Source organism: Cygnus atratus, chromosome 4 (assembly GCF_013377495.2).
Source record: "Cygnus atratus isolate AKBS03 ecotype Queensland, Australia chromosome 4, CAtr_DNAZoo_HiC_assembly, whole genome shotgun sequence".
NCBI classification, from domain to species: domain Eukaryota; kingdom Metazoa; phylum Chordata; class Aves; order Anseriformes; family Anatidae; genus Cygnus; species Cygnus atratus.
In genome coordinates, this window is record NC_066365.1 from 45,308,142 (window position 1) to 45,551,934 (window position 243,793).

General features: G+C 45.3%; 1 protein-coding gene across 11 annotated transcripts; it reads left to right on the top strand.

The window, feature by feature from the left end:
* Positions 1-41,713: 41,713 nt before the first annotated feature.
* ARHGAP24 (Rho GTPase activating protein 24) lies at positions 41,714-222,952 on the top strand. Of its 11 annotated transcripts, none has more exons than XM_035547646.2 (10): positions 41,714-42,106; positions 70,073-70,272; positions 99,038-99,125; positions 183,217-183,339; positions 199,426-199,633; positions 212,427-212,559; positions 216,414-216,487; positions 217,085-217,206; positions 220,033-221,101; positions 222,216-222,952. In XM_035547646.2, the coding sequence occupies exons 1-10, from the start codon at positions 42,103-42,105 to the stop codon at positions 222,457-222,459; spliced, it is 2,265 nt and encodes a 754-aa protein (XP_035403539.1). In that variant the 5' UTR covers positions 41,714-42,102; the 3' UTR covers positions 222,460-222,952. The 11 variants fall into 11 exon arrangements, with proteins under 11 accessions (XP_035403539.1, XP_035403546.1, XP_035403557.1 ...); XM_035547653.2 differs by having other exon boundaries at positions 41,933-42,178; XM_035547664.2 differs by having other exon boundaries at positions 41,933-42,134.
* Positions 222,953-243,793: the final 20,841 nt, after the last annotated feature.

Here is a 243,793-nt window from a genome sequence, read left to right on the forward strand (position 1 = left end):
TGGCAAACAGTTGTCTCTGTGCGGAAGGGGTGGAGTGGGCCAGTGCCAGAACGTGGAGGTGGGACCATCTCTGACCTCGCTGTAGAACAATAGTGCTAATGGAAACACAGCTCAAGTACTGGGGACGACATGCAGTGGTGGCTGGAACGAGTGCTGGAGGTGCTTGTGGAGGTGTGGTCCCCGGGAAGAAGCCTGAATTCTTCTGCAGATGGCATGGATCTCTTGCTACCGCTGCAGCTGCACTGTGGTCAGAATGGCGTGCAAAAGGAGAAGGGGTTATGTAAGGGAAGGGCTTGGGCCCTGCGTGCTGCTACGGCAGGTGGTTCAGGTGGTTTTGGCAATTGCAGGTATTTGCGAAGGGAACAGATGACAAAAGCCATGTGTTCAGGAAGGGAACAGTCCCACAGTTCATGCTCCTGCTAGGACAAGTTCCTATTGTTCAGTTCCTTTAAGTCATTTCTTAGGTGGGCCGGGAAGGCATGCAGGCAAAAATGTTGACACCGGAGGGTATTTGCCCAATGTTTTTTCCCTCAGAGGTTGTATGTTATCATGAAGTTGATTGTGTTAAAGCTAAATGTGTGTGCATCGTTCAGTATAGGAAATGACTTAGTAAAGGTCACTTGAACTGCTGTTGTTGGCTCCTCGCTTAAATCTCCTTTGCAAGGCTTAGTGTTTTAGAAAGTTGGCTACCAAACTGTTAATATTTACGTAAGCGTTTTTGTCCTGTTTGGCTGCTCTTCTGTTTGGAGAGACTCTTTTCTCTGTAGCATTTGCTGGAACACACTTCAAGGGCTTCACTGATCCTGAAGGAGTTTACTTAGTTTGGAACAAGCCTTCTGTGAGGCACTCTCATATCCAACAGGAAGAGCATCATGAGGAGAGTATGTTGTGTGCACATGTTCCTGGCAGCGCTCGGTATGTTGGAGCTTTGCTGTTGGCAACGTTGTGCGCAGAATGGGGCTAAAAAAGTTGGATAGAAGTTGTTTATTGGATAAAAGATGGATAAAAGTTGTTCTGATGCTCTTGTAGCCTAGGAGAGCTTACTTCACATGAAAATCCAAGCCCTGGAAAACTCAAGTTTTACCTTTCAGCTTGGTCAGGAAAGGGAGATGGTGCAGCAGTCAACAAGCCAAGTGTGAAACAGCGACTGCGTGGTCTGGTGCTGCTGCAGCTCTGACGCCGAGTGGTTGTGCCACTTGAAGTGAGTGTCAAGCAGGGACTGTGCCTGCCTGCCTGCCTTGTCCTAACGTATCCAAACTCTGGGGGGAGACCGTGGTGTAGCTAGTACAAATGGACAAGGATAAATAGGAAAAGGGAGTATTTTTTTCCTTGCAGTGTGACAACTGCTGTTGTCACAGTCCTTAAAACATAAATTCTTAAAAGCTTTCTGTCTGGAGTCAAGCAGGTCTGCGCTCAGGTTGGTGTTAAGGTTTCTGGGCTGTGCAAGCAAAAGCTAACAGTAATCCTGTTTTCTGCTGTTTAGAAACCTTCCTTGTGGAAAATAGACCCTTTTTGAAGGCGGTAAGGTTCGCTTGTGGAGACAATGAGCAAAAATAACTGCTGTGCTGCCGAAGTGCATTTGAAATTTCAGATTTGTTTCCTTTTGGAGTTATTGATTATTCATCTGAGTGGAGCAGTTCTGAAACTGAAGATCTGTTTAGGGAACACCTGGCGTCCACTTGAGCAAGAATAAAAACCAAGAAGAGAAAAGAATGGTTTGTACAGCATAACAGTGGTGGTGCTTTGAGATGCTCCAGTGGACTTCTGTGTCTTGAGTGCAGCCTTTCATGTTACCTTTGGCTGCACTCACTTAGCTGCAGCCTCTACCTTTTGTCTTGTTTGGCTATCCTTCTGTTTCAAGGGATTTATTTATTTTTCTCTCTGGATGAATTGGCTGGGATCCACTTCAAGGGCTTATTGATCGTGATGGAGTTTAGTTGGTTTGGAACAAGCCTGGGGCGGGGCATGCTCATAAGGTGCTTCCTTCAGTTAATGGTCTGCAGATCATAATTTCCTTTTATCTGCTTCCCCTGTAAACTGGCTGTGGCCAGGTTTCTCCCAGTTTCTGCTTGCTCCTGCAGCTCCAGCACGGTCTGAGGGTGCAGTGAACCCCATCCCCTCTCGGGGATGACAGGCGACTGGCGAGCGAGGCTTGTTTTATCAGGAGGTCTGCCAAATTCCCAGGATGTGTGAGCTTTGGAAACTATACAGAAATGCCTCTTGACCGATCCTTTGCCAGTACTAAGCTCAAATAATTTCATTCAAGCTTTTTTTTTTTTTCCTTGGTGAAGAACATGAAAAGACAAGTCTCCTCTCCTCTGCCTCTTGTTAATTTTTCAAGAGATTTCTTCAATTTCACAATTAAGCGAAAGCTCTTTAGTGTACTGAGGATTTAGAGAACTACGACATGCAGCGGCCGCTCCCAGCCCCCAAGTGGAGTGCTTTTCTGTTGGAAGTGGGACTGGTTTTGTGGTACGGGCTCGGGGGCCACTGCACCTGGAATTGATGGTGGCCCTGTTCACCTGGTGGCTGTATGCGTGTCCCCGGTGCTGCCCTCACAAATCCTCCTGCTGCCAATGACCAACAGCCAGAATGGAGCCCTCTGACACCTGCAAACACCACACGAGGTCAGAGCTGCCCCACCACCACCTTGGGTGGTGCCAGTTTTGGGCTGTGCCATGGGTTGAGCAGCTGTGTTGGGGATGCAAAATGCTGAGGCGATGGCCTGTGAGGCCAAGGGGCTTTGGGGACCTCTGCTGATGCCTGCGAGGTGAGGAGGGAGCCTGGCCTGAGCCTTTTTTTTTTTTTTTTTTAAATCAGGTAGTAAGGCAGGACTGAGGTGAGTCAGTTCAGGGAAATCTCGCAGGCTGTTGTTGTCTCCTGCTTCGTCATTTTGAAGCTGAACGCTGTGGTGCTTTTCTGGCACATGCATCAACCAGAGCGTTCTGGTGAGTGCTGTTTTAATAAACCAAAGGGACACCCCCCTGCCTTGAAGGGCTCTGTGTTGGCCTCCCAGCCACGCAGGGTGTTAGGAAGTTACAAGGACACTGTCCCAGCACGGAGCTGCAGGTGGGTGCGCAGGGTGGCAGCTCCGTGAGAGCCTGGGGCTGACTTCCCTAAAATGAGCACGTCTGTTATGTACAGTGCTGTTCATTGCAGATGAATATGCTGAGCTTCTTTTCTCCAGAAGGAACAATGCTGGGGTCCTGGAGGTGTGAAGAATCAGGTCTTTGTGATCAGCAGCAGCTGACTCACTTGTGACAAGTGGAAGGCACGGCTTTTCCCAGCCAGCAGGATAAATGAGGACACTGTGTGTTCTGCTGGCATCTTGTGTGCCATGCAGCATGCCTGGGTGACACATGCTGGATGGAAAAATTCAGCGCCACAAGAGATGAGTTGATCCCTTTCGTGCCGTGGCTCAGATCTTGCCACTGGATACAATGTTTGGGGCTTTACTCATTGCCAATCCGTAACTTCCTTCCATTACTTTACATTTTGGAGAAGACTTAGCTGTTGTCTGAAACATGAGTACATATTTCTGCTTGTTGAATGGTTCAGTTTTTGCTGTTTGTTTTTTTTCCGCTGATACTGAGACTGTTTAATGGGATATTGGTTTTTACCATTCTTAATTAAACTTATTCTGCCAATTAGAACTAAGCTATATTGATGTCCCTATGTTTATAAGTACATTAGGTGGAACCAGAAATATTTAATAATGGTTTGGCTGAAAGGCACTTCTCTGCCTTGAGGGGGGATGTAAGAGAGTTCATCTTCCTGAACACCACCCAGCAGCTGCAGCCATTTTGATACTGAGCTTGTCTGTGCAGTTTCTCTTCCCTTTTCTGACAGAATTGATCCTTCTCTTCTTGGCCTGTCCTCAAGTTCCGACTCCTCCTCAGGCTGCAACACGGGGTGCACCCTACCGAGTTACTCCTGCTTGTGCTGTGAGGTGATGCTGCCTGTTGAGACTTCCTGAGACTGAGGAGTAGCTTTTAGGTTACTGACTTCTGGGCTGTACATTGGGCCACAGTATCCAGAACTTGATGAGAATGTGTTTAGTGAGAGTTTCCCCTGCCAAAATTTGGGATGTGCTGGCTTATTTTGTTCTGCACAGGTGCTCAGAGGTCTGCTTTTGGCTTGGCCAAGACAGCTTTATGGGGAATTGTGACTGCCCGGGGTCTGTAGCTGATAATGGTAGACCTGTAGTAAGGATGCTTCCTTTTTGACTCTACAGAACACCCTGCTTTCGCTTGTAGTAGTTCCTCTCCCTGACTTTAGCATGTTGGGTATGTGTGTGGCACTAACTGGCATAACGCATTTGTGTGCGTAAATGGAGATGCATGTCCAGCAACAGCAGATGGATGTGAGGCTGCGCTTTTCAACTTCAACACCATCTGTTCAGCTTGGCCTTGTTTGGAGACAAGCATTTGGTGGCACACTGGCATGTCCTCTGCTTGCATGCGGGAGGTACTGGGGGCTGCAGATAGCCAGGACCTTGCTGCAGCATGTTCAGGCAGAGAGGGGAGAAGGGCAACATGAGCTTTGCTGTAGCAATTTCTGAAGGGAGACAAAAGGCTGGCAGAAGCTGGAAACATGAAAGAGATGCTGCTGGTCAGTTTGCTATTTTATGAAGGTCCCAGTTGCAAGGGAGTTAACCAGCAATTTCGTTGAGCTGGTTGAATGGTGTGCTGTTCACAGAATCACAGAATCATCTAGGTTGGAAGGGACCTCCAAGATCACCTAGTTCAACCTCTGACCCAACACTAGCAAGTCCTCCACTAAACCATATCACTAAGCTCTACATCTAAACATCTTTTAAAGACCTCCAGGGATGGTGACTCAACCACTTCCCTGGGCAGCCCATTCCAATGCCTAACAACCCTTTCAGTAAAGCAGTTCTTCCTAATATCCAACCTAAACCTCCCCTGGCGCAACTTTAGCCCATTCCCCCTCGTCCTGTCACCGGGCACGTGGGAGAATAGACCAACCCCCACCTCGCTACAGCCTCCTTTAAGGTACCTGTAGAGAGCGATAAGGTCTCCCCTGAGCCTCCTCTTCTCCAGGCTGAACAAGCCCAGCTCCCTCAGCCGCTCCTCGTAAGACTTGTTCTCCAGACCCCTCACCAGCTTCGTCGCCCTTCTCTGGACTCGCTCGAGCACCTCCATGTCTTTCTTGTAGTGAGAGCCAAAAACTGAACACAGTACTTGAGGTGCCTTTCATAAACCCATGCTGACTGGGCCTGATCGCCTGGTTGCCCTGCAAGTGCCGCGTGATGACACTCCAGATAGTCTGCTCCATGAGCTTCCCCGGCACCAAAGTCAGACTGACAGGCCTATAGTTTTCCATGTCCACCCTCCGGCCCTTCTTGTAGATGGGCATCACATTTGCTAGCCGCCAGTTGATTGGGACCTCCCCTGATAACCAGGGGACTGCTGATAAATGATGGAAAGCGGCTTGGCCAGCTCTTCCGCCAGTTCTCTCAGTACCGTTGGGTGGACCCCATCCGGCCCCATTGACTTGCGTACATCTAAGTGCTGTAGCGAGTCGCCAACCATTTCCTCATGGATTATGAGGGCCACATTCTGCTCCCCATCCCCTTCCACCAGCTCAGGGTACTGGGTATCCAGAGAACAACTGGTCTTGCTGCTAAAGACTGGGGCAAAGAAGGCACTAAGCACCTCAGCCTGCCACTGTAGGGATGGAGGAAAACACCACCTGTACTCCTGCTCCATCTACTAATCATCCCAGTCCCCTCAAGTCCGGTTTGATAGCCTTCAGGCTTCTCTCAGCAATTTCATCACTATCTGGATGATAGGCCTGGACTATCAAAATAGTATAGTAACCAGGGCGGCGAACCAGTTTAGGAAGGTTTCTGGCAACGTCCCTGACCCAGGCCCCAGGGAGGCAGCAGACTTCCCTACAGGTAGGGTCAGGCCGACATACAGGGCCCTCTGTTCCCCTGAGAAGGGAGTCGCCTACAACGATCCCCCTTCTGTCTTTCTTAGGGGAGGCAGTCTTGAGGCTTGGAGTCGACTTCCTCGCCCTAGGCATCCTCCTGGGTAGACTTAACCTCATCCTCACCCACCAGTCTCTCAAGCTCCAAGGCCTCAAACCTGTTGTGTAAGGGCACCTGGGAAGGCAAGGCCGGTAGGGAGGGGAGTTCCCTGTGACACCGAGCAGCAACTTGTTTCCATTCCTCCTCACCTCCTAAGGCCCCTCCCTCTGCCCGACAGCAACAGGGCAGGGGGTCCACCACTGTTTGGGGTGTCTCACCCCGGTGCCTTTCCTTCAAGGCCTGGCCGGGAGTTGCTCCACCGGTCTATCTCCTGCTCACACTCCCTGATAGCCCTCAACCTCTCCACCTCCCCCTTGAGCTCTGCCACCAGGCTGAGCAGGTCATCCACCTGCTCACACCTCACACGCACGGTGTCTCTGCCACCCTCTGACAGCAGCTACAGGCTCAGGCACTCCCTGCCTCCAGAGACCTGAACTGCCACATTTTTGAGCGGGCAGTCAGTCTGGGTCGCCACAGGCTTTCTAGAAAGAGCTTTCTGCCTAGCGCAGACCATGGCGGTTTAGCTCTAGGTAGCCAGCCGGTAGATGAGCTGTTCTCCTGAGCGGGGAGGGATGCTCTGCCCTGTCCGAGCGCGCCCTGCCCGCACGAACTGCCGTGCCGTGCTCTGTTTGCCCGCCCTGGTCGCCGCGCTCCCCAGGGGCCGCCTTTGAACGGCCGGGGAGGGGGCACTGCCCACTCCGCCCACGGCTCGTCAGCCTCCCTCGCGAGGGCTGCCGGGGCCTGGCGGCTCCCTCGGCTGCCTCGAGTGGCCTCGATGCCGGAAAAAATGCCCTGCCTGCCTCGATCCCCTGCTCCATTGCAGAACACATCTGCCCCGGAGTCGATCTGCTTGGCGAGAGTTGCGTGTGTTCAGAAAAATAGCCAGCATCTGCAGTTGCACACCACCATCCATCTGAAATGACTGGTGGAATTGAGTCTCATTGAGTCTCTGAGATCTGAGCCATGCTGAAGCATTCGTCATGCTGTGTAATTCTAGTGTTCAATACAATGGCAGGGGCACTTAGAAATGTGGGAGGCTGATGTGTAGAAACTCCATTGGCTGATTGGCCTCAGGTTTTGTCAAACCACAGGTGACTTTGCTCTTGAATTCTGTTTGACACACACGCGCGCCCAGAAGAGTACCAAAACCACCCTCAAATATAAACAAGCTTTCAAAGTGCATTTTAAAAAACATTGTGTTTCCAGCGTGCTAGAAGACAGCACTCTGTGAAGTACAGGACTGTCGCAGGCAACGTTGCCAAGTGTCTTAAGCAAGCGTGAAGTTGCTGGTAACATAGGGGAGCTTGTTAGGAGGTCCTTGCACACGCATTTTGACTCTTGAGACCATTTCAACATCATGTGTAGAATAAGGCATGAGAATGCATATTTGTTGTAGATCACACTAAAATAAACAGTATTTAGGGGACCATTAGGCTCAGCTGAATCTCTGTGCTATTCTGCAGCTAGAAAGAATTAAAATTGTAACGAAAACTTGTGGAAATTAAAGTATTTTTCCTTTGTCCACCTCCCAAATCTTTCCGCTCCAGGCAAGTTATGCACAGGAAACCTTTTTTCCAGGACCTTGTGGAAAACAGAGAACGAAGCCAATCAGCTAGATAGCTTGTTTGCAGCAGGCAGCGAGCCAGCTGTAGGGCACTCCAAACTGTTTGCAAATGTAAGCTGCTATCTGCATGCATTTGCAAACAGGTAGTGGGAGGTTCGGTGTTTCCACACCAACTTTCTGCTTGATGCTGTGGAACTGAATTTCCTGGTGGCCATGTACTACTGGAAACTTAAATCATGGTCTCTTTTTAGGAATCTTTAGTTCTGACTGCACAAGCTCTGCTTAAAATGTGGAAGTAATATGGTAAAAGAAGTTACTGCTTCTGGTTTCCTTTTTGATTAAGCCAGAAAATAATTACTATTGTAAAATAAAATCCACGTCTTGTTTTTCAACTGATATTTTTGTCTTTTCTGTTGAGAGATGCAGATTGTCACCAGATGTGATGCTTTTGATCTACTGCTGTAAAATGTGGACTGAGTGTGGAGTGAGCAATAAGGTATAAAGTATAAATTGGTGACAACATAAAATTACTTAGGTTATTTAACATTGGAGGGACTGCACCAAGGAAAAGAGGCGAGAATGATGGTAGAATAAAACGCAGTATAGGCAAGTTTTGTTTCAGATCTTACTGTTATAGGCACTTTTTTTGTTGTTGTTTTAGAAGAATGAAGGCAATCTCCTCACTGCATATGTAACTTAAAAATTCTGAGGTTCTTTTTGGTAAAGCAACATGGATTCACACAGACGTCTAAAACTGTCTATCGCTAGTACCAAGGAGACCTTTCCATTTTGTGTTACTTGGTTATGTTTTTATCATCAGACAGGAGCTATGAACAAGACTGGACTGTTCATGTGCTGACAAGACTTTTGATTTTGTCTTTTAAAAAGAAAGGGGAAATTAGGTAGTTTCACATGAGGTTTCCTGTGTGTGAGAATGCCGTGTCTCAGGAGTGTGTTAGCCGAGGTATCTCTCTGAATGCCTGCTGACTTAGACTTTCACTGAATGTTTTAGTGGTGGGTGCAGCTTTTTGCTTTATTTTCCCACCATTGTTTCTGCTTGGCCAAAAGTGAGGCAAAATTACACGGACATGGGGACAGCCGACCACAAAAAAGAGGCACAAGTTCCCTGGGAAGTGCCGGCAGGGTGATGTCTGGACGGCGAGCTGCTACAAGCCTCGTAGGGCTGGACCTGCATGTGACGAATGGGGACAATGGCGTTTCTGTGTCCCAGCTACTCCATGATGCTTCCTGTGTCACACTGGGACCGGAGCCAGCCTGCCCCAGGAGCCCTGTGTTGCGTTGAGACTTCTCTTGGTGGTAGCTCCGCGAAAACACAGCGAGAGAAGGTAGATGGCTTGAGGGATGGGGTATGTGACACTTGGCATTACTTGCAGCAGAGCTGAGTGGTCACCCTCAGGGTGAATCGATAGACTGCTTGCCATGCTCTGCAGCTTGTCCCGTGCAGTGAATGAGACCCTTAGCAAAGGGAGCTCTCTGCTGAACCAGAATACAAGAGCCCTGGTGATACAGCTGCTGGAGGCAGCTGTACAGCCCAAGGTCTAGCAAATGAGCAGTTTAAAGTGATCTTACACACCTAGAGGTAGAATATAATTCTTGTAATGGAAGTGGATGGCAGGAGAAAAGCTTGAAGACAGCTTGAGAAAAGTTTGAGATTTTCTGAAGTGTGTTAATTGCTTTGGTTGCCTGCTTTGGGCTGTGGGACAGTGACAGATGTACTGCAGGCCGGCCTGGTCATATGCCCAAGGCGCTCGGGCTGACTCACTCCAAGAGCATGTCAGTTGAATGCTGTGTGTAGTGGCAGTGGCTGTCAGACAGAAACTGAATGGGCTGGGTGAAAAAAAACTCCGCTACTTAAATGTGAGTCCTGGCCCTGGGAAGGTGGCTTCCGAAGCAGGCTAAAATATTGTCTTAAAATTTGAAACAGAGGTGTTAAGGGTTAAGTGCATTTATCAAGTGCACGTGATGATTTTCACCCTTGATGTCTGGCATGCTGTTTAGGCGTGGGCTGAAGATCTGAAAGAAGGTGCAGTCTGGATTTCGTAGCCTGGGTTTCAGGGGCACTGAGGTCTGAGACTTGGCTGATCAGCAAGCAGTAGACACCAGCTTCCCATTGAATCATTCCTGGTGTGAGCAGAGTTTCTGTCCAGTTACCTGTCCAACCTGATATGTTGGACCTGTCTGCTCCTTGAGGCTGACATTTTAATGGTTTAGCTCCATTAACTCCCAAATTCATATGCTGGTCTTCTGCAGGAACTCTGGTATTATTTGCTAAATCTGGAGAGAGGAGAAAGAAATAAATCTATTGTCTTAAAAAAAAGTTTGACCTTAAGGTCCTTCAAACTGTACTGAGGTCAAGGCCGAATCTTCTATCATGCTTTTCACAAAGACCTGGGGTTTGGCTTCATCGCTGGCAATAGAAGTGCTGTTTCTGCACTGCAGTCATGTAGAATTAATTCTTCATGTCAATTCCTTGTCCTGTCTTTGCTATGTGATGGGCTTTCATCACTCTGTTTCCTGAGTGCTTGCTGGCTTTGTTACTGCTCAGAGATTTATTGAAGTATTCTTTCTCTCCATGTCAGATATAGGATAAAAGTTCAGACAAACGGCCAAACTTTTAAAGCAAATAAATCCTGTATGCTGTGTTTGCTCTATGTTCCAGCAAATATCCTCTAAATAAGTAACGTGGGATTTTGTATTGCAGGTGCCAAATTAAATAAGTGGTGAAAAATGTTGAGTGGTATGACCAAGGGAGCAGTGTTTTCTCAGAAGATCTGAAAACAGGCAAAAAAACAGAAAAGGTTCCCTCCAGTAGGGCTCACTAATAATCTTTGAGTGAAACAAGCTGCTCAGATCAAAAAGAGGTCCATTTGTCAGAAGCTGGTAAAAACCTCATGGTTCAGCTTGCTTACCTGGGTAGCTACTGATCGTGCAGTCATGCTGTCTATAGGAAAACCCTCAAACGAAGTAACTTAATGGGGTTTTATATCTAGATCATTCATGCTCTTCTGTCCTTCTATCCGACGGACCACAGATAAATACTACGCAGTGTTTTATTGCGCTCATGCAGTGTAGTTGTAAATATTCAAGGCGTGGGCGTTTGCCCTAGTGCTCCTGCAGGTACATCTGGCAAGTGTGTGAGAGGGCTCCGGGGGTGTTGTATAGTCCTTGCCATGTAATGACAATGCTGCTTAGATTATCCTTGCTCCTTTTCAAGAGCTGAAAATCGGATAAGAAAAGTAACCTGCAAGACTAGTAAACTAAAATCTGTGGCACCCTGTGCCACAGCAGCACCAAGGACTCTTCACCGACAGAGAGGAAAAGCCAGAGCTTGTTGCACATCGCTGAAGGAAGGCATCAGCTCCAATGGGCCTTAGGAGTTAAGATGGTGCCACAATACCTCTCAGCTGGAGCTCTGCACTGCTCTGAGCATGCCAGCATACCTGTCTTCATGTTGCCTTTAACATCATCTGGAAGACAGCATTACACCTTGCCATGTGGTTCATGTTTACAGTAGCTCGGTGGAGGAAAAATTTGGGTTGTGAGGCTTTCACCCACCTAGGGAGAGAATTAATGCTTGCTCTTAATGAGGCCCAATCTTATGGGAGTGACAAGAAATAAATTGGACGTAGCTTTGCCACCTCCAGCAAAAAGCAAAGTTGGAGAAGTGGATTTGTTCTGTCTGGATTGGTGTTTAAACTGCCAGCTTCCTTACTGAAGTTGCCTTCACGTTTCAGAGTCACTGTTTTCTGTGTAGGCAGCTCAGCTTCTGTTCTTCTGAATTCTTCTGAGTAAAATATAATGTTGTTGTTGGTTCACTGGGAGTGAAGGCAATTGAGGTAGGGCTAGATTGCTCTCAGTCCTACACTGATGAACGGGCAGAAAGCCATGGCCACAAACTGCAGAGCAGGAAATTCTTCTTCATGTCAGGAGAAACTTTGTGAGAATGGTCACGCACTGGAGCAAGTTGCCCTGAGGGGCTGTGGAATCCCTGTCCTCGGACATGGCCAAAAGCTGCACGAACGTGGTCACGGCGAGCATGAAAATGGACCAGGTGGTCAGCAGAGGTCCCCTCCAACATGGTCCTTGGGTGCTCTGTGTGCAGGCTGAGATGGTGCCCTCCAAAGGGATACAGGTGAGCCTGGGAGCTGATCTTATGAGAGAAAGGTAAAGAAAAGCTTAATGTTCAGCCATGTAAGGGAATGTGTTGAGGAATTCTAGGCTTCATAGCGTTCCCTGTCTCATACTTCAAAAAAAAAAAAAAAGCTGACTTTTTTTCTGCACCCGCATGAAAAAGTAGTCTATTAAACGTAGTTGTGATCTCCTACAGCCTGACTTGTGAAGGATTTATTTGGTCTTCAGTTTTTAACTTGCGTGCTTTCAGTATCTTTCTACGTTAACAGTCCTGTTAAAATATGTATCCGGGCAGGTGTGACAGCAGGTTTTATAGAAGGCTTATGTAGGCATGGCTTTCAAATGGCAGCCTCACCTAAAACCTGTGGGCTGCCTCAGGAGAAAGCTGACACCCTTTAATATCACACCTTGGAGCTCTGTATAACACGTGTATAAAATTAGTGTGCTTTACAAAGGAGGGAAGGCCAAACTATTTCAGAAATGCATATTTTTACAGACTATTTATTGTATCCTTTCACCTGTAAAGCTATGTGCTTGATACTTGAGGAGCCAAGTGGTTTACACATCAGAGGAAGAGAGGGAAGAAGTGTGGAAAATAGCTTTCCTGGACATGAAGATGTGAGATCTGCTGTTTTTGGATGTACTAATTAACAATGTGGTGCTGACGGTTGTGGCTGTGGTAGAAATCCTTCCCTTTCCAGGGGTCCCTGTCTTCCTCTAATGCAGTCTTCCTGTCTTCCTCTGATGGCAGCACTGGCACACAGCTTTCTGCTTCTCTGAGTTTGTTTTATAACTTCAAAATGCCATTCTAAGTGTGTTGCCTTTGCGATTAAATTACTATGTTAAGTTGAATATTTGGGGACCTTCTTAGTATCCAGCTGGAAGATGGAGCATGATGTCAAAACCACTCCTGCATTGCGAGGCTGTGAGGAGTAAGTAGGCAGCCTTGTTGGGGAAATGGGCAAACTTAACTTTTCTTAGGAAAACAACAGAAATATGTCACAAACCTGGCCAAAAGCAGTCAGAGGTGCATATACATAACCAAGCTAACACGATTGTTTATAAAGCTTGCTTGATGAGACTAGGGTGGTGGAACAGAATGCGTTGGGCATGGGCAAGGTGAGAGAGAACTGCGGTTCTCAGCAACCAGCTGGGTGTCTTTATGATCCTAAGATTTACCAGTGTTTGGCTTGTTACAGCTCCCTTGTTCTGTCAGATGGTGTTGTAGATGGCTCATGCTTCCATAGATTTTTCTACTACATTCTGCTTCTGATGCGAACACGAAAGATAACGTGTGTTTGGGGGGGGATTCATTTAAAAACAGACCAAAAAAATAAAGCACTGAGAAAATGGATATATGCTGCTTTATTTGTCTTAATCCATATGATAGCATGCATAGTATGTGCCAGCAAATCGTCTCATTAGAAAAACCATGAAATGACACTAGGATGGGAAGAGAAGTTGGCAGGCCTTTCAGATCTGGTGTTGGTGGGATCTACTCCCTCCCAATAAGGAGCGAGGGCTGTTTTCCTGCAGGTTGGGAAGTGGAAGGGGCTCTGTCTGGTTCTTAGTGACTGTGTGGGATCCGAGCGGTGCCCCTAATGTCTGTACAGGGCTTCGTCTGTCAAGTAACCCTTCCTGAGCTGCTGTTGTGGAACTGGTTGGGGTTAGCAGGACAACTGAGCCGTGAGCAAGGGCTCCCTGGTGCAGAGCCCGTGGGCAGCTGCCCACTCTCAGTGAGAGCAAGCTCACTCTGCCTTTATTTACAAACAGAACACATGCAGGTGCTCCAGAATTCAGGGCACTGCGTGATGGATTTCAAGGGGATGGAGAGGACTGCTACAACGTTAGAAGAAGACTTAGAAGAAGTGTTGGAGGAAAGATCAATGTGTGTACGTCGGCTTTTCCCGCTGGCGCTGCTATCAAGATGACAATTATCTCCTTCCTTTGATCCTAAATAAGGACTAGGGGCATGTTTTTGTTACAGCGCTTGTGACATCTTTAAAATGATCCAACTGACCGATTTGATATTCTCCTAGCTGTGGAGCATGATTCACATTTTGTCTGTTTGCCGTTAGACTGCTGTGTTCATGGTTTGAGACTGCAAATGATAACCAAGGTGCAAGCTACTGATAAATTACCATAGAAGGGAGTAAAAGGTCTGAGAAATCAAGTGGAAGAAAAATTGCGGTGTTTCTCTTCTACTGTAAAGAGAAGGTCCATCATTTAAGCTCTAAGTTCCTTTTTTCTTTCTTTAGCATTAATAGCTTTTATTTCTGATTGCTCTCAGCACAGCTAAGCTGTTCATTCTGGTATCTGTTCTCCAGAGGCCTTCCTGCTGGGGAAACTTGTTTTATGGTAAGTTGTTACCTCCGAGAAAGGAAATTTTATGTTCGCGTTAGTGTTCATGCTTTTTCTGAGTGCGTATGGATAAGAAGCAAAGAAATGTTCCCTTTATGCTCCTGTTCTTCATTATTGCACGTTTCCACTGTTGAATGCTTCATTTTAAGTACTTGAATGTTGTGGTGTTCCTCCGGGTCTGTACCAGGGCACTGACATGGTATGTGAGTCCTTCACAGCACTTCACCAGTGATCTACGCTCTGGAGACAGGAAAAATATACGTGAGACATGAGGCCTGGGTACTCGGTGATGGGATGTGCGCTCCCAGGACGGTGTTAGGAGGCCTAGGCAGTTGTTGGAATTGCAGAGTTTGGGGTCTGTGTGCTAGCTGTGTCCTGTGGTGGGAGGGTCCCCAGGCCGAGTTTAGCCCCGGCCTAGCTCTAGAGCCGTAAGAGACCATGAGGTGCTTACGTGGCTGCTCGCTCTCTTGTTTTGGGTCAGAGCTGCTTGTTGGCTGACTTGGGTGCTGCAGACAACCCATGTCCTGCGCAGTCTCATGTTGCTGGCTGAAACAGCGGTTGCTGCTGAGGCAAAAAGACCTAGCTGTTCAACTTTTATGGTGGTTGTGCATTTGCAGCCTGAAGTTTCCAGCCCTGGGAAGGCAATTACAAAAAGAAGCCGTTTGGTTTTTGAACGCCTTCTTTAGTTAACCACTTGGAGGCATTTTAAGCTTCGTGCGTTAAAGTTCAGTTGGTTGGATGCCAAGCCAAATCAACAGCCCTGCGTACAGTTAATGGCTTGTTAGTTGTGCTCCTCGGTGGATTAGTGTGTGCTCTCTGGATGAATTCTTCCACCTTGATATGCCTGTACAGGTCTGCCTTACCAGGATGTTACGAGGGCGAGCTTAACCAAGGAAGAGGAAAATGGCACAAAAAAGCCCTGTCCTGTGGTCAAAGCAGAGGGTGGGCAGTGTGGTCTGCCCGGTTCCAGGCCCGTACGGTGCGGGTGTGACTGTAGTGACCTGTTAAAATCCACCAAGTGTGTAGGTTCGCAAACTGAGCTGCTTGGTGCTCGCCAGGTGAGATCCAGCCTCTGAGCTGTACCACAGCTGGGTGTCTCACGGGAAGCCAGGGGAATCTGGTGCTAGATGAGCTTCTGAGAAGCTGATTTGTCAGCTACATTTCTGAGGAGTTGACACAGGAGGCTTGAATAGCATCTGTAAGGGTGGCACGGTCTCTCCTTAACGACAAAAGCAGTGTGGGGAGGAAGAAGGTGTTTATGGACATTTCCTGAGGGTTGCAGTTTTTAACTGCCTCCGTATTCTAAACGCTTCCTATTCCAAGCATCCTTCCTCCATAGACCTTCCTGAAGTAGCAGCAGCTCTTAAGGGAAGGATGAATGTTCCCAAGGCCTTGATACGCGAGAGGTTGGTCAGGCTGGCCTGCAGTCGGTTCTCCCCCTGGCCTCGAGCAGGCTGGACGCAGGGTGCGGGTGGCTGATGGGAGAGGGCAGCACATCTGTCCTTGGCTGGCATTAACTCTTCCACTTGGGGGCTTGCAGTGCAGCGTGCTGCTCCTGTCAGGTCCCGTCTGTGTCTGGTTTCCCAGAGCACAGGCAAGACCAGTTGCAGTATCATTGAGAGCCGAGATTGTTCTTGGGCAGTACATCTTGTACCAGTTTTGCTGTCACTTGACACCCTGGTGATGAGATCAATGACATCCAATTCAGCTTGTATATACTTAGGCAAGCCCTAAAGTGGGGTTGCAAGGATTACTTCTTTCCCCGAAGCTGCTGACAGACTTTGTCGTGGGTTCTCCCCAGGCAGTGCTTTTGGAAGACTCGCTCTGAAGTGGGCGTAGCTGGTGCTAGAGCAACACCAAGGCTTCTCCCCGGTGCTTGAGGAGGATTCACTGCGGCCTGCCTTCCAAGCTGAGGCCAGACAAATCATTGCTGTTTGTTAAGTAGTAGCTGAATTCTCTACCTGTTGTATATTTTATTTGAAGTGTCAGTGTCAAGGTTTGTTGGCATGCACACTCATGTTTTCTATGTCACAATTTTCATACAGTTCTAGGAATTTTTTGAAAATTCCTAGGTAAGTGTAAAGAAGACGTATACGTTTTCCTCTGACTGTCATCTTCATTGCAAACATTTATGCAAACAGGATCTGCTCTGAAAAGTGTTCTGAAAGTTTGGGACGATCTTAATTCCAAATCCCTTCATGTTACTGGAAGAGAAGTGCGTGTATCCGTCATTGCACAGAAGGCCTGCAGAAATGCAAACTATTTACCCAACTGTCTGCAATGCTGACAAATAACACTGTACTGCCAAAGAGGTTCTTGGTGGTAAGTCTAAAGCCGAGGGACTTGTTTTCACCAATATTTATAGGGAAACCTTATGACTTGCTTCAGCAACTGGGATATGCTTCTTGGTTTGGGGTGTTGTGCATTTGCCAGTTACAGCTTGAATGGCAGTTGTTTAGGAACTTGGTAAGTTTGGTATTGATTTTGGGGGATGGAAACAGTTTCTATGAGCTAAGTTATCTGCTAACTTTGCTCATGTGAGCAGTTTTTAAATGATATTGTGTAGTATTAGGGCTGTATCTGAACACTGCACATTCTCGCTTGTGTTTTCAGCTTGTCAGGTAATCCCGTTGCACTGAGTAAAACTGCATTTGGTCTGGGATGCTGAGTGCAGATTTTTCCCTTTGTTTTTGACCTCAGGCCCACAGGGGGCCACTGGAGAAGAGGGCTGCGAACAAATGCCAGCTTGCTAGTACAGCAAGCTCCAGTGCCGCACCAAGCGTCTGCTGTAAGGCGGGCCTATTTGACATTCTGGGTGCTGGGGCACAGGTTGTTACCAGCTCCTCTCCCTGCTTGGTTCAGCAGCACAGGCAGCAGCTGGCGAGGTCTGGTGCAGGTTTAACTCTCTAGTGGCTTCTGAATGCGCGCTGCATTAAGTGTGCATCAAAAACATAATTTTACTCAGCGTGCATTTTCCATCTTGTAACCTGTGGCTGACCTGGATCCTAAATCCCGTGGTCAGCATCTGAATGACTTCCAGAATGCAGGATGTGTGAAAAGGAACAGCAGCAAAGTGCAGCTGGTTCTGATGGGGCTGAGTGGCTGTTTCAGAAATGGAAGGGCTGAGCAGTGCCGAGCGATGATGCCATCGGTTTGTCCAGAGCTGACAGGGCAGTACAGCCAGACAATAACTGCCCCCTTGGTGACCCGTGGTATATGTAGAGGCAGCCTTTCATCTCTGCCCAGACAGATAGCTGGAGGTTATGGGTTGCCGTTCCTCCTCAGGATGTTTTACTGCACAACTGGGCACTGGCAGCTAATAAATCGTAGACAGGAATATCTTTCTTCCCTCAGATTGGGTCTGGGCTGCTTTGCTGTTTGGTAAAAGAGCTGAGACTCAGTACTCTCCAATATTATTGGAGGTTCCATTGCTTCCTAACGTGCTGTTACACCTAGCTTGTCCCTTTGCAATTCATGTGAGGTTTTACAATCACTTTTCCCAAAGCTGCACTGTCAGGTTATGGCCGTAGATAAGCAGGTCAAGTGAAATGCAAAGGGAATAGCAGGTGGTATTTTTCTTGGCCTCTTAAAACCTTACACCTGATGACAACTTTGAAGCCTGAAATTGGCCACTTAAGCAAAATAGACTTCAAAAATAGTTGAAGGATATAGCTGAGTGATCACGCTTTTCTTCCCTGCAGGTGCATGGAGTTGGTTTTTGTTTGCCTGGTAACTCTTGAATTGTTGTGGAAGTCATTTTAAAGTCACGTCCATAACGAGTCATTTGAGTTTTGGGAGCTTTAGGGGGCACTGGGTTTAGTTTGTTCTGTGTTTCTTACAGTGACTTAGGATGTAACATAACTAGGTTCTAACCTCCTCTAGCCACAGAGTAGTCCAAGTATATGCAAAGGAGCAGCATCTCCCATCGTTGTGGCGTGTTACCAGGACAGGAGAAAAGGGATGGCAACCTGGTGGTGCCCACAGGCTGCGTGCTGTGCTGAACAAAGCTGCTGCTGGAGGTCAGCACTCTGCCCTCTCGGAGGCTTATGGCAGTTAACCTGATGGACACTCCATGCATGCAGTGAAAATCTAGTAGGCGAAGAGGCTTTTGCCTCTCATTCTCCTTTGGGAACAGCTGGAGCTACATCTTGGGCTTGTTGCACAGCAGAATGCTTGGACTCGATGTTGTGGTGATGCAGTGTGCTGCTGCAGAACAATTATAGGTAATAGCACAGAGCAATCATAGAAATCAACTGAAGCAGGAGCTCAATACGCAGAGCTCTAAACCCTTCATATATTCAGGCACCGCAATAGGCAGCCCGCTGCTGAATGACCCTTCCCTTTCACTGCAATGGAAGTAGGAAATTGCAGACATGAAGATGAGTTTCTTTCATGTGAGAAAAGCCTTCTCTGTTACAGAAATGGCATTGAGGTCTTCAGTTTGCAATAAACTGCAATTTAAGTCACTGTACAAGAAGTACTGTTTATGCTTTTCATCCTCTAGTCTAATATTGCATGTGATCTTAATTGCAATGTGATTTTTAATCTGTAGGCAAGCTTCCTGTCTCCTGATGGTAGCAGTCTGAACCCTTGCTTCAGGGAAGGGAATGTCTTGGCTGGTAATTACTCTGGAGACAGTCTCGAGCTGTTGGTTTTGTGCCTTTCACAGAGATGAAGAGTGATTTTTTCCTCCATATATGTTCCATAAATACACCAACAGCCTCAGCCGAGCTCAGTTCCCCCGTGATCTGCTCCGTTACCCTTGCTCTTGTTCCCACCACCCTCCAATCCCCTGGTGCCCCTCTGGAGTTGAGCACTGACTGCGAAGAGGGGTGGGAACAGCAGCACAACGTTGCAAATAACAGTACAGGAGCGCTGTTCATTTTGCATGCTTCCTGTCTCCAGAAGAGCGTGCTCCTTTCAGTGGCACATGGAAGCGTAGTGTGCTCTCATAGCGAGGTGAGAACAAGCTGCTGATGAAACCTGCTTGACTTGGAGACACAGGGAATCAGACCCCACATCAGCCATAAGTGAAGGCAGCAGTCCCGTTGCTTAGTCCAGGCTGTGGTTTCTGAAACTGACTTAAACCTGCTGATTATTCCCCGGTGCTGGATGTAACTTTGTTGCATTTCTTGTGGCTGTAGGCTGTTTGCCTCTCTGTTCTCCCTGTTCTGAAACCTGAGAGATTGCCTGCAAGTATTTTTCCATGAATAAATTGTAGGTTTGGGGAAAAAATAAATAAGGTGAAATGTAGTTGCTGTTGGTTTTCATTCTGCCTCTGCGAAAAGGGAAATAGGAGCAAAACACATGTTTCAGGTCACATACATGTGGCAGTTGTCCGCCGGCAGTGTCCAGCAGCCCCTGTAATGATCAGCCTGGGTTCTCTGGCTTGCCATTGCTCCTCGGGGGGCTCGGGCTCGTTGCCGGGCTGAAACCAATTAGGTGCATGTGTGGTATGTAAACAGTTTGGTACTGATACTTTTCTGTAAACTGGAACTAAAATAAATGCTCAAATATTGACATGCTTCAGAAGAAGAAATTCTCAATTTTTTAAACTTACTCCACGCTTATTGGCCTGGAAACTGTTACCAATATATCTTCTGTGATTTAAAAATCATGTAAAACTCTGTGTATCTGACAAGCTTTTTCTCCTTATAAACATGGTGCAAAAGGGGAATGTTTGCTTGCTGAAGGTCAGTTGGTTTACAAAGGTTACCCTGCTTGTAAGGGATTCTTCTTGCACATATGCACTTGTGCTGGGCCAGATGTGGGTGGCCCGCTCTGATTAAATGGCTAAGCAGGCTGCTCAGTAAACAGCTTGAGTGCTGTCTCAAAGCATCTTAAAAATAAGTCACGTAACATTTCCTCCTGAGTATAGCCCGGTCTGTGGAAGTTCTACTTCAGTTGTCTGCTTGCACTTAGCATACTGCAGCAGCGTCTCTGAAGCGTTACCGGGGAGAAAAACCCACATTGCTTCAGCAGCACTGCAAGTGTTAGGGGTTTTAATCTCTCTTGGCAAACTTTTCCCTTTGCCTTGCGTTTCCACAGCCCACCCTCACTTGAAATGGGCAGCACGAGCCAGGTTACCAGGATATTAACGCAGTGCTGCCCCCGCAGCAGCCTTAGATGACTTGTTCATCCCTGTAATTTTCCTTTCAGCATTCCCCACGCTCACGCAGAAGGCTGTGAGCAGCTGGCAGCTGCCTCTTCAGACATAGCAAGGCATTACTGTTTGCACACCTCTGGTGATTGACGCGATGATCGTTTCATGGTTTCAGGATATGTCAAAATATAGGTAACTTAGCACCTTTTTTAGTGAGGGAGGTGAGTACCAAGATGGTGCTTCATGAGCCCGCTGCGAACACCTGGAATTACTGCTGCATGTATCGGGCTTGTCCCTCCCTGTTTATAGACCTGCGGGCAGGGCTTGCATGCACCCTGCGTGATTCACGTTTGCTGAGCTACCTGGATTAGTTTGTGCCTCAGATTCCTGCAGACACGGCATGGGTTTGAAGCACAGATCGCTGGGTCTGACACAGATGCAAAATTTGGACCCCCTGGGGCCTCTAAATCTGAAGGCCTTTTAGAGCTAAAGGCCTCTTTAGCTTCCTAGGCTTACAGGGTGCTCTTCCACGGGGTTGCCGAGCCTTTCAGCAAGCTGGCCAGATTTTTTGGGGCTCTCTCTTCTGCAAGTCTCATCACCTATTTGTCCCACAGGTTGTTTGCTTTCCACGAGGACAGGAGTACAAAGTTGGGACTGAGAGGGGAGGTTCAGTGTTGCAGTAGTTAAGCCTTGTGAAATGTAGCTGAGAAACAAAGCACAAGCTGTTGGGTAAGAAAACAAACTGCATTTATATCAGTTTAGTGGCACCAGTTGAAAAGTGTTTTAAATGAATACAGTGTAAGTTGATTTAAGATTAAATTAATCACAGTGATTTAAAACCGAAGATCAAAATGCTTTCTGTCAGACTGCCGTCAAGTTGGTGCAATTTATCTGGACTCTTGTTTGTTTAGTCGTTACGGTATTTGCAGCTGTTCTTGCTTTGCTTTATTTTAGGACCTTGCATCTGCTCGGGGACGTGCTGCCCCTCATTCAGGATGGATGCTGCCTTCCACCTTCCCTCCTGCTCACAGCTGTGGTAGGATGGCCTCAGAAGCAGGTGACAGCTGGGGCTGGGTACAAGGAAGGTGCTGGGAGCCACCACGCTGGTGCAGGTAGCAGGTGAAACCCAGAAGTTGTCTTTGCTGTGTTCATAGAGCTTGTGGGAGGCAGAGGTTTGTGCTGAGGCAGTGTGATGCTCTGGCTGGGCCAGGGTTACACCACAGGGGCTTGGCAAACATGGTTCAAAAAAGTTAGAATTAAATATGTTGAATCTGTTAGAATTGAAATCAGTGAATCTAAACCACACCTATTGTCCTTAAGGTGAAGTTGTAAGAGCCCTAGGTATGTTAGGGCTTAGTGTCATCTGGGGGAATAAATAGGAAGTATACCTATTTATATCAGCTGGGAAATGTACATTATCATCTGTTTGGTGGTTTGTTTGTTTGTTTTTTGTTTTGTTTTGTTTTTTTTTTTGATTTTTCACTCCTCAGACAATGAGGCAGGAGCCAGGGTGAAAATATAACTTGTTACTGATTAAAGTAAGTAACCTTAAAAGCAGTAACCTTCCCCATAGCTTCAGTAACCAAGTCCTTCTCTGACTTAAAGAACAGCAGGTTTAATCATTAAAGCGTAAGGAAGGCTTCTAGATAAGGAAGAAAAGTTACCGTGACTTGGAAGCCACTGGTTTTTAGTACCAGTGGCTACAAAGCTTTATAAGATTGTCTCATTCAGAAGCACGTGGTTAGAATATTGGTTTGCTTGTGGGAAACTTCAGTTCTTTGTACAACTGAAAGGACAAATTCTTTACCAGTTCTGTCATCTGTTTTCCATTTTGTATTTTTCATGTTATGATTCAGACAAAAGTATTTTTCAAAGGGTAAAAAGTCAGCAATTAATATTTGACAAACCATGACTCAAATCCATTAAGAATCATACATTAAATGAGAAGTACCACTCTAGACTGTTGTTTTTATTACTGAGAAATGTTTTGAGTAGTTTTTTAGTGTTGCCTTAGCCCTGAAATAAGTTGATAGAATCTGTGAGACCGCTCTCAGTTTGAGACTGAGAAATACTGCTGCACTTCCAGAAATCGAGAGGACTCTAATTGGCAGAAGGAGAAAGTGCCAGATGTGTTTCCCAACTCTTTTTTTTTTTTTTTTTTTTTTTTTTTTTTTTTTTTTTAGACCTGACAAAAAACAGTTTGCTAGGGTGGGTGCCCTCTCTGTGTGCTTCAGCTCCAGGATTTTAAGGAAGAGCCTCAGTGCTAAGGAGAAGCAGGGGGGTGAGGGTCTGGACAGGCGAGGTGTCACAGCCCGGCACATGCTGCTGCCTTGCTCCGAGGACTTGGCACCCACCGTGCGAGGTGGTGAGTGGGACCCCAGGAGCCCTCCCTGGCTGCTTTACTGTTGCTTTACACCATCCTACACTGTTGTATGGGATGAGGGCTCTGGCCAGCTCTTCCCCAGCAAGGAGCTGTGGGGCAGCAGTGCCCGCAGAAGGGCAGAGGTAGCTGCTGGCAAGGAGGAGCCTGGTTGTGGCCTGCTGTTAAGGAAGGCTGAGTAACCTTAGCGTGTCCACAAAGTGCCTAGTGCGAGATCTATCGCACGTGTTAGTAGCATTTGGCAATCTTCAATTGGATTGAGATCTTCAGATGGATTTTCCTCTACAGTAAGTTGCTCTGCTCTATTTCTTAGTAACATACCCCAGTGTTGTGAATGAGAGAGCAATTGTCTTTTGCATTGACAGTGCACAGTTGGTAGCGTTTTATTGAGTCACTTTAGTTCCTCAACATATGGAATCATATTTGCCATGTTCCTTGACTTATGTTTGCTACCACAAAAACGAGAGTGGACGGAGATTTTTTTAAACTGGGCAAGTTGATGCAAGACAGGACCAACTGTAAATGTATCTCAGAGATATCTGAAATGGCTGACATAATCTTTGCAAGATGTTGATCAGGAGTTGGAACATCTGCAGCTGCACTAGTGTAATGGTATAAAGCATCATTTGTCTCTTACACTGTAGGTCATTTTGCCTGATGCTGAAGTTGATGTAGCTTATGTTAGCAGTATTAGTCACTATTGGAATTCAATTTTGAGGTATTTTGGATACTGGATTCCCTGCCATGCAAACTTTTGTCCATGTAACGGAAATAGGGTTAAATATTTCCTTTATTAAAGGACAGCTGCCTAGTTGCCTGTGTTGAAAAACAAACCTAGGGGATTACACTGCTGTGGCAGAATAAATTCTCCTGAGCTGAAGGAACTTAGCCTGTATAGGTTGAAGTGGGATTTCAGATTTTGCAACCTCATCAGTATCATGCTTGCGCTGGACAGTGTCATTTGTTTACTTCAAAACCATGTGCGATTTTAAAATAAAAATTCAGTAGGTAGGATGCTAAATGCCACTTGTCCATTATTCAAAAGGACTTAAACCTCGGAGCTGATTTGGTCAAGTTAGCTAAATTTCCTTCAGTTGTATTTGTACAGCTAAAAATACTATATTGTACAGTTAAGGGGGAAAAATGTTGCATTTCTTCTCATGAAGATAAAGTTACTCAAGTGATTAGAAATTAAAATATTTTACCTATATTTAGGTAAAAATGTTTTCGCTTGTTTCTACAGCAGGCAGTTAGTTCAAAGCCAATAGACCACACCACATCTTCATTCATTTCCTCAAGCGGTTACCTGTGGGTAGATCTGAAAACCAGATATGAGAAATATGTTTTCTAAAGGTGTCTTCTAATAATGAACTGCGCTGCCAGTTCGGCACGGTAGTAGTGGGTGACCTACTTTGTCTGTAAGGCGTCCCCAGGAATTACACCTCTCATTATCACAAATGGGTGTTTGGTAACTCATGTGCTGCGTTAAAACACGTGCCCAGGGAACAGGTTGGACTTGAAACAAGATAATTTATTTGTTTGATGTCAGCTTTGAGTGTTCGTCACCATGTCTCATGTCACTTTCTGGATGTAATTTTTGGAAACCAAGCGTGTTCCTTTATGTACAATGGCGCAGGAAGAAGTGATGAGTATAAATTTACAACTTAAAACTCTGCATTGTTTAGTAACAGGGAGGTAAGTTTGCAAAATCTGCATAGCTATTAGAAATAAAAGATTTTTTGAGTGCAGAGCTCTTGGTAACCTGTTGTAAGTTGGCTTTTGGAAACTGAGTAGGCTTTGTGATCCGAGTGTAACTTGGGATTTAAATGAGTATCACATCAGGGCATGGTTTGGATGCCCACTGGGGGAGTGCAGGCAGCAGCCAAATGGAGTCTGCCCTGCAGTTAGGGGGAGCATTTTCGGCTCTTCTCCCTCTCTGATAAACTTGAGCAGCTGTCACTGAACTGCAGCTGACTCGTGCATCTTCTTCAGACACCCCCTGTCAGTTTGGCTAAGTCACACTACCCTTTCTATCACAGCTCACAATCTAAGCCATGGATATTGCAGTGAAAAGAAAAACAACTGAACAAGCAAATGATGGATTCTGAGATGAGATCATTGTGGAAAATAATGAGCAACTCCTTTCAGAGATGAAATACTACCCTAATCCAGCCATCTTCTGGTTATCATAGCTGAGTTAGTATTGCCCAGGAGGTTGTGTGATCAGTGCTGCAGTGCAATCTCATGCCTGCTAAACACTCCAGTAAGGGACACAAGTGATTTAGTTCTGCTCATTTATTACATGCTTGCAGCCACCTTAGGCAGAGAGATGACAGTCAGGGCAATGTGCTGTGCAAGTGGTGCTCAGGCAGCACAGGCAAGTCAGTGTGAACAGAGGACACCAATAAAAGCGGAAGGGCCAAAACCCATCTCACCCTGGCTGAGCAGCATGGCGGGACGTGAGAAGGACCTTGCTGCTGCGGCCTCTGCACAGCAGGATCCCCAGGAAAGGAGAAGGCCCTCTGAGGACAGTAGGTGAGTGAAACGGTTGGACTCTGCAGGGACGAAGTTGACCTCAGGGCCTTGCTGTCCCTTGTGCCAAAGCTGAGTGCTCCGCAGATTCCCTCTTCTGTGCAGCAGCGCGGGGAATTGCGCTGGCGGTTCTTGCAGTCTGCCCCTCGGCCCCGCTGGATGGAGCACCTGCCACGGTCCCTCTTCTTCCCCAGGCAGCAGCTGCTCTTGCAGTAGTGCACTCCGGAGAGAGGAGGTTTCTTAAACACGGCTTTAGCTCGTCTCGGCTCAGATGCTTGCTTCATGACTGTTCTAGGAATACTGGACACCCCAATACTGGGCACCCCTCTGGTCTTATAGAATCGATTAAAGCTCACAGGTACTAAGCATCAGTGAAAATCAGAGGAGCCTGTGCTTGAAATACTCCTTTTCCAAAGAACCAGTGTATTACATACCTTGTTTGAAATTGTGTACTCCTGCCTTGGTGCTGTGGGATGCTGTAACTGGAGGCCATGCTAACCCTACAGTAGCAGTTGCCATTTCTGCACATGCTCACAGAAGTTGGAGAAGTTCAGACCACTAATCCTGGGAAGGATGAGAAAGAGGATTTGAAAAAAGCCTTGCTGGTGCCACAGGCTAGTGAGGCTTTCAGAAGTGACACTGAACTATGGGTTTGTTTTAAAAGCCTTGGTTTACCTTTTTCTTAAAGGTCAGGTTAAATTTGATCTGTTTGGAGAAGGTAATTGACAGATGATTCAAGGTATCTGCGACTCTGGTATTAGTGTTTTAGCAGCTTGCTTGCACTGCAAACTGCTGAGGCAGTGGATGCGTGGCTGTGATCCCACTGATGTGCATGCCAGCAGCTCGGCCGCAGTACCAGGCATCTGATGGCTCCTTCGAGCAGAGCTCTGGGGGTGCCCTTGGTTGGTGGTGGCAGCCATGGAGGGAGACTTTCTTGCTGTACAAGTAGTGAGTGGATCGTAAAAATTACATGCAGGAGCTTGTAGGGAAGCTGTCAGCTGCTGTGGAGGCCCTGTGCTGGGCTGAGTGATGCTAAATAATGTTGGCGAAATATTGTTGCTGACTTTAAAAAAAAAAATACACACAACAAAAACAAAACCAAACCCAGGAGGCCTGGAGGCTGATCTTGCAGATATTTGTCTGTATATTCTTCCTAACTTGAGAAGTCATTTATCACCAGGAGTAGCTGCAAACTGAGCTGGGAGAGCTGCCCAGCAAGTGGCCCAGGACTGGGACACTGACGTGTGCATCTGCGTGGGGTGTAGCTGAAGGAGCAAGTGAAGCAAGCAGCGTGTTGGTGCAGCTGTTCCATGTCAAGGAAACCACAGCCACCCAACTTTGGTTTTCACCTGCTGGGAGGTGAGGCCACCTATGCTACCTATGCTTCGGTAACAGTATGTTCCAGGTAAACCCCACGAGAGTGCTAGTGTTCATTTCTAGCTGTCACGTGAAGGACAACTGTTAAGTTGCTGTTGATGCCACCAGATCGGTGAACTTGTGGCCTGTCAGCGGAAGGCTGTCCCTAATGTGCCTCCTCATCACAGGTGTGCTCAGTGCTCGGCTGGGAAGGACCAGCAGGCTCCTGGCTGCACAGCGGCACCAGGCTCTGGAGGAGGACTGCCTTCAAGTCACATTTTCTTCAAGCAGCATTGCCTCTTCACAGTGAGCAAGAGTGATTAACGCTTGGTTATTGAGTGGAGAGGAAAATACTGTGCAGAATGTAATTACATTGCTATACAACATGCTTTCATTTCAAGACTGATCTTCTACTTGCTGTCTTCTTATGGCACAAGCAGTAGAGAACCTGGTCTGGAAAGTAAGGTCAGAATATCTGCAGGATGCACTAAGCTGTCCAGTTCATTTTAGATGAAGAGCACATTTGTGGCACAGTGTATGTATCGTGCTTTTACGATTTCTGTTGTAAGCACTTGGCTTGTTTGAATCTTGCCACAGAGTGGCCAGTGGGTAAGAGCACAATATACATGGCTAAGTAGTACCCTTTTCCTCTTTCCAAATTTCCAGAAAGCAGAACACTGGAGTAGTTTTGACTTAAGGATCAGGGTCGCACTTGTGCTAGGTTTATAAGTTTACTTTTTCTCTGCATTTTCAGCAAAAAATCCATGGCCTCTTTTGTCGAGGTGGCTGTAACATTTGGGAGGAATGCTGAGCCCTTATGTTCCCGTAAGTGAGCCATGTCTTGCACCAGTTTGCCTTGATGGTCTTGCACTTCCTCAGGCAGAGTTAGAACCATGTAAAAGTTGTTCACTTCCTTTTGACAGTTAAAGCATCTGCTTCTGCTTCTTCTCTGTTAATCGAAGTCTACTCTTTGAGCAGGCAGGCAGTCCCTATGCAGTATGAAGACTGTTTTCCCAGACAGAGATTTTTCCCCACAAAGTGAGGTGATTGTAGTGGTACCAAGAGGAGCGTTCCTTACTTCATCTCTGCCTCTGTCAGGTGAATATGTTTGTACTTTAGGCCATGGGATTGTATGAAGAAACAATGAAAGACAAAAGGATTCCGGATGAAACTGAGGCCGTGCAGTTTTGCTTGCTTAGAAGCCAACTGTCAGCTCCACTTTAGTACGTGGCTGCACTTAGATGCCCTTTAACACTGAGAATTTGTGTGGCTTCTGGGTCTGGGAAACGTACTGACGTGTGGTGTTGCACAGCCTATTCAGGTTTGCGGCAGAAGGGGAAACTCCACTGTGAGGTTTTTCAGTACCCCGGGCTGTACCTGTCACCAGCATGTATTCTCAGTTAATGAGGCCTTCAGCGCTTTATCACAGAAATCGAAAAGGCATCGTTTGCACAAGGTAGGTAATTGTGGAACATGTTGATACTTGGCAGCTGGATGTTAACTAGCTGTGACCAGCCATGGTGAAGTAAATGGCTGGCCTTGCTTGAGATTCTGGGGAAAAGAGTTGTTTTTATGAGTTCAGAAATGATCAGCTAGTTGTCAGAAATGTGCTGGAGGGTGTGAAACGGTCATTTTGGTTGAGGATTGTTAGGAGCTGGGACTTGTTTTGGTCTTGGAATTGGGTTCGTCCACTTGTGGGGATAGCCTAAGTAGAAACCAACTGTATTTTGGGTAACAATTACTGTTTGCTGCAGTACGCCTGGTCATTGCGGTGCACACTGTGGCTTAGGTTCATCTTCAGTGCTTGCCCTTCCTGCTTGGTGATGGAATTGCTTTCTGGTGGTAGAGATCATAAAGTACTTCCAGAAAGTGACGATATGAGGAGCTTTGGCTGAACTGGAAGCACAAATTGTCTGCAAAAAAGCAGCAGCTGAAAGTCGCGATTTTTCCTTGTCAGCCTGCATGTGAGCAGCTTGCTCAAGGAGCGGTGCTTAGACCTTTGAAGCACTGGTGTCCCTGTCATTGCTATATTTGCTGTGTTTCAGACGGCTTCACTTTTTCATCCCGTGCATGAAGGATAACATCACCTCGCCATTTGGCCTTCTGTGTCTGACTAAAACCACCGCTGTGAGCACGTAGACCAGTGTGCAGTGCTGCCCTCGTCGCCCGTTGCCACATGGAGAAATGTCATTTTCCAACTTGTCATTTCAGGGGTGAGCGAGGGTGCAGGGGGAGAACACTGGAGAGGCAAGGAAATAAGACGGTAAAATGATCCTGGTGGCATTGTAGACCAAGGGAGTAGTCTGAGTGTTTTATCACGTCATGAAAACCTCCCCTCTTTTGTGTTAGGGTTTGTTTATATACGTACTAAAAATGGAAATGAAAACAAACTGGGCTTTGCAATATTTCTGAAAATCTCTCAGAATTTCTTGTCTAGTACTGGAGTAGTACTATTTTTCTGGGCTTGACAGACACCTCCAATCCATGCCTCTCCAAACTAATGGAGTCTTTCCATCCCACTCTGGTCAGTGAAATCAAATCCATTTACTTGATGGAAAAGCTGTGAACTAAAAGCACCCAAGGCAAATCCTTCCTAAAAGTTCTGAAAACAAAATGGAATCAGATATAAAAGCATTGTTGCTTATTGAATTACGGCCATCCTGCACATATTATCAAACAATTACAGTTTATCACAATACACTTTATTTAAAAGCAAGTCAAATGAAATGGTTTACTTCTGTGTCCAGGTCATCTCTTTGCTGTCAATCACGTTCTGAGTGGCTTCACCTCATTCAGCCCTTGCTCATCCCCAGATGTGCCATATTTCATCTCACACACAAAAAGTGCTTAGGAAAGATGTTTACGTAAAACTGAAGAGCCACCATAAAGTACAAAAAATATTTGCATTCAGTCTGTGAAGGATAGAAAAAATATTTGAAAATAACATTCATGAAAGCAACTGCAGTAAGTTCTTGACTTCTCTCCCTGGCTCCTCGAGGGATACCTGCAAAACCCTTGTGAAACGAGACTGGGAACTAAAATTTGTAACCGAATACTAAAAAGCAGAGACAGAGTAGGCTTGCTGGATGCTCCGTTACAGTTTTCCTGTTGGCTGCTCCTGGTAACATGAATGCTAATGGCGTTTTGCTCACCTTTGAGGACAAAACACTTATTCCTTTCTTTCTGCTAACAAGTTTTCCACTCGCTGATGACACTTTTATTTTTTCAGCAGAGATCCAATTGATTACTATAATCGCATTGTGCTAAAACCAAATGTGATTTCCTTGTAGTAGATCTTGCTTTGCTACTTAAACATATGAAGCCAAACTTATCATTTTTTCCTCTCACAGTTACTCTCTTTACAAGCCCTATATTTCTTAATGGTGATGATGACATATTAACCGTAATTCAGAGAAACGCTTTCTGGTACAGAGAGAGGTCTTCAGCTGGTGAAGAGCATTTTCTCTTTCAGCTTCATTGAAGCCACGGTGGTGGGTAAGGCCATTTAAAATATTTCTAAAAACATGATTTAACCAGCAACAGTGAAGGGTGGTTAGACAGGAGGCCTGCCAGTCCTACGGAGCACTGTGTGCAACTATGGTACCATTCCACAGCACTGGACTACAGAAATCACAGGCGAAATGAGGATAAGAAGCCATGAGGTCTGTACTATGTGTTTAACAGGTGGCCAGGGGCTGAATCAAACACAGGAGGAAATGCTCGCCTGTCGTCTCATCTGTGCTCAGCGGGAGTGTGTGAACAAGCACGAGGACACGCTGCGGGATGGATGTAGTAGCCGGGCACAGCTGTGAAGTGAAGAGGTAGGAAATGTGTGTAGAGTGGGAGGAGGGTGGGGGTGCTTGGGTGATAGTCAGAAAAGGCACTTAGGTCCACATTCCCATTCCGACTTGAAGATCATCTGCACGTCCCTGAGGTACATGTGATGGATGGTGGTCTGTACAGTGAACCTCTCCCAAAAGCCAAGGCCCTCTGTGCCATAGCATATAACAAACGTCCTTGCATCATATTGTGTGTTTCCACTACTTCACGTGGTAATGTGCTTTCATCTCCTGTTCTGTGCATCTTAAGCTGTTTTTACCCAATGGAGAGGTTTATCTTGTGCCCATTTGTTTGTGTGTTATGCAAAATTTGTTCCATAGCTATCTTGGATCCTTAATTTCCCAATGTCCTTACTCATTTTTTGTTCTCTTATTGCTTGGGGACCACATGCAGTGAGTACCTTGCTATGGTATCTCTGGAGGTATGGCAATGAGTTTACTGAAATGGAGTATGTTCTTGATACAATGTTAGGTAATTAACAGTCTGTGGATGTTGAAGGACTCAAACTGTTACGGTGAGTCTTGTAATCTCTTAGACGTATGTATTTTCTCTCTGTTTCCCTGTAATGGTGGGGCGTTTTGGGTGGTCAGCTGGTGAGAGGCAGTGGTTTCACAAAGTCTGTTGAGAAGTACAATGCCAGTGGCTCTGGGGGGGGAAATCGAGCAGAAGTATCAGAACTGGGATTTTGCAATCAGTATGTCTGAAATGAAAGGTGATGCTGTCTCCAGCTAAACTTAAAGGTATTTCATGGATGCGACTGGACAGTAGTAAAACCAGCTCCTGCGTCTCCTCAAAACCATGGTCCGTGTTGTGCATCTGCATCCCTCCTTTGGAAGCCCCTTCCAGTGTCCCAGCTGCCAGCACCATTTAATAACTGGGGTGCTGGTGTGAGCAGGTGCCTACAGAGAGAGCTGGGAGGCGGCTGTGTGGGACCTCCTGCCCTGCTCCAGTGTCTGTGAGCTGCGTAGAGTTGAGTCACTGAGCCCCCCTCTTCGTATCAGTGCTTATCTCAGGAGGAGACATGCTGGAAGGTGCTGCCTTTGTGCCAAACCGTTTCTCAGGCCAGGGTTCTTGAATGCAAAATGATATCCAGTTCTCACTTGCTTTTGTGAGACTCACTTTACGCCGTGTAGTTGGGCCAGTATTGGGCTTCTTTTTCCTACCTGCTTCCATGCCATCTGAAAAACACCTAATATGGGAAAAAGTGATGAAGGCTTGCCCCATGTATTTTTTCTGCTGGGAACGGTTCTCAAATGAGTGAGCTGCCTCTGATTTTTATGGTCTGTGTAAAAGCTGGCAAGGCGTTATTTGCTTGTGCCTTCCACAACTGCTTGAAGTGAGATGAGGTGCGTCCCCTGATCTGACGAGATGGGTTGCACAGTCCAAATTCCTCTGTACTTCGCTGTGAGTGGGTGACTTCATCCTGTTCCTCTGCAGCAGAAAACACAGGAAAGAAAGCACTGTGCCAGAATCTCTGAGCACTCTGCCTGGATATTGAACAGTCACCTTACGTAGCGTGTAAGCTTTTTGTTGCTTCCTAATGGAAGCACAACATGTCGGGCATTGTAGCAACAGAGAGCCATTGTCCTGCTGAGCTTAAGTTGAAACAGATGTGTTACAAGTAGGGGAGGAAGAAAAAGACCCAGCATAGCAGCTTGGGTTGCCCAGATTCGCTTGGCTGGCAGGAACTTGGACTCAAATCTCATGGCCCCTAGCTCATTGCTTTTCTTGGGCTGGATCCTGTTCTCTGTTTATATCACTCGTGGCATCTGTGTCAGTTCTGAGAATTGCCAGTTAGGTGCTCGAGAAGACCTTAATGGGACATACTGCAATTGCCGCGGGGATATCCAGAAGCAAGCAATGCCACAGTTAGGTTTTTGGAAGGGGAAGGTAACAGTGAGTTTTCTTAACGTCAAGATTTGCTGAAATATGCTAGTCATGAGTCTGATTTGGGCCATGACTTCTGTGCAAGGCTCAGTAGCAATGGCTTTCCAGTCTGGGACATGTTTTTCTACTCTGCATTTTTCAGCTCCATTGTCATGTTATTGCAGCACCTTGCTGCTGTCTGGGGATGTGGGATGGCTGTGCCAAACCATGCCATTGTCGTTCTGTAGCTGGGCCAGGAATGAGTGTGGCCTTAAAAAAAAAAAAAAAAAAAAAAAAATTAAAAACACACATTTAAAAAAATAAAAAATCCCACACTAATCACAATACCATTGCGTCTTTTCCTGCATCTGACCCTGCACGTCTGCTAAGCAGGAAGGCTCAGGTTGCCTTAAGGCCCGGGTCTGTGTTTGACATCTAGGCTCTGGCCGAGAACTAGAAATGTTTTTGGCAGCCTCCCTGCAAGGGATTTGAGTCCTGCTGTGGGCTCAGTCGTCCATGAGGTGCGCACTGGTTCCACAGCAAGTTTCTTGTTTTCTCATGCAGCCAGCTGGGCTTTCATCTTGCTCTGTAGTCCTGTGTATGGCCACGTTCGGCTAGTGAGGGGCTTGAGGGGACAGCGGGGGCTGGATGAGGTGGCCCTCGCTAAGTGTTATAATCACCTGGGTCCCCCCGCAGGTGCAGGAGGAGCCTTGTCTCTTTGTGCCCAACAGCAAGTTGTACCTCAAGAAGCCAGGCGTTCACAGAACCGAGTGTATTGGGGCAGCAGGCTGAGCCCTTTTGGTATTGTCATATCTGTTCAAAGCCTTTCTGGATTTCTTTTTCCCAGTATGTTGATGCTATAGATTTTTGTTAATCGATGCCTTAGCGGAGAGAAACTTTTAGTTTCCTAGGGCTGCCAACTTTGTGTGAAAGGCTCGCTGGAAATGAGGCAAATGATGCAAAGGCTATTAGCCTCCTAGACGTTATTTACACTGCAAATGCTCCTTGCTGGTCTCCTAAATAGATATTTTCTGGTTCTTTGGTGGTCTTCTGAACTACTTGGCCACAAACAGAGGTAAACGGATCTCTAGCAGCAAAGATACAGGGTCAGAACAGATGTTTGAGATGATGAGGTGCATAAAAGAGACACTGAAATTTCTGTAGGGTATATCTCTTAAAGCTTTAAAGGCTTGCATAATTGCCCCACACGAGCACAATCCTTGGGAGTTAACGTGTTGATAGTCACCTGTTAGGTAAATGTTACTCCTAACTGGACGTTTTCAGTTTTTAAGTCTCAGTAATAGCTGCTGGGATTTAGTGTGTCTTGTTATTTGCTTGTTGATGCCTTAGTCTGCTGTTGCCTGGCACAGAGACACACAGTGTAAGGCAGGTGTGAGTCCCTGGCAACCTCTGTCAGAACTCTCTCTTGTTTTTTCAACAGTTCTTGTACAGTCTGAATGCTGCAGTGCTGTGCTGATTTGGAAATGCTCTTCTCCATCAAGGATGAAAGGTGGCACCATCCCTCGTGATGAAGAAGAGTGTATAACTGAGGCTCTCCTGGGAGCAGCGGGTGAGATGCTTCTTGTGGAAACAGCAGGTGCTGTTGTCTTATCTCCAGTTCGGGGTCTGGAGATCTGCCACGGGAGGCTTCTCCTGCAGCCCTGGCGGAGCAGGGGAGCAGTTGTTCCACCCAGGAGCATGGGTGGCTCCTCATTCCCACCCATGGTTTGCCTGAGAGGGACCACAGATCATCTCTGTTTGTGGTGTGTGCTGCGAAAATGCGATGAGATTTCTCAGCCTGTATTCCAGGTCCCTTGTGTATGTTTTTAACACAAATGTAACCAGTTCTGGCTCAATTGCTTGAGGAAATACTGGGGTTGAACTGTGAGAGGTCTGTATGTAATCCATCCTGGCTCGTAGTGCATGAAGTAGTAATTGCCACCTAATTTCACCTTCTTGACTTGGAAGTCTTGCTCTGAGTACCTGAGGAAGTGTTTTGGAACTATGGCTGTTTGAGACACAGGATTGTCTGTTGTATCTCAGGATGCTACCGACCGAGTGGAAGAGCAAGGGGTGACACGGCACTGCTGTGTCTCCTGGTAATACTGCATCTGCTGCTGGAGCTGTCTGTCACTTGAATCCCTTGTTGGAATGCGGAGATCTTAACTGGGGGGCTCTGAAAGCTCCCAGAACAAATAGTAGGGCGGGTTGGATGGGAAGCAGCTGTCAGGCAGTGCTCAAACAGTCCGTGGGTGAGGCAGGAGCTGTGGCCATGTGTGCTGGCTCTTAGCTCTGTGCTACAGCACGGCACATAGTTGGTGCCCAACCCCGGGCTCCCGGGTGATGCTTTGAGCGCTGCTAGCTGGCCTGCTGCAGAAGGCAGTTGTGCTGGCTTTTTTTTGTGGATTGTGCACCATGTAATGGAGACAGTGAGACCTGATTTGCAGAACTGAGAAGTAACTTGGATGTGAAAGCTGAAGCGCGGCGGGAAGTGTCCGTGAGACTTGAGAGAAGGCAAACTGTTACCAAAAGCCACCTGAGCTCTGGTGGTAAGCAGGGTAAGCTACGCAGAGGGGTAAAATAGATAATATAACTGGAAACGCTTGTGGTAGTAGGATGGCAGATGTTGTCAGCCCCTGCAGACATCTCTCCTTGAAGGAAGTGCTGATGGGTGTGCCAGGAAAGCCCTGAAATCATTGCAGCCTGAGGCTTGCAGACCACATCCTGTGAGCAGATCTCTGCCTTTGCCAAAGCTCCAGGGGCTGAGTGAGGTTCCTCTGGTGTACAGCGCGCTGGTGATGGGGGCTCCAGGTCTGCGTGTCACCTGGGCATTAGGTACCCATGGTACCTCACCTGTGACACGGGCTGTTGTGACATAATGTGATGGGACTAGAGGGGGTACTTGGACCTGCAGGCATGGACAGATGTGGAAAGATGAGGTACGTGTGGCCTGGGAAATGCTGTGCTCGGTTCTAAGGTACTGTGCAAGCCTTGACCGGAGCGATCCTCTCACAGGGGCTTTCCTGGGTGAATTCAAGGCATTTTAGCAGTCGTCTTTGGTGACTCATTCCTTAAAATAATCCTTCAGCATGAGGGAACTGAGCTGTTCCCTTCCATCACCCTTGCCTACTCGGGCTCACTCATCACACGTGCTCACTAACAACAGCTGACCGCGGAACGTGTACGTGGTGTTTTTTTCACTGCCTTACACACACCTTTTAAAAGAAAATTTCTCATCTGTCCCTGGTGACTGAGCCTGTTTCCTGTGCAGGGGAGCACTTGGTGAGCAGTTTGCTTGACAGTTGTTTCCTTAGCTTTTCCAGTAGCTATCGGTAGTGATCCGCCTATATTTCTCTCCGCACTGTTTCCCTTTTCCTCTTAAATGACGCAGGCTGTGTGAGGAGGCATGTCACTCAGCAGAGTGGCAGTCGGGCCTGTCGGGACTGCCCCCGGGGAACCCCTGTCTGTTATGTGCTGGCTGGTTTGTCACGTTGCCCCCTCTCCCGTGCCGCCACGCTGAAATGCAGAGTCATGCCTCCGTTCGCTTTTTCAGGGCTTTCTTCCTAAAATGCAGATGTTTCCTTCATCCACAGAGCTGTTTGAGATGCTGCCTTGTTACCCCTCTGTACTTGTTCTTCGCTGATGTAAGATAACCACAGCTGTCTGGGGCGATGCTTTGTCGCAGATAGCAGCAGAAGTCAGTGCTGTCATAAACTGGGACTCAAAGGATTTTACAAGGACTCAAATTGTGCCTCATGCAATAGCTGTACCTGTACATTTGCTGTAAGAGCTTCCTGTTACAAGGAAGCAGAGGAAGGCGTCCGGTATCACCCCAGGAAATTTCCTGAGGTGTTCTCAGGTTTCTCTCCAGAGATGAGCTCAGAGCTGGATGAGTGAGGGCCCTCCAGCCAGGCTTGGTGGGGGAGACTGCCCAGTGGGAGCGGCGGGGGCAGTGAAATACAGACACCGTGACACTTGTACAACTTGGCTGCTGAGGCTGTACTGAATTCTTTACCCACTGACATAACTCTGTGAAATTCATCACATTTGATGCATTTATTCCTGCAGTCAGGTTCACCGCGGGGTGCTGTTTTTCCCTTGTAAATTTAGTGCTGCTTTACAGGGTGGATGTTTCTATTTTCCGTTCCCACCTATTAACTATTTTCCATCCCACCTATTAAGAGGCATGTAAACTGGAGCTCCTGTTTGCTTATGATGTCTAAGAACATGTCTTCACTGACTAGCAACTGGAGAAGATTGCTGGGCCAGTGGTGAGGTGCTCTAAGTATTTGTGGGTAGTTTTTTTCTGCTGCTTATTGAAAGAGGAGTTGCTCAGAGCTGGCGTCTGCGAGAACGAGGTGAGACAATGCAGACTGTAACCGTACTGTTTGGTTCTGCTTAAAGCATTGATGTGTTTTAAATGCGTCTGCAAAATAAATCCTGACACTTAACAGCTTCCCTCTTGCTAGGTGCTTTGTCTTGTGTTCGTGTAGTGCATTTTTTGAATGTCAGGGCATAGTAACAGAGTACTCTGGTTGCAGTAGGTGTAGCCAGAATTATCTTCTCACCATGATTTTGTACTACAGTCTTTGTTTCTGGTCATTCTGCAGGTAGGATATTATCTTTTCTTACACTGACTAGTCAAAGAAATATTAAATGCCTCATCTAAACAGAAGAAAAGACGATGAGCTTAAACAGACCAAAAACAATAATAGCGATGTTAATAATATTAATTGGTCTTCTGACTTGTGGGTATTGTGCAGCTGACTTCAAGATTTTTTCAGATGCCGAGTACTGCATAGAAGTGTTTTTAACTGAAGGCACAATTTGTGACTAACGTATCTCCAGACTTGAAGATGCTAGTCTTAAAGCAAGAGACCAAATATTTTTTAATGCAGATTGAAGTCATTAATGTTGACAGTATGGCTTTCCTGATAAACAAGCTGAATTCACTAAGGAAGTTAGACCTCCATGTTGTTACTTGATTTCTCAATGTCTCGATATAAACTGACACCAACTCTGAAATTTCAGCTGTGTAACTTTCGGTTTTGTTCAAAGCACAAAATATCTGCAGTTGTTGTATCAGGTAGTGCAGACTGGAGACTTCTGTAATGAGCTTGAGCAAAGTGGAAAATACCAAGCTGGGTTCCAGTTTCTCTATGCAAGCCACCTCATTCTTTTAATGCCATTCTTACTGTGTGGGCCATTTGGCGAGAAACTGGCTGTTTCTTGTTTGTTAATAAATGCTCCCTGCTTCGAGTGTTCACCAAAAAAAGAGAGAGAAAAGCAGCAAACAAAACATGGCGGGGGTGCTGGGGAAGCACGCAGAGGTGGGGAGGATTGGAGCTGTGCTGTCTGCAGTCCGGTGCGTGCTGTGATGGCTGGCTCGAGCCCACTGTCAGCGCTGGGGTTCCTGCCTGCTGACTTCCCACGTCTGCTCGACATGGGATTTGTTTAAACTGAAACACTTGCAGGTTGAACATATGTGATACCAAAAATGAACTCTACAAAGGCTGTGTACCAAGCCTTTTCTATTGTAACAGAGTCTGTTTTAATACCAGGCTGCTGCGGCTGCAAAATGGACAACTGAAGAGGTTTATGAAATGTGTGGCACAGCAGAAGTGCTGCAGTATAGCTCTTAATTTTTAAAGGGAAGAAATCCTTCTTTGCACTGTCAGTGTTCATAACAGGGACAGGCAAGGACACTCCTTACCCATGGGGATTTCAGCTTGTAGGAAGATACTCTTCTTTCTGTTGTTATTTACAAAATAATAAAAAAAATTGCGTATCACCAAGGGCTTTGCAAAGTGTTCATTGGCAGCTTAGGCAGACAGCCCATGAAATGTGTAGATTTGAAGGTTTTATCCTATGTAGAAGGGAAGAGAAGGTGTTCAGTTGTAAAATGTTTTGTCCAGTGTCCGGAATTGTTTTGGTTAGTTACTTTGAGCTCTGATTTGTGTTAACTCAGGTTTCACTGTTAGAATGGCTGCAGTGGCAAGTTTTCCTTAATTTTACTCCTTCCTGTGTGCTACCACCCCTTGCAGGGATGCGTGTCCCTGTGTCCTGTGCTTCTGAACAAAGATACAGGGTCAGTTACCCTTCTCCTGCCTGGCAAGCCCAAATGAAATTTGCTGTATGGCTGGGAAAACATGCCATGTTTATGCTAGTAAGGGCTAATTCCTAAGTAATCTTGGAGCAATATCGTAAGAACTTGAGGAAGTCAAAGCCAAGTGTCGTAAAATCCAATCTAATCTAGGATCCTGTCAGCAGCCTTGTGAAAGAGTCAAATCCCATACTTGCTGAGTGCTGAAAAAAAATTAGGTTTAAAGCTTTCTGTTAGTGTGCCTTGTTGTTTCTGCATTTCTACATGGCTCTGTCATGCCAGGAATTGCCACTACATCTATTAAAGCTCTATCCTGCGGCTCCTGACAGCTTTCCAGTTCTGAGGGCTGTGTTAATAGGACTTGGCATGCACCTGACAGGGGTCACCATCGTTGGTTTCCTCAGCCAGGTCATAGTCGAATCAGCTTCGTTTTGTGTGTCCAGTTTAACTTCATTTGTTATTCATGTTTTCGGTATGACTCGAGACTCAGCAATCTGGACTTGAAGGAAGTAGATGAGATAAAATTGGGCTTGTATTAAAGTACGAGTTCCCCGCTCGATAGCAACATCCAACCTAAACGCTATGTTCATCTGAGCACTTACACAGAAAGGGGGAGGGAGGTGATGGAAAAGCTGTCTTGGGAAGACAATATTATGGATCTCCCCTCTGTAGTGTGCACATCTTGAGTCCTACGTTACACTTAAGTAGACCAGAAAACAGAATGCGCAGATAGGAAGTGCTGTGTTGTTGTGTGCCCCTAAAAGTTGCAGCAGCAGTTCAGTTACCAAGAACAGGGGTGGAAAAAGTGGTAAGGCAGGCGAATGAGGAAATGTAGCAACTGGTGAGGAGGCGCAGGTGTCTCGGTGGCTGTGGGCTTTTGAGATTTAAAAAAAAAAAAAAAAAAAAAGAAATCCCTGCTGGACAGCGCAATCCTGATAGCTTTGATAGCTTTAAAGATGCAAAAAGTTCTCCAGACACTCCTGATACCACCTGCATAGTGCTCGGTGGTGTCAAGTACTTTGCTGCATGTTCAGGGAGGACCTCGCGCTTCTCAGTCAGTTCTCAGAGGAGTCAGTTCTGGGTCCTGTCTCTAAGCACACCCGAATAACCACGTGAGGCTGCAGAAGCAACTTGTCTTGCTGTGACTCGCTCTGCAGCCCGGTTTCCAAAAGCCCCGGCGCTGTGCGCACGTGGCTGCGGGCTTTCTGCTGTGCTCGATAGGGGCTTCGCGTGGCCAGCAGCCCTGGCTGCCCTCCCGCTCGCTTCCTGCCTGCCGCCGTGCCTAGCGAGTGCATTGTGCTGCTCTCCTCTCGCTTCGGCGGCTGGAAACTTCCCCGGGGTTACTTCTCTTAGCAGAACAGCCATTTCCTATAACCTAAACAAGAGGCCTTGTGTGCTGATGTGGCTGCTGTTCAAGTCAAGGGACGGCGCGGATCGATGGAGACCAAAGTTACGCAAGTGCCCGACTTAGGTCTCTCTACAACGTCAGTTACTGCCATGCATAAAGCCCGGCTCCCACATGTACAGGCACCTCATGGGAGCAGCCACGTTCCTTGATGGTGGAAGGCTTCCCAGGCCATTAAAAAAATGCTTCTTGTAGCATGTCATTCTGGTTTTTTTCCCCGTGCACCGGCGTTTGGCAGGTCCCCAAGCCGAAGGCCAGCACAGGTAGCCTGCTGCGCGCCTGTTGCGTTCTGTCCCCCTCGCCAGCTGAGGGTTGTGCATGGTTACCTTCCCCCTGAGTGGCCACGTAGATCTGGATGCTCTGGTTACTCTCCTAAAAACAGTAAAAAAACAAAACCAGCAAAGTCACAGCAAGACGAGTTGTTTCCCCAGCCGTGTGTGGTTGCTGGGACGAGGTGCCTGCCGCTGTGGTGCAGCGTGCCGTCCCCCAGGCTGGGACTGCTCTTGGCCTCACCCCTGCGTTTGGAAGAGGGATGGTGGGAATGGCTGTGCTCTGCCTTGTCCCCGTCTTATCTGTCCGGGCTTTCTTCCCAGGGACGGAGCAGGGACCAGCCCTTGTGCTCGGCAGCTTGCACAGTTCTCACTTTTGGCTGCTCGCTCAGGCAAGCTAGGAGGGTGAGCAAAGTGCCTTCGGTATTCCCCTTCGTACACCAATACTGGGGCCGGCTGCTGTGTAGGAGGGTCTTTGCCCTTACTGCAGCATTGCTGAGAGGCAGAGGTCAGCGCTGGGATTCACTCTGGACAATCAAACACCTTCCTAGATGTTTTTTTATTAGAAGCAGAAGCTGCTCCGTTGCAGTGGCATTCCTGCTGCGAGCTGTAGCTTACTGCGAGTTCGAGTACGTAAATGTTCCTCATCCCTCATCCACTTAAAAACTTCATAGTCTGGGGAATTTGTTAGAAAACTGGTTGCCTTTGGAAGGCTGTGACTAATTGTTGTAGTAGCAGGGATTTTTAGTGCTGCTGTGCCGGGTGCAGCTGGGACCAGCAGACACAGAATTGCAAGAAATGGGCGATGGGAGGGAAGCCTCTGCGAGTGTGCCTGGGCCTGTCTGTGCTGCACGTGCATCAGTGCTGAATTCCGGGTCATGCGGGAAGACTTCTCTAGTTTATTCCACAAATCTGTCAGCTCCAGTCATCAGAAACCCCCCAGCCTGACGTGAAAGTGGCAGCGCTTGGTCATGAGGATGCATGGTACGTGGGGCCCCGCTTCGGCTCGAAGGGGTAATGTTGTGCTGCAGCAAAGTACTATTATTAGGATTTTTTTCTTCGGGCTTTATTGCAGCGTGGTGTTAGAAACTTGGTGTCCCGAAGGGGATTTGGAAGAAGAGACCTGTCACCAGGCTGCCGTGGGCTCTTTGCCCACACACGGGGCAGCTGGGGTTTGCCAGAGGGGCCCTGCTCCCACCTGGAAGTGGTGCAGCAGGGCTGTGATGCGCTGGGCTGGCCGAGGCCACGCATCCTCCACCTTCTTGCCGGGCGCGGGGAGAAGAGCAGCACGGTCTCACGCCCGCTAAGGCACGTGGGAGCAGAGAAGAGCGGTGTCGTTCACTGCTCCCGAAACCCACCTACTGCTGCAGTTTCCATCCAAATTCCCGTTATGATTTTGAGTTCGCGACCCGGTCAGGCTTGCGGAGGTGGCGCGCAGCCCCGCGGCGGTCCCACGGGGACCTCCGCCGGCCCTGCACGAGGTCGCTCCCTGCGGGTCCTTGGTCAGCAGGGCTGCCGGCTGCGAGTCAGGGCCACGAACGTGGGCTCCGTTGACCGGGGAGGCGTTGCAGGCAGGGGAAAGAAAACACAAAAACAAAAACAAAACCAAACCGACAACGACTGGGGGAGGGAAGGGAAAAACTTTGCGTTGGGTCACAGGGCGTCTGGGTGTCAGCTGGCTGCTGCGTGCAGCAGGAGGGGAGCCCCGTGGCGCAGGACGGGGCAGCAGCGGGGAGTGGCGCTGGGCGCCTCCCAGCCGCGCGCTGCCGGGGGCTGCGGCCGCGACGCGTGGGAAGGGAGCCGGGATCCCCCCGCCCGGCGGCAGCGGCGCTGCTCCGGGGCCGCCAGTGAAATCCGAAACCCGGGGCTGCGTCTGAGGGCTGGCCCTGGGAGGCCGCTCCGGCCTCCCGCCCCTATATCTACGCACCCACCCGGCCGGAGCCGCGCTTCCCAACTTTTCGGGGCGCTCCTCGTCCGCCGCCCGGGAGCTGGGGCTGCGTGCGCCCGGATCCGCCGAGTGCTGGCGGGAGGGGGAAGGAAACACGGCCCCGAAGCGCGGGCGAGCTAAAACGAGCCGTCGCCGCTTCCCCGTCCGTCTCGAGAAGCCGCCGCGTTGATGGGTGAGAGCATCGGCCCCGCTCGGGGCAGGTAGGAGCCCTTGCCCGGGGAGCTCGGCTGCGGCCAGGATCGGGGTAGGTGGCTCGGCGCTGCCCTGGGGCTTGCTGGCAGCAGGGCACGGTGCTGGCCGGCCCGCCGGGCTGCTTGGCCGCCGAGGGGTGGTGCGGTGCGGTGCGGTGCGGTGCGTGCGGGCAGCCCGAGCGTGGCTGCTGCCGCCGTGTCCCAGCCACATCCACGGCCAGCAGCAGCGCGCCTCTCGGTCGGGCTCGGGGGTGCGGGCACAACGGGCGTGATCTGACGGCCCGTGGCTTCAACGGAAATAAAAGCCCTGTGTGCTTTCTGCAGTGCCCACGGTAATGCTCGTCTCGGGATTTGCGCTGGTTGTCTTAACATCTTCTTTTCTTCTCCAGAACTGCCTGTAGCAGGCTTTCAGATATGACATGCCCACTGGGACAGGCTTCACAATAAGCACTTTGATTTTAATCGCCAGAGAGTTAGGCAATCTTCAGTGCGTTTGAGAGTTACTGAGCGGATTTCTTTTTAAGATAAGGCAGTAGTCATCCTTGTTTTCCTCGTCATTTGGGCTTGCAGGGAATATTTATCTGTCTGTATTTGTTCCAGTAACATGCAGGCAGTTGCCGGTGGGGGTGGGGGTGCATTCATTTTCAGCCGTGGTGAGTAGCGAATAAATCGTGTTCAGTGTTAGAGACATTGTACAATAGGTAAGCGGAAATAAACTGCGGGGTCTTTTTTTAGGTAGGTGTCCTTGTCCTGCATAGGGAGAAATAAGAAACCAAATTAATTCCCTGTGTAAGCGTAGTGACTGTAATACTTGGAATTTGTCTAACGTGAGTCTGAATTGTGTTTGTGTTAAGAAGCGTGGTTGCTGGGAGAAGACAATAACTCTGAGATATCAGCTGTCGCCAAGATGCCGTTCGGTTAGGTGTTCGTGTAGGGGAGCAGTTCTGTACCTGTGAGATGACGGTGTCTTCCTGTGCATTTGCGGGGAAAGGTTTCCCCTTGAACTAAGAGTTAAAGGAGGGTGTTGTGGCTATGCAAGGGGCAAAGCATCCCGTCGCTGCCAAAATCAGTTTAGTACCATGTTGTACTCGCAGGAGGTGCGCAGAAGTATGAGCAGAGGGAAAGACAGAGTGAAGTTTGATCCCCAGTCCCTGTGAAAATCTTGCGCTCTGGCAAGTCCTGTTATTGCAAAAGGCACCCTTCAGTATGCGATACAGTGGCTTGAGTTAAAAATAAATGTGCTTAGAACTTGTGTTTCTTCATGCACGATGCCTAAAGTTTTGTCTGCCTCTTGTTTGGTTTGTGGTCTTGTCTCCCAGCTGCTTTTTTCTTCGCGTGGTCTTTTCTTGGCTTTCATTCCCTGATAAGATAAGGAGAGTTAGCTCTGGAATAAAGAGTGTGCCCCCACACACAGACAAACTTCGGCTGCCTTGTGGCTGAGCAGACTGCACGTTAGCTGTCAGACGTAAAGGAAAGGACAAGCCATCTTCTCAAACTCTAAGACAAGGAACACAGTGAAGGAAAACGTCGGGTGTAGGAATGCTGTGTTCGCTGTCTGGTAGGTGGCTTCTGTGATGCCGAGGACTCCAGGCAGAACAGGTGGCTGATACTGTTGGACTGCAAGGAAACAGATTTCTGTAGAGTTTGTTACTCCCCTGTCAGTTTGGGCAGGAATAGAAATAGGAGGTGGCTGGTGGTGCGAGGAGCTGCGTGCCGAGAGACCTGTTCCTGTTCTGCAGCCTCTTGCACGCGTCCTTGCTCTTCCCTTCTGCTCGACAATTGTGCTGCTTCCTTTTGGGTGGTCAAAGTGTGGATGGTAAGAACCAGAGAGAAGCTGTGCGTTAATTTTGTATTGAATGGACTACAGATAGAAAATGAACCATAGGAGTCCTTGACTAGCTCCCATTAAAAGCTAGGCAACTTCTTCCAGAAAAGAGATGGTTTTGCTAACAGAAAGTCACTTGACACTCTCAACCCAGCATTCTGCAGTATACTCGCTCGGTGTAATTATCAGTCTGAAAGTATGTGCTTTACTACTTGTTTTGTTTGTTTGTCTTTAGCTACCTGCTTTGTTAGCTCTGGTGCTTATTAGCTCTGCGTATGTTCAATAGCCTTCTTCTTTCAAATTTCTGCTTCATCTGAACTGCTGCCTTGCTCTTGGCCTTTGTTTTTTGTAGAAGTGAAAATCCCAGTTGCTTCATTACGTTTGGAGGTCGTTTATTCCCCTCTTGAAGTGGTTTCCAGTTTTCTGACATGCTCGTCAATGTTTGAATACCTGCGCTGGAGGTAGCACTTGAGGTGCAGTCTCATCGAATCCAGAGACGTAACAACCTTTATATTGCAATTTTCTTTCTCCTCATTAAATTGCCTTGCAATGGCACAAGTCAGGGGGCGGTTGTGTTGAGCAGGGCCCTTGGCTGATGTTGCAGGATGATGCTCTCAGGTACTGTCAGCTCTTGGCAGCCCGTGCGACGTTGAGCCAGAAGGCGCCAGCTGGTGCCCAGACAGCCGTCTGTCCGTCGCCTTTCCTGTTCACAATTAACCGCTTCCCTGGTACTCATCACCTGCACGGGTTTTCAGCCACCGTCTTATTTTTGCTTCTAAGCCGTCGGCTGAGCAGCAAAATAAGGTATTTCCCCTGAGAGCAGAAACCACCTGCGCCGGGAAGGTTCTTCATTTGCAGTCACGCTCTGTGACTGGGCTGTTAACTGTTGATTTCGCGTTGTCTGCCTGGCTCAGCTTGTGGCTTGTTGGCCTTCTGGACCAAAACATTGTGCTCCCCAAGCCTCCAGGGGCCTCTGGGGAGCCCACGGGCACCCTGCTTTCAGCTGTAAGCAACTCGTGTTGTTCCATGCAGCCCTGCTTTGTTCTGAGGGGCTTGTGCGCGCTGCGGCCCACCAAGACAAACCTGTGTTGAATTCCTCAGCAATGCTTATGGAGTTTTTTGTCATGAAATACCATCTGTTTTCTTATGTTTAGTTCTGTGCAGTAAGGTATTATGTCAGTTATGAGCAGTACCTCTTTAGAAAAGACAGGCTTCATGCCTGTTGCTTCCAAGAATTCACCAGTTAATTCCCGTCCTTTTCCTACAGTTGCCTATGGTTTTAGAGCAGCTCGAAGTTGTATCTGGCTTGGTGTTCTTTGCCCGCCACACCGAACAGCCATTATGTGTTAAAAAAAGTTAAAATGCAAGAAAAGTGAAGTAGGGCCACGTGCGTTACCAAGGGCTATGGGAAGGCTGTGAAGGGGCTGCTTGGGCCCTTCTCTGCCAGGACAAGAACACCAGGGTATATCTGAAGGCAGTGGTGGTGCGTTCAAAACAAATGAAAGGAGGTAGGACTGCGCACAAGTAAGATGTAAATAAGGTCTCATTAAGATGCACAGATGCTTGCTGGAAAATGTTGTGGTTAGCAAAGGGAAAACCCAGGTTTCAGGGGTAGCTTGCTGAAAGTGACATTCTGTGCTTTTGTTATTTCTGCTTGGCCCCGAGGTTTAACCTCAGCCCATCAGAGATGGCACGCTGGGCTGGAGAGGCGACTTCTGTCCCCTCCTAGGCGCCCATTTGCTCCGTCACGATCCTGTTTTGTCTGGATGTTACTTAACTAGGGGGAAAAAAATAACCTGGTATTCTGTTTGGTGCTTGATGGAAGGAAACTGAAGGACCACAGCAGACCGTCGCTTGCCTTGCTTCAGTCAGAGCTGTGTGGACATGAGGCTGGGTAAGAACTGGTGTTGGTGAGCATGCTGGGATGACCGTTTGCACTTGTGATTTTTGAAGGCTGCAGCCTTGTTTGAGCAGTGTTGCAGGGATGAGTGTTTAGAAAGTGAATCCCACGAGTGAGTCCCGTGTGCTGGGGCGGAGCAGAGCCTGGAAGCCTGCTGCGGGTTCCTCAGGTAGGCAGTCCTTCTCTGTGCGCCCTGCTGGCACCTTGGCGGGGTGTCCCAGTGGGACATGAAGAAGCTGAAGCGCTCTGCACGCCAGCACCCAGGAAAGGAGAGCGCTGCAGACAGTCAGGCACGGCTTCGTGTGTGTGAGGCCACTGCTGCGTTGCTGGAGCAAGAAAGGTGCTGCAGAGGCTGCAGATGAGATTTGCTTCTCATTCTTCAACTCTTACTCCGTGGATCAGCTGGATGTGGGTACAGCTTGCAACGGCCAAAGTGGCTCATGATTCTTCCAGTATTTTGAGGGGGGAAAAAAGTTCAAGGAAATCTCTAAGCCTTAAGAAACGTTGCTTTCTATGGTAATTCCAAGATCTTCTTGCTACCGTGACTATATTTAGGACTGGCTACTTGAGTCAGTTATTACTGTAATGGAGCACTAATCCTGTTCACTTTACCTGCTCGGGCTGGGAACGGGGAATTGCAGTTATCAATACAGAGCACAGTGTGAAGCTCCTCCGTCCTGCTTCCTCTTGGAGCATACCAGACAGAGGAGTAGGTAAATGCAGACGTACCAAGGAGATGAAGGCAAACTTGTGAAAGCCTTTTTTTTTTTTTTTTTTTTTTTTTTTTACTGATACCATCACTCAGTTATCTAAGTATTGTCTTGGAAAGTGCTGTGCCATTTGTGGACTTCGTGGTATTGTTCTGCGTGAGATGAAAAAGGAAAAAGCTGTACTGTACCTCTCTTTCTAGTTATCAGCTCCCTGTCCCAGTATTTGGGCTATTCAGGAAAGCTGGAGTGAGCAGCGTGCTTGTTGTGTAAGCTTTTTTATTTTGGAGCTCCCGGACGCTGCCTTCAAGGCCTTGGGTGTCCAGCGGCACTCTGTGTGGGTCAGCTTGTGTGTGCGTCTACTCCGGGGGCCGTGTGCGAAGCTTTCACCTCCCAGCCGCAGCTGAGATCAAAATTGCAGGTCCCAAGCGTGCGTAGTTGCTGCTAAGTGGTCTTGCAAAACACGGCGAGAAATCCTGCAGGCTGGAAAGGAGCTCTGTCTCTGGCAGTTGCAATATTTGTGCAGCTGCTCCCACTTTTTTTTTTTTTTAATTTAGGTTTTAAGCAGCAAGCAAAATTAGGGAGAGGTGTTAGAGGACTTGTCTGGAGAAAGAAAACTTGCTGTGCCTTTTTGTTTGGACGTAGTGACACACCTCATTTTTTTTTGAGGGCTGTGAGTCCTTCCTTAGGTTTGCAAGTTGAAAGCTTGCTTAGGTTTTGTCTTTAAGCAGAGCTAAAGGCGATCTGCTAGCATCAGAGGTTTGCGGATGGGCTTTGTGTTACTGTACTCCCTGTAGTAATCTGGGAGCTTAATCAGCAGCATTGCTGGAGCCTGAGGTGTTTTGATCCCAGTAACTTTTGATGTAAATTTTGTGGAGTTGAGAAACGAATGGTAAAAGTCCTGGTCAAAAGGCTTAATCTGACAAGTTCTGCCCTGTGGCCAAAAAGGAAGTTTCGGAAAGAAATCATAGCAGCAACACCACCTGCTAGTCACTAACTGGTTGCAAGCCTGGGGATTAACTTTGTTCATATGTATGGTGAAATATCATTCACCGTCTGCTCTAAGACGGTCTTATTTGCAGTGCCATTTGCTGTTTTTCTTTTTTAATTAAAAATAAAGCGTGCATATAACTCTGTTACGTGGCGGTCTGAAGCCTTGAAGGTTCAATTTTAAATACAGTTGAGGTAAAGGTACCTCAAAAGTTGATGAAATAACTTTAAATTATTAAGTTATTAGCATGGAAAAGGATTTTGAGCTTTTATGAAACTTTTCCTTCTTCCTGCAGTATTTGAGGAGCTTTAAGCCCAAACCTTTGAAATAATTTGATGCAAGAAATGCAAGCTCGCTTTGGTTTCCAGCAGCCGTGGATTTAGATGGAGGAAAAAGCTTGAGAACTTGAACCCTGAATGTTTTTTAATAAAAAAGGCAAATGAGGAGTGATAATCAAAACCATGTCATTTCAAGTGAGTTGAATGGCTTCTATGCTTGCACTCGGAGCAGGAGCCCAATTCAGAGGAGATGGCTGTAAAATATAAAGGAAACAAGTTAGATATCTGGAAGACTGGTTCGTTGTGCCAGAAACTCTTCTTCCCGAGGCAGTACAGCAGTACTCACATTGGAGACACTTCAATTCATCCTCCAGGAATGCGTAAGAAAGGATAGTTAACATACATTTGTGTAGAGATTTATGACTTTATGCTAGCAGGCTTTCCTAGGGTGGGCTTTCCTCTCAGGGGACACAACTGAAAATGCTGCCGGTGGCTGGAAGAGGGCACTGCTGAAAGTCACGGTTTTAAATAACCAACACTTGAGGAGAAGACCAGAGATCTGGTGGTAAGCAGAAGAGACCAGGTGCCTTTGGGTTGCTTTCTCATCCGCGTGAGCTGCTAGGAGTGTGGTGAGATGCTTCAGCCTCTGTCCGCAGAAGGGAATTGCAGCCAGTGGGTGTGAGAGGGCAGCTTTGATCTCTGTTCGTAAAGGCACCGGGTGGCTCGACATGCTGCAGGGAGACAACTGCGTTAGGGGTAAGGCAGGGGTACCTGTCTGTGTACCCTCCCTGAGCAAAGTGGGATGCCAAAGAACACCTCTAGCAGGGAGGAGCTCCTGGGCAGCCTTGGCGTGCTGGGCGGGGGTGCAGGGAGCTACCGACACAGCTGCTTGATGGTGCTTTTGCACTCCTGGGAAGTAACTGCGTGGCCAGCTCCTGCAAGGCTTCAGGAGCCGTGGCTCTCGGCCGCCGCCAGGAAAGGGCTGAAGCAGCCTGTTGAGCACGCACCACATGGCACGCTCGGTGTCAAGACTCGTTATCACGTAACGAGATTAAGCCTTGGTGCAGCAGCGCTGTGCAGTGCAGGCTCGCCTGGGTGGCTGGGGAAGCGCACCGCAGGAGCTGGGCACGGGGCGATCCTCCGCGAGCGTCAGCAAAAAAGCTGTAAATGCTGAGACCGCCGGCAGACGTTGGCAGGTTATTTGATGTTGTCGCTCCTGGGATGCTGCTTCGGAGGGCTTCATTGCCCAGCATGAGCAGGAGGGCTCTGAAACGTGAGTTTGACCATGCTTTATTTTCTTAGGGAGGGACAGAAGAGGGTGCTTAGCCAGAAGGACGCATTAGTTACTATTACTCTGCATATGTCTGTGCAGTAAATAACCTGTAACTTGTGTCCAGTAAGTAGAGACAAATTGCTGTGCAACGCCAAGTGGAAGTACCCAGTGAAGGAAATCATTACTGGTCTGTGCTGTTACATCGAATGCTGAGGGAGTCCAGGACAAGGAAATGCTAACAAAAAGGTCACGCTGCTACTGTGGCAGGAGAAAAAACAGAGTAATGGGCTGAAGCAGTGCTGCTGAGGGATTTTGTAGACGAGCTTTGTGGCGCTCCAGTCCCTTTTCTGAGGTTCTGACTAACAGGCAGGAGTCAGGGAGGCATTGCCGCGGGCAGGTAGGGCAGGCAGGGGGTAGCTCCCGTTTCTCTGGCAAGACCGATGGTCTGATGAGTGCTGCTGGACGGCTCTGTTGTAGCCAGAGCAATTGGGTTGTGTTGACAGATGGGAAAGGTGAGGAAGGAGAAGCTCATTATTTCTCAAATGGTTAGATGGATTTTTTTTAAACTTTTTTATTTATTTATTTATTTTTAGCCTGGGAGTTGATTAAAAGCTTTCACCTGGCAGTTAACTCTGTGTTGGATGTCCTTACTGCCTTGTGACATGGAGGCACCCTGGGTTTCAGCCCTGAAAGCAGAGATGTGCACCTCCAGCCTGGCCAGGGTGGGCAGCGGGGCTCTGGTGCCTGGGGAGCGTGCTTCCTGGGGGGGATGCTGCTCGCAGCGTGCCTTCGCCGCTGCAACTCCCACCACCCGAGCTGAAAGGGTGAAAACACCTTGCGCTGGTAACTGCTCACCTTCGTGGCATTGCAAGGAGCGTCACTGGGAAGCAGAGATGGCTGTTCATAGCTGCAGCAGCCTAGGCAGGTGGCTGGATGGTTTGCAGATGAAACAATGCTCAGTGCCCGGGGCATGTGCTGCTGCTCCATTGGGAGGGTGCTTGAGGCTGGCTGGGAGTGCTTTCCTCAGGCCAAAACTGATGCAGCATGACTGCCCAACGTGGCTCTTGGGCAGGGCAGGGGGCAACTGTGATAGCTGTCCTAACATTTACCACACAATCGTTTCCCTCCTTCCCTCTAGTTCTGCATCAACATTGTTCTTGTTTTGTACTTCTTTCTTGGAGAAAAAGTGCATCTACACTTGCCTGCCCAATGCTTTGGAGGGCAGTGAGATAGAGTAGGTTTTCATTTATATTGCGATATGAGGCTGTTCTTGCCTGTGATCTACCTTTTTGTGGTTGTAAGGAGTAAAGAGGTGGCTGGCCTTGTGAAGAACCCGAGGGATCCTGGAGTTGCCTGGGAGGATGGAAACCAAATAATAAGTACATCCAAAATCCCTCTTCGTGAGGAAATCACGGACAGTTGGAGCCAGTGCTCGAATGGTGGCTGTGGTGTACCACCAGCACAGCTAAACGGATGGCCGCAGGCTTCGGGGTGCCCACTTGGCGAATGTTGAGTGTAGAACTGGTGGCAGCAAGGTCCTTTGCCAATCAGTGTGGAGTTAATGTCCGTGCCCAGAAGGAGGATGAAAACGTGAGCTCAGAAATGAGCTGGGAGCGCTGCTGGACGTCTGGGAAAAGGGGATGCTCCGCTGTGTTTTCAGAAGCAGGCAGACGCACAGCTTTTGGGCATCTGGTACAGATGACTAGCAATGAAAGGGCTCAAATCTCATTGCAAAAACGACGAGAGGAGTTATTGGAAATGAGAAATAAATCTGCACCAAATAGGCCTGTTCAACAAGCTTGCTTTATATTTGCAAGCCGGGAGGCTTGAATGGCTCTTCTGGTTTTTCAGCCTGGATGCCTAGACACATCGCTTGGAAACTGATATGAGCAAACAGTTTGTTCTGGGGCTCGTGGAAAGCGGAACAAAAAGAAGCTGTTGTGTTTCTTGGCTAGTCCATCATGTGCACAATTTTTTGAGACGATTAAGGTAGGAAAAAGTAAAGTGCTATGGAAATCGTGACATGGTCCTGCAATTTCTCCCCTCTTTAACCGTCCTATTAAACTTTTACAGAGCTCTTTAGAGAGTGCCTTTGAGTGGCAACTTGTGATATTTTTGGTGGTGCTGAAAGATCTCTTCAGAAAAGAGACTGTGGTTTTGCTGAAAGCTTGTAGAAAATGTACTGCTTTCGGCCAGGTCTTCATCAGGAGGGTGCTGCCCAGAGAGAAGGTGGCCGTCAGCTGTCCTGGGACGAAAGCACATGGGCTGAAACTGCAGGTGGCTGGAGTGAGCTGAACTTTGTGGAAACAACAGGGGTTTTGCTGCTGTTTAGGACCTGTTTAGTGCTAGTGTGCTATGTCGTGCAGCATCCTAAAACTAGCAGCTTCTTGGGTTTAAATTGCCTTGAAATGTAGAAGCAATACCAATTTACTGTTAAGCAGCATCTTTTGTTAAGGGATTTGGCATGCTGCTGCATCGTGAGGATGGCTGTTTGAACTGCAAAGCTTGTGGAGCAGGGATCAGAGGTGCAGAAGGTGAACCCATTTCATGTGGTAGGTCTGCTGGAGCCAGCACAGTCATCTTAAAGCCTCTGAAATTGCAACGGGAAATCAGGAAAAAGGCTCATCCTTAAGGCTGATGCTCCCACAGGACAGGACTGAGTTTGCCTGACGAGCGGGTGATACTCGGCCAAGAAGGCAGGGATGTGCTGCGATGTGCCCGTCTCTGTGTGCAGAAATCAGGGCTGCTTTGTCCTGGGGATCCTGAAAACAGCGCCCTGGGCCCGGCACGGCCAGCTCCTGCTGATGGCATCTCGGTTTTGTGTGTGCTGTGAGTTCATTACAGCTTCTTCAGTTAACTTGGCATTGTTCCTGGGGCTACGACATGAAACCTGTGGAGATGGAATCGTGATGCCTTACTGCCGTGTATTTGGCTTTAGGTACTTCATCACTGACTATCTGGAAGAGCTTATTTGAGAGCTCTGATGCTTTGCTGCCCACGTGTCTTTTGCGACTGCCTGGATTTGCGAGGAGATGAGTGAAGATGGCCGTGATGCATGGAGCAGGGACCCGCAGTCTTGTCCACTGGGGATGGGCTGCAGAAGTGCAAAGGGTGCTGCAAGAGCAGTCAGGCATTGCCAGCCTGTACAGAAGCCATACCTCCCTGAGAAGTGCTCGTGAATTACTTTAAACATACGTCATCCTCTCTGTGTGTAGAAACAAGAAATGTATATGGAAGCCATTTGCAGGCTGGGGGAGAGCCGGGGGGTGAAAATCCATGTTACAAAAACGAATAATTGCCCTGGCTCTCCAGGCCTTCCAACCCCTTTGGTTTACCCAAGCTGGCACTTCTTCGGCGTGTTTGCTGGTAATAGTGGCACACATCCGCGCTGCCACGACGCGCAGCTCCTGGGCTCCTCAAGGCCTCTGCGGGAAGGAAGTGGTGGACGCCAGCAGCCTGCCAGTGAACGCTTGCATGAAAATAAATGGTCTCTATCAGTCAGGAAACAGACCCTGCATCGCCTTATTGATCACAGACATCCAGCGCAACCAAGTGGAGCTCTGGATTTTATCTTTCTTGCAGAATTCAAGAAAACGCTGTTGAATAGCCCAGGGTGGCACTGGATGAAAACGCTGCGTTAATTCGGGCATTGGGGGCAGCGCAACACAAAGGGAAATGAACTCCAGATGCTCTGGTGTGTTGTGGGGGCTTGTGAATTGTCTCCAATGCAGCAGCGAGCTGCTGAACTCAAACTGCCAGGTTTTCGGTGCTTACAGTGAATCCCTGGTCTCAGCTGGCCATCCGTAATTCCCCATTCTCCCTTCGGTACACTGCGATGTTTTAAAAGCCACGCAAATAGCCTTAAGCATCAGTAAGTTTCAAAGTATGCCGTGAATGATTCAGTCATTACTCTGTAGCAATTAATTCACAGCTCAGGTCGTCAGGATATCTTGTGCTTTTTTTTTTTTTTTTCCGCATAGTTATGCTAATACTGCTGTCATTTTCTGCAGCTAAAATAGAGAAGCTGTGCTTCAGACATGTTTTATTGCTATCAAAGTACAATGTACTCTTGCGATGCCATTATAAGAGCTATTTTTTATTATTTTTCTGGAGAACCAGATTTTGGCTGGTCCCCTTGTGGGTGTGCAGGGCTGGCAAGTTTTTAATGATGATAATGAGAGCAAGTTCTCTGGAGACAACAGGGGGCCAGGAAGCGTCCACGCATCTGTGTGTTGGGAGGCTACCTGCGAGCTGGTTCTAACAACAGCGGACCAGAAGGAATAACATTGCTTGGCAGGAGGGGGACAACTCTGTGAGAGCTTCACCGACAGGTTTGGGGTGAACTGGTGATTTTTCCCCAAACAAAGGCTTCCATTTATATTGTGTTAGCCTGTCCTGGAACCCTGTGAAAGAGACAGAGAAGAATTGCTGAGAAAAATACAGCGTGTTAGCATGGGAAGTGAACGTCGATGTAGAGCTAACAGCGAGCTGAGAAACACGGAGCGTGCTTTTAGACCCTTGGAAGGATTGTTCCAGTTGTTTGTGTCAATCTGCAAGCTGAAAGAGGAAGACTTCTGCACACTGTCATGCAAATAAGGACTAAATTCCATGTCCTTCAGGGAATGTAGGAAGAAAAATTACTTCAGTGGTTCAAAGGCGATAAAAAAAAATAAAAAGCTGTATACTGCTGTTTGGTCCATCACACGTTTTCACGTCTTCATATGCTGAAATTCTTGGTTTTGACCTGTTTGGATTAGGCACTGTCTTTGTGCAAACTGCTGTAAAAGCAGTTTTGACTTTGGGGTGTTTTCTTACACACCAAAGAGAATAATTAGCAGGGAGGGATACTGAGATGCTTCATCCTGAACCTTTGTGCTTCCGTGCAGTCAGGATGGCATTTAAATCTGTGGTTTGAGAAATCGTGCTGACCTCACCCTACTGGGGGGCTTACACTTGCTGGGCTCTTGCTGGGATGTGGGGGGCTGCTTTGCGCGTCTCTTGCCTCCCCAGGGGGCTGCCCGCCTGCTCACACGTGCTGGGGGAAGGTGACTCTGCTGCTCTGGAGGGTTGCCGGTGGGCACGGCTGGCTGATTCCATGAACCTTACCTGCCTCCGTGAGCTGATGTTAGTCATCCTTCCCTTCCAGTCGTCGTTGCCCTGGCAGTTTGCACCCTTGAAACGTTTTCGGAATGCTTCGTGTTCTTTTCTTGGCTGTCGCGGCGTCAGTCCAGCCAAATGCTCGTCTTCATTCCTCTGCCCTGAATGCCTTCCTAGTTGTCTCTGTCTCCGGGGGAGAAAAATCAAACTCAGAAAAGAAGCTGGTAATACATTGGTATGATGTATTGTTTTCCATATTGAATGGGAGAGCAAGCTTGCAAATCATTTGTTACATATTACCAGAGTTAGGAATCGGTAATGAAGAAAGAGACCAATGCTTACTCTATACTACTTTCAGGCTTTTTTTCATCAGCAAAGATAAATTGCATTTTTGAATAGTGAATCTCACAAGAAATAGGCTGGAGTAGCCACGTCCTTTGTTCTGCGTGATTCTTGCAGTTCTTCTGAGCATCGCATGGTCTTTTCCTAAAGTTACTCTTCTATCCAGGAGCAACTGCTGTTTTAGGATCGGAAGGAAAACTCCGGAATAGCTTGGGCGAAGTCTGCAGTTTTATAAAATGTTTCACCGCTTCCAAATGACCACTGTTAAAGCCTTCTCTTCAGGGGTGCCAAGACAGCTTGCTAAGGTTCTGCTTTGCAGATTGAAGCTTGAAATGCTTGTTAGGAAAACGTTTATTGCAGGGCTGCTTGAAAGGCAAAGCCCTGTGAAAATGGGGGCCGCGAGGTGAATGATGAGGAGCTGGATGCTCCCCAGGCTGCAGACGCGAGGTCTGTGCCCGGTACCCTGGGCTCCTCAGCAACCTCGGCAGGGCACGCACCACTCGGAGAGCTGCTGGTGCCCTTCCTGCCCCGTGTGAGGGAAACTATGCAGAGCTGCCATCAGGGTGCTAAAGCAGCTGTGTTCGGCAACAACGTCTTGAAAGCTGTTCCTCTCAAAGCTCTTTCTGTATTTTCCATTCCATCAGGTGCTATGCTGTTTATCACGGGCTTTTTGCTTTCACCAGCAGAAACTTGCCCGTTCTTGTGGGTATTTTCTATTTCTAAACTGTAATTCAAATAATCTGAGATTAGATTTTAGTACATACACTGGTTGTTTTCCAGAGAGAAGAACTGGAAGTCATATTGAAAATATTTTGCTTTCATAATGTGTGCATGTGTCTAGACCTCCTTTTGTCTGCCCGCCGCAGTGACATCTTCTCAATTGTCTTCTGTCTTCCTTTTGCTGTGTGTGGCTTATAATTCAGTAATAAAGATAAACTGTGGCTTAGTCCTCCGTGTGAAGCATGACACGGACACGATCAGATTGCCGCCCGCATGTCCCTGGATGAAGGGCAGCGCTGAGTGTGCAGGGAGGAGGCACTGTGCAAAACTGTTTGCCACCTTTCAGTGCTGCTGGTTTCCCATTTCTAGGAGATGTTCAGCTTTCCCGCTGCATGTTAGCTGGGTCAGGGCTGGTCAACCACTTCCCCAAAGAATTTGGCACCAGAAAACAACCATTCGTGTAATTGTAACTGTTACTGGCAGCTTGTCACCTCTTGTGATTTATAGATTTTTTTTAATTGAAGTGCAGCAAGGCTTGATTTTCAGCACGTATTGTAAGCTAGCATCTAATATAAGTAATAACACTGTGTGTTGAATTTTCAGGTGTTAGGATGTTTCTCAGATCATCAGTTTTAATGAAAAGCAGGACTTGAAATCAAATTTGAGATGATAAGATAGTTAGAAAGCTGTGGGGTTTGGAACAAGCTTCGGTAGGGTTTGGTAGGAATGTGATCATAATTGTGCTTTAACAACCTTAAAATGATGCTATTCATCTTCTCAGGAACTGTTCTGTATAGTTGAACTTGTACATGAATCTGGCAGTAAATCACATACAAGGATTTATTACCAGGTAGCAACTTCAAGTGTTCACCGTGATAAATGTCTGCTGCTTTGTTTATATTGTTGTTCATTTAAAATCCTGCGTAAATCTTGCCTCTGTAATACTGTGGAGGAGCTGCTATCTTTTTTTTTTCTACCAGTATTCACTTATCTTCTCGGCAGAAAGAGCTGGTTGTGAGGCTGTCCTCAGTCTTGGAGTCCTCTCCTGTAATTATTGTGTGGTGGTGCACTAGTGGCAGACTCAGTATCAGCAATAGGTTGAGTGTCAGGCTCACTTGTCCCCTGACAAAAGTCGATCTTTTCAGAGAGGTTCTCATCCTCACTCTGTGATGGCTTCAGGATAGAAAAGGCAGTAATCAGGCTCTAAAATGACTGCTCCTGTTTTGCTTCACAGTTTCTTCTCTGTACTTGTACTGTGGTTGCATCTTGCAGAATTAGCGGTCCGGAGCAAATACCCTGGGGAAGGTGAAGTGCTTCTCTTCAATGCCTTTTTCAGACTGCTACAAAACAGTCCCTAAGTATTTCAGGGTTAGAAAACCAATTAAAACGGAGAGGGTCTGGCTGTTCTTGTTTGTGTATTCTCTTCTGCTCCTTCTGTGCGTCATTCCTTGGTGATGGGTCCGTTGGGCAAGTACTCTGATGTCGGCGTAGCCTTGCACCAGCATCTGCAAAGATGTGTGCAGTGCTAGATCCTGTCAGTCTGCTGACAGGATGGCAGGTTGAAATGTCCTCATGGGGTAGTGGATAAGTCTTTCTGGGATTGCCAAACAAGTCTGTTCTTAGCTCACTTACTGCCCTCCTTGGGAAAACTGAGCCACTTCACTCTGTGTGTGTGTGTGTGTTAAAACCCTTTACTTTGATGGGGTTTTAACACGCATGCTACTCATCCACCTGCGGTTTTTCAGATGGGGAAAATGAACCCAGGCCTCTCTTACTGGTACTAATTGCTTCAAAATGAGAAACTTTATAGCTTGGCCAAGAATTTGCAAAGAACAATTGGGGTTGTTCCAAGTGAAATTTTTCAGTGCTTTGCTTAGTGTGAAACAGCAGAGATGCAGCAAAACATGTTACCAAACAAAAAAACCACACTGCTTATTTGATCTTGTCCCATTTGCCCCAAAGGAATTGTCAGGTGGTGTCAGCCGTAGGGATAACTTTGGTGCTATCTACAGTGACCTGATGGTACTGACGAAGATGAAGTAAAAGCAGAAGTTTTCTTGGTGGTTTAGCTCTATGTACTCTGGTTTTATCTTTAAAGCCAACTGTGTTCTACAGCCAGCCATTAGTTAATAACCGTAAAAAATGCTTTGTACAGGATTTAGGATGCCCAAGCCCTGAGAAGAATCTCATCTGCCCCACAGATGAAAGATGAGCAAGATCCATCAGAACCTTGATAGTACAGGGGTGTGTGTGGGGGAAGTTCAAGAGCAAAGGGGTGGCATGTCTCGAGTTTTTCAAGATCTCTCCAGGAATGAATCCCAATATTTCCCTGTCTTGTCCACAAAGAAAGCAGTTTGTGCTGTTGAGAGCTAGGTTAGCTACCAACGGCCATTTGTATTTTGTCATCTGAGCTATGAGTCTGGTAGAGGGGCAAACCTCAGAAAATGAAATGATTGACCTCGAGGGATTCATACAAAATTCCTTATGAAAATGAATTTCTTGAATATGTCTGAAAGAAAAAAAAAAAAGTCAGAGGCTTTGAGCTGTGTTTCCTGCACAAACAAGAGTATTGTACCGCACCAATTAAGCAATGATGTTATTTGCTGAATGCATCCAGATCTGCACAACATGAGGCTGTTACTTCATAGATACAGGATTTTGAGGGACAGTTTCTGGTATATCTGACATTATCATCCCTGATCAGATCTTTTTGTTACTCCTTTTATCCCTTGAAAAGAATGCAGGGCTGAGTATTGCCTTTTAATGCACTTGTAACTTGCAGTTTGTGCCTGCTTTACCCAGGCCAACCAATGCTGCAAAGTTCCTGTGTATGTTTAAAAACAGCTTATCCCAGGAAGGCAGATGAAAAGCAATAACTTGTTGCCCATCTGCGATAATTTCACCTGTAGTAAAACTCATGCTGCTGCGGAGCGTTCTCTGGAAGCCCTTTGTGTGAGAAGTCGTTTGAGAGCAGCCTTCTCCTTCCTCCCAGTTCTGGTGGAGGATCCAGCTGACTTCATTCAGCACCTTGCTGTCTTGCAATCGAATTGGCATGGAAAGGAGGAAATGTTCCCAACGTGCAGGTAGGTTTCCAGCAGTACGAGAATTGGGGAGTTTTGGAAACGATCAGCTTCTTTAAGAACCTATCCAGAATTATCATCCATGTGAAGAGAGCTCTGTATGGCTTGATTGGTAATTCATTTGTCCTAGTCTTGTCATATTTTGGTGAGTAGTCCTACTGAAGTGTAAATATGTTTAATTAGCAATGGACATTAGAAGACCAGTAATTAGAGAGAGAAAATGTTGTAGTAATCAGCAAATATTAGGGAAAGAGATGACCTGAAAAATTTGCATCCTACCTCAGAAGTTCCCACGTCAGAGCAACTTAATGCAGAACTTACTGATCAGTCTAGTTCCTATCCAACTGTACCGAAGGATGGAGCTTTGAAGGAGAATTCTTCCACGTTAAAAAAACTCCTAACGTGTGCAAGTATTTTCAGAATGGATAAACCTGGGAAGCTGAGTTTTAAGTGTGTGCTTTTAGCGTTTTGGCCTCAGTCAATGGTACCTTAATGTTCAAGGACAAACGAAGCCTTCAGGAAGCTGAGCACATACCCTGTTTCAGTCTGTGTTTGTGGTCCCCAACAGCAATTAGAGAACAAAGCCGCCCACACCTGGGGGAGGGTACGGGTTATTTTCACAGCAGTAACCAGCAGTTACATGAGCAGTGTATGCCCAGAGGTCGTGTTTCTGTGCTGTGACTACTCCAATAATGCAATGAGCAGGGTTTATACACTGGTGGCAGAGAGCGAGCGCTGCGAGTTCTCGTACTTTCAGTTTCTCTCGGCTAAATAAGCTCGTAGGATTTGGTCTGTCTTGGGGGTGCTGGGAAACGGATGGATTTGGTCCTTTGGTCTTGGGCTTCCTGGGGCCGCCGGTACTTAGAGGTGTACATTCTTTCCCCTTTCGTCTAATTTCCTCCCTTTGAAGTGGGGATCAGGCTTCCATTGAAAGCAGAAGTTGTCCAGATACATGACACACGAACATCTGACTTCGTTTGAGGGTACATGAAAGGCTTTTATTACTTTCCTTTAACGTTTCTGCCTCATAATATCGTCCTAAATCACACTATGGAATGAAATCACAGTAGTTGCCTCCTCGACCCCCTTTGTGTTGTAGCAAGCTTAGTGCTTTATGTACAGGATCTTTCAGGGCCTAGCTGAGATTCCGGCTGCATTGTCCTTCATGTGTCTGGAAAAGGGCTGCATCATCTGCGTCCAATTTAGCTGAGCTGGAATGCTGGAAACGGGTTTTCTTTCCTGAAGAAATGTAACTGCAAGTGTGTTGCGAGTGAAAGCACCGATCTGGAGTTGTTCCTCTGTTGTACAGCGGAGAGGGTTTCCAAGGTTCAGCCGCTTTTATCTGTTGATAGGTTATGGTCCCCATCTCTGCGGCATGGAGGAGCCCCGCTGCTGCCCTGCGCTCTCTGCACGGTTTGGCATGGTGATCTGAAGCCCACTGCAGCCAGCCACCCCTGCCGGCTTCTCGCGTGTCCTATGAAAAGGCGCTCGGTGAGGTTTGCTCTCTTAATACTGTGTGTTTGGGCTCGTAGGCTGGCCTCGGTGGAGGATGCTGGTAGATGTTACGGCTCTGTTACACTGCCTTATCACAAACAGCAAATTAATTTCATTTTTTTGTTTCGCTGAAGCACGTGGCAAATTTCAACATCTTGAGGCGAACTTCTCTAAAAGAAATTGTAGAATTTCAGAAGTGAGTTGGCACGTGGAAGCATTGGTGTGGTTTTGTATGTGTTTCCTCCAGATTCCTTTCCCAGCTCATTGCCAGGAAAGCCGAATGCCATCAACAAAGTAAGTCTGACATCTGTCAGCTTGATCGCTTCTCGTTCTGTCAAATCGGAACATTTTATGCATAAAGCTATTTCTGATTCTTTGGAAACTTTCTAGGTTTTTGATGGTTTTGTTAGGGAAACATAAGGGCAAAGAATCTTGCTGTTTACTCTTACAGTGTTGAAGCAGCACTGGTGATTTTAGATCTTGTAAAAGACCTGTAGGAATAATGAAAACAGAAATGCGGAGAAATAACAAAGCCTTTCAAGAGCTAATGCAGAAAAGAAAACTCAAGGCACAAGACAGAATAACGAGGGCATCTGTTCTGCCAACTCTCAAGTACTAACTTCTTTCTTCTAGAAGATAAGCTGAAAAATCTTAGGGAAGCCTGCATCTGCTCTGATTAAACTTGGTTCTTAAATTTAGGTAAGTGATGAATCAAGCTGGTCTAAACAAGTCAACTTTTGAGTAAAATCACCTCCTATAGGGTTGCTATCGAGAAATTTTGCTTTCTAACTTGGAAGAACAGCTCTATGCAAAGATAATGAAATATTTGGAGGAGAGAAGTGGTAGCCAGCAATTTGATGTCGGTGAAACTATGTTGCTTGTAGTAGGTAAGATTTTTCATGACTGCAATTTCGTAATGAAGTATAGGACGATGCATTCCAGACACCCAGTACTTAAAAACCATGGCTAGTCTGGAGCATTTAGGACACCCTGGAATGGCCTCAGACCTGTTTTTTTGGTGTCCAAGTGTGCACAATCAGTGTGCCTGCCTGCATGCCGTCTCTGTTCTCTCTCAAATCATTAGCTTATCAAGGTCAAGTGGCTGCAGAGTAGAAGTGCATGCTGTTAGGGTTGCACATGCAGAGAGAAGTCAAGTATGAAGTTCTTAAAAGAATGGATTAATCTAAGTACCTTACACTGGCTTTTCTGTGATCTCTTCTAGAGGCTGGCTGTAAGTAGAATTCCATGGGAAATGTTGTATGTAATGAATGGGTTTAAAATAGCAAAAGTCACAGCTGAAGCTTTTTCCCAGCTCTGCTGCACTGGGCTTGTGTATGGAATAACCTGTGGTGCTGATGACTGCATTTCTCATGTACTTAGCAGTCACCTCACATAATTCATACTTTCCAGAAAGCACTGTATTTTACAAAAATAAATCTTCTCTCTATGTGTTTAGACGAGTAAGGGAGCTGTTTGAATTTGCAAGGCACTGATTTAAACTTCTGTTGTAATCCTGCACTGATAAAACATGTTGCTTTTGAAATGCAGGGTTGTGTTGGTACAGGTGATAGATAATGTAAAGGTTACAAGTGTGAAAATATGATCTTCTGAAAATGAATATTTCTTGAAATGACAATTGTGACACTTGCTGTAGATGACAGAGGGAAAAACTATATATTCTATGAAAGGAACATGATTTAGTCCTATTTTTCTTCAACGGTGACCACTGAAGTGATGGGGAAGGGCAGACAGTGACTGCATGTGCATTGCTGAGGGCAGCTGAAAATCCAGGAGCACGCAGGGACCTCAGCCAGCCTCAGTGCTGGAGCCCTTGGCACAGCAAAAGGAGCGCGTCTGGGCAGCGACCCTTGTCCTCGGGCCACATGCTCTTGGCAAGTTGTGAACTGGGGTCTGCGGTTAGCTTGTACCCATCTGTAATATCCATGGGAGTGTGCTTGCTTTCCCCCCTCCTGTAATTTACTGCTTCCAATGCCATGCTGGAAATTGCAATGAGCTTTTATTCAGTCATGATCAAGGATGTAATTTGCAAGTGCGGGGAACAAGTGCATTAGCCAGCTGAGCAAAGCAGGAGCTCATTTACAGAGAATGCCATTGCATTAAAATCATAATTGTATGCAACTCTGTCACTGAGCATCGTGATGCATTACTGTGCTAGCCGGTGCCTTTCGGCAACTCCCCAAGAACCTGAATCCCTTCCTGAGGCCATACATGATCTGAACGTGCTCGTCTGCCCACTCACAAATTTAGGGAAGAACAAAAAGCGTAGCCCAAATGCTGGTTAATGTAGGTTGTTACAAAAAGGAAACGTGTATCTTGGAGGTATGTTGGCAGTGTTTTCACAGCTAGTCCTGAAAAACTAGGAACAGAACAAGAAATGTTTACCTTAGAGGTTAAGTGTAGCTAAGCGGTGTGCGTGCATCTCTCCTGGCTCTCAATTGTTTACTTGATGGAGGATATAATGTTCTCTTTACTTTCTCTTTTGGTTGAACAATGCTGGAGAAAGGTGTTTACGTGGGTTTTTGCTAGATTTCAGGTGGCTGAAGATAACCAGGTCATTGCTGAAAAGGCTCTTGACTTCTGTTCTACTTCTTCCTTGCTCCATGAGCAAATGAGCGTGGGGAGGATGGCAGTGTGCAGCTAGGCTCGGCATCGTGCACACTTCATAGGCAGTGTGTGTAGTCGCCAGAGACACGTGTGAACGCAAAAAGATGAATGCACCTTCTCTAAAAGCCTTTGGCTATGGGATATGGGACCAGAGCCTGAAGATTGTGGGTGTGATATGGCAGAGATGCATCTTTGGCTTCAGTAGTTCTTTAGGCACCAGTTGGAAGAGGAGATGCTACCATCCTTGCACAGGTTGACCTTACAAAGGACAAGGACCATGTGAATTTGGACAGTTCCTACATGAGAATGACTTTGAGAGTCTAGGGTGTGGGAGTCAGAGGCTGGCTGAGGAAGGTGGAGACAGTATTAGCGTGGAGCTTTAATGAAAAGGGCCGTGAAGTAGTAGTGCTTAGTTAGCAGTATTGCAGCATCACTTATCTTCTACTGAAACAACTGAGGTAGTACGACAGACTCAAAACTGCTTTCTGCAATATGTAGGAGGGATTTAAGACTCCAATTCTAATTTTCTAATTTCTAATATAAACTTGGTTTTAAAGTAACTGAAATGTGAATTCTGTAAGTACGAATTAATGCTTTACTGGGGAGAAGTTGGAAATAGCAACTACAAAATAATGGAGCTTATTTTGTGTTGGCTCTCTCAGTGGAAAGACACGCATCTGCTTTCAAAAACGTTGGCTATATTGTCTCCAGTTTTGTAGCATGGAAACGTGTTGCATGGTTCATGTTTTCAAGTGACAGAGGCAATTACCTTTTACATAAAACATTTCTGAAAAGCTCTAGAACTAGACTGAGTTCTGCTCAGAAGTCTATTGGAAATTGAGGTCCTGCTTGGGTTGGCCTGCAGAGAGGACACAAATGTTTGTTCTGCTTCGGAGACGAGCAGGAATGGAAGGAGATGCATCCCCGAGCGTGCCAAACCTGACCCTTTGGTTCTGACCTGCCTGAATTTGTAGTCCTGAGACCAAGCCAAGAAACTGCCTGACTCATCACCTGCGCACAGCACACGCCTGCCTCTTTACCACCAGCGTGGCTCCCACTGAGGCCCCCAGGAGAAGATTGCTGCTGCTCTGAACCTGGGTATGTAGGGAGCGATGCCCAACTGGGTCTGCAGCCACAGAAGCACAGCCCCAGCCTCTGCTGTGGCCAGCCAGCGCCTGCTGCAGCACTGGGACTTCACGGGGGCTGTGCTTGCTCTGAACAAGAGATGGACTTGAAGTGCAGTGCAGGCAGCACATGTTCCTCCTATGCTCTGGCAACCACAAACCCTTTTTGCAGGACCTGTGTGCTCCTTCGTTTTAGAAGAATTTTCTCCTCTCCCCCATCTTTCTTCATGGGTTCTTATTCCCATCTTGCATGAATGGGGCTCCATGTTGACTCATCCTCTGTTTTTTGTTTTTTGTTTTTTCTCTAAGGAGCACGTCGGTTAAAAGCATGGAGGGAGCAGTTAATTGCAGCAGCTTTGGGTGAAGGCTTTTGCTGCTGTTGACAAACTAAAAATTCTTTCCCACCTGCCCACATACTTAGTGAATGTAATTTATAACATCTTAATTCTCTTGGTCAATTCTGCAGGGAACACCTAAAGCCTGAGCTGCTTTGAGAATAGGAGGACAACATGGACAGTCCCATTGTGTTGGTTTTCCTAAAAGAGCATGCAGCCTAGTCACTGTCAGAGAGCTGCTGACATCCTCACTTGATGCTTTTGGTCATCAGTCTTTTAGAACGAGGAGTAGTGCCAGAAATTATTTTTATATGAGAAATGATTTGCTGAGATCATGTTTGGACCCAACTCTTGATCAATTCTTTTGTAAGCTAGTCCTGTAAATGCTCAAGTGTTTACCAGTGACGTATGTGAATCAAGTTGTTTTTAAGCTGTCCTCGTGATCACTTTCTCCATGTGAAGTATGAAGTTGTAAACAGGATTTGGGGTTTTCCAGTTTCAGCTGCTCTGGGCAGCGTAGCCCATTGGTTGGGAGTGACATCTGGGAGCTGGAATATCTTTTTGCTGTTCCAGATGCAGCCTTTGACTTTCTCCCTGACCTTTTCACTGCTCAGCATTGCCACTTGAGGCTTGCCAGCCATTCTGCATTTCTTTGTCCATCTTGCATCACTTGACCCTTCAGCTACCAGAGGCTCTTCTCCATCTTGTCTCTTGTTCTGTGTGCTTCTCCAGATGGTTACAGCTGACTTTCTGCTGTGTGCAGTTTCTCTGTAGCATTGCCACTTTTACAGGATAAGACACCTGAAGTGGAAGCCCAGGCAGAAACCAGGAAAATGAGGGACTGCTCTGCTTTCATCATGCCTTTACTTCCATCACACTGGCAGCAGCAACCTTGTCTCACCACCATGTGCTGCAATGTGAGGAGAAACCTGAGGACGTGATGTGTGCATAACAAGTAACATGCAGAAGCATAACAGAGGTGCTGTTAGCCTTCTAAGTTCCTCGTGAAACTTTAAAAACCTTTCTTTGTGGCATGACTCTTGGTAATGGCTGCTAAATCACAATATTCCAACCACCTACACTTGAGAATAGCGAGCCAGGCGGATTGTATGCAAGGGCATGCCAGTTTCCTAGCCTTCTACAGGTGGGGTCCTTCTTGACTCAGAAGTAGGCAGCTGGATTAGGAAGTGGTGAGACTAAAGCATCACTTGGAGCTGTCAGAAGAGTCTGTAATGGACAGGGGCTCTTAGCTGTGCACCTTTCCTATGCCTCCTGCTGCCACAACAGTAATGTAGGGACAAAAAAGCATCTATCTGAAGATTGCTGTTTGCTTTTAAACAGCAAAAATTTAGCCTATGACAAGTGCCCAAAATACAGCGTGACCACATGATGCTGTAGTCACAGAAGTGCTGCGGTTGCTTTGCTTTATGTAACAGGAATTGACAGGTTCTGGGGATGCTCGGGAAGACATCAGGTTACCCAGCTGTGCTTTCTACCAGGGAAACTGAGCATCTGGCATGCTTGGGTTTCCTACACGCCAGCTTGGGCGGAAGGCTATCCTGAATACATTAAGGTAAAAGGTTTTTGAAGGTGATTTTTTCCAGGGTCATTCTGAAGGGAATTTAGTAGTCACAGTTTCCATTGTACTTTGGTAGCAGTTGAGTACCTTCAAGTAGTCTTGAATAAGCCTCTGGTGCCCTTTTATTTGTGCTATGTATAGTTGTGCTTGAATTCCTGTAAATAAACTGCACGCTGATAATAGAAGTTGAGCCAGTGTAAGAAGATGTGTAGGGTGGTTCTGGCACTGAATGCAGCTCAGGCACTCAAGTGTTACCTTGGACCAAGAGCTCCATGTCTTGGCAGAAGTATTGGATCTTGGTTTGGGAACAGCTCCCTGAATGCGCTGCAAAGTAGTGCAGTCTTCCATTGGCTTCGCTGGGCTCTGCATCAGGCCTTGTCTAATCTGACCGATGATAGAGCTTTCACGATTTTTTTTCCTGCCTGAGAAGTAATTATTTAGGCCTTGGAAGTGAAATTCTTTCGAGCTAAATATTGTCAGCCTGTCCCTGATAGGACAAAACTGGGAAGGGGGAGTTCAGAAGGGCCGGATGTGTCTGTGACGAGGAGCGTTAGTGCCAGTAGCACAGCAGCAGTTGCTGACACACGTGTGCCTGTGCTGCTGCGATTTTGGTGTCTTAAGATGTGTTAACGAGTAAGATAACCATTGCTGGTGTTTTCAGACACTAAAAGGTATCGAAGTTGTTATTCAACCAGGTTAAATGGAGAAAAATCAAAAGAAAATGCTCTGCTCAGAGGCAGCGCTCCATACCTGAAAGAAGCTGATAACCTTCAGCTTGGGCACTTAGACTCTAGGTAGCTCATGGGAAATCAGCAGAGAGGAAGCGAGAGTTAGGCATTGCTTGGAAAATGAGGTATATCCCTTCGTGTAAGGGTGGAAGTATCGAAACATCATTTCATACAGCACCCTTGTGTCACAAAGATCATTATGAATTTGGCACGCAGGCAGGCACAAATAGGGGAAGGGGAACAGGCCTGTGTCAGACTGCAGGAGGGCGGGTTTGGGCTAGTGCTTGGGCAGCTTGGTGCCTCGACCTGGTTCGGACCAGGCTGAGCATGGGCTTCAAGGGAGCTGCTGCGGTGTGTGAGGGATGGAGAAGGCTCGCTGGAGGCGAAAGCTGATGCAGCTTTGCGTGCTGGAAGTGTGCCAGCTGGGCCATGAGAAACTTGAGGGGGAATAAAATCACACAGCAAGATCAGGGTTCCGTGCCAAACATCTTGGTGCAGTCCGGGGGTTGCATTGCGACTGGATTTGTCGTGCTGTAATAACTTTCTCTGATGATTTCCTGGCAAAGGGCTGGGACTTGGGGGAGCTGCCAAGTTCTGTGTTTCCCCGTGTCCGTATGACAGCAGGAGAGCTTGCCCACAGCCAGCCCAGAGTGAACGGACTGCGCAGGATTTGTCCAGCTCTGCTCGTTCCCTATGCTGGAGGCAGGCCACGTCAGTGGCGTTAGCTCTCGCAGAAGGCATGAGTTGTGTTTCCCATTCAGAAGATGGGTTTGAGGAATACGCTTTTTCAGTGCTTGAAAACATAGTGTCTTTCTGCCTGGTCTCATGGGAGCGAGAGGACTCGCAGTGTGTTGATATAATTCCACACGTGTTCATGTGTTATTTACATGCTGTTTGCACCTCGCTGTTCCCTGCAGCACTGCCAGCACCCTGATATTTCTGCAGTTTGTTTTTATGATCTTGGTGTTGAAGCAGCTGTAAAAACAACTGGTGAAAGTGAGCCAGCTGCTGGAATTTGTGATTCAGTCTGGTTTGTTGTAGGCAGACTCTGAAAGCAAAGGAGTGGTGGAAAACAACAACGAAAAATGTAGTCTTGTGTCTAAATATAATAATGTGCACCAAAAACAGGTCAGGTGGCTGAAATTAACTGCTGAAGAGAATCAGTTCACTGATAAAAGAAATAATATGGCGGTTGTGTACAGAAAGTGTCTAAGGATATAATATGGCATTAATCTAAAGGAAATCTTACCACTACCTGCGAGGACTTACTGCTTGGAGACTGCTCTTGCGCTTCCTGTGTTTTAGTGTTACAGAAAAGGGTTGATATATTTATCAGCAAGGAGGCACAGATCAATCAACATGTTGGCTGTCTAGCTGAAATGCACATACTTGGCTTGTGTCCTGGTGTCAGCAGCAGTGCCGTGTCTGGGTGGAGTGGAGCAGCAAGGCGCCTTGCAGCCCGGGGTTTCATAGGCGGTTGGATGCCTGTTTGTGGTCCAGGCGCAGTAGGGACCTGGCTTCCTTCGCAGTGCGCCAAGAGAAGAAGTCGCTGTGCTTAAACTCTTCCTCCTCTCCTCCCTCCAGGCCAGCCTGGGCAGCAGAGGTGGATTGGGATTTTCTGCAGGTGCATAGCAAGGAGCAAGGAGTGGCCCGTGGAAATCATTTTGTCCTTTTCTAAGTTGTAACAACCTACCTGCTGGCTGCAATGCTTTCCTTAAAATGTTTGCCAGTTGGCTTCCTGAGGACGTGAGCTAGAGAGCTGCTTCTCCCCCTCTGCTTTGCCCCCCCCAAAAGCCAGCAGTGTCCGAGAGATTTCTGCTGGGATGGAGAAACTCTGAGTACTTGTTAGGTGCATTTTCTGTCAGAGAGGGTGGCCTCGTGTAGGACAGGTAGGTCTGTCCTGGTTCCTGACACCTCCACTGCACACGGGTGATGAGCAGAGGCGGGGTGTGAGCCTGTCTTGAAAACCTGCCACGTGTGCTTGAGGTCATATATTGAAGATGATCCAGTCGTTGCTTATTGCAAATAACTTCAGGTGAACCCCAAACAGGGAGGAGACCCATTTTCTTTTATGCTTCTGAGATGCTTCTGCTTCAAGCGATTGAAGTTCTGATATTGCACTTTGCAGCAAAAACTGTGGCGCAGGGCAGGCGCGTTAAGGGTTGTAACCACAGGGGGCAGCTTCCAAGAGCCAGCCCAAAGCAGGGGTGGAGTAAAAGGCTGAGCTCAGTTACAACAAGCAGCAGTGGAACCACGGCAGAGACAGCAGCTGGGCAGCTGTTCCAAAGGAGGATAAGTGTGAAGGGTAGGAAGAAAGGAACCAAAGGAAAAACATGCTGAAAAACATCCCTGGCTGGAAGCTGTCATTCTCCAGTTATTTCCTCTTGCTTTCTTACAATTGCTATTCATTTTACATTGATGTAGCAATACCCAGACAAAAACTGGTGCTAATTGTCAAAGGGATCGTCTACTCTATCAAGTGAATGTGTATCCCCATTCCTCATGTTCCTTAAAAGCCGAGCACAAACCTCTGCACCGTTGGTACCTGTTAGCGTGCTCATTAACAGCCTTGTTTCTATCAGGGAACAGAGCAGGAGTGCTGGGCACAAAGTCACCAATATCTTTTGCCAAAGTCACAACAGAAAGCTTGTGCCTAGATAATCCTAGTCAGAAACTTCTCCTGCTTGCAGGGTCTGGGTTATTTCGTTCTTTTTCCACCTGGATGTGTAGAAACAACAAAAGTCCTTAGGCAGCCAGCCTGCCCAGGCACTAGCAGCTGTGCAGGTTCCTGGCTGGGCAAGGATGGCTGCTGGTGGTTGTCCAGGAGAAGAAAGAGGTTGTCTTTCAGGCACTCAGACGCTGAAATTTCACCGTTCATTTTGCACGCTGGCGCTTTTGTGGTTTTGGTTGCATTTTATTCTGTTTAAGTATATGCAATTTGGCACACTTGGGTCTCAGTTGGACTTGTATTTCAACTGAGAATATCACAACGTGCGACCGAGAAAATCTTGATTTTTCTGAGCTCTAAACTTGGTAAGGTATCAGGAGAAGCCTTTTGACCATCAAGATTTAGCATGTGACTACACAGTTGTATGTAAAATATCTGTCTAGAATGTCTGTGACTGTCCAGATATGGTAACAAGTATAGTTTTAACAAGTCAAAAAGCCACTTGAAAATTTGTCAGTTCAGTTCCACCCTTCAGTGCTGGTTTGGACACGTCTCATGCCTTGAGTTGATGCACTAACATTTTGTATGATTGGCAAAATGTCTGTAAAGAGGCATAGCTGGACACACCAATTTCAGTCATGGGGTTGGTTATAGCATGGGATATGCAGCTATTTTTTATATTTACTGTCCACAATACCAGTGACAATAGTTAAAAAAATAAAATAAAATAAAAACAGAAGCCTTATTATTTGGTGTGATAAAGCCTGTCAGGGAATATTAAGAGGTTTGTCTGGCAGCGGGAAGCATCCTGCCTTCCTTGGTATGAAGACGTACTGTTAGTTCATTCCTTCTCAGTGCCTGTAATCCAGCAGCACTCAGTGTGAGAAATAGCTCATGTCTTCCTCTGCCTGTGGAGATATTATACGCTGTAATTGAAGCAATTTTTGCCTCTTGCCTGCTTTTAAACAACTCATTTCGTTGTTGTTGCTGTCTCCTATAGGTGAGCAGTACTCACACAGCTGATGGGTGCTTGTATGAGAGTAAGCAGTCAGACGGTAAATGCCTTGCTAGCACTCTCTGGTAGTCGGGGCATGTTCATTTCTCAGCTGTGTTGAAAGGAACAGCTTTCTGCTGGGCTCATGATCTGATTCTTTTTCCTTTTCCCCTTCCTTTCTCATCAGGAGAGTTGCCCAGGCCCAGTATGGACGAACACACTGGCCCTGCAGAGAGTCCTCCTCCGAGCCACGGGCGGCACAGCGCCTTTAAGTGTGGGTGGCTGCGGAAGCAAGGAGGCTTCGTCAAGACCTGGCACACGCGCTGGTTTGTTCTCAAGGGGGACCAGCTGTACTATTTCAAAGATGAAGATGAAACCAAGCCGTTGGTAAGTGAAAGGAGGAGATGGGATGGGAGGTGAGGGAGAGAACTAAGTTCATACGAGCAGATTTGTCTCACGTTTCAAGAAACCTCTCCATCTCTGTCACAGACTCAATACAACTTGAGATTTTGTTGGCAGTGACCACAGAACAGAATCAGGCCTTGGCAATTAACATGGTTCTCCAACCACACTTGCTTCTAAAGCTTCCTTTTCAGGTCGGGTTTTCTCATCGCAGCATTTTTAAGGGAGCATAGTCCAAATGAAGTTCAAGTAGTAAAAATCGGTCCGATGCGCTTACTTGAGTCAGATGAATACACTGTATTTTAAAGGTACTGCTTATTTTTCTGCTGTTTAAAATCTTGGAGTACCACAGCTGTGTGCCTTCCTGGATAGGAAATCCCCTAAGAGTGCAGCCTGAATACGTTGCCACCTGTAGCGTGGAATAGACTTGTGTCTGCTGCCTGCTTCTCTGGTGGTAATTTACTGCTCCTTAATGTTCATCTACTTTGCTATTTATTTAGCTTTTTTACAGGCATGCTTTAGGGCTGTCTGTCTCTAGAGTGCCATAAGAACAGAGTAAATAACTCTTGCCGCTCAGCCTAGGGCAGCTCTGAGCCACTGTGATAATAAGCTGAGAGACCTTGTGCTAGCACCTGCAGGAGTACGGTAGTCCTAGCTGTTAATCATCTCGTGATGTTAGAAAATGCTCTGAGAATTACATCTGTGCAGATACTCAAACATATGATCTTATGCATATTATTGATGCCTACTAAATTTTTGATGGTATGCGTTTATGGAGATTTAGTGGTGAGTTCAGAGATGTCAGACCTACCTAATCCAGCGTCCTGCATGGCACAGGCCGTGACAATTCATCAAGCTTTGCAGCCTGCATTAAGGTGCATGTGTTAAGAAAACCATTCGGTCTTCAGGTAATTGTTCCCAGAGACGGTTCTTGTACAAGCAGCTTTGAGAGCACCGATTTCACATGCCAGCCTTAGTAGCTGTTGACCCTTAAAAGTATGCCAGGCTGCATAGGTTGATTAAATAACCCATGGCAAGTTTATGCTTTACACATTAGTATCAATGGTTTGTGAATATCCAATAAATAATAATTTCTGGGGAATCAAATGTATCTTTCACTATAGTTATTTTGGTAATGAAGAGTTTGAAAAGCAGACATCAAAATAAAAGTGTTTATGAGCCGGAGGCTAGAATTCAGGAAGTACAGCTCTTCTTCATAGCACTTGACATCTGGCAATATGTTTAGATGCATTTGAGGATTTTGTCGCTTACTGAGAGGTGTCAAAAAGCATGGAGCATTGCACAGCACTAGGAACCCCAAATTGTTTTCATCTCTCTGCCATTGACCAGTGGGATGACCTCAGAAGATGCTATTAACCTTGCTGCTTTCCTTTTGTGAAATGGAGGTGGTTATTCCAGTCTTTGGATTGCTTTGATAAGTTTGGTAGCAGTTGATTAAATAGCTAATAGTTTTTTGCTTGAGTTTTCCACTTTAATCTGAAGTAGTTTATAAAGATACGTACAGATGAAAAGGTTTAAAGAAAAAACAAGTGCTACCAGCAGTATAATTTAAAATATTCTGCTAGGCTTGGAAGATGAATGAACCCCAGCCCAAATGAGGGTCAGTCAAATGGTACATGTGTGTTGCTGAAATATGTCCCAAGTTGGATGCCAGGTACAGAAAGGTGTTTTTCCCATTAACTACGTATAAGGATCTGCTGCATTCACTTTGACAAGAAAATCGATGTGACCTTGTAGGAACCCTGGTGTTCTGGCAGTGGAGAACTAAAGCGAAGAAGTCAACTGACAGCACGAATTTCCAGTGCGTGAGGAGGTCATTAGGAGATGGAGAGCAGCATTTTGCCATTATTATATTGGCAGCGTACTGTGGCACCTGTGTTTAGGACGAATACCTGTTTCTTCACTACTGGATTGCACAGTCTGCATACAGTACAGCCACACATTTAGACAGTAATGGGATTAATGGGATGGAAGACAGTTCAATGGGTGTTTGTTTTTTTTTCCCAAGTCAGATTGTAGTTTGTATTTTGCCTTTTTTTTTGTTTGTTTGTGCTTGGAAGCAGGCAAAGAGGTATGGTTCCTGGTCCTGGGAAATGCTCTGTTTCGTGCGTGCATTTATAGAAGATGGAAGAACGTGGGTAGGAGCGGACAGGGCAAGCCACTGAGTTTATCTGCATAGCCCTGTTGTGAAATTGGGAAATGCAGGTTCCAGTTTGTGGTGTGAATTTAGTGAATGCCTGAGAACCAGTCTGCTTTAAATTTTGGGCTTGGGTTCTGTCCATTCCGCACCAAAAATTACACCGTGACATTTGTATGTGTGGAAGTGAAGGAGATGTGGATGAAACTGAATTTCAGAAAAATAGGATTGCCTGTCAGATTTTAATCTCGGAGTGACTGTATGTTGCGTTAAGGCGTGTAGCCAATTAACCGTTACGGGTCTGGTCGGATTCAGGGTACTGAACTATCAAGGTCAAGGATTCACCAACAACGTAGCACACCCTCACTCTAGTTGCGTTCAGTGAGAACTATCACGGCTAGGAACAATGCAATTAAGTGCAATTTATTACCACAACAGGTACACACAGGTTCTTTGGATTGTCAGCGATAATTTACTGTCTGCAAAAGCAAGCTAGCATGCGTGAAATACACAGATACACAGCCTGGCTATTAACGTGTTAAAAGGCACAAAGACTCTGTAGAGATTTCTAAGTTTCCACTGAGACGCCCAGAATATTCAAATCTTAAACTATGGTGTCTCTAAGGGGGGGGTTGGGGGGGGGGGGAAGAGAGGCTCAGCCTGTCGACTGATCCCAGAAGTCAGAAGGTATCCCTCGTGATGGTATCTTCCCTAACATCCCCTTTCTCTTAAGCCAATTTATATTATTTTCTATCTTTTAGGTGGAGCTTGAGTGACTAGTCAGGCATATCTTGGTTATGATTGCTAAAAAGTTTTCTTGCTTTCGTTTAAAGGTATAGGCTCTGAGAAATTCAGAGCGCGTGCTCAGTGAGGGGTGGTCACACCTCGGAGGTGGGTAGCTTTTGGGATGGAGGTGTGTTTTGGTATTATAATGATATAATGAGCAAAAGTTCACTAGAGTACAGCATTTTGTCAAAAATATGGCAGGTCGTTGGCTCAGGATAGCGAATGTGCAGCTTATCGGTCTCGGTGTGCACAAGAACAATCGAGTCCCCCTCTTGTCACAGAGCCTAGCCGTGGTGTCTCCACTCTGCTCTACGCTCTGTCCTGTTCCTTAGAGTCAGCACACCAAGTTCCCCCAGTGCGATAGCATCTAAGGTTGGAAGCCTAGGGAACGCTTAGGTAGTGCAGCTACGCTCCACCCTGAAAGCCTCTTCAATGCTGTACATTTTCTTTAAAATGTGAATAGTAGTTTAATTTTCCTTGTTACTTAGGCAATTACTCCACACTGTACGATGGGAGTAAAGAAAATAAATAATGTCTGCTTAGGTCGACACTTTAACTAAATGATTTCCACTTTGTGAAGCATGCTCATTTGCTATTAGAAATATAAGCAGCTACAGCATGCTGTAGTGAATATATGTATATGTCTCCTTGGTATCAGACTATTACATTTGAGTCATTAGCTGTCGGTGGGGAAAGGTCTCTGCCAACGTGTATCAGCTGCCTGCAGGGGCACAGAGCTACTGAAGGAGAGCAGAGGAAAAAGCAGCAATACATGCCTGTTATTCTTCTAGTCAAGGTCAGTGAATTTTCATTGATTCCTTATTATCATCAAACACAACCTTACCCTTGTAATATTTTATCAGTAAGAACAGCAGCTGTCTTGTGCGCTGATATCCTTGCAATGTCTCGGGATCCGGCAAGGATGGCAATTCCATTTAGTGGAGATGCAGGTAGGGATAGCAAATTGATCTAGGTACTTCCAGAAGACAAAGTGAAAAAGTGAGCAAGCCTATAACATATGAAGAAATCTGACTTCTGATGATTCTGTGTAGTGTTTTCCCTCTTGGAGGTGGTTCAGGGTATCGTGTTGTTGGTTCTCTGCTGCCTCTGCTAGTCACCGTACTCCTGACAGCCCGTTCTGCTTTAGGAAGCCAGCATTAAGCTGGATCTGAAGGTCACCTATCCAGCTCGAAATATGGGCAGCTGAGAAAATCAGCATTTAGCAGTCCCTCTTTCACAGTACAGCTGTTGTCTATTGGCAGCTGATGAAAATGTCTGTCTTGCTTTCCCCTCTGCCCAGGGTTAACTTGGGTGGTTGGGTGAGCAGCAGGACGGAACTTGCAGGTGCAATAGCTGTGGGGAAGCTCTGCTGTCACACAGCCCTGGTGTTATGTGCTGAGGACATGAGGTTTGGGGATCAAAGCGAGGTAACCTGGCTGGATGGAGCAGCACTGGTATGGGGCTGTAAATGAACCAGAACAGACAAGTTCACCCACTCTCAACTGTTTTAGGCACCTGTTTAGTTGCCACTGTACAGTTGTGGCCTATGTGGTTTTATGGAATTGAATTTGAGGTGTGTAATGAGATCCCAAAGAACTGTGAACTTTGGCCTTCAGGAAATACTTGTTGGTGTGTGTCTGAAAGTTGAGGTTGATCTGCTCTTTCAGTAGATAACCCATCCTGAACTTCCTGGTGTGCAGTTTTTATCCTCTAGGTCTTATTATGCTCCTCATTCTTTGGCTTAAGTAATGCTTAACAGCATTCATTTGCTCACAGGATCTTAGCCAGACCCTGGCAAGGAACAGTAGGTAGCAATGCTAAGGTGTAAACCTTAAACTTGGGATTTGAGTGTCTTTGGAATCTGAATAACTGTCTGCTGGAATCTTAAGTACAGGTAATCACCGTCTGCCTGTAAGGGGAAGACTGTCTCTGATGTACAAACAGAATATTTTAAAGTACTGCTTTCTGGCAAAATATGCGTGCTTCATTTAATCCGATTTGTGTGGAGCAAAAAGAACCACCACGGGCAGCCAATTCCATTTATTGGCATTAATAGGATACAAGTGACAAAATTTTGTTACGTTTTTTAGTATAAAACAAAGCTTGGAATGAATGCGTTAAACAGAAACTAGCGTGATAATTATAAAAATGGAAATAGAGTCTGTCAGTAGGGGAAATCTCTCAGTATGAGTATCGGATACGATGAAAAATAGAATATGGTGCCTTTTTACAAGTTAAAAAGGAATGGATAATGTTGCAGGGCAGATAGGAAAACTTAATTGTACGTGCATGTTAGAACCGCATCACGAGAAATGGCTGTCTGTCCCCGTTACATGGAGGATTTTTGGTAAGGAGGATGAGAGTTTGATTTGCCTTGGTCCTCGTCTTTGGATATCCACAGGAACCAGCTTGAGTGTAAATACAGAACAGCAGCATCACCAGCACAGCAGCTGCTCCGCAGGTTGCTTGGGTGGTGACAGCGGCTCCTCGCTTGCGTGCAGGGGAGGAGGATGTGCAGCACCCACCCTCTGCGCGCCTCGCTGCTTGGGTCTTGCTCAAAGACCTCTTGCCAACTGTGAAGGGAAAATTAATCAAGCAGTCATGCAGATGTCACAAGAAATCTGGGGTTTTGACAGAGCAAGCACGCTTCTTGGCAATTCCACCAGAAACTCACTGTGCAGAACTAAATTATATGGGATTTTCCTGAGATGACCAGTGATGCTCCCTGATTATGAAGGGGTTCACCAGAAAGGCTTTCTAGCACTGAATACTGATTTGGGAGGGTGATGAATTCACAACTGTTAGGAAAAAAAAAGAAAATTCCCCACCTTTCTCCTCCGTCCCCCTCAACAACAGAAAACTAAAAGAAACAAACAAACAAAAAGCCACAACAAAACTGTAAAATACACTTGAACCCGTTCCCATGGATGGAGTGGAACGGAAGGACACCGTGTTGGATGCTGGATGAAGATTTTAACAAAGCCAAATGCCCTGGTGTACTGCAAATACAGTCAGCTGCCAACAACTTCTCTAACAGTAACATGCTCCAGGGTGTTCCTGATCAAAGGCTGCCAGCTGGGCCTTTAGAATTTTGTCTAAAATACCAAGTAAAGAGCAAATAGCGACCCCGTTTTTCAGATGTTTGAAGGGGTCTCGTTGTAAGTGGCTCTGTCCCCACTTGCATACTTGGTGCTGGTGGAGCGCTTGTTCTGGGGCCGTGAGCGCTGCAGGCCGCAGCAGAGCATGGTGCCGAGCTCCGTGCAGCTGCAGCCCAGTTGCTCTCGCTCTCCTGTTGTTGTTCTGTCAGCCAGAGCGTGAACTCGCCCTTATTTCCTTTCCCTGCATGGCTTTTGACTTCGCTCACTGCAGAAAGGTACCGCTCCTTTCAGCTTTGCATGCATCGTGCAAACTTGGAACACATTTTGGGTTAGCTCTGTGTTCCTGATGTCATGATTTTTCCTGTTTCTTGAAACACTTAGTTGAAGGAAGAGAAGCCTCTATGAGACATGTCTTTCTATTTAGGGCAAGTGCATTTTTTTCCTTTCTCATCATTCTTGGTCTTCATTCACTGAACATAAGGTCTCAAGTTTTAAATCAACTTGTTAACCCTCTGACTAAATGAGTTTCAGAATAGACGAGGAGGGCTGCATCCTGTCTGATGCGAGTAGCAGAATCTCCTGTTCTCCTTGGCTTGTTTTCTACCTGAGAAAACCGGGTAAAACCTGGCATGGCTGCAGGTGAAGCAATCTAAGGACTGGTCCCTTTCACACAGCAAATGGCCATGGTGGCTGGTTGATGCTGAAAGTGAAGTGAAAGCCCCAAAACTGCTTGGGGCCTTTTTTTATGAGTTTTCTGGGAATGGCTTCACAAGCGCATGAATATAAGTGGGCTTATGCAACTTGGGCAGTGAAGTTTCAGGAATACAGAGGGTGTTATGGAGGGATAGGTCTTAGCCTGCACGTACAGTAGAAAGTTCTGCCATTTCTAATGCTGTGCCTTGAAGTTTGTCGGTTGGCTGTTGCTGCAGGTTTCAGGGATTTATTTGTAGACATGCTTTTTTCACCACAGTGATTTAAATCTGTGCTATTAAAGGTATAATACATTTTGTCAGTAGATACCCATGGGAATTTTGTACTAAAGAGTTCAGGGTGATAAGGTAAAGTATTTTGAAACCGTGGTGTTTCTGATGCCATCACTCTGTTGTTTGGGAACGGTTTCTCAAATTCACAGGATTGAATTTCTGTCCTGGGCCTGAGATGAATATCCACAAACTCATTCACTGAGGTGCTCAGCTGGGAGGTGATCAGATTCCAGCTTTAATCCCCTCTTCTGCTTCTTTCAGACCAAAAATGTGGGCCTGAGTTTTCAATAATTCTTGGTTTTGTTCTGTCCCTTTGAAACACTTTGGAGGCCTTGGGTTTGGCCCTGTGGGAGCATTAAATATTTTCACAGGAAGAAAAAAGGTGTCTCGTCCAGCATTAAGTCCCAAATGAACTATAGGAGTGTCACTAAAGGCTGCACAGAGTCACGGGTTCTGTGCCAGCTTCAGACAATTCTTGCTCAGTGGTTTGCCCCTGACTGGTGCTGATAGAAATTCACTTTTCCCTTGGAGATGGTTTGTAGGATTTAGTGCAGTGCAAGAAGTGTTCAGTCTTCCTTCATCAGCTTGGCATGTAGCTGCTGCGTTAATGTCTGTCCCTGTAGTGGTGACATCTGCAAACCACAGCCTGTTCCTGCAGCCATCCCTTTGACTCCCTGCATACCTCATTTCACAGGGCTTGCAGCTCTTCCTTCTCCCTTGGTTTCCGTGGATGTCTCAGGTGCAGCCTTCATCCCTCCTGCGCAGAATAATGAACAGCTGATCCCACATGAGAGCCTACATGGCAGGCACTGCAGCCCCAACTCCTCTCCCAGAGCCTTTTTGGGGAGAATGTCTGTGTTTCCAACCTTCTCTGTCTTTGTTCAATCCAAACTGGGAAGTGAGTCTTCTGGTAAATATTTTTACAATAGAACAAAGCACAAACCCTCATGGTGTCAGTGGAGAATGTTAGCACCACTGCCCATGTGTGCGTACAGAGCTAAAGCTCTCGAGTACACTACCATGTGTTGTGTAAACTGGGTTTAATTACACTCAGCCAGCAGCTGCTGCTAGACTGGAAAAAATAGGCACTCTAATAAGTCATCAAGTAGCCAGCAGCTTAATTTCGGTTCTTGGTGGCCAGCGCATCTGTGTCTCCCTGACATTCACTGTACTGCCCCCTGTCTCTTTGAGGGAGCTTGCAGCTAGCTTGGTGCAAAATCCTGCCAGCTGTGTTTTGAAGCCTGCCTGATCAGATTGCAGGACATTTGGTCAACTCCTGACTTGGAGCTGGTGCAGTCAGCTTCCAGCGTAGCACGTGCTGTTAAACCAATGTTCAAGGTGTGCAAAAGTTTAATTTGTGTTGTGTTATCTCACGCAGGCCATAGTTAAACATCCCTATTCAAAGAAATTCTACGTGTGTGTTGTGGTTTAACCCGGCCGGCAGCTAAGCACCACACAGCCGTTCGCTCACCCTCCCCACTCCCTCTCTGGGATGGGGGAGAGAAACAGGAAGATTAGGCCTGTAGGTTGAGATAGAGACAGTTTATTAAGAAAGGAAAAAAAAATAATAATGATAATAGTACTACTACTAATACTGTGTATGAAACAAGTGATGCACAATGCAATTGCTCACCACCCGCTGACCGATGCCCAGCCTATCCCCGAGCAGCCGGCCCCCCACCCCGGCTAGCCACCCCTATATATTGTTCAGCATGACGTCAGATGGTATGGAATACCCCTTTGGCCAGTTTGGGTCAGCTGTCCTGGGTCTGTCCCCTCCCAGCTCCTGCTGCACCTCCAGCCTGCTCGCTAGCAGGACAGAGCGAGAAGCTGAAAAGTCCTTGGCTTGGTGTAAGCACTGCTCTACAACAATTAAAACATCAGCATGTTATCAGCGCTCTTCTCATCCTAATCCAAAACATAGCACCCTGCCAGCTACTAGGAGGAAAATTAACTCTGTCCTACCTGAAACCAGGACAGTGTGCTTGCTTATTTCTCACATACTGCTAAGGGACCTCTTCCATGCAGTTGCTGTAGTAACCAAGGACTGATAATTTTTTAGCAGCATTTGTACAAGTCCATTGATTTCAGCTCTGTTCAGCGGGATTGTGTAAATGCTCTTCTCTGTGAACATGATGGAAAATGACCTGGATCCTATGCAAGCTCAAAGGGTGAAGGCATGCTATGTAATACCGATGCTGCGGATGAAAGACCTTCCTGAATGTGCTTGTTATTAGGGCCTTTGGGTTGCCACATATGCCCTGGCAAGCTGAGGCAGACCTCTGCAATCCCCTTGTACAGAACAAGTTCATGAGAGTGGCCGTCACAGGGGGTTTGGTGTTGGCAGCCTCACAACAGGGGCCAAGGGCTGAATGGTGATGGAAGCAGCTAAATTAACTTCCCCTGCTGGAGGGACATCCTCTTAAGCAGACTTAGCACAAAAGTTGGACTAACAAAAGCACTCTCTGTTACTGCTGGGCTGCTGAATAAAACCCATTACACTCCTTCACTGCCTGTGCAACTACCCACAAAGAGCTCCTGCTTTGAGTAGCTGCAGTGTCTCCAAGAAAAAGCAAATGCTTTGAGCTCCTGAACGGTGACCAGAAGCACAGAGGCAGTGGTGAGGACTTGCACAGCCCAGGCACGTGTTTCAGAAGCCTGTTGACACGAACTGAACACTGCTGCAATGTGGGTTGTGGACAAACGGATGTGAGACTCTGATTTAAGCAGCAGGCTGATGCTTTAGGGCAAACTTGCTGGTCTCTGTTACTCTGATGATTGGCTGCTCCAGCCTAGGGACAGTACTCGGCACTTTAAGGATGTGGAGCAATTAAAAACTTGCATGTCTGTGTCCTATATCTACTACAGTAAGCAATGCATTGGTCGTTTTGCTGGAATGAGCGTAGACACCCCCCAGCCCCTGTTCCCCACTTGGTCTTTGGTGAGGACAAATCCTTTTTTTCTCTTCCCTGTTTAGTTGGAGCTTTTGTATCCTAAAAATGCACATGAAATAGCACAAGTGCTCTAGGAGGGTGCAAAAAAGTGAGTGAGCAGCCAGAAAAAACGTGAAAGTGTTCATCTGTATTGGAGCCCAGGGAGCATGTGGGAGGCTTGCAAGTTTTTTCCTTTTCCTTTCCTCAAGTGCGCTAAGTAATGCTGCACATCTGAAGGAAAGGGTTAATATTTATGGGGAGAAAGGATGTTGTGGAAGAATTGGGGACTGCCATTGGTATTAAATTTACCATGTGCCACTTTGCTGCCGAGTATTGAGGTGCCAGAGTTCCTCCCCAGGCGTACGAAGGATAGCTGTCCTGTTGTGTACCAGTGATAACTGCCACTCTGTCTAGCTTCTGCGAGCCAAAAGCATATTTAGCAAATGACTTACAGGTAAACTGAAAACTAGGTGGTTGCTCAGTTCATTTTGATAAAATCTGTCCTTTCTAATACAGAATCAGTAACCATGGAGAGCCCGAGAGTGAGCCTCCCAGCTTTTCCTGATCCCCGTGGTTTAGGGCAGTATTACCTCTTTGTCTTTAGTCTCAAGTCCAACATAAAAAAACAAGTTTCCTGTGAGACAGAAGCTGTGCTACATAAATTTTTACAGAAGTGTAGAAGTTGTGCATTACAAAAATCTCCATTTCGACAGGGGGAAGATTGCCTAAAGAAACGTTTTGAGAAAGCGCCTCATAAGAAACACTGCCATAATCGGTCGGTGTTAGTTGCAACTCCCATTAGTGATTTGGTGAAAAGGATAAAGAGGAGATGGATCTGTGAGACCTGCTGAGCTCAGGTGAGGCGTAAGGCAGCGCTGGGCAAGGAGAGGAGATGCAGCAAAGCAAAGCTCGTTTGCTGTAACCTTCCTTGAGCTGTTCTTGGAATCAGTCTCACGAGCATCCAAAGTGCTGCGTTTCTTTTAAGGGGAGAAATTGGCGGAATGGAGAAAATGGTGAATTTCCATTTGATATCAGAGCTCTTGTGTCCCCAGGTATCTTGCCAGGAATGGAAGGCTACTCGGGGAGGAAGCTTAGCACAACGTGTGTAACAGCGGGCTCCCAAAGCAATGCCCTTTGCTATGAGAATTCACGGATTAGTCTGGAAGGAGTCCAGCGTTAGATTTCATTCACAGCCTAGGTTGTAAAACATTTATGTTGTGTTTAACTAGCCTCAGATCAACAGAAGATCTTTTTCCTTTTGCTTCCTGGGTTTGATTGTTATTCCAGGTGTGTTTCTTAATTTTCTTTCGGTATTTATATAATGTCATTTATATAACCAGCACTATCTGGGAAAAGGAGGTACTAGCCACAGCTGAAAAATAAAGCATACAGAGCCTCTGTGTCAGCCTTTCTGATACACTGAAGTTTTTGGCTTACAATTTTCTGGCTGATTGCCTCATTTTTGAAGAGGTGAGGTGGAGGGAACAGTGAAAAATAAATCTTCGGTACTTTATAATGTGACAGTAAGGAGAAATGCTTACAATACGTTTCTTCCCGCTGGCTCACACCAGGACACAAGTAAAACCTACCATTTTACGAGCAACTCAGCTGTTCTCAGCCAGTTGCAGTCAGGGGCTCACGTACCTTGTGCTGTGGAGATGCCAGGGAGGAAACGGTGGGCTTTTTTTTTCCCCCTTAAAATAGTCTCCCAATTCTACTGAAGCACTTGCTTCAATCAAGAGAGTTAATGACCTTCTGGAGCAAACACCGGGGCTGTCGCTGGCTCTTGGCGGCTGCAGCTCGGTCTCTGGTGAAGGAGCAGGTCCCGGCTCTTGGTGCTGCGCTGCCCACACCACTCGGACATGGGAGCACCGCAGCCCTGCCTTCCCCACCCGTGCACTCAGGGGTTTGGGATCAGCGCATTATGACCCTGCGTTTTGGGGGCTGTTTCTCACAAGGAGTGTGAATGTGTTTGTGATTGTGAGGAACACCTTGCATCCCATTCCAAAAGCGTAAGTGCGGGTCAGTGTTTGTTTTAGTTGTGTAATAGCTGGTCCAGTAAACAGTGGTTATTTTGATGTCCCTTTGCTGCATCGGGAAGAAGTATCCCATTAACTGAGTGAAGAAAACATCTACTGCTCTGAATTCTCAAATGGCTGGTCTAATATCTAAATCGGGGCATTTAATATGGCGAATAAAGCTAATTAGTCGATTTAGCTGCCACAAAGCACAGAGCAGTACAATGAAGACACCCACTCTTGGCTGATGTTGGCAGCACAGCTGTATTCTTGTATTTTTTTGATAGGTTGACTCGAATGCTAAGTAAAGTAAGCATTTCTTACCAAGTGTTTAACTAAGCAGAAGTTTAGTTAGTTAGGTGTGCTGGGTTGGATTGTTGCTGCTTTTCACCATTTCCCAGAAGATGACAGCACTCTCACTGTTACCTGGGTCCTGATGAAAATCCCAACGTCATGTTAAAAATGCCTGTGAGCGCGCTGCTGTTCTTGGAACCCCAATGGAGCAGTTTGGCCCAACATGAGCGGTGTGGGCCTGTGCCACAGATGTCTCTCTCCTTGTCCTTTCCATTGCCGGGGTCCTGCTCATTCTGCTGCCTCTGCGTGTGTCTGGGTGATAAGGGGTCTCTGTCAGCAGTCTGCGGTGTGCTACAGGGACATGGGAACGCAGGACTTCTGTCAAGACCATCTTTTCTTCGAAAAGCTTGATTTCAGCATGCTCCTGCTTGGCTCCTCCTCATCCCATCGTACTGTGCTCCCAGAGGAGAACAGAGCTGAGGAAATGGAGGAGGGGGGCAGGGATGAAGAGCCCTCCAGGACCGTCTGCACATGGCTTGTGCTGGCAATATCCGCCTGTCAGGTCTGGGGCATCCACGTCTGCGGGGTGTGGATGAGGGATTTCCATCGCCCCTGTCCTGCTGTGTCTGTACTGCTGGAGCGGGAGCACTGCTGGAAGGGCAAGAGGAGATGAAAGGTGCCCAGTACTGGGATCCCAGTGGGAAACTGGTTGTGGGCCAGTAGTACAAGCATGAATCGGTCTGGCTGATGTTTGTCACTTGGCAGTGCCAGGGGTGCAAGCAGGGAGAATTCGGAGAGGTTACACATGGTGTGCAGAGCTGCACTGTCTTCCTGATGAGGGCCTTGAATGTGATGCTGCGGCAGTTGGGAGGCAAGTGCAAGCGTTAGACCTTGGGAGGGCAGGTGAAGTGGTCAGAGGGGCCTGAAGGAGAAATACTAGCTGTGGTGTGTAGGCTCCAAGACAGTAACCTGAGATGGAGAGAAGAGTGTGTTAAACGAGCGGCTAGAGAACAGGACCAGGGCTTCACAGCAGGTGTGGGGAGGAAGAGCTGGACTTGCAGGACCAAAGGAGCTGGTAAGAAATCCATGAATCTGTTAACCACCGTTCCTCACATTCTCCGTTTTCTTCAGAGGATAATTATTTGCTGGCATTATTTTGCCTGGCTCAGCTTGTGAGACTCAGTGTACATCTGCAAATGGCATTAACTTCTCTGTTTGGCTTGCAGAGCTTTCTCATAAAAGACTGTAGCCACTATTGTTTTTAAAACCCTAGGCAGTTCACAGTGGAGCTCAGGAAGATGTGCTCTGTGGATGGTACAGGAACAAAGGGGCTTTTTTTTTACAGAATTCTCTTGAGCTCTCAGTGTGTAGATGCTTTTAAATTAGTGTTTGACAATAGAATAATAATGTTGAATAAATGAGACGACAAAATGCCAAAAGATTTCTGAGACATTAGAACAATGCATATGGTTCTCGCCCATCAGTGGTAACGCCAGCAATGGAACAAATGGCTGCTGAAGAATGGAACCAGCTGAAGGGGAAAAAAAAAAACAACTATTCTTCTATGAACTGTGTCCAGCAGGTCCCCAGTGTGTCGCAAACATCCAGGGAGAGCATAAAGGCATTTCATGTAGGGTGGCTGCGAACAATAGATGCTCTCCAGGAAAGAACTGGTGCGCGTGATGAAGTTCACTACTGTGTGGGTAGCCAGCGAGAAGGTGGCTTGAGAGATTTGTCTATTAAGTGCTTAAAGAAAGCTGTGATCAGCAGCCTTGGGAGATGCTGAGCACATCAGGGTTCGGCGGGAGAGATGTCTGTAGGGACAAGTACTGCAAGGTGGCTGCCTTTTCTCACCTGACCCCAAAGGTGACGATGCTGTTATCTCAGTGAGCAGAGCCTATGTTCTCCTGACAAGTGCCCTGCTGTATCAGAAGTGTCCAAGTGCTTGCAGATGGAAGTAGACAAAAATTTGGGTTTTTCTTTGCATCCAGCAACACGTTGTCTGCACGAAACACAATGAAGCTGCAGGTGCTGACAGCGCTGTGAATCAGAAGACAAACAGGGAAGAAGCCTGAGGAAGACTTGGGCTTACTGCTGCTCTGTTCACGTGGGAAGCTGAAGCACAGCACAGCCTCGGCGGGGTTATAAATAAAACACTGAGCAGCTACAGGAAAAAATGGAGTGAGAGTGGAGAGAGGACCACAGGCAATGAAGTAGCCTGTGCTCAAGTGCACGCTTGAAAATTCAGAGGACTTTTTGTGTGGGCATCTGTTTTGCTTGCTTCCCAGCAGAGGGATGGCCTGCCTGCCCAGCAGCCGCCTGTGCCCAGGTTGCCTCCAGCAGCAGTCCCTGGCAAAGCACTCATCCCATGGAGCTTTGCCTGCCACCGCTGTTGCAGGGACCTGGTAGCTGAAAGCCACTCGCAGGGTTGTGAATATTTCAGTGTTTCAGGAGGTAAACGTACGTCTTTGCTTTTCCAGAGAGAGCAGATGTTCCATCACTTCACTGGCTCTAGGTACAGTTTCATTTCCTTAATCTGTATTGCACTAGTTTTCCAGCTGCATATAAATACCTTAGTCATGTCTGCTGATACAGCTAAAATGTAGTTTTTTCTGGGTGGTGGGGCCTTAAAAAAAAAAAAAAGGTATCTTTTTCATTTTAAGGCAATTTAGGTCATAACAATGATTGCTGCATTAGTGAGAAATACCTTAAAACCAGTTATAAATGCAGATCCTGGCTTTTAGATTTATTTATTATTTAAAATGAGTTTGTAACAGGCTGGTAGGTACTCCTGCAGTAAGCTGCTGGGCATAGACCCTGGCGTTATGTGCCAAGCAGGGGCACTCGCAGCGCTGCCGTGGGACTTGTGAGTTCAGAGGTGCGCCGAGGTGGGCGGCTGGGCAAGTTTTCATTGGCACCAACACCCAGCAAGGTCTAAAAAGTGCCTTGCCTTTTTTATTATGCTGGGCAGCAGTAGCTGGGGGATGCAAAAACAGATTGTGTAATGGCTGAGGTCAGTCCCCAGGCAGCGGTGTGTGGCAGCTGGAAGGTCGGCTACGGCTGTTTTGCTGGGGACTTGTGCAAGCAGGGGCGCAGGGGAGGCAGGGTGCTGACAACCAGCAGGAGGGGAGTGGAGTGCAGGTGACAGCAGTTGTGTACGGGGAGCGACGGGTCTTACTTGCCTGATTGCCTTCTCCAGCAGCAGCTGTGTCACCAAGGGCCGCTTAAAAGCGGGGCTTCAGCTGCTGGCCATGCAGGTATTGCACTGACCTCCTGTGCCTGAGGCTTGCAGTGAGTGCTAGCGCCTTCAGCTTGGGGCTTGGCTTCTTTGCAAGGCTCTCAGAAGAGTGTGCTTATGAACCGGCTTGGCGATGAAGGAGGGATAAGGTTCTCGATACGGCTGGACGAACGTGTGCTTCAGGTGAGCGTGAGGCTCGTTTGGCAGAAACCTGGGTGCCTTTGTCACTTAGCCCCGATGGCAAGTCCCACCTCGCCTAACCCTGTAGGTTTGGTTGTTTGTCAGGTATCTGAATGGACGAAGAGCTTCCAAACTAACTTCGGAGTGTCCCCTGATATGTGGCTTCTTGAATAAAAAGAAGCTTGGGTAGTCTTTGGTGGGGAGCAGGCGCATGTATCCCCAAAGGAATTGCCTTGGTTTGCAGTTGTCAGATGTTGTTCAGTTATCCACAGTTAATTTTAGTGTATGCATAACTTAATAAACGCTTAGAAAAAAAAATGCACAACATAAGTGAAAGCAGCTAGAGATATCACTTTACGTAGGATTTGAAAAGAAGTTTCAAACACTTTGAAGATAGTATAGTTATAGATATATATAGATAGTTACCTGTGGATTAAGGCCACAACAGGATGCAAGGGTGCTGAGAGGGACACAGGTTTTTGTCTAAGCAAGCCATGGGGTCTGCCTGGGTTGTGTGTTATGGAAGTTAAGTTTCTTTGTTGTTGTGTGCCCTGGGTGGGCCTGTGTTTTTGGTGGGCCTGTGTTTTTTTAGGGAGACAGAGAAAACAGTGCTGCAGGAAAAGGAATGAAACTCTTATGTATTCAGTTCTTGCCTGCACAAGCACACCAAGAAATCCTGTGAAAAAATGAGCAAAGAAATTAGTTTTTCCGTTCACCTGGAAGAACTTGAAACTACCAAGTGGGGTTCTTAAAGACACTTTCTAGTCTGTGGGATACGTTTGGTATGGAACACGGAGCACTGAGCTTCCCACGGCTGCGGAAATCTAAGGGCACTGTGCCACGTGGGCAAGGATGCCGTGAAAGCTGCAATTACTCATTGCTGCCCAGCTTCTCTTATCCAGGCGCACAGTGGTGGAAATGTAAAACAAAATAAAAACACAAAAAAAACCGTCCTCCAGACCAGAGATCTGGACCCTGTATTTTAGCAAGGTTCTGAGGAAGTAAGCTAGAAGCTTTTCTGAGGGAGTGCTGAGGTGCCCGCCGTGTTGGCAAGCAGACAGAAGCTGGAGTTTGAGCAGTGGCCTGCCTTTGGAGGACTCCTCCAGGCAGTCAAAATTCACAGTTCACTTTTTTTACTCATAAAGTACATATTTCCCAAAATGTAATGAAAGTGTAATAGGTAATATTACACTTCAGAACCTGAAGTCCAAGGACAGGCAGTGAATACAACTTGGTCTTGTTTCTGTTCCTGGATTGCTGTTTGAGTAACAAGTCTGCCCTTGCGCACTGTTTCCTAGGGAATTAACTTGTCTTTGCTTCTGGCTATCAGCTCCGTCAGCTGGTTGTTTGCGTTTTGGTTGGACACATAGCCGAGCTGGATGCAGAGGGTCCAAGTAAAGATATCGGTGACTTGGAGATCAGAGGTGGTATTTTAATGGCAACAGCATCAAGTGCAGCTCTCAGTAGTGGTGTGTTACTTTGCTCTTTACTTTTTTTTACTGTGTCTTTTGAATCCCACTTTCAGTATCGTATTAAAAACTTCAGCAGCAGAGGCCTTATTTTCGCTACCTGGCATTGCCAAGAAGCATTGCTATGTAGAAAGAACAAGAATTGAATATGGAAAGCACTGAGATGTTGACAAAATAAAAGGGCTTTCTTCCCCATACAAAACATAGGCTGTGTTCCACCTTGCTTTCTAATACCAGAAATATTTTTTGGCCCTGGGATCATTAGCAGCCCCCTTACCTATGCATGTTTTTTACGGTGTAATTAGAGGCTTGTGGGTAGCCAGTGAGGAAGGTGAGGTAGGCAGCCTTCACAGGGACTCTTCCCTCGTTGTCAAGTGAAGATGGCAAGTTGCTAACGAGGGACCTGTTCCCTGTAATCTCACGTAATCCTTTTTGTGCGTTAGGCTAATACCGATATCAGGTCAGGGGCAAGTGGCCTGAGGGAAGCAGCGCTAGAGTATTCCCAATCCCATAGTCATTCTAAATGATGAAAATGTTGCCTTGAAATTCCCCAACTATTAGGGATGGTAAGCAGTTCGGTGCTAATTGCTTCTGTCTACAGCCTGACCCTTGCACACTGCTCTATCTATCGTGATGAGCTTTTTAATGATCTTTCTCTTTTCCCATTTCAAGGGAATTTCAACGCTGTAGGAGGTCTGCGTCCATTAAAAGGGCCCATCGTGGTGACTTTTGTCTCCCTTCCTTTTATTTACTTGGATCTGGTACAAGTGACGCCTGGCTCCTCAAGCAACAAAATGAATAGCTCGCAGGAGAGCCTTGTTAGTCTTTAAATGAAAATAATTGGGTTCTTTTAGCCTATTAGTGCTTAAGAATAGCCTGCTCTAAGTCCATTACCCCTGGGATAAAGGCCGTATTTGCAGCTGAATGAGCAGCATGTACAACATGGCTAGCTGCTAAGGAAAGCAGCTTTCGGAGTTCTCCGCCAAGCCCAGTGCGGTGGCTTGTGGGGCAGGTGGAAACTGAATGACCCCAAACTGCACTCTTGAAATGCTCTTTGCTCCCCAGCTGGCAGTCGGAAAACACTTCCATAACAGACTGGGGCTTTCTGGAGTTGCTCTCCTGCCCTCTCTGGCTCGGACCACCAGCACCATGGGAAAGGCAGCCTGCTGGGGCCCAGTCTGCGAGGGCAGCGCTCGGAGCAGGCGCTCATCACATCCAGGGAAGCAGCCAGCCCCAGCTGTGCACGGCAGGATGGAGGTGGGCAGAGACACGGGTTAGATGCACCGTCTGCCCTGTTGTCCTCGCTGCAGCAAAGGGCAAGCTGCTTTGCTGGCCAAGGGAGCAGTTGGTTGCCAAAAAGTGGTGAACTGCAGGAGTTGGTGCTGGCAGAGGATGACTGAAAGCACAACCTGGGGAGTGAAATGCGGTAACTGGCCGCAGGGAGTGTGATTTGAAGCACCTGCCTCAGTATGTTGCTGCTGGCTTTTTTCAGGCTTTGCCTTGCTGGAGCCCAGAGCTACGGCTGGAAAGTGAACTGGTCCTGACCCTTGGGTCTCGGGTGGCAGTGGGCTTTTCCTGGCTTTGAGAAGTGGGTGGTTAATAGTTGGTAAAAATCTAAATGCTGAAACACACCTGCTTTTGCTTGCTCTGATATCCACTGTCTTCCTTTGCCACGTATCTTTGTTGTAAAGATGTTGCACAGGACAGCGGAGATCTGGACAGACCAAAACTCTTCTGCCGCTGGCGTGATGCTAATAATAATGAGCAGCAGAAGCCTGAAGATCCTGGCAGCGTCCCTAATGTGAGGCGGTGTCCCACCCTTTACATGGATCTTGTAGCTGTCTCAGTTTAATAATAGAGAGAAGAATCCCACCAGGCTGATAGTGGCTGTCAGTCGTTTGACTGGCACTCGCATTTAAAAGGCCTGTTGGCCAGAGATATGTTAGGCCTTGTCTGTATGTTACGGAGCAGCTGTGTGTCAGTTAACATGCACTGAAGCTCAGTCGGGAGGGCTGTGCATCGAATATCAAGCAGGAGCATTTGGAGGCTTTGGTGCCTGCATTGCTTTTCCTGGATGATAAAGCAGTTTGTGTTTGGAAGTAATTTTCTTTATCCTAAATTCTTCTCAGCACTTGCTGCTTGTTAATCTTTACATAAATGAGAACTCGAGCCTTTATCCTACACTCAGGAGGGGGGTCATCAAATTGTAGCAAAAATGTGTGTTTGAAAATGGACATCTACTTGATCCCATGGAGTGGAGTAATACCACATCGGTTGACCTTCTCACCTTTAAAGAAAAGAAACAAATAAAACTTAGCCTGGAGCAATCACGGACAGAAACTCTCCTTCGGAGAAGGAAAGGAGGTTGTCTAGGGATGAGGTTCCTCATTTAGAGCTGTGGAAAGGTTCTCCTTTGTCCTTGTGCTAAGTGTGTTTGGGGGCAGACCCTCTTCAGCAGGGCTCCAGCAGCATGTTGTGGCAGCAGAAATGATGGTCGCTCTCTTCGCTCCACGTAGGTCCAAGCCTCTCACAGGCACCTCTGCTGGCGGAGGCAGAAAATGAGGCTGAACCAAGGACTTGTGACCTCAGGAACAAGGTTCTCAGTGCCTCTTACCATGGGAGTAGTTTTTCATAAATCTTCATAAAATAAAAATCTGTATTTTTTTTCCCCCACAAATGCTGAATTGCAGGTTAACCCCATCCAACTCGGGAATCATGCTGTGAGTGTTGGTGTCCCTCTTGGGCTTCTGCATGGCATGGTCAGAAGCATCGTCAGCAACTGCCCTCTCTGCTCCCTGTATCTGTCTGGCCGCACTGAGGGAGTAACCCCATTGGTTTCCTGTATTTCCTTGACAGTGCTGTGTTAAAATGTAAAAATTATCAGAATTGGCGTAGGAAACTAATGAAGAGAGCAGTAAAGTCATAGATATGAGATGATGATGATTGTCAAAACCTATGCTAATATTTTACAGCTTAATGTGATCGATGTAACAGTTAAAACAGCAGCCTTGAACAGAATGCTTTTGTGAACAAGATGATTTATCTCAGCAAATGCGTTCACATAAATGTTTTAAAACAAAAGGACAGATAAATCTGTCTGGAGCCCACACATGGTAGAGCTGCCAAACCTGCCACCTGTTAAAGATTTTAATGACCTGTTCTGTATTTAATGGAAAAAGTCAAATTAACGCTGTCATTAGCCTTTGCTGAGACTCACCTCATCTCAGGAGCTCGGAGATAGCATTTAGCACATGCCTCTCAGTGGAGCAGCTCTGCCCTTCTAATTAAACAGCAGCAAGCTGGCAAAGCGAGTGCGGTAGGTGCTGTAAGAAGGGCTTGGGGCTCTTCTGTGGCAGCAGGAGAAGGGCTCACCCGCACCTCCCTGGGGCAGCCTGCTGTAAAAGGGAAGGAAGAGGCTTTTGCAGCATTGCAGACACAAAACAGGTGCCCAGGGAAGCGTGGCATCCCCTGAGAGTCTGCAGAAGATGTACATGCTGGTTTTTTGTTTTTTTTTTGCTGTTTTGTTTTTACCATTGGCAAGTTAAATGTGTGTCGTAAGGGCCTTAGGTTGCCATCTCAGGTTTTGCTTATTGTGAAGAACATAGGAAAATGGATTCTAGTGTGAATCCCCACTCTTTACCATCCAGGAGTATAGGGGATGCTTGGTTCCTTGTTCATCCTTCCCTGCCTGTGATTTCTCAGCCAGGAATGCTTTCCACATCCAACACTCAGCTGCGGTTAAGTTAGGTGGTGACTAGACCAAAGCTGTCTGGTGTTGCAGAAGGGATGTAAGGCAGGAAGGTGCTGTAAAAGTCAAAGCCATGAGGACAGGAGATGGAATAGTAAGGGAGAAAGCTGTACGGAGAGTTGTATGGTACTTGGGGAAACTTGGCTGGAGCATCCTCAGAGCTTTTAAAGACAAACAGGGATTGTTGAGAAGAAGATGACTGGGAGAGAGGTGAAGCCATGGTGACAGTGGGCATAATTCAAGTTCTTGAGGTTTTGACTGACACAAGACAACTGCTCTCTGCTCACATCAATGCTGATGTAGTGGCATCGCTGTGTTCATTTGGCAAAGTCAGTGTCCGTGTTTCCTCATGAGCTTGTACGTGTGCCTGTCTGTGAGGACTTGCTGGCTCAGTGCGTGCCCCTCAGCAGCAGGGCTGTTTGTGTTAGCCTGGGGATTCCTTGTGCCTGATGTCAGAAATGGGCTCCTGCCATTTGTGTGGGGATCGGGCATGGGCAATAATAGCTGTTAGTTAGCAGTGCAGGGTTTGCAAAACTGAATCCTTAAAGTAAAATATTAAAACCTCATTAAGTACCTTCACTGCATATTCCCACTTCAAGAGATTTTGAAGGAGCTTTTTCCCAAGGGCTCAAATGTGAGATGGGAATTGCGGAGCTTTCCCATTGGTCTTCTGGCTGACCACCAGCTCCCATCAGACAGAACCAGGTGGCAGTTTTCACAAGCAACCTCTACATTTGGGATGCCCACTCCCCTTTTCTCACAGCATCCTGATCGCTACCTCGCTCTCCCATGATGATCCCTTTCTCCAGCTGCAGTCAGAGTGCTCAGACGGCTGATATCAGCTGTTTTTTGTTCTTGGCCAGTGGAAAGGATCCTTTCCAGCAACAGCTTGAGGCAGGGAACCATCCGGTGGCCAGAGCGCTGCTGGTTGTTTGCCAGAAAATCTACTGTTTGCTTTCTGTTCACCCGCTGTGGGAGCTTTGTCTTGGTTTCTCCGCTGACATAAATTGCGGTTCATCCTCCCTGTTGGTGAGGGATATTGCAGTCTGTCTCACAGACTTTCATGGTCATTTATATTTTGGTAATTTATTAAAATAGCAACGTGGAATCTAAGCTATTTATATGAATATAGCATGGAACAGAGCAGCTGCTGCAGTGCGATTAATTACGCTGGCCTCCAGTCACCCCAAATCCATTTTTACCCAAGTCAATCTGGCACTTGGCGAGGTCCCCCGGCAGGTCTGTAGGAAGCTTGCCACACTCCTGCGGGGAAGCAGATCAGCCATGTTTCGGTGCTTAAATACCGGAAGCCACAGTGACCCGCTGTACGGTCAACCGTGTTGGGCTACTGTGGTCCCTGGGTGCGCTGCTTGACCTGCAGCAGCTCCCGCTTAACTTGGTGGAGATCCCTAATTACTGAAATTAGGGGATGTCTGCCGCTCTTGGTTCTTACACAGCTAGTCTTGTACACGTTCTCTTTGAAAAGCATGCGTTGCAGGGACTGACAGAAATGAACTGACAACCCTTTACTTTTCTCACATTGAAACCTGCAAAACCTTGCTTGCATTCCCCAGAGCAATTCCCCCCCTTCTTCTCCAAATGGCAAAGCACTAAGGCATGCTCAGCTACAGCACCACGCAGTAACTTCCTGATGACATTGATGTGTGTTTATGCTCTCCAAATTTGCAGATGACGTTGTACAAGTGTGTTCCAATTGATAGATACTTCTGTAGTGTCTCTTGTGCCCAAGAGCCTACTGTTTAGAAGACCACCTTATGTTTTGTCTAAAACATCTGCTTTCCATGGCAAATTCAGGATGTTGAAGTAACACGTCAGTGTTTTATGGACTTGTGTTCATCCAGTAATGAAGTTTGCTCTAGTTAGTAAATTTACTTTTAATCAGCCAAAATTCTCTGCTCAATATTTAAACTGCCTATTAAAAATGTTTAAGGATACTTTTCAAAACCAAAATACGTGGAGAAAGGAACAACTAGGTCTCACGTCAAAGCTATAGAATGTGCAATCTGGCTCAGGTATAAAGATGAGAAACTACCTGAGAAGTCCAGTTTTAAATTAGAAAAGGTGTCACAGAACAGAAGAAACAGGCTAGTATGCTTTGAATTCAATAAAAAAAACTGGAAAAAAACCCCATACCATACGCAAATTGTACAGCTGGAGAAGCAACCTGTAATCAGCAAATGGTGTTTTTTGTTGGCATTAATTGTTCAGGTAGCTCAGAAGACCCCAGGCTCCCGGAGATGGGCTCACTGCTAATGAGCAGTGCTGCTAATGAGTGTCCTCCCTTAGACAAGTGCCTTACACCAGCTGACCGGAAGCGAAGTGGGATGTGTAAATGTTTCTGTGGTATTTGCAGTGCTGTAGTATTTCTAAGCTGTGCTTGTAAACATTTATTATCTGGACAAAATATAAAGAGCACATAGATATTAAAACAACAAGCCATATAGGCATTAAAAAAAAACCTGAAAGAGATGGATAACCCTTGCTGTTAAGCCCTAATATTTTTTCACATGAAAGTGCAGTTCATTCTTTAATGAAATAGTGAATGATGATAACTTTATAGGATAGATCAACTCCCCTGGAATGTGCTTGCTAGCTAAAAGCAAACAAGAACATTTGCACAGGACAGAGAAGAATCAGTCAGTGGAAGCGTCTGCCACTTCTCTGACCACTTGCTGAGAAAGTCGTTTCTGTAATCGGCAGGTCCCCTGCAGCAGCGTGAACCTCTGCTACTGACTGACCTGGGAAGGTCGTGCCCACTAGTAGGGTGCTTGGCAGCACGCAGCTTCCTTGGAAAGGAGCTGCGTGTGGTGGAATTGTAAGGGCTTTCACTTCTCACATTCAGCATGGAAATCCAGCAAAGAAACGCAATCCAAACAGCCTTGAATCATCCCTTGTCTCCAGATGAGAACAGTTAGGAGTTAATGATTCCTGTTAAGTATGTGCCTTCATCTGCTTCTGAAATACTTTGGTGCTGAAGACCCTGCAGTTCAGCTCTTGACTGTTTCCCGTCCTGTTCACATTGGACTTACGGAACAGAGGTGGTCGCCTGTATGTAAGTGACAGCCAAACGAGGTTTCTTCTGAAAGAAGGCAGCAGGTGAACCTGAACAGGTTCAGGCTGAGGCTGCTGCGGTTCAGAGGGGATTGTCCATGCTCCTTGTTGCCACCCTGGGGGACAGAAGACAGTATTTGTCACTGATAATTAGTTATCTGGTGCCTTTTATGGTGTGCCAGGTCTTGCCAGTCTGCTCTGAAAGGCCTCTGTAATGATGCACCTATTTCTTTTCTGCGTTGTTTTCTGACAAGGTATTGCAGCTAGTGTTTCTACAGATTCTTACACTGTTTTCCCCCTAAATTAGTCCTCCCACAGTGTGAAAGCATAATGCACTTGATTATCATTAGCATTCTGATAATTTTAAATGTTTTTCTTTCCATCACGGACTCGATCCTGATTCTTTCATTCAGCCATGGGTGTTTAGCCAAGGAAAGAGCATAAATTATATTGGCGTTACCCTTGGAGGTAAGGCAGCTGCATGCAGTGACTACTGGTTCCCCACCTTTTCAAAACAAGATAAGAACCAAGATGGAGTAGACAGTTCAGTTTTAGGGCCTTGGTTTTTTTTTGTTTGTTTTTTTTTCTGCCTCTGAATCATCTTGAAAAATGTTTAGTTCAATATTTAATGACTGACTTGGTTTTTCACCTGTTCAATCATACATGCTGCATTATATCTCTGCTGCTGTTTCTGTGAGGGCTGTCACCAGAGAGCTCTGTGTATAAACATGAGGCTGTACTTGAAACTGTCTGCTGCCAAATACCATCCTTTCAGGCAATAATTGAGGTTGAGGCCCGGATATTCTCCGGACTACAGGTCAGTAAATTTTCTTTGCAAAAGGTCTGTAAGACGTGTTTTTCAGCATTCTGATGCAATAAAAAGCATTGTGTTGGGTTTTTTCTTTGGTGGTCAATATAAAAAAAAAAAAAAGGAGAATAGTTATATCTAATAAGCTAAATTTCTGCTTGGAAGGAAGATATTCTAGAAGTAAGATTGTTCCATAATTGCCTCTGTCCTATACAGTAATTCCTTAATGCCCAGTCATATTGTTGCCTATTGAGCAAAACCTAATGAAACCTAATTTTATCAAAACTTCCACACGTGGATCTAATTAGGTACTCCCATGGGCGTTGCTCATGAATTTTCTCACCCCAGTGCCTCACACCCTTCTGTGATGAGCTTGGGAAAGAAGAGGAAAAGGAGGAGCAGAGTTCCTTGCAGAAGCTGCTGACATTTAGGTGAATATGCTCGTTCACTAGGGAGAAGCCAGGAGAGCAGGGGTAAAACAGCTTCATGAGATGCCACAGAAAATCATCCTTGGATGGAAAAGCTGCTTCATGTGCATTCAAGATTTGTCTGAGTCCCTTAGAATAGCAGGCAGAATGGAGGGGGTGGGAGGACAGCGTGTTAAGGCTTCCTTTCACCAGGAAGGTAGTGGTTAGTGCTGAGAAATAGATGTAGAAAGAGAAAAAGCTTGTAATAATTTCAGATGTAGTCAGGAGATGGTCATTCTTTTTGCTTTCCCTTACTGGAGAAAAAAAATCCAGAGGCATACAATGTGCGAGCCTCTGTTTTTAGGGAAGCAGAGTCTTCTGTGGTGTTACAGCTTAATTTGGTGTCACCTTGCTGTCTCTTGGGGAACAAAAAGGAGTTTAGTTGTTTTTTCAGTGGCTGCTCAAGCCAAGATTGTTTTGTTCTATGGGCAAGAACTGTATGTTGGGCAGAGAGAGGCACTGAACCATAAAGCAAGGTATGGCAGCAGAGAAATGTACAGGATCTTTATACATACCCTAATCGCGTTGTAGGGAAATGGACAGCTCTCTCTGTTAGGTCAGGATATGTGTTTTGGTGCTTGTTACCAAGCAAACACTACGTGTGGTATTAACCTCTGTGGAAGTGAATTTGCTTCTTGATTAGAAAATTAAGCAAAAAGCTTAGGCTTTAACCTTTTCTTAAGTAAAGGAAAGGTCCCCTTTATAGTTCTCTTTGGGGAATTTCTGGGAACTGAACAGCAACTCTCATTCTTCCACAGAAACAAACCGGAGTAATGTGTTAACGTAGTGGGAAGAGAAAATGTCAAATGCAATGGAATTTATGCCAGAAAAACTTATGCTATCTGTTGACCCCATTTTATCCAACCAACTCTATTTCTTCTGCAGTTTCTCTGTCTGTCTGCGTTCCTGGTGTGTTACGTCCCCCTCCTCAGTGTGCCTCTAGCACAGCAGCATTTCTTTGTCTCTCGCATTGCACGCTGCACAAGTATGGCCGGCTACAAAACCGCAAGATGGTGGCTGCATTACCTGCAGTCCATTGATCCCGAGGTCCGTTTACTTAGCTGGTATTAAGATCATCATACTTCAGTGCAGAACATCTGGCTCCTTCATTGTTATGGTAATTAGATCTGTGGTGACTGTTACTTGTTCCCGTTGTCATACTGTTTGTTGTTCTGTGCACCAGGAAACCGGACGTGCTGTGCATCGTGCAGTGCAAGTTCTGTACAGTTCATATTGAGTAAAACCTCTTTCCATTATGCAGTGTTTGGCAAAGGGACTGAAAACCCGTAACGCATGTAGGGATCCCTGTACAGAGCTACTTCCCCTGGGCAGTGGAGAAATGCTCCGAAGCTGCCCCAGTGCCTCGCTGGGGCGAGCAGCGAGCGCGCTCGTGGTTGAAACCTTTCAGGCTCGGTAGCGGTAACTGCCCGCCTGCCGCTTTGTCGCTCAGTACTCACACCAAATGAGCCGATATGTGATGGCTGCAGGTTTTTTCCTGGCAGGGAAAAAACGTTGGAAACTTTTGCTGCCAAAGCAACACAGGCACTTCTGCAATGTGGTTAACCAAGCTGTAGCAGCAAACAGAGGAAGAAACCTTGTGAAGATCCTCTGAGTCCACTGCGACTGCACAAAGGTATCAGAAAACTCCTGGGAAGCTTCCCACAAAACAAAACACACAGAAGTAAACACAGCATTTGGTTGCAAGAGGAAAGAGAATGTAGTAATCTTTGATAAATCTTGTTGATAGAAATTGGAAGGGCGAGGAGAACACCTGATAGGAACGACTGCTGATAATGTGGACTTTGAAGTAGCTTTCTGTAAGGGGTGGCAGGACAAGCTGTAAGGGAGCATGCAGACTGGTTGAGCCTAGTAGAAGTGGGTTAGCATAAATGCCAGAAACACATCTGGGCGAGAAAGCAGTTCACTTCCTCATGTATCAACAAGCTTTTTGAGTAAAATCCCTCCAGATGTATAGAAAATCAGGTATTTGTAGTCAGCATCTTGGAGGGCATGGGAACTCCTTTTCCCATCAGCTTCCCTGGGAGCAACGGAGTCCCTCTTGGACATGGGTGATGAGTGTGGGGTAAAACCTCCCAGGTGAGGCTGTAGTACTGCGATCCTAAGCCAAAGTGGGTTTATGTCATTCTTGCTGCACTGCAGTATTTTGGCAAGCACATCATTAAGTGGGCCTTCAGTTAGAGGCTGAGTATATGCAGATCTTAAACTTTCTTGAAAATTCTTTTATTCTACATGCAATATAAAACCAAGCTTTAACTACTTGAAGCTTCGCAGCTCCAACAGCCCATGGTCCTCCGCATATGTGTTTAGAAAAACATATGTATTTATTTCACATGCTTCGATGTTTCCAATAGTAGTTTTAAAAATACTAAAATATATTACCAATCGAGAGCATGTTTTGTTTTTAAGTAAGAGCAGTGTTCTGTATGGTGTTGCTGAGATGGCTTCAAATAAATGTAGCTGCCATGTAGGATTTAGGCTTTGCATTCTAGTAGGGGAATTAAGTTTCATCTGTAGAACAAAAGAGCTGAAGTTACAAATATTATGACTGTATTGTTCTTAGTTTCTTAAAAGTCTGTCATTATGACAGCTCACTGTGAAGTAAATATTGAAAGGATTGTACATCAAAGAATCAGAAAGCATCACATTGTAATGAGACTGCATGCGTACAGCTAATGAATTCACAGCCAATTTAAGTGCAGTTTTCATTTACTGTCTCATAAATTGATTTTAGGTTACAGTGCTGTAGGCTAGGTCTCCTTAATTTTGTGTTTTTTTGTTTAATTGAATAACATGGTGTGTAATTACCGTAAGTATGTTTATGTATTCACCGACACAAGCTCCTGAGCCACTGAAATTTGCTCCAGAGCGAAGACTCTGTTCTGCTCATCCCACGATGCATGTAGAGCTTTTTTCGATAGAAACAGTTCAAGCTGGAAATTACAATGGGCAGCAAAATTATACCAGTCATAATGGTTTATGGCGTGTGACGTAAAGTACGTGTCGTTAAGTGCTTTTTAAAGTTACATATTCTTTGGGTTAATCTTTCTATTTGGTTTTGAATTCTCTGTTGTGAGAAGGCTGTTTCATGTCCTGTTTCCACCAGTTGGCAGTCCTGCTCTTAGTGAAGGTCATAGCAGTGAATGCATCAAACCAACCCCTTCAGTCTCAGATAAGTGTCCCCTGCAGCATACTTAGGTCTGAGTGGTACAAAAATCTGCATGGTATTAAAAGCCTAACAGATGGGTGGGGAAACAAAAAGGTTATAGCCATTACTGAATGCCTTTGTTAATTAAGGTGTTCTGTGATGTTGGCTTTTTGGATAATCCCTCCTCAGTCTTGCTTTGGAAATCAGCTGGCCAGGAGCAACAACATGCATTCGTGTATGCTGCTGCCAAAAAGAAAAAAAAAGGAAGCATTTGTCTATCCAAAGTCAGGTAGCAGTTTTGATCCCCTATTTGATGTTGTTTTTTTCCTTAGGGTACCATCTTTCTGCCTGGCAACAGAGTAATTGAGCACCCCTGCAATGAAGAAAGTCCAGGGAAGTTCCTTTTTGAAGTTGTTCCAGGTAGGATATTCTGCTCCTTGTACAAACTGTTTGCACTTGTATTCTCAGTGACGAATGGCCACATCTGTTCGGCCAGAACAGAAGCTGAAGGTGATTAATGATTCAATTTAAGGAAAAAAAAAAATTGGTTAATTTGTTAATACTCTGATTCATGTATTTTTTTCACTTACCTCTGGGCAGCATAGGAAAACAATGTGGTTTTTGTTTGTCAGTGTAAAGTATGATTGCTTTGCAGCCAGGTGTTGTGGCATCAAGTGGAATACAGGCGGTACAAGTGTATTGTGCAATTATTTCAGATGGTATTGGATGCCACAAAATGGAGCCTCTATTGGCAATAAAGGGATCAGTTACTTGGCAGCAACAGCTTCTCAGAGTAGCCTGTGGTCTGATGGCACCGGTAGCAGCGCCTAACATTGCTACCCTGTCCCTGGGGGTGGATAACAACACCGAGCATTGCTGCTTTGACACCTAAACTTGTTTTTAGCGTGGCTTTTCTTGTTTATGTTTTTCTGGGAGTGGGTTTGTCTAAAGAATATTACCCTGCCAACTGAGTGGTACTCCTAACTGCCTGTATTACTGGAGTGATTTGATAAGTGTCTCCACATCTGGTTAGCCCACTGTGTTTATTCAATATATTCTCTTAATCCCCATATTACCTTCCAGTGTACTTTCCCATTATGGCTATTTAAAGTGATGAATTGTAGATAATGTTTATGGAAATCGATCTCTATGCTCTTGCTCTTAAACCAAGTGGATGTGAACTTAAAAACTTGTCGTGACAAATATGTGGAGATTTTGATATATTGTGAAGTGCAAGAAATAGGAAATACACTTCCAGGTTAAGGAGGCCACTCACTCATCAGGTAAGGAGGAGCAGAGCAAAGTGGAATTCGCAGCCGCAGCTCAACACAGACTGCCTTTTGTTTTGTACATAGTAAGGAATCCGACTATGACAGCTACGTGCTGTAAGGGGTAAGTATGCAAAGCAAGCGAGCGTGGTATCTGTTTTTGAGGTTTCCTTAACGCTCACCCCAGCTTGAATCGATCATATTTTTAAGTTTTTCCCTGTGTTCTCTATCTTATGTGTTGTTCAAAGTACCGAGGTAAACCTGTTAACTTTGCAAGCCTGGGGTCGACTCTAATCCTGATTCCACTGAGAAGTGTTGAGAGTTGGTTTCCACTGAATAGGCGCCTTCCTTCTGCAGAACGTGCCGAATGCGTTCGGACCGATTTCCAAGCAACATGGGATTTGCACTCAGTCATTTCATAGGTGAAGTTTATCTTTCTTCCGGGGGTTGTAGGCAAGAGAGAGAGAAGTAAGGCTGTCAGCATTGCTGAAGCACAGTGCCTGCCCTGCAGGATCAGAACAGAGCAGTAGAAGCGGGCTGGCACTGAGCTTGGTGCTGTTGCACCCACTCCTCCTGAAGGACATTGCCAGGGGAGAAGCAGCCTCCGTTTCTGCTGCAGCTAGAAGGCGCTGCTGAAGAAATGCCAGCTGTGCATCTGGCTGATGACAGGGTAGTAGGAAATAGTAGGAAATAGCAGGAATAGTAGGAAAAAGTATGGGGTTATGGCTACAACAGCCAAATACTTTGAACGCAGTCCCTTCTGTGCATCTTGAAGCACCTTCTGAAGTGCTTGCTCGTTCTGTGGGGGAAGCTGCCCCAAGCAGCACCTATTCCCCTGGCATGTGCAGAGCACATTTGGAGGCCAGGCCTTGCCACTGAGTTGGAATGCCTGCTTGTTACCTACATTGCAGAAAGCTTCCAGAAAACACCGTGTTTTTCCCTGTTCTTGAGGTGCCGGGACACTATTAAGCCTCAGGCATCATCTGTGTTGCTTCCTTTCCCATAATTGACTGCTCTTCGCTGGTTTTCGGAGTGCCAGCAGCTCTCAGGACATTTCCTGCCAGCCTGAACTCTTATGTGCCCAACGTGCTGAAGATCAGATAGGGTTCCTACCTATCTGGGTTTGTTAGCTCGCTTTTCATTCCGAGTATGAGGTTTTGAAAGTGTTTAAGGTAGGAGTGCTATATTTATTGTTTGCCCTCTGGTAATGACTCTGCAGCTGTAGTGACACTGGAGCAGTTGTCCTGGGGAGATACTGTGCCATGGGGTCATGACAAAAATTTAAGTCTTCAGCAGCTCAAAATAAAACTGAGACACGGACTGATCAGGAAGGCATCCTAGTGCCCATGGAAGCATTGTCAGCTGTATGTTAAGCAGAGACAAAGTGAGTTTTCCTCCTGCTGTTGTGTCACCCTTACTGCTAAAGGCAAGTGCTGTCAGTGCTTCGTAAGGGAGCTGCTTGTCACGAGGGTGCTTGTGGGGACCTCAATGTGAACGTTGGTTGTAGAGTTAGATGGCAACGATGGGATGTGGTTTAATGGATATAACTGAGAAAAATATATTGTAGCCAACATTCTCTTCAGCATTTCTTAACTTTTGTGTGAGAAAACAGCTACGTAGCAACAAGATCTACTTGCGGGGATTTTTCTTTTGTCAGTCTAGCTGAACCTCGTGTTAAATGTATGGCACTGAGGCTCACGCTCTTCTTGGAATGACACTTTATAATCCCAAAGGCAGCAGTGACAAGTCCTCTTTTTGTCTATCACATCAGTGGGTGGCCTGTGTGTGTGTTTGTTTATTGGAAATACATGCAAATCATTTTGGGAATGCATGTGGGAGTTGGTTTATACTATGAAACTAATTCTCTTTGTACGGCCGTCTGTGAAGATGAATGAAAGAAACGTATGTGTGGAGACAAATGCCTTCTAGTTTTGTTGGTGCTGTAATTAAAATACAGATGCTTGAATTTGCATTTTCAAAACATTCTGTTCATTCCTTAAGCCACGACATTATTTAACACTTGATTTCCCCCCCCCCCCCCCCCCCCCCCGAACTGATGAAAATACTCTACAGGAATGGAACCATATCTTGTACAGAGTGGGGCCAGGCTGCTCCGCTGTACTGGAGTCGGTGTGACCGCCAGGTGATTAATGACTTGGGTTATTAACAGCCTCCCTCGTGCTCAGGGGAATGTTTCATTTCAGTTGTGGTGGTGGCTGCTGAGCAGGGATTAAATAGTGACTGAATGGGATGGAAATGAGAAGTCCCCGTTGTCTTCAGAAAGGCACTTTGTAGAACCCGAAGTATCGCAGTCCAGCACCAGTGTCTCTGAACTCATTGCTACTTGGGTAGAACTGAGTTACCAGGTCACTTGATGGGGAACAAATGAGAAAATCGGTCATCTGTATTAAAGCAACTTCAGTGAAGAATCCTTCCAGTTTATATGCTGCCATAGCAATGTTTCTGAAGAGGCAACAATTGCATGCCCCTCAAATTTTCCTTTGTGACTGAAAATCATTTTTGCACTTAGATCTCAAGGGTTACTCAGGCTGTTCTGCAGGAGCTGTAGTATGGCAGGGAAGTCGCTTGGCTCTGCTGCTGCTTCTCTCTGGACCTGTGGTTCTGCTGATCTCGTGTCTGTACAGCTCCAGGGCTGTCTCCCTACCCCCAGAACATGGGGCCTTTCTTGAGCCGTGGATAGTGGGGACTGCAGAGAGCAGGAATTATCTCAGCGCTGTATGCTCCATGTGCTCACAGGTTGGTTTGTCAGGCCCAAGAGCTGTGGCCAGGGAAAGAGTCTGGAAAGTGCTGCTGGAGAATTGCACTGCTCCTGTTCCTGCGCACGGGTACTGCACGAACATCTTTTCAGAAGGCAGCTACTCTGTGACGATGGGCAGTGAAAGCATTGTTTCCTTCTGTGGTGCGAAGTGAAATCAGGCCAAACAGATTGCCCCAGTAACACAGTTTCAGCTGCTTCAAGAGGAAAGAAACGCTGGATATAAATCTAAATAGGACGTGCTTAAAATATTTAAGCTACTTTCCTGAATGCTTTGTCTGGACAGAGTGTTAAATGAAAGCAGTTTCTCCAGACTGCCACACACCAGCCTGTCTCAGGACTCACCGTGGCACTCCAGCAGTGTTTGTCTCCGATGCTGATCAAACATTTGGCTGCTGTTACATCTCAGCTTCCCTCATAAGAATCATTTTCAGGTAATTTAGGAGTAGCTTTTGCAGATCGGTGTTAGGAAAGTGCTCCCAGATGCTGTCATGGAGAGTGCCCTACTGAGTAGTTTTACATTATTTTGGAGGACTTCAGTTGCTGCTGCTCCCAGCCTGTCAGAGCTGCTTGCTGCTCTCTTCTGGCTTGAGATTCCTGTGCTCAGCTTTCCCAGAACAGTGAGCAGTATTTCATCAGTTTTCTAGGCTGGCTGTATGGACTTGTGAGGTCTTGGAATACAGACCATTTCCCCAAAGCCCATGGCTTTATTAGACAATCTCTGCAAGGAAGTGAAATATTAATTCCCAGAACTTTGAAATCATTAAAATGATTTTTTTTTTTTTATTAGTCAGAAAAAAGAGGTGTCCACAGGCCTTTTTCTTTCTTTCTGTCATCTTCTTTTTTAATTGCATACCATCTGGCAAATGGAGTTTCCCGCAGACTGACTGTTCTGGTAGGGAGCATGAAGTGGGTTTGAGTTTTGTTTTTTTTAGGGTCCTTTATGTAAAAGGATGGGTTAGAAATTATTTTGCTGCTACTGCTGCAGCAGGCTTTCCTTCCTCAAAACTAATGATACTTATTTCCCGTTCCAAAGGACAAGGCTTTCACTCTTGTAGAAGAGCCATTTTATTTTTAATTCAGCTGAGATGCCGTAGGTCTTGCGCACTGATGGCAGGGATCAGGAGGGAGCTGGTTTCTGTCTGTACATGTCGCTCTGATTCCACTGCTGCCAAACAGGCCCTTGAGCCTCCTCCAGCGTGTCGTGAGGTTTCAGAAGATAAACGGCTGTCAATGTGTTGTAAGTTATTAAAAACCCTCCCGTTCCCTGTTGATACATGGTGCTTGGCAGATAAACCCTCTGAGAATTTCACCATGGGTTCTTGAGCATCTGAAATGGGAAGGCTGCAGAAGGTGGGAATTCGTGCCACCTGGAGATGGGTAGAGGTTTCCATCAGGGGCCCATCGGGGTCTGGAGTATGTGGATTTCCCAAGTTCACTTGTGTACCTTTAGCAGGAAAAAAAAGTCAAAACAGGATTTAAATACGAATGCTTTTTTTGGTTATACAAGCAATTTTTTTTTGCTCCCATATACCTTAACAGCTTGGATACTGATTATTAATTAACTGGATTGTCTTAATTGGTTGAGCTACAAGGCATGGTCTCTCAATGTTTTGGAAGCACCATACAGTTTCCTTCTGTAATGTGTGCAAGAACAGTGCAGATCTTCAGATGCTAAGTGCTACTTCCAGACCTACTGCTGCCGTTTTTGAGATGTGCTGCTGTTTTTAAGACACTTAAAAATTACACTTGCTTTGACTTGCTGTATCCCATAAATGCATTCTGCAGACTCTGTTTCAGTGCCATTCTCTTCTGCTATCAGTGCTTCATGGTCCTAGAGGTCATGGCACAGCAGGATTTCTGCAGGACTGCAAAGGTTGGGCTAGACACGGAGGCACCAAACAGGCCAGATGGTTAGGTGACACGTTGCAACAACTGACAAAATTAAATCTCAAATCTAAGGGATGGAAACATTTTAGGTTTTGAACCCCAATGTTTGGAAGAAGAGCTGTTTGCTTTCCATAAGGACTTAAACTTGAGAGGAATAAGGGGTGAGAGCTCCCTGCATAACGTTCTCTCTCAGGAGTAAATGCTGTGTCCGAGGTGAGGGTACGTCCCCGCGTACTGCAAGTAGTTTTTCTGGAGGCTTAGCAGAGTGTTAGGAATGCAGTACACTGAGCAAATTCCCTCCTTTGGGCATCAGGAGAAAAAAGTGTTGGTGTACAGAGCAGTTTCTCACCCCGTTGAGGAGGGGGAAAAAATGAAAAAAGCCTTTCCATAGCGCACACACCCACTAGCACTGAGATGCTCTCACCACACGTGCTCTCATGCAGATGCTCTGTATTCCATTCACCCTAAGCATGGCTAACCAACAATTGATTCCCTTCTCTGTAGCATATAAAACCCAAAGGCTGTGTATAAAACCAGTCGGCTTTGGCTTGTTCCCTGCGCTGAATTCCTGTCTCCTCCTGGTATGACCCTGGTGGATTTAATTGGTGCTGCCACGAAGATGAATGCCTCCCCCTACACGCTCTGACAGCCAGCGGTGCCTCTTCATTAGTTGTCAGGAGCACAGGACCTCAAGGGCATTGCTGATACTGCCGGCTGAACTAATTGTGCCTCTGATATCTTCTGGAGGGAGCAGCCAGGCTGTTTAATCAAACGGGCACCAGCCTTACTGTCCAGAGGAATCTCTATAGCGGTGTATTGCGCTAGCGCAGCTGTGAGCACTATTCTCTTCCCATTGAAGGTCTCCTGAATGCAGTGCTGGCCTTATTAGTGCAGTGCTTTCTCAGAATCTCAGAAATGTGGTTTGTAGGGAGCCACCTTGCTGTGTGCCGACAGGGTGGCATGCTCTGTCTTGCTCTCAGCCTGCAAAGGAAGCTGTAACAAACCTAACCTGCTTTTTTAAGCGACCCTTGGAAATGCGTGGAGTCAGCGAGCCAGAGAAAGGGAGCTGGCTAAAGGCTGATGGTGTTGGCGCCAGGGGAGCGCACTCTTTTCTGTCCTGAGCAGCAGTCATTGTGATGCTCAGATACTTGACGTGCACATAATAGGTTTGCTTCCTTCATAGTTTTCTGAGAAATAAAAGTCAATCCCTCCCAGTTCCTACAGCTCTGTGAAATGAGGTGCAGGTTGTGCCATCAGGCTTCTGCACTGCCATCATAAAATCTGTTAATTTCAAGCTCAGTGCCCTACAGGTCAATGCATAAAATAAACTTTTTTAGCTATGTTTTTTCCTGCATTTGTTGTCATGACTACTGAGGAACACTGGGGGAAAGCACTGAGCTGAAAAATACCTGATTTTTGTCCCAGGTTCAGTAGTGACTGACTTGGTGACATTGAACCAAGTCCCTACTCCTTTGTACCCTTGTGTCCACATGGCTTTGAGGTGATACTTGCATACCTGCAAGAAGTAACATCCTTGCACATTAATGATGTTCTGGAAATGTAAACCTGAACTAATGGTAAAAGTAAAGTTTTTGTGTGTCATTTATGCTGGGAGGTTAGGAGGAGACAAAAGGCAAGGACTGTGACACATTTTTGCTGCATCATGTGAGTAGTTTCACTCCATCTCTTTCATATGGAAGATCCTTGCATGATATCACATCTGTTTGAAGAATAAGATTGGGGTTACTCAGTCTGGGGCTACTGAGGAATTACAAAAAAAAAAAAAAGAAAAGAAAAGGTCCTGGCTATCCCATAAGGAGAGATGTTCCACCTTTTTGCATTTGGAAGATGTAATCCCTTTTTCTGGTAGAACTCCAGCACTTGTATCTAACATAGAAGAGTCTGAAATATATGATTTAATTACCAATCTCTACTGAAATATAGAAAAATTAATTCATAGATTTCGTGGTCAGCCTTGAAATTAACCTGGTAGAAATCAGGGTAGTTTAGTTCACCTGCTTGTAAAACCATAGGAACTAAATCTAGATGCGAGAGATATTTAGAACCCTTGTCTAAATGTCTCCTCTGAAGCATGCAGTATGTGCAGAATAGGCACGTTACCTGCACTCATCTGGCTTGGCTGTGTAACTGAAGCCTCTGAAACATGAGCCATCAGAAATCTGAGTAAATGAAGCCTGCTATCATGAACCCTTTATTTTATCTTTGTGAATGAGTGCAGAGTATAGGTTGAAAGTGTGTGTATTTACAACAGTAGCAGTACTACTGCCTGCTTTCTGAACACCATTGCCTTGCCAAGATCTTTTTTTGAGAGCAGGTGGTGGATGAAGTGCTTGTGGAAACTCCTGAACACATGTAGCTTTCATTGACCTCCCTGCAAGGCAATGTCACTTTATTTTCAATCATCTGTTCTCAATGGCATTAATTTCACGTGGCAGAATACTGCATGACTGCTCTGCACGTGTGCAGATTGTTTGCATCGCTATGCCTTGAGTTAAATGTGGGATATGAAATTGAGGTTAAACAAAATGATTTTCAATTGCTGCTTCTACTTCAGAAGCAGACTGCTTATACGTGGCCCTGATCAACATCTGATGCACGTGATCTGATGCGCTTGTTTCATAGGTGAGGTTAGCCGTGCTGATCATTTTGACACGCTTCTTTCTCTGTGTGACCCACCAGTGTCACTCTGCATGTTGTCTGCTACTTACAAGAGTTTGGGACACCTCCAAAAGCCGTGTAGTGTAGAACAAACTTACAAGCCAAGTTTGTGGTACACGTCTTCCACCATCAGTATACCTGGGTATGGGATTTGCTCTTAGGGGGGAAGGTGTAGCTCATATCACAGAAGTTGTGCTTGAGGACACTACTTATTCCTACTCCATTTTAAAAGGCGCAGCAGGGATGAATTTCAGCACCTCAGCACTGTAGCTGGCACTTGAGCTTGACCAGAAATGGCTCTTGGTAGTGCTGTGTGGGGCTGAAGGTAAATTAGGCCCCAGCTCTGTGGTTTGAATGAGTTATGAAGGTACAGCAGAGATTCAGAAATCTCTGTGTTGTGGTCATTAACTATGTGCCATGGACATACCTTTGTGTTTCCCAGTACAAAATCACGTGTTGTGGTACTTCTGGGCTTTCCAGGTGTGTCAAGGCAAACCTTATGTCTCAGAAGAAATACCATTACTTGTATCTCCATATCTACAGTAGCAGGCTGAACAGCTACAACCTTCAGTTAGTTGTTTGTTTTTTGTTTGTTTGTTTTTTTTTAATGGTTCATTCATGTCCCTCTAGTGGTGGCAGCAAAAAATCTAGTGAAGTGATAGACACACTTCTGTGTTGAACACCCTGTGCAGGGCTTCCACGTTTACCTTGTGTCATGTCAGCAGTATGCAGAAGATACAGCTTGAGACTTAACGTTTCCAAAAAATGGTGTGAAGTGGAAAGGAAAGGTGGTGCTAGGAAAAATCGGAGGCAGGAGAGGCAAAATAGTAGGGTCTGCATCCTCAAAATGGTAATGCCTAGCACCTACCTTATCTGAGCAGAAATGGGCTTGTTTCCCTGAAGTTTCCTGATCTTAAAGCAAGTTTGCTTCATGTTTTCTCATGTGCTTGGATGTTGCTGCCTGATCTCATCCTCCGTCCTGTGGCTGTAAGAGGCTCGGAGGTCTTCTGGTCTTCATCCAGTCCTTCTGCAGGCTGTTTTTGTCTTCCCTCTGTCCCACTGCTGGTGCTTGGGGAACCCCGATTCTTATTTAAATAAAGTCGCTTCTTTCTTGCCTTTTAGCTGTGCATTAGAGAAGCGTAACAAAATTTGAAGCCCGTGGTGAGTGCAAGGCCCTTACTAGTCTTAGTTTATTGAGTCCAGCTGTCAGATCTAAGGCTGAAGAGCAGAATTTCCACCTCGCAGCTGCCAGTTTGAGTTTATTCATGTACTGGTACTTGGTGTTGATTTGCTGTGCAGGGTGGTGAAAGCCAGGCTAGCCTGACACATGCCCTCTGGCAGCAAAGGGGAACCTTTCTCTGGGACAGGAATGGCTCTGCACAGGATGCTGTATTGTCTGTCCTCTGCAGGCCCAGCTTGAGCTGCTACCTCTGGAGATGTACATCTCTGCTTGTCACATTGTGTGTCTTTTATAAAGCTAGTGGGTATAACTGGTGGCCAGATAGTCTTCTTCCGTGCTGTATTTCAGATCACCATGATATTAAGTGAGTGGTTAGCTTTTGTTTTCTGGCAGAAATTCTGAGGAGGATAATGTGATTGATGCATGCCTGTGAAGAGAGAGCTTCAAATGGTAAGCCCAAGGTCAACTGTCAGGTCTTAATGAAGCCTGATGTGATGATTAGTGCAGCAATAGCGTCAAGGAGCAGCGCTGGATGGTGTTAAGTCGACTTCTGCTTCAGACTGAGCAGGCTTTCCAGTGGGAGGAGGTGAGGGCTGCTCTCGAGGCAGGACCCCAAGAAGACCCGCTCTGTAAAGGGCTCCTTTCGGGGGCAATTAGGGAAAATGTGACAGCCTCGTCAGCCAGCCTGCTGTGTGCCAGCGGGGAGGAGGGAGAAGGAAAGCACCCGGGGAAGGCTGATCTTTGCGGTGTGCCAACTGCGGCGGGGCCTGTGGGGAAGACGCCATCTGCTACCGCTTGGCATAGCTTGGTCCGAGCACAGAGCGCGTTATTGTCCTTGACTTTGGCGGGAGGAGCTGGCGCCGAGCCCAGGGGTGCTGCCCCCGGGAAGGGACACTGTGGCCACGACACAGCAGCGGCGTGGGCACTGCGGAAGAGGGACGGGGAGCCTTGGGCACGGCGGGGTGTTGCTGAGAAGCGACATGCTTGGCTGGGAGTGAGTGCATCCTACTTGTCTGGGGGGCTGTCCAGGGGCTCCCAGACCGTGGTGGAGTAGTGGGCCTGTCAAGGACAGTGACACCAGTAGCGCTTCTGGAAATGTTCAAGGGTAATAACAGGAGGTTTGTGCGGCCTGATGAGGAAGAGCTGGCTCTGTGGAGACCTTGCTGGACTTGGACAAGATGAGCTGAACCAGGGATGGTTTCCTCCAGGACAGAGCACTGCAGCCCTGGGCCTTGCGCTTTGTGCTGCAGGTCACTGTCATCTCTAATGTCACCTTGCTTCCTGGGGGCAGAAGAGAGGAGCATGGACCTCAGTAAAAAGCTTGGGCAAAGTGCTGAAGCCATCAGGTAGAGCTTTGCTCAGCTACGTGAATAAAATGATGTATGGGGGGCGGGGGGGTGACAGTACTTTGTGCCGCAGGCAAGCCAAACCCAAAACTCAGGGTCTGAGAGACAGGTGTGGTTGGAGCTGAGGAGAATGAATAATGGAAAGAAACACTGGGCTACCAAAAAGACATGTGAAACAAGTGTTTGCAGTGGAGGAAATGAAATAATTTGGGCTGTGCCCTTCTCATTTCCTTATCAATGGAAAGTTGAGTCAAGCTGTGCAAAAGAACCACCACGGTATAAATGCCTTTTTGCAGTGCTGCAGAGGAATGCTTGCAAAATGGTGAAGGAGAACCCCGGCAGGATGAGCAGCCTGAAATTTATTATGGGCCCGTGATGGATAAAAGCACGCTTAGCTTCCATCTGTTCTGTTTTGGATGATGGCTCCAGAGAGGTCATGGCTTTGGCAGTGATCAATATTTGAAACCAAGGCCATTTTTAGCTGTTCCAAAATGTTTTCCTACTCTGTTTGTTGGACGTCCATTTCTCTGAATGATACGTTCTGCCAGATGCACTGCAGGTGTTGGTTAGCTGCAAGCGTTAGTTAATGTGAGGCTCTCCTCCCTGCCTCCCCCTCTTCCACTGCTGAGCTTGCCACAGAAGGGAAGGGGAGGGGAATAGGTAGATATTTTGGCACACTTCAGGTAGGTTTACTTTTGCTTTCCTGGAAATATATGCATAATTTTCTTGTGTTTTGTAACTGTGAGGTATTATACAGAGTGAGTGCAGCTTGAATAATAAAGAACCCAGATGTTCATCTACACCGTGATATGAGAAAGGGATTACCGACCGATGCAGTGTGTTTCCTATGATGGCTGAGCTGCAAACATCTCTTTTTTATGTTTGTGCTACCTCATGAACAAAAGCAGGCATTCAAGTGTGCCTTTTATAGTTCTACTTTAATTAAAAATGAAGTGGGAGTACAGAAAGCCGTGCCCCAGGCATGGTGGTAGCATTCAGCAGCAATTCTTCTGAGTGAGAGGAAAGCAGCACGGGTGGTCAGAGAGGCCAGGGTGCTGCCTGGGGAAGTTGTCACAGCAGCAGGAGCCGGGATGAGGGACGAGCGTGGCATTCCCCAGAGGTTTGTTCTTTCTGCGTGTGCCAAGTGGCACTTGTTACGGATCCATGTTTTGCACAAATGAGTGCAGATCCACTTATTGTGGTTCCATGTTAATCATCGTAGATTTCTTTTCTGATACCGAACCAGCATTTATGTAAAATGCTGTAATTCCTCTGTTCACTCTGAATGCAGATTTGGGGTTCTCCTTTAAAATACTTGTCAAAGGCGAGTTAGACATCAGTGCAAGGAAACCGATTTAAAGAATCCCCAAAGGCTTTTCACATGCCAGTCCTTTTCAAGCCACGTTGTTTGGCTGAGAAGTGGGATCTTGTACAGAAGGTACTGTAGTATGTGTATGTGTGTATGTTGATTTATTGTGTTTTGGGTACAGCTTTGTCCATGCATGCAGATGGTGGGAGAAGAAAAATGTGAAATTCATTATCCACTTGACAGTGCTTTTGATCTCGTGGGACTCCTACGTACCTCTGTGATAAAACCACACTTCAAATAGGTTTGGCAGAGCATGTCAACACCACTGCTGGGATAACGTAGGTTTAATGTCCTCAGAGTACCATTAAGTACTGTTAGCTCTGCAGCTTTTTTTTTTGATGCATCAGCTCTTTTAATTCATTTTCTGTTTTGATAGCATCAATTACATATCAACACGTTATTTAAAATAAATAGATGGGGAATACTCCCTTGCAAATGCCCTGAAGATCCAGTTGTGTTCATAAGTTGCCTTGCTCTGACAAAGGCTGGGGAGGGTTTTAATAAGGCTTTTATTCCATAGTAATTAAATAATGTCTGACTGATGACACCATAACTCAACAGATTAAATTGCAGTGTGGAAACGTATAATGTGTCCTGTGGAGATTCACGTCAGTAATGAGAAGAGCTGGGTGGTATGTGACACCCCCTCAGACCGTGTCAGCCCTGGGTAAAGCGCCTGGGCTGCACAGTCTGAGAGTGGGGCAGTCATGTGTAATGTGTTGTCTGAGGTGTGTTACATTTCTTGGGCTGTAGGCAGAACTGAGACAAATGCAACATTATTGAGGTACGTGAATTTTAACTTAAAACCATCACTGTAATTGGTTACCATCCTTCTCCTTTGTATTTTTATTTTTTAAAACAGGTGGCTCATATGGTTCAGCATCTGACTAAAGTCTTTACCCCAAGGATGTGGACATTTTCAGCCTTGGTGTAGGCAGAGTTCATCCTTGGTGGTCTCTTGTGCTTAACCTGTTTCTGAAGAGGAAAGGTAAAGATTAACTGCTGCACTTAGCCCTTCATCTTGCCCTTTCCACCTTCAGGGGCGCAGCTTGCTGCTAAGGAAAGCATCAAGGTTTTGCACAGCCCTGTCGCTCAGCACAATACACGTTCCCTTTACTAGTAAGGTGGGAATTGCTTTGTGTGAGGTGGTGAGATCTACGCCGTGTGGACTGTCGCGGTAAGTTGAGTGGCTGCTGTCACTTATGTACTGAAGTGCCTAATCTTGGGCAGCTCTTAAACAAAATGAGGTTGAATCCCAGGCTGGATTTTTGTGCATCAGAAACGGTGGTGCCCGACCTCTCATGATGCTCCCCAGCAATATTTTCTTCTGCGGAGTGACAGAGAACTCCCTCCTAATAGGCATTGCCAAACAGGCTCATCTAATGGCCTTTGTCTGTGCTTAAAATGAATCCAAAAGCATAAAGAGATCAACTTCTCCAAATCCGTTTATTCCTTGTGCTGAGGTGGCTGACCGAGCAGTAGATAAAGATGTCTCAGACGAACAGAGCTGGTATGCAGGCTGAGCTCTGCCCTGACGCGGTGCCAAGCACCGAGCTGAGAGCACCACTTTGCACCGGCTGGGGTCCCCAAGAGCTGGTGCAGATGCTGTGTGCTGGCTTTCAGGGAGGCCTTGAAATTGAGGGAATTTCACAGTGGGTGTGACAGCGAGGTTAATGCAGTTAATATTCCGTTTCCGTTGTGATATCCCGTGCCGGGTGATGCAACCCAAGAGCACGGCAGTGCTGCCCTCTGCAGCCCCCTGTTGTGCTGGCCACAGGAGGCTGTGGAGTGGCTTTTAGGGCAGCCTGGTGCAGAGGAGGCTGGAAATCTGCCTGTACAACGTGCCTGCTGCCCAATCTGGCGGCCCCTGGCGAGTGCTTATGGATGGCAGCGATCACAGTGTAGTACTCGTCTGGAATAAAATGATCCTGGGAGAACGGGCAGGGTGTCCGTGTGTCTGGACCATGCACTAGGGTGACATTGTGAAGAGGAGGTAGGATTGCTATGCATTTCCCACAGCAGCACCTCTGAATGGGCTGCAGAACAGTGGTTAGATCTCGAGATGACTTCAAACAAACCCCTTCCTGCTCTTTTTGTTCCCACATAGGGCAGTCAAGTCAGCTTAACTCAGTGCCTGACATGCACAAGGAATGTGGGCTTCTGCCACAAGGTATAATTAGCTTCCTCACCTGTATTTTCTGGTGTTAGTAGTTGCACTGCATATCTATCCTACATGATATAATGGGCATCACTCGGGTAAAGATGCTCCTCTTCAAAGTTGAAACTTTTGTTTGACACGTGTTTATGTGGTCTACGCAAATTGAAGTCACCCTGCATTTTGTTCGTTGTAAATGAGAAGAGTTTGGCCTCAGTGTAATTCAATTGAAACCCACCCCGACAACGTAGTGAACTTCCCAACGAATTGCACCAAGTCCTGTGGATGTCTGTATGAGCACTTGGAGGAACTGAGCCGGGCCTCGACTGTCAAGTCGGGGAATTCAGTTTTGATCCAAGGAGGTCATCCAAGATGGCAGTCCCTTTCCCGGGAAATTACATTTCCTGCTGGTGTATGGCAGGACTCTAAAACGTATGGCAGGCATCTAAATCTGTGTGGAATTAAAAAAAAAAAAAAAAAAAAAGCAGTCTAGGAAGAGAAAGTAAATATATAAACAGTTTCTTGAATTTGCATTTAAATTACAACTTACTTAGACATTATAAAAATCACTGATTTATGAAAGCAACAGGCTTTCATGTGTGAACGTGATGATAACTTAAAGTTTCAATGAGCTGCTTGCTCTCTCCTCATTTAGTTTTTATGAAATGCTTTCCAGTTATTTCCTTTGTAGCCAGTTGCGCCCTAAGATGCTGTCTGTGTTAATGTGTAACTACAAAACCAGGTGTAGTGGCGCTGTGCTAATGACACGCAGGCCTCCTGTTTTCTGGGGCTGCTTGAACACTGCTGTATTCTGGAGGTGGTGTATGAATCGCTGCCACTGCTCTGCGTGATGAAAAGCTCTGGGCTAGCTGTTCCAGCCCCTGAAGCGTGGCTTCTAACTCGTTGCCCTCATCTTTCTGTTAGTGCTGGGAAAAAGCTGGACTTGGAGTTTTGCAACAGGCGCAAGCACAAGAGCCGTGCTGCACCCAGTGGTCACAGCGTTTCAGTCTTGAGTACGGGGCTCTTACCCACGTGCTTTGACTCGTGCAGCTGTGTCAGAAAAGACTCCCTTGAATACCTTGCTTCGGGGGAAAAAAGAAAAAGAGAATGAAGTGTTCCACCTTGCATTAACACATTGCAAAAGGAGCTTCTGCTGACGAGGGATGATTCACTCCTCTGGCAGCAGAGAAGCGCCCACATGCAGTTATTCCAGGTTGCTGAATGCCAAGCGCTCGCCGTGGTGGTTGACCTTAATCTCTGTGTAACTGGGAGTACTTGGAAATCTGGCCCCAAATGGCTTCCATCCATTTCAGAAGTACTTCTGATTTTCCTTCTTTGCCCATTCCAGAAGGAAAGGTTTGAATATTCACTGCTTAGGGTTGAATGTTAGAGATACTTGGCTAGCTAGTATTTCACATGTGTGATGTCAGGAAGACATCAAGAAGTACCTATTGCTAATGGCTAGTCAAAAAGAAGCAGAGAGGATTGAGGAGGGGGAATACCAGTTGTTTTGGGCCTCCTTGTCATCTGACAATCTCCGGCTGTGTTGGGCTGTGCTGCTGTGAAACGTCTTCCAAACAGAGCAGTGTTTGTCAAAAGCAACTTCTTGGTGGAGATGGATCAACATTTGTATCAGCGCACCAAAGTGTTTTATAAATTATACTATTATAATAAATCAGTCCTATTGCAAAGCGGTTTTGTGCTTCTGCACCTTGTGGGAAGGTATATGGCAGGCTTGTTCCTATTCTTAGTGAGCAGCATTCTCTTACTTAGGTAAGGAGCAATATGTATTAGGTATACATAAGAGGTATATAAGAGCTGTATAACTAAAAGATAGTTTCACTAATGTGAAGGGGAAATAGTCCATGTGGGTTGATTTTACTTGTGACTGGCTCACTGATTCCAGCAACCATTTACAAGAAGAAAGTTCCCAAAGACTTAAATATTTTCATGCAGTTTATTTTCTTTCCTCCTTTCCTCCTCCTCTTCTCCTCCTCATTTTTTTTTTTGTATCTACCAGAAACATTTATGACCTCTGTCTGGCAAACCACCCCAGTTAATAAGAATTTTGCAGTGGTACATCTGACTCCTGAGACTGGTGGCAAAATTCCCAGCAGCTGTAAACAAGATTGCAGCCTGATGATGACAGGATGTTGTGGAAAATACCGCAATGCCTTGAAACTGGAAAGGGGATTTTAGGTTGAAAATTCCTAAGCCTCCAACTGGAATTTAGCTGTAGTAGCCGTGTTTAAACACCCCCCTCTCCCCTGTGTGAATGTGCTTGGGGGAGTCATCACAAGGACTTGAATAAGTGCATGTGGTCAGGAAGTCTGTTCCAGATTTCATCCAAATGCCCTATATGTAATAAGATACACCACGGCTCTGGGAGTATGTTCTCAAGTGTAAAATCAAACAATAACATTCAAAGTTAGTCTTTTGTTCTTTGCAGATTTCATTGCGTTACTGCACTGCATGAAAAGAATAAGAAGCCCACAGTAATGTGCACTCTAAGCTTACCCATAGCTTGTTATAAAGTTTAAAAAAAAACAACAACAAAAAAAAACAACAAAAAAAACCAAACACGTGAGGTTGAGTTACCTCTGAAAGGTGTTGACCTTTACATAAGAACAATACCTATAATCTGACTTTTGCTGGCTTGAAACTGATCCTCTTTAATTGACTTAGAGTACTTCTTTCAAAGATCAGATCCTGTTTCAGCGATAAGCTATTTAATAATGAAAACATCTACAGAGCATGTTTTTGCTGTGTAGAGGCATGTGTGTATGCAAATGCAAGCATGTGTACTCGGCATTGCATATTGATATACATGTGGACGTGGTTAAAAGAAAACGTTCTCCTTTGTGAGGCCAGAATTTCTGCGTCATACCAATAAAATCCATCTACAGCGTGACAGCCTTTGGAAACATCAGACACCCCACGCACTGTAAGAACTCTTCCAAACCTGCCCTTACCTTCTACGCAGAAATCCTCTGGGGAAAGCTCTCCTGCCTGTCTGTGACATACCTAATGCTTCACAGTTCCGTATATAATGCAAGATTTTTATCCTAGACAAAGGAATGTTTTTTTTCTTTAAAGCACAGACTTTGGATTAGATAGAAATCATCTCATTTTAAGATAAGGAAACTCGTGTAGTTGGACCTTACTGAAGTGTTTGTCAGTTATTGAAATGCCACCTTAAAGTTAATGTAGCTTCCCTCGTTGCCTGCACCTGAAAACATGATGCCAGTCTGTTTTTGGGATTATTTTTAAGAAATTACAGAGATTGCAGGTTTTCCCTGCGGTATGTGAGCAGTTGGAATGTTTCAGGGAGTCAGTATAAAAACAGCGCTGTTTAGGTCCTGTAAGCAGCCAGTGCACTGGAGTTCTGTGCTCTGTGAAATCCCATCAGTGTGTCCCGTGAGGCTCGGCTGAAGATGAACTTACTGTTCCCTTAATGTCAGGAAGCAGAAGAAAAGGGGCATTCATGTACAAATGCTTTCTGCTCTGACTTGAGTCTTTTATTTTTTTCCGAGATGATTTAGTGGTAGTGACTTAATGACTTCAAACAGCACTCAAACTGCTGCCAGTCCGCCCTAGATAACATAACCTATCTGCTCGATGACTGATGGCAGTGATCAGATTCACTTTGTTACCGATGAGGCAACTGGGAGCCTGTAGGCAAAGGTGTAGGTGAGAATGGCAGGCAGCAAAATCACTCTGCCTCAGGTTCAGGACGCTGCAGCTGCTCTGTTGTGTGAAGAGCGGGGAAGATTCGGGGGTATTTGTAGTTTATGGGTGGCGTGATGCTACAGTGGGGTGTGACAGCACACTTCAGGCCCTGGCTGTCTTCAGAAGCTACTTCTGGAGGGGCTGGGTGAACAGGGCACTTTTCCAAGTGTGTGTGATCATAAGTGAAACTCATTTAAATTGCTTCCATGCTGTTGCTGAAGCATACTGCCAAGCAGCTACTGCTTGTGTCTTGGGCTTCCCTGCTGAAGTACCACGCGTACACCAAAATGTGAAAGGGGCTAGCACCCAGAAAGTTGTTAGGAAGCCCTCTGGTCTCCTAAACAGATGGAATGTGCTTTTATTTTTCCCCACTGAGAAGCAGAAAGCATGTACCTGTGTGTTGCAGCTGCTGTCAAAGTTCTGGGTGCAGTTTTGGGTTGTGGGACGAGCTGCAGGAACGGCTGCTCCCGGCTGCACGCTGGGCTTGGGCATCGTGCAGCTGCTGCTGCCCTACGCTCTGGTGGAAGCAGGTAGGAGGAAAGAAACCCAGCGGATGCTTCACTGGATTATTTCACTGTGAATTTACGTAGAGCTATTTGTTTCAGAAACAACAGGCAGGCAAAGCTCCAGCTGAGTTATTGTCTTTGTGGCCACCAACACAGGACTGAAAGGTGCAGCAGCCACGGAGAAGCCATGTCACAGAGGGAGCCTCCACCTGCATGCAAGCCGGCAGGTCTTCACCCTGCACTGTACAAAATGGCTCAGCCTTCTAGGTAATTGCTACGCAGCTATCCCTCCAAAACGTATGACAGCAGCTAAAAACCCTCCCCCTCCAATATATTCATCGCAGTATAATTGTGATTGGGGTGATTATCTGTTTTTGTTTGTTTGTTTTTAAAGCTTTCAACTGTATCTGCTTGTTATTTCTCTCTAGGAGATGGGTATGAAACCGTGTTTTGTTTCTGGGGTAAGAACGTAGGATAAAGATCTGGCGGGGAGAAAGTACTTTTCTTCAGCGCTGTGTAAATGCTAGCTCGGTCCTTCTGAGACCAGTGTTTCTTGACAAATGAAAGTAGCAGTGCTCTAGCATAGGAGATGTTCCTAAGGACGTTTAGATTGGCAAAAAGATATTCTGATTTCTGAGAGAGGAAGTCCACATCTGCAAGCTGTGGTGGCAAATGGCCACTTGCATTTCCCCAAAGCTGAAATTCTTGGAGGCTGTTGGAAGGTTTTACATTAACTCGGGAAGCAAATAAAAGTGGAATTCAACTTGCGTTGCTAGCTGGAAAGTTAATTCCTTCAGTGTTGTAATGCATAATGACTGTGAGCCCAGTTGGATTTGTGGGACATTTGCATGCACAACTGACACATCTGCAGTTTCCCAGTGCAGTCAAACCCCCATGTTTGCGACTGGCGTTGCAGGCGCGGGAGCAAAACAAGCATCCTGTGGCTTTGTCTCCAGGTTTGCACTGACAGAGTCACAGCGCAGCAACAGAAAGCTTTCACGCAGGATAGACGATGCCAGTTTAAGGGGCTGCATGACAGCTGGGTTTTCTCAGTTGATTGATTAAAACATTTTTTGAAGAACTAAAGTTCTGAAGGAGTTTGTTGTGCCACATACCTCAGTTTTACTGAGTGAAAGATTTAAAGTCAAGCAGCACAAAAGAGATAAGGCATGTGCCTCGTGGCTGGATTTCTGTAACCGTCTGGAGTAATGTTCCTGTGAGGCCATTGGGGTCCTTAGGTGGGCACAGGTCCGGTTTGAAATTATTTCATAGGGTGTTATTGGCAGTGCAAGTTCTGTTCGGAGAGCTGCTGAAGCAGCTGTTAGAGCCACGGTGCTTGTTACCCACAAGCACTGGGCAGCCCTGGTTCATGTAATCGCAGGTTCTGGGTGCAGCGAGACCTTTCCTTTCTGCCCCAGAAGGGATCTAGATGCACGTGCATGACTGCTGCTTGGTCTGGACTGGGTTCGTGTGCCCTGGGAGGGAAGCCTTGTAAATCACATTTCTTTGGAAAATGACTTGGATGCATTTTGGGTAGGTGACAGCACACAGAGAGAGATTAGTGCTTGTCAAGAAAAATGAATGGATTTATGTATGGAACATGGGAACCCTCCAAAACTGAATTGAAAGAAGTGTTGCCTACCTCCACGAATCGGTTGGGGAAGATAGGGTGAGTGTATGCCCTCATACCTAACATTGCTTAGGCTGTTAACGCAGCTTAGGGTGACTGCCCTTGGACCAAGCCATCTGCTGCTTGCTCCTGCAGAAGCCCCTACTCACGTGGACCCTGGGAGGAGCAGTAGCGACAACTAGCAAAGAGTTAATAAATCCAACAGGAAATCTGCATGAGGAGGGTCAGCACGGAACCGGTGCTTCTTCCCAGAAGCAGCTAGGAATCTGTGAAAGCCAGAAAAAGCCCACTCTTGTAATTGGAGCACTGGGACCTAAAACCTGGGAGGTAATGCAATTTGTAGTTCACTTGAGATCTCCAAGTCAACAGAGAACAAGCCAAGATGGGAGACTGAATTATCTATAAAACTGCCTGTGCAAAGTGATTTCCTTTCTCCTTCCAAAAATGTAATAAACATATGTTAAAAATACAATTTTCTTTCATTCTTGAGTCATCAGTGACTGAAACAAATCACACAAAAATCCTCAGTACTAGAGAGACAGTATTGTTGCGGCTCTGCTACTTGAATTAGCCCAACTTGTTCTGTGCAGGGAAGCAGAGAAGTCAGGAAGCTGGGCAAGACATGTAAAGCCAGAATCCTCTTGGTCCCTGTTCAGAGAGGTGGCTGCTTTTTTTTAAAGCTATGAGAAAGGGTCTGATGTGTCAGCTGTGTATTTACCATCTGAAGAGATGGCAGTTAGTTATTCATAAGCTTGAACTTCGAAGCTGCAGTGAGATAAAATTGCCCATCTACGTTGATAGGGTTATTTCTTCCCACTTATGTGTTAGAGGTTTATATTTACTGTAGTGTATGAAGACAGGAGTTTGTGTGTGTTTCCACAGACATCAAATTACGCACAAGAACGCAGAAGATGATAAAATATTAGACTTGGCTACTTACTATAACTAGCTAGTCCAGTCTGCTCAGTATTGCCAAAGCCTTCGCTGAGATTGATGGGTTGCTTTTAGTAAGTTTTTTAATGAAAATGCCAAGCTGGAAAGTTAAAATTAAATATTTCAGTAATGCATGTGTTTTAGAGTAATAACTAGAAAAAGAATGGTGTACTGCATTTCTTTGTAAGAGAGACAGAACTTTTGTAAGTATTCTCATTGTGCCTGATATCCTTGTTCCACTGGTGCTCTCAGCAGAGGACAGGAATTGCGAACTGTTCGTCTCTCTGTCCTCTGCTACATTGGGACTGCCCCCGGAAACCCAAGAAGTACTGGTCTGGTTTTCCTGGATGAATAATGAAGAAAAATAGTGTCCATCTGTTGTTTGTGAAAAATTTGGATGGGGAAATGCTGATTTACGCACGGCCAAATAATGGATCAACTTTGGCAAGGGACGGTGAGGAGCCGTGCACCCATGGGCTTGCAGCTGCCCAGGGAAGCTTTACACCCAGTTTGTTCTCACCAGAAGGCACTTTGTTTTCCTTGGCTGTTGCAATCCTGTCCTCCTGCAGACAGCAGCACGTTCCCAGTTGCTGGGGGGCCCAGGCAGGTGTGCAGGTGTCTGCGCTTGTGCACAAACGTGTGCAGGGTGTGGGACTTGTGTGAGATGCTGGCTGGGAGCCGGCATTTGCTCTGTCCCAGAGTGTGCCTCTCCAAGAGAGGAGATCACAACCCTTGGTATAGTCCCTAAAAGCTGGGCATCGCTTCTGTCTTAAATGGGTCCTATTTTTATTCCCTATTCATCTCCTTTTTGCCTACTCACATGTCCGGAGTGGTGGTAGCAAGACTGTCTTTACCAACGGTGGCTTTTCTTTTGTCCTAGTACTTGCCTTCCGCGCAACTGAACACAGCACAGCTGTCAGTGCTGCTCCAGCTCTTGCTACACGCAGCCCAGGAGCACGCTACCTGAGACTCTCAGACCCTTGGTGTTGTGTGATGGTCTAGCTTTCTGCCAGAAAGTGTGCAGTGAGAACGAATTCCTGGTGCCTGTGTGGAGATACGACTGAAGTTAAATGGAACTGCACTCCCTGTTTTCACATTAAAGAGCACTTCTATTTGCTTTTTGGTTGTAGTTTCTGCTTGGTTGTCCAGGTTTTTGACCATTCTCCCCTTCAGGATGGCCACGTAGAAGGAAGCTGGGGCTGCCTGACGGCTTGGAGACTCCAGTGCTCAGGACTGTCATGTCCCAGCGCTGTCGTTTGTGAGCACTGTGGGGGCAGCGTGGAAGCAGCACTGACTGTCTGGTTCGTCGGCATTAATTCTGGAAACTGTTAACATTTTTCTGGGTGTGCGGCGTGGTTATTATGTCTGGTTTGTAACTGGCGGCATGAAGAGAGGCAATTCAATGAGCTTGTTCCCCAGAAAGGTCCCAGAACCAGCACGAGCTCTCACTCCATGCTGAAGAAGCAGAAGAAGCCAAGGCGCTGCCAAGCTGTTGCCTGCCTGCGCCCTCGGTATGGGTGCTGCGAGCAGTGCTCACGGTGCTTGGTCGGGCTTCATGATGGCACTTCTGTGGGCATCCTGTCTTCATGTGTCTGCCTCAGATTAATTTCCCAAGCACCCCAAGTGAAATGTTTTCTGTTTCTCTGAGCAAAATCTGATGCAGAGTGAGCTTTAACACTGGGCCTGTAGAGCCAGTAAAGCGTGAGCGAGTAAACGCAAATATTCATTAGTGGGGGACATTTCCATTTTGTACTGAACAGAAGAAAAATAGGTCTTGGAGGGGACAGTGGTGTGCTGGAAGTGTGCTGAGTAGTGGGTGAGCATTATCACATGCCCAGTGTTCTGTTCGGATGACTGCATGCCTTACAACACTCCTTCCTGCAGTTGCTGCCTTTCCTCTGCTCAGGCCCTCGTCTTCCTCTACACCTGCTCGTTCCTGGAGCCTGTTGCTTTACTCCCATTTGTAGTTTGCATCCTACGTTTTCTTATGAAGTGAAATGTATGCTAAAACATGTCTGGTTTGGGCACCCTTTAATAGTTCTTCTAGTGAGCGCTAAGCAGAATTCCAAGTGCCGATATTGATGATTAGCAGATGTTTTCCCCACCCACAGATAGCTTTCCGATTCTCCCCCGGGGTGAACTCCACCTTTTTGGGGACAGCCTTTGCACAGTGAAGTAACTTACTGTGTACAGCATCTAGGAATATTTTTTTTGGTGATTTCTGCCAAGGCTGCGTAAGTGCTCTCCAAATTCGGGCTTCTGTCAGACTGACTTACTGTGGTTTGACACAGAAATTAGTTGAACATTTTTTCCATGAGCTTCTGGAGAACATGTACCAAGTCATCGTCATAATATGCAGTCAACTTTTATGAAGAATTAAGAAGGCTGTTTTTTTCTTTTTTCTTTTTTTCTCTCTTTTTTTTTTTTTTTTTTTTTTTTAAGGAATGCATTTCTCATTTTAATGAGATGGAAAAATACCTTTGTGTAAGAAGAACTTGTTCCCAGGGCCACAAGGACCTTTCCATTCATCCTTGGGCAAAAGTGAAGACAATCAAATCAAAGTTAAAGCACCAAACGCGAATGTTAGTGGTGCTGCAAACTGCATACATTTGCCTTTGGTTGTTTGACTGCTGGGAAACACAGGTGAACCTGCCTTTTTACCTGAAATTCCACACAAGGAGCACATTTTTGTTGGAAGCAAGTCATTGAGTTCCAGCTGAGTTTTTATGCTGGGGTTGGTGGGTACCTGATCACCCATGGCAGGAGCTTGTGGAGTCCCACAGTGACTGAAGACAGGCAGAAGCATCCTAACAGCCATTAGGATGCCTGTCCCTCCCTGCAGAAAGGCGTGCATCAGCAAAAGCTGCAGGCATGCGTGCTTTGTACAGATTTTGTGCCCAGATGCCCCAGTTGGCCCTGGGCCTGAGAGGAAAACCATTTTTGGGGTGGTAACACGGTGAACGTCTGGTAACACCACTGCCTGGGAACACCACCGCCAGTGCTCTCCCTTTGCCCCCTGTGAGAAACGCCAGAGCTGCCTGCACACGTGAGGTTGGGAGGAGGGACTGTGCAATGCAGAACGACTGCTCCTCTGCCTGATTGTGTTTTGGGGAAAAGAAGGGGATATTTTGGTCCCTTGACTACAAGAACCAGATGAAATGTTACAGCTTACTAATAGCACCAGCAGGACAGTGTGAGTTTTTATGACGAGGAATCCCAGGGAACAGTGAGTATTTAGTATTCAATATGTTCAGAAGAGGCATTTCCCTCGTGACCTGTAGTGCTTCTCGTTTTGGTCATGGTATTTTGGAAACTTCATTTGAGGTCGCAGAGGTTCCCGAGTACTGTCTGCTCGTGATGGACGAATTGTTCCAGGGTGCAACTGCCGCAGCCATCGCTCTGCGAGGCTGGGCTTGTGCCTTCCTGCAGGCACTCTGAGATGGAGGGAGTTCATATGGTACACTATGCTCTGTCTGTATATGCATCTAAAAATCCCATTTTAATTAGGACATGAGTGTCAAAAGCTGTTCTGAAGCAGCATAATGCCTTGCAGATGTCCAGGAGGTGGAGCTGGTAATAGTTATGCTTACGGAGTCGGTCACGTTTCACTCCCAGGGAAAGAGGATCTTGCCTGCCCAGCCTGGCAGCTGGCTGCCAGCCCTGATGTGTGCGAGGAGCTGGGCAAGCGGGTGTTCCAGCTGGGCAATCTCTGCGCAGAACGACCTGCCTGCAGCGGTGTAGCTGCAAAGCACGTCAGCCTGCACTTGTGATGACAGTATGGATCATGGGACCGAAAGAAAGTCACCAAAAAGCTGAGTATGTTTTGCACATACACGGGATAAACTTTGTATTTTTCGGAAGATGCTGAACACAGGGACCAGACCAGAGGCAGCAGCATGCTGTCTGATGTGGCATGTCTGTTCCTGTTCCCAGAGCTGCTTCTGCTCTTGATGTGTCATATATGAAGCCATGACTGCCCATACAAAACTGGCCCAAAAAAGGGGAAGTCATCCACTTAGGGACGCATTTTTCCCATAAGCCCTCGACCTTTAATCTTAATAACTGTAAACAACCCTTGACCTGGGAAAATCTTTTCATTTTCTTGTTCTTCCCCTTCAAGTGTGGGAAGAGAAGTCCCACTCCTTAACCTTCACACAAGCACGCATTAATCTAATTTCCTACCCATCATGACCTACTGATTTGAAAATTGCAGCTACAATTAATTTGATTTTTCTTTCTGCGTTTCTATGTGATGTTTTTGCTCTTACCCTTATTCGTGTTTTTGGTTCAGTGCTGGTTCGTTAACCCTGAGTTGCGAATACCAGCTGCAGAGCAAGCAGATTGCTGTCATTTCAGCTCATCAGACGTCTGCACATCAGGAGAGGTTACTGCATGTACACGGGGGAGATCAGAGCTGTCACATTTTGGTCCTTCCACTTCTTGGGAGGCCTCAGCCGATTGCTGTTGGCTCCCTACATTGGCCTGCTCAGCAGAGCAGAGTCACTGTAGCAGAATGCCTGTAGCAGTGCTTGCTGATGTTTTGGTCTAGTTGTCCATAATTCTAGCTCCAGGACTGATTCATCAGAGGAGTCACGGTGGTTTTCAGCAGCTGGATGAAAGCAGGCAGCCTGAGCGGCAGCAGCCGTGTGGGTACGGCAGCACGGGCTGAAACCAGCCTGTGCGCTCTCTGCAGGGCTCGGCATTGCTCCCTTTGCCAGCTGATTTAAAAAAAAAAAAAAAAAAAGTTATTATCCTCTGCGCCCTGCTGCTGTACTTACCCTGGCACGGTGTTTTGGAAGGCAGCAGAGGCATACCAACGCATTAGCAGGCACCTCAAGTTTGCTGTGCTCTCAGACAGCAGATCTAATCTGAGCATCGCATCTGAGACGTGAGACAGCCAGCAGATCCACGCTTAGTCACACGTTTAGCTTTGATCTTCATTCACTTAATTGAAAAAATGAAGGTGGAATTAAATGGATGATGTGAGAAGAAAAGTGTTTTATATTGCTGTAAGGAATGCTGTAAGCTGCGGTTAAGCTGTCGGGAGAAGTGGCAGTAGGTGGGGTGAGCAGCAGCTGCTACTGGTTTTGCTTCAATCCATTAAGAGCTAATGTTCAGATTTCAGGAGGTGCTTAAGAGACGTTGTTACAAGAGATGCCCTATGAAAATCAGAAGTTTATGTTGCTTGAAATTTAAAAAATAAAATATATCTATGTATGTTTATGGGTGATGATGGGCAGTTGACACACGTCTTTAAAAAAAAAAAACAAACAACTACTCTGAACTCCAGAGGTGCACACCCCTCCAAAGAGGGGGAAAAAAGCTGACTTCTTTTCTTCTGTATCTTCCATTGTTAAAGGCTCAGTCAAAAATGTTTGTTTTGAGCATAATCCTAGCAGGCCTTGGATTAGCACAATACCTTGAACTCCCCGTCGCCGCAGAGCATAACATCTTTTCCCATGCCTATGTTTAATTGCTGCAAATCCAGCAGTTCCCACGGCTTGCTATGAATTCTTTCCAGTAAAATTGCTGAATCTCAGAATTAAAGCCATCAAAAATGGCATCTGTGAAAGTAATGAATCCTACGTCTTTATAAGTCCTAACTGATTTGAGGTTGCTTCCTTAACTGTTTTCCATCTTCTACCTTGCCTTGCATGTTTTTTAATTTTTTTTACTTTTTTTTTTTGTTTTGTAGCAGTCTGCTCTCCCATCTGCAAGAAATAATCTTTTTCTGAAGAGTTTATTGTTTATTTTATAAGGAGAGCATCAACACAAAGACAGACTGTCTTGTGCTTGCATTAGAAGCATGCCTTTTTCTTCAAAGGTGAGCCTGAGTCAAAATATTTTCCACAGCTCATTTCAAAATGTGGACGGGTTTACAGTTATGAAATTCTCATGACCGGCGAGCATAACCTAACTGTGCTGACCCCATGGTATGGGTGGGCACATTGCCTTCATTAAGCTTCATTGGCTAAATTTGAAGAGAAGCAAATGTAAGTAAAGAGAAGTTTTAAATAGCAAACTGGATATTAAAATGTATTAAAAGGAAATTTTGCCAAAAGGTTGATTTTAATAACACAATAGCTGCTGATTTAGATGATGGTTTCTTCAGAGTGGCAAATAGAAATCTACACAGAAAATTCAACAGCATTGAGCTGACTCCATGAACAGATCACTGCACTGCTGAGGAAAAAAAAAAAAAGGCAGGGTTCTGTAGATGTCTTGCAAGTGTATGAAAAAGGAACAATTGGGTGGGGAAATCTGACCTGTACTCTTTGAGAGAAGAACAGCAGCGTGGGGATATGTTTGTTCTTCCTCTGAAGTGAAACAAGACATCCCAGGGAGGTTACTCTGTCCCCTCTTGCTTTTCTTTTGAAGTAAATAAGATCAACTTGTGCTTCCTAGAACTGCTATGGGAAATCTTTTTCCCAGTGGATGCAGAGGTTAAGAAAGTGATTGAATGAGGTGCCAGTTAACAAAAAAAATACACCCCTACTAATAGCAATTAGGTGAGTAATAAATGATTGTGCAGGGCTTTCATTTTCTAAGAAGTATTCAGTTGTGTTCAATAATCATATTTTAAAGTGAAGAAATAATTTACTGGCTGTCTTAGGGAGATGTAGGCATCTCAACACTACCTTATATTTTTCTGCAGTAAGGTACTTGCTTTCCCTAAGAACCATGTACAGTTGAATTTGGTCATAAACTAGCTAGGAATTAAGTGATGGATAAGGAATGAATAACTACTGGTGACATTTTGCTTGGATACTAGACAGCCCCTAATTCGCTGGAGAACCTATTCCACATTGGTTTTCTTTCTGTCAGCCCTTTGTGTATTAGCTTTCAGCAGAAAAAGCTTTTCAGTAGAGGAGCAAGCGGACAGCGAGTTGCTAGTCCTGCAGGTCTGTGTAGGTGTGCGCTTGGCTGCTAGCTAAGTAGGGGCGACGGGATGCTGCAAGGTGGGCGTGAGAGGAGAAGGAAGTATGGTAATTTTACAAATGGTTTTTGCATGATCAAGGATGTTAAAAGATGCAGGAGAGCCTTTCGGTTGTTTTTTTTTTTTCTCTTCCTTCTGCACTTTTCCCAGTGCTGTAAAGCACAACTCTGACAACATGCACATCAACTTACCATGGACCCAGGTTTTTCAGTTCCTTTGGCTCTTTTAATATTCGAGTGAAATCAAGTGAGCCACTTGCTGCCTAATTGCTTTAATTTGCATGCTGATCAACTCAAGTGATAGTAACTGAGTTTGAAAAGCACTCTGAGCTGTTGGGATGGGAGGCAGGTAACATCTGTGTTAACACCACTTTCTCAATGCATAGTCAGTGTCTTGGAGAATCTCACATTACAAAGGCTTTTCCACAGAATCACAAAAACAAGAAAATTTGCTCACCCTGCCTGGCCCAGGCTGTCTGCCTCACAGCACCTGGGCAGCTCCTTGCTGGGGACTGATCCTGCGGCACCCCTGTGTGCCTGCAGCTCAGAGCAGCCATCTGAGATAGAGCTGCTGGCTGTGGTGCCCTGCACACTGTAATCTTGGCAGGGTTATTTCCCTAGCTTGAAAAGGACATAGCACCCCATTGGAACGTGGCGTTTTCTTATACCAATTAAGACGAACTGCTCAATAAAGAGAATATAAGGTCACTTTTGCTTTGAACGGATGCGTCAGACCCTTAAACGTTGCTACCAACTAGTTGCGTTCGTGGTAAGGAGACAGCTTTTGTAATGTAACTGTTCTGGGGTACGCGGGGGCCTCCAGCCTACCTGCAGCCTTCGTTTTGCCCTGTGTGCTCTTGATGCCACCACGGTGTGGACTGTGGCATAGGCCTTCCTGTGACTGAGCCGAGGCGGTCTCCAACTTCTTTTCTTCTCCTGAATCGTGACTGTGTTTTTTCATGGGAATCCTGGAAAGATAAGATGAAAGCCGATGTAGACAAAGGCCTATTTAAAAACAAGGCATGCTTTTCATCATAGAAGGTTTTTCTCCTGAAATCTTAGAAACGGCTGCCTGTAATCATGTGGTGTTTTCTCAAAGCAGACGACTTTCACCAACAAACTTGGCTTAGGCTGTCTTGTAGAGCAGCCAGAGGAGAGGTAATATTTACCAGATTTGACATGGGAGGTCAGTGGGAATGTAAATAGAGTAGTCCTTCAAAAGACAGCGAAGTCAGAGCAATCATCCTGCAGCTTTGACAAATTTACTAACATCTGTTCTGGTGCCATTTCTGCTGCACAGACCTGCCATTAACTGTGGAGAGGAGAGGGTTTTAATTAACTGAGCAGATTGACATGCAAAACTTTGATAAGATTGTGCCATCTGGGTGGGTTATATTTGTAATTCTCTCCACAGTTTCCTGGATTGGGGTCTACTTGAGCAATGCCCTAGTGAGTCTCAGGAAGACGCCTCGATGCTCACACAGCCACGTTGGTGAGGGCTTCGCATAGTCCTGAACAACAATGACACTGAGATTAATAAGCAGCAAAACAAAACCCACGTTGCTGATAGATGAATTCCCTGCTAGCAATGTGTCACTGGGTTCGTACAAATTCAGCAGCTCAGGAGATTGCTCTTAATTCAGATGGAAGTTGATAAATAAAGTCTTGCTGTGTTGTAAATGCATAATGCGTGGAGTATATTCAGCTTATGCTTTAGTATTTGTCATCTCGTCAAGTTGTAATAGATTGGAGCAGGGTGTTTAGTGTGGTGAGATGTGGCTATAAATAAGAGGCTTTTATAGGTTCAGAGAAAATCTTTACGCACTTTAATTGTGTAGACAGGTTCAATTCCCAGGAAGGCCATGAGGGAAATCAATTGATAATTTTAATCCCGAATCCATTTGATTTAAGTTTTTGAAACGTGCTGAGCCAACTTTTTCATGTGGCAGTGTTTCTGCTGAAGCAGCAGGTGTGTTGCATCTGGGGCAGTGCTTGAGCTGGGCTCCCCCTTGTACGGTGACGAAGTGCCTGGTGAACAGACAAAGCCTTTTGGGAGCTGGTGCTGCTACGCTGGTTCTGCTTACAGTTGTCTGAAATCCCAGGGAGCCCGGTCTGTCACCTTTCTCTGTAAAATAAATGCATACTTCATTCAAAAATGAATTAAAAGGTTCAAAAAAGTATGGGTTCTGAGCAAGCCTTTTAAGCACAGGTAACTACTTACCAGTTTGCCAGTGCTCTCATCTCTGAGTGAGATGGTTTTCTTTCTGCTTTAATACATGAGCTGATACAACAGGCAGAATGCTCTCTGCCTGCTGCCTGTTCAGCTACAGGAAGGTGTGTCAAATGTTGCAGGAACCTGAAGGAAACTCTTGTCAGGAATTCACGAAGTGTCTGAGAAGTCTGAGCGGCTCCATAGGAGGCCATGGATAACAATCTAGCAGTCTGGCTGGAGTGCAGGAAAGCAGCTTCAGTCTCGCTCTCACTTGGTAATGGCAGTGGGTAAAACCAGTAACTTTTACTTTGCTTTTTGGGTGTCCAGTTTCTTCAGAATCCACGGGCGAGGAATTGGGTTGTCTTTTCCAGCTGGACTGCCTCTTGTCGAAGCGGCAGCAGCCTTGTTGCAGGCTACCCTGGCAAATGCCCGCAGCTTGTGACGCTGTTGTCTGGGGTGTTCAGTACTCGCTGTGCTGCAGGAATGCGTGGGGCTCTTCCAGTTTGTGTAATGGGAGGGTGTCGACTAATGCTGGCGTTTATAAATCCTGGTTATACCTGGCTATAGGTCATCGAAGCGCATGGAAGGGCACTGGATTATTTGTAGGTGCTGTGGGTCTGGCTGGAATGCCATGCCCGTGTATGCATTTTGTATGGATGGGCATGAAAAAGAAAGCCATGTGAGCACCAAATGAAGTCGTGCATTGCCAGGTGTATCTATAAATCCAGGGAAGGGGTAGAAAAGGATACACGAAATAAAGGAAACGCTTCTCAATGTGAGCGCACATCTGCAGTTTGGAAAATGTTGCATTTGTAGCAATAATGTGAAACTCTTTTGTGCTTTTGAAGTACTTGTGCTCCAGCTGAAATTATTTAAGTGTTTTTGCAGGACCTAATCGTGCAGGACCCCATGCATCGTACAGCGGTGCAGAGCTGTCTGAAGGCTGCCCCTCACTGTGCAGCCCCACTGGTTTGCAAGGTCTTGGTTACCTCCCTGTCGGGAAGTGGCACTGGCTGCTTCCAAATGTTCTTAACCTGTCATATGTCCTGAGCGTTGGCGTGTAAGGCACGGGTATGTACAGAATACTTGAGCCAAGATGTTGTGGGTGCTTGTCCCTGTGGGTTGTGTGTGTCTATGTATGCTTGTCTGTGTCAGGCAGGGAGAATGATGCTGCTTTGCATCATTAACACAGAGCTGGCTTTGATTTTACTGAGTTCCTCCAAGTTCCTGTCATGCTTGTAACAGACACAGATGTACATAGGCCTTCAAGGTGCCTCAGCTTCTTGGCAGTCAGTAAGGATTGCTCGTTTCAGGGTGAAAGGGAGGCAGAATTGTGCTTTATCTCCTTGGAAAAATGTACTTTGAGGGTCATAGAGGAAGAGGTTATCCAAATGGTGTAAGACCATGCTGAACTAGGACATCTATCATATTTGTTCGTGGGTGATGACAATAAAAAGTCAAGGTTTGTTCTCCTCAAGGAGGGAGCAAAGCAGCACCTTGCATCCCTATCCAGGTGCAAGAGGGTTGCAGCCAACCTGCTGCACAGGTCAGCGAGGCACAGCACCCCTAAATACCACTGGGGCCGCAAGGCTCTCCCCAAACCTCCCTTGTGTGCAAAATACATCCTTGGCTGCATGCTGGCAACAAGCCTGGATGCTTTCTGACAGGGCTGCGCTCCGAACGTGTTTCAGTCCCTCCCTTTGGAGGACGCTCACAGCTTCTTCTCCCCAGGCAGGACCAACCAAAGAAGCAGGGGGCTGCTGAGTAGCTGCGAAGAGGCGCGGAGCGAGCGCCTCGCTCAAGCAGCTGCAGAAATGGCCACGCAGGTAGGAAGGAGGCTCTTTGAGGCTGTAAACTTGGGGTTCTCGTTGCAAACCACGTTAGGCACGAGATAACAGCTGTCCCCTGCCTTTGCTGTGGGACAGGGCTTGTCTGGTGGGGACACCTCTGTGCTGGGCAGGGCAGGTGGGCCTTTGTTACCTCGAGTCCAGCGGTGTAAGGAGCAGCACTGGAGTGAGCAGAGGCTGGGGAATCCAGGCGTTACACTTCTGTTCTGGAGCTGCCCTTCTCTGGTCTCCTAGGTGTTTCGCTGCTGCCTCGGTACATTTGTTTTGCTATCTGTGGAAAGGAGAGAAAAATATTTATCCGCTTATTGTAGCCTAGAGGAATAATCTGTTTATGTTTATGCAACTCCTTTCTCAAAAGTATTTTATTGGCATTAGCTACAGGAATGTCTGTTCTCTTCATCTGGTCCCCTGAAGAGAGTAGTTAATACTCAGTTGACCCTTATTATTTTAGGACTTCGCTACAAAGTAAATGGAAAATGAGTGAGTATTTACTACTACTCTTCTGTGTCTGCTTACAAACTAAACAAAAGCACTTTTGTGTACGAAGGTGAGATTTCTGCCTTCTTACCGTATTTTTTCCCTGGACCTTTCTCAAAGTTGGATCAGTGTGAAGTACAGAAATTTAACTTTGCCTTCCAGTCTGCTTGGGTCCATGCTTCTGGAACACCCTTCTGGTCCTAGCTGGCAGGTTGCAGCTGGTGTCTGACTGTGAACTGGGAAGTGGTGGTACACAGCCAATTCTTGGCCCGTTGCTGCTGTGCTCTCCTGGAAGCCCTGGCATATAAAAAACCATTTGTCACGCCATGCCATGGTGAGAAAGCAGCCGTGGCTGGCCTCCTGACAAAGGCCCAGTTACACAGCATAGGGCAGGTCTCCTCTGGGACCAGTGCTGTGATTCATCGCGACTACCAGGATCCAGATGTGCGATCTAACACAGATGTTAATGTTTTATATGTGAGCTGTAAGTCACAGTTTTCTTGAGGACCTTGAAAGGTCCTGCAGACAGAGCACTTTGGAGGAAACGTTTTCACCGGCTCAGCAGAACAGTGGTTATCGCCCTCCAAGTTGGGATCGCCCAACAGAAATGGTATTGTTGCAAAGTGCCTGTGGTCTGGCAGGTAACACAAGACCCACCCAGAAGTTTTAAGAGAGCAGAGGCTCAATATGCCTCTTCTCCTGTAACTCCTTCTGTCCAGAGCAAGACGCAATCCTCCTCCACACGTGCCCTACCCTTGCCTCTAGAGCTGACCTGGCTGCCAGAGCTGCTCCCGATGGCAGTCCTGTTTCGGGATGCTTCCCCAGCAGGAGCAAGACGCCTGTCCCAATTCACTGGAGCTGTGGCCTTCCAGACTTCCTAGTTTGAGAAGAAAGCTTCAACACACACAAAAATTAGAAGACAAGTGAAGAAACAATGTGTTGTTTAAAGCACAAAAGAATGACTTGTTTGTTTCAAGGTGATTTCAGTGTTTGTAACTCCTGATTCATAACTGGGGTTGCACTGTTGGGTCTTGTAGAGGAGCTGTACTGCCCCATGGGCACACCTCACTGGGCTGTTGGAGGAGAACTTGCTGGGAAACAAACCTTGCAGGAGACAGCAACCTGTGCTTTTGCTGCTCCCTAACAGCAGAGAATTTGAGGAGTTATGCTTTCCATTCGAGAGAGCAAGATTAGTGCTTTTTCTGGCTCACCTAGAGGGTTGTTTTTCATGATCAAACCTCAAAACTACATTCTTCTTCAGAACTTCTGCTTATTTTCTCGTCTCCTCTCTGGATTTGAAACCTTGGTGCTGCTGTCACCGGTGTTTCACTGTGGTGTGGAGGAAGACTCAGGCAGAACAAACATTTGGGCTCTTCTCAGCTTATAATGGTCTAATTTGATTAATCACTTAATGTACCAAAGTCCATACTCTATGTCAAACAAGGTACTCATGGCACACATACGTAAAGCATCAAGCTGCTGCTTTTGAGAATATACTGGAGGATCCATCAGGTTTCCTGTGCTCTCCCTGACTTCAAGCTAGTGTGACTGCATAATACGTTTTGAATCCACATCTAAGCTTTCTGAATTCCCTATGTAATTAATAATTTTGTGTTTACTTTTTTTAAAAACCAAGTAAATAACAGCTGGTGTTTGCTTATGTCAGGAGGACAAATGCATTACACAAACACCATACTTTCTCAGCATCAAAACTGAAAATGAGTTAATGTCTGAAGGGCCATTGGTGTACTAATATGTGTTTATAAACCTGTGCATTTCAAAGTAACAGATACAAGGGGAAGAAAGAAAAGATGTCATAACAGATTTCAGCAGAAACAAAAAATTCTTCCAGACCTGCTATAACATTTCTCATGCTTCCTGTTTCCCCTAGGAATAAGCTCTTTGAGAAGTAGCATATTTTGGCAATTCCTTCTTGTGACCTAGCTCCTGGAGAGAGTTTGTCTAAGCTGCAGGGCAGGAGGGCAGCCAAAAATGTAATTGGGCAAGTTAAACAGTTGTGCAGCTGAGAGCCCTTCACGTGGTACAGCTGACCGAAGCTTCCATGAGAAGATCTTGGTATGTCATACGAGTTATTTGGGCATCCCTCTGGGTTGCAAATACAAAACCCCCAAACATGCACACCTGCAGAGGAAGACTCATTTCTTACGTATCAGCTGAATTGGATTTGGCCTGCAGTGCAGTTGGAAGGAAACGAAGGAAAGAGCTTGGGAAGATTTATTCCTGTGTTACAATATGTAAAACCAGATGCTGCATCTGTATCTCACAGGAAATCATTTCTGTGCCCAATTCTCATTTTCTGTGATTGCAATCTCCTCTCCCTTTTGCTATGTCCTTTAGTTTGCTGTTCTAGTCCTGCCTGTGACTGACTTTTCACCCACCCTCAGAATGCGTGTAGCCCAGTTGCATCCTGTGGAGTAATCAGAAAACCAGTTTGGTTTCTCATAGGAACTTCTTGTAATGCCTGTCATCCTAGTGCATTTCTTTTAGTAATTTTAAGGGCCAAGTTGCCAGCTTTACTTCCAATAGAGATTACACTTCACTGACAATGAGAGACTTGCGGATCATGTAGAGGGCAGATCCAAATCAGGACAACCCCACATCGTCTAGGAGCTTTTAACAGAGGACCCAATGTGTTCTTGTCACATGAAATTCACAAAGCAGTTGGGGAGTGCTCTGTATTTTTAGGATTCCTCCTCAGCATTCTTCTATGAATACCCACGTGGTTTAGCTGTCCTCCTTCATACTTCATACTTCCTTCTTTGATGTGTTTGTGCTCATATTATTAAACGTATGACATAAAGCACAAGGGATCCACTGGACAGCCAAATTTACAGTAGTGTATGATCCTTATGATTAGCGTCTCTGGGTGTTGCTGGCTTTACACATGGGTGTAGCCCTGCTGGCACCTCTGAGCACATTCCTGCCTTAAATCCCACTGAAACATGCACAATGAAAAAAGTTGCTTTCTGAGGTCACATGAAGCATTACAAATAATCCTGGAGTGCTCAGTTATGGTCTCTGCAGTAATAAGGAAGGATCTTTTCATAGGGATGTTGGAAACTTGAAGCAAATACTTTAAGTAGCAGACCCTGGACCTAAGAGGCAGAGCAGAAGTGACTAACCAGCTGGTGTGATCAGGTAATAATGTGGAACTGTGTTCTGTGTTGTGCTCTGCACCTTTCATGGGTGATTAATCTTCATTTTTTGGTGCTGTTATCCTCCCGAAGTCATGCTCCCAGTGCATGTGAAATGAAAGACAAGAACTGGCCGAGGGCAGCAGGGCTTCGCAGAGCTGCTTCTGCTTTACGATGAGTGAAGAGCATATGTGAAATAGGCAGTTGTGCGGAGGGGCTGGTGACAGAACACCCCGTGCTCTTCAGAGGCCCCTTTTTAAGCCAAGATGCTCCTTCACGTGTGCCCAGCTCTTGCCCTTTGCAGTAGCCTCAGCTAGGTCATTCATGTGCAAAGCATGGCCCTCCAGTGTGTTACAGGATAACAGCAGAGGTGAGTGTTGGAAACGTGCCCTGGTTTGCCTCTAGGTCTGTGATGCGCAGTATATCCAAGTGAAGAAAAACTCATGGTCTGTAACAACTTACTGCTTTGGTCGCAGTTAAGAAAACAGCAGTGCCCTCCCAGGCAGTGGGTGTTGTTTCTGCTGGCACGCTCTTGGCCCCAGCACATCTCCATCCCAGTCCCGCCCCAGCACCAAGGGGGGTGGCAGCGCTCTGGGGGATTTAGGTGGATGTTCAGGAGGAATTGTCTCTGGAGGGTTTCAGCAGCAGCACTTCCAGTGGCAGATCGCTAATCCTCGCTGTGATGCGGTTCAGCCGTCTGCAGGGCAGCAGCAGTAGCGGTCTTGTTGCCAGTTCAGTACTGAACTTCTCCAAATCTTGGCAAACCCGGTCCTGTGTTTCCACTCTTTCCCTACGCAGTGTGAGCCAACGCCTGACTGCTCAGGCAGAAGCTGCCTGCCGGATGCTCGTGTCACTCTGTCCGTGATGTCCTCCCGCCGGAGCAGCTGCAGAAAGCTGGCTGCTGGTCAGTAACGCTGGGAGCCCTCCCGTTACCCCAGGCGGGCGGGGAGAACCGCGGAGCACCGTGGAAGGCGGTATCGAGCTGGATCCTTGCTCAGCATGGCTGCAAGAGGCTGCGGCCCGGGGCCACATCCATCCGGACGGGAGCGTTCCCCCTGGCACGGGTAGGGGCAGGGGTGTAGCATCGGGGGATGACGTAGTGGGAGGGGAATGTTCCCCTCCTCTGGTGGCTTGACTGGGTGCAGCTGGGCCTCAAGTGTGTTTTAAAGTATTTTCTCATTAGGGTCAACTTATGGGAAGTAGCAGATGGCAGAGTGAGGCTAAATTAGCGAGAGATGTGTGCTCTGTTAATGCTCTTTCTCTGTATAAACAATAGCTGGAGAGTGAAGCAGGAATGAAGACGCTGTTGTGTTTGTGTCTGCCTCTGCTGCTAAGTAGATGCAGAGGTCTACAGCATGTTTTGTCAGCAATGAAAAAGAGTAGGAGGAATTTGCCAGTCCTCCCACAAGGGAGGAAATATTGCAGCTCTCCTCTCCTTGCAACAAAAATAAAAGTGCTTGAAAGCACGTGAGGGAAAGAAAAACGCAGAGACAATTCTACATTAACAGCCAAACAGACCATATACTCTTGATCTCTTACGTTTCAGCTTCTTCATATGAAAATTGATCAAACTAAGAATATTACAAACAGCATTTCTGCTCTGCTGTTCCCAGAAACTTTCCAACTTCCTAGTGTTTGAATCCATCCTAAAATATTGGTTTGAAATATGTGTATCTTTCTCTCACAGCTGTGTGTGTGTATGTACATAAATGTAAACACACAAATACAGCTCTGGACAGCTGCTTATGGAAAGCTTCTCTGCCAGTGGCAGTTTCTTTATGGAAGTGAAGAAATAATTTTTCTTGCAAATTTATGGTGCCTGAGGAAGTCTCAGAGTAAAGATACAGATGTCACCTTCTCAGCGGTGTACGTTATGATAGAGAGGGGAATCCTTGATGCTTTTACAGAGTAACGTCAGCTGGGCAGTGATGAGCCCCAACTCTCAGCATGGTTCAGACGTCCCCATGTGTTGCCAGGTGAACTCTGGTGTCTGCCTCATGACCGAAGCAACCACCAGGGGATGGATTTTAGCTTTACCAGCCTTTTATAATGCCACAAACAATTGTTGCCAGCAGCTGCCTGCATCTTCTCACTTCTCAGCTTATTTGCTACGTCTGCCTGCATGCAGCAGTGTAAAAGTGTGCCAGTCTGGTGTACGCTGATGGGGAGTTTTGCATCTAAATATGCTCCTGGGATCCCAGCTTGGACGTTGGCAGCAGCACTGGTGTTGGTGTCTCAAATGATATTTTTGCAGCCTTCGTCTTCAGTGATTGTTCTCAAGCCACAGCAAATCTGAGAATCTTGGCAAAATAATTACCTCGGATTTTCTGTCCTGCACTTTGCAACCTGGGCTGTGTGCTTCCATGTGCAGTGTCCCTGTGGGTTGCTTTCCGTTCTTTTCCACAGACCTTACCGACAGCCCTGCAGGACAGACCCTGCGTTAGCTGGTACCAAATCCTGCTCCGGTTCCCATGCTGGTGTTAACTCTGTGGTGGAAGCAGGTGTTAAGACTATTAGAAAAACAAACACAAAACTGTAAAACCCAACAATGTGAAACATTGTTTTTCAGCAGGGCAGACAGATCCCTGAACGACTTGGAGACTACTTACTAAGGAGATATACTTCCTCCAGGGATCTTTATCATAAAAGCAGCTTAAGTGACTCACTCTTTCCCTGAGGACATTCTTAAAACAACTCCACTCATTTTGTCTCTGAGTGGTCAGAAAGAAGGATTTATTTTTTGCTGTCCTTCAAAAAAAAAAGGAGGGGGGGGGAACTCTGTTTAAAAAAGTCAGCAGCCATATTTCCAGGAAAATCTGGGCTGTATTTAATCCTAAAGGTCTGCATGCAACTCCCTAACGCATGAGCTGACTGGCACTATGTTCACTCAAGCAAGTGCTTCAGCGAAAAATTCAGCACTATTTTTAGTTCTCTTACAACAAACCACTTGATTGTAAGGCCCGGGGAGCTGTGACATTGTGATTGCAAGGGGTTTGCTGGAGCCGACAGGAGACGCGGCAGCCTGGTAGCTACGCGGAGGAGACCCAGCCGATGTGGAGAAGCCCTCATTGAGAGCAGGTAAAATCCTGTAACCCTTGGTGTGCCCATGAAGTGGATCCGCTGGTCAGAGACAGGGCATGAAAGCGTTAGCTGGCTGGCTCTGTCTGCTCTTGCCTTTAAAGATTTCATTCCGTAAATTCCTGTCCTGACCGTCAGCTTTTAAATCCTCTCCGCTTTTTTTTCCTAGCCTTTTCTGGGGTTTTACAGTATCTTGGGCGAGTTAGCAAATGGCAGTAGTGAAAAAGAAGTTTCCGAAGTGAAGGCATTCTGCTTTAAAAAAAAAAACACAACACAAAACACAGCCATTTGAGTGTCGGGGTGAGTAGCCTGTAACCAAGTACTACAACCCCTTCCTCCCTGCTAACTTTATTGACTCGCAAAAGAAAATACCCTGCCTTGGACTGGCCGCGCGGCTGAGGGGATTTGATCGGACCAGCCCGTGGGGGGCTCCTGGCAGACCGTGAGTGCGTGCCTGTGTGCGCGGTGCCTGGCGCGGGTCGGCTCTCCCTGGTGCCGCGGCCTCTCTCCGGCAGCAATCCCGACCTCCCTTTGTCCCCGTGGTGGCTGGCGCGGCTCAGTCCCACGCCAAGGAAGCTGGTCCCGCGAGGTCTGTGCCCGCAGCCCCAGGGGCGAGGTGGTTGCCATTCCCAGGCGATGGAGTCACGGCAGGGACGGCCGCCAGCCAGCCGATAGCGGGAGCGCGGGCAGGGCTGGCGGCAGCCCCGGGGTGCTGGCTGTCGCGCCCGCGGTGCCCCTGCCCTCGCTGACTCCTCTGCCAGCGTGCGCTCATGCCAGGTGAGATCTCAGGGCGTCAGGTTTATTTCCCGGAGGGTTGGTGGTCCGTGGTGTGCCGTGGCCCTGTTGTGATACTGCCAAGGAGATGAGCTCCCGGATTTCGGCAGCATCCTGCCCGCTGCCTCCTCGGTTCACGGAGCTGATGCCGTGTAGCAGCTGCTTAAAGCGTGCTTCGTTTGGAGAGAGGGCTTCAGGATGTTGGTTGCACAGGAGCTCCTGGCTTTTGCAGGGCACGGGAACAGCAACTGGGGTTAGGGAAGGAAACTTTCACACACGTGATGTACCTGGGGTAGTTGTCTATGCTTAGCTGTTTTGTGTTTTCAGCCTTTTGTTTCAACTCGGTTGTGTAATGTTTGCCAAGTCCTTGCTTTGGTCAGTCTCAGACTTCAGGGTGAGCCTTCACGTTTAGCTGCTTTTTGAAACAACTGTGGGTATGGTACCATCTATGAAAATATTATCTTGAAAGAGCATGGCATGCCTCTTTTTTGATGCGTTGTTGGAATGCACGAGGAAGGGGCACAGCTGAATTCCCACGAAGTCTGTGTTTAACAACCCTGTCTGAGTATCAGCTGGCCGAGCTGCTGCCACCTCCTCCACATACTGGGAACGTGTGCTACCGAAACGGGCTGTCCCGGCCAGGGCCCTGCACTGCTCTCGGAGCTGCTGTGGTCACCCAGCTCTGCTGGAGGGGCATTTGAAGAGAGGCAAAGGGGCAGCTTCACAGCCAAGCTTTCTGCGTGTTCCTGTTAGATGCGTGTGTTTGGGTGTGTATGGTGCAGATGGCACAAACAGGGTATTGATAAGATGTGTTGGCCTTAAGCTTGTATGGACTGAGTCAAGACGTTTGGCTGTGATTAGTCATGTTCATGTGAGATGAGATTTTTAATGATGTTTTAGGGCTTTCAAAAAAAAAAAATCAAATATCAGAATTAAAGTCTGCTGATTTGTTCTCATTGATGCTGGCAAACTAGATTTACCTCCTCCAGAAATAGTTTCTAACACTGATCACTGAGTTGCCAGTCACAACACTGATTACTAAATGAAGGCAATAGGAATGAAGAGTCAATTACTCCATTATCTGAATTCAGCAACCTGAGTTCACATACTCTAGAACTTATTATATGCTCTGAATAATTAAGATTATAATTAGTTGGGTTAATTCTGGAAAAAGTAGATGAGATTTCACAAGAATTTCAATGACAACTGTTTAGTGCTATTGCAAATAGCACATCTCTGGGAGACGCTGTACGTCTCTGTGTAGATCAAAGCTGTATGTCTGCTCATGGAGACCAAATGCACAAACATTAGCAACTGCTGTAAAGGAGGACTGGAAATGTCTCAGTCAACACCGTGTGCTGGTCTGCCTCCTCCTGTTATCCCGAGTGTTTTGTGGGCTGCTACCAAGCAAACCGCTTGGATGGGGAGCCCTAAGCAAGCACCAGCACTTGCTGTTCTCTCCCTGGGATCTTCTGTAGATCCCTGTCTGCAGAGTTTGTTATATTTATGCTTTACCAATTTCTTTGTGTACACCTTTCTCCTGTGTCTCCTCACTTTGTGTTTACCCAGATTGTAAGTAGTTTCTTCTTTTAGTCTTTGCTGAAGTGAGCACATCAACAACTCAGCCATCAGTTTAGGCACGTGAAGTGCTAGCTTATGACTCAGCTTTGTATTAAAAAGCAGCAGACTCCACCAGGGAGGAAATGGGACCTGCAGATTTTATGGCCCAAAACCCAAGTCAGGGTGAAGGGCAAGTCTCTCAGCTGTCACTGCTGTGGCCACTCCTTCGTCTTGGAAGATGCCTGGGCAGGAGGCATCACGCCGCCTTGCAGGAGGACGATGCCTTGTGCACCACGCAGGGCAGGGACAGATGCGCGTGGGCTGGAGTCCCACACGTTGTTCCTCTGTTCCTGTCTGTGAGCAGTGGGGCTAATCGAGTCCTTTGGCAGAAGATATTAAAATTAGGGTCTTAATACTTAGCAAGAACTCAAACCTGTTTGTGTCCAGTCATTTCTTCGGTTGGTTGCTTGTTAGTAGCTCTGTGCTTGCAGCCTTGCTTGGCCTGAGAAGCAATGTGTTCCTTTCCAGGTGGTTTGCTGTGCTTGCAGTATCCCAGCCCCCAACAGGAGCATCTGATATCTCTAAAGAGATCTTGCTCTTGCCTGGTTTTGAGCCTTCAAGTTCTATTTTCCACACTTGACACAGCCTGGATAGTGTTACTGCATGGGGAATGTTTGTGGCTCTGTGGAAAGGGGAAACTGCAAGAGCAGATAACACCATTTCTGCTGGAGAACCTTTGCTGTAGCTCTTCTGCTGCTAGCTAAAGAGCGTAGCAGCGTGCTGTTAGCACAGGGCAGCATGTAGCCTTTCAACTGGAGTGCTTCACAGAGCAGCTGAACAGACAGAGAGAGTTATCTGAGAAGTTCTGATGTGCAAAGGGCAGAAAAGGCCAAATAATGAAACAGTTCAGAGAGCAGCACAGCAAAGGAGAGGAGCTGAAGCCATCAACAAAGCCATCGATGGTGGCAAAGGTGAAAGCCTGGAGCGTGCCAGTCACAAATTTCATATGACAGGTGAAGGCAAGCCAGCTCTGCGGTTCAAACACAGGGGTAGTGGGGGTGTGCTGGCTGCTGTGTGCTAGAATCAGCCTGACACAGAAGATGGTCTGTGTGGCTGCATCATCTGATCCCAATATTCTGGTATCTTCTGTGCTGGAAAGACACACGGTCCTTAAAGCAAAAAACTCCACTACCTCAGAAAAACTATACCTGTTCTTAGCTGCCTTGCTCGAAGACACACCAAAACATCAGCTGTCAAGGTTTTTTTCGGTAGTGTGGATCTTACCACATGAGAGGTGAGAGGAAAGTAGTTGCAATGCTCCCAGGAGGTGTTATGAAGTGAGCATGTGTTTGCAGAGTATCTGGATATAAAATCCCTTCCTCCTCTTCCCCTGCAGCCCTAAGCCTCTTAATTGGGTCGGTGGGTGAGACGCTGTGCCGCCGGTCCCCTGCCGTGCGCTGGGTTCAGCCAGAGGTGGTACCACAGGGTGTGTTGGAGCACCCCACTTCTGGAGCTGCTTCTCGATATTGCAGAGCTGCCCTGCTCTGTTGAGGGGCTTCTGCTGCCTCCTGCTCTCTCTTCCTAAAACTGGGTAATGCTCGTACCTTAATGTCCATGCATCCTCACAGAACGGACAGATATCTTGGTTCAAGGAGAAGCAATTTCCTTCTGTCTTTATTGTACAATCTGGGATGAAAAAGAGATGGACTGCACATCACTAGTGCACCCTGTATCTTCTGCAGGCTATAAGTGTAAGCAATATAGCTCAAAAGCAAATTGTGAAGTCCAGACTGCATTGAGGCATTTAATCATTAGTTCAAAGAAATAATGGCTTCTGAGCCAGTCCTGGAGATGAGCAGTTATCACGTTGTCTTTTTTCACATACTGTAATTGAAGAGCTGTAAATCAGTTACATACTTCAGTTTAAAACTGCTTTCCGTTTTTTTTTTCCCCTGAACTTCATTAGCTAATTATAACTTGAAGTAGTCTATTAATTAAACTTCATTTTGTAATGAATCCAGCTCATCCTTCTTAAGCCATCTGATGCAAAACCAAACTCGTTCTAATCCTTAAATGAAGTCATTGACTTTTCTGTCTGTGAACGTCAGTCAGATGGTGCAGATGACTGCAGTGCTTAAACTGACCGTTACCCACAGACCCTGCAGCTCCCTGTTCTTCCAAGACAGAGTTTATTGACTTACAAAGTGCTGTAATACAGCACATGTAACCAGGTGAGTTCCCACTGTTCGTTCCTGCTGCCAGAGGAGCAGTTGCAGATTTTTTGATGCTGATTTTTCAAGAACACACCTGCTCTTGGGAGCAGATCTTGTGAGAAATGCGTTGTTGATATTAAGCATGAAAATAAGTGTCAGGTTTTCACCACCACCAGGAACATGGGGTTGTTCAGGTTGGGACAAGAGCCGCTCTGCGTGATGCTCCTGATAACCTGCCCCTTCTCCAGGTATGCAGATAGATCTTGATGAAAAGCTGAGCTCAGCAGTGAATGGTATTCATGAAAATATGGACATGATTTTTTTTTGTCAATTAAAAAGGGATGCATTTTTCAGGCTGAATATTTTACACTTTATAAAGGAATAAAAGGCAGCTAGAAGCAGAAGAGAATGCCTTTTAAAAACAGTTGTCATATGCTTCGGGAGAGCACAGATGATACTCGTCCATGTTAGTGCTTAGGACTGTTGGCTGAGAGCGCATGGAAGAGCTAACGACATCCAGCAGTTGTTTCAGTTTCCTTGTTTGCATTCTGCTTCAGGCTTCGCTTAGTTCACTTTATTACACCCAGGGGACATTGGCACTGCAAATGAGCTGGACTTTTAATGAGCAAATACTAACTTCCTGATATGAAGTGGCCAAAAGCTAAAAATGTTCCCTGTAACAGTGAAAAGCCGCCATGCTTGTATGTGGATTATGAATGCCCACCTGTTGGGGAGCTGATTGCTGGTGTTGTGTTACCAGTGGCAAGAGATGTGTGTTCAGATGCCGCTTGTTCATGTCCTCCCATCACCTGACATTGAAATCTTTGCTTACTGTAAAAGAAAAGGTGGCTTAGTGGCTTCATAATTTTGCACTCCTAACATGAAAACTAATGGAAAGATAGAATGAAGGTGTAAAACTAAGACCAGAATAACTTGAATTTTGAGAGAGATGGCTGTGCAATCAGAGCCTGCAATAAATGATCAAAGATGAGATAGAAAAATCTGTCCTTATTAAAAGAGGTACGTGCAGTATATTTGTTTAGGCACTCAGAATCAGAAGAGCTGTGGCTGCTTTGAATGTGAAATATGTCCTCAGGAAATAATTTTTGCATTTAAGCTTTAAGGAGTCTTGGAAGTAAAAGTCATTCTCGTGGAATTGGATTATGCCTTAGGCCTTGATTTTTATATTTTCCTGTTGTGCATCATCTTTTCTTTCTAAGATCCACGAACAGGTTTTCCATCCTGGTTGCTACTGGCAGAAACCTATAAATCTGAGTTTTGGATAGTAGCTGGTGAATCAGAAATGCTGCAGGCGGGAAGTCGTGCAGTCAATAGAAGTAGTCACACAAGGTCGACAGACCAGTTTTAGGCCAACTCTGTGTCTTTTCAGGAAGATTGTGGCGATGAGTTAGTGCCAGCAACCTCAGTGCTCTGGATCACAATGTTATCTGCAGCCTGCGTGAGCACTCTCCTTCTACAGAAGTTAAGTATTGCATCTTACGTGTCTAATGTGTCTGCTCCAGTGAGCACTGCTGGCACCAATCCATCTTGAAGGAGAACCTAGAAGCATCCTGAGGGGAACGGATGAACTCGGCTTTATCTTCGCCTTTTTTCTGCATCTCTAAGAGATGCGGTGATAGACCAGGCAGGACACAGCTCTCTTGGCCTCTCCCCCAGGTTACCCTGATGTACGGCAGTCACTGCTGTGTAATTATTACACCAAGGATTGTACAATATTTGCATTGATCCGTGACTTGCTGGTGAGGCAGGCAGCCAGCGAGATTTTAAGCCACTGCGTGGTATCTTGCTTTATAGCAGCTTGCTGTGTCCCCTGCCTTTGTGCACACCTTGTTCTGTCCTGGCGTGCCTCATTTGCTGCCCTCGCAGCTCAGGGTGTCCTGTCCTTCAGTGCTCTAAAATACATTCGCTGCAGGCCTTCAGGCTTTGTAGTATTGAAAGGGGTTGATTCCTCTTTTAATACAACAAAATTAGGCTTTTGCCTAAGCCAGTGATATGTAGCAGTGAGGGGCATTTTTACTTGGGCTTGCGTGGGCCCTCATTGCGTCTTTTTACAGCTCTTAAAGCAGTTAGGACGTTTATAGGTAGCAGTTTGTGTCGGGTGTCTCCGATTTGCAAATTGCCTTTAAATGCATTCCTTCCAGTTCACCAACTAGCGCGTGAGCTCACACACATTGTAAAATCTCAGTCAAGCTACAGTGAGAAAGCATGTTGTAGTAATTTATATGACAACTTTTTTGTTTAAATCTCAATGAGACCTTCACTGGACACACTTCACTTCAGATACGACCTTTGTGTCTCTGCTGGGTCATTTTCTGGGTTTATTACGCACTTTGCATTCCTGTAAAGCCCTTCACTGGGTGATCTTAAAGTCTTCAGAAGCTTTAATTAACTGAAGCAGTGTGTCTTTCCTGTGAGGCCAGTAAATATTCTTAATTGCTTTTTTGCAGAATGAGGAAAATCTGGTAGAGAAATTTTAAAGGAATTCACCAATGCTGCAGAAAAAGCTACTGAAGAGACACAAGCAGAAGCCCTAATCCCGAACCCCTCTTTATGTGCAACATTTTGCTTTATTCCATAAGCAGGCGAGGGAAGGATATAATGCAGCTGAGTAAGGCAATATATAGGTCATGTCTCCTTTGTCAGGAAACTTTCTGCTTTGTGACCTGTGAGTTGCTAAAAGCGACAAAAGTGTATGGATGAGGAGGTCTTTTCAACACTGGGTAAAAAAGAAAGAAACCCTGAAAGCCTCATTCTGTTCTAAAGGGCTATTTATAGGAAGCTAAGGCAAAGAAGTATACCCTGGGGGGTGCGCAGAGTTTCTGTACATCTCGCTCTGGATAGCTGAAGTCTGAATGTAGTTCTTGGGCTGTTGTGCTCTGCGTGTGGTGAAAATCAGGGCCCAGACAGAGCAGACCATGCTGAAGGCACAGCATCGCTGCTGCACAGCATGCCGCTGTGCGGGGAAGGGACGGATCCTGCTTTGAGGCTGCTGGTGTAAAGCCTGGTAACTTGAGCTTCTGTGGAGGGGGCAGCATGTCCTGTTGAGACAGCCGTCATTCCTGTACTGGTTGTGGGATGCTGCTGACTCCGGCCTGAGCAAAAGGGAAAAAAGACTCCAACTGTGTTGTTGTGAACTGCTTTACCAGAAAAGTGGCATTTATTGGTAACACGATGTGATGCCCAGTTTTAAGGACCACCGAGGAACAAGGGCTGAAGCGGCAGTGAAAATCAGTTGCGCTTCCTGGTGCTCCATCCCACACGGAAAACCTCTTCCACCCTTTGGTACCTGGTTGATCACCTCAGCTGATGGTAGGCTGGCTCTCAGGAGCTGTCCGAGTTGTCAAGAAGCAGGGAGCAGTCTGGAGTAAGGAAGGCAAAGCCTTCATTTACTGAAGTCCTCGGCAGTTGTTCGATTTTCTTTACCAAGCACAGGATAGATAGGCAGGTGTAATAGTGAGGGCAGTCATGCAACAGCAAAATGGGTGAATGAGAATCAGTGGGTTAACTCTAGCTCATTTGATTGCTTTGATGTTTGTAGCTCATGTTTTCTTCTTCTGATCTTCCTGGAAAATAAAACTTTTTTTTTTTTTTTCCCAGTGGGTCAGTAGAAGGAAGGCCTTGACACAACTGTGTTTTCTTTTACTCATCTGACAGCAGATGAGTAATAAAAATACACCTGTCTTTGGAGAGCAGAGCTGCTCAGCTCCAGCGAGCTGTTACCTGTTCCCCAACTCCCCAGAGAAAGCTTCAAGCAAGGAAGGCTGCAGCAATGGCAACAGGTTCCTGTGGCCTTGAACTCTGCTGCCAGAGGATAGTTGTGCAGTTTTGAAACAGCAGTTACTGTTATTAAATTGCTTTGAATTCCTGCCTTGAGACTTTAGTGGGGGAGTTCTAACATGCAGTTGGCTGACACAGAGAGTCTGTGATAGATCATGATGGGGTGGGATAAGACAATACAAGCAAGAACAGGTGATCGCAGTATTCATTTAAAAACAGACAAAAATGGCACCGAAGTGAAGAGAGAGAGACCCACAGTCTGGCATGTGAACACTGGGAACCAAGTGGGGAACTTGAGGGCACCGTGTTACCTAAGGCTTGCAAAGATGCTGAAGCGTGAAGCCTTCAGCCTCTCCGTTTGCAGGCACCAGGACAGGATGTGTGTCTGGCAGGTATTGTTCTCTACAACAAACTGGAGTTGTGACTTTGCAGTGGGGACTGTTTGCCTCATCTCCTGTGGTTATTGCTGCCAGAACTGGAATGTGAGAGTGATGTAGTTGTTTAAATGAAATTTAAATCGATACAGCTGAGGTGACTCTTCCTCTGCTGTATACTATACAGTGTATAATGCCTTGTGTTCACAAATACTGTGTGTTTGTATTTATCTGATGATTTGTACATGTAAAAGATCATTTTGTAAGATATTTGAGCACTCATTTGTGTGTTGGCCATTCAGTACTTCCATGTCCTCCCAATAAAAATAACCCCAAAAGGAGGCAAACAGGCAACAGAGCAAGGCATTGCAAGCTGGAACCTCATGCCTGGCTTTGGATTCTTTAGATACTAAACATGTAGGACGTAATTTATTTTTAGCAAAGGAAATGCCTGGATATTTTTCAGCAGATGAAGCATTTTTTTCCAGGTATTGACTATTTTGAAAATATCAAAGTTTGAGATGACCTCAGTCCTGACAGCACTCAGTTACTAACATTGGCAGATGAATTCAGTGTTACGAGCTCTCCACCTTTCAAAAGCTTGCTTTCTTCAGGAGGAGAGAGAACACCACAAACCCTTCTGTTTCTTACCCCTTTTTCCTGTTGTCTGCCTGTGTTGTGTCTGCTGTGTTGCAGATGGAACCAGTGATCCTCCCGCACCTTACTCTGAACTAGGATAAGTCCATTTCTGTAAACAGGCAGGCAAGGCTTCAGGAGGACGGAGTGGAGCTGACCTTTAATTTTGGCAGCCTGTCTTCAGAGCCGGTGGTAGGATTCCCAGTGGTGGAGCACCTGCGCAGGGAAGTGTGTAAGCCTTTGCCTGTTTGGTTTTTGCCTAATTAATGTGACCAAAGTCACTGTGCAGCCGCAGTCTACACCAGGAAGCACTCACTGGCCCTAAGCAGTCAAGCTGCAGTACTGCATAGCTGATCACTTGCTGGAGCTGGAAGGCAAAACGCCGAGATGTCACTGCTGAAAACTGTCTTTGGTGCTCTGTTAGCTCCTAGTTTGTTGAGAACAGAATTGACAGGTGCTCACTGCCTGCGTGCATACCTTGTAATAGCAGCTTAAGGGTAAAAGCGTAGCGTTAGTCTAGAAAATGCAGTGCACCAAAGATCGACTTGCTTGCGGTAGGTACCTGAGCATTTTTAGTACAGAGATATCAGCATCACAAAAGCAGATGACAAGCATGTCCTTTTCCTGTAATCTGTAGGAGCGATGCCACTTGCCGTCGTTGCAGAATCAGTGCCGTGCTGTCTGTCCCTTTTGTTATGTGTGCCGTGGGGCTTCGGATACGTTTAATCTAGTTCAGTGCCTCCCAGCTCAATGATGTATTGGATCAGTTCTGGCTAATTCTGAGCGTAGTGTACACACTGAGTGCACTCAGAGTATTCTCTTACTGCAGCTGAAACCGTTTAGTTATGTAACTAAACTGAAAGAATCTGCTTAGATTTGTTTAGTGCTCTTCACATCTGGAGAACCAAGTCATTGTGTACTCAGTATAAAAGAAATAAGTGATTATATCTGGACCTGTGTGGAGTCCAGCAGATTGCTCTCTTGCTTCCCCTCCACCGATCACTTGTACATCTGGTGAATCAAAATGAGGTTTCTAAAGTGAGTTTTGAAAAAGTCTTGAGCAGCGGCCCTGAAGTACAGCTTGCCCTGGGGCGGATGGCAGCCAGCTGGCGTCGAGGCGGCCCCGTCTCGCTCCCCCTGCCCGCTGCAGGTCACAGGGTTGCACGGAGCAGCTTCCTGCTGCTGCAGGCACAACAGGCATTAACGGGGAATGGCTCTTCCATGTAGAAACCGCTGCGGCAGCGTAATCTTTGTCTGGGGCTGTTTAGGCAGCAGCCTGAGCTGCCCTAATGGAAATAAAACATACGTTGGGCCAGTGGAGGAGAGTGACGCAGCTACGGCCCGTTAGCGGTGGAAGGTGGGGCTGTGCCGGGACAAACCAGCGTCTCCTGCGATCCTGACAAACGGGCAAGGAGCCTGGGAGTTGAGAGGAGCAGCAGCAGTGAGGAGCAGAGGTACTCCGTGTGCTCTTTGCTTTTGTCCCGGGCGAGAAAAGGGAGACACGGCGGTTAAGAGGGATGTTGTGTTTGTGATGAAGGGGGCAAATCCCTTTTTCAAAATATGCCAAAAGCTACAAGTTGACCCAGGGTAAAGAGCAGATGAAATTTGTGGCATTTCTGTCTGAATGTGTTCGTCAACACTGCGACTTGTAGTCGTACAAAGATACTGACATCTAAGCAGCTTATACTGGAATTTGTTAGTATATACTGGAATCTGTTTGCAGAATCCTGCATCCACTGAAACTTTCTGTAGCGTGAAAATTTCAACTTCGAGTTGGTCGGTGTGAGCACAGAAGCTGTGGCTGTAATGCACCTCCAGCAGGAGGGCAGAGAAATCCTTCCAGCTGAGAAATTTCCATTGTGTCAGTAGTAGGAAAGCCTGTGTGTATGTCAGCATGTGCTATGAATAACTCCCAGCGCTCCTGATAGAAGGGAGTTCTTATTTCTAGGTAATGTAAATAGAAATGATTTTTCTTTCCTAGAGAGAATGGTTTCAGTAAATCCTACAAGAAGGCAGGATTATTTGGGCAGGTGGTTTTTCCTGCCATCAAAAATGACCAGGGACTAAGGAAAAAACTCTCTTTCTTAAAATAAGATCAGAATTAATGCGTATTAAGAATGTGTTGCAGGCATGCCGGCTGTACAGTGGTAGCTGTTACACACTGCAGCAGTAGAGAACTGTGGTATTTTTAGAAGTTTTCAGCAAACAGCAGCATTAATGTAACCATTGTGCTTCATTCCCGTGTCACTTTGGCAGCCGTTTCCAGTATAAGCAAACAGGGAAGTTTTCCTTGTCATCTACCACCCAGGGAAGCATTTGTGTGTTAACACAAGTCAAGGTGGCGCTCACGGATCCTTTCTGCAGTCCAGCTTTATTCTCTATTTTGGCTTGCACTGGGAGACGCATCATCGGTAGGAGGTGGTAGATAATCGCTCATCAGGGGATGCGGACGGGGAGTGGTGTTGGGGCAGTGGGATGGGATGTCCTTTCAGGGTGCTTTCCACCCCGCTGCCACAGGGCTGGGCCTCACCCAGATCACGTTATCTTGCTCCAGAAAGGCAAGGGGAGGAGAAAATGTCTGTGCTTTACTCCGGAACCTTTTAGAAAACAGCTGCTCCCCTGAATCAGGAGGGAGAGTTGCTTCCCTGGGTCTGCTTTTGCTCTCAGTTAAATCAATGGAAGGGGAATAGAAAATGGATTTTGAGGAGTGCAATACTGTACTGCTGTATGCTGTTGCACAGTGTTGTTTTCTCTGAAGCCAGTTAGCAGAATGGTTTTGGTTGGTTTTGGTTTGTTTAAGCACAAAATTGTAAACTTCCTCTTGCGAGCATGAAGTCTAAAAGGATAAAATGAGGATCGAGTCCATTTCATTGCGAGCAAAGTGTAACAGTGAGCTTTAATCTCCAACACTAACATTCACACTGAGATTAGGGTTAATGTGGAGGCAGAAGAAAAATTGCAAAAATACCCAGCTTCTCATGTCAGACACTTCATAAAAAGAGCTACATTTAAAAAAAAATGTAGGCCTACTATGAGAGAAGTTTTTAATGAAGCAGAAACAGAGATGCTCAGATTTGAAATGAATGAGGTAAAGAAGAAATATAAGATAAAGTGCTATTCTAGTAAATATACAGGGGAAATGGTATACTAAAATGTGGAAGTACTCAAGGGTATCCTGAAATACAGCTCTGAGGAAAAAGCGAGCAATGTAATTCAGGAAAGAAATTTGGATTTATTGTGATTGTCTCTCGGAATATGACCCAAGAAATATTGGATGGTTTATTTGTGCCACCTCTTTCTTACAGTGCTGTCAATCTTTTTATCTGAGTAGAGCAGTTCAAGAGATTGGAGCTGCTAGAGGAAAAGCCCAGGAGAATAAGCTGGAAGGAGTGACTGCATCTGTATTGCTTCTGACCCTGCATGTACCAAAGGCTGGGAGAGCATCGGTTCCAGGAGCTGGCCAAAAGCAGAGCTCCCGAAGGGAGGCAGGGGATGAACTGCGAGTGACGGACAGCTTTTCAGGGATTGCAGGTGTGGTGTTTGGTATAACTTGAGCAAAAGGGCATGCGGTGGGCAGGAAGAAGTTAGAGGCGATTCTCATTCAATGATCTGTGGTATCTTTCTCTAGTTCTGGATAGAAAAAACACTCCTTACTTGCAATGGCAAAATTCCTTCTTTTTTTCCCCTTCTGACTTCCTGGTTTCCCTTACCTCTGTGTCTGTAGTGTCATGTAGTGTGGCTGCATGCTGTAGCTCACCTGTTCTTCTAGGAGCAGGAGGGACTTGCCCAAGATTCTGGTTTTCTGGTTTTGGCTGCATAAACGATGTAGCCTAAACAGTTTGGTAACTATTGCAAGGCTGAGCTTAAATGTGCAGTGCATGGGCCAGCAAATGTACTGCTTTGCTGTAGACCTGCTCACAAAATGCGCTTCCCTTTCTGTTTGTGGGGCCTTTTGAGCCGTAGCATCATAAAAACCCCACGTCCACCAAATGCATTTGTTTGTCGCTGAGAATTGTTAATGCCTCATTTTTGTCATAGCTTGACTGTGCTATCTGGGGCCGATTAGGGGTGCCTGGTACAGAGGATGACCTTTGTAGCACCTGCACATCGTAACTTTCTGCCCCTTTCCCCACTTTCTGGGATATAAATTCCTTGGTTCGTGTTCATGTGACTTGGGGCAGGGGCTCATGCTCAGGACCTTACCGTTCACCGTGGCTTCACAGGAGAAATGTGAACTTGATGAGCGTCTGTGACCTTTCTGTCCCTGGCCATGAAAATCTCTTCATTGTATGCGGCTGCTTGTACGGCAGCTTGGTGTTTGCCTCCCCGAAACATGTCAGGGATTAACCTTTTGCTGAAGCAAATTCCAGAAACAAAACCTGCCAGCCAGCACAGACTGCCCATTGCCACCATTCTCCTTCCTGGGCTGCGTCTGCCCCTGGCCTGGGACTCCGTTTGTTTTTTTGCAAATAAAAACATCTGCCTTTCCCCAGTGAAAGCAGCACTTGAATGAGGTTCTTGGAGACCTTCTGCACTTTCCCTTGAAATCTAAATTTACCCAGGGACAGAGATTATTTTAGAAGAGCAGGAGCGAGAAAATGATGCCTTTGTTCTGAAGACTGAGAGAGCAGTCTGGTGGTTGTGTTAAAATGCCTGCGCCCTTAATTAATATTGACTGACATTGCTCAGAACAGAATGGTTATATTATGTGCTGTGGCTGAGGGGATGGTGAAAAACGGGCAGGAGTTATCAGGTAGGCTTCAGACCTGGCTGTCATCACTGCTGTGTTTCCCTTTGGCTTCTAAATCCTTTCCCTGTTTGTTTAAAGAGTAATTCATAAAACAGCTTTCCGTCTGGAAGCTTGTTTTGTAGTTGTAAAAATCTGTCTTTCCGTTCCCAGCTGAAGAACTTTGAGAAAATGCAAGAGATGGAAGACTGCAATAATACCAAAGTGTGAATTAGTTGGAAATAAATATTTTGAAGGGGATTAAATACTGCCTTTGGGCTGGGGACAGTCTCCCTGTGGCGGAGAGTGACAGATGCATGCCTGACACCCTCAGGACAAGGCCTCTGTGTGGGAACGGGTGGAGGAGTGAAAGGAGAAACACGGCCCAGAGAAGCTTTTACTGCCCAAGGGAGCCTCAGACAGGCAAGCACAGACAATGAGGAAGAGCAGAGGGGAAAGGGCTGCGCTGTGTTTGCTCTGGAGGTTGGTCAGTCTGTCCGAGTGCCAGGATTTACGGCCCCGGTGCTGTGGAGCAGCCCTTTGGGCTCCTGTAACCTCTAAGAAGTGTCCCCCAAACAAACAGTGGCAGCACTGGCCTCTGGAGCTCAGCTGGCAAGCGATGCTGAAGCAAAGCTTAGGGTAAGGGAATGGTGTTGGTATTTCTATATTGGTAAGTTTTCATTTTTGCGCCTTTTCTGTGTAACTTTTCGAACACGACTGCCTTGGCATGTGGAGTGTGGAAAGTAGGCATGCTTTGTGTATTTTCTCCGGCGTCAGGAATGCAGGGATGATGGTGTTAGAGGTGGGGAAGTCAAGACAAGCCAGGGAGTGCCAGGGATTGGGATCCAAACATCTGGGGCTGAGCTGCCCCAGCAAGTACCAAAAAAAGGAGAAGCCTCAGCATAGGGATGATGCTCAGTGGCAGAAGCTAGGCAATGGACTGACGCAGCCGACCGGGAGCAAATGCTTTACAGCATGGATAGGTAACATTTCAGAATGCATCACTTGCTTTCTAAATATCTTACCTGAATGTAACAACGCATGTAAAGGTGCATGCAGCTCGCTACCAGCTTGGGCAGAGGTAGTATCCAAGTATAAGACTTCCAAATAAAAATCACCAGTTTGGGTATTAAACAGTAGTTCACAATTATTCATTTTCCACCCCAGAGATCATGCATTTCTTTTCGGTTTGGCTATTTGATGTACATTGAGATCAAAGCTGTGAGAGCAGCAACATTCGTTTGCATTACGAACGAAAAAGATTTTAAATGACTGTTTGGAAACATGCAGAACTCAGCTCAGCTTTCAAGCTGGCACTGAACTTACTGACCTAGGTCAAGAAACTGGGCTGTGTTTTACAGGCTTGAGCCCAGGCAGAATCTGCTGGCCGGGGAAGCTGCCGTCGCCATTTCCTGCTGTTGGGAATCCTTGGTTAAACCCAACAACGTGAAAAGCTCTGCCTGGATCTGTGCAGTGGCAGACCACAGAAATTGCTGCTGCTCTTTGTGCCTTCTATCTAATTGCCCAGATTACATATTTAGTTGCCCATCTTAATGACTTGTTACTAAAATTACAAAACACCAGAGTACAAAATGAGTGAAATACTGCAATTGGCAGCTCTATCCCAGGTAATGTGTTGCCATGGCATCAAACGGAACCAGCAGCGGCCAGTGTGCTGTAGGCAGGTTATCAGTGTGGTGCTGAACGTTTAAATTACGTGTTTACTCTTGTTTTACTCTGCTCAGTGATACGAGTGTACCTGGAGGAGAGCAGAAGAGCAGACGGCGTCCGGTGCCGCAGGGAGCCGTGCACGTGCTGCCGGCACTGCCTGTAGCCACGGAGAGGCTTCAGAGATGACCGTGATGGCGCAGTTGTTGCAGGCAGCACAGGCCAAATTTCTAACACTGAAAAGTGAGAAAAAGCATTTTCTGTTAACTGATGCTGTGGTAAAACAGGGCCAGACAGCTTGTTTGGTATTCTTAGTAGACTGAAGCTATATGTGAAGCTCACTTGAATACACCGAATGGTTCAGGTAAAAAACAAAAACAAAAAACATGGATTTTGTTTGATTTGTCAAAAAATAGTTGATTGGAGGTTCTTTTCCTGTTGAAAGAATCTTATCTTGCTTTTAAAATCATCAAGAATGCTGTTGAGATATGGCATAAGAGGAAAATACTTTTGTATTGGGTTACCATATATTTTTGCTGCTCTGAAAAGAACCTTTCCAGTTTTGTTTTACCCGGAAAGCCAAAAGCCTTGTCATCTTGAGTTGGTGAAATGACTTTTTTGTTTTCTTTGGCCAGTACTCCGCAAACTCGCTCACTCACGTAGCTATAAATAAGGATACCATAATATTTTCATATCTACACGCTTTGATTTATAGCAGCAGCTAAAGAAAACAACTGCTTTTCCAGTCCATGGCAAACTGCCGAAAAATATGCTCACATATGCGTCTTTTCCTTTCTTAATTGACTTGCACACATGACAGAAAAATCCTGATGGTATGAAAATGTGTATTGCCTTTGGGCCACAGCCCATGACAGATATTCAAAAAACGAGATTTATGTGGGGATCACAACCGTTTGTTTAAAAAGGTTTTCATACGCAACAATAACACCAGCAGGGGTCCCTCAGACTCCCCTGTGACACGGAGCAGACGGAGTCGCGAGCCATGGGGTGAGCTAAGGAAATGCTGACCTTCCCATCCTCACTCTCTGCCCTGGCCAAGAGCAGGTTCAATCAGCAGCAGACCTGGCTGCTGCAGCTGCTGGGCTGACGGCTGTTGGTTTTCCTGTCTGAAGCACAGCTTCCCTCACCGTCCCTGGCCATGCCTGAGCGAGGGACACAGCCCGTGGGACTGGGCTGCCCTCTCCTAAGGGCTCCCTCTGTGTTGCCTCTGTGGCCAGCGTGTTGCAGGGGGCTCGATGACCATGTTTACCCTTCCATCTCCCTGTAGGAGCCTGTTGCTTTTTGCTGGCTGGCTGGACTGGTGAGGCATTTCAAAAAACACAAACACAACCATCTTGTGCGTCACAGGTCACATCTTGTCTGCAGAGAACTAGTTCTCAGAGCCTGGGGCAGGCGGTTGACACCAGGCCGAAGGCACTTGTGCTGCTAAACATAATCGATAGAGCAGAAGGCTTTGCTAGGGAAGGGCTGTTTGTTTTTTTTTTTTTTGTTTATTTGTTTTTAGGAAAGCAGAGGTTTGTTTCTTGACTCTTCTTCTGAAGCAGCAGATGATGTGACTTGATGAAAATGAGATGGCACTGTTTCAAGGATAGCACAGATGTGATGCATTCCTTTAATCTGTGTACCCCTACAGGGAATGAACAACTTCTCTGCTAAGTGTACGGCTGCCTGTGCAGAGTTGCCACCAGGCAAAGGCTTCTGCCATTCAGAAATGGCTGTAGCTGCTTCTGGTGCTTCCCTTCCTATTGCTCCAGGAGCACCAATGGCGTTTGCCAAGGCCGTTGGGCGAGCCCTGGCTCCGTTTTCTTGTTTGTGTGACTAGCAGCTTGGCATCTGCCAGCAGCTACAGTCCTCACCTCCCCGTAACTGGCTTTTATTAATCTTCCACAGATATATGTGCATTACAGAAAGTAGCTGCGAGCCAAAGCTAAGCTGAGGCAGGAGTTGCTGTCATGGTGAGAGCTGAGACTTAAGTCTCACATCCCCTTCTCCTGCACGATGCTTTTAACGTGAACCCTTAGACCAAGTGTTACGTGAAAAACAGTGGAGTCTCAGGGCTCAAAGTCCACATTGGGATCCCAGCTCCACTGAAGCATCTCCAGGGGAAAGGGCTCATATACTATGTTCTGGTCCAGGGCAATCACTAATGAAAAAGCTTCGCTTGGGTAGCTGCTGCCTTTCTCTCTCTGTGATTTTGTCTGCCTCGATACTCGTTGTCCGTGTTGCTGCGGCTGTGCCGGCACGATGCCGCCTGCCCTGCAGGAGCTCATGAAAAGAAGCGGCTGCCTTTCCGCTCTGTTATTAAAATATGGCAGGGGTGCTCAGCAACCTGGAAGGCCTGTGTTTTCTAATAAATGTAAGTCTGTAGTAGCTGGCTGTTTAGCAGTTCTCCATGCCTTTTTGCTATAGTAGTTGTGGTGGTTATTAATGCCTTCTGCGGGTGCTGAGAACAGAGCTGCTGTCATTCAGAAGCAGTCCCTGAGGCAGCCCTGGCTATTTATCCTGCTTTAGAAGTCTGTATTTAGGAGGAACATCTCCAGTGAAAGCCCATCAAGCTGCAGAAACATTGCTGCTGATGGAAGCAGCAGTCTGCCCACTTAACTTGTGACTGGGGGTGTTTCCCTGGGGTGTCCCTGGGAATACACGGTGCCATTATAGCTGCTGTTTGCATGGAGAGAGGAGAAGGCTGCCTCCTGCAAAAGCTGTTGCCATAGCAGCTGTGTGCTTCAAGAACCGCTTCTAATACCATCTGGACATGTGATGCCATAAGGGTTAAATGCAGTACAAAACATTTGATTTAAGAGCCAACATACCTGGGCCTTATGCTAGGCCACGAGCATAACTGGAATCAAGCCTTGGGGGCCAGCTCTCCTTGTCCAAGCATCTCCACACTCATCGCATCCTCAGCAAATAGGCATTTCGTGTTCAGCAGTGCTTGTTGTAAGTGGATTTGTGTACCCAAGTTTAGAAAACAAAACAAAACACACCACCAGTGGTGACTTTTACCGCAGTCTAGGAGAGTGTGTGAGTCTGCACTTACTTCCTGTGCCTGGGCATATTTTAACCTGAAGAAGAACTTAGGAAGTTTTAATGATGCAATGGGGCTAAGTTGAAGAATGAGCCACCGTTAACTTCCCAATGGACTTTTTAAAAAAAATTCTGTGCCTCACCTGATACCTAATTTCTACCTATTGGGAGAAAGAATTTCAGTTCACACTGTGTTTTCATTCTCCTCTTACCGCATTAGCATGAAAAATGGTAAAATGTCATTTGCTTGAATAAATATTTTACATTCTCATTCTCCATGCATATTGTCTAAACAAATCAAAAATTCTTAAGATTGTAATAGCCTAATTTTCCTGAAGTCCTTCTGTGAATCTGGAATGAGAGCTTGAGCGAGCAGGGAGGAGGAAAAACCATTTTTTTCAGGAACTTGCAGCTCTTGGCATAAATTGCAAAATACAAGCTCAGGGCCATAAATCCTGCGGGTACCCCCATTGCCCTGGGAGTCCCAGTGCAGTGCTGGCTTACATTACGAGTAAAATCCTTGTCAAAACACAAGTGTCATCTGTAGCTGACTAACGGGGCAGAGGGCTCCTTGGTGTTCCAGGTCCCACTTTGGGCTAGGGACCACGCACGCTGTTTCCCGTCAGCCTCAGTTGCCATGAAATGTGAATTCAGCTCAGCTATGTCTGTCAGAGTGGTGCAGAGCAGGCAGTAAGAAAAGTGCTGCCTTACAGAGCCACACAGCCTGCTTCCCCACCACAGCCGGGTACTGGTTTTAGGGGACTAGTGCAATAGTTACGGCTGTTCGTATTTTTCCAGAGACTTTAAATGCCTGCCACCCCACTCATCGGCTCCTCCTCTGATCTCACAATTTGCCAACTGTATTAGCTATATGCTTTTTTCTTACAACTATATCAAAGGAAATTAAATTTGTAATTCCATCTCATTTCTCTTCAGTCATTACGCTACGCCACTGTGCGCTCAAGGTTTTATGTTACCAAGTCCCACTCCTAAATTATAGGCACAGTATGTCGAGTGGGAAGTATCAGTCTTGATAGGTATTGCAGTCACTGTGCAATAATATTAATAAACCTGTCACGTCAATATCCAGGGAAGGCTTTTAATCTGTGGTCTTCCTACAAGAATTTAGTATGGCAATTATATTAATTAAAACGAGTGGTAAAATGTTTATTAACCATTGGTAAAGCCTTGAAAGATGATTGCACCCCAACTGACAATGCTGCCTTGGTACATTTTAACATGCACTTTAGATGGACTGAAGGCTGGAATTGCATCTAAGAGAATGAGCTCCGAAGACTGCAAGAGGCAAGCTCCTCTTTAATAACTTATGGTCTAAATTCTGCTTTCTTACATTATAAGCTGTGGATGTCAGTGCTGTCTTCGTAGTTGGATCCCTGCTGCCCTCTAGGAATTTTTATAATGAAATATTGTCAGCAGTACTGCTATACCTGTATCACAAGCTGTGGATTCCTTTATTAATGTTCAGTCATAACGCTATTGAAAATCCTTCAGATTTCTGCAGGGACTGCTGAATTACCATATCTTATTTTTATAAAGACCTTCAGGATTTCTGCAAAGCCTCTCTATTACTGCAGAGTTCTTTAAGGCATTGGCAAGGAAATGACAAAGTTCCTTGAAAATAAACTGAGAATTAAATAAGCTTTTCATCTGGGCTTACCCTTGCCTGTTGGCAGACAGGTCGTAGCAGTAGAGAGATGGTGTGCGGCGCATCTAATAGAAACATAATTTATATCATTAGAAAGGTTTTCTACCCTAAATAGCCCTTAGGCAGGATATTTAGCAGGTGGTGGGCTTACCTGCTCTATATGATATAATGAGAGGTAGATACAAAGCAAATCCCTGATGACAAACAAAGTTTTATTAAGAACTGGCATTTTTTAACTCTGATGGCAATTAGGATTACTATTGATGCCCTAGTATCTTTTCTTTTACATCTTTTTAATTATTAAGTAATTGTGGTGGTTGAATGCTGATTGCTTAGCTAGGGTTAGTCTAGAGAAAATGCCTAAGCCTGAACAGTGGAATATCCTGAAAGGTCCTTTTTAAAGGATTAAAAGTTTCAGTTTATATTAATAATGTTTGTGTTTGTTTCAGGATAGATACCCAACTGGCTATTTAAAAAAAACTTGCTTTAATATTTAGACAGCAGGAGAAAAAACAACCTCAGTTCTGGTAGCCTGACAGGTGACTTTCAAATGTTTGAGAAAGGAAACAGGAGAGAGATTTACTGTTTTATCATTAGTTAAAAGATTAGCTTGCAGAAGCCTGCTGCTGCCATGTTTGGACCAGTTTAACCCTATTGTTTCTCAGAGGAAATATTCTGGATTTGCACCTTGCTTTGGGGTTAAAATTGGCCGGTTGCTTTTTGTGTAGTATCATAACATATCTGTCATCATATGTGACAAAGTGTTGATCTAGAAGCACATATTTCTATCTGTACTTTCTAATTGATGAAACTGATGTCTGAGGTGAAATACGGAGCTAAAGATCGTGCTTAGTAGAGGCACCATGTAGTGAAATTAGGGATTCAATTTGCTGCAGTCTGATTTACACAAGGGAAAACATTAGTACCGACTATAGTGTGTGTGTGTATATATATATATATATATATATATATATACACACACTATACTATATATATATAGTATATATATAATCTCAAATAGAGTGTTGGTAAAACACAAAATACCTTTTGCTGTTACTAGGTGTCCCTGAAAGCCCTTAATTTTGCATTTCACTTCCGTCAGCTGGCTCAGTCGGCATGTAAGGTTGTTACAGTGAGGGAACTTGTTTGCTGAGGAGCAGAAATCCCAGCACCTTTTCGAGCAGCTGGGCCAGGTCTGCAAGGCTTGCGTGGATGGAGCAGCAGCCTCCGTGGACAAACCATGCACCTGGCACACCATGGGGAATGGCTCACAGGCTTATGGCTGTCCTTTTGGTAGGATCCTTTGAATTTCCTTCCCCGGATTCCCGCCCCCCCCCCCCCCCCCCCGTTGCTGTGTAGCATCACTGCAGTCTCTGGTTCCTTGGGATACAGTAGGGTTAGGCACGTGTCTGCTGAAACTGCAGGGTTTTTGTTTTGTTTTGTTTTGAAATACTGCCAGCATGTGATGTTTCACACAGCTCAGCAGTTCTCTACCCGTCCCTAGGTGTCTCAGAAAGTGCTGTGCCTGACTTACTCTTTCAGACTTCACGTGCTAACATCACTGGGTGTCTGCCCTTTCTTTGGGTTAGAGGCTTGTGGATGGTGCTGCCACATCTCGCACGTGAGCAGGGATTTTAATGCCTCAGGTGCCTGTGCCTGTGCCCTCCCACTGGGGTGTTTCAGTCGCGTTTGTGCTTTTTAGGGGGACAAGGACCATTCTCTAGCTTTGACTAAAAGCAAAGCAGCAAATTGTAGCCGATTGCTGCTAGGCAGGCACAGCTTGCCGGAGTCCTCAAGTGTGTCCTTCAGGAAACGCAGGGGCCTAAATGCCACCACTTACTGTTGGTGCAGAAGGGGCCAGATGCTTATCTCATTGGGGCTGATACCTGAGGCTTTTGTTCTCAAGGATGAAGTTAATGCTGCCCCTGATAAGTGGCATTCTCCTTCTGTTGCGTGGCTGCTGGACTCCCCAGAGGGGGACGAGGTAGGAAGGACAAACAGCAGAGCAGCTCAGCCGCTGTTGATTCAATAGCGGTCAGCCCTCCTCTTGAAACTGGACCCTGGAGCTCAGAATGGGACTGAGGTTCCCAGCAGGGAACTGAGTTTGCAATGCCTCCATTGTAAACAAAGAGCGTTCAACAGGCTCAGGAAGAACTGCTGAGTCTGGTCTTTGGGCGATTTGCAGTGACATTTATGCCTATAATTGCGTTCATTTCTCTGGTGGAGGGCAGAAGCTATTCTTTGGGTTTAGCCAGGGTTTCTGTTGCTGGTTGGGACTTCTTTTCTATTTTTATGAACGTAATGCTTAATTGTGGATGCTTAATCTCAAATAGAGATTATTTGTGTATGGTCATAAATATGGAAAGATTTGCAAAGCTCTTGAATTAAATGTTTCAGATTTTATCTTTGACCCTTTGCAGATGTCGCGACAAAAAATAGCTATTGACTTTGTTTGCAGGAGTAGATACAAGTCTCATCGTTAGCCTGTACTGCATATCCATATAACAGCCTCCTTGCTTTTCCAGGACATTGAACTTCTGGTGATGCCACTTGGGGAAACTACTGCAGGTGTGTGCAGCAGTGTGTTCAGCGTGCCAGGTGCAGAAAGGAGAGGGCATTTCTTTGGTAGATGGATTCAAATGCCGTCATCTGGTTTACAGGATGGTGGTATACTTGCTATTTGTTAGTTAATGTTTCCAAATACTTTACCTTTTGAAATTTTATTAATCTAATTTTCTGTTCTTTGATTAGCCTCTCCTAAATTTCTCATGCAGCGTAGCTTCCAGGTTCTGGCCTTTACTAATGACCAATAAATTACTGGTTCCCAGAACCTGGCTCAGAGACTTAGCAATTTCTGCTGCATCTCTGCCAAAAGTGAGTATTAGTTCACTTTATGGAGTCAGTGGTCAGGATCGGCAACTCCTTTGCCCTTAAATTATCAGTTCAGGGACAAAATACAGAGGAAGTAGGCTGGGGAATAGAAAGCATATTTGGCTAATTTAATTGTTTATTTTCTTAAATAAAGGCTCTCTGCACTTGCCCAGGTTAGAAAATGAAAGGCTGTCTTTTAGGACTCGAGCCAGAAATGTGTTCTTTCTCCCTTCCCCAAATGCAGCCTGGGAACAATTTCAGCATAGTTTGTTCTCAAAGATCATTTGGTTTTTCAGAATGTTTGGCTGTTGCAAATCCCATGGTTTCTGTAGACTGGTTCCTTTTCACAGTAAGGTTTTTGGGCTTACAGGATGCTTGTTATATAGCTGATACTGCATACACTGAGATAACCAAAATGGGTAGTATTTCGTTCCTTAAAAAAAAAAAAAAAACACACAAAATACCTACCGATGATATTGTAGATGATAGCTACATTTCAATTCCGAGACCTGCTGCTTACCCCCAAAATAAGTATATTACTCTCAGCTAGTTGAAGTGCTTCACCTCCAAATGTTACCATCAAAAATATGGGTTTGCTTTGAATAGCCTGTGGTGCAAATGGCATGAACCTTCTCATTTCTTTTCTAACCCTGTATATGGTATAGGATTTACATTTTTGTTGAAGTGTGATCAAACAGTATAGTTGTTCCCTAATGGACTTGTGTATTGTTAACCCAGCACTGCAGTCAGTCTTCCCCCTTTACCTTCCAGTGTGGTTTTTGCACCTCCAGGCACCCAACAGAAATCTCCATTCAACACGGAGGAATACTTGAAGCCATTCTACCCTTCCTCAATCTTGTCTAATGAGTGGCTACGTTTGGCAGGTTAAAAATGTCTTTCAAAATAATTAAAATACAAGGACATTGAATTCTAAGGCTGGAGCAGCAACCGACCTAATCCCTAGTGATAGGATGGCATTCCCGGCAGTTGAGTCTGAGGACGCTGTCACCTCCTTACCTAAAGTAATTAGTCAGGATTCATTCCTGTGGATTTATTCTTGGGATTGTTTGTTGCGTGCAAGCAAGATTGTTCTGTATGTGGTGAGGGTACTTCTTTCTCGCCATGTTAAGTGTCCTTCCGACTAATCAGAAACCCGTGCTGGGAATGAGATAAGACATAATTTTACTTTGACTGCTTCCAAGGTCAGAGCTGTTGTTTGCCTGGCTTTGAGCAGATTTGGTAGGCTGCTGATATCCTTGTCTGTCTTCTTTTGATCCTATACCTCCCATTCCCCTTGCAGGGAGAGGCAGACTGGGAGGAAAGAAGTGTTTTGCAAGAACCACAGGTGAACTCTGTAGAGACCAGAGCAAAAACTAGTAGAGCTGACTGGAAGGTTGCTTATGACCTGAGCTACAGTCGGTGTTCAATGTTAGCATGTTTTGGGTGGCATTTCCCTGTTGCCACTCGTCACGTAGTCATGTTTCCTGTGGGATCTGCACAGCTAGGTTTTACAAAAGCAAGCATCCTGGTGAGCCAGTCTGCACAGCATGTACAAGGCTTCTAGTGGTGTTGTGGGTTGTGGTAAGCCATGCTGTGATGGTGGTGGGAAGTGGTAGGAGCAGTCCATCTCCTGGACAGCAGAGGTCAAGTTTGGGACCTATGGATACAGCTCCTGGCAAGTGACAACAGGGAGTCTTTTCCCTTGGTGAAGCTAACACAGGTGACAAAAATCTCCAGCCTCTGGCATAGCTCGGGAAGCAGTAACTGGTTTCTCTTGACCCATACTAATCACTGAAGGGATATATGTTTAGCCTGCTCCAGGATGGCTCTTAAGTGCAGTGCTCTGCGGAAATGTTGTGCAATAACTTTCTTTTCAGTGGTTTTACAGAGCCCACCCGCATGAAAGTCAGCTGAGGATTGCCATCTGCTGAGGGCGCAAGCCTACGGCTCCCAGCAGTCTCTGAGGGAAGTCTGGCAGTCACCAGCCTCTGACACAGCAGGCACAGTGCACGGCTGTGGTTTCCCCAGCTGTGTGCTTAAATACTGACAGAGAGACGCGAATGCTTCTGCTGCTATCTTCTGACAGGATGGACATGCTGTCTGGGAGGCTCTGCATTACTTGGTAGCTTCACAGAGAAATTCGGTTTGTTTTGCAAACAAATTCATGTTTATGTGCCTTATTGAGGCCACTTGAAGCATCCTTTCAAAGATTAGTGAAAGAAAATAAATGGATGCATTGTCAAATGTGTCAGTCACAGCTGTCTCACAGCAGCAGACAGTGAAATGGAAGATTTTGTGCAGTTATACATAGAAGCTTGGGCTTTGGATGACCGTTTTGGTGCCCGTGGCCCGTGCAAAATGGGTTAGGAGAGGGTGGTCGGGTAATGAAGCAGTGGGACCTCTGTAGGAGGGACTGACATCATTTGTCCAAAATGTGGAGAAAGAACAGCTGGAATAGAGTGTCTTAGATGATTATTGTATGCACTCTGCTTTCCATCTGCACCTCATTAGGATGTAACCATTTTCTGTTGCACAATTTACCAAATTCATGCAACACACCTCATTACTTCAGGAGTGGATTACTGTAATGAGCTCTGCATGGTGCTACATCTTAAGGCCACTCACAAGCAGAAACTGGTGCAAGAGGCCACGATTTGCTTATTAAGTGGAGTTCAATGAGGCTAACCTGACTGTAGTGCTTTGGGATGTGCAGTGGCAGCATGCTGCTATTTAAGTGGTAGCAGTATACCTTTTATGTTCAGGACAGCAGTTACCTGATGAGCAGATCTCTTCGTGTGCCGCTCTGTTTTATGGAGCTGTAAGGGAGGTCTTTGGTGCTGCTGAGGAGGGGACTGCTGGGAGAAGATGCTCTCCTCCAGATGCAGCATGGTGTCTTCCCCTGGTGCAGTGCGACTGGGCTCTGTGGAGCTCCTAGTCCTCGTGCAGGATGTGGTTTTTAATTGTGTGATGAGAGGATGAGTGAAGCTGTTCTGCACGTGCCGGAGTTGGTTGCTGGGTTTCAACATGCTTCTGTTAGCTTGGGAAAAGGAATGCAATAGCAAAGTTACATGAAGTGAACTCACTGCGAAAGACTGCTGTTGAAGTGCTGCAGGATGGCTACCTATCTACCATGCTGTACTGCTACAGCTATTTAGAACAAACAAACAAAACCTTTGCCATCAAAGCCTGGGGTTGCTTCCCAAGCTCCAGGGCAGAGTAGCAGGAATGGGAATATTCAATCCATCCGCAAACAGAGAGGATGGGAAGCTAAGTGGGAATACTGAATATTGCAAATGTCTGCTTTTACAGGGTACCTGCATTAAAGCGCCTTGTAAATGGGCAGATGGGCACAGCCAGTTGTTCAGTGTTGGCTGGCAGTTCAACATGAGTGTGCATGTGCAGTGTCAATACAGAGTCACCTTGAGGGCTGGGTTTGTCAGAGGGGAAATCCCAGGTGCTTGAAATGTCTGGAGCCTGAACAGAAAGAGCCCAGGCACCAGTGCCACCCTCCCTTCTCTTGGCTTTTCTGGGATATGTACATCCCTATCTAGCAACTCCTCCTCAGGGCTGAAACTCTTGCTTATTATCCTGTCCCCAAAGGTCATTCCTGAGATCCTGTCAGAGCACAGACAAACACAGTCTTCTGTAGGCTTTCTCCACAGGTGATAGCCTTCCAGTCTGTGGTCGGCTACTTCAGACCTGTGAGGTCAGGAGCATTAAACATTTAGAAAAAGAAAAAAGAAAAAAAAAAAACACTGGCTAGACCTTGTGCGAAGTTACTAAGTACATAGTTGTGTTTAGTTAGAGATAAAGCACAAGAGATTAGACAACACCTAAATTAGTAGTATTCCTAAAAGCATTGCTTGTGTTTGGCGTGTCCTTCACAAGCACGCTGCCCATCAGGTGGGGACGGTGCTGGGCGGGCTGCTTGGGGGAGCCGGCTCTGCCTGCAGCAGAGGTGGGAGCTGCTCGTTTTTGAGGCCGCACACCCTGCAGGCGCAGCGTTCCCTCTTTCCTGAAGGTTTGAAGTCCTTGAAGTCCTCCCTGAGAACTCCTCAGACCTTCCTTTGTCACTTGTCCTTGTCAGGTTGCTGTAGCTCTCCCTTCTGTTCATTTTTCCACACTTCCACTTTGCAAGGGTGGGAGCTACTTCCTTCTTGCTCAAGTAAATGTGTAGTCCAAGGAAAATCCCAAAGCAGCAGCAGCTGCTGAATGTAATGACTCATGTAATGAATGTAATGGCTCACGATCGTTTCTGGTCTGGCATGGACGGATCCCAGTCTTGCTGGTCTCAGGAGGATACACAAATGAAGGCATTAGATGAGAAAACAGTTTTCAGACTAGCTATTCATATTCCAAGTCAGATTTCACAAAGTGCTCCAACAGGTTTCACAGATCACCGGCTGAGTATATGTGGTGTGGATCTACTATTGAGAGGCAGAACCAGGCAGGATGACAGATAAAGAAAAACGTGAATGAAGGATCAGGGTTGTGTGCCTTGGGAGACTGAAGCACGCAGGAAGAGCATGGAGAAAATACACAGTTAAATGGCAGGTAGGTGAAATGAGAGTTTATGTTTATCTGCTACTAGATTAATGTGGGTTGATAAGCCCTAGCTGTTACTTAACACCTCAGTGAAGCAAGGGTTAATTGGTCAGCATGTTTTTAGACTTCAATTAGCAAACTGTAACTTGAACTGTAGCATGTTATTTCATGAATATTCTCTTTTACTTTATCACTGTCTATCTTAATGTGGAATTATAACAAATCTGAGCATTTGTGCTTTATTTTCTCGTCATCTAGCATTCCTCAGCAGACATAGAGGATTTCCTTTGTGCTGTAAACCAAGCAGGATTTTTGCTTTGCATCAAAGGATAGCAAATGAGGTCACAGACATGCACTTTACAATATTAAAGCTGAGACACAGCACAGTGTGGTGGAGACGACATGGTTTTTGGGGACAGGCCTGAGCTTACCTTTCCTCAGAACTGTGAGTTGGGATGCCATGTAGCCAATTAATCCCTTAGCACCAACTGAGTCTTCTCATGACAGGTCACTTGATATCCATGGAAAACAGAAAAAAAAAAAGAAGAGAGAATGCATCTTCTCTAATAGGTTTTCCAATTTCAAAGACATAACTAATTTGTGTTGCAGCAGGAAACCTCTTCTGAACATGGCAGTGTTGTCCCCTGCCATACGTTTGATTTTTCTCGAGGAGTTGGGCTTCAAGAGCACCATGCGGTAGGAGAACTTCTCATATTTCTGGCAATCTTCTTTCCTGTGGAAGCCTCAAGTGTTGCTGCAGTAGCAGCCTAGGTGTGTCTGTTGGGATTTCACCCCAGAAATGGGGCTTCATTCCAAGTCACCCATTTATGTATAAAAATACACCTCCTGTTGTATCACTGCATGCTGGATCAGGGCTGTCAGATCTCAGAGCCGAGTCTGTCTGAGCAATGGTTACTGAAAGAGTTGACATTTTGGTGGCCCAGCCTCTGTGGTGAGAAATCTGCCACCCAGCCACGTGGTGCGTGTTTTAGTAGTCGTGGAAGTTGCACTAAAAATTTGAGAGAAGAAGTCTGTGAGTTTAGTTATGTATCTAAGCAAAATCTGCTTTCAGGGAGAAAAGCTATTAAGCTGCAGAAATCTTATTAGCAGTCCTGAGTGGTAGACTTTGCTATTAGATTTTAAATTGCAGTCTTGGTGTGTTTCAGTTCATCAGAATTATTCAAGGCATTCTTGTGAGAATTACGCCTACATGGTAAGAATGCATAGTGACATTTAGTTTAATATAGTAATTCATTACGTCTAGATTTGTTTACCACTCTAACTGTATCATTATATTTCCACCATCGTTTTGAATTAACCTGGTCTCTCCCCTCAGATCCTGCTGCCTTTTTCATTTTCTTTTCCCTGGGATGTTGTGTCTTTATAATTACTTGATCAGCATTTAAACAGAGCGTTTCATCTCAGAAAAACGAGCAGAAAAAAGCACGAGGCAATTGTCCCTGTTTTGTAACAGAGCATCTGAAGTTGAGGGAAATGGCAGGACTTTGCTCAGCTTCCTTGGTAAGTCAGTGGCAAAGAACAACTCCCAGCTGGCACATGCGCTGCATGACGGTACAAAAGGAGAGGCTCTTGTCCTTCCTTCAGTGTGCCCTGACATCTGTGTAGGTTTGGACATACCCAGCCTAACTACTGCAGCAACAGGCTAGTAGAGAAGCAGGCCCAACCCCATCTGTGGATACAGAGGCCGGATCTGCAGGTCTTTGGGACTGTTTTCATCCATTTTGTCTATCTGTCAGTGTGGTGTTGTGTGGAACAGAAGTTATTGCTGGAGTAGTCCAGCCCCCTAAGAGGGACGGCTTGCGCATTACTGTTGCCAGATGCCTTTGAAGGCGTTGATAGTTAATCCTTCAGTAGAAGAGAAACCATCAAGTTCTTTTGTGTAAATTAAATTTATTTACTCTGTGTATACCAGTTACAGAACAGATTAATCTGCATATCCAACAGGCCACTTCCCCTCCCAGCAGTTTCGATGCAGTGGCCAAAACCTAACTCTTTGGAGGCCATTCTGCATTAAAAATGAGTCTGGTCAGAGACTGCAAAGAGAGAGAAATGAAGGCAGGAAACAAACTCCCCTGCCAGAGCTGACACAGGAAAAAACTGGATCCCACAGCATGGCAATGCAACGTTTCTCTCAGGCTGACTAGTACCAGCACGTGAAGGACTGCTTCTGATGTGTCGTCCCTACAGCGTCACATAGCTCTGAGCTGGTGAGTTTTGACTTCAGTCCCTTGGCAGGCTGGCCATGGCCAGCACAGGTAGTGCATCCTGGTTCTCCTGTTACGACCCAGCTTCCCAGGAAGGGCTCTTTGCCTGTTTTGAGTTGCTTCCTCCCACTGCCAGGTCAGTTCTTTCTCCATCCTGGGTACCACAGAAGCTTGAGACAGGTAAGCTGTGTAGTCATGTGGCTTCTTGTCTATTTAGCAGGTTGCCCTTTAGTCATTGCGTCCATTTCAACAAGCCTTTTGCCCACAAAAAAAACCCAGTCACTTGGCAGTTGAGCGTTATTCCCTCCACTTCAGTGCTCGCTAATGAGAGAGTAATTTGTATTACTGGGCTTCAGCTGACATTGTATTTAATATATAAGGAGAGTAGTGATCTTTCTTTGTTTAATTAGCCATAAACAACTTGTGTTTTTTTTCTCCTTTGTGAGATTTTAATTTGGGATAAAGAGTTACAGTATAATTCTTCCAGGAATATTTGTACTCACTACTTCAAAATGTAGTGTGTGGTAAAACTGTGTTCCTGTTCACCTTGCTATCAATAAGTGTATTCTCTGTACAATATTCACAGGAGACACAAGAACACAGTTCTAGGGATTTGTTAAAAAAAAAAGAACGTTCAAAGTGACTTTGTATCCAATTATTTATTTTCTTGACAGTGGAGAAAGTGGCAGGGGAGAATTCCTGCAAAGGAAACACAGCCCTCAGGATTAAATCATGGTGCTTTTCCCAGAGCTGTACAATAGATTTTTCCATAAAGCTTTGAGCAAATTATTTACATTTTAGGTACTTTTATTGTTTTATTCATAATTTAGATATGCTATATCTCTGACCATTGGAATGTTTTGAAGATGAATTCTTTGCAAGGAAGTGAAAATTGTGCTGCAAGTGCAAGACAGAGTTGGGTCTTACCTAAATATTGTCTTTCAACTACTTTTGCTCTGTTCAGTTTTTCGTTTCCTTCTTTTCCAGCCTCTGTCTCTAACCTAAGCAGACACTGGTAGGTAGGAGAGCGCCTCTCCTCCATCTCCCAGTGCTGGCTGAGCAGCGCTTCGCAGAAGGGTTGAGTGATGCTTGTCGCACCTGACTGCTGTGCAGGAGCAGTCATTCCCACAGCCTGCTCTAAGGCTGTTGTACCCCTGCTGTTCCTGGCCTGGGGCTGGATTGCGAATGTGCAATTTAGCTCTCTGTGAGTATATAAAACAATGCTAAATTCAGTATTTCTTTCTATAGAGCGAACTGCAAGGGAGGAAATGATTTTGAACTGGGGACTAATTGGGTTGCATCTGATAGATTGACCCTAGAATCCAATCCTATTCTGTGACACATGGGAGAAGTGACTCGGCTCTTACCATGATAGAGAACTTAGCTTTGTCTGGCAGCTCCTGCCTAATCCGTATAAGACCAGGGAAAGTCATTTTAAAGTGCTGTGCCTGGCATTTCTGCTGAGCTCCTCGTGTGAGCACGGCTCTGCCGGTATGTTGTTTGTGGCGCTTCAAACACCCCACTCCTGGGGGCAGCCCCCCTCTCGCTGTGTGTGCCTCAGCACACTTCAGATGGGTTCAGCTGTTTGGTTTGGATAAGCATCAGAGAGTTTGTATCCTAATTGGGAAAACTTGATTTCTAGAAATTACGTGGGAAACCTTGCGAGAGGCAGTGCCCTCATGTGCTTTCTGATACTTGCCGGTTTGAGCTGTCATTGATTCTGGGAGAGTGTTTCTGAGATACCAGAGACACCTTTCCAAAATATCCCCCAGATTTTGGCAACTTCCATGTACGACACACTAAGTGATCCTGCAGTTCCCTCTATATTTGGAATAGGAGGTTTTGGTGATAAATTTAATCATCTTGCTGGGAAATATTTATCTCTCACCAACTTCTACCTTATCATATAATTTCTGTTCTTATTCTTACAAAAATACTTTCTGACAGATATGCTGTATGGTTTAAGGTCAGTTACTTGCTGGGTCTGTCTGTAGTGCACATCACAATAAAAACAGTACATACCTCCATGTAGAAATAGCACCCATATTGTATACTAACCTGATAATGAGTAGTAACCCTTTGATTGAATTTACACGCTGTCAGAGAATGTGACAGAATTTAGGAATTCATCAAAAGAACATAATTTGCCATCGAATGATTTTGTAGCTTCCAATGCAGCTAGAGAATCTTGTTAACCGTCACTGAAATCTTTTTCCTTAACTTCAAATTACCAAGAGCATGCTCTTTTATTAGGCAGTAATACATTGGAAAACTCTACCATCTTTGGATGGAGGCTTCAGACTACATTGTATGTGGTGTTTATGAACAGTAAATTTTTCAGAGGATCCAATGGCAGTTAAATTCCTCTCTCCCGTTCTGTCAGCAGCAGATATTTTCATGTCATCTTTAGGTCACTGCCCCAGGTTTCTAACTTTTCTGTGGTTCGGGCTCTGTGCTTCAAGAGAAGCTCAAACGACTACCTGAAGGACAGATGCTGTCTCTCCAGTGTTAGCCCGCATCTGCTGAGTGTGTGGCTGCTTTGGTTCATACTTCGCAGCTGCCAGATTGTCATTGATTTTTGTCGCATTTCCCATCGTCAGAGTTTAACTCTTTCCACAGACCTAAAGAAACGTGCCAAAAATAGATCAGAAATGTCTAATAGTTCCATCTCATGTTTGTTATGCGCTGTCATTACTTTATTACATAAACTTTTTTTCCCAGTTGTTAAAACAATCATCTTGAATAACTTTTTCTTAAGTAAGGATTACTTACTTGGCATGGTTAGTGATATTTCTTGTTAAATAAATAGTCTGTAGGCACTTCAGGGATATGTTTTCAACCATTAGCTGTTTAAGAAATTGCTAATAATGATCACATGCCTGGGCACGTCTGAAAGTTGGTGTGCAGTCCAGAACAGCCCAGGGAACAGGGAGCTAACATTTGCGTATAGAAATGGACCCTCAAAGCATGCACACAGGCACACTCTCATGTCAGTGAACTTGCATGGAAAGCTGATGTGAGGGTGCCCACATGAACAGCTCAGAAGAGACCTGATATTTCCACGGAGTGATTCATCTCATCCTAGAAGAGGTTCCAAAGATAGCTCGGATGAATCACCCTCTGGCAGTTCTTTGCCATAAAAAAAAGCTTGTGGCGATTAGTTCGAATGTGAAGACCCGACCTATTTTTTAAACTGCATCATAAGAGCATATTTGTGGGTTGTTCTCAGATGGAATGAGGATCTGGGGGCAAAACCACTGGTCTGAGAAGTTAAAGCTCCATTGGTCACAAAAGCCCTGAGACCACCTAAGCCTATGACCAGCCGGGCCCGGAGCCTTTGGCAGGTGCTCTCTGACGAGCCCGGTGATGTACCTCTGAGGGGGAAGATGTAGGCAGCACTGAACAAACTTCCTAGTGTTGGAGGTACGTGTGGAGATTTGCAAGGCACTGAGCGCTTTTTGTGCTCTGCAGATAACTGGTGCTTGGTGACTCTTCCTGCAGGAAAGCTGCACTTGAATTAGAAATCTCAGAAACATTTAAAGGGCTGAGGAGTTGAGCTGATAATTCATGAAGTGGCGCTGCTTCTGTCTGAGTTTGTATTGGGTTGATAGCCCAAAATGGTGCTAGGAGGCACAGTGCTCCTGGAGACATTTGATTTCAGAGGAGTTGAGGAACAAACGTCCTGAACTGCTAACTAAAACCTCCTGCTGCTTTAGGTAACCGAGAGGGTGATATGCAGAGGCATAACTCTCTATTAGCTCTTCTGTGTACATCAATTAGCCCTCAAGTTTCATTGAGTAACTTATTCTTGTTTTCTGAACTGCTAAAACATGGCTTTGCATTATTAAACAAGTGCATTATGATGAAGTGATGTGTATGCATAATACATACTTGCTCAGTTAGCATATCTGTATCCTTTGGGTTGTGTATACGTGCCACAAAGAGCTATTATTTTCAACTGTGATCTAATTAGAGGCCAGATAATAGATGAAATAACTAGTTGCTCTGTGTAGAAGTGAAGTACTTATAAGTTGAGCATAATTCAGTGCAAACTGGAAAGCACCATGCTCAGAACCTGGGGGAGAGCATGTGCAGTTTCCACTGGAGAAGTGAAACTGCTTGTCCCTCAAAGTTGTTGGAAACGCGGTATCTTTACTGCCAGATGTTAACAAAATCGTTGCCCTGTAAAATTAGAAGAAGAACAACATTTCTGTGTAGCAAAACAGTTTTGTTATCTAAAAACAAACAATGTCTTCTTGCCTGTGTGGAGCAATGACCCCAGCTGTTGCATGAGACAGAATTACAAGGACAGGATCAATATATGGCTGAGCACCAGCAATTTCACTGTCCTGGGGTACTAGACAGTTGCCTGCTGAGCAATGCTCTTCTTTTTGGCTTGCTTTCCAAAGGAGATACACAATAATTTAGCTGTTCAACTTTGTTTTTGTGATGTGCCAGTCCCCACTACCCTTCTGTTTTGCATACGGCAGCATGTTTAGAGGGATAAAAGAGCACCTAGATTTGTAGCTGCTGAAGGCTCAGGGTAGTCCATGTTTAGGAGGAACAGGGCGCTTAATGTGCGCATGCTGAGAGCTGAGGTGAGCACGTGCTTCGAGTGTCATTCCTGTTAAGACTGAGGAAGACACAGGTGTGGTATCTAGGCATCCTGGTTTGCACGCTGAAGTTCATGTGCCCATGGCTAAAGGTAAGCCCCCCAGCCCCTGGGTGGTTGTATGCCTAAGAACTTTTATTCTGGTATCGATCCTTCCGTTCTTAAAATCGTGACAAGTTTTAACTTCCTTCAAGGTCAAATGCCAAACAAGTAAGTGCTGAGGAACTGACCTTTCAAAATAATCCATTTCAAGTTAGTTCTTTGCACTTCAGCGCAGTTCATGATGTGAGGTTGAAAAGCAAAGAAAGCACTTGGTAGCACGGGGCAGCCACCTCTCCAGCAGCAGCAGCTCTAGGATTTTGCTTTTTGCCAAAGTAGAGCCCTCACAGTCTACTTGCAAGGCATCTTTCTATATTGGTCGCTATGTCTAGACCAGCAAATGCACGTGTGGGTTGTTTTCTCTCTCTTCAGGTACATGCCTACAGAGAGTTTCTCCATATGTGGCTGATCTCTATGTTTATTTTAAAGTTACACAGTGGTCGTTTTGGGTGTCCAACTTGAAAGAAGGTTGTTATTGTCAAATGATAGGAGTGCAGTAAGTTGTCTTTAAGGTGTGTCATATAAGTCAGAGAAAATTGTAAGTTGGCTGTCATTTGTATTCTCTCAGGATAAATCAGCTATTGCAGATAGCAGAGAAGGGACCCACTAAATCTCTTGCCACTCCACTGATGCTTTTCTTCCCAGGAAACAACAGACAAAAGTAGTCTGATTAATTTGTCCAAAAAATAAGGCTTTGACAGTCTGATTTTATATCCTCTGTGTTTCCAAGTTTTCACTAAAAAGCCACAATGTTTTAATGTTTTTAATTGTTTATGGAATTTGGCAAGACTCTTTGCTTTAATCTGTACTTTCTTGAACTCGTTATTTCGTAGGATGGCTCTTTACAGTACAAGTTTTGAAAGTGATGACACACAAGTGGGTCCCCCAACACATTTTCTGTAACTGGATCAATACTGGGTATCTCTCAAATCCTAGCAGAAAGGATGGATGTAGAGGAGTGGATTTCTTGTGGCCAAACTCTGCTTTTTGTTTAGTTATATCTTCCACGTCTTGATGCAAAAATACCCATGTGAGATTCCACTACAAGAGAAAAGGAGTGAGAAGCTTTCTTGAAAAGTGATATTGAATGCAACTTTTGCGGTTCCATCCAGTTATTTCACTGTTTCCCTGCGCTGTTAATAGTTTGTTAAGACCAGGTAATATTGTAATATGTGTTTTGTCAGCATTAGAAAATTTCACATTAGTGCCAGGGTGTGTATTTACAGTCATCTGCACTGAAGCTATTTATTCTCTTTAAAAGTTTGACTTGCATCCTGGAAATCTGTCCTTTCTTTCCTATCTGCTTCTGTGAGTTCATTTCCAATATTGACTGTACAGGCAGAAGAATGTGATTTCATCTCAGCATGGCTGAAAAAGAGGTAGAACTGTGAAACTGCAACAACAAAAAACACTGAACTTCAACATAAATAAGTGGATTCACTAAGGGATGCAAAAAATGTTACCAACAGCTCTGAAAACAGCTGAAAGTCGCAACAATAGAACAGCAAACATGACAGTTCAGACAGCATTTTATATCACAAGGATGCTGACAACATTGAAAAATTCTTTCTGGAAGGCTGAAAACTATCATCGGCAGTGCGAAGCAAGCATGCCTCTGACTTCCACGTGGCACTGATTAACCAGGGAGGCAGCGATGTGTGCTGCTGCTCAGGGGCTGGCGGAGTGCAGAGCTGTGAAGGGGTCGACACGATGTGATGGCCTTTCAGTGCAGCCTGTAAACAAAATGTTCTGGGCGGTGTTCCTTGAGCAAGAAGAGAGATGAGATTTTTAAGTGGGAATGGCACGAGGTCAAGGGGGAATGCAAAAGTTAACTGTACCGGCACCAGCGTCTTAGTTACAGGAAAGGGAAGGAGGAACAGATGTGGCAGAATAAGTGGGATCTGTGTCTGAGGATAAAGTGGCTAACAGAGAAATCCACCTGAAGCAGAGGTGAATTTTGAACTGGGAATAAAGAAAGCAGCAAAAGTAGGGAAGAGAGGCAGAGTGAGATGTGTGCCTGAAAAGATAAAGTGCTCTGGAAAAATAAGAGCTCTTAAACGTACAAGGGATGGCTTGAATTCACTGCTTTCTTTTCCCTCATTACTTACATTTTTCAACATAGTTATGACTGCTGATGAGCAAGCATCACAGCTTGTTGCTGAGGTATTTATGCAATAATTATGTTAGCACAAAGACTTTTGGTAGCTGTGCAATACACAGAACACGTGTATATAGCACTGTTTCATGCTCTTATCATGTAAGATGCTTTTCTGTAAAACCTTTATAGGCATGTAGTGCAGTTGTAGCCCTGCAGCACGGCTGAAAGCTACTGGTACAGACTATTCATCATGTTACAGATGGTGAATACATTTCCTGAGCCTGCTTTCAGGTATCCAACAGCAGCTGATTCAGAGTTTCATGCAAGCAACTCCCCCTCTTGAATACCTCCTGCTGTTTTTCAGGCTTATACTGCAAGTGGGGAAATTGTGATAGAGCACAAAGCCCACCAGGGAATGTACTTGTGTTAGCAGTCTTTTGCCATTTAACCACTTCAATTAGCCTGCAGCCCTTATGCTTAAAAGCTAATATGCACAAAAACCAATACACCTTCAATGCAAAGAACTGCTATTCAAGATGATTAACACAAAAATCAGGTTGGACGCTATCAGCAGAAAATGTGTCTTTATACTCAGGTATTTAAAAAGCAGTACCTTCAGTATTGACTTGTTTGCAGTTTCTTAATTACTCTCTTGAGGAAAGCGTATTAGTTCTGGGTGGAAAGAGAAATTAAATAGGGCCTCTGATATGGTTTGGTAGTAAAACAACAGTCAGTTTGATAACTATGTATTTCAAAGCCAAGGTTCTCAGTGGTGGTGGTATTAATCATTTAAAACATATAGGGGATTTGAGCATATCTACAGGCCATCTCCTTTCAGATGACACAACAGCACTGAGCCTGACAAGAGCAGCCCTGGGTAAAAGAACTGGAATTGTAATTTGTCTATCTTTCTCAACCCCGTCTATTACTTGTCATCAAGGCTGTAGAGGCGTAATGGCACTCAGAATAACACAGTGGGTCTGATACCTGCTCTGGTTTTAACAGAACAATAAAACAGAGTATTTGGCAAGTTTTATGGAATACATTTTAGAAAATGCTTAGAAATTAATTTCTAATGGTGTCTACTGCTGTGTTGTAACACCTAGCCATCCAGATAGATTTATCTGTCCAAAGATTAGTGGAATACCAGTCAAGGTATTTCACCTAATATAGTGAAAATTACAAAGCATATGGGATTTTTTTCTTAGTATCTCTGTGATCTTTCTAGTCTGGTTGGTCTTTCTTGGACCAGGAATAGAGCTGGCAAGAAGTTCCTTGTTTTAATTATTGGTATGACTCAATTGTATTCTTTTTCATATGGAAGTGAAATGTTTCAGCTTCGTTTTCAGCATCTCTTATGATGGGATTTGAACAGGTGCTGCAGTAGTGACAACATGTTAATTTATCAGCTTCCATTTTCTCTAAAAACAAACTTTTGGACTCAGTTTTGCCATGAAGGTCTTCAAAACGCAAATCCTGAAATCTTGGGAATCATCAAATATTAAGCTAAGATACACGAATCCCTAAACCTCTTAGTCTCTAAGCTGAGCAGTGTTTTTTTGTTGTTGTAGTTTTGTTTGTTTGTTTGTTTATTATTGTGAATATGAATGAAATGCTAAGAGTTGCTAGGTTGTACTTTAATTTCTGTGGAATTCAATGCAAGATAAAACTATCAGGCATTTTAGGACGTGATTGTTTAGTTGCAAAGAGTGTAACTTCTTCATTGCAGCCTAGCTCAGGGTGATTTTTCTCTTCCCTTTGGCTCTTGGAGTATCCACCCACCTTATGGCTCTGATAATGTCTCTTAAATAGAGACCCTTCCAGGGTGCTCTCTTTTACTCCAAGTTGATACAGGCATGCTTTAGAGAAACTGTGCCATGGAAGACATAAATGAATTGAACCTTGTCAGAAAATACAAGGCTCTGTGTAGAGTTTCAATGGACCAGGTTTCCCTGATGAGAAAATACAGCATGCGTTATCTAACAGTCGCTTCAGAAGTAATGCTGAAGCTCCTGTAAGTATGGAGTATTTAACTCTGATATTCATAGTGTTGCTTTTTTCTTTTTAGGTGGTGGTGTGTTTTTTTTTTCACATGAGCTTTTGCATAGTTATGAAGAACTCAGTTCTCCAGACTATCTTAATTGTGTGGAAAAAAAAAAAAGAAAAAGAAGAGAGGGCTGACTGGGTCTTGGACTATATACTCCTTTTTTTCACCCTAGATGAACTAAGTGGGTACTCAGTTCTTGGTAAAGCTTTACATAGTGGAGAATAGTAGAAGCAATGCCAGGCATATGCAAAATAAAGAAGGTTTTGAGAAAATAAAAATTAAAAAAAAAAAAATCCAGCTTTTGTCTGCAAGCCCCACGTTATATCTGCATCATCAGAACTAAGTCCTCAGCTGATCTGCAGAAATTCATTGGTCCCTACCTTCCCCTCCACCACAACACAGCTGTAAGAACATATGCTTGGCTGCTTAGCAAGCAGTATGTGCAGTTCAGTAATGCTGCAAGGTTCAAGTAGCTGTGTCTCTTTCGGTTATGTCTTTAAATCAGTTATCTGAGAAGCAGCCATTGCTAAGTCTGTCCTACTGTAATAGAAGCCTCAAGCATATTTGCATTTGCCATAAGGAAAGGTTTCTCAATGAATCCCAGAGCCAGTTAGATATTAAAATCCTGTTAAAATACAATTACATCCAGGTGCTTAGCTCCCTCATTTTGCTTTGCAAATTTCAACCCATGTTACAACCAAGCTTTTTACAGTTAGATTATTCTGCTGGCCCAGTTGGAATGACCACAAAATGTTTTAGTGTTCAAACTGGCCTCACAGTTCAAGGGCAGTTTGAAGGGCAAATTGTCCCATATCAACTTAGTGTGGGTTGATATCGAACGGTCTTTTAGAAGCTCATCAGTGTGTCAAGTCAGACAGCTTTGCTTAAAGCAGCAGTGATTAGTGTTAATAACAAGGTTGGGTAATCATTATTTCTGTTTCGTTCTTAAACAAGAAGTTCCATTAGGAAAAAAAAAAAAAAAAAGAAAAGAAAATAAGGTTGTTCATCTTGGTCCGTGATACCCTAGTAGCCCCTGCCATTTGCAGAGATGATTACTGCTTTGGATTACAAAGTCTGAATACAAACGATGTAAAGTGCAAGTTGATGAAGTAAATGCACATGAGCTTTTCCAGAGAAACACATTAAGTATGTCACTTACCATGCACTTAATTTGCAACACAGAGAACATTTAGGAACACCAAGTATATTGGGAGAGTGTCACGAATTCTGTGGTAATTATTGCTATTTTGCTTGTAAAGAAATACTGACTGGAGTCCTGAGCAGGAACTATAAATTACTTAGTATTGTACACTTAATGGAGAAGAGCATGCCTGCTATGTTGCACAGAGGGTTGGCACTTATTTCTACAGGGGGCTAGAATCAGAAGATTTATGCAAAACAGAGATGATGTGTACTGTTGTGATTTGCAAACAATTTGCATGGAATATCAGCTGTACCTGATAAGGTCTTCTACCTTAAAGGCTGGTACAGCTGTGAGGATTCGGCTGATACAAGATGTTTGAGGAGAAGAGGAAGGCATTATTTAGTGTGCCTATGCAGAAGTGGTGATGGACAGTAGCAGCTAGAAATTCCAGACCATGTAGTGGCCAGAACTACCTGAAAGATACTCTAGATACTCTTAAAAAAACAAACAAACAAACAAAAAAAAAAAACCCTCAGGTAAGATTTTCAGAAATTTATGTCCAAGCATCAGCTCCTAAACCTTTTTGGATGTATATGGCTTATAAATATCTTTTTTTTTTTTCCTGAATTTATGAGTAACTAGGAGCTCCTGTTTCAATACTATATATAGGCATATTCCGTGTATTCATTGAAAATGTTACCAGACTGAAATTTTTCTATTCAACATTTTCCTGAGAAACAAAAGATTTAGAAAACAAATGTGAAGAATCCAAGCAGGAGGTTGTTTCTGAAGAAAACCCAGCGGCTTGTGCTGTAATGCCAATCTGCTTTTCACCATCTTTCAGTTCCCAAGCTGAGAATGAGGGTTTCAGAATCTGTGGCTTAATGAAATGCAGAAGGGAGTTGGGAACTGTTTCACTTTGAAATTGGCCTCCAATTTTTTTTTTATTGGAATGTGAATATTCTTTTGAGGTTGGCCATGATATTCTCAGCTCAGAAAAAAATCAGATTAATCCTACTTTTTGATGTTCTTCTTGGGAAAAAAATTCTCTTTTAAACAGATGGTATGAATTTAATCCCTTTACATTTCATTCTCAAGGATGCTGGAACTACTGTTTGTAAGAAATTCAAGATGCTTTTAAAATGACAAATACTTGATTCTGAGTTCAGCCTCTGTGAGTTCAGGTGGGAGAAAGGTGTTGGGTTGGACAGGAAGAGATTCCGAAAACAAAACACATTACCTGACTTTTTTTTTCCCAGCTGAGTGCAAAATGTCTGTGCACATTCACATTTTATCAGCAGATGATACAAAGCAGGTGAGCTGTTGAGCCTGATACTTCAGGAAACAATCGCCTTTCAACTCTGTCACCACCTCTTTATGCTTTTCCAACTGTGTGTTGTAGTGCTGCATGAGCAAACGCAGGCTGTTCCCTTTCTTTTCCCCTGTGGAGTGGATCCCTGCAGGAACTGGCCTTTCTGTATTTTAATTATTTTTTTCCGGTTGCTGGCAGGAGTTCTTAAAATACCTCGCCTCGCTTGTATCAAAGCAGCGCTAGCTCAGCGCACAAAGCTGCGCCCAGCATGGGGCTAAGTGGTCTCAGGCTGTCCTGGTCAGGAAGCGCAGCAGCAGTCTGTATTTACCACTTACCGAGCTGCTGGAGGAGGCAGGAGTGGCATTTAGGAACCCGTAAGTCAGTGCTAGTGCAGGAGGAGGAGCAGGGGGAGAAATCTGACCTCTTTGAGTTGGACGATTCACCATGGCATTGTGTGGTTTCACTGTTTCCAGTCCAAATGGATGCTCTGGATTGATTTATTCAATAGATGTAATTCATTTCTGATGCTGCCAACAAAACAAAACAGATTATGGATAGGTTGGGGCTGTACAAACAAAAATGCAATATTACATTGTAGTTTCGAGAAGCAAACTGGATCCACTTATGTTTGGCAGTAACTAGAGGATGTAAGGAACAGGATGTAAACATCAGTTGTGTGAACAGCAGCTTTTCATCTTGAATATGTCAGAGTCAACTTCTTTGATCAGGTACACTGGGTTCTGCTCCTTCCAGGTCCTGTGACACCTGCGAAGTAATGAGTGGAAAAGATGAAACAAAAGCTGAGTTCGTGTTCCAGCCCTTTGAGGTGGCTGGCCACAAGCAGGCCAGGACCCCCAGCATTATGTGTCTCTTGTATTTGGACTGCAAATGCAGGAAAGGGAACTTGAAAAGACATAATCTGGAGCTATACAACAAAACAGGTAAAATATATTATGGTTTGCATGCCCATAGGAAAGGATTAAGGATACATTCACATCTCTAATGGACTCCATGCACAGCACCATTTTCAAGTTGAGGCACTTAATGCCAGTATCTATGGTACAAATAAGATGTCTCATTTTTGGAGAAGGTGATCTACTCACTCTCCATTATAGCTGTTACAGTAATATATGGAAGAAAAAACAAGAGTGAAGATTTTAAACGGTACCTTTCAGAGGGATCCTGTGGACATACTGAGATGTAGAAAGGTCCTTGTCATTCTGTTTAAGTTTCACTGATAACTAGTTATTTGAGGTGACTTTTACCAAACCATGGGCATTTCTTCTTGTCTTTCCCCATACTCTTGTTTGGTTTGTATTTTAAATACAGTCCCACTAGAAAATTAACAGTTGCAATAATACACAAATTAAACACACTATTGTATCCCCCAAAATCTTTTAGCAAGGTTTAAGACCAGCTGCTGTCAATTTTTGAATAACAACTAAATTCATGCGCAAGTAGATGAACCCTGCAAGAGCTCGTATTGTGGTGTAAAAGAAAGGGGTCTAATTACAAAGTAGATAAATCAAGTACTGATATAAACTGGTGGAGCTCTTTCGTTAGGAAACCTTTGCTTTCTTAGACCAAAAGAAAATCTAACCAAACATTGTTTTCTTTCTCTGGTAAATTAAACACATTAATTCTGTATTAGCTGAATGGGTGTTTACTTGAGTTAGTTGTTTAGAGTACTGCTCTGGAATCTCCACTGTAAATCAAATATCTAGACTCACAAGATTAATCCAGTTTAACTGGAGAGCGCTCTCCAGAAAGCATTTTTGTTAGAAAATTATGACTGAGTAAATCTCACATAATCTGCTGAATTTAACTATGTACACTATTAAAAGAATATGGAATGACCAGAGAGACATCCAAGAAGGAGGGTCATTAGATGGCTATGGTTGTCATCTTTTTTTTCTTCCCTATTTAGAAAGAAAATCAAGTCACCTCTTGTTTTATTCTTAGATCTGAATTCTGTTTTCTATGAACACGTCTTTTTGTACAGCACCTTACCGGGTCCTGGTCTGTAAAAGGATGCCTGAAATACAGTATGATAGTGTAAATAGGATTTTTATCAGCAAAGAAAAGGACACAGCTATGTTACAGGGTTGTTCTCTATACTATGTTTATTACTATTACATTTAATAGGCAATATATTGAGGCTTTTTGTTTTTATCTTTGTTTCTGGGTCTTACCAGGTCAAGTACTCTAGATGTTATATCAAATTTGGGACCAGGTTCAGCAGAGTGTGTCATGTCTACTCTTTGTGTTTAAGTGTGAGATTTGTCCTGGCTGTAGGCAGCTTGGTCAGAAAAAATGTAGAGGCTGGGTGTGCATTTCCAGGGCCTGACCATGTGCTTTCTGCTGGACGGGGTTGGTGTGGAGTGCTGCTGTTTGGAATGCTGATGCTTCCTCCTTCCCATACCCTCATCTTCCTATTCCGTGAAAGGTAAAAAATGGTGGAACGAAGCTTAAAAGGCCCTTGTTTTGTAGCAGTTGCTATGGTAGTAACTGAAAATGTTCCAAAAAATAAAACACACGCTGTTTTTTATGTAGTGTCGGCACTTAAAATAGGTTCTTTGCTACCTTTAACAATGTCTTAGAAAAAAAATAGTGTTTTTCAGACTTCTAAACTGTGATACATCCTAAAGCATACCTGCATTGTACTTCAGGTTGCTGCATCAGTCCTTGGGATGCTGTGTGTGGGAACACATGCTTGCTGTATGTATAGGTGCAATTGGCAGAAGATGAGTTTCGTTTGCTTCCAAGTTCAAATTTAAGTTTTGAGTAATGATTTAAACCCTAAGAATGAGTTGTCAGTTTGATCTGCCTATGTCTAGAAAAATATGGCTTGTGTTTGTAAAACTGTGTTTAAGTTATTTTTGGAGTTGTGTGGCTTAATTCTGCAGAACCTGGTGTATACAAGTAAGTTTATTCATAATGGTTGTGCCAGGAAGTCATGGTTGAATTTGTTAGCCACTGAGCATGGCACCTTGCAGAAGACTAGCAGTGTTCCTGAGGCAAGAACAGAAATACTTACGTTATATATGACCAGAATCAAAGATAAGGATGGAAGAAGCTGTAAAGAGAGAAGCACAGAAACTCATGGGGTTTGTAGTTTTTGCATGAAATATAGCACATGCTGTTGGCTCAATGAAAGGGCTTCAAAATGTCTGGTGCTGTCTTTCTAGAAGGGTTTGTTCCTACTGCAGTTGCTGGAAGGGTGGCTTGAATCCCCATCTGCTCTTGAGCTAGCGTAGTGCCCATTAGGATGGAACTGATGCAGTACTAGAGGTGTGAAAACCTGTGGTGAGCCAGGTTCTGACTTTTACCTTCTCAGTGCTGGTTTGTCCTTTACAAGGAATAAGAAATCAGTGTGTTCCCTCTTAATCCTCATGAGACCCATCCAAAGCAGCGGGTTGTGCTGTGCCCGCTCCTAGCATCAGCTGCCTTCTCCTCAGAGATTCCCAGCAACGCTCAGGAGCAGCAAATGTCATTGCCAGGAATGTGACACAGTGTTCCTGAAAACAAAGATGGACTCGTCCCCACTTGTTCAAAGCACACTTCTCTCTTGCTGCGTTTATTCTCTATGTTGTGGTATAGTAACTGCTGCAAACCTTCCAGTGCATATATCAGGTTACAGATGAGTGCAGGCCCCGTGGCTCTTGGAACAGCATGGGGCTGGTTTTGTTTACCGATGACATTTATCCTCTCATTTCCTTTTGGAAGCAAGACAGCTTCTCGCTGTCTGATGGAGAATATACTTACAGGACCTTCTTTTCATGCCGTAGCTGATGATAAACACTCCAGTGCACGGTGTCATGTCTGCTTGCCACGGAGCTGCTTTTACCACTTTCAGCAGTCAGTCTGGCAGGAGTTGGCTTGGCAGGAAAGCAAAAGGGTTTCTAAAGTGCAATTATCTTCTCTTGCAGGAGCAGACCGAGAGCGGATGACAGCTAATCATGAGACGTACCTTCTCATGGCGGGCACGCAGAATGACATGGAGGATTGGGTGAAATCCATTCGCAGGGTTATATGGGCACCATTTGGAGGAGGTGAGTCAGCGAGAGAAAATGCAAGGCTCCAAGTTGCACAAAGACATAGGGGCGATTTTGTCATCCCTCGCTCTCAGCCAGAATTTGAAGAGGAGGAAACAAGAACGGTCTAGATCTTTCCAAAAAGTGGAACCAGGTCCTTTGTTTTCACTTGCAGCGCAGGCATCAGGTGTGTTCCTACACAAAGCACTCAATTAAAAGGCTTTAAATTATCAGGAACTACTTTCCTTGATAGGGATAGCACAGGATAGCATGTTACCAAGGTGAGGGAAGTTTTCACAGATGTGTCTTCTGCGAAATCAGCTTTCCCCTGGGAGACCTAGGGTAATTCCTTTGGTCACCAGCTAAAAGACCATCCATGTTAGAAGAAGCTGTCAGTGATTCTTCTGCCAGTGACAATGTTATTATAAATCTGTATGCTCTGATAGTGAGCCTTGGAATATTAGCACAAGCATTGTATGCTAGTCTTTTTCTTTCGATGGGCAGACCCAACAATTTTAATAGTACTGAATTTATGGGAAGAGCAACTGGATTGCATTGTGTGCTTTTTTTGCTCTTTGCAGGTGTTGTTAGCATGGAAAAATAAGGCAGAATTGTCTCTGATCATAGAGAAGAGCAGTTATCACAGAAAGCTGTGATTGGTGACTGCATATGCCTTTTTTTTTTCACCTGTCAGACACAGCACAGGAGAGAGGATGGGAGGGACTGAAGGAAACTACCATTTTGATCAAAACTTTTCTTCTAAGCCACCCCCCATCTTCTTCTGTGCTTTGTTCAGGTTGTTTAGTTCTTAGAAGGCTTTGTCCTCACTGGTGGGCTGCCCTGAGGGACTTGGTCAGCTGGGGCTTGCGTGGCACGTCTTCAAACGTGTCTGTCTTCTCTTGGTTCCTCCTGGGGAAACACGTGCTGGAAAGATAATGCTAAGCAGTCATCCTGCTGAGAAGTGGTCTTACGTGTTCATAAGCTTGTACCGTCCTGGGACTGGGCATATAGGGTTCGCAGGATGATGTTTTTAAAACCCACGAAGTGAGAGGTTTATGCTCAAAAGTGTGGTCTTCTACAGGCTTATTGAGTTGGTTTGGGGAGGTGGGAGGGCCATGGGCTTCTGAAGTTAGGCTAGGGGAGAAATGTACTTCATATAGTACATGTTCATGTAGCACAAAGATTATCTATCCCCAACCTTCTGTTCATGAAGAAGTTCCTCATGTTGAGCTCTTCAGCGTTCTCCCACTTGAGTCAAATAGCAGCGTAAGCGACTGCAGCAATGCAGACATTTGGGTGCATAACAGAAGTGTATTTTTCACAGAGAGAAGCTCTCTCTCTGTGTTGTACACCTGTTTTCCACCAGCACAGCATCTGTCCATGCCAGACAGTGAGCTGCAGCAGTCCTGCAGTACTTGGGCAAACGGAGAGGTGTCACCATTTTACAGGTGGGGAGCTGGCATCTGGTGAAGCCGTGTTTCTAGCCCCCATCTGCGCAGAGGCTGTGATAGAGCTACAGATAGAAACCAAATCTCCTGAGCCCTGACCCCGTGCTTTCTTCACCAGCCCCTCATTTGCTTTTATAGGGCAAGAGCTATTTCTGTTTTACAGCTGGGAATCCTTCCAGCCACCATGGAAACTTGCAGGACACCCTCATTGTTGTAAGAGTGTTTAACACCAACTACTGAGAGAAGCACCTAGCTGAGGAGTTTGCAAGCTGATTTGAAAAAAAAAAAAAAGAGAGAGAGAGAGAGAAAGAGAAGAGTGCAATCCTTAAACTACTGTTTAAATTAATTTGTAGTTAACACACTTATAAATGTGTTCTCGTTTCCCTATTGGATATCTTGAGCATATACACGGACTTCAGGATTACTGTATTAGGAAGCAAACAGTTAATTCCTGGAAAACATGAGAATAGACAGAATGTGATTTTGGGTTTAGTGTTTATGGAGAACATCTGACTCTCAGTACAAGGTAAAAGCAGTATCAAGGGAGGTGTCACCATTAAGAACTGTGCCAATACAATGTTCCCTGGTTGATTAACTATGGGTTATTTAAGTTGACATTCTGAGATATCTTAAGTCTTAACAAGGACTGTTAACTGTTCTGTAATCATGTATGAGTGGACACACTAGTATTTTTCTTACCTGTTTCTACAGGGATGTGTCTACAGCTGCTCTGCAACAGTATGACCCTCCTAAAGAAGGGTTCCTCTGGCTTAAGGCGTTTAAGAGCCTGTCTTGATCAGCTGTAGCCACTGAAGTTAACAAATCTATTACATTAGCTATAAACAAGATATAGAAAAGTTGTGGTTGTATAATAATGACTAACCAGTAACTAGTACATTTCTTGCAACGCAAAATTATTTCAGTTAATTAATCACAATACCTGTTTTCTAGCTGCTTCTTAAATTTCAACACTAGGTGGTAAACCACAATAGTCTGGTGTCATAAAAGTCCAGTGCCACTTTCATGAGCAACGTATTTGAATTTTCCGGTTCTTTTAAGCATTGTAAGCAAGTTGTGTGTGTGTTCAATGGATGTCTCTGAGTCTTGGTGAGCCACCTGTATGTGAAGTTTGGCTTGCAGTGGGAAAGGACTCCTGGTACCAGAGCAAGGAGCTCTGTGAATGATTAACCATATCACGAAAATGTTATTTGTTAACCTGTGCTAGAAAGAGAAGAGGAGGGGAGGGAGGCGGGAAGCTGCTGTGGTGATCAGAAACAGCTTGTTTTTTGCTCAAAAAGCACAAGGTGACTGTGGAAAAATCTCTGTCAGGGAAGAGAAATGTAAATGAGCCAGGGCATGTAATGCCTGTTTGCACATGAAATTCCTTTCCTGATTAGATTTTAAAAGGCAGTTTTTAACAGGAGGGAAAGGCCTGTCCTCTAACTGCAGAGCCTGCGATGACGGGGGAGGGAGGAGGCGAGAAGGAGCGCGAGCGTTTAGCAGGGTCGTGGCAGGAGGTCTGGTACCTCCTGCGGGAGCTGGGCACAGCCTGCCTGCTGCTCGAGCTGCCGCACGCGACAGCCGCCTGAAGTCAACTCAAAGTCACCCGGTGGAGCAGAGAAATCTGCGCTGCAGCAGCAGCTCCCTCCTCTCCGCCGCTTCCCCTGCACCTGCTGCATGCGAGGGGCTGGCGCAGCGGCGGTGGCTGCCATTGCCAGGCGTGGGACCGGGAGGGAGCGAGCAGAGCATCCCCGTGTGGAGGCATGTATTCCTCGGCAGCAGCCCGGGATCCTGCTGGCAAGGACGCGTTGCTGCTGCTGCATCTGACGCGTTTCTCCCATGAGAGCTTCTGGTAGTTCGAAGGCAGTCGAACGAGAAGCCCACACGGACGTCAGGGAGCCAGGTATATAAAAGGCCTTCTGAGAGGAATCTGATATGGACAGAGAGCCCTTTGGGTGAAGGGGCTGCTTTTTCTGCTCCTCCGTTGCAGAGATAAAAGGAGCCAGCGAGGAGTATTGTATCCCGGAGGATTCTTTGGTGGCCTTTTCGGTATTGTTCTCCTCTTTCTCCTTGTGCACTGCAGAGCACTGACCTTTTCCCGTGGAATTGGAGTCTCTGCCACTCCACCCCCTGTTCCAGCTGGGAGGACGAGGTCTTTCTCCGCCTCTGTCTGTGCAGGCACTTCTGTTTGAATGGAAGATACATCTTTCTGCTGAAACTCTTTTGTTGTGCCATTGCATAACAGACGGTTGTCTCACCGCAGGAAATAAAAGAAACGAAAGGAAACAGAGAGACGGAAGGAAATTGTTCCCTAAAGCAAAACTGAAGCAGGGAAGAGAACACTAAAATTACTTCACGCTTTCTCCAAGAGCTAGAAGACCACTAATTTCCTAGCTCCAGAGGAAAATACACTATTACAGAAACTCCTCAGCAGTCAGTAACGATGAGCAGCACTGGTGTTTTGTCTGGATGCAGCTGCTAAAGGAAAGCTTTGGAGGGACGTGGGGTCTCTGGCCTGTATGATGCCTGAAGACAGAAATGCTGGAGTCCGCAGCCCAGGTGCCTTAGCGGCACCTCCTTTCATTCCTAAAACTACTTACAGGAGAATTAAGCGGTGTTTTAGTTTCCGTAAAGGTAGGTCTGTTCTCACTGTGTTCTGCTTTGCTAGTGAAGCCAGGTTTCTGAGAAGTCATGGGGGCTGCATGTGCAGGCAGATGAGAGCACCGAAACAAAAGGCATGAAACAATGGAGATGCTGACATTTCATGAATGATTTATTTACTTCTTTGTTCATTTATTTGTAGTTGGCCAGCTGATACTGTCTCCTCTACGTAATAACCCATGAATGATGGGCTGCCTGAAAGAGGTGGCTTGAGACAAGATTATTGCAGAGTTTCTGAGCAAAAATCAATGAGAGGAGCTGGGGAACTGGACCTGGGATGCTAATTGCTGCCTGTTTGGCTGGCAAAATACTGGGGAAAAGAGTTTGGGTTTTTATCTTGTCTGTGTGGGAGGACTGGCAAGAAAAGAGGGAGTAAAAGAACATGATAAATAGGTAAAAGTGCATGTGTGCAGAAGACCAAGTCCTTGGATTCAGAGATTTCTGATGGACTGAAGTGGATCCCTACAGTGCACTGTCCTGCTGCAAGTGCTGCATTGCCACTTGATTCTGCTGACCTGCAACCTGCACTTGCCTTTCCACCTGCTGCAGAGAGATTTTTAAGGCCAGTTTTCTTCTGCATTGCATGTACACCTGTAGAAGCAGAGCATGGCAGCACTGGGGGGAGGAAGGCAAAGAGGAGGCTGGCTTTCAAAATATGTCAGCTGGAAGGGAAACACATGTCTGAGAGCGATACAGCAAGTGATGTAAGGTACTACGGTGCTGGGGCTGAGGGGGGGGAAACTGCCTCTATGGTAAGGATAAAAAAATGTGGGTGGGGAAAGAGGAAAATGTTGGTGCTGCCTTAGAAACTATGCTGGAGCAGGAAATCCAAGTGAAAGTGCTAAACCATCATGTTCTAAAGTGTGAGAAATGATCTTATTACGGGGCTTATATGAATACATCATCATCAGCTCCTCCCTAATGTGTCCCTCCCTGCTGCCATTTGTCCTTTTGCAAGACCAGCAGCTCTCTGCTTGCAGCACTTACTGGAGATGTAGTGACCTCACTGCTTTTGAGGGTGCTGTGTGCAGGCAGGGGCGATGCCCTGAAACGAGGAATCACAACCAGTGGGGTGCTCCCTGCAGAACTAGAGCAGGGATCAGCTATTGCCTGCCGCTGACATGGCACTGAAAGCTGTTTGTCCCCTGTAGCCTCCTCCCTGAGGCCAGCGTTTTCCGTGCTTGCTGGAGTTTCCACGCCCAGGAGGACGTGGATATGTCTGTATCAAGTGTGCAAGTGCCTTTCAAGGTATTGGTGTAAATTAGAGCTGTCTGTGCCCCGTTTGTACACCTAACTATTTGAGAAATGTTTGGAAGTTTAATAAAGGATTAACTGATAATTTTGCAGGCAGCTGCCTTTTTGCCCCAGGGTACAGCCTTAGCCTCTCCAAGAAGAGCTTCAGCTGTTTACTCCTTCCCTATATGTTTTGACACAGCAATTCTTCATGTCTAAGACCCCAAATGAAGCTGCAGCACTTTGGGCAGAGGACTGAATGACAAAGGCCATGCTGCTCATTTGCTTTCCTCTAAATATCATTTGTTTCAGTTCCTTTCCTACACACATGTGCTGTCAAGAGTGTTGCCGTGAGGCCCCTAGATCAGAGAGCTCAGAATGATGGTGCACATGTTTGATGAGGTCCATGTCCCGCTGGAGTCAACAGAAATATGATAGTTAATTGGACTTTCAGTTAAGCCTTTACAGTGACTTAACAGGCAAATTAAGCCAACTACACTCATCTTACTAATTGGCTTCAAGAATTCTTGTAACTTCATTTGCAGATTGTATACCTAAGTGTAAAAATGGGCAAAACTAGCCTTCTGCAAACCCAGCCCATACACTTAAATAAAATAGATCGATAAATTCTAAGCTGTGCAATACAACACAGCAAAGAAAATTAACAGGGAAAGCCATTGGCTGCTCACTGGAAGAACTGCAAGGGAATCACAACACTGTAAATTTAGACAGAGATGTACCATCATGATGATGCAAGTTGTAGAACCCCTTCTGGAAATCCAGATGAAAGCTGCATTGTGTTAGGCCCGGAAAAATGAACTGTCCTTTGGAGGAAGGTCACGTCATAGGAGAAATGGCTGCTCAGAAGGTGGCATCTGAACAGAGACAGAGCCAGAAGTCTTTAGAGCCCAAATCGGAGAAGATGCTCTCTGCTTGAGTAGCATCATGGGAACCTCCTGAGGGGGCACACAGCGTAAGTGCAGAAAGGAATGAATACCCGAGGGTGACTTGCTGCTGCGTACAGTGGTGGGAACATCGGGTGGCATGTGAGTGACCAGTTTTGGAGAAGAAAGTGGCATTGGCTATGGCCAGAGAAAGAGTAGCAGCCCTAATCCAGCTGTGTTAAGCTCCTGGTGATGTTTTAAAAATTGCCTCCCTTCTTTTCCAGCCAGTAGCTATTTCTGCTCTTCTTTCAGACTTGTTTTTTCTAAGCAGTAACCTCTGTTGTGCAGCTGTGCTCAACTCCAGCGCAGGGACCTTATCTCCTGCTGGCATCACATTGACTGTGGGGTAGGAGAAGGCTTGTAGGTAAGAAAATGAGTCAAACAAGAACAAAACTCTGCCATCGCTGTGTCTTTTTGTTTTGTTTTGGTTTGTTTTTTTTCCTCTCCTTTACATTAAAAACATCTGGAGAGAAGAAGGAAATACTGCCTGCATTTGATCCACTCAAAATAGCATGTAGTGCTGGGGAACAGCAAAGCAGAAAGCCGGTGAGAAATAACACTGTAAAGCTCCATATGAAGTGTTACACAGCCATGGAGGACTTGTTCCCTGTGTTGCTGTTGAAGACCCTTCCCCGATCTTTTATTTTCAGTGTCAATTACTGATTAGAGTTTGAGGGGTGCCTCAAGTACTCTAATCTGAGACCAGTTCCTTAGCCCTTAACTGGCCCTTTCTGATCAGTACGGTCCATAAACTAAGAGCACGTTCTGGAAGGTGGAAGATCCTTTCTGCTGCACAGTGAGAGAACACGCTGTACAGGCATGGGCTCTGTGTTGAAATTATCAGCCCTCTGGGCTTTATGCTTCTGAAAATGTTGCTTCTGTCTGAATTGCTCAGGGGCAGCATGGAAAAGGCAGAACCTTCTGGTTCACCAGCCACGTGTGCTGCGGTAGAGCTGGAGAGGCGGGTGGGTTTTTTCCAAGTGATTTGTCAAGGAGCAAGGAGCCGAACTGCCACCTAGATCTTCTCCGTCCTTTCTTCTTACTGGACTTGGAGTCAGTAGATTTGAGATGTGACCCTTGACTGTGTGCGGTAGTTACGGAGATCATTGACTAACAGCATTCTTAAATTTTAAAAACATGCTCTAACTATGAGTATGTACCATTGAAAATACCACAGTGCTTTCACAACTCTTGAGCAGACACACACAGAATTCAGACATAGCACTGTAGTGTCTTTCATAAGCTTTATGGACATCTGTTAGCCTTGGAAATCCAGTTTCTCAAAATGTTTACAAAACTTCTGCCACGGGAATGTTCTAGTTAATGAATAACCACTCAGCATGCCCTTTGTTATCATGTGATTTTCCTCTTTGATGTTATGCGTGATCTTGGCTTAATTGGATATAGTCTGAAAAGACCTACAAGGGCCTCTCTGAAAAAGCAGTTCTGCTGATTAAATCTAAAGACTGGTCAGAACTGGAAACCTGTACATTTCCCTGCCTTCTTCCAGTTGTGGGGAAGACAAGCAAGTTGCTGCCGTGAGAATGCCAAATTTGCTTGTTTTTGTTGCTTTCTTCTCTGACACCGTATCCACAGGTCGGCACTCGTGCATATGTGCATTTCTGGATTTTAGAGAGATTGAGATTTAGGAGAACTTGGGTTTGGAATGCAACACGAGGGTTCTTTTATTTCTTTTTCCGTGGAGGTTTTCTTGCTTAGTTACAGTATTATAAGTTGACTTCAAAAAAAACAGCATGTGAACTTAACTGTGGTTTTGGTTATGATGTTGTCTCTGTAATTTGGACCATCATTTCACTGCCTCTCTGCAGAGGAGGTGCTAGTAGTTACCAGCTATAGCTTACAGCGTTCACCTTGGTCTGTCTCTGCTAAGCACTGTGTTAACAGTATGTTTGTAACCACAGTTCATCACAGCATTGCCTTTGCTTCGTGACAGTCAACATCTTAGTCTTCATGAACCATTCATCTGCGGTGTCTCTGGAGTAGTCACTTGTGATATAAGAGGAGATAAGGACCTTAAAAGAGATAGTGGAAGAAAGAGAACCTTTACAGGGCAACGATCTTGGCTTTTATTCCTCGACAGTGAAAAACCCAACATAAAACAAAAAGATGACGAACAAGGTAAAAGTTAGGACAAAATCAGGTGGAAGCAGAGTTGTCATGTTTCTGCCTCTTCTGCCCCTGGCAACAGAGTACTTTTTCCATAAGGCATCAGCCTGTAACTTCAAGTCAATATTTATGCAGGCTTATCACAACTAATTCCTTTCATGGCTAAGTGTTGCTTGGTGCAGTGTTCTGTATTTATTAGGTGAAAGAAATAATTCCTTTGGAGAAGTTCAGTCTACACTTCAAAACCACACCAAGCCTGCCTGAGATGAATTCCAAAGCCAAACAAACTGGAAAACAGCGTATAGTAAATAGTGACTTTAGAAGCCCTTAATGCATGACGTGTTGATTTCCCATTGATTTCCCATGAGACTGAGGTCTTAAGGTTAGTGCGTATTTTTTCAACATCACCACCCTAGCTCTGAGCTTCTCAAAGCAGAATGTGGAAATCCTCATGCCTCCAAGGCAGATAAACGATTGTCACCATTCACATAGTTGGAGAGCCGACTCTCTGAGGCTTCATCTGGGATGTGGGTGGTGGTGTGCATAGACCCCTCTGGCTGTGAAGATAAACGTGACCAGACTGGATGGAACTGTGTTCTGAAGGTCGTGTGGGATCTGAATCCAGTCCGTCAGATCTAGACAACTGTTGTGGTTATTCTGCCTCTCCTCCAGGCATTCCCAGCTATGTATATTTTAAGTGTCTCAATAAAAGTCCCTTAATTTGCAAACCATCTTATTGCAGTTAGTAGTAGAAATACTTCAATGGGAACCAAATGGGAACGAACTTTGGGAACCAAAATCAGGACATTTTCAGCCCTGATTTCAATGACATTGTTTTTGTTCACAGTGGTCATCTCTGCATCATACCAGGTTTTATTTTTCCTCATGTATAGTTTGTTTTTTAAAGTTTTGTTTTCAGTATCTGTGATTTGCTGCTGTAATAAATTTAGGAACTTAGGGGACTGGGATGGTTAGTGGATGGAGCGGGAGTACAGGTGGTGTTTTCCTCCATCCCTACAGTGGCAGGGAGGGGTACAGAGAAGACCCAGAAAGCCCACCTGATAAACACATGGCTCAGACGCTGCTGCCAACACAAAAATGTTGGTTTTTTTGACCATGGGGTGCTTTACTTGGCACCCGGCTTGATAGCTGCAGATGGGTCCCACCTATCTCTGAGGAGAAAATGGATCCTAGCCCAGGAGCAGGCAGGGCTCATTGAGAGGGCTTTAAACTAGGTAAGAAGGGGGACAGGGATGAAATGAGGCTCATTAGAGATGAGCCTGGGGGAACAATGTCAGGGCTGGGAGAGAGGGCAATGGCCCAACTGAAGCGCATCTACACTAATGCACGCAGCATGGACAACAAACAGGAGGAGCGGGAAGCCATCATGTGGCAAGCAAGCTATGACTTGGTTGCCATCACTGAAACGTGGTGGGACTACTCCCATGACTGGAGTGCTGCAATGACTGGCTCTAGGCTCTTCAGAAGAGACAGGCAGCACAGAAGGGGAGGTGACGTGGCTGTCTGTATTAGAGAGTGTTTTGATGTTGTCGAACTTGAGACTGGGAATGATAAGGTTGAGTCCCTGTGGGTTAGGATCAGCGAGAAGACCAACAAGGCAAGCATCCTGGTGGGGGTCTGTTATAGACCACCAAACCAGGATGAGGAGACGGATGAGGAGTTCTACAAGCAGCTGGCAGAAGTCATGCAATCGCCAGAACTTGTTCTTGTGGGGACTTCAACTTCCCAGACATATCCTGGAAATACAATACAGCTTAGAGGAAGCAGTCTAAGAGGTTTCTGGAGAGCGTGGAAGATAGTTTCCTGATGCAGCTGGTTAGTGAGCCTACCAGGGGAGGTGCCCCGCTAGACCTTCTGTTCACAAACAGAGAAAGACTGGTGGGAGATGTGGTGGTCAGGAGCTGTCTTGGACAGAGTGACCACGAAATTGTAGAGTTCTCTATTCTTGGCGAAGTCAGGAGGGGGATCAGTAAAACTGCTATCTTGGACTTCCAGAGGGCTGACTTTGAGCTGTTCAGGTCACTGGTTGGCAGAGTCCCGTGGGGGGCAGTTCTGAAGGGCAGAGGAGTCCAGGAAGGCTGGGCACTCTTCAAGAAGGAAATCTTAAAGACTCAGAAGCAAACTGTCCACATGTGCCCAAAGACGAGTCGGCGCGGAAGAAAACTGGCCTGGCTGAACAAAGAGCTGTGGCTAGAGCTTAGGAAGAAAAAGAGGGTTTGGAAAAGAGGGTGGGCCACTCAGGAGGACTATAAGGATGTTGTAAGGCTGTGCAGGGACAAAATTATAAAGGCCAAAGCTCACCTGGAGCACAATCTGGCTACCGCTATTGAAGATAACAAAAAAATGTTTTTATAAATACATAAACTTGAAGAGGAAGACTAAGGAGAATCTCCATCCTTTACTGGATGGGTGGGGAAACTTAGTGACAAGAGATGAGGAAAAGGCTGAGGTGCTTAATGTCTTCTTTGCCCCAGTCTTTAGCAGCAAGACCAGTTGTTCTCTGGATACCCAGTACTCTGAGCTTGTGGAAGGGGATGGGGAGCAGAATGTGGCCCTCATAATCCACGAAGAAATGGTTGGTGACCTGCTACAGCACTTGGATGTACGCAAGTCGATGGCACTAGATGGGATCCACCCGAGGGTACTGAGAGAACTGGCGGAAGAGCTGGCCAAGCCGCTTTCCATCATTTATCAGCAGTCCCCTGGCTATCAGGGGAGGTCCCAATCAACTGGCGGCTAGCAAATGTGATGCCCATCTACAAGAAGGGCTGGAGGGTGGACCTGGAAAACTATAGGCCTGTCAGTCTGACTTTGGTGCCAGGGAAGCTCATGGAGCAGATTATCTGGAGTGTCATCACGCGGCACTTGCAGGGCAACCAGGTGATCAGGCCCAGTCAGCATGGGTTTATGAAAGGCAGGTCCTGCTTGACGAACCTGATCTCCTTCTGTGACAAAGTGACGTGCTTAGTGGACAAGGGAAAGGCTGTGGATGTGGTCTACCTGGATTTCAGTAAGGCTTTTGACACCGTTTCCCACAGCATTCTCCTCAAGAAACTGGCTGCTCATGGCTTGGACTGGCGTACGCTTCGTTGGGTTAAAATCTGGCTGGATAGCTGGGCCCAAGGAGTCATGGTGAATGGAGTTAAATCCAGTTGGAGGCCAGTCGCTAGTGGAGTCCCCCAGGGCTCAGTACTAGGGCCAGTTCTCTTTAATATCTTTATCAATGATCTGCATGAGTGATCTGATCGAGTGCGCCCTCAGTAAGTTTGCAAATGACAGACACCAAGTTAGGTGCATGTGTTGATCTGCTCGAGGGTAGGAAGGCTCTGCAGGAGGATCTGGATAGGCTGGACCGATGGGCTGAGGCCAACTGTATGAAGTTCAACAAGGCCAAGTGCCGGGTCCTGCACCTGGGGCACAACAACCCCAAGCAGAGCTACAGGCTGGGAGATGAGTGGCTGGAAAGCTGCCTGGCCGAGAAGGACCTAGGAGTCTTGGTTGATAGTTGGCTGAATATGAGCCAGCAGTGTGCTCAGGTGGCCAAGAAGGCCAACAGCATCCTGGCTTGCATAAGAAACAGTGTGGCCAGCAGGGCTAGGGGAGTGATTGTCCCCCTGTACTCGGCTCTGGTGAGGCCGCACCTTGAGTACTGTGTTCAGTTTTGGGCCCCTCGCTACAAGAAGGACATGGACGTGCTCGAGCGAGTCCAGAGAAGGGCAACGAAGCTGGTGAGGGGTCTGGAGAACAAGTCTTACGAGGAGCGGCTGAGGGAGCTGGGACTGTTCAGCATGGAGAAGAGGAGGCTCGAGGCGACCTTTTCGCTCTCTACAGGTACCTTAAAGGAGGCTGTAGCGAGGTGGGGGTTGGTCTATTCTCCCACGTGCCTGGTGACAGGACAAGGGGGAATGGGCTAAAGTTGCGCCAGGGGAGGCTTAGGTTGGATATCAGGAAGAACTTCTTTACTGAAAGGGTTGTTAGGCATTGGAATGGGCTGCCCATTGGGAAGTGGCTGAGTCACCATCCCTGGAGGTCTTTAAAAGATGTTTAGATGTAGAGCTTAGTGATATGGTTTAGTGGAGGACTTGTTAGTGTTAGGTCAGAGTTTGGACAAGGGGATCTTGGAGGTCTCTTCCAACATAGATGATTCTGTGATTCTCTAATACGCGTCTAAGTTGGTCATACCCATTTCAAGTATGTCACCTTTTGTACATGAATCACTCATTACTTTCTCTCTGAGTTCAAAAATACTGTGTAGCACTACTTCTGGGCATCTGAATGCTTTATGGTTGCCAGCTGTTTTCAATATTCTACAGCTTGTGTTGGGATGCACCAGCAACTTATGACAACATGGGCATTCTTTTTTGCTCCCACTGCACAACCCCCCTTATTCTAGTGTATTTCATTATGTATTAGACATGCTTTGAAAGCCAACTCTTAAAAAAAAAAAAAATAAATAAAAGGCACCATCCCAAAAAATGAAGTGATGTGTTTTGACTACAGTGTCATTACTAATACTAGTTTCAAAGCAACCTGGTAGGTTTGAGAACTTAATCTTTCTTCTGCAAAATGTAAACTGGTCTGCAAAATGCACGTTATTGAATGGAATGTTAGCGTGGAGAGAAGAAAGTAGAGCTAATAGGACAGAGCTTATTCATAGTAAGCGTACTGTCAGTGAGCGTGAGTTGTAATTGTATGTCATATAATTGGAAACTTCATTTTTCCACTGATGAATTGAAAATTCTTGTGTTACGAGCAAGAATTGTTGAAGGAAAGCTCTGAATGTACATTCATAGGACAATATTAGGAGAGAAGGGTCAAGTTCTGCACCTAAGGAGGAATAACCGCAGGGAAACACCTCCGTGGAAGAGAACCTGGGTATCCCAGGGGACAGCAAGTTGGACAGAAGACAGCAGTTGGCCTGGCAGCAAGGAAGACTGACTACAGATTGGTCTGTATCAACAGGAGCAGAGACAGCAGAGGGAGGGAAGCGAACCTCATCTACTCAGCATTTGTTAGATCATATTCCAAATACTCTCTGTTCAGCCAAGGGGCCACCAAGGTGCTGGAGCTGGAGCACACGCTGTGCGAGGACAGGCAGAGAGAGCGGTGTGTGTTTAGCCAGGAGAACGGGCGGCTTTGGGGGCAGCAAAAGGTGGCTGTCTCAGATAGTAAGAGAAAATTGTCAAGAAGATGGAGCTGGGCTTTTCTACAACAGTGGGTGAAGGGAGGGTAAGAGACCACTGGGATACACTGAACAAGATAGTTTCAGACAGGATAAAATAAGGAAAGGTGTTTCACCTCGACAGCCAAGTAGTAGGAACAGGTTGCCCAGAGAGGTTGTGAACCTGGTTGTGAAGAGTTTTTGGAACTGTCACATGCCATTTCCTTTATCTGCTTAATGAGCTGTACCACACAGGTTCAAGTGATAAAGAATCGGTGCTTAGTGAAGTTTTTTGTGTCATCCCTCTACAGAAAAAGGTTTGGATTTGTTTCAGTGGGTAGAACAGGTGCTTTTGATGGGAAAGACTTTTTTTTTTTTTTTTTTAAGAGTACCTCAAAGTGCCTGGATTTTAAAAACCCTCAGAATTGTAGAGGGTCTTTCTGAATTGATTTCCCTAATGGAGCTGAGTCTTTAGATGAAGGTCTTGGGTGCAATTCCAAATGCAGAAGGGCCCTTGAAATCCCCGAATCACACTGATTCCTTAGCTAACTTAACATCAGATCTCCTCCTTAATTCTGCTTCATTTAGAAAGAGTCTAGAAAATGGGGGGGACTTGAGGATGTCCTCAGTGTTGACCAGCAGCAACCCTTAACTCAGGGAAATACAAGAAGTCCAAATTCATATAATACTTCTGTGATGCCCTGGGCGAGTTTGCAGGAGATGAGGACGGTAAGTAAGAAATAAGAAAGCATAGTTAATGCCCTCTGCCAGCATGATGAAGCTGAACTTCAGGGACACAAATATTTTACATTAGTCAGTATTCTTCTAAGCTTGATTGACTCTGAAATTTCAAAAATTCCTTCTTGAATCAAAAATTTGGGGATTTTGGTTTTTGTACAACATGAAAAAAAGTTGGCTAATAAAGAGTGACTGTGTAATGTTTAGTCACTTTACCTACTGCTGTTTTTGGCATCCACATGTGTGAGTACCATGGAAATCGCAAAATGTGCTTGCTGCTCTGCATCTCAGTATAATTTCTGGATGTGTTAGCTGGACATCATTATTCTCACCAGTCATTTCCTGTGTTAGCATAAAAATAATTGCACTTAAATGTAAGCCCCAGACCTTCAGTGTGGGTGGCTGACAGCTTGCTACCTACTTGCTGTAACATCTCAGAGCATACACAAGGCAACTTTCACCACAAGGACAGGCAGGAGTTATCGTTCTTTTGTTGCAGGAAGAATGTACACATTGAAGGGTGCTCTGAAGGACGCTTTGCTCTGCATCCTACCTTACTTTTTGGTTACTTACGTGTTTATGTATCAGTGATTTGTGGGTGAAAGAGGTTCTTGGGGCGAGAGGCAAAAGCTGACTGGCTCAACTGTGGGCTTTCTTTAGGAAAACCAAAACTCTGTTCTCCTTGTTGCGCGTTTTCAAACTGGTAGGAACTGTGTGCTCAGTGAAGGGCAGAATTTGACTTACTGCTTTTTTTTTTTGCCGTTTTTTCTTTTCACTTTCTGTCATACATAATTGCAAAAGCAGTCTTTCAAGTATAGGTAGTTATTTGGTATTTAGTTTCTTATCATGGCTGCCTTAGAGCTGTTCATTGTGTTGCTATATATAGAAATTGGATTGCCTTGCTCCAGCCCCCAGCTCCAATCAACAAATGGTCTCAAGGGAGAACTTCCATCACAGATGATATACCTGAACGTTGCTGTGATAATGCTTGTGATGGCTGGCTCTGCAGTTGGAAAGGGAGAGGTAAAACAGTTACAGAAGAGGAGTTGTATTTCCAGTGTCCACAATGGTATCCTCAGTTTGGGGTTGAAGTTAATTTTGTTGGTAAAATTCCATGTTTTTCCAAGGGTAAAGCCAAATACTGGTTTCCTGAAGTTTGTCTGACGTGTTTTTGCCTTTCATTTCATGATCTTTTTTTTTTTTGTACACACAATTTATTGTTCCTAAAGTGATAATGCAGCTGGTAATAAATTGTAGGAGAGGTCTTTGCTTATTTTGTGAAATGCAATTAATTGTTTGGTTTAATATGAACTAAATCCTGAGTTATATTTTTAAGTCTCCTGTGTTCCATGTGTAAAGGTAATGTTTATATGTAATTGAAACTTATACAGAAACTACCTGATTTTATACGCATCATTAGGCACAAGCTAAGAAAATGGAGATGTACATCACTTTTGAATCAGAAGGTTTGTGACAGAAAATGCTATTTGTAATATTTCTCTGTGTTTTGTGCTTTTGGTCTGAAAAGTCACTTCAAATTTATTTTTTTTTCTTTTTAAAGAACGTTTTAGAGCATTGTTGTGTAATATGTCATCATCATATTTATGTGACAGCATCAGATGTGAGATGCAGCAATTTATCCTTAAGAAAGGGGTGCATTAATTGTCCATGCATTGAAGTGACCTGTAGATTGCATGGGTTGTAGTGAAAGACACAGGCTCCTTGCACGTTTTTGTGAATCGCAACCATGTTACATCTCTCTTTCATGTAGGTATTTTTGGCCAGAAGCTAGAAGACACTGTCCGATATGAAAAGCGATATGGGAACCGCCTGGCTCCTATGCTGGTGGAGCAGTGTGTGGATTTTATCCGGCAGCGGGGGCTGAAAGAAGAAGGCCTTTTTCGGCTGCCTGGGCAGGCTAATCTTGTCAAGGAGTTGCAGGATGCGTTTGACTGTGGAGAGAAGCCTTCTTTTGACAGGTAAAATCCTCCAGCTGTCCCCCACTCCCTGAAGCCTAGATAGGACACAAAGCGGTCTGCTGTTCTGGCAGACCCAAGGTGCTGTAAGACACGTGGCAGCGGCAGATAGAATGAATGCTTTTGTACTTTTTTTCTGCATGTTTTCTATTATCACTGTAACATTTTATTTTTTTTCTGACTTTGATGTCTGATTTCAAAGCATTTCTGGAGGAGTTCCATTTATGAAATGCTGGTTACGAAATGTATCATTAATGGTTTGGCTTAATCAGAAATATCTGGATTTCCTTGATCTTGGTATAACTTGAAATGCAGTGTTGGTGCTGGGATTTAGTCAGTACCACAAAGGAAGAATTTGTCTTATCACCAATTGCAATATGTTCTGTTACCTATAAAACTGATTGGAAGGGAAGTCCAATTTTGTGTGATCTTTTATAATTTTGAGCCTCTGGCTTTAAAAAACAAAGGCTGCTGTGACCATAATCGTAAACCCAAATGATTTTGAGTGTCCAGGTCCAAGATGCGTTCCAGTATTGATATAATTTTGCAAAGCTATTAAGAATTTTATGGGCCAAGAACCCGATCCTGTTCACACACCTGTAGATGGCTTCAATCTGTAAAATCAATCTTTTGGGTAAGTTCAGCTCTCCTGACACAACCACTGCAATAGTTTGTATATTCAGAAGGTGTACAGTCAGAGAAACAGAACCTGTTGATTATGAATGCCCCAAAGCCTGTATTAAACTCCGTATTAAGAGTTAGTATGATGTTAATGAAATTCCGGTTTAGGGGATTGTAGTCCTCAATGTGCGCTGTAAGTAACACCCATAAATACACCTCCAAAATGGATTTGGGATCCTTCATTCCCATCAGGGGTCTAATCTGAATTAGGAGGAGGAAGAGGTAGGCTATATTTATTTTGTGGGACCTTTGATAGCATTGCAAGTAACAGGAAGGAAAGCACAGCTTGATCTTTTAGTGCAAAAATATACCATGGTATGAACCTGATTGCTGGAAAACATTCACCTCCCCTTCTTCCCTACTTCTATGAAGTAGGCAAATTTACTATGTATGAAGGTATGTGTTTCACAGATGCACAGAAGGCAGACATCTGTAGTCTGTTTTATCTTGAACGGTGTCCTAAGTCCTGATGCTTAGTTTAGGAAATGCCAAGAATTTATAATTGTGTGGAAAAGCAAAGTGATTTTCTTCATATGAGTTTTATTAATTCCTCATCAGAAGGTGAGAGTTAGGATGACTGACCAGAAAACAGTTTTATGGAGCTGGAAGACTCTGGGAAGTGATAGTCTTACCTGGTAAACGTTTGAAGCATGCTTACAGACTGTTCAAATATAGCCTAACTTACCTAAAAACGAGTAGAAAATTACAGTAGTCGGGAACCCCCTGGGTATCTTTTCCTTTGACATTTAGCTAAATATTGCATGATAAATATCATGTTCCTGGCACAATCTCTACCAAAGGTACAAGTGGGCAAATGCTATGGGCAAATGAAACCAAAGGTTATTTTTTCAATGCCTGTAAGCCAAATGATTGTGGAGGAAATGCATAAGAAACAGACTGCCCCCAAGCCCCAGGAAGATGATGTACTGAACACCCCACTGAGATGTACAGCTTGAAAGAGGTGCATAAGTTCTATCTATTCAAAGCAAATGAGACCAGAGATGAGCTGCTTAAATTATTCTTGCAAAGTTATTTAACAGTGTCTGTAGCACACACTAATGAGACCCAGGAACAGGCATGCTAGTTGAGCTTTAGCAGATGAAATAGAGAAGAGATTTTAAACGCCAGTGCTGTGAAGTAAGCACATGATCTCCACTACAGCAGAAAGAAACATGAGCAGGAGTTAGCTATCAGTCTTTGGTACTACAGTTCTGCTTCTGAAGCTGAGAATTTATAGAAGACCAGCTTCGTATCCCTGTGTGTCCTTTTTCAAAGGGTCCTTTTTCTGGTTACTTTTTCACATTTGAATTTGGAGGTAATGTGTGACTTTGCTGTAGCAAATGGACCAGAAGTCAGGCAGATTTAATCACTGCTCTCACCTCTGCCATTGGGCATCTACTTTTTTCCTACAATCTTTTGTTTCATTTGTATGCTTTGGAGTTCATTTCACAATGTTGAAAGAACACCTACATATTACCTTGGTTTTGGGTAGCCTTTCTTTTCCTTGTGCTGAAGAGCAGCACGTTCTCTGGGTTTGATGGAATTGATATGGCAAGCTGAGCTCCTGGAAAGCGGCCACAGTCTGAAAAGTTGCTGTAGAGAAAAGAATGTATGTTAGGGGAGGGGGCTGTGCTTAGTTTTTGTCATGGAGTTCAAAATCCACTGGGTTTATTCTGTAATTATCTATTTGTAGTCATCAGTCTGGTAGTGCAAAATCTCCTGGTTTTTGTTTATTAATTTACATTCCCTCCTTCTCATACATCAGTAGTAATAATGATTTAGTATTTAGAGCTTAGCTGACAGTTTTGTTGATGGGGCAAGAAACACAATGGAATCCAGGTCACGCTTCCATAGCAGTGCCGGGTCACCAGCTCAGACTGGGAGAAAGACTAGCTGTTGTCATTGGGGCTGGAAGTAATACAAAGAGCTGATGTTTGAGTAGTTTGCCATTTTTCATAGTGACATTTTTTTCTGCATGTAAGTACACGTAAGTGAAACAAAGACTTCAGAATAAATGAAGTCACCGTGAAATGCGTAGGTATGCAGGTGTATGGGTTTATGTGAGAAATTAGATTATTAAATAACCATTCTTATGCTTTGTTAGCTAATTCTGTACAATTCATAACTTGCAGAAACAAAAGGAAAAAGAAAGGTAAGGTTTTACAGCTGTAATTAGTACTCTTTTAAAATTAAATCTCTATTTTTGGGAGATGGAGTTCAGTTGCACAGATGTCTTTTTTTGCGCAGTGGCCTTGAGCTTAGCTGCTGTCCACGGTTCTGTGGATACACTGCCCTTATCCCCTCCTGTGTTCCTGTCCGTGCCCATTTGACAAAGACAAATGAAAGCAAACAGAAAGAGCGTGGTGCATTTTAAGGAAGCAAACTAGTCTTGCTCAGAGGTTAAAAAAATTCCAGCCATGTTTTGTAAACATGAGACACATTTGACAAATTGTAGCTCCCATGAGTTAGCAGCTGGATGTGCTGTTGCTGAAGTCAGTTACAAAAATGTAGTGAATCCAGGACAATTCAGAAAATAGCAAAAAATCTTCACATATGAATTTGAGCTTGATCTTATTTTATAGGTCGATAAAACATTGCTTAAGAATTGTGAGCTTTCTGTACACAATTCAGTGAGAGTGGAACCAATATTTGAAATTTCTTAAACTTGCAAAATGACAAAACCCGGTATCCAATCAGAAACATCCAACATCCCACCTGCTATGAAAACTGGCACATCAGCATTTACATTTCTTGTGGTCTTGCAAAGGGGAGGTAAAGTTGCAAAAGCAGAAAAATGCTGATGCCTTTTGTATGAAGGGAAAAAAAAGAATAATGAAAAGTGTATGATAGTTTAAAAAAAATCAAATAATATCCCACTCTGTATGTATGTATTATATGCACATCCTATATCTGCTTTGAGGAACTAGCACTGCAATTAGTTAATCACGTGTGCTCACTACTATTTGAAATATCTCTGGTATTTGCCATCTCTGTGTAGAATTGTCCCCTCCAGGGAATCCATTTTGCTTGCCTTTGGGGTAGGTTTCTTTCTGCTTGTGTGGCTTACATTTTAAATTTGAAGTCTCTCAGCTGCATTACAAATCACACGTTTGTAAAGATACAAAGTGGATTATGACTATTTGTTCTGTAAAATTAGCATAGGAAATATGGCACTGCATAAGGAAAATAGCAATAAGGGTTCATTTTGCAATTTTTACACATAAAATTTGATTATTCTTTTTATATTATCTCTTTCCATCTACTGTTCATCACAATTGTTGCCAGAAGACATGAGAATTATGATTTCTCAGGGAGAAAAAAATATTTGAAGTGTCACTGAAACAGATATTAATACTTACGTGACTGATCTATGTATGTGGCTTGGAATTTCAAACTGTTATCATTGATATATATAGCCCAGTAGTTTGCTTGGCTTTAGAATTGCATTGTTTACCTGCCTGCGTTTTTGAGTATGCACAAAAGAAAAGGCAAGCACACACTTGCACATTTAGCAAAACAAAATCCCTTTTACATTCTCTCATGTGTATAGATTCCTTTAAAAGAGAAGGCAGTAGGTAATAGGACAAAATATTCCTTGTTGCTCTAGTCATCGTAGCTATCAGCTGAGAAAAGGATATGTAAGTGGCAGGATGTGATGGCTGGCAAATATTAGCCATTATTCACCACAGTCAAACAATCCAGAGCATGGAACTAGGTATGTCCCTGCGCATTTAATTGCTGGGATTGTCAAAGAAAAATAGGTGAATGATGAGGATGGTACGAGGTAATATCCTCGGTGTCAGAAGGACCACATGCCCAAGTCAATATACAGAGAACAGCACAGTCTACCAATTGTTCTTGCATCCTCCCTCAGCAAAGGCATATTCAAAGCATACCATAAATTACTTTCAACTCCAAATCGACCTGACTGAATGATTTTAGGGAGGATTCCTCTCCGCTGGCTACATCTGCACATATCCTGAAGCCCATGAAAAGCGCATGTATTTGAGGGAAGACAGCGAAGGCACAGTCTCCCTGAGCATGCTCAGACAGCACGGCAATCATTTAGGGCTTCTGAGATGTTTTGCTTCTAGGACTAAAGCAGCCCCCCTGCGTAGCAAGGCACAAGCGGTGGGCACAAGAACACCGACCTCATGTACAGCAGGGCATGGGCACCCCCTCACTGGTTCTGTAGTGTGAGGGGTAATGGGGACACTCAGCCCTCCAGACCTGGTGTAAAATTACAGTGCTGATGCAAAAGAGAGAAAGCAGGTGTGCCAGTTCTAGATTCAAGACTTCTCTGAACAGTGGACATGGGGACAGCATTTTCCAAATTGCTGAAGGCAAATTTAATAAGGACAGCTGATTGTATTTTAAAACTGTTGAGCAGACAAAACAAGGGAGACTCTGAAGAAAGTACAGCTATAAAGAAATACTCTGGTCCCTGGTGGAGTAATTATGGTGTGTTATGTATATCTTTTCTGAATCAAGGTACAACAATTAAATGAAAAGCCTCGCAAAACAAATGTTTTTGTAGCATGGAAGTAATTGTGCTTTCCAGAAAACCTTACTTAGTCCTTACCTTAGTCCTTACCTTAGTCCTCAGGCAGTCATCTATCAAGGTCCTCCACGGTTTTAGGGCTTAGCAGTTCCCAGGAAAGCTGTCAGAGTTTTAGAAGGCGAGTGTATACGACATTTAAAAGCATAATACTGAAATATTTTTATCTTTTTGTTCTTTGTTATGTGTTAGTATTATTGTAGTATATGGAAAGATGTTTTGGAAGAGAACAAGACAAACCTTTTTTTGTTTGTTGTTCCTTTAATTATCATTAAGGCATTCCTTGCTGCTAGGCAGCATCCCCCCCAACCCCAGCAGAGGTCTGCGATGCAGAGGAAAGGACCACTCTTCTAGGCACTGCACAGGCCGTGGTGCTTAGTAATCTATCTAGGAGGCCAGCCTAATTCCCTTTACAGTCTCATGCAATGGGAGCTGTCTTTTTGGGGGTGCAGTGTGCACTGGCACTGTGAGTGCTACAGGTAGACATGGACTTGGATATCACTAGTTAAGAATTTTCTTCATTTTCCAAATACAATCCTCTATGTAAGAAGTTGTTCAGAAACAGTTCCCCACAAGAATGGAGCTTTATTTCTTTCCTAGGGGAAAAGCACAGTAATCCCTACACAAAGCACTTATGTGAAATGAAGTTTTTACTAGAAAGCCAGTTCCTGCCAACACAAATGGCCTTGGGCTTGTGTAAATTCCCATCCGTTTGTGCCTGTGGTGTTCCAGGCTTCCTTCCCTGATCCTCACAAATGACACCCTGCTCATCACTTGTGCATCTGGAGCCACTTCCAAGTCTGTTCTAACCCCGGCCCTCTTCCTACCCAGCTAGCAGAAATTACCTCTGCATATGGCGTGAGTTAAGAGACCTAATCTAGCAATTAAATACACGTTAACAAAGATATTCTAGTGTGATGCAAGGGTCATTAAATCAGTTTAATTGGTGTCCTGCTGTAGGAGTGTGTGGTTTTGGTTATTGGCAGTGAGCAAGAATTTGTAGTTGCTTTGCATGAATTTCAGTTTCAGAAATGGAGTTGCTCCTTAACCTTTGTGAAGACTCCTGCTTTTCACTTGTTGCTGTGGGGCTGTAATTTAAGAAGGTAAGAAAAGGCATTTTCCACTACCAATAGCAAGTTTTTAAGAAAGGATGACATTTTGTAAGCATGTGGAGTGTTTTAGACCATCCTTATGTAATAAGGCTTGCCAGATTTGTGGCTTTCTCTTCCAATAAACAAGAAGAGGTAGTTTACTTGTGGGGTTTACCCAGTTTTATATATTTGTAGAATGCCTGCAAAATCTCTGCAGAAACGTACCAGCCTTTTTGAACAACCTAGCAATGATTAGATATTTTGGCAGCACGTTGGCTGGAGGCAGCTAATTGTTTCCTGATAGGAACCCATCTGTTTTTCAGGCCTCAGAAAGCACCCACCACCTCTTTTTAATGATCTATATTTCGTGAGTAATTTTTTATGTCCTTCCACAAAGTCTGTCTCTTTCTGTCCTAAATTGCTGTCTTCATTGCTCTTCTTGAAGCATCAGGCTTTAGAATGAATTGGCTCCTGTTATAACTCCTGAAGTGGATGTCTAACTTGGAAATAGTCTGTCAATCTTTAGTATTCCTTGCAGTGCTTGCTCTTGTGAATGGGTCCTTGGGAGGTAGCATGGATTCTCAAACTTAGCACAAGGACAAAAGAGCAGAATGTGTGTGTTTGGTTTTTTTCTGTCTCAATAGAAGATTAAGAAAAGAGATCAGTAGACATGATGATATTTGCAGATCCCTTCCAACTGAACTATTCTAAATAAATCCTACCTGCTAAGCTGAAACACAAGAAATTCTGATTATATATCGGGATTCTTTTTTTTTTTTTCCCTCCAGCAAGAGTGTGACCAGACAGTGAAAGAGGCGCTCAGAGAGTTTTTACAGTCCCCATCCGTGGAGATACTCAGAAGTCAAGTAGATGAGGCACTAAGCAACCTGCCATAACTGGTCTTGTTTTGAGCAGGGGTTGGACTAGATGACCTCTGGATGTCCTTTCCAACCTAAATAATTTGGGTGATTCTATGAAGTTTACTTAAAGTAGAGCCAGGCTCTTGTGGCAGCAAGGAGAGGAGAACAGAGCTCAGGGCCTAAGATGGTAAAGGCTTTGATGCATGTTTCACTAGTTGTAGGCAAGATTTCAGCTGGCACTTAGATTACACACTGTACTGCTTGTACTGTATGTACATTATACAGGAAAGTGAAGGTATCTACACAAGGGGACAAAAATTGCACAGGGTGTTCAACCAATTATGTTATGCATTGACCTGACCTTTGCATTTCTGGCCCAAAGCCTGACTCCAACAACGGTTGCATCGCTCCTGAGTCACCTTAACATTACTGAACACAGGCTTTGCCTGGCCATCCTGTGAGTGCTGGTTCCTCAGCAGTAGCAGTGCTCTCATTCTCTCAATAAAGAGTTATTCATGTTTGTAATACTCCTTGATGCTGCTCACTTGCAGTATTTCAGCACTGGTTTATCATGGACTCTAGCATTATGTGCTGTCTGCAGACTGGCAGCCAGTTGCAAACTCATCCTCCCGTGTCAGGAAGACATCTACACTGGTCCAGGAGAGCTTCTCTACAAGACCTGAATGCAGCTAAGCAGGGACACAGCCACCAAGGGTTGGGATGGGTTCAGGATATGTTGGTGACAGAGTCTCTGTTTGCAAGACTAAGATCTGTGACATATTATAAAGGACAGAGATGCAATTCCAGTAATTCAGGGATGTACTGATACACAAACTGTTCGTACTGTTCTCCTTCATTTTATTACCAGAACTCCTGAATTTAATTAGAGCCTCACAGCTTGTTGTTTCCCACTGTTTGTTCTTTATGCAAACTGTATATGTGTCATCGTGGTCCAGAGCTATTTTTGGTGTAGCATTTATCTTTTTGTAATGTGACCCTGCCCTATTTCCTCTCTGAAAGTTTACGAGGAGCTTGTTGGCTTTGTGCTCTGAAGCACTGACTCCAGCTCTCTGAACATGCTGTGTGCTTGTCCGAGAGTGAGGGTTATGCGGGGATTTCTGGTGACCTGCTGGGCTTCAGCAATTTTTGTTTATGGTGGAGAGGGTGAAAATCCCCAGGCAGTGTAATCCGTCTGACAACCACTTCCACAGCGTCTGTGGTATCGCAAAGGCAAACGCTGTCAAAACAGCACTGCCATGAGGGATACATACCAATGGCAAAGTCTGGACGAATGGCGCTTCGAAGACGTGTCTCCTGATGACTACAGGGAGGCTGTGGTGCGTGTGCATCTGTAATGCCTTTGCATGGACAGTGCTGGGGTGGGGGATGCTCCTTCGAAAGCATCAACAGTAAAGCAGTATTAACATTTTAGTGGGTAAGTAATCTTTCTCAGCCTAGCACAAGATGCTGAAATAGACTGTTTCTCAGCTTGCTGCTGCTTTTTGTGTTGCATTCCATTTTCAACTTTGTGCTTTGTCATTCCCATTTCAAGGTTGTAATCATTCATTCTGCACTTGGAAAAGTTTGCCTCAATTAATGGGGATTGTTCCAATTTAGAATAAGGAGGATTTTCTGCTGGAACTGACATTCTGTACTTCAAAACTTGTTAATAAATACTTTTAATCATGTTAATTATGAATGTGTAATCATTAAACATTTTGATATTACGATGTCACGCTGCAAAAGAAGTGTCAAGATAGGTATAATTATTAAGTGTCTGTAGCTGTAATGGTTCTAGCATGTAAGCAAGGCCAAGACTGAAGAGGGCAATACTGTCTTTTCTTAAACTGATCAGTTGTAGCTGGAAAAAGTCCCTGAGGAAAAGGCCCTGCACAGGTCCTGAAAAGATCCATGGACTACTGATTACACAAATGCCCTCAAGGCAGGTATGTAAATACTGACGGCTGACTTAGACTGTGGATACAACATACAGTGCTGTAAACAGGAAATGGAAATAAGTGCTCCTGATCCTCAAGAGAGCTTGGAGTTGAAAACTCCTTTGAAACTCACAGCTGTCCTCTGTGGATGAAGTTGGCTTGAGGGTATTTGTGGGTTGAAACACCTAAAAACCGGATGGATTCAAGCTGTAGTCTGATGTTTTTAAGTTTACCTCTGCATTTTAAAACAGTGGGTGAAAAACTAATACTAGATTGCAAGGTCTAAACGTACTGAAACTATACGAAATGCTCTTCTAGTTGCATTATTTGACATTTTTATATCAATATGTAACAATGAAAGAAGAAAGTTGCTTGCTTCTAACTACCACTTAAATAGAATTTAAAAAATCGAGCTCTTTTAAAAAGATTCACAGGCAGTATGTGTGTATACATATGTGTTTGTTTATACTGCCAACATATGCATGGTAATTTCTGTATAGATAGATTAAGTCCCAAGCAGTGCTTCAGTACAGTTCAGGGGAAAATCTAAACCATTTAGATCATCTTATTTTGTAATCGCACCATCCTGTGGCAGTCTGCGGTATTGCCGTAGCGTTCTGTCAGTACAAGGCCAGCATTAATTTTAAAAATTGCAAATATGTCCCCGTCTGCTAAACTGGGACCTGGGTTTCTTACCCCAGCACCTTGCTGTAGACTCAGATACAGCAAGTATTTCAGGACATTAGTTTGAGTATACAAGTCTTCCTATTATTTTTTTTCTTCTCTCCTTGGCATCCTGCCTTTCCATTTCTCTCTCAGTTCCCCTGCAGGAGAGCCTAAGTTTTTAGTGCACAACTGAGCCCAGAGCATTACTCTGCCAGTACTGAATACTGAAACGTGAAAGTTCATAAACTGCACAGTGTTGGGCTGCTTTTCTTGTTGTTTCCCACACCACCCCTTTTTTTCCCCCCTATCAGCTGTGCCCTCAAGGAGCAAGTATTTTACTTCACACTAAGGGACTGGTGTGGAAATTATACTTAGGTACTACCCAAAGCGTGGTTCTGGCAATAGAAAGAAGATGCTGTTGCTTCTTCTGGGAGACCTATGGATCAGTTTTTGATAGTTCTTTGGTAATTTTTCTCACTCTATCTGTTTGAATCTTGTATTTTCAAAGGACCTCTGTAGTTTAATGCAAATAATACCTGGAAAGATATGATTCAGCTCTTCAGCAAGGCCTGGGAAGTTACCCTGTTTGCTAAAGATAAATAATAAGAAGAATCTTGAGAAAGACCAAAAATGCAGAGCAATTGGAGTTCAATTCTTCGCAGATTCACAGCCTGTGTTCCCTTCCCTTTCATGGTGCAGTGTAGGGCACTGTATTAAAGCTGCCAGTTCTCATCTGCTCTCTGCAACTGCCGCTCTCCTTCACAGTCTGAATAGCAAATGCATTTCCCTCTGTACTTGCTTTTTGCTTTCCTGATACACCAACAAACTTAGGAAACTCAAGAGCTCTATGGATGATCTGCATCTTGGGCAAGGATGAATAGTGACAACTGCTGGGACATGCGTGCCATGTGTGTGCTCTGAACACCAGGACTAAAAGCAACAAAAAGACATGTAAGCAAGTACCTGAGAGGAGAAAAGGATCCGTGTTTTAAGACTCTGGGCTGTGTGGTTGATAATGAGTTTTGCTTGTCAAGATGTCAAGAAGAGGTTTTTAGTTTGCATCTGGACTGGGGAAACGTACAAGGCAAAGGATAAATGCCAAATCTGAGCTAGCATTTGAAATCTCATAAAATAGTTCAGCTATATCTAATTTCGTGTATAATACTGTTTCTTACACATTTGATATGCATCCAGGGAGGGCGAATAACACAGGATTCTCAGTTTAGATCCACGCCTGGCTAGGCCTGCAGTCCTGGGTTGCAACCTAGGGATTAGAATTTGCACCTTCTTTAAAAAATGCAGATTTGAGTTAATGCTTTGTTTATAATTTTTCTCTAGAAAGCACTTTGATACATGTTTTGGAATTTTGGCTGGCAATTTTTCATGGTTGAAATAGCATTGTTTTCTGGGAATTTATTTCTTGCGGGTGGTGGTGGTAGTTAACATTTACATGTATACAGTGCTTATCACTGCTCTTCTTCGGTTTTGAGTTAGATTGCACATACCATAGCATGTTAATCTAAGGTTGTTCCCATCATTGTTGTTAAGATTTAACTTAGTAAAAGCCATTCTAGTTTTAATAGAGATCATTCCCAAATAAGCTTTGCTAGAGGTATGTTAATCATTAAATGCATCAAATACCAGTGGTTCCCTCTGTGAGACTGCAAATGTTAAAAAGTTCTAAGTATGGAGTCCTCAAAGAAAAAAAGAAAATATACAGTGATGTGCATCATAGAAATGTCTGTGCATTACTTATTTCTTATGAATGAAGGCAGCGTAATTCAGTATCTGTTTTTCAAACTCTTCAGAAGTCAGAGGGAAGGGTATCAGCTTGCAGTACAACTTCTTACCTGAACCAGGAAAAGCATGTAGAACATTCCAGTAAGGAAGGATTTTAAGAAATGCCCAAGTAGTTAAATTCAGAGGAGTTGGAATTAACAAAAGAGAGATTTCTTCACGCAAATTCATATTTTTTTATCTATTTCTATACTTTTATTTTCACAGAAGCACTCCTAAGTTACCCCGATGTTATCTTACATGCTATGGAAAGATTTAAGGAAGTTTTATTGCATACCTAACCTGTGGTTTTGTTCTTTGTCCTGTCTTCTTACTTTTAGCACACCTGCTAATGAGCCTAGAATGCTACTAGATATATCCAAAAAGAACTTAAATTTCCATAAATGGAATTGCAACAAAGCATATGTTATATCAGCTCTTTGACCCTCAGCCTCTTTGACCCTAAAATGTTACCTGCTGTTCTAGCATTCAGACATGTTCTGAATTCGAGCAACATGCAGTGGTTTGTCTTATTCTGTACAGGATGGAGCTAAAATTCATTTCTCAAGGATTTACCATTGTGTGTGCAGAGCATATCCTTGTTTTCTGTTTCTCTTCTGGTACAGCTGAAAGGCAGAGTAGTCTTTTTGTGGGAGCCCACAGGAAGAAAACGCATGCCAGGAAAAGACCTGTAATTCAGATGAAGTTTGGACTGAACACATAGAATATATGGTCTTTAGAAGTTGCTTGCTTAATGCTCCTATCAAAGGAGGCAGTGATACAGTGGAACTGAGACATGCTGGGGATGTTTTGGGAGCTAGAGCCACCTCTGCTAGGGGAATAATCCCCACTGTGTAAATATAATGCCTGGCTGCTGCCTTGGATCAGAATGAAATGCGTCTTGCAGTTAAGTCAGACTTTGCATGACTGGTGTGAGATGCCTGTAAATGACAGCTGGGATCTCAACACCTATGTCTGCAAATCGGGCCCAATTTGTAATTATTTATAATAATACATCGACAGAGTTGATGGACTCTTGTTTGCAGGTACCCTTCTAAGTTCTTTATAGGACAATAAAACTAAAACCAGATCACGGATATGATCTGTAAATATATATAATGCTGACAGTAAAATCTGGGATGACAATCAAAATGTTAAGCAGCTTTTGGCCTGTAAGTTGCATTCTCCTGGTTCACACTGAGGACCTACTGTATTCCAACCCAACAGCAATACAGATGTGCACACAGTGGCGTCGCTGCTGAAGCTGTACCTAAGGGAACTCCCAGAGCCAGTCATACCATACGCAAAATATGAAGATTTTCTTTCCTGTGCCAAAATGCTCAGCAAGGAGGAAGAAACGGTGAGTTTGCACTTTGAGTAGTATGATGAATTAAAAGGTTAGCATGTTATAACCTGTTACAATTTTGAGAAAGAGACAGGGTGCTGATCACCTATCCTAATTTAAAGTGTGCTTGAATTAATTGACGCCATCTTTGTATGAAAGTTGTTGCTACCGATGTGTTTGGAAGTCTGAATTAAAACACAAGATACCCTTTGCTGTGTTTATTCCATGTCACCAAAACCAGTTCAAATGAACATCACTGTGGTCAGTAACTTCCAGCTTGCATGGAAGACACTTTGTTTTCTTTCGATGGATCATTATCCTGAACTGTAAGAGGTCGGGTTTTAGGAGCTGCTGTTCAACTCTTGTGAAAAAATGAGGGGTAAGCATTTTAGGATGACACATTTCTTCTAAGCATTTTAAGATGACACATTTTACTAACTTTTGCTTAAAGACCAAAGGACTCTATTCATTGCCTATCATTAAATCAGAAGGCATCATAAAGATGTCTGAAGTAGGCCACCTTCCAAAAATTCTTTACATTTGCATAACATAGTATCTGATAGAACCCCTATTTTGTTCATCTATGTGCCCTGCAGTGGCATAGGGTACTGTATATTAGTCTGAAGAAGTACTAAATGAAATTAAGTGCTTGATTTTACATTGTTCTGTGTGTTTATGGGTATTCAAGTCAGCCAGATATTTTTTCCCCCAAGTAAATATAAATCGGCTCATTCTTTTGATTGCAGTCTTTTCCTCTAACTTTCTAAGGTTATTCTTTCTGTTTAATTGCATTTTGACATTTCAAATACTGCTAGAACTGGACCCTTCCACAGAATCACAGAACCATCTAGGTTGGAAGAGACCTCCAAGATCACCTAGTCCAACCTCGGACCCAACACTACCAAGTCCTCCACTAAACCATATCACTAAGCTCTACATCTAAACATCTTTTAAAGACCTCCAGGGATGGTGACTCAACCACTTCCCTGGGCAGCCCATTCCAATGCCTAACAACCCTTTTAGTAAAGAAGTTCTTCCTAATATCCAACCTAAACCTCCTCTGGCGCAACTTTAGCCCATTCCCCCTCGTCCTGTCACCAGGCACGTGGGAGAATAGAGCAACCCCCACCTCGCTACAGCCTCCTTTAAGGTACTTGTAGAGAGCGAAAAGGTCGCCTCGAGCCTCCTCTTCTCCAGGCTGAACAGTCCCAGCTCCCTCAGCCGCTCCTCGTAAGACTTGTTCTCCAGACCCCTCACCAGCTTGGTCGCTCTTCTCTGGACTCGCTCGAGCACCTCCATGTCCTTCTTGTAGCGAGGGGCCCAAAACTGAACACAGTACTCGAGGTGTGGCCTCACCAGAGCCGAGTACAGGGGGACAATCACGCCCCTAGCCCTGCTGGCCACACTGCTTCTTATACAAGCCAGGATGCTGTTGGCCTTCTTGGCCACCTGAGCACACTGCTGGCTCATATTCAGCCGACTATCAACCAAGACTCCCAGGTCCTTCTCGGCCAGGCAGCTTTCCAGCCACTCATCTCCCAGCCTGTAGCTCTGCTTGGGGTTGTTGTGCCCCAGGTGCAGGACCCGGCACTTGGCCTTGTTGAACTTCATACAGTTGGCCTCAGCCCATCGGTCCAGCCTATCCAGATCCTCCTGCAGAGCCTTCCTACCCTCGAGCAGATCAACACATGCACCTAACTTGGTGTCTGTCATTTGCAAACTTACTGAGGGCGCACTCGATCAGATCACTCATCCAGATCATTGATAAAGATATTAAAGAGAACTGGCCCTAGTACTGAGCCCTGGGGGACTCCACTAGCGACTGGCCTCCAACTGGATTTAACTCCATTCACCACAACTCTTTGGGCCCAGCCATCCAGCCAGATTTTAACCCAACGAAGCGTACGCCAGTCCAAGCCATGAGCAGCCAGTTTCTTGAGGAGAATGCTGTGGTAAACGGTGTCAAAAGCCTTACTGAAATCCAGGTAGACCACATCCACAGCCTTTCCCTTGTCCACTAAGCACGTCACTTGGTCACAGAAGGAGATCAGGTTTGTCAAGCAGGACCTGCCTTTCATAAACCCATGCTGACTGGGCCTGATCACCTGGTTGCCCTGCAAGTGCCGCGTGATGACACTCAAGATAATCTGCTCCATGAGCTTCCCTGGCACCAAAGTCAGACTGACAGGCCTATAGTTTTCCAGGTCCACCCTCCGGCCCTTCTTGTAGATGGGCGTCACATTTGCTAGCCGCCAGTTGATTGGGACCTCCCCTGATAGCCAGGGGACTGCTGATAAATGATGAAAAGTGGCTTGGCCAGCTCTTCCGCCAGTTCTCTCAGTACCCTCAGGTGGATCCCATCCGGCCCCATCGACTTGCATATATCTAAGTTCTGTAGATGTACAGATGTTCCCCTCCCTAACCCTCCAATTAATTGAGAGGAGTATGAGTCCCTCCTTTCTGAGGGGCCCTCTCTTTTCTGAGCCTTCATTTAATGCCTGCCAAAAGCAGAGGTGGTAATTGCTCCCCTCTAATGGGATGGGGGGAAGAAAGGTCTTTGGAAACTATCTTCTTTGGTCCTGATCTCTTAAACCCTCTGAATGCAGGCTGTGTGCTTGGCTAGCCTTTACAGCTCAGGGTCAGCTGCTTGCAAAAGGTGGGAGCAGACCTTTCAGCTGGTTTGATTTTACTTGCTCTTTGCACAAGTTATGGCAGGGGATCCTCAGAGCTTGGTTTAAGTTGCAGCTATCTGCTTTGCATCTGTTTTTTATGTCTGTAACTACCGATAGCTCCAACGTAAAGGCACCTGACAATGCTGCAGTTTGCCACTGCATGGTTTATGCAGTGATATTCGTTCTTATATTTTCATTCATTTGATACTAGTTTACTTCAGAGTGTATTTTTGTAGTTGGTTTGCAACTATGCCATGAAGCATTTTCACAATTATATTTTGAAATCAAAAATCAAATCACAGTGGCCTTGTGGTGCTGGAGTTGGTACTGGCAGCGTACAGTAATCAGCACTACAGAAAATGAGCCTTTTCAATCCTGTTTTTAGTGGCTTAGCAATCCAGCTGTAAAACTGACTAGGTTTTCAGTTCATCTTTCTCCATATAGAAGTTAAAAGAGTAGTCACTGTTAAAGGAAAGAGCTGTGCATTTTTTCTTAGCCTACAAACTCATGTGCTGTTGTGGTCCGTCCATCTTGAATGGCATTTTGTTCATAATGTACTGTAATTCAGACCCCATGGATGTTGGCAAAGCACCAAAATGCCATACTGAACAAGAGTTTAAAGGCACTGGTTGGCAAGGACCATAGCCAGGGGCTTTTTCCACAGAGCACAGAAATTACTGTGTGCAGTTCTGCTCATCACATTCCCAAGGTGGACACAAACTGGAATAGCTGTTTATTAGTCTGATTCTAGTATGGACCAGAACTAAGTTCATACACACATATATATATATATATATATATAGTTTGTCATCTGAAAACACCAACTAATTCAAACCAGAACTGTTCCTCGAAGCCTCAGCCTTCTTATCATAAGGAGGAGGAAGGAGGAATGGAGCTGCTGGTGGTCAAAATAAGAAAGAGCGAAGGCAGAGGGCAAGATGGGATGAAACCAAGTCAGTTATATATGTATGCATTTTTATCCAGAGTTAATCCTTGTTAGCAAATATAGCCTTCTCACCTCAAAATGAGTTCTACAAGCCGTTTCCAATGGTAACGTGTATAGCATTTGTCTTACTACTGCAGTTTCAGTGATGTGTTTATTGTCTTGTAATTGGAATTGCTGACATTTTCTCAGTCTCTGTAGCAAAATACTAAGAAAACTCTGCCTCCCCACTGTGTTTTAAACTGCATATATAGGGCCTGAAAGAATTGGTGAAGCAAGTAAAGAGCCTGCCAGCTGTCAATTATAATCTACTGAAATACATCTGTAGGTAAGTACTCTTGCAAGAATATAAGAAAGGCAGAAGTAAATATATACCGTCTGCTTCATAGGACCCTGGTTTTCCCATTTCTAGCTACAGTTACTGGCCTTAGCTCTGCACTCCTGAAGCATGGTGTCATTGAAACTGCACACGTCTGGTAGAATAGTTGTGTGGAAACATATAAGATCTTAAAAACAAGTCTTCAAGAGTTGCAATTTGTGAACTTAAAGGAAGTTCCCAGCATTCAAAAAAAAAAAAAAAGAAAAAAGAAAATGAGTATAAACTTAAACCGTTATAAAAATTAATTAGTTGTTTGCATTTTGAAGATATTTTATGAGTCAAATAATTGATTGAATATGCTGGAGAAAGTCACCATCTTCAAGAGAGTTATCTTAAAGTTAGTTCAGAGTGAGATTTATTTTTTTATCGATGTATAGTTTTCAAAAAAAATTAAGAAACTGAGGAGAATAGCCTTGAGCTTTCATGATATTCCATGAGGATATGGAATGGAATACTTCAACAGTGTTAAGAAACTATCATACATTGTGATTGTTTTTCTTTCCTCCCTTTTTAAATGTTCCTCAAAGGCATTTTTATTTCACACAGATTCCTTGATGAAGTCCAGTCTTATTCAGGTGTAAACAAAATGAGCGTGCAGAATCTGGCTACTGTTTTTGGCCCCAACATCCTTCGCCCTAAAGTGGAAGATCCTTTGACTATCATGGAGGGTGAGTTGACTGTAAATAACCTGAGGTAGAAAGAAGGGATATCTTTAGATTTACAAACAGTACGTACCAGTCTGTGCTGTATGAACAGTAAATTCTATATATTTGTCTCTACGGACACAGTGTTCTTCAATGGGTTAAATCTTGCAAGATACTGTAAAAGTGACTGACATTTACAGCATTGCAAACAGATTTTGCATTAAATTCTGCTGCCTTGGCAACTTAATTAAAAATGTACTTTTCCTCTAAACACTTGCTGCAGATACGGCATGTTCTTATTCAGCACATGTGGTAGAGGTGCAGTTAATATTTCACCTGCAGTTTTTAAGGATAAAGTTGGTGCAGGTTCATACTGCAGTGACCCATGTAGAATCCCCCAGAAGGCAGAGAAGTATTGCACGCCTTCTTACACAACAGTGATCAAATGGCTGCATTCTGTTATTTACAGCAGTGTCTAGCTGTAACGTTTTGCTGTGATTAGAACTAATATCACTGTCACAGTAAGATTTTTTTTAAACCTTATGGTTTTCATTCTCCATAAATTACATGGTGCCTTTTCTCCCTCCAACCACTAGTTTCTTAGTATTTATGATTTGCATAACTTTCTCAGAAATTAGGGCTGTACACTGACCTTGCACTGACAGTTTTACCAAAATTCAAAAAGGTAGTTTGTGATTGGTTTATTTGGGAGTGTGTGGATTTATTTTTTTCTTTGAATTTGATGATTTTCCTCTTTCCAGATATAATAATTCCCTATAGACTTTGTTTATTTACTTTTTTTTTTCTTTCTTTCTTCTGAGGTCCTGTATTTCCTCTTCCTTCCATTTGTCAACACAACTGTGTTGCTGAAGACAGAAACATGGTGTTTCCAAGTCATGTAACAAAAGTGGTGAATACCCAGGGCAGCTGAACAGTATTCTGAACAGTAGCTTAAACAAGCCAGAAAGCTTTCTAATTTGGAAAGGGTTTTTAGTTGCCATCTGCACTGTCATGTCTGGGTTCTCATTGTCACAGGGAATGGTTTGATCATGCAATTGGCTCGAAAGGCTTTGCAGGGGCAGGTGTCCAATTTACATGCACATTTGCTGTGACTGTGCATGAGTATCATCAATCTTTGCAGCTCCAAGTACCCTTAAAATTGCATTTGTGGCTTACCCTTCGTTTCTGTAGATACTTCTCTCAAATCCATCATGACCATCGGACATTGGGGTGCAGAGATAAGCTTCACAGTGTCCTTGAAGCCCTAGTTTAGGCATCTTACATCATAATCTCCCCATGGGAGATGGGAAATCCTGTTGGGATGGGAAAAGGAGTTAGCCACTCATTTAATAACTGGGAAAAAAAAAGGTATCTTCTGGTTCTGTATTTTTTCAGAACTGGCTGCTGAGAGGAGTTTTTTGTTTAAGTTTGAGCAAGAAAGATGTTTTAAGTGGGTGGAAACGAAATACTGTTTTTGCAATGACTGAAGAAATTTCTCCATCCTGCTTCTCAACAGCCTAAATGGTGGTGGCTGCTGTAGAAGATGGCACGGTTACTATACTCACTGAAGGGAAATAATTTTTTATTTTTTTTACTCATGAGAAACAGCTTTACTTAAACAGATTTATGACTTCTCCTTAGGTATATTCTTTAAGATTTGACATGAGATGGTGCTGATGTACAGTTAGGCTGCACATAGTTAAATATACAGGAACTTTTAAGAGAGACTGCACATTGAACAGTGCAGCTGTGTTCTGAAGGAATACAGCTACACCTGACAGGGGAATTACTAAGTGAATTTTCCTGCTGCATGATTCCTCTAATGCATGATTTTGCCTTAGCAAACAAACACACAAAAACACTAAAAAACTGTTTTCAAGTACCTGCCTGATTTGTCTCTTAGTAGTTGTATTTTAAAAGGCTAGGTTATAAAGATATTCCAAGTATTCCAAAGCAGTTGATATTGCACAGTGGGAAACGACTGATTAAAAGAGCACGGCCTACCTCTGAAAGCTCTGCAGGAGTTTAAAAATGGGATGGTTGTTCTAACTACCTTGACCTTGTTCCTGAAAGATTCTTAATAGTCCTTAACGAGGTTCAGTTTAAAGAAATAACAGTTGCACGTCTTTATTATCCCAAGTCCAGTTATAAATGGTAGCACGTAAACTGCAGTGCAGCCAAGTGGTGTGCACACCAAGGGGTCATTGGAGATGCAGTCATTTATTAAAGCAAGTAGCAAGCTGTGGTTCTATATAAGTTCCTTACCATGCCATAACGTGACAGTCTCCTGCTTGCATCTAGTCTCACTGTGTACTGGTTAAAGGCATTCACATGAAATAAACTCCATCACATTATTGCGGTTTTGCTCCAGAAGACTGACTCTTCTGTGTTGCAGCAATGTGAATCCCTCGCCTGCTGCCTTTCTGTTAATCTACTACATGAAAGTGCTTGGCCAGAATGGGACTTTGGTTTTAAGTGATTTCCACATTGAAACACATCACTTAAAATGGCATTATTCTTTACTACTCATTATCTCCTTCTGTGGTCTTCTTGGGATGCAATAACTGGCACAGTAATAGCTCCTTTGCAAAAATTGTGGTTGTTTGGGGGTCTGTGAGGTGTGCTGGCTTGTTTTGATGGAAAGAAGAGGTGGTGCTCATCTGGCCTGTTGGCCAGATGAATTTCAGGCATGTTGTATAGATTCAGGGTGTCATACAGATGGACATACTACGTAAATGTTTGTGGAAATTGATTTTTTGCTAAGTATTTGTGGAATTTGACCCATAAAGTGCATTTATGCTCTAAATAAAACAGGTCATTAATAACCACATGCTTGGTGCCTTCTTTCAGGTACGGTAGTAGTCCAGCAGCTGATGTCAGTGATGATAAGCAAGCATGAAGAGCTGTTTCCCAAGGACGCAGACCCTGAGATGGGACCTGAGGTGTGCAACAATAACAATGAAATGCCAAAGAAAGCAATAGTGGGGCAGTTGCAGAACAAAGAGAATAACAACACCAAGGAGACAGCAGTGAGGCGCTGCTCCTGGGATAAACCTGAGTCTCCCCAAAGGGGAAGCGTGGACAATGAATCTCCGACTGCTCAGCCAGGCAGCAAGACAAATAGCCCCAGGAACAGCATCCAGAAATTAGATGTCACCAGAAGCCCACCGCTCATGGTGAAAAAAAATCCGGCTTTTAATAAAGGCAGTGGCATAGTCACCAACGGGTCATTCAGCAGCTCTGTGGAGGGCCAAGAGAAGAGCCAGACCTTACCCAACTGCACCCTGCAGAGCAGGAGAACGTCATCCCTGAAAGGAGCGGTGACTAAGATGGGCACACAGAGCATGCAAAACGGTGGTGTGCGGATGGGTGTTTCTAGCACTGACGGGCTCACCACCACCCTCAACAACCGGGCTGCGGGCTGGGCGCCCAATGGCTATGTCACGCTGAGGGACAACAAGCAAAAGGATTCAGTCAGCGAGTCAGGTCAGCACAACAGGCTCTCCACCTATGACAACGTCCACCAGCAGTTCTCCATGGTGAACTCTGATGACAAACAGAGTGTGGACAGTGCTACCTGGTCAACGTCGTCTTGTGAAATATCCCTCCCCGAGCACTCCACCTCCTGTCGTTCATCCACCACCACCTGCCCAGAGCAGGACTTCTTTGCGGGTAACTTTGAAGACTCTGTGCTGGATGGACCACCAAATGAAGACCTGTCCAACCCGGGTGACTATGAGAACAAAAGTGACCGAAGGAGCGTGGGGGGCCACAGCAGCCGGGCCACCAGCAGCAGTGACAACAGCGAAACATTTGTGGCCAACAGTACTAACAATCACAGTGCTCTCCACAGCCTGGTGTCCAGCTTGAAGCAAGAGATGGCCAAACAAAAAATAGAGTATGAGACAAGGTTAAAGAGGTAAGATGGTTTGGCTCTGCCATCTGATCGGCTCTTGCAGAGAAAAGAGGTGCCCCCTCTTACGGGTTGCTAAAAATCTGCACTAGCTGCAATCGCTGCATGCTCTGCACTGAGTTTGCTGGCATATGGAATTGCTTTTCCGGTATCATGATCCGATTGGGTTTGTTTCAGAGCAACTGTTTGCCTCTGTTGCAACACACTACACTGCACCAGAAATAGAGCCAGAACCTTAGGAGTTTACGTGGAATCTGGCTGACAAAATCAGTAGGCTCTTGCAATGATTTCATTACTCAATGTCTGTCCTCCAGAGACTGAGGTGCAACTGGGCATCACCTTTCAGTGAAATCAGTCTTGCATTACTCCACCTGTAAATTTTGGGACTGGGAGACTGTTCTAACCTCTCTCCAGAGTCCCTGTTCCTAGTCAGACAGTGCTACATCTGGGAGTTACCTCTGCTCACAGTCCCATTTCTGCACTGCTGCTTTGCCTGAGTCTTTCCTTCAAAGCTCAGGCCTGTTAAAGAAGACATGGGGGAGCCATGTCTTTGTGTACAGGTAGTGCACAGTCTTCTCAAACACAAGGTCAGTAGGGTAGATATAATGATAAATAGATCAAAAATAGGGTAACTTTTTAGGACAAAAAATAAGCCAGGTTGATCGCAGGGTTTTTTGTTTGTTTTCTGAATTGTCAATCTGTATTTGTAAATACAGATACAGTAGATAAATCAACTGACAAACCTGAGTTGCAAAATAAAGGCATTCGGGGAGTTACTCTGACCTTTTACATTAAATTAGTGCAAGTACAGTGGGAGCTGGGAGTCAACACTTTCAGAAGTAAAAGGCTTACTGGAGAATTACATGAAGCTGTTTGCCACTGTGCACCATAACCAGTGGCTGCCATCATGTATTTTCTAAACGAGCTATGGAGGAGAGAGTGCCCTATGAGAAGGGATCATTGATGAAGACATAGTTTGTAGATACACCTCTTGGAAATTCAATCTAAGCTTTGTAATTGAAAAGGCAAATGCATGAGTTTGTGGTGGTGTGCATTTCTGCACAAGTGAATGAAAGGAGTGCTGTTCAGGAGCTGTTTGCTTTTATTTCGGTTTCTGCAGCTTGGAGCAGAGAAATCTCACCTTGGAGACTGAATTGATGGCCCTACACGAAGAGCTGGATCAAGAGCGGAAGAAGTTCACGATGGTAGAAATCAAAATGCGTAATGCAGAACGGGCCAAAGAAGATGCAGAGAAGAGGAATGACATGCTGCAGAAGGAAATGGAGCAGTTTTTCTCCACTTTTGGAGAACTTACAGTAGAGCCTCGCAGACCAGAAAGAGGCAACACCATCTGGATCCAGTGAGCATTGGAAGCTTGGACTGTGGGACCTCAGGGAAGGGCTTGGGGGTATTACACTGCATCAGGTGGCTGGTCACCTGTCTGAGGCTAGTACTCAACATAATGTTATAAATCCTTGAAGGAGGAAATCATAGACATTAACCATTCATATCTACAGCGTGTACTTATCAAGTTATGCTCTTTGAATGCTTCATAAGACTACTGTCAAGTGTTACAACTGGATATGTGTATATAAATTTAAAAAAAAAGAATCACCTTAGAGAGCAAGAGATGTATCTCAAGAAATATTTTAATGCAAGTCTTGTATTTAAACTGGTAAATTGAAATGTTGTTGCAATCAAGCTTTATATCAAGGCTTTTCTCCCTTGCACTTAACATAATAAGCTATTTTTGGCATTGTGTTACCATCAGCTTATTTTGTATATCAAATGTTGTTTTTATGTTTTGTTTTGTTCCCCCCTCTAGCTGGGGAGTGAAGATAAACAGATACGTTAAGGTATGTGTGCCGATGGTTAACCCTTTGCGTCGTTTTTAAAAAAGACAGCAGGATGAGAAACAGCAGTAAGCTGTGGGTAACAAATGTACTGATTTAACAAAATTTCCACCTGGCTAGAAATTACCAGAGCACCCATATCAAACACCCCGTAAGGATATCAGGCCACTGAAATCAGGCAGTTAGTGTTGAAAGGTGCTTGTATGGGAGGAAATGTGGTTAGTGAAGAGTAAGAAGTTGGAAGAGGGGAAAAGGGAATGTAAGGGGAAGTTAGTCGAAGATATGGCTAGCACTTTTTGGGGTACCCTAACACAGCCCTGCGCCTGATCACTGCAGCTCAGAGCAGGAATGTAAACCATTTGCTCTGACCACATTTACATCTGTCTTACCTCAGCATCCTGGGTGAAAGGAGCCTTTCCTGTAGTGCATGCAAACAGACAGGTGGAGTGGATGAACAGGACATTTGGACAGCCTTAGTAATGTGATGGATGCTGAACAAAACACAAAACCACACAACTGATGAGCAGAATAGAAATTACCAGGGCTTGTATCAGAAGCAGCAAATAAGGAAGAAAACACACGGACTTTAACCACCCGTATTTACAGTGCACTTTAGCAACTTACACTGTCGGAGATGCATTACAACTGTAAAAGCAGCCAGGCTCATAGCGTCACCAAGGAAACACCCAGAGGGAACAGTGTGGAGCCTAACAGCATGCAGACTGCCAATGAAAAAATCCAAAGTTGTGCTGTAAATGAATAACCTATTTGGCATCTTTACATGTAGTAAGTATGACCGGTATTTTCTATACCATGCTAAAGATTTTTTTTTGTTTCTTAACTTTGTGTTTAGGGCTGCGAGTTGTATTTTTAGAGGGTTGTTGAAACATTTTGGCTTCCCTCTAGTGTCACTGAAATGTATTACAGTTATTTTCAAACTCCAGTTGAGAAAGAACTCTAAATGTAGCCTCAAAGAGGGTACAGTGTCCATGGCTGTACCATGGACATTAGACAAATATTAATTAGACGTGGGAAGCAAATACGAGGTCCACGTTTCAGAGAAATAACAACTGGGAGTGGAGCATTCCACTTGGCGCTTGCGGATGCATTGTTTGTGCTATCTGAGGTTCAGAGGCTCCAGTCAGGGTGCCTGTTGTGCTAATTACTGTAAACAAGTCTAGTGCACATCCATTCTGTATGCAAATGAGAACAACTCAGGGAGAGACCAGGGTAAGAGGAAGTAGAATGTTTTGCATTGGCTAGCAGCAATCATGAAAAGTCCGTGCAATGGTAAGAGAAGGAAACATTACCACGTTAATTACATCTGTGTTACCAAAGCCTTGGTATCATATGCAGTAAGCCTCAAAGTCAATTCAGAATTTATGTAGAATCTGAAATCTGTTGGCATGACAGCAAAGTCTCTGAGATGTGTATTTTTGTAATTGGAATTCCTATTTTCAGACTAGAGGTATATCTTAGCCCATGCAGCAGTATGTAAGGTGCAGAAAGTCCTGCTTCCTCAGTCACAGTAAGCCAAATTTTTCCTTTTCATTTCCTCTAGCACTTTCTCTGCTGTTCAAGCTCTCATGCTCTCCTGTATTTTAAACACAACTGCATTGACTAGTTGAAGGACCTGCATAAATAATGACCTAGAGCTCCGCCACACAGGCAAGGCAGAAGGTGGCCCCTGAGACAGTGGGAAAGGTGCTGCTCTGAGGTTCCCAGCTGCTAGGATGGCTAAAGTGACAGCTCCTTGATAAAATTGCATTTCGTGTCCACAGCTGCCTCCAGTGCCTTGGGCTATACAATATATATGGAAGAAGGGAAGGTGTTCAAGGTGCATGTACTCTCTCTGTTCAATTTGGATTATCTTCGGTTTTCACAGGAAAAAACCTGGAAGCTTCCAGTGATCTCATCGTCTGCATTCTTTCCTTATATGTTTGAATGGGTTTATTCTTACGCTTTGGTTTCTGAATCCAGATTGTTGCTTTCTGAAGCATAGTTCCTGGTCTACCACAAACTTTAAAAATGCGCTTCAGAGTGTTTTTTGCTTATCTTCAGGTCTTTTCACTCAAGATGCCCAAGATGGTTTATAAGACAAACTATTTCAGTGAAAATCTTCATTTTTGGTGTATATAGAGATATAGAGGCTGCTCATTTTTGTATAATTTTTTTTGAGATTGCCATTAAACACACTTCATTCAGACTGGCTGATGATAACCTCAGTGATTTCTTTAGGGCATAATCCTTGAGAATTTTTTTGTTTTGCAGGTACTGTAGACAAGTGGTTCCCCATGTGAATTTTGTGTAGGGGTGAGGATGGAGTAGGCCTGGCTCTTTCTGACCAATGCCAGGCTAAGAAGTCAGTGAATATCTGTGGTTTTTGTTTTGTTTTGTTTTGTTTTTGGTTGTTGTTGTTGTTTTTTCCTATGGCTGTATCACAAGGATCTTGATCTACTTTGAAATTAGGACTTAGTCTTGGAAGAAAATAGAAACCATTAGTAGCCGTTATGGTCACACATAACTAGGTAGCATTTTCAGTCACCTGGATGCAGAAGTAATTTTCCATAGCCAGAATGTCCTCTGGAAGGTCTTTGTTGCTCTGGGAGCACCTCAGCTTTCTGTCTGTTTAGCCATGCTCCTTTTGGCACCCATACCTCGATGGGTGTAAAACCGTTCCAGGTGCTGCTGTGATCTTCCAACCACCTGTTCTTGTACCCTACTTCTTAGTACTCTCTTCACTCAGCTCATACCATGGTGATCTGCTTCCAGGAGCTGAACCTGGACAGAGCTATTCTTTGGCTTAGCTTTCTCTTGTTTGAGGTCTCTGTGCTGGCTCAATACAGTATCAGTCAAGTTCACTGTGTAGCTATGCCATTTGGACTCAACTTCAACTGTGCTGGACCACACAGTTTCAAATATCTTTGAATGATTTTTTGGAAGCTGCTGTTAGGCAAGATTTGTTAATGTCTAGGTTTGAAGCTTGTCTTCACCTTAGGAAAGATATTCCAGTACTTGTAGTTCAGTTCCTCAAGGATCTTAGCTCCCAGCTATATGGCTGAGTGCTATTTTCCCAAATTTCTTGCTTTGCAATCCAGGACAACAGTGTCCTGAGAACAAAACCTGCTCCTTCTCATGTAGTGGGGTTGGAAAGGGGCAGGAGTTATTGACAAAACTAAGGTCAAAGCAACCTGAGTCCAAACATTCTGAAAATAACTATCAAGATTCTGTGCAGAGTATTTGTTGATCAGGACCTATCTTATGAAAGCAGTTTTTCCAGTAAGCTTAGTGTCAAGGTATTAAGTGAAAGTAAGTCTCTAGCTGAGATAACCATTTTTTCATCAGTCTCTGTAGCAGCACGAGTAAGGTCAAGCTGGCCGTGTTACCTACCGTGAGAGGACACTGAGAGATTTTCAGCTATCAATTATGAGAAGGTTTAAAAATAAATTTGCTTTCCCCTCTGTCTCACGGGAATTTCTGTGAACTCCCCAAACAAAAAATGTGTTCTGGGAGTTCACCAGAAAGCTCCAAGATGGGAGCAGCACTTAACAGCTCTGCCGTCTAGCCCAGCATCACTTTACCTTGTGCACGGTGCACAAGAGACAATACTCTTACAATCCATCAGTATAGACAGCAGACAGAATCTTCCCAGGAGCTATCAACCTGCTCCAATCACAGGCTATGATCACATCACATTACGTTACATTCATGAGTTCAGGGCAGCACGTGTGTAAGAAAAGCAGGCTACCAGGATGCTACAGCCGATGGACAGAGCAAGGGATGGAGCCTTGCTTGGTGCTGTTAATCCCATCTCCAGCCACATGACCAGAAAACAGTGATGGGGGATGTGGCCCTATGTGTGTCTGCAGAATAGACTGGATTGGTGGCAGACACTCACTGTACCTTGTAAATGCTAGATTCTGTTGTTTTGCTCAGAAAGTCTTCTGTCTTCCTTTCGCTAAGAATCCACATTTGGAGCATGCTCTGGTGTAGCAGAATAATTAAGCCTATTCTTCTTATTTGCTAAATGTTTTTTTGAGCATCTTACAGAGCAAGTCTTGCAAATATTAAAATTAATAAATAAAAGACGTTATGTTAAATGATATACAAAACTGGCATTTTAGGCTTTCTTAAGAATGAAGAGGAAAGGAGCTTGGTAAGATTACTGCTCTTAGGATAAGCAAGGCGTACTTTCTCCAGTAGTCAAAATGAGGGTCCAAAATGGGTGAAAAAGATTCAACTTGCTAGAAAGAGTGATGATTTTATATGAATTCACTGTATAGCATCCCTTGATGAATAGAATTGAGGTGGGATAAGAAGACACTGAATAAACAGGTACAGTGATTTGAATGTTTTGACAACCCAGTCAAAACAGTGAGTTGCCTCTGGCTGCTGTACCCTTGAACCCTTCCTAGCTGAGTCAAACTCCTTATTCATTTCCTTTCGCATCTGGAATTCCCTCTGTTGTCAGTCCACTGAAGAACAGATTGTTTGCAGACTCTCTCAGCCCCTGGCAAATGTACAAGAAAGTGTGTGCTTGGGGTGGGGGACAGATGGAAAAAAAGAAACTAGCACTTGTACTTTTGATGTGGGCATGCAGAACTAGAGCAAACAGGGGAGATGAGGAGAACAAGGAAGGGAATATATGTGAAATTGCTGTGCGTAGGCGGTAGTTTACTTTCTGTGGAGACACCATTAGCTAGACTGTTTCATAGACTACCTTCCAAGCTGCTACATGTCCTTTGTGCTAACAGTAAGAACTGATGTGGAGAAATGCGTGGCCAAGCAGCTGAATGCAAAGCAAGGAGCCCCGTGGATTACCGGCGCACGCTCTGGGAGCTGCTAATGGCCACAGACCATCCTTCAGCAGCCTTTCTCAGCAAACAGAATTATATATGGCAGATGCCCCGCTGATGCAAATTGCTACAGCTCTGCAGAGGTTTATGAAGTGATGACAGCAGCTAAGGATCTTTTCCTACTAGGCTTTTAGGTGCTGTCATGATGCCTGTATTTACTGTTAGTGGCGGTGGTCTAGTGCTGCTGGAGAAATGCATGTCAGCAGGAAAACAAGTTTCTTTAGTATGTCAGTAATAATGGAGAGTGCAAAAAATTTGAGGCCAGATAAATGAACACAATGCAAATCTATTCCTCCCTTTTTCCCTAAGGAGTCAAGGATAATGAGTTGTATATGCAATATGATTTCACTTCTGAATCTCCTAAATGCAAGAATGGAAAAACCTCTCTACCTCTGTGTGTATTATTCATTTCATGCTAAAGAAGGGTAAAATGATTCATGTTCAGCTGGATTTTATAGGAGCCAAATCTGTGATGGTTACAATACTATTATGAGCACAGCTGTAATTTTTAGCTGTAAAGCATGGAGGAAGCGACTCAGCTTGAGGCCAAAACCAGGTAGCTCTGAGCACCAGTATTTTCTGTTGTTCAAAGCAGGATGATTCTCTTTTTATTTTCTGACCTTAAAAATTAACTTTAACAGTTAGATAAATGGGCGTGATTTTTTTTTATTTTTTTTTTTAAGGTCAGCCAGCTGAAATGTAGGCTCCAGTTCAGTAGAACTGAAAGCGCTCACTGCACCTAGCACTGTCTGCAAATCAGTTCTGCATACTTGGTAACAGAAAGTGCCTTCCTAGTTTCCAGCAGCACGAAGGTGTGCCAGTGACTGGTATTTTAAACTGTGCTTTCTTTAGATCAGGTTGAACTACAGCACCTGGATTTTGACAGAACAAGATGCCTGATGTGGTGCTAGCTCTTCCTGTAGCCACTTCTAACCTTGACTGAGCGCTTTGGTGAGGTTTTGCTTAATTCATGTTTGCAAATGTGCGTTTTGTGTTATATTGAGAGCTTAGGGAGGTGTGTGAAATACCTGCAAATTCACACCTCATTCCAGAATAATTCCCATGTGTAGACTTGCCCTAATAGTGCCCACAGTACATGTGGATGATGAAGAAGATATTTACGTAATTTAGTATTAGCAGTGAATGGATCACAATTGACTTAATTGGTCTTCTTATGTCTGACTGAAGGGACCTACATCAAAGGAGGCTGTAATGGAAAGCAAGAACCATGACAAACATGAAGCATCTCTGGAGGCAATTCCACAGGCCATTAGGAGAACAGTTCATGAACTATTCATTCATCTGATTCTGTGCTGCCAGCCAGGCCTGTTTCTGTCAAAGCCAGAACCTGAGATCAAAAGCACAGTGAGCCATTAAAAACCTTTCCTAGCAAGGAAAGAGGTGGAGAAATGATAACATCAGCTCAGGGGGACATGCTGAGTTAAGGGCAGACAGCTTTCCATGTGCCCGAGCTAGCAGGGGCTGGGTACTTTTGCAGTCTTGTGCAGGGCCTGGCACACTCCCCAGCTTAGCTTTGCCGTCTGTGTTTTGCTCCTGCTGTGCAAAATATGCCATGTGCCATGCCACGCTGTGTTGGAGTGGGCCTGCAGCAAGGCCCGAGCACTGAGAGACAAGGCCCTGGCAGTTCCCAGCTGCAGCAGGGCCTTCCGTGTTAGTGCAGTGGGAGAGGACTGCCAGGTCCCAAGCCTGGGAGCCCCGCTAAGTGCTACACCTTCAGGTTTCACTTGGACAAAAATAAAGATAAGGGTTAAGGTGGGTGAGAAGATTTATTTCTGTGCTGGGAAACGTTCACTGAGCTGGCCCTTTGGGAAGCATGCCCACAAGGAGGGAGGGCACGGCTGGGTTACGTCTGAGCTCTAGGGACACTACTGCCAGCAACAGAGCCACAGGGTAAGTGATTGTAGGTGATTTAGGAACACTTGTTTAAGTGAATTTTAATCTTGATACATACACATTAGAGGTAAGTGGTGACAACAGGTGCTGTGGATTTATGATGTGACAGGTTTTTGTTTCCTGACAAATTGTTTCTGTGCAATTTTAAAGAAAATTTAAACTAAATACTTAACATTCTACCTCTGTCTTGAGTTTTTCTGTTAGGCAAAAAGGACAAAAGAAAAAAAAAAAGAAAACCCAACTATAGTATCTGTTTCTTTGTTGAAACCTTCTCATCTGAGCGGGCATAGATATACCAGCTGTTCTTTGTAAACTTGTAATTCCAGGACACTGCAGCAGAACCTTAGCGACACACTGAAACACGCCTCAGGCAAGTCATGCTTTTCAGTTCTTCAGTCCTGGTTTTCAGTACTATAACTAATTAACCTAGATGTTACTGTGGGGAGCCAAACACACTGCAACTCACCAATGCGATAAAAAATGACAGGTTGGCAGGAGACTGATGCCCATGCTGACGAGCGGACATCAAAGTAATTGTTATAAGCATTGATTTCCTACTTAAGAATTAAAAAATTGGAAAAGAATCAGTCGTGAACCTTTGTTATAAATTCTTCATTGATTTTAAAATAAAATCTTCATCTGCAGTAGAGGGATACTGAGTAAATAGGTGTGTGTTGACCACAGAAAAACACATCAGCAGAATGATGTAGACCAGGAAGCTGGAATCAAACCAGTAACCTTTCCAAGGACAGCGATAACATACCATGTTCATGCCACGGCTAGCACTAGGAGTGGTAATCTTTACCTAGAAGTGCATGATGCTACAGCAATACAAATTTGCTATTGTCTTCCGTCCTCAGCTACAGTGGCTTAAACATAAATGAATGCCAGACCTCCCTGGAGCAACTCGGCACTGACATTCCTGACCCTGCGTGTCAGAGAAGGATAAATCATCTGCTCATTTCAGGCAACTCAGTCTCCCTGACAGGTATGCAAGCATAATACAAAGCAATTCTAAAACACTAAATGGCATTAGTTCAGAATGACACCAGTATAACCAACAGCCAATCTGTGCTCAAGCAGCAAACCTTTGCTAACAAAACATGGCAGAGTTTGGAAATGAAAAAGATGTGAGTCTGTACAAAAACAGTTTCCCCTAATTCATGCAGGACCTGACTGACTTCTTTAAGACTTAATATTTAAGGTCCAGCATGGCCTACAGTCAACAGAATAACTTTGCTTTGTAATGAGAACAGGATTTCAGTCAGGTGCCATCATGCAGCAGGAAAACCCGCAAGAGATTTGTATTTTGGCTTTGTTTTCTGCAAATTACATTTAACTCATTCAGTCTAATTCAGTCTAAGTCTCATTGCAGGTGCCACTCATACAGTCATCAGATGCACACTGACAATGAAATACAAAGAAACAAAATGAAAATAATTAAGATATTAAAGAATGGTTTACATGAAAGTAGCCTGGATGGCATCAGCGAAAGCCCAGCATTCTGCTGGAGCAGACAGTAACACAACATATGCAGACCACTCCTATGCAGCAACTAAGTGTAAGTCTTAAATTTACACTGGTCTCTCTACCAACAGGCCAAGTGATAACAGGTACCACTTGTAACTCCGGTGCCTCCTCACAGTTTATATTACAGGCTCTCCACCATTAAAGGTGGTTGTTTGTGAATGAAAATAGCTGGGTTTGGCTTGAACTTTTTCATAAATGGGCTTAAACCCTGCAATGCACTTGCATACCCACATTGACCACTGCTGTATCAGTGTGGGCTGCATCCTATTCTTTGAGAAGAATTATTTGCTTTTTGCACAGTGACCTGAGTCCTGTGATTTAAGACAAAAATTATGATTGCGACTTCCCACTGCGTTTCTGTCCACTAGATGTCTGCAGCTTATCCCTGTTGTGATGCAAACATGAATTGTTTCAAATGAACAGAAAGATCCTCATCTTGCCATAGATAGTACCAGTAAAACTCCCAGTAACCCCTTCTGAGTAAACGGGAAAAAGCTCTTGGTGTATCAGTTGTGGAGATTTAGGGATTCCCTCGATTTTGTTTTCCAGTTGCTTCCTCGGATTTCTCTGTACACATGCTTACATGTACATTTGTTATTCATACAGTGTATAAGGTCAGCCACATGCCACAGCTTGAAATCACTCTGTTATTATCACCACCTTGCCAGGATTTCACCCAGTTCCTCCCTCCCTCGCCATTGCAGCCAAGAGAACTCTTTGGACTTCTGCTTCTAGCGTCCATTTCTGTTTCATGTCTCCTTTGTTTCCTTGACTTCAGCTGCCACAAGACCATTTGCAGAAGTGCTCTATTCCTCGCCCCTTCAGTGCTACAAATGTGCTTGGCAAGGCAGGCTGGTGTGTCGCTGAGTGTGTAAGCATGTGGAAGCACTTCTGCCAACCTCCCCATGCTGCTGGGCCTCCTGCTGCTGCCAGCCCCTTTCTCCTTTCTCCTTTCTCTTTTCTTTTCTGCTCTTTTCTGTCCCTTTCCTTTTTCTAGGTTCTGAGGCAAGACCCAGAAAACATCTTGCCTCAGTCCTGTTTACTCACTGCTAGTTCAGCGATTTATCTCAGCAGACACCGTACCAGGCTTTTTTTTCTTCCTGATTCTGGGGACTGATTGGGCCAGGCAGGTTAGTTTCAAACTTAGATCTCCTGGTCCACAGGTAGCAGAAATACAGCCTGCAGGCAGAAATGCGTCATCACTACGACAGAAATATTCTTTTCAAGTAGAACATCCTATTGGGCTTGACACTGGAAAACACGGTCTATTTGTCTTATATCGTGTCAGGATGGGGGATGTGATACAACCAACAGCTTGTGGCTGGCCAAAACAACAACAACAAAGCACACTGGAAACCTGAAAAGAATAATCAAAGCAATGAGGAGGCCATGCCAGCACAGGGGATGTGTGAGATGGGGAAAACGAGAAGGCTGTCACCGTGCAAGAAGAAACGTCTATTGTCACTGTCAAAGGCAGAGGTTGCCTTTTAAATAAGGCAGAGCAAGTATGAGGAAGCTAGAGCAGCATCAAAGAAGTCTGGTGTAACTGACCTGAGAAAAACTACAGCAAGGTTTTTAAAGTCAAGATTATTACTTCTGTTTTATAGCAGGGGCCTACCAGAGGGCCCTTGCTACCAGAAAACCACAGAGCAGCAGGCTGACTGACCTTCTTGCCCCTAACTGATGAGAAGACCCCTCAAGCATTTAACGTGTTCTAGAGTGAATGTCGTTTGTGCCTAAAATATAGCATATGCTCAGAGATAATCAGGCTCTTTTTTTCAAGTGGACATCATTGTGTACCTGTCTGTTGAAGCCCACAGGCTCCCATACAGCAACCTTAATGGTTTGCATTTCTTGAAAGACTACTTCCGTTGAAAGGATTTACTACATGATCATCCTGACTACTTAAGTTTAAAGGGTCTTTGATAAATTCGTGTTCATAGAAGTAGCAGCTATACAGAAGAATTCCTCTTATCTGTCTTCAGCATATTTTATACAATCAATTGTATCAAAATACAAAATAAAATAAATAAATAATAATAAAATAAAAGCCCCAAGCCTTCTATGCTGTAAACCCAACTTCATTTTCTGACCCCTCAGGAAGACAAACCAAACATCTCCTGGAGTCTTTTAGTCTATGTATATAGGAAATGACTTAGGTGGGGGGGGGGGGGTTGGAAATAAAGATTAATAGTAACCTGTGCTTTGTAACCTGCTAGATTATTGAAACCTCTTTCTCCTCACCTCATTTTTTTTTCCTTTGTGGCTGGGGCTGAGCTGGGCAGGGGGGGTGCAATTGGAAGGCAATAAAATATAAGGAAAGACTGCTTGGTAGTGCCCAGAAATGCAGAATGGAAAAGAATTGGTTGAACCACTGACCATTTCTCTTTGTTCAGAGGCTGTGTAGAGGGACCAAGCAACTCAGCATCAGGGAAGCTTGCTTCCTATCTTGGGAATATATGTTGCACTTCCTCACAAAGCAAACTTTCTTCTTCTTGATGAAAGGTTCCTGGCTAGAACAAATTCCCTTTTCAAGGCAAGTTCCAAACCTCTTTTCTTTGTTTCCACAAGAGGCGGGACATCTTGGAGGTTGTGTTTGGAGCTTGACTTCACACTCAGCAGTGACTCTCTTCTCCTTGTAAAATTTCCTCTTGGACAATTCTAAGTCCTTCCCCAAGGAGTCCTAATATCCATCACTAAAATCTTCCTGGGCTTGTTTTTACTTACTGATTCACATGGTTGCTCAGGTTTTCTGCAGTGTACTAACAACTCAGACCAAGTATGCACAATAATGACTCATGCTCAGAAAATGACTAACACTAAAAGAAAAGCAGCTGCAGAATAAACCTTGCAAATATAAATGGCTGTGATCGAGGGCCAGGAAATATATGTTTGAATAAAACCTGAAGTCCCAAGCTTTTAGCAAGAACTGACCCAGGGAACTATAGGCCTGTCAGTTTGACCTCAGTGCCAGGAAAGCTCATGGAGCAGATTATCTTGAGGGTCATCACGCGGCACTTGCAGGGCAAGCAGGCGATCAGGCCCAGTCAGCATGGGTTTATGAAAGGCAGGTCCTGCTTGACGAACCTGATCTCCTTCTATGACAAAGTGACGCGCTTGGTGGATGAGGGAAGGGCTGTGGATGTGGTTTACCTTGACCTCAGTAAGGCTTTTGACACCGTTCCCCACAACATTCTCCTCAAGAAACTGGCTGCTCGGGGCTTGGACTGGCGTACGCTTCGCTGGGTTAGAAACTGGCTGGATAGCCGGGCCCAGAGAGTTGTGGTGAATGGAGTCAAATCTGGTTGGAGGCTGGTCACAAGTGGTGTCCCCCAGGGCTCGGTACTGGGGCCGGTCCTCTTTAATATCTTTATCGATGATCTGGATGAGGGCGTCCAGTGCACCCTCAGTAAGTTTGCAGATGACACCAATCTAAGTGCGTGTGTCGATCTGCTCGAGGGCAGGAAGGCTCTGCAGGAGGATCTGGATAGGCTGGAGCGATGGGCTGAGGTCAACTGTATGAAGTTCAACAAGGCCAAGTGCCGGGTCCTGCACCTGGGGCACAACAACCCCAAGCAGAGCTACAGGCTGGGAGATGAGTGGTTGGAAAGCTGCCTGGCCGAGAAGGACCTGGGAGTATTGGTTGATAGTCGGCTGAATATGAGCCAGCAGTGTGCTCAGGAGGCCAAGAAGGCCAACAGCATCCTGGCCTGTATAAGAAGCAGTGTGGCCAGCAGGTCTAGGGAAGTGATTGTCCCCCTGTACTCGGCTCTGGTGAGGCCGCACCTCGAGTACTGTGTTCAGTTTTGGGCCCCTCGCTACAGGAAGGACATGGACGTGCTCGAGCGAGTCCAGAGAAGGGCGACCAAGCTGGTGAGGGGTCTGGAGAACAAGTCTTATGAGGAGCGGCTGAGGGAGCTGGGCTTGTTCAGCCTGGAGAAGAGGAGGCTCAGGGGCGACCTTATCGCTCTCTACAGTTACCTTGAAGGAGGCTGTAGAGAGGTGGGGGTTGGTCTGTTCTCCCATGTGCCTGGTGACAGGACGAGGGGGAATGGGCGAAAGTTGCGACAGGGGAGTTTTAGGTTGGATGTTAGGAAGTACTTCTTTACCGAAAGGGTTATTAAGCATTGGAACGGGCTGCCCAGGGAGGTGGTGGAGTCACCATCCCTGGAGGTCTTTAAAAGACGTTTAGATGTAGAGCTTAGCGATATGGTTTAGTGGAGTAGTTAGTGTTAGGTCGGAGGTTGGACTCGATGATCTTGAGGTCTCTTCCAACCTAGAAATCTGTGTCTGTGTCTGTGTCTGACCTGCCCTATTGAAATTATGTGACTATATTACCAGGCCAACAGTAGCTTTCTTAAAACAAGGAAAAGAAACAACAACAACAAAAAGGAGGTCTGTCTTTATTCTGTATCACATGCAATTCAAGTGTTTGCTTCTAACACTGAATGCCATTACCAGACACATAAAACATGCTAAGTGTGAGAATTGCTGGTTTTCTAAAGTGAGGCAGCAGAAGGAAAGGCTGGTCTTACCATCTTCAAGCTCAGTAATAATTGTGCTTTCATAATAAATATAAAGGATGGAAATGGTTTGACTACATGGAAAACTGTAAGTTTTTTTTTTTGTTTGTGTGTTTGGTTGGTTGGTTTGTTTGTTTTTTGTTGTTGTTGTTTTTTTAGGAGAGTAATAGTTAAATACACATTGGTATGAGTAAACCAGCTGTAACTGAAAAGCTAAATGATGCTTACAGAGAGCTGTATACCAGGATGCCTGTTCTTTCCTATTTTCCTCCAGTTAGCTGCAGTACTTTTTCACTGAATATATTCCTACCATGCAGCAAAGGTTAGCTGTAGTAGCCACAGTAATGTTAGCAATCTTACTGATGAGGCAATTCGTTTGAATGCTGATACATTACAAGGAAGAACTAAGCCCTCATAAGCTGTAATGCACATTAGGAAAAGACATTTTAGATGGTAAATGGGAGAACATATTGTTGCAGCTCATAAATACAGACAAGAGTAATCACACTGTGCTATTTATGCAGACATTTTCCAGGGGTGAAATTTAGCTGCGCAGGATCAACACAAAATTGCAAGCATTAGTGACTGACGAAGTCACCTAGGTCACTGAGCAATCTGTGCATTCGCTTCGCCCATGATTTCTTTTCTCACAAGAGCGTTGCTCAGGCACCCAACTTTCATGTAGTATGTTCTGTGCAACAGTAGTGATACAATAAAAAGACAGATGTAGTGAGAAATTTAAAGCTGTCCAAAAGTGGGAAAAACATTCATTTTCCTGCAGAAAGCTCAGGAGACAGACAGAAAAAAAAATTCTGTAACTGACGAATTCATCCTTGTTATCGGTAAACTCCAACCATGTCCTTAAGAATGCTTTGTGCCTGCAGATTACTTCTATCTTTTCTTCAGTTCTCAGTGTAATCTGTGAGGCTTTGGGGTTTCCCAGGACAAAAACCCCAACAACTCAGCAAGTGAACTTACACGAGAAAGAATGAAGTTCAAGGGAAGGCATGGGGCTTACCATGGGCTGTGTGTCTCTTATCCAGAGTCTCGAATCAGTGCTTACACACCTGTTCTTCTGCGTGCTTTGTTGGTCCTTTAGACTATTATTATGTAAATATAGAACATTATATTTATATTAAGCTAGTGCAGTCTATAAATATTCGAGTGTCTGCTGCCATTTTTATGAATGTGAGTACGACCCATGTTGCACTAATGGCAATTACATTTTCAGTCACAAGAGGAATCTCAAGAGATGCTTAAAAGCACTGAGGTATTAAACATCTAACAAGCAAAAAGCCCCTAAGACCTGAAGAAGGGAAATAACTGGCTTTTCAATGGAACACCACAGGTAGCTAGCTCTGTAAATACGCTCTCTGCGCCACAACCACAGTCAGTTTGAAACGCCTCTAAAAAAGCAAATCTACTCCATTTTATAACCTTGTTTTGTGAAATGTGATTATTTAGTTCTGCCACCATGTACATACCACGGTGTGTTCAGAGCGAGGGACTGTGCCTACATGATCCTTTCCATCTGTGAAAAGCAAGGAATCTTTCCTCTGTCTTCTTCGAGATGTAATAAGAAAAAAAACGATGGGGTAGAAATGGGGCTAGAGCCCCCAGCAAGAGATGCTGCTGCCTGGGGCTGATCCACGCCTTAGTATTCTTCCTCTGAGAAAGACAATCTTGTTTTTTCCCTCTATCTTACCCAGTTTTTAATTGCCTGCATACCTGCTATCTTTTAGGCCTCCTTGTGCCTTTCAACAATCAGGAGAGATGACATTCAGTTCCAACCCTGCCCCATTGTCTGTGTGAAGTGTTTTCCTGTAGCAGTGCTTACGCTTTCCTAAGGGACCTGTGATTTCTTTCTGCTAGCTACCAGGAGTGTTCCATGAGGTGTGTGTAATGCTTTGCAGAATAGTATGATTTGCACATCCTCCTACAGCTTGCCTGACAACTTCTCGAGTTCTTTTAACACACCCTGTTTTTATATTTATTTAAATTAATTGGTTCATTGTCAGAAGAGAAAAGAAAATCTTCTGTCCTGCGTGTGCAGAATAATAGTTGTAATCCTGCATTTCCACGAAGAAAAATCTGGATCCAGCAATGACACAGAGGCACAGCGATCCTGACAGAAGACCCTGGAGAGGGCGAAGCTGGTGATGGCTGGACCTGAGCTGGTGCCAGCTGTGCAACACAGCCTCACTCCTGCGTCGTGCCAGGTGCTGGCTGGACGCGGACACTTGGTGTTAACAGCGGAGCAGGCAGGCAGCTCCCATGTGGCACTGGCACCCACGCACCTGCAGAGCCTTGCCTTTATCCAGCAGTTCTCATCTGAGCATCCTCTTTATTTCCCAGTGAAAATAATTAAGAGAATTGTTTATTTTTATGAGAATCCTATAGTGGCTGGGATGTTTTTACCTTGGTACCAGTATCTCTGAATGGAGACTAGAGCTTCCACAGTACACAGCACAGCTTCCTAAGGCTATAACAGCCTCTCAACATAGGTGCCATTCAGCAGAGCGCAGTTATGTGCCGGTACAGTTAGCAGGGAAATGCATACTTAAGAGTGCTGCTGAGTGAAGGCTTATACGAGTTCATGAAAGCACTTCTGATAAAAGAATCTCTCTCTCTCTTCTCTTGACTTGATTGGTGCTGATCGCAGACACTGAAAGATCGTCATGCTGACCTAAGAGTTTAGGAAGGGATTGCTATTTAAAAATAATTCCACTATACCCTGGACAACATTTGGGATCTGCAGGGTGCCCAGACAGATATTTAAGTTCCTGATACTAGAGTATCTGTAGATACTCTAGCTAAACCTGTTGTTTTGTAATGAGGGATATGAACTGGAAAAATTCAATTTTTTTAAATACGTGGGGTGGGGGGGGACAGTCTTTGCTCATTTTGCTTGGTTTCTTACTTCCTTATAAAAAAAAGCAAGCAATAAGCTCCAATTATACTCAAATCCATAAAATGTTTTAAGAGACATAGCTTACCATGTCCTTTAATCCTGATTTAAATTTAAAATCTAATTTGCAGTAGGATGCAGTCACTGAGTTGATGTCAAGTATATACTCCTTACTGTTGTTTCAACACCTCACAATCCGATATGCTTTCTCTAGGCAAAAACGTCCTGGACTGTAACAGTAACCCTGTATGACATTCCCTTTCTTTTACCTCATCTTTGCAGGAAGCTTTCCACTAAGTCACGTTACAACTTCTACAGCCAAAACCGTTTTGAGAGCTCTGTATTGGTGCCAACAGCCTTTATATGGGGTTACTATGGGAAGGGAACAATACAGCACAAAATGCCATGCAGAGCACCTTCCCTGCCTTGCTGCAAATGCCTTTCTTAATTATTAGGAAAGATGTTTACAACCGAGCTCAGAAAATCACCTACTGGATTGTGAGGAGGAAATACTGCTGTGTTTTTGTTCAGAAGCAAGGAAATGGTGGTTTCTACTGTGAGCTCTAACAAAGATTCGTACCTGAGTTAAAATTTGGAGTTTCCCAAACAGAAGTGAGAACTGTAATGTCAAATTGAGTCCCCTGGCTAAATCTGTTCGTTGTACTCATAATTAATTATCTGTAGCTGAAGAAGATTAGAAGAGACTTCAAAGCTGACTGATTGATATACAAAGAAAACTGCTGTAACAGACAACAATGATGATAGTAAAAGGTCTAGGCCAGTTTATTAGCATCTTGCCCTAAGGAAAAAGTTTCAGTAGCAGTTCTAGCAACACTTTAGAATGCTAGAATACTCGTTTTTTGAAAGCATTGGTGGCACAGATGCATGTGAATTGCAAAACAGGTGTTAACAGGCCATTTAGTACAGCCTCTTGGAATTTATTTCTAGATATTCTTGTGTCTGCAGGGGTGGTGGGGAAGTCAGATCTGAGGCTTCAGAGAGACTAAGAGCAGCCCTGGAGCTTGTCTTTCCTTCTGAACGTGTAAAGGTGTTGTGATGCAGCTAACGAAGTCTGAGAGACAACAAGGAAATGCCACTTAATGTAATTCTCTCTGCAGCTTATACCAACAGATGCAGTCCTGAAACCTCCAGGAGTAGCCGGGCTGTTTGTTGTATTGAAATTGTATTACCTCGCCGAGGCGATCGGCTCCGGGGCAGATGCGTTCTGCAGCAGAGCGGGGGATCGAGGCAGGCAGGGCATTTTTTCCGGCATCGAGGCCACTCGAGGCAGCCGAGGGAGCCGCCAGGCCCCGGCAGCCCTCGCGAGGGAGGCTGACGAGCCGTGGGCGGAGTGGGCAGTGCCCCCTCCCCGGCCGTTCAAAGGCGGCCCCTGGGGAGCGCGGCGACCAGGGCGGGCAAACAGAGCACGGCACGGCAGTTCGTGCGGGCAGGGCGCGCTCGGACAGGGCAGAGCATCCCTCCGCGCTCAGGAGAACAGCTCATCTACCGGCTGGCTACCTAGAGCTAAACCGCCATGGTCTGCGCTAGGCAGAAAGCTCTTTCTAGAAAGCCTGTGGCGACCCAGACTGACTGCCCGCTCAAAAATGTGGCAGTTCAGGTCTCTGGAGGCAGGGAGTGCCTGAGCCTGTAGCTGCTGTCAGAGGGTGGCAGAGACACCGTGCGTGTGAGGTGTGAGCAGGTGGATGACCTGCTCAGCCTGGTGGCAGAGCTCAAGGGGGAGGTGGAGAGGTTGAGGGCTATCAGGGAGTGTGAGCAGGAGATAGACCGGTGGAGCAACTCCCGGCCAGGCCTTGAAGGAAAGGCACCGGGGTGAGACACCCCAAACAGTGGTGGACCCCCTGCCCTGTTGCTGTCGGGCAGAGGGAGGGGCCTTAGGAGGTGAGGAGGAATGGAAACAAGTTGCTGCTCGGTGTCACAGGGAACTCCCCTCCCTACCGGCCTTGCCTTCCCAGGTGCCCTTACACAACAGGTTTGAGGCCTTGGAGCTTGAGAGACTGGTGGGTGAGGATGAGGTTAAGTCTACCCAGGAGGATGCCTAGGGCGAGGAAGTCGACTCCAAGCCTCAAGACTGCCTCCCCTAAGAAAGAAAGAAGGGGGATCGTTGTAGGCGACTCCCTTCTCAGGGGAACAGAGGGCCCTGTATGTCGGCCTGACCCTACCTGTAGGGAAGTCTGCTGCCTCCCTGGGGCCTGGGTCAGGGACGTTGCCAGAAACCTTCCTAAACTGGTTCGCCGCCCTGATTACTATACTATTTTGATAGTCCAGGCCTATCATCCAGATAGTGATGAAATTGCTGAGAGAAGCCTGAAGGCTATCAAACCGGACTTGAGGGGACTGGGATGATTAGTAGATGGAGCAGGAGTACAGGTGGTGTTTTCCTCCATCCCTACAGTGGCAGGCTGAGGTGCTTAGTGCCTTCTTTGCCTCAGTCTTTAGCAGCAAGACCAGTTGTTCTCTGGATACCCAGTACCCTGAGCTGGTGGAAGGGGATGGGGAGCAGAATGTGGCCCTCATAATCCATGAGGAAATGGTTGGCGACCCGCTACAGCACTTAGATGTACGCAAGTCGATGGGGCCGGATGAGATCCACCTGAGGGTACTGAGAGAACTGGCAGAGGAGCTGGCCAAGCCACTTTCCATCATTTATCAGCAGTCCCCCGGCTATCATGGGAGGTCCCAATCAACTGGCAGCTAGCAAACATGATGCCCATCTACAAGAAGGGCTGGAGGGTGGACCTGGAAAACTATAGGCCTGTCAGTCTGACTTTGGTGCCAGGGAAGCTCATGGAGCAGACTATCTGGAGTGTCATCACGCGGCACTTGCAGGGCAAGCAGGCGATCAGGCCCAGTCAGCATGGGTTTATGAAAGGCACCTCAAGTACTGTGTTCAGTTTTTGGCTCTCACTACAAGAAAGACATGGAGGTGCTCGAGCGAGTCCAGAGAAGGGCGACGAAGCTGGTGAGGGGTCTGGAGAACAAGTCTTACGAGGAGCGGCTGAGGGAGCTGGGCTTGTTCAGCCTGGAGAAGAGGAGGCTCAGGGGCGACCTTTTCGCTCTCTACAGGTACCTTAAAGGAGGCTGTAGCGAGGTGGGGGTTGGTCTGTTTTCCCACGTGCCCGGTGACAGGACGAGGGGGAATGGGCTAAAGTTGCACCAGGGGAGGCTTAGGTTGGATATTAGGAAGAACTTCTTTACTGAAAGGGTTGTTAGGCATTGGAATGGGCTGCCCAGGGAAGTGGCTGAGTCACCATCCCTGGAGGTCTTTAAAAGATGTTTAGATGTAGAGCTTAGTGATATGGTTTAGTGGAGGACTTGTTAGTGTTGGGTCCGAGGTTGGACTAGGTGATCTTGGAGGTCTCTTCCAACCTAGATGATTCTGTGATTCTGTGAAATATTATCAACTGAAGTGCTTGCACTGAATTTTCTAGAATCATAAAAATGTGGGCGGGAAGGAAACTCTGATCAGCCATGCTTTGTGTAGCCGAGTCTTGTAGACCTTCCAGGATGAGACTTCTCTGATCATGCATGTATCAGTTCACTGCTGCACTGTTGGCCTAGCAGGATCAACGTTTCCAAATGTCCAACCTGAACATCCTTTTCTATTCCATGTTGCTAATGCTATTCACAAAACATTATCTTGATGGGGGGGAAAAAAGAAAAGACAGGGAGAAGAGCTGGGGAGGGGGAAGAATTCATGACTCGGGGAAAGACAGAGAAAGCAACTTGAAGCAGAAGGGTGTCAGAAGTATGCAAGTAAAGGAACAGGATGACAGAATGTAGGTTAACTACCAACATCTGAAACTTCCAAAAATACATTCACTGTACAGTTGCTCAAATTTAATACTTCAAAACTGAGCTGCTAGTGAAGAACTGGCATAATGGACTGTAGGGATTTGGGATGACAGTAGGATACAGGTTCAGCTTTGTTTACAGGGTCATTAAGATCTGAGTTTTTCATCTGGCATACAATAGTTTCTGGTTCTGCAGGTGAAGCAGAAATACAGAAAAGGAATGTAGATTACAGTCAGAAATAAATAAATAAATAAAAAGAACCCAGCATTTTCCTTCAGCATTTTTATTTTGCCAAGGGAAAGACTAAGCAGAGAAGACAAGCAGTGAAGTTGCAGACAGATATACCATGTCTTTTATTAATCGTGAATGGCTTAAGCCTTCCTGTTCAAGGTTAGCAAATAGTGATAAATGTATGAGACAGAAGATTTGTAAAGCAGACGCAGACACTTGGGCTCAAAGTGGACAAAATACCTGATCATGAAAGTGAAATATGTCTTTTTTTTATTTATATATCAGAGCAGGCAGATAATACATGAGTTTAGACAAAGAGACTGTAGTTAATTCAGATTAAATGTGTGGGTGAAATGATGCAGGTCAGATGGTTTTGTTTCTGTCAATAACAAGTATCATAGAGTAAGTCTGGGTACAACATGTCCAGGTTTTTGAAGCTCCAAAGATCTGACGCCATGAGTCAGCATCTTTGTCCCTGAATAATCATACTGGGTCCCAAATTAGGAGAGTATTATTATTTGTTTTTAATAATAATAATAAAAACAGACAAAAAACATAAAAACATTACAATCAGGATTCATTAGTGTGGACTAGTGAAGTGTGTTGTTAATCTGTGATTTCTTGAAGCTGGCCTTCTGTATATATACATGATAGGGATTCCACTGACTAACCTCTCCTGTAAATGAAGGGCATTGTCTCATTCTGGCAATTACTGAATTGCCATCAACTCCTTTCACCTCACCTGTGAGATTTCCCAGACTCCTTTTTACCTGAGTCTTAATGGCCTGGTGGAGAGGTCACTCATTTACAGGTTAAAGGAAGTTAAGGAAGTCAAGAAATAGGGTTGCAGAAATAACAGCAGCTGAGTAGATAGCTGTGAGCTTTCCTCCTGTGTTGTCTTCTGCAACACCATGTTTTACCTTATGCCTGAGAGCTCATTCAGCAGAAAGACTGCATTGGCTTGAAAGAGGGAAAAGCAGATTGTCGTATCTCCTTGGAGGAGTGCTTCCTGCAAGGTGGGAAATGCTGTGACTCCTGAGCATTGCAGAGCTGAATTCCCCCAAGGTAGG

Excerpts from the sequence above, each read along its gene's own strand:
- ARHGAP24 (XM_050710346.1), top strand. Across the intron at positions 212,560-216,413 it reads TCAGCAAGGAGGAAGAAACG|GGCCTGAAAGAATTGGTGAA; the intron begins GTGAGTTTGCAC and ends CTGCATATATAG. Across the intron at positions 221,102-222,215 it reads TATGAGACAAGGTTAAAGAG|CTTGGAGCAGAGAAATCTCA; the intron begins GTAAGATGGTTT and ends CGGTTTCTGCAG.